The sequence below is a fragment of the Phaseolus vulgaris genome, chromosome 2 (assembly GCF_000499845.2).
Source record: "Phaseolus vulgaris cultivar G19833 chromosome 2, P. vulgaris v2.0, whole genome shotgun sequence".
In the NCBI taxonomy this organism is placed as follows: Eukaryota; Viridiplantae; Streptophyta; class Magnoliopsida; order Fabales; family Fabaceae; genus Phaseolus; species Phaseolus vulgaris.
Window position 1 is genome coordinate 1,763,691 of NC_023758.2, and position 257,181 is coordinate 2,020,871.

Genomic DNA, 257,181 nt, shown 5'->3' on the forward strand with positions numbered 1-257,181 from the left:
CATAAACTCAGTTAGTTTATTTCAAATCCACGAGAACCTCATATGACAGCAACTCTTCGTGTATTACAATATTATAAAAGGATGTCTTGGTCTTGGTCTATTCTTTTCCAGTACTAATCAAATTGTTATTAAAACTTTTTCTGATTCAAATTAGGGAACTTGCATTGATTCTAAAAGGTTTATCACTAGTTATTGTGTATTTATGGGAAACTCTTTAATTTCATGGAAGTCTAAAAAGTAGTCTACAGTGTCCATATCTTCTTCAGAGGGTGAATATAGAGCACTAGCTTCACTTGTTTGTGAACTTCAATGGTTACAATATTTGTGTCATGATTTGCATACTAATATTTCTGAATCGTTTGTTATCTATTGTGACAATAAATCTGCTATATGCATAGCAAAGAATCCCATGTTTCATGAGAGGACGAAACATATTGAAATTGATTGTCATTTCTTTCGGACTAAACTTCAAGAAGGTCTCATTCATTGAATCTCAGTTTCTTCCACAAAACAAGTGACTGATATGTTGACCGAACCTCTCCACGAACATGAAATATATACATGATACAACTTGTGGGGCGCTATTAGATGATATAATATCTTAGATTTTGAATTTTAGCTACTCTTTCAGTTATCATTTGTAACCACTACGCCAAAAATTTGAATTAGCTGCAAAAAAAATCAAAGGTGGTATGTGGACTCTAAATTTAGTCAACTAAGCCTTCACTATTTAAAAAAAGCGTGGGAAAGCATGGGAAAGCGTGGGTTATACCCACGTAAATTTTAAAAATAAAAATAAAAAAATGGTTGTGTGGGTAAAACGGTCACTACCAAAAATATAAATAATAATAATAATTTAACAATTTGAAAGTTAAGCCCACGCTATCTATTTTAGAATTAATTTTAAATAAATAAAGAAATTGTGTAGGTTAAACTCACACTATCTATTTTAAAATTAATTTTAAATAAATAAAGAAAATGTGAAGGTTAAGTCTATGCAAAGAATTAAGTTTAATTTATTTGAAATGTGCTCAGGGGCGTGGAGAAAAGAGTGAAAGCATTTTGAAGTTTTCATCGAAGTCGTCAAGTGCGACCTTGAGCAGAATAGAGCGTGGGAAGAGTTTGTGAGAACGCGAGAATATGTGCGACCGTGAGAACGCGAGATCACCTGAACGCGTGCGACCATGTGAACTTGAGAACGAGAGTACGCGACCGTGATGGAGTAGTCGAGAGCGTTACTAAAATCGTGAAGAATAACCCTATGTTTTATTCCGATTTCTTTCTTTCTGTGTGTAATTTTATTTTTGAAGGTGTAGCCCTAACGATTTCATAATGATTTTATTTTCTCATCGAGTAATAAATAAACAATAAAATGAGGTTTTGATAGGAAAGATCTATATTATCTCATCACACTAAAATGAAAACAAAGCTATGTTCAAGGGGTTATGTGATTGATAACAAAAAAAACCTATGCTAAATGAAAACAGAGACAAGCTGCCTCTATTATTTTAATGCATGATGAGCTTTACATCACACGCCAGATTCTCTATTAATTAATCACATTTTGCTTTGGTCCAGCTCTTGTTTTAGTTAAATCATTTAAGTGCAACCATTTCTATCAAAGTTTTATTTTGTTAAATCATTTAGGTGCAGCCATATTTTTCTACCTATGACAAGTACTGTATATTTTTTATTGTTAAATCATCAAAGTCCAATACTGTCACAGCTGGCAAATACTGTCACAAGGTGTCAAAACTGTAGCATTTTATTTCTTATGTGTAGTGTGCGCTAGACAGAAAAAAAATTAAAATATAATTTTATGTGGTTAATGTGAAGGCTTAATCCATGTTTTTTTTTAAAAAATTGTGGGCAAAACATGTATGTTAAGTGCTGGGATGCTTAAAAATTATGTGGATCCCATATTTTAGTATAAAAATATATTTTGTGTGGGTAACATGTAGGCTAACTACACGTGTTTTTTTAAATTGTGTGGCAAATGGATAGACTAAGCCCATGCTTCTTTAGATGACAATATAAATATAATTTTGTGGGGCGCATGTGAAGGCTAAGCTCAAGCATATTTAAAAATTGTGTGGTCATTGTGTTGGCTTAGTCCACGCTTTTTTCAATAAAAAAATATATAATATAATTTTGTGTGTGAAGCATGTAGACTAGACCTTACAAAAAATGGTATTCCACGCATCTCTACTACTTTTTACGTTAAATATATTAGCTTCCAAATTTAAATAAACTCTAACCACACAATAATTAAATTTTTGCGAACATTTCTCATGCATAATATCCGTTTTGGTACATTCTAATAATAAATGTATTTCTTGTAGTGAAGTGTTAAATTTCTAAATTAGATGTATAAAAGTAATACCACACCATAAGAGGGCTCATTTGGATAAGAGAACAACTCATATTCTCAACCATAACAAAGCCATCTACTCAGAGTAATTTTTTAAGAATTTCAATTCTTAAAATTATTTAATTTTAGCCTATTTTCTCATAAAAGTGGTGGTCTCAAGGAGTGGATGAGGTTTGGTGAGCTTTGGAAAGTTTGATCTGGTTGAGTTCCCGAATGAGTTCCTTCATGTTGTTGTGCGAAGAGCCACCATTTTGTATAGCCCTCTTTGCAGCATCGCTTAACGTCTTCGCTCTTCTCCTCAGTTCTTCACTCTCCTCGCTCATCATCACACCAATCGCGTTTCCAATGTCTTCTCGTTTCACAACTTCACTCCCAAACTGGTTCCAGTTTCTCCATTCTTTGGCCCCCACCGACACCCCAATTTTCAGCACATCCACCACCAGCTTCTCATTGAAAAAATGCTCCGCAAACAGAGGCCACGTCACCATCGGCAACCCCGCGTTCACGCTTTCCACCACCGTGTTCCAACCACAGTGAGTAACCAATCCTCCAATCGCAGGATTCTCTAGTATCAGCAATTGCGGCGCCCAACCCCATATCAGGTACCCTTTCTTGCTTTCCTTCACTTTCTTCTCAAACTCTTCCAAAAACTTTTCTCCTTCTCCAACCCCATCGTTTTTCCTCACCACCCAAATGAAATCTTTCCCTGAATCTTCAAGCGCATGCGCGATTTCAACAAGTTGGGAGTACGGAAACTTGTTCATGCTCCCAAAACTCACATACAAAACAGAACTCTTTGCCTTAGTGTTGAGCCACTTATGCCACCCTTCTTCTTCTTCTTCGTCTTCCTCTTTAGCGTACCCTCGTGCAGCCTTATCCGAAGCATCCTGGTTCGCCCACAACGAAACCGGTCCAATTCCCCAACTCTTGGTCCCCATCACGCCCTTGTAGTGCTCGTAGTAAGCACTCTCGAGGTCGTAGAAACTGTTGAACAGAGATCCGTAGCTCTTTTTTTCCGACTCCTTAATCGTCTTCATCAACTCCGTGTACTGGTTCGGAGATCTGAGCCAATCCGGCAACTGCAACCGCGTCATCTCCAACCTTTCGGGCAACCCAGGTAACACAAACCTGTCGCTGTCGGATTTCGCCGCAAGATGGGGTGCGTACTGCTCCACCGCGTGCGCAGCGGAGCGAGCGAGATAACTTGCGCCGTGAAACATGATCCTGGGAATTCGGAGCTTGGCGGCGGCTTCGACAGTCCAAGGATGGAACATGTCGGTGACGATGAAGTCTGGTCGGAGGTCGTGGAAGAGCTGTTCGAAGCAAGGTTGGAGAATGGCGAGACCCATGTAGATTCTGGGGGCCATCTCGGGAGGCGTGTCGACGTTGAACGCTTCGATCCCCGGCGGAAGCCCCACTTGGGCGGCGGGGAAGTTAACCAAGTGCGTTCTGATGGAGCGGCCGCGACTGGAATCGAGGTCGACGGACTTCTGAAAAACGGTGGCGTTTCCCGGCGTGGTGATTATGGTAACGTCTATGCCATGAATGGCGAAGAGCCTGGCCATGTCCACCAGAGGAATTATGTGACTAGTTGACAGAAAAGGAAGGAAAACTGACTTTAGGTTTAGCTCACCCTCTTTCCCCATTCTTATGCTAATTCTTATTCTTCACGACATATTCTTCTTCTTCATCCCTTCTTCCTATTTATATACTCTCATTCTAAACAGTGCAATCTCTTCTTAAGAGAAAAAAAAAAAATTATGATTTTACTAATTATAGGGGATGGATTTATATGATGAGATTAATGATTGCACGATTAAACATAGTTATGCTGAAGCTGTGAAGCACGAGTGAATCGAGGCTTTCTTTTAGAATATTATATGTCACCGTGTGCCTCGAGCCTCTAATGGGTACTTGGGCCTTTACTTGGGTTAAATTTTCCTGTTTTGGTGAACACCACCATTTTTAAAATACTGAGCATATCATAACCATGTGCTGTAATCATATGCGTGTAGATGTAGATGATGGTGGCTCTGACAAAATAGATACTTCTACGTATAAAATACTACAATTTACTTTAAATTAAGGTTTGACATAAATCCTAAACGCTTTATATATTCATAAATGTGTGTTTGTTTGATTGCTTAGAACAAACTCTGTCTGAAAACGCGGAGATTAGACATGGAGAAGTATAATCGTACAAAGCAACTAAATATCGTATTTAAATCAAAACTGTCAATACATCAAACAAAAGTTTTACAGAAAATTAATTTAGTATAAACTATCAAATTTATAGTACTTCTTAGATGTAGGGGAGTGACTTTTAATAATACACAGCTTTGGTTATGTGCACACGAAACATTTCTCGTCAAGGATACGAGATTGTGTGGACAAATTTTTTTCATAAGCATTTCTATAATAACCCTAAATCAAGATTCATATCACCAAACATTTCTTTACAAGTTATAATTAAATTATGTCTGAATTCATTTATAAAAGTTCTCTTATATAGTTTTTCAAAAAAATCCATTGTTTAAGTTTTACATAAATTAATTATACCTTATGATTTTTTTTCTTATATTTATCTCTTATTGGAAATAACTACGAAGAAAGTTGTTCAAATCAAGTTTTTTTTCACCCTCATATGTGTTTTTAATGATAGTCCAATAATCTAACAATTTTTATGAACATGCTGTAGATATTTGTACCGTCATTAAGTTAAATTATAGATTTAGTTCTTGAAATTTGACATAAATTATTTCTTAATTTTTTAAATAAAAACACTTATTTTGTTCCCTCAAATTTAGTAAAATATGATTTTAGTTCTTACGTGTTAGTAAAATATGATTTTACTTCTTACATACTAAATTTGAATGAATAATAATAAATTCAAAAACTCTACTTTGTAATTATCCACTTAATGTGTTTAGAAATAGAAGTGGTTTAACCGATATGAAGAATTTTTAATTAAGTTTATATATAAAGAAGTGTTAACTATTTAAATTTTATTTTACAAAAAATCACAATTCTTCTAACATATTTTTTCTCTGTTTTTTCTTCATAATTTTGAAAGATTTTTTATTTTTTTATTAAATCAAAATTCACCCTAGTGATTCTGGTAGAGAATGAAATACTTTTATCCACTCATAAGTAAATTTTTTTTAGCAAGTTTCTCTTTGTCGTATTTTTTTAAGCTAGTTTCTTAAATTGGTATCATGCTTAGGTTTTTAATGATACATGTGTTGTTTTTTTGATAAAGATAAATATCTGGTAGTACATGAGCATGATGGTAGGGTTGTGTCAATGTGAGCTTTGAATGTTTGTAAGATTGAAGAATCCATTGTAGACTCATATGTACTAAGGGTTGTTTGACTTTTGGTGGAACCATATGATTTGTGATCTTGAAATTGTTTTATCAAAATTATTAGGTTTAACATGAAGTCATTTGAGGTCGTGAATTCGAATTATTGGAAATAATCGAGTATTATCACTAATATCGAGTAGAGTCCATTTATAAAAGATTCTTAATATTATTTAAGTAATAAATAAATACCAAGTAAGTATTAAATTAGTGAAAAATACTCCCAATTTATAAATTTGAGAGAGTCACATGACATATACCAGGAACCACTTCAATTACAAGTAATATGTCAAACTTTGCAATGACATAGTCAACGTGTGTCAATAACAATTTCAATTATAATTAGTGGGGTCAAACTTCGCAGTTAAATTAGTATGGTTTTAATTTTTTTTAGAATGGTTGGAATCCCACATCGACTAGAGATTAGAGCCTTTCATAGTATATAAGTGAGTGTAAACCTCACCCCATTGAACTGATTTTATAAGGTTGAGTTAGGCTTAAAGTTCACTTCGTATGGTTTTATTTAAGTGGAATGTACAAAATCCAATCCCTCTTTGTGGGTCTCTAAAATTTATGTCACTAAATATAATAATATCATTTACATTTTGTACAATTTCTTTACAAAACCTAAAAAACGAAGTTCAGAATTCGTTTTCTGAAATAAAATTTCAAACTAAATTTGATAAATATTTGGCAAAGAGTTTGAGTCCTGTAATTTCTTTTGCAAATGGATATTTTTGGAAAACATTTATGCAAACAGACAATATTTTTATTTTAATGTCATATTAAAAAGTATTATGATTTAACTAATTCTAGGGGATGGACTTATATGATGAGATTAGTCATCGCAGACATAATTTAATTAAAAGAATGTTTTGTGTTATGGTTAAGCAGTGAAGCACGAGCGAAACGAGGCGTTCTTTCAGAATATTATATTGAGTGAACTCTATATTTTAATATATGTCAGTGTGTGCCTCGTGTCTCTCGGTCAAAATTCCTGTTTTATTGATCATTCAACACTTGACATACACATTTTGGAACAGACACTATCCATTATATGCATCTAGTCCATTCTTAATTTTTAAATACTTTAATTTTAACATTTTTTAAAATTTAGTCTTTATGAATACTAGATAGTATACATAAACAAAATAATAATTTTTATCTTAAAATAATGTAAATTTATTTTAATAATTTCAACATTAATTATTAATTATGTTAATAAAATTCTTTATAAAAAAATGCAGCATGTCGTAATATAACGAAAATAACAAGGTTAAATAGTGATGTCCTGAGATAGATCAGAGATTATTTATGTGGATTGAGCTTTATCGTACCAATCAACAAAAAGAATAAAGGAAGATTTCTGCAAAAGATTTTTTGATACTCAAGTCATCGAAAAATCTTACCAAGACTTGACATGCCGTGAATTCTCTTGAAAGAGAGGGGTGTCTTCCGGATAAAGACACACGTGATCTCATTTAAGAAAAATAAACTATAACAAAATTTTTATGCAACAATTCAAAGCATTATGCTAGTATTCAACACTCTTAATAGTTTTATATGTTCAAATACATCCATTTATAACTTAGACATCATGTTTCAATCCCTTTGACTCAAATTGACCATTTAAAATCCAAATTACATTCCCTTTAATTAAATACATGTTTCAATACATATTATAAGTCGATAGACTTTAATATAATATTTTTATCTAGTTTTCAAATCTCAATCAAATAAACTTTTAATTTAGTCAATTCAACCAATACAAAATCATTCTCAAGGATTTCTTCAACTTCCTAATTTCATGCACGTCATCCCAAATTCAGATTCAAGTGATTTCTGAACTTATTAACAAAAGTTTAACAAATAAGCTAGGAGAGAGTTAAAGAGCGCTAAAATTTACAACATAAAAAAAACTTCAATCAAGGGTCAAACTAGTTACAAACAATAACTTTTTATAACTGTTTAAACCAATATTATTAGAAAAATAAATTGAAAGATTATGAAAAAAAATGGCACTCACTTTAAATTGAAAAATATTTTGCTAGGATTAATCATTAACTCCGTGATTATTGCAAGATAAGATTTGATAACATTGAAAGATGTAATAATTACCTTGAAAATATTAACAAAATGTGAGAAAAGAAAAATTAAAAAGATAAAATCTTAACTTTTATGAAAACATAATGAAAGAAGAAGACAAATAAAAATATAAAAAAAATAAAAGAAAAGTTGTTGGACTTGGCCGAAGCAATCTTACATAAAATAAAAAGATAAATGTATTATTAAATGAATTTGTATACTTTGTTTTTATTCTCCACTTTTTTTTTTATATTTTGTTTCTAGTATATTTCAGATAAACATATTGGACTTTGACTAATCTAGTTAAAAACAACAAAATTCGTTTGCGTTAATTCATTACAGTAAAATTTAGAGTAAACGTTCCAATAGACCTTAAACAACTAGAGAGTCTAGTGCATATATTAAGAATAATCATCACCTACATTTTAAGATCATCAAATCAAGACAAGTAGGTTAAATTAACTTAAAAACATAAATTTAATCAATAATCTCAGTTAAAATTCAATTAAATCTGATTAGATAAATTTTAATTAAAAGAATGGATTTATTCTTACTTACAATCCAAAAAAAAACTAGGATTGAATATTATAAGTGAGTAAAACTGTGTTGACGAGTATAGTTGATCACAATTATATCTTTAACTTTTATTTATTATATTCTTATATGAATTTTATTGGGCATTGATATATTGACTTTAGAATTATTTTATAATTTAATTTATTAATTAAAAGATGATTGTACTATTTTTTTTACTCATAATTTGTATCGATCGACTCCGGACGACCGAAGGTAAGTATTAAATAGCATAATACGATAAATATGTGGCAGAGAAACGGTTACAACTAACGATGAGTGAGTAAAAAACACTTTGAGAAGCACTTTCTTAATATCAGGAAGTCACTACACATGACCTAAAGACCACTACTCATGTCTCTAGCAATCGGTTACTTGGCCCATACAAACCAAAGCCCAAGTCAACCTATAAAAGAGACTTCTGAAAAGGGGGAAATGTACGTTTTATGATATCCTGAGAGACTAAACTAAACACTAGCACTGACTTGAGCGTCGGAGTGCAATCGTAGGTATCCCGCCAACCGGACGAACGCGCATGTGAAGGAGGAAAGACTCGAAGAATTAGGTAGCTGCAGGCACGACAACAATTGCGTATCGATGTGGATCAATATTACTCTTGCCCTGACATCCACCCAGGTACATAATTCATTATCATACATTTTAATTATTAAAATCTGTCTCTCACTTCTTACTAAGTAGTGATCAATAATCAACTTATAATTTTTCTTTTGCTAATTAAATTTGAATTTGAATTTAACAAAGTGAATAACTACATCCAATATAGAAAAAAAAAACACTCTACAAAGCAAAATATTCTCTCTCTCTCTCTAAATATAATATAGGCCAAGCCCACTTGAGCCCGCTAAGGCACTGATAAAATAAAATTTCAAAGCCCACAAACCGAATAAAACAATTGAAAAAAATAAACGGAAATTCTAGGGCTTTTCGCGTGTGAACTGAATTCCATGGACGACATGGCTGCCTACTACTCACAGCCCCAACCGGCGGGTCTTCTCACTTACCACCAGTACTATCAACCACCGCCACCGCCACCTCCGCCGCTGATGGCGGTGGTACCACCGCCTCCCGGCGCGGTTGTCCCGCCGGCGCACCACGTGCATCCGCCGTACGTGGCTCAGCATCAGCAGCAAGCGGTGTTCGGTTCTTACGGTAGTCCTCAACCCTCCACGAACGAGGTTCGCACCCTCTTCGTCGCTGGCCTCCCAGAAGATGTAAAGCCTCGCGAAATCTACAACCTCTTCCGCGAATTTCCCGGTTACGAGTCTTCGCATCTCCGGAGTCCCACCAATTCGTCTCAGGTTCATTGCAATTTTAATTTCTTGGGGATCTTGGTTTATGAATTTATGTGAATCGCTTCCATGACGTGCTTTTTGTGTCTCGACAGCCTTTTGCTTTTGCTGTGTTCGCCAGTCAGCAATCGGCAATCATGGCAATGCATGCTGTGAATGTGAGGATCTTATCTTATAGCATAAATTGTTTGTTTTACATGTTGTGCTTACTGACATCAAATGCATTTCTCTTTTCGTGGCTATGCTTGTTTTAATTAATGTGGTTTGCAGGGGATGGTGTTTGATCTTGAAAAGGGTTCCACTCTTTTCATTGATCTGGCAAAATCAAACTCTAGATCCAAACGTTCTAGGATAGGTGTGTATTTTTATTATTTCTAAACTCCATTCAAGGAATTCTGTTGTCATGTTTAATATATTTCAGATCTTCCAGTTGAATTTTGTTGATTGATTGACCTTTACAAACAGATGATGACAGAGCTGGTGCCGATAAGAAAGCTAGAAGTGTTACATCATCATGGGCCACTCCCGATTCTGGTAAGATGTTGTTAGTTTGAAACTTGGTGCGTTGATATTGTCTGTGTATATAGATTGTGTGAAGTTTTTTTTTTCAGTTTACTGTTGTTGTGTTATGTTCAGTTCATCGTTTATTCTGTTGCTTTGAGGCCAGTTAGCTATTGATCACACCAAGGACACTTTTACCTATGAGCTCACTTTGCACATGTTTTGCACTCTTCGGCACTATCAGGTGTTAGCAGCATTCACATGCCTGGAATGGGTAATCCTGCTTACAACACGAACACGTTTGGTTATCCATCTGCACAAAGGTCATCTGCACTACTTAATCACGGTTTATTATGTGGTAGTTGATTGCTTTATCTTTGATAAAGCACATTTTCCAAACATACATACAGTGTTAGTTTGAGCTTCTTGTAGAACTCTCTCGATTAGAAGAAAATAACTAATGTGTTTTAAGTAACGGTAAATGTTTTCAGATTCAGACTTTGTATTTCTTGCAATCTCATCTTATTATTTGTGTGTTTGTTTTCTGTAATAGTCTTGGGAATGCTGATGGGAGTGCCATGAGTGATGGTCTATATATGAACATGGTTAGTGTTGTAAATTCTCAATTTATCTGTTTTATGCATCACCTTAAAAAGATTTCCACTATGATGTGCTTCAGTTGGTTATATATACGTGTTAAATTGAAAGTGTTCTTTTGTTTGGAAACATGTCTCAATTTTTTGGTTCTGACGATCTTTAATTGAATTCAAAAGTTTTTTTTTTCCTTTCGATGGTTTGGAGAAAAGCTAATCCTAAAAAAATAAGGCTTCATTTCTCTTTTTGTTTCAGTAAATATCTTAGGAAATAAGAGGTCCGACTTCCATTTCTATTCTATTTGATTTTTATGTGTGGTAACAAAACAATATACAAGAACAGAATGTATAGAAATAATATAATTAAGCCATATTACATTATGCTCCCTTTTGCCTCTGCTATATATGAATAATGACGTTCTATTGTTGCTACTAGTATTTGCATAACAGTGTGTTTGGTTCCCAATGGATCCTTTATAATTTTAATAGAGGATATGAAAGTCAAATATACTTTTTGGGCATTTCGGTGTATACACAGTGCAAATATCATAAAAATTTTCCCTTTCACGTTCTCACAACAAAGGAGGGGTGAGATAAGAAAGATGTGATTTTATCTGTCTTATTTCCCTTCTATAAAATTTTGAACCAAACAAGATAAGATTAAATAGTTCCCTTCCCGTCTCCAGCCTCTTCTCCCAACATTGGAGGGATGGAATAGGAGAGATGAGATTTTAGCTGTCTTATTTCCCTTCTCCAAAATTTTGAGCCAAACAAGATAAAATTAGATGGTTCCCTTCCCGTCTCCGGCCACTTCTTTTCCCTCCAACCTAACACCGAAAATTTATTGGTTATTTGCACCAGTATTCTTTTCTTGACTACCAAGTGATTGGATGGTCCTTCAGATGTAATGTGCTAAATGGGGCTACAAACTGGTGTGGAAGTAAGATGGTAATCTTGTCAGAGTTTTTATTCTCTGATTCAATAGTTCTCTTACGGGACTTGGTGCTTACTTCAGTCCTTGGGTGTAAATTTGATCTCTTTTATTCCTTATCTTCACGAGCTTTGTTTCTAGACTGTGTTGAAACTTTTGTATAATGTTCAGGTCCTTTAGTTCTTTGATTAGGCAACTTCAACATTATTATGCTTTACATGATGACTGTATAAAAGTAACTTTTGGGGACGGCCTGATACTTATCTTGTAAAGCTATTCTTCATTCGCACACACATATCTAACCATTTGTTTGCCATTGTTGAAACGTGATCCTATGCATATATGCAATAATATGTTTCTCATGTTTAAGTATCATGGTCTTCCTACATGTCATATATATTTAACAGTACCTTATTTAATCTTAGAACTGCACATTTACTCTAGAGTAATTTTTTTTGTTTCTTATCTTATATGTTGACAGAAGAAGTCTTCAACTCCTTACATTCCTCAAAACTCCACCCCGTGTGCAACTTTATTTGTAGCAAATCTGGGGCCATCTTGTAATGAACAAGAGCTAATGCAAGTGTTTTCCAGGTTGGTAGACGTATACGCATGAGGTGTTTTTGTAAAATCTGTAGAATTTGATTTTGTTTCTATGTAAAATTTTGCATCAGATACCATGGATTTTTGAAACTGAAGATGCAGAGCACATATGGGGCGCCAGTTGCATTTGTTGATTTCCAGGTTTCTTTTCGTTATTTTATTTTTTGCACTGCATACAACTACTAAATGGGAGTTTTTTTGTCGTTTAGCATCCAGAAAGCCCCGTATACATTACATGATACAGTTACAGGGATATGGGGAATATGAAACAAATATTAACATTCACATTACGAAGGAAAAATTATGTATAATATTTGTGAAGAGACATTCACATTACGAATTGCTCATTAATACATGAACGTATCAATAATCAATGTATAATTATTACAATTGACCAAAAAGATATTGTGGTCATAACAAGTACACACAGTTGCATATCTATCCCCCATTCATATCCAGAGTATTTTCTTTTAGTATGAACATGACACAAAAAAACATACAATTTCCTTGCCCAAGCTAGCATGTCATACTAAACATCACTAGTCCAATCAAAAAGTTTTGGCCCCATAGAATCTGAGAATGACAAGCCCTTGTTCATCGTTTGGAAGGGACACTCATTTTTAGCAATATACCTTCCTGGGTGTCTTTTAAACAATGAGAAAACTACTTGAGATACAAAACTGTGTCTTGGATTTTGATTTTTTTAATGGGTATCGGACATGTTTCAGTATTGGATGCTTCAGATACCTATTTTTATAGTATCTTTACTTCACAGCCCAACACATTCCTGTATCAATTTCCTATTATGAATGGACTCCCTAGGCCTTTTATCTCTCTATCCATTTAAAATCCAACTCATTGCATGTAATAATGATGACATCTAACATGAAAACTGTTGCAAAGGTCATGTTTAAAAAGGCAGAAAAGTAGATTGGCCAGTTGCTTGATTTCATTTGGAGGTTTACTCTGAGCAGTCATGTAAGTATATACTCTTAACGCCCATAGTATATGTGCAGGATGCCAGTAGCTCAACTGAAGCTCTAAACAGTTTGCAAGGCTCAATTCTTCACTCTTCACAAACTGGCGAGGGAATGCGTTTAGAGTATCCTTTGGTCCTCTTCGCTTTTGTTCTCATTCTGTTATTTTTTGTGATTTTGGTACCCAATGTTTGGTATTGCTTAACAAGAACCTTAGATATGCTAAATCACGGATGGGCATGCGGAAGAAGCCAAAGTAACTTACACGCTGGAAAAATAGAAAATGGAAAAAGGTAAAAGAAAACACGAGATTCACTCGTGACGCCTTCGGGCTGCACAATGAGTTGTTATTTGCGGCTACAATAGAGAATGGAAGCTGGGTTACCTTCATCCCAAATCCAAAATTTGCAAAACTTATTCAGTATTTCGGAAATAGAAAAAATAGGACACAAGTTAAATGCTTGTTGTTCGACAGTCATCAGTCATCTTCTCGTGTATTTTATCTACTGTAAATTTATATAAAACTGCAATTTACTTTACAGCTCTTGAAACACTGCTCAAAATATTATTAACTTTATTTGTATTTTATCATTTGTACTTGGGGAATCTTTTTCGTGTAGTTTGTATTTGTATATTAGAGCTTATAAATTTTATGGTGAAATTCAATAGGTAAAACATTCTTCATTTGAGATGGACTCATTGTATTATGTTGTTAGTTATTATTCATTTATTGCTTTTATAGCCAATTGTCCTGAAACATCAAATTAGTGTCTCCATAACTTTTATCCAATCATAGCCCATCATGCAATATCTTCATTTGAATGAAAATGTACGAAATGTGTAAAGGACTTTCGAAAGTTTGTAAACTTACAAGATTAGTGTAAAATTTAAGTTATATTTGTTTTTTAATTTCAGTTTTTGTGAAATTAAATACTTCACTCTAAATAAATAAAAGTAAAAAGAATAGTTAAAAGAAAGGTGGAGATAGAGATAAAACAAGACAGAGAGATAAAGAAAAATCAAACTCGATTGAAAATGTTGCTTAATAATAGACAAATATATTGAAAATATGTGACTTAATAAATACAGCTCATATAAATGAAACATAATTAGGATCGAGTTTAACAAAACGCAGCTCTTATAAATGAATCATACTCAAATTTTAATCCTTTAAATAAATACATCTAAAATAATTTATTATAACTTCTTGTAAATTATAATTAATCCACCTTAATCAGAGTTTTTCAAGGATATTCAATTAAAATTAATTTTATATTATTTAAGTTTAAAATTACTTTCTAATGTGAATCAAATTTCAATCAAACAATTTTTAGTTAGTGAAAATTGGTATGTATAAATGATTGAAAAATATTCTTATTTTCACAATTTTTACTATATTGTTTATCCAATTTTATCTCTTAACCTAATTTTAACACGTTATTATTGTTTCATTTACTAATAGTAGTAATAAAATATCTAAAATGAACAATATTCTTATATAATAAAATCTTATATCATAAAAATATAAAATATATATGTAATAATCATATGCATTAAGGTTGCTATCGACATAAAAGAGATTTCCAAAACATATATTGAATATTATAATATAATGCTCGAATCTGTGTCATTTCATTCCCAGTAAGGCCAATTCTTCCTGCAAGTCCCTAGATTTCTTTTGTACCTCTAAAAACATAAAAATTCTCATTTTATCCCTTTTTAAATTTTACAATTTGAAAACTAAAAAAGGCTTTCATATGACAAAATTTAAAACTCATTTTTCATTTTAATATTGTGCAATTCAAAATGATATAATTTAGAAGCTGAAATTTCACTTTTACATCATACAATCCAATAGTTAAAAATAAGTTCTGATTTGCAGAGCTTAAAATTTTTTTAAAAGAAAATTTTGACATTTCCTTCTTTAAACTAAAAATGAATCCACATACGATACTTTTAAACTTCAATGTTTTATTATGTGAAAAATTAATATACAAATTATGAAGGTGATAAAGGTTCTAAATAAGTAGTTGGCTTAAGTAATAACTTAAAATAAGATTTAGAGTTCATAGGGTACTTCTTTAATTCTCTTAGTTGAAACATAATTTAAACAATATTGTTTCTTCTGATTTAGAGTATGTTTGCATAAATTTTTATGAAAAATATTTTAAAATTAAATTTAAATTATTTATTTTATATCTATGTGACATTGTTTATTTATTTATTACAAATTAAATCATTTAATTTCAAAATATTAAATAAATTATGAACTATGCTAAAAAAATCAAAGATTAACTAAAGATTAACTTACTTCCATTTGATAACCCTTTATAATAATATTATAATATTTTAAATTAAATAATAAAATAAAAATATTTATTTATTAAAGTATTAGATGAGTATTTTTCACTGTTCATCAAAGACAAACCCTAAATAATGAAACATATACAAAAAAATATCTGCACTCCTTTCATCCTCTGCTTATGTTCTGATGTTCTGTGAATTTTTTTCTTCGTGTTTTGAAAAGGTTTTCCCATAACATTCTGAAATAGGCTCAGATCGAAAGACGTGGCGAAAAATAGACAGAAAAAACCCTTGTTATGCCGTCCTGCATCATAGACACTGCAAAACCTATCCCAATTTCTTGCAAATTACAAAAGTATAAGTTGATACATAAGTTTATATTTCTTGTAATCTAATTTTTGTTTCTTCATCATTTGTTAATATTGATGTTTCTTTTTCTTTGAATTTTCGTTATTTTATTTTATTTTATTATCATTGTAATAAAAAAAATAAAAAAACGAAAGCTCAAAGAAAAAAAAACATCAACACATTATCAATATTTACAAATGATGAATGAAAAAAATTAGACTAAAAAAATATAAAAAAACTTAAATATACACAAAGAAATCAACAATTTATACATTTCAAATTATTTTCATTAAAAAATAAAATAAAAAATATTTTCCATCAAAATCCTCATATCTTCGTTTAAAATCATTCTCAAAAATTTTGAATCAGAAAAAAAATTGAGATTAAAAAATGTTAATCAGACCTTATATGTTATTATTTATTGGATAAGTTTAGTCATGAGAATTTTTTGAAATTTTTAAAATTTTGAAATTTTTTGAAACTTTTTAAAGTTTGAAATTTTTGAATTTTGAAATTTTTGAATTGTTTTTGTTTAAACTTATGAACAAGTGCACTGTATTCAATTTGGAATTCTCCAAATTAAACACATAATTAACTGGTTTTACAACCCACCAAAAGTTTTCTTTTTGCAACAAATTCAATTCACCAGTCATCAAAACGATTCTCAGCCATGGCTGCAAACAGATAAGCAGTTATCTTCAAATACTTACACATTATCAAACTGTAACTATACAAAATAGATTTCTTCATACCATCATCATCCAACGCAGGTATATAATAGAAAATTAGTTACCATTAGAAAACCCAAAATACAACGAACAAAAGTATCACATAATATTAAATACAAATTATGCCTAATCTTTTAGCTCCAACGGAGAAAATTAGGGTTAAATTTATACTTAAACACACCATCTGAATCATTAATCATAGCCTAGTTCCACGTTCTTATTTTCCAGAATAATAACAGAGTTCTTCTCCATTGATTTGGTCTCACCAAATAGGCAAAAGATGGACAGAGAAAAAAAATACAAGTTTATGCTATATTTAAAGAAATAATAAAGAATGCAACATCTTATTGCAATAGATAATGGAGTATTCATCCTCATTCAACAAAAAAACTCCAAAAAACCCTACAACCATATACTGGATGAAACTAAAAAGAACAGTAAAATAGGAAAATTCATATTATTTTTCAAAAGAAAACGATAAAGAAAGCAAGAACATTCCAGGGGTTTTCGTCATGTCAACGAGATTTGAGAAGCATGCAACGGGGGGAAAGTGCAGAAGAGACTAACCTGCCGGAGATAGCGGTGGTCGGAGAAGGCGATAAGCAACGACGGCGGTTTATGAATGCTGGAAGGTTAGAGGACGCGGAACTAGAAAGTCTCGTAGAGAGAAAATGCAAAAACGAAAGAAAATAGAATGAGTTCAGTGAAATGACTTTCTTTGATAAAATAGGTTGCGTTATCTATTGTTTCTTTTCACACATTTTACGTTTCTTTTTATTTTATTTTATTAAGTTTCTAATATACTTAGCGGGAACTTTTCACCTCCGCAATTCTTATTATTTTCATTTATATATTAAAAAAATTATTATATTTGCACACTTATATTAATAATAAGAATTTACAGTCATTATGAATAAAAAAAATATTATTATCATCACTATTATGTAAAATCATTATATCTTAGTGTGAATTAGTTTAACCAATGCAAGTGATTAATCATCTTTCTAAGCGTTTGCGATAATCATGAGATCATAATCTTCACCTGTGTATCTAAGCACCAACAACAACGTGTGATCTTCATTATTTTCTCTCTCGCTCTAGATTTTCTCTATCTACTCCCTCTGAAAAAAAAAAACTCAGTAAAAGTTCAAAGAGAATGAAAGAAAATATATCATAAACAAAAAATTAAACAAAATATTTAAATGTGTACTCGCATAATATTGACACGAAAACACACAGGGATAATGAAAAAAAGATGAAGAAAAGTGCACAAAGATACGAAAAAACAAATTTGCAAAGAAAATAAAAACAAATTTGCATATAAAAGAGAGGGGGAAATGAAAGACGAATAAATATAATGATAAATAATATATAATCATAAAAAGTGTAATAAAGAAGTTGGGTAAAGCGAATAAGAGAATGTGCATACATAAGAATAATGAAATAGTTCATTTTGTTGAAAGCATGAAACTTCTTCTTTTTTCTTGCATCATTTTTGTTGTGGAGAGAAGTTATTGGATGGTGTAAGTGGTTTTTCTCAACCATTAAAAAAAAATGAAGAAGGATTGGAAAAGAAATTAAGAATGGGGTTTGAAGGAAAATGTTTGGTTAAATAAGTGAAAAGATGAATGACTCAAAACATTTTGAATTATATTTAAAATTTAAAATTTAAAATTTAAAATTTAAAATTCAAAATTCAAAATTCAAAATTTAAAATTTAAAATTTAAAATTTAAAATTTAAAATTTAAATTTAAATTAAAATTTAGAAGCACAAAAAATTACATATATAAAAAATTGAAGTTGTGTTACATTGCATAAAGTAATGGTTGGAAAATGACACGTCCCTCATCATGAAGGTCCAAGGAAGTGGCATCAACAAACATATGATATTTTACAATTTTTTCACATCATATATATAATTACATTAATATTGACATGTTCTGTGATAATTAATTAATTAAATTTTAATAATTAATTTAAATTTATATTAACTCATTAATCTTGAGTTAATTGATAGTTTCATTTGATAGATTTTTCAATTATTTATTTAAATTATTAACAGATTAACTTATAATAATTATTTACATTAAGTAAATAATTATAATAGTATAGTTGAACAAAGGTTAATTTTTTAAAAAATTGACCAAACAAAATATTTTTTATTAATTTCTATAAATTGATGTAAAAAAGACACCTTTCCTTTGTTTTTCTTTGAAGGAAAACATAGAAAAAAACATGGAGTCATTGTAAACATCTTTCCTTACTTTGTCTCTTTCAATCATACAAAGGAAAAAATTAAAATTTTGGGATTTTTGTTCCATCCATTCTCCCATTTCGTGCATACGAAATAAATTTATATTAAAAATGTAATTTTAAAGTAAATGAAAATTAAAATATTTTAAAAAAAAATTATAAATAAAAAAAATTATTTGAATTGAAAATTCATTTCTTTTATATAGTTAAACTTTGTAGCCTTTACTTAAGTTTTAGATTAACTAGTCTTTTATTTTAACTACAATTTTAAACTAATAAGAATTTATATAGTAAGACTCTTAAGACTATACACACTCTAATGCTACAAGTTTTACTAGTCAGTTTAGCATTATCTATAAGTTGTGATGATAATAAAATAGTTTATGTGATTTACTTGTTAAAATGTGAATGTATTATTTGCACACACTTGATAAAATTAATAAATATAAAATGACATAAGACGACATAATTAAATAGTTCTATTATATAAATAATGAATGGTAATCTAATAGCCGATAATTTCGTATTTAATTAATAAATTAGTTTTTTTTATATATATAAATTTTATATGAAATTTGATATTTCAGCTAAACTAACACCTCAAATAACAATAATTATATGTTACCACATGAAAAAAGTATTACTAAAAAAAATTTACATAAATTTCATTGTACAAATAAATTTTATGTTTTCTGGACAAAAATATATTATTATATAATTATAAAGTTTTAAATTACACAAATCTTATTAAACTAGATGGTGTTTTTATTTTATTTTTAAATTTATATATTATTTTAATTTGGCAAGTCATTGTATTCAAACTAAATGATCTATTAAATAATGATCAAATTTAATTTTTATTTATTTTAAAATTATTTTACTTCTCAGTTTAAACTACTATTAAATAGAGTTTTTTTCTGTCATAAAAAATAATAATATAAGAAATCTAAATAAATTACAAATTAAAAATTATTTAAAATAGTTTATAACTTATAAATGCAAACTCTTAAAATAAAGTATTTATAAGGTAGTAAAATAAGTTGTTAGCTCATTAACTTTACCAAAATTATTTATAGGATGATCTCATAAATTTGAATTCCTTTTCTTCACCAAAGTAATCTTTAAGGCATCGTTTGTTTTTTACTATAGAAAAGTGAAGATATGCTTAGAAAATCAAAGCTTTTTTTTTATCCAAAAACACGAAAATTAAGACATTTTATATGTTCAGAACTTTCTTCGCAAAATGCAAAGAAATGCGAAGGAAAGGTATATATATATATATATATATATATATATATTATTTAATTAATTAATTTTAATTTACTTTTTTATTTTAAATTTAAATTATTATTGTTTCTATTTAAAATAAAATTATAATTTAAATCTAAAAAGTATAATTAAAATTATACAAAATAATTATTATATAATAACATAATTAATCATATTTTATATATAATAAGTTATAAATAAAAATTAAAATTAAAATAAATATATTTTTTAATAATAAAAAATAATTTTATATAATAGTTATATTAATTACAAAAGAGTAAAAATAAAAATAATAATTTTATTTAATATAAAATAAGTTTTTATTAAATATTTATAATTATAAATATTTAAATAATATTTTAATTAAAAATAATTATAATTTATAAATAAATCAATTAAATTAATTATTTAACAATTTTTAAATATAAGGATAAATTTGTAAATTTACATTTTTATCAATTAAAAATAATATAATTTCAATTACATCCACAACATCATTCACAAATTTTCATACTACACTTTTCATTCTATTTACCTTAATCCAAACACCCTAACTTTTTTCACACTTTCCCTTCAAATCATCTCAAATCCACTTCCCCATTTTCACTCTCTAATCCAAACAAAACATAAGTATAAATATATACCTCATTTGGTTAAGGTAAAAGAATTAAGAAAATAAATCTTGTTTAGGTATTTTATAAAAGAACATTTAAAAAAGTACAAATAATTTTTTATGAAATTTATTTATAATTTTAAATGTAACAGACATATATTAACTCAGATGGAAAGAAATGTAGAAATACAAAAAAAAAAAAGTCAACTCTAACTGTTAATTTTCATTAATATCACCCATGAGCATTGATGGTACATACCCGGAAAACACAAAGTTAAGCCCAGCCAATTTTCACCGACATTTGACTTTTCCTTCGGCAATGAAACAACCAACCACATTAACGTTAACAGTAACATTAACATTAACATCCCTACGATATAGGATATGTGTCCTACAAACAACCCAAATCTGATACACACACGCTCAAAACTTCCTCATTATTTTCTTCTCTATTAAATCAGTTTCGACATTTTCCGACACTTCTACCATTTCTTCCAACTACCAGCTTTTGTCGTGTCGCTCAGTGCATGCATAATTCACTCTTTTTTTTTTCTTCTCAAACATCCAAAAAGTCAGAACGTAGCTACTACCCCTACTATCTACTATTATTTTGCTCTCATTAATTATTTTTAAACTCCACAACATTTTCTCATATTAAGTGATTAAAAGTTAAAAATATGAATGAGTGAAAGATACTCATCCACATAAATTATAAACACCAAAAATTTATAAACTCAAATCCATGAACAATCACTCAATCTCAATAAAGTCATAACAATATTATCATCATCCTCTAATTATTATTCTAAGTATATAATATGGTTTTCGAAGTCAACATGGAGAAGATTTCTACAGATTTGTCAAATCCAACAAATTAGCTTCTTTTACTTTAATTTTTTTATACTTTATACTAAAAAAAATTGTCAAATAGAAACCAATTTTTAAAGATCAAAATAATTAGTTACAATATAAACTAAATGAGAGACCATTTTAAAAATTAAAAAAAGTTTCTAAATTAGTTTATATTATTGTTAAATAGTTTTTAAATTGATATTTAATTAACAACCAATATTTTAACTATCAATTATTTAAAATTTAAATTTGATAGCAAAAATTTTGGTTGCTAATGAGATACCAATTTAGAAACTTAACAATAATAAAAATTAATTTAAAAATCAAAAATTTATTTAATTTCTAAAATAATTTATAGTTTACTAACTATAACAACTAATTATTTTTTATTTATAAAATTGAATTTTATTTCATGATTTACAACAAGTTATTGTAGTGTTAGAATATATAAGAATAGTAGAAAACTAAAAAATTCCTTAATTGACTCAAAATTAAATCTTAAATATTAAAGACCCCATTAACTAAGATTCAAAGCTTCAATTTCTCTCAAACCTCCAAGACCACGAGACACTTGCATGCAAAACCTTAGTAAGAGATAAGATGGAAATGACAAAAAAATAATATTCTATGCAAAGAATAACTTCACACTTTTATTCACTGGCATGAACTATAGAAGGTACAAGAAAATTGAATATGAGATCTTAAATTTTTTACCAAAGATGAAATAAAAAAGAAAAAGAGAGTTAAAAAGAGAAAGGATGTTATTTTGCTGAAAAGAAGAATTGATTTTTCCTAATGTCACTCCTATCCTTTTAAGTTCACAACTTACCTCCTTATTTTCAAATATTGTGTTTTCCAACACAAAAAAAAATAAAAAATACCTGATTGCATTTACACCTACGTCAAACATACACATTAAACCTAACTAAATTTAGTTATCACTTTTAAATAATTTTACTCATTTATTTTAAAATACCAAAAACACAAATCCTTATAGTAACATGTTAATTAAAATCAAATTATGATTCGTATAGAGTTACAATAAATTATAAAAAAACAAAAAATACATTTTATTATATATAAAATAAATAAATTTAAATAAAAATATATTTTAATGTGATAAATATTTTTCTTTTTATGATTACCAATTATAAAGAATTATTAATTTTACTTTTAATTATTCTATTCATTACGCATAACAAACAAATTACAATTATTTACACAATAATTTATTCAAAAAATCTTTAATGTAGAATTTTATAAATTAATTAAAATATTTTCTATAAAAACAGTATTGAAAAAACAACAATGCATCATACCGGTAAACAAACTAATATTATTAATGATAAACATTTAATTATTTAATATGCGTAACATCTCTATATTTTCTTAAATCTAATAACTAAAATCATATGTTTCAAATTGTATATATCTTTATAGGGATTTTAAATATTTACATAAGATTAAAACGAAATATTCAAATTAAAATAAACATTTTCATCCTTCAGTTTCTTAGGAATTATATTACCTATAACATCATCTACTCCCGTATAAATACACGATAATCACAAATTAAAGAAAATAACCATAAAACAAAGTATATGGTAAACTAGTTATTTTTAAAAACTTCTAATATAAATATAATTTTAAATATTCACATAATCTATAAATTCTCATGCATTTCCACATAACCATCAAGTGTCTATCAAAATTTCACAATTCATTTTTTTCATGTCAAACTTCTACTAACTCACAACACATAGATACTTGACTCTACTTCTGGAAGACTGGTGTATTGAAATTAGAATCTTCAAACCTGCACCTGTCTTAATACTCGCTGTGAATCCACATAGACATGTGCATAAATATTTCAATATCTCATCATCTAGTATGATAGGGTAAATTCATATGACCTGAAAGACCATATTATATTTCAAACTGCAAACGCAGTCATATGAACCTCCATCGACTCTCACCAACTAAATAACTTCATCTATGTGATTCAATTATATCAGCAGAGTCGGGATGTCGCATTATGGGTCTCACAAATCAATACACCTTAACAACAATCTCAACACGATATTTCTTTTCATGAAAATACTATGTATTGATCAAACTTTCACATAATTCCATATCTCATGTAACACATCAATGCACCTTTCAATCACATCATATTTTAAAATTTCTAAACAATTCAAATATATCTCAAAATTCACTTAAGCACATAACGAAGTTCCTTTAATCATACTTTTAAATAAAATTTAGAATTTTCACTTAAAAACAATATGCAATAATAAACTAGGCTTTCAAAATCAAAAACAAAACTTTTAATTTTTTTTTCACAAAGAGTCTAGCTTGAGTGAGAATGGGTCTCGCTCAAGCGAAAATTCTCTCGCTTGAACGAGATTCAACTCGAGAGCACCCGAAATTTCATCCTAGGTCTCGCTTGAGTGAGAATGGACTCGAGAGCACCTCATTTTTCCATTCTATTCTCGAGCGAGATATGTAGAGAAATCTTCTTAAACCTGCCATATTGCTAAACCAAAAATGTATTTCACTCATAATTTTAATAATCTACACATTAAAATGACAGTTCTTACTCGTATAAGCTCTCTAAATCAAACATCATCTAAAATCAAATAACCAATCATCAACAAACATCACATTTTAGGTAATTCAACAAATTATTCAAATCCATTTCAACTCATTTTTATTATCATTCAAACACTTTCAAATCTCAATCACAAACACTTGCAATAACTTATTCACCTTAAAATCAATATATAACATTCAAATAAACCATTAATTCATATATTACTTTACTCTTAAAAAGACAATCCTGTAAACAAAAATTAGAATTGGTGACCACGTTACCCCCACATCCAGATCTTCTAAACTAAGGGTTCTATTGAAAAGAATAAGACTAGATTCTCTTACCTAAACTTGAGCAGATGTTCACTAAGAGGTCCAAACTTACCAAAAGCTCAAGAATAGCCTAACCTGCACCACAGAGTCCTGATAAAAAACCTAACTCTATCATTAGAACCCTGAACTAACAGAGATTAACCCTGAAGCTTAAAGGGTCACATGCAAAACCTATACAAAGACAAACTTATAAAGTTCAAAATTTGACTCAAATTGAAGAAAAAAAATGAACTTACTCTATTAAAATTTTTAATCGGGCAGTCTTGTAAAGTTCACTGTCAGAAGTCCAATGGTGGACTCCGATCGTCAAACTAATGAACAAAGATATCAAAATTTTAAAGAGAAGACAGAAAAAATAAGAAATGAGTTTTTAGAAAGATATTTTTTTAAAATAAAACCTGAATAAGAAATTTCTATTTATATATTTTTTTAATAAAATAAAATATTAAAGTGTGATTTTAGTTATACGTCTACTCTAAAACTATTTTTTTCAGTTGTTACAAAAATAGTGTATTTGAAATTCAGTTCAATATTCACAATAAAATTTCAAAATTGAATTTTATTAAAAATAATTTTTATCTATATAATAATTTTACTTTTATATTAATTTAGCTGTTTAAAATTATTTGCGTCTTACCGTCCTTGCTGTGCTATAGCGACTAACATTTGTGAACTAAGTACTGTAAATACTATACGTTTATTGGTCCAATTGCCACTACAACTTCAAAATAATAAATTTAATTTTTTTTTGGATTATTGATCTTATTGTTCTATTGAATCTTTAAAAATACATTGATTTTTATATATTAAAAAATATTTTTGATATACCAAAATTGCGTAGTTTGGAATTACAATAACACAGAAAATCCAATAAAGATTCTGAACTCCAAATATATTTGCTATGACAGCTTTTTAGCTTTGGTTTTTATTGTGTTATGTTATGGCTGGAGTTATTGAAAATTTTAGAGTGGTCCTTTGTTTCCCCAGTTTTACGTTTTTTTTATTTATTTTGTGTCTGAAACTCATTGTTTTCAAATCTGAAGAGGTGACCTATATTTGTAATTTCAACAATTGTTTTCATAAATTCATTTATTTTAACGTCCATCTCTACCTTAAAATGTTCTTAACGTGTCCATTTATTACCATTTTAAATTTTGGCTTAAAATATTTTGGATTTTCAATTTTGAAATTGACTTTTAAAAATACAATTAAAAATGATATTCTTGCTCTCTATTTTCTTAGTATAAAAATAATTAAATATGAGTTATTTTCAGATTAAGAGAAACAAATAATTTATAAACATGAGAGATAAAACAATGTTGACGCAACTTTAAATGATAAAAAAGTATTTAAATCTTTAAACTGTTAAAGTAACAATTAAATGAATAATTATTTAAAATAAGGGTTGGTTATTAAAGGTATTAGCGGCGAATTTAGTTAGATTGTCTAATTAAACTTCATCTATATAAATTAAATATAAATATCACATAGTTTGATTTAAATGCAATATTAAATATGAAACAAAAAAAATTCATATTTTACACTTCGATATAAGTCATTCTATTTTTTAAAATCTTCTTAATTTAATTTATTTGTATTAAACAAATATATTTATTTTTACAATCAATAAAGTAATTTATAATGAAATAGAAATTTTAATAATTAGTTGAATTTTTACACTATTATGCGTGTGAAATATCCATAATTTCTAACTATGACTAATTATAAAAAAATATTGTTAAACACTTCGTAAAGTCTATTTCTTTATTTATAAAGCACAATGTAAAGATATTAGACAAGAAATGCAAGTCTAATTTCGTTCAAATTAATAACATGTAGATATAGTTACTTTATTTTTTATCAGTTCATCAAATAAAATTAACATAAATATACACTTAAAATTAGCAAAGATCCAATTATATATATATAAAAAATCTTATACGAATTGAAAAAAAGTGGTCTCTTCAAATAATTATCGATTGTTTCGATTTTTATTATGATTATTAATTTTGATAAAGATTTTCGATTATGATTATTAATTGTAAACGCTCTTGAATCTTTTGTCTTTGTGAAAGTTATTTAGCATGTGTACTTACTCTATTCCCATTCAATTCAATCATTGATACTGTCATATACTATAGTTGCTGATCAAATAAAATAAAATAAAAAATCATATACTATAGTTTCCATTTCTCAATAATGTCGTGTTATGTACACAAACATTGCTTAAAAGCGTTATAACCAACATCTTCAAGTTATATATGCATGCTTTCACATCCCCCAAATTATATTAACAAGACAACTATAAAAAACGAAACACCTCACACATAATTGCCTTTAATTACATTATTAATCCATTCATGCAAAAAAAATAAATATAATTTGTGTTTCTTTACTTTCAAAGATAATAGACAGCTTTAGTGATACAACTAATATTCCCTTTTCTATCAAAATTATTTTTGTAATATCACGTTCGTTGTTATCTATTTTTTATTTATTTATAATATCACATGCATTATTATCATTTATTATTTTTTTTAAAAATGAAAAATTATTAGAGAACTATTATAATTGTAGTGATTTTTTTTATTGGTGAGAATTCACTACAAGAAAATCATGAAATAGAAACAAATTTTAGAGACTATAAATAATTAGTTATTATAGTGACTAAATTAAAAACCATTTTTAGAGACTAAAAAAACTTTTGGTTTCTAAATTAGTTTCTATTATTTTTAAATGGTTTCTATATTGGTATCTAGTTAACAACCAAAATTTTTGCTACCAAATTTAGAATCTAAATAATTGGTAGTTAAAATTTTGGTAGCTAATTAGATACCAATTTAGAAAGTATTTAACAATAATAGAAACTAATTTAGAAAAAAAAAATAGTTTATAAAATTGTATCTAATTTAGTCACTATATTAACTCATTATTTTTTGTTTCTATTTCATGATTTTTTTTAGTGATTAAATATATAAAAAAAAAATTACATTAGTGTCCTCATTATTATTCAACTTACATGAACCCCTTTGACATAATTGTATCTATTTTATTAATCGTTACACTTTGTTTCATCATTAACTAATTAAAGTGAAAATAACTATGTTTACAACACACCAAATGTTATATCAGAACATAAACATCATATATCCTTATCCACACACATTCCAATTCAATTATGTACTAATAAATTTTAATTCATCCTTCACTAGACTATAATAATATTCAACTATAATATCTTGATAAAATATAATAATTTAATAAAACATAAATAATTTTAACATCTAAAAATATTTAAAAATATATAATTTGAAGTGTAGAAAATATTGTTCTCAAATTTAGCAAATTAAGCACATCTTTAAATTCATTTTGTCACCAATTCTAATCACTCAAGTAAAGATATGTTAGTGTGGTAACTTTTTACACACTCAACCTACAAAACTAACAAGTTTTTATTTAATTAAAGTTCCCTCTCTCAGCAAATAAAATTGTCATTCAACAACTATACCCAAAAAAATCAATTGTGCATAATTTCATGTATGGTGACAAATTGGTAAAAAAATGTTCCAACTCATTTTTCATACATAAATAAATAATTATTTTTAAATAAAATTATTTTAAACCAATTTAACACACTTAAAACACTCTATATTTTAAGTACCAAGACATTCAACATTTCTCATCTAGCTCAATTCAACTTTTAAAAGCATAATTCAAAACATCCTACTAAACATTTTCCAGTTAAAATATTATAATTTTATTTATAGTAAAAAAAATAAATATCCTTAATTTAATCTCTTTACTAACATAATATGTGATACTACAATCCGGTTAGAGTTTCATACGCAAAAAACTATAAATTCACAACTTTCATCACTTTCAACAATTTTAATATCTCATTGTATAATCCATTACTAAATAATCGATACTCTATTATAACCAAAGGAAGTTTAGAAGGATGAAGAAAAATATTTTTCAAAAAGTACTATTATTATAATAATAAAAATTGTAAAGTACTTGTAATTCGTGTCCGTTTTTCGTGCTAAATTATTGTTTCAATTGAGTTGTGTCCCACAAGTAAACAATTTGTTATTTTATTTATTATCTTTTGCTAGAAAGATTACATTGACAACTAAATTTATTATATATATATATATATATATATATATATATATATATATATATATTACTGAATAAAGTAGTTTTCACTAATATAATCATATTAGTATACAGAAAGTATATATCAGTATATACATTATTAGATTAATTTGTGGAATAAAAGACAAATCCGATTGAGGAAAATTACAGCTGTATCTTTTATTAACATATTACTCGAAACAATAATAAGATTTTTTGATAATAATTAAAGCACACAAAACAAATTATTAATAGGCAATTAAGCCGCCCAATAATATAATTAGCAGGGCACCAACTTAACATCGTGGCCATTAAAATATTAACATCCCGATAATGCCCCTGAGTGTACGAATTGGACCAAGAGTTTGAGAAGGGTAAAATGGGAATCAATCCAATCGTAATTGCGTGGAGGGAAAGTCAATTGTTAACGGTATCTATCCACCGACCACCGACCTACCCTTCTACCCACTCAGAATTATTTATTAAAAACTATAAAATTATCGGATAATAACGAAAATGAAACAAAATATTAAATAATTCCAAATAAATTATCATTTTTTTTTCTTATTAAATATCCTTTGAAATTCTATCGTTTGATTAATCCGCAAACGACACCAACCAACCATTATCATCATCACACACCTGATACCATCAACCCTATAATAAGATTTAATTTCAGAGACCCGCAACAAAAATTATGACAGAAACACGATTTAAAAATATTTGTTAATAAATATACCGCTAAATTTTATTCGTAAACTTAAATATATTATAATAAATACAAAACTAAATTTAAAATTTAAGTTTATTATAATAATTTATTATCAGCATTGGAATGTTAATACAAAAAGCTTATTTTAGTAAATTATAGAAGTAAATTAAAAAGAGAAAAAAAGGAAATAAGTTTGTAGTTAACTTTTGGAAACACCAATTACCATTATTAAGTTTGATTGCTTTAAATGTGGGTTGAAGTCCACCACCGCTTCTCAAAGAGAGACTATTATTGTAGCACTAACACACACCTAGTTAAGGTCGAATAGAAGAATCATGTCTTTCCCCAACTATACTTTTGTTTTTTCACAATTCAGAAAAGATATAATTTGTTTATATATATTTTTATTTTTTTAATAATATTTTTTTCATTGTAATGTATAAGTGAGCTGAGATGTAAAAGTTGCATAATAAATGAAATTTTTATAAAATAATAATTTTTTAAAATTATAGAAAAGAATTTGAGATTGATGAAACATTAATTGGAGTTAGGAAAGAGGTAAAAAGTAAAAAAAAAGAAAAAAAAAGAGGGTGGAGTGAGTGAATTTGTCGGTGAATTAATAATGTAAATGGAAATAGGGAAAGAGGAAGAGTAATTAAAATGGAAAATGATTTGGGTGGCATTAAAAAAGAAAAGAGAAGGGAGGGTTCAAAGGAACCAACCAACCATATAGCAACGTGGAGGCTTACAGAGATGACAAGCTTGGTGCTTCAACATCTCTCCCTTATAACCCTTTCGTCTCGTAGACTCCTTAGATTTTTCATTCCTCCTCATGGACCAGATTCCCTCTCTCTCTCTCTGATCTCCATTTGAAGCACACCAATCCAACAAGACAAGACAAGAGAACAGAAGAGAGGAGAGAGATGGAGGGTGAAGGAAGAAGAAGAGAAGAAGGGCAGAGAGAACCGACCAGGAAGCGAAGCGGCGTGGCGGTGGCGGTCGAGGGAGAGAGAAGATACAAAGGAATAAGGATGAGGAAGTGGGGCAAGTGGGTCGCGGAAATTAGGGAACCCAATAAGCGTTCAAGGATTTGGCTCGGTTCCTATTCCACCCCCGTCGCCGCCGCTCGTGCTTACGACACCGCCGTCTTCTACCTCCGGGGACCCTCCGCGCGCCTCAACTTCCCCGACCTTCTTGTCGGAGAGGGAACCACCCTTGTCGCCGGTTGCGACATGTCAGCTGCCTCTATCAGGAAGAAGGCCACCGAGGTCGGTGCCAGAGTTGACGCTCTACAGGCAACCCTGCACCACCACCACGTGGCGCCGGCGGCGCAGGAGCTTCTCTCGCGCGGCGACGGAGGTGGGTCCGGGGATTTCGCGGTTGACCTGAACAAGATGCCTGAACCCGAGAGTGAGGACTGCGAATGGGATGTGAATTGAAGGAAAAAAAAAAAAAAAGGTTCGTGCTTTCGGGTTCGGTGGTGGCTGCTAACGTGCGCCGGGGAGGGTTTGCGACGGCTGAGGCAAAGTGATGTTGTTGATGAGGCCTTGGGTGGTGTGGATTACTGCACTGTATCTCTTTTTTCCTTCTACTTTCTTTTGGGTAGTTTTTTCTTTTAGATTTTACAGAGGAAATTTTGGCGTTGTAAAAATTATGTTAAATGTAAATTAATTAGCCGAGTTTGGTGTGTTGTGTTGTATTTTGGCTTTAAATTTGATAGGGTAATAATCTATTTGGGGGTTGTGTAGTTAATGTTTTTTGGTTGTGTTAAAAAAAAGTATTGTTTTTGGGAGGTGTGGAAAGGAATTCGGCGGAAATTAGGAAAAATTGGAATGAAAGTGGAGGTGGGTTACTATAAGTGGAGTGGGATGTTTTAGAGAAAAAGAATAGAATGATGCAGTGGAAGTGAAATAGGTGGAGTGAGGGGACAGGGATGGCCTGCGGTGCCCAGCAGTTGGGTACAAAAGGAGAGAGTGAGCCATGCTAACCACTAAAGTAATAATACCTACTAAAAAGTGATAAGATTGAGTTAGGTATTTTTCTGGTTCTACACTGTTTCCTGATTATTGAGTTGTGAAAGGGGAAATGGAATGGGCCACTGCCAAGGGAAAACGTTGTGCCCACTGCTCTGTTTTGACAACGATGGATGATGGGGTCGGTTAATCGATTTTGTCGTCTCACATTTTTTTTTTCTTCTAATTCTAGTCAAATCTCGGACAACAATTGTATCGAAAACATATAAACAAACGAGAAACAAAGCAGAAAAAGAAAAGAAAATGAGAGAAAGACATGTCTCCATGTGAATGCAAAATTACAGCTCCTCTCTATTGATTAACAAATATCCGTGTAGAGGATTTCTGATTTGAGTCTGAGCTGTACCCCATATGTGATTCGCTAGGATCTATGGGGCCTTTAAGTTGTAGCCGAAGATGAGTCCATGATTAACGGAGAACTAGAGGCTCTTTTACCTTTATTTAAATATTTTATAGCTGTGGATCACATCGTGTTCGACGTAAGTGATCAATTAATAAATTTAAGATAAAGTTAATCTCTCGGATTAATGATATAGGCTTCATCAGTGATTGAATCACCAAAGGAGATGAAAAGTTTCATAAAGGTAAAAGACAAATGTAGAATTGGATGAACGAAGAAGACAACAGTAACGTGGCCAAATTGACCAAAACATCAACATTGCCAATGAAGTCGTCGTTAATTTTTCACGTATTGATAAAGGAAGAAATAATCTCATCTTATAAAATGGAGAAATAAAAGACAGGCTTGTCAACTGTTCTAATCAACACCTGTTATTGTCAACTGTTCTGATCAACATCTAGTCATGAGTTTTATTACAGTGAAGAACCAAGACCAGTCATCGCTTCAGCTCAACTACTAACAGATGCGGTAAGTACAGCAGTAGATTAATGACGGTTGAAATTCGTATGCGAATTTACAACATTTTCAACACCATTATCACCAGGCGGCCCATATAAATTACAATCGGATCATTAAGAATAATAATTGCCCTTTTGAAATTTTGCCAATGACAAACATGTGTAATAGCAAAACAATACATATACATGCCTAAGCCAAAATTTTAATTCTAATTTAAAGCTTCTGTGAACACTTCAATCCAACTACTGCATGAAATCCAGCAACAAATTATGGAATGACCATCTAAATCCTATCATGCTTTCTTTTGATTTTCTCGTTTCACTAGCAGTGCGGCTCTTACAACATTTCCTCTTGTGATAATCCCAACCTTCAGATATTAATAATAACCATTTAGAAACACCAAAGTAAAAACTAGCACAAGTATAACAAGATTGGACGACTATCTTACCAGTCTACCCTCAGCATCTACAACTGGAAGGCGTCGAAATTTGGTTTCTAGCAACAACCTAAAGATAGAAATTTGAAAAAGGTGATCACTTTTTTTATGGGCGGCTTAAAATATACTAAAAAACAAAGTTAAACAGGGAAAAAGATGGAAGAACCTTGCAGCATCCTCGAGATTGGTGGTCTCACGAACGACCATAGGGGCAGTGGTCATCAATTCACCAATCAATTTTCCGTTGGTCTTACTGAGCAGCTTTTGAATCTCGTTAAAAGTCTGCAAGAGGTCATAGTATCAGCAAAATGGAGCTCTATTAAACTAGACCGTCGCTGAATATAATTAATTATAGTAGTAATTGAAATGCAACCCATCCACTTCAAATGCAGTCATTAGAATATATGAAACATAAACAGTCAAAAGGGAAAGGCTTTGTCCGTATTGGACACATGACTCTTCGAAATACCCATAGGCGTATTAAACTCTGCAGTGTCACTTAGTTGTCTGTATGGCATGTTTCACATGATTACCACGCAATATTTCGTGCAGAGTGAGTTGAGACTGCTTCAAATAAATAAGGTAATAGAGGGAGAAAAGGGATGAAGGGACACGCTTACAGAAGTACATGTCTCTGGATATTTAATAACAGATTTGAAACATGAACAGTCAAAAGGGACACGCTTAATAAGACGAGATATAATAAATTTTGAAGGTTCTAATCATGAAATTACAAATCATATTAAATGTTAAGTTCAAAGACAAGTTGAAAAATAGTTTAAAAAACATTTAAACAACGTATAGGAATTTAAAAATCATTTATAACTTCTAACTAGGACCTCACTAAACCATTCACCTGAGTTTCGAGAAACAAAACCGTATGTTATTTCATAATGCAGAACAAAAAACTAAAGCAGGAGCACATAAAGTGATCGACAGATTGTGTGAAGCCTCAATTTTAGATGGATGAACACAGCAATGGATGGAATAGCTAATTAAGAAGCATAGAGTGAGTGAGTGAGTGTCTGTTTGTGCAAAGACCCTATAACAGAAGAAGAATGAAAACAAAGCAACAAAGGGTGCATTCAATAGTGCTTTTCTATTTTATTTTTATTTAAAAATGTCAGTTTATCTGACTTTTCAATTTAGTTGATGAATTTGGTGAACTAATTAAATATTTTAAAAACATGAATTGTAGAATTGTGTATTTGTGTGGTTCATATTGATGATATAGAATCGCACTGCTTCATGTATATTCAGTACAATTCAAAATCATCTGTGATTCATAACAACTAACTCATGCTTGATGGGGGAGAGATATTGCCAGAAACATCAATTATGCTGAACATGTTCAGCATTCAGCTAGAGAAAATAATGGAACATAGATAAGTTTTTATAAAAATTTCTATTAAGCAACAAAATATTTACATACATTTATATTAATTTAGTCAAAACGTAAGCCCTGAGTATTTTATCTTCAACCACAACTCTCTCCATGGCGCACTTTCCTTTTTAATGACCAGACTTTTCAGGCTAGCCGAGTTCTCCGGTATAATTAAGATTAGTAATCATTTCTCAGTACTGCACATACCACTGCTAAAGTGGGCACTTTAGCATATCTTCAATCCTTCCAAGAACAATCACACCAGCAACAAGGTCAAACGGAGTCAAAGACATGTGTAGATTAGTCGCTTGTTTTCCTTAAAAGACACTATTAACCTCTTTTACTTAAAAAAAAGTTGTTTGAATTTTAACTTTAATTCAAGTAAACACGTTTAAAAAGCAAACAAATACTTGATCAGATTTCATTTATTTATTATGCATATTTCAATGGAGGCATTACAGCGTAGACAACTGTAAAATTTTCTATAAGAAATTGTTTGGGATGCAGGTAAGAATGCCCGGCTATACTTTATTTATGGTTTTGCTTTTCCAGTTCAGACCAACCTAGATCTCTAAAGGTCTCAGTACCAAAATATCAGCTCGGTAAACTGAACTTACTTGGTAATTTTAAGTATTAACACTATGAGATCGAGACAATATTAGAATATGATGGTAAAGATGAATTAACTATAAGAGAAAGAAGTACAAACATACTTTCCAAGTACTGTCAACCTCTGGAAACATGCTATTATCCTTTAGCCCATGACCTGAAATCAGCATAACACTCTATCTGAGCAATAGGGTTTGGGGATAGAAGCACATAAAAAAAGCCAAAAAAATATTTTTATGTTACCAAATGACATGAGAGTGCTGTTAAGTTCTGAATGGGGAGAAAATCACACTAACAAAGGATAAAAGAGATGTTTCTTTTTAAAAAAAAAATAATCTACCAGATATAGAGTCCAGTGCTAACAAGTCATAATCTGAAACAACACCAACCTGCAGGGTATAAAAGCATCTTTAGGAATAATTTCAGAGAAAATTATCTAGCAATGTTCTGCCAAGTTAAACTCACAAGAAAATTTCATTATACAAATGAAGAACGGAAGTAATAAACCATAAGCAATTACTAATATATTCTGTAAGGTTGTCGCCATCAGATTCAGTTGTTAGAAGCATAACTGCCATTGAACTAGACTTGCTGAATTGATTTAGTTTTAAATAAATACAATAGTCAAAAGGAAAAAAATGTTCATGGAGAATCTTCTGATTCATTATTAAATGATTAAATCAGCATCAACTGGATTTCAGCCGGAGACGCTACCTATAACGAAGTTTTATCTATTTTCACATTAGCAAAGGTTTTTAAAATGATATTTTCATTCTCAATTCAAAATTAACTAGTCTTGGTTGGGAGTTTCCTTTGTTAAAAAAAACTGCAAAGGAATATATAATTAGAATAGTGTTTTTACGACAATGGGATATTTTAGAGAGCAATGGTTTAAAAAAGAGAAGAAAAAAAGACAAAGTAATTCTCAAGACTGTCTAATGTAGAACCCCACATCAAACTTATGCAACCTAACCTTTATGTATGTGGAGAGGTAATTTCTTTTACTTGAAACTGTAACCGTTTGATCTCAACATTTTACCTTACCAATATGTCAAGGCTGTGTGTGTAAATCATAACAATATTTCTCTCATGATATGACAGTCAAACAGTGCATTTTGAAAAACAAAATGTAATGGAAAACTACAAGGATTTTAGTAATAAATATGGTAGGCTTATTAAACATATAAACCAATTAAAAGAGAAAAAACGAAAACGGCTACAAAAAAACACTCACCAGTTTCCAGTTATCATCTATCACAGGAAAACCAGTTATCCTTTTTTCAACAAGAATATCCAAAGCTGTTGCAAAATAACACTTTTAGAAAATAAAATATAAAATCCCCCTTCCTTTCACAACAAATAAAAAAGAAAAAGAATGAAAACACTTCGGCCTTGAAATAAAACATGAAACAACAATGAAATATTACCTTCGTCCACAGTAGTTGTGGGTTTTACCACATGTAAATCCTCTTTCCTTGTCATAAAGTCACCAACAGTGTACAGTCCACTTCTCGGCTGCATGTAATGTCAAAAAAACACATGCCATATCAAAAGTGGTCTCTGCATTTATATATTTCTGATAAATTGGCACATCATACATAGTGAATCACTGAGAATGTCTCAGGCCAAAACGAACAAAAATCAAGTTATTCATGTCTTCGCCAGCCCTGTACAAAACGGCTTCCTCTATTTGAAGGAGGCAGATATATAAAGAGACTAATTCTCTGACTCTTCACGTTAAAGCATGAAACAAGATTAAAAATAGTCACATCACTGCACCAGCGAAGAAGGCACCTCTTCAGAATTAACAATAGCTACACGCGCCCTAACTCCTTACCACAAGCTATAACATAATAAAATAAAATAAAATATATATATAGTTAAAAGCCGCATGAAATGAAATTCAGAGTGTTTTACCCAAAATCCATGCAACTCGAGCGAGCGCAATGAAATGAAACGTAATTGAATCTATCAACTATAATCTAAAATATTAATATATTTCCAATCCTACCGGTGCCGCAGCTGATAGAGGAAATTAGGTAATAAGATAAGATGTTTTGCTCGATTTGCAAACAGAGATGGAATTAAGGAGAAGAAGAGATACCGAGACTGAATTAGCGGTGAGGGTGTTGGCGGCGAGAAGAGGCGGTGGACGGAGGCTCCGGAGAGGGGAAGAGCGGGGGAAAGAGACGGCGGCAGCGGCGGCGCGTGGCTGGTACAGAGGAGAGTGAGTGGCGGAGGAAAACGGAGGGAGAGTGTGGAGATGGAAGTGGAAGAGAACCGAGTCCATTTGTTGGGAATTTGGTTGGACTCGATTCGGAATTGAGAGGGTTTATTGTTTTGGGGTTCAGACTTCAGAAGACTTCAGAGTTCTCACTCTAATCCGCAGATATCATCAAAAACACAAAATCCACCGTCAATTTCTTCTCTCTCCGCTTCATCGCCTACCAAAATAATTATAAAAATATCGTTAAATATCTCCACAATTTTTTGGCCTGATTTGCGAATGCCGTCAAAATATCAGTTATTCATAATTCCTTCTTGATTAAGATGTTAGCCACCATTCCACGCCTTTCATCCTTCTTCAATTAACTTTTCGTGTCAACAAAATTTTCATTCCAATATTTAATTCATCATATGTCGTTTTTTAAGGTAATTTTTTTTCACGTGGTTCAATGTTCTCGGCTCCGACAACACTACCTCCTGTGAAGAATGCGTGCCATTTAAACTAAAAAAAAAACGCATGTGAAAACTTCTACCCAAGTTTTAAATTAATAAGATAGGTTTTCAGAGTGAGATGTGCAGTAACACTTCTTTTTATAATTCTAACTTTTAGGCTATTATTTTGTTTTTTTAGTTACACTTATATATATATATATATATATATAGTAATTTCCTAAATAAATATTCTTGAATTTTAAAAATGAATTATGCACTCTCAGTGAAGCCACGAGCTTTCTTCGTTCTCCTATTACTTACAATGGACCATCTCCACCTTCATATATTTGAAATTGCACATCTATAAAAATTAAATTTTTAATTTTATTTTTTTAAAATTTTGTTCCAGACAAAAGTATTGGTGAATTCAAATTCAATGTACTAAAAAAAACATGTGAACTCATAATTAGTATTTAATCTATTTTTATTCTTTATGCTTTCTTTGATATATACTAACATCTTTTCTTTTCTTCTATATTTGGTTTTATTATCAGTTCTATTCAATAATAAATGTTGTTCTCTATTTAAGATTTGATTATTTAGAATTTTCTTATCTGTGTTGATACAAAATTAAAACATTAGCACTTAATATTGGAATTGACCCATAATACTACAAATTTATATTTTAAATTGTATAATACAAAATAATATTTTTAAATACAAACGTTAAAAAGGTTGGCGAATATGATCTCCTTTGTGGATACTAGTTGAATGTATTTTTTAATTTGGAAATATACTTCAAAATGTATATTAAAAAATATATATATATAGAGAGAGAGAGAAAAAAAAGCTTTAAAATATGTTTTTGATTATATTCTGAAAATTTTATAAATCACTCCATCCAGAATGAACCAGCAGCTATAACAGAGATAAAACCAAAAAACCTTGGAGTACTTCTGACATTTCACCACCCAATGGGGGTCCAGTTTTCAGTTCATGCATGAAACACATGCTCCAAACTTCAAGTTCAAAAAGCGCAATCCAACTCCATTTAAAGTTGGGAACTGAGCCCAATATCAAATTGAGGGGCCCAAAAAAGAAGGCCAATTCAAGTCTAGTTTTTTTTTTTTTTTTGTCAAAATTCAAGTGTAGTTTTGTTTTCTAAAATTCAGAATTATTTAGAAAACAAATATTTTATTATATAATTATAAAAACTGAGAGTGGAATTTTTGAAGAAAATAAAATAGGTATTACAGGGTTTTGGAGTAGAAAAATCGAATTCTCTAAAAAAAAATACAATTCTACAAGTCAAGACTTTAAGTGTAACTAAATTTTAGTAAACTTAATGCTAGAAGTCCACAGAATAGGGAAAATCTCAATTTAAATTTCGACCCTGAATTTTATATGTAAATTTTAGAATTATAAACTATAAATGTTGGAATTTTATATTTTTAAAACTCTTAAACCTTAACCTTTGAATTAGAACATTTTATATAGGCTAAACCCTGTTGAACTACTAACTTTTGATTACTTTCTAAGAACTATATTATTATATAGAATGTTTCACTATTATTTATAAATATTTAATACATATTTAACAATACCATTTTTAAGAGAATTACTGACTTGTAAAAAATGTTTTATTTTATTTAGAAACTCTAGACTTTATACGTACGGGGGGATAGGGCCTACACTCACATGATCATCAATCTACCCTCACTAGCTTGTCCTAATTTCTTAAACACCCTAAGATATAATTGTTTACTTATAGAATTGGGAATGGATCTTAATACTCTTAAAACTATGTTATGATAGTCTTTCTATAATGTTATTTTGACATCTTCTTGGTAAAAGTAAGAGATACTCCGACGTTCAAGTAAATATTTGTTATTTAATGTTTGATGTGATTAATACGTGATAATAACGTTTTTTTTCTTCTAAAAGTTATGACTGTTTATATATTTATCATAGTCTCATTATTATTGAATCGGAATAACATTTGGATCATGATCTTAGATTTTACTTCTGTCACTTAGATTGATAATCTTCTTCTGGTTTTAATGTCTTTTGAATAAGTCGGCCAATTAATATTGGGCTTCATCTTATATCGATTGATACAATAATAATAAATACTAAAAATTTATTTTTTTAATTATGATGTTTACTTGCGTAATAAATATAAATTATCTCATTCTTAATTAATAATGTAGATTAATTAAATTATTTAATTAACCTTTTATATGTTATTAAGATTTATTATTATTTTAATTATATGTTTTCCAGGTCAACTCTAACGGATCTTCATGGTACATATCTACTTACATTCTTGACATGATGTAAGTTGTTCATAGTAAAATAATTAATTTTTTATACTGATTATATTGTACTAGTACATTTTGATCTATAGTTTCTATCTAATTATAATAAAATATAAATATTTTCCGGACTATAATCATGCAAAAATATCAAAACCATCCTAATAATCTCGTTTTGAAATTCAATCTTAAATATATATTATTTAAAGAATAAAACTATATCAAATTATTAATTTTAGATACAATTAAGTAAAATCAAATGAATTATTCGTAATCCCTAAACCCTAAACTATTATAAATGATAAAAGCCCTTAAGAAAGTACCTATTTCATTCTTCTAATATCTGTAAGATTATATTTGCTGATAGAAAAGAAGTAAAAATTTGACCATAATAAATACAAAGTTTCTCTCATAATTTGCAGCAAAAGGTTTTTCTAACCTCCACGTTTGGATTTCTAGCCGCATATTAAAACCAAACCTAGCATCACAAAAATGTAGATTCGATCAAATTAAGACGAGGAAGTTCAAAGTTGATTCATGAATGATAAGATTCTTCTGCACAAAATCCTGATGACATAATTATGTCCGTTTACAGTAACCGAGAATTTATACCTCTTTAGTTGCATCCTCACAAAACTGACCCAACCAACTTTTTATGTCGACTTCATAAAAGTTAAGAAATAAAAACATTTTTAGCATGTATATAACTACTAATTGGACACTCTCTAAATTCAACCCGAGTATTTAAGCGTATTATCCTACTATTCTGATTCGCTTAGTTTATAAAGATACAAAACTTAATTCAATTCAAAATAACAATAGGTTTAATGACGCGTGAAGTAGGCAGTCCAAACAGCTCACAAGAAATATTAAAAAAATAACTAAAATAAAAACAACTGAATAAATAACTAAATTAGATAGGCACAAATATTTATTTTGAGATTCGATGAAAATAAACAGTCAGAGATAATGTACTAGTGCACCCCTAAAATAAAAGAGATATATTTACATTATCTTTTTATGTTATTGACTTCTGAAGGAAGATCTATGAATGCTATAAAAGGGTCACAAGACCCTAAACAAAGCTAAGTGCAATTTTGAAATACTACACCGATACTCATGTACTATATTGATATTTATATGCTTTCACTGACTTGATCATCGGAGTCTCATAAAAAAGTGGAGCTCCCATCACTGTGAATTATTAGCATCTCAAAGCAGCAACAACAGAAAAGAAAAATTGGCTCAGAATCCACACCAAAATACGATCTAAGTCGATCGGCAAGAACAATATATAAAATGGAAAAATGTTATTTTTACAGATCTACAATGATATAAATCAATATGTCACAATGTAATTTTAAGATGCTCCATCTTTTTAAATGGATCCATATTTTAATATATTTTTTTATATAATTATTATAATCTAATGGAAGAATTTTCAATATATCAACACTCATAAGACTTCAAAATATTAAGTATTACAGACTTAAATGTTGATTGATTACATCTAGTATTTTAAAAACGAAAAGAAGTGTAAGTAACATATTTTGTGTGGTATTTGTGGATTTGAAATGTATAGTGCATGTAGAAGAGATTGACTAAAGTTGTGGTCATATATGAAGCAGGTGCATATTGTGCGTCTTTATTGTTGGAAGGATTGTGAAAAGATTTTACACATTGTCATGGTCGTCTTATGAATCATCAAATCCAAAAAATTTGAATTTATAAAAAAAAAAACAACAAATGCAGACATAAGCAGCAGTAGTAAAGACATGGCAAAAGCGGATAATTATGATTTCATAGGATTCCCTGGTAGGTTGGTTGCCTTTCTAAAATTGTCAAATTACACAGTGCTTGCAAAATTAATATTCCTATATATGGGAACTACACGTGTGCCATTAGCCACACCACACACAAACCTTAATATTCGCACTCGCTAATGTCACCGAAACAACAATAAGACGTTAATCGGAACATGTTCCTTCTGCACTTTCTTCACCCAAACTATTCATTTTTTTAGGATATATGCTGCCACAGACAACAATTTTATCTTTTCTGTGCACCGATTCCTTAAAACAGTGAAATATGTATTATTCCAAATGCATAAAATATTTAGTTTGACGCAAATGCAAAGAATTATAAATAACACAGTTTCGTTACTATTTTGGGGAACGAAATGGAATCTAGACTCTTGAACCAGTATCTTGTGTCCACGCAGTCCTTTAGATTTAACTAATTGTTGCAATGAATGCGATTTAAAAGTCTTAAATCGTTATTTAAATATGATTTGTAAAGTTGCTTAACTTGGGGATTGGAAAATTGAGAAGTTAAAGCTAGCACGCAAGAGATTTAAAAGAGGTTAGAAATTTGAGTTGTGAATTTAATTTGGTTGGGTTCACAAGTGGGTTACCCTTCTTATGTGAAAAAAATTGAGAATCTATGCAATGAATAAGGGTTGTTCCTTCGGTCGGTCAGGTTGATGGGTGATGAACTGGGATTCTCCTCGTCCTACTGCTTCTGACCTTGATTTGAGCATTAGCGGTAATATGGGTCAGCCGTCGATCAAGTTTCCCTGGTGTCGGTCGTCTCGGCCAAGTAGACCGTCGGCCTCGTCATCGCGGTCGAGTATCTTGGGTCTCGGTCAGGTAGACCAGGCTTCGGATAGCCAGGTGAGTCTCGGTCAGAGAGACCAGGGGTCGGCCTCGCCCATACCGGTACAAGAGTGATTGAAAAATAGAAGGAAGGAAGATTCGAAAACAAAGTTTGATTAATTGAAGCAATATTTGAGTGTTGAAGGTGGAGAAAGAGGGCGAAAATAGTGAAACAAAGTAAGAGGGGATTGTGTGTGATTTTTGAAATGGAGCAACAGAAGTTAGGTGGGATACATAGGTAAAAGGGTTAAGGATAATAAAGTTAGTGGGCCTGGGCTTGAATAATTGAAGGAAAGTGATGAGAAAAAACAAGAGGGAGGCCCACTTGGTTGGTACTGTTTCCACTTGGGGAAAACAAGGTCTTCAACCGTAGCCTCGTCCCACTTCCATTATGGGAATGTTTAGCTTTTTGAAATTTTGCCCTCCACTCATTACTTTTCGATTCGGCTCGTCTCGTGAGATACATCACAAAAACAGATTATTAGGAGAAAGAGAACACACAACACACAACACTGTGTCGTGTGTGTGTGTGATGTGAATATTGGAATTTGGATGGATAAGCACGTTCCCAATTTTATGAGGTTGGACTTGTTGGGAATTTCGTCTCCACTGCGATGTCATGTCACGTGGCCTTCTCTTTCTCCACTTGTTCACTTGTTTTGATTAATAAATCTTTATTACTGTGGACCCACCCCACCACAAAATACAAAACACCACACTTTCATTACTACTCAACGTTAAGCAGCCCAACCACATTTACATTTAGAATGTGTTTGCTTATAAGAATCTACGTATTATGAGTATTGTTTCTATCTAGTGATTAAAGCTCAAATACGAGTATGGAAATGTGAAGAAAAAGTTGAAATTTAAGTGTGTAAATGTGTATAAAGTAGGGATTGGTGATGGATTGGATTTTTATCTAGATCCATAAAATGGATTGGATTTAAAATTTATATCTATTTTAACAAGATTAAATTTATATAATATTTTTAAAATTTATTTTAATTTAGATTAAATTCATTTTTTTAATTAGATTATTTTTATTTTGTCAATTAAATTAAATCAACTTTGTCAACTAGATTAAATCTATTTTGATTTGGTCTCTAACCGACTTAGTTTGAAAAGTTCTTGGTCCAATCAGCTCGACATAAACTTTGACCCACTCGACTCGATATGGACTTGGATCGACTCAACCTGGGTCAACTTGATTCTACATGGGCCCAGTGCATAATCAACCTTGGCTCTGGGCAACTCAGCACGACATCGACCTAGGCCGACTCTGCTCGACAATGACCCAACCGATTATGCACGACATTGACCCGACAGACTCCGCACAACCCGGGTCGACTTCAACCTAGGCCGACATTGGCTCGGGTCGACTCCGCCCGACATCGTCCCCGATGGACATCAGCCCAGGCCGACTCCGGTTGACATCAGGCTGGAACGACTCTCCTCGACATCGGGTTGGGCTGACTCCACCTGACATTGGCTTGGGTTGACTCCGATCCACATCGACCCGGGGCGACTATGGTTGACATTAGCCTGAACTGACTCTCCTCGACATCAGGTCGGACCGACTCCGCTCAACATTCGGTCGAGGCAACTCCGCTCAGCTACGGCTTGACAACTCCACCTGACTCCGGCCGACTTCGCTCGACATCGACCTGGTCCAACTTCGCTCGACACCGGCCTGGGCCGAATTTATTTTGCATCAACTATGCTCGACATCGTCCCAGGCCGACTATGCTAGATATTGACCCGGTCCAACTTCGCCCGATATCGGCCACGACCGGCTCCAGTTAACATCAGCAAGGGTCGACTCCGGTCGACATCGGCTCTAGTCGACTCCGATCGACATCGGCTCGGGTCGACTATGGTCGACATCAGCCCAAGCCAACTTTGGTCGACATCTGCCCGGACCGACTCTCCTCGACATCGTCCCGAACCAACTTTGCTCGACTACAGTTGGAGTTGACTTTGCTCGATCAGGTCGGGCCGAATCCGCTCAATATCAAGTCGGGCCGACTCCACCTGACTTTAACCTTGACCAAAATTTTGAATTGTACTCTTTTCATCCATAGACTTCGTGTAAAATATACAATTATTCATTTTGCACGCTTTACAAGAAATGACATCAAACTTCAATCCAGCAGCCAACTCAGTCAAGGTCTCCGATGCCGTTGAATCCTTTAACACCTCGTTTTAAACTAAGGCATACAAGTTCTATTATGCTCCATCAATACCCATTTCTTTGCTTGTCTTGGATTATTATGAGCTCCTAATACTTAGAAATCATTAAGTGCATTTTATTCACACAACCTTATACTTAGAATCAACAATATCGAGTGTTCGCATAAAAGTGTTGTTCTATCATGTGTATGAATGTTCAAAGCCAAAAGTAATTGATAGCAGTGAGTAATTGAACCATCACAATTATTGTGACAATATATCTCATAAAAATTATAAAGCTTTATCCATCAGATATTATACCTAGTTTTTAAAACTTGTTTTTCCTTCACAAAATTGTCCAATAATTTATTGTACACCTACGTGCTATTTATGTTCCCTCTTAAGTTTAGTTGTTTTCAACTTTGGTTTTTTAAACTTGTTTACATCTTAAATCCTTTTTACTTAAGCAAATTAAACAGACGTAACCTTTTTGTACTGGTCGAGGTTGAACAACTTGTAACACCCTTTCTCAAAGGTCGCTTGACTGGCTAAGGATAAAAACTTCAAGATAGAAAGGAATATGCAACAAATCAAGTATTCCTATTTGCTTCTTATGATCTTTAGTACTCTTTCAGCCTCATGGTGGACGCCAATTGTTCTTGTATACGAGACTAAGACAGTAAGATTAATCGGTTGAACAATTGATTACTCCTCTTCAGTCGTCCTTCACTTCTTTCTTCCTTCATTCCTAAGTCTCAAGCTTCGACTCTTGGTCAAAAGTGTATATGCAAATTGTACTTTGATACTCAAGTAAGTGTTTGATATTTAGTGTGTAATGAGTGGTATCTTAACTACGTCTCTTTGCTTTGTATGATGTGTTTATTCATACAATTTATATAATCATAAAAAGAAATATCTAATTTGTTGCATATTCTTTTTTACCTTGAGGTTTTTATCCTCAACCGGTCAAACAACCTTTTATACTAGGTGTTACATGTCGTTCGATCCGAAAAAATACACTTTCCTTTCTAGTTTATTTTTATCAAAATGAAAATTTGACCATCTCCTTTTTAATTTAAGAACGGATTGTAGTTTGTCACAGCTATAAAAGCTTTCAAGAAACTATTATAAATACTTTTCAGTAATTATAATTATATATTTCATATTATAATACAATGATAAAATAGTGTTATATCAGTTGTAAAATAAAAGAGTTTTATGGAATTATACCATTTTATTATTTAAGATAATACTTTCCTTATTTTATCGTTATTTTCCTAAAAAATTAGTGTAACAAGCTTGTGATTTATATATTTGCAACCAAACTTTTTCAGATCGTGGAATAATTGATTTCACCAAAGATTGTAGGTGTTTATTTTTCTTTTTCTTAAATTTTATACACAAATAAAAACTATTATTACAGAAGGGTGAAGTGTTTTTTTTCAAATAAAAATTAAAAATAATGAAAAATAGACGCTGATTTGATATCTATATTTTAAAATTGAAAAACATATCATTTTTTACATATAATAAATCATTATTCTTTTGACATTGATAACATTGAATTGAAAGTAGAACTTCAGCATGTCCATAACAACGAAAAAAAATTCGTTAGGTCAATTTTCCTGGTTTAAATAATCGATTTTGTGAAAATATAATAATACAGTCAGTAAATTTATAGAAGAAAAAATATTAAGTTTTTATTAATAATTTCTTTCATCTTTGTGCAACCCTACTTTGAAAATAACACATTTACATTATATTTGTTTAGGTATATGTGTTCAAGTAAATTTGGAGGTTCACAAAGTTTTGTTGTTCTTTAGGTTTGATTGTGCTGATTTGTGGTGAATTGCATGAAAGAAAGGAAGGAAGAAAAAAGTGTCCCTCTAAACTAAGAAGAAAAACGTAGAAAGTTTGGTATGAGCGGTACATTTACAATTTTCACCCTGCATGTAGATGTTAAGTGTATGTGCATGGTTGAACTCTTTTTGGGTGAAAAGTGGAAAATGCATGTTGAACGGGTATAAATAGGGATGGTAATGCAGGTTGACCCGCCTCATATAGATCTGTCCCGCACTTGGCCTGTAAAAAGCAGACTGGGTTGGCTCGCTCCGCATAAAATTTGTGTGCTGATTTTTCTAGCCCGTCCCGCATAAAGGTTGGCCCGTGGATTTGCGAACCAGTCTGCATAAGAAATATTTTAAAAAAAAATATTTTTTTAAATAAAAATTTTGAATTTTTTATTTTAAATGCATTAGGTAAATAGTCTCATAATATTATTTTCATGAGACATGTGTAGTAAAATGTGTATTAAAAGTTTTGGAATGTGAAATATGATGTTACATAAAGAAAATATGGGAGTGCAGAAAAAAATGTATACATATTAAAGTTATGCAAGTTACGTGAGTCAACTCGCGCCGTCTCGCACTTGGCCCGCGTAGGCTGCAAGTTATGCGGGGCGGGCCTAAGCGGGTCAGTGGGTTCAAAATAAACAACCCGTCCCACGTTTTTTTAACGGGCCACAGGCCGGTCCGCACGACCCACCCCACTTTGTCACCCGTAGGTGCAAATTTGATTGTTAACTGATTATGAAAATTTCAATCGTCAATTACATTAACATCATCGATTATGCTTTGCAACATTATGAAAAATAAAAAAAAAAGTCATGGGCCAGGGGTGGACTAGGAAAACTAAGTTGAAGAAGACAAAACCGTTGTTGGATAGTTGAGTATGTGCTTTGGTAGTGTAGATTCATTTAGTTTTTTATATGGTTGTGTTACAATGTGGCCTTGGATGATTTTGTGGTTGTTTGTAAGATGAAAGAATGATGGATATGGCTATATCCATGGGTTCAAACAAAGTGACAACATATATGAAAGAAGGGGCTATAATCGATTATGTATGAATTAGTGTTTGATGTATAATCAATTATGTTTGAGTGTGTAATCAACTAAGTATGATGCTTAATTGATTAAGTGATATGGCTTAATTGATTATAGCTCATTAGTATCACTTTGACTTCTTAATTTGATATTAAATAGGACATTAACAAGTAAAACGTGGCATGATACATTTGTAGATTATAGATGGAAGGTTGCGTGTTTAAGTAATGTAATTTTTTTTAATTTACGGACAATATATTTTTGTTTTTGACTTCATGATTATTTCTTATTGTAATTTAAAATTTGTGGTTCTATTTTATTTTCATACTTCTTCCCAAATTTATTTATTTTGATTGTTGTAACTTTAACTTATTTAATTTACATTCTAATTACGATATCTCATACACATTAATTTTATTTTTCCAATGTTGTGAATTATACGTACAAAAATTATTCTCTTAACATAATAATATCGTTTAAACAAATAGTTGTGAATTTTTTTCTTAATTTACAAATTTCAAACACAAATATATATATATATAAAATTTTATTTATAAACATTATTTTTTATTTTAATTCAAATTCTTCAAAAATTTAGGTCAGGAGTATTTTGATAAATCAATTAATTATACAATTAAATTTTGTTTATAGTCTAGTTATCATCTATAAATATTTTACTCAAAAAAATTATTCTCTGTCAACTAACTTTTTCTATAGAACTGTAATTTTAGTTTCTCAAACACAAAAACTCACTATTACTTTAATTGATTAAAATATTAATTTTTTGTCATTGTGTTTTATAATATTTTACCAAAAAATTATAGGTGATAAAAAAAATCAATAATATAAGCTAGCATGACTACCAAATTTTAATTTAGATAATTTTTTTGACATTTTATTCATATCACAAACTATTGTGACTGTGATCCGCAGGCTTACTTCTAAACAATATTTTATTAAACCTATATTTATATAAAAAAAATATTTCTTCATATAAACTCATTTGGATTTAAATATTTTTAATTTGGGTTCTATTTTTGTATTCTTCTATCATTTTTATTTTATTTTTGTATTTTATAATTTTTTTTAATTGATGAATTTATTTGAGTGAGATAATTTTTTAATTTAGATCTGTGGTACAAAAGTTATGGTACCAATCACGTTACATAAAATAAAATGTATTGAAAGTAAAGCATTATTAAACAACACAGGTTTTTGTATGGATTGCAAATATTTTATTGGAGAACATTTTTTATTTATTCTCTAGTAAATGGGGATGATGTCAACAGTGATGTTATCTATCATATAAAGTAACATTATAATAATTTGTCTAAAAAATATCTGTAATTATTATTTTAAAATAAAAGTTTAAATAAGTTCTTAAAGCTTTTAATGTAATCAAAATTTAGTCGCTTAACACATTATAAAAAATATAATTATTATTTAATCCATCTTTAAAAAAATGTATCCTAAAAGAATATTGTTAGTCCATTATTTTCTATTTCATTATATTGTGTTGTAAAGAAAAAATACACATCAGCTATCAGAGATAATTAATAAATTTACTGTAAAATAAGATTTATAATTAAATATAATATTTATTTTAAAAGTATTGATAAGTAGATTGAACCTTTTTTTTTTGGGAGCATAAATGATATAGTTGGATGAGTGATAGAATAGGGTAATAATGTTGTTCATTCCTCCCTGAGTTTGTTTGTTTGGATTAGGAAAGGAAAAAAAATTATTTAAATTAAGAAAAAATGTATACTAAATTTAATTGATGTGATAGAAAAAAATTTGATTATATTATAAAATATTTTTAGTTTAATTTTAATAAAAATATATGAATTAAAAGTTAAAATAATAATTATAAATTAATAATTTATAAAATTAAAATTTAATTTTTTTACAAGTTACATTCCATGAAAATACAGAGATAAAGAACAATTTAATTTTAAATATAATTTTATATTTTTATGCAATTTTAACTTTTTTTTTAATATTATTTATAAAATATAAAATAAAAATCAGTAACATGAAATTAACATTTAATTAAAATTAATTTAATTTCAATTAAAATAAAACAAAATAAAATAAAGTAATTAAACTTTTTATGATGAATCCAAATTAACGACCAAATTATTATTATTATTTTTATATATTCATATATATATATATAATTAATTTTGTGTAATTATGAAATATAATTAATTTATAATAAAGCAACTATATCAAACTTCTCAACATAAAAATAAATGGTTAACTACCTTATCACATGAAAAAGAAAGATTAGTCGGTTGAATTGATTGAAGAAGTGTAGACATACTCCATGTTTAATATAATTAAAAATTTAAATTTACAAAGTAGAAACACAAAGAATAAAAGGTTCAATTATCAAAATCAAATTTAAATATTTTTTTTTTTATATTATAACTATTTTTTTTAATTATACTAAAAAATATGTTGATTTATTCTACTAAATCCATTATTTATTTAATTAAAAACTATACATCAAGCTTGTCAAATTTATTTGGTTATTTTATATGATAAAAGTTTCAAGTTAAATTTCTTCACCTCTTCTTATTATGATCACTATAATTATTTGTAATATAAAAAACATAAAAATAAAATAAAATAGAATGTATAACAAATATTTATCCCTGGGTCCTGTGTGCGGGATTTAAACAAATGATTTTAATATTTTGTTAGTTATTTATTAATTTTAACTTTAAGGAAATGTCAATCATTTTAATTAATTTATATGAATTTTTTTATTATATATAAAATAAGATGTTATCGCCTCTATTTTTAATTGAATTTGTTTTTCATGTTATGAATAAAATAATTATTTTTTATAAAAAAAAATTCATGTTAAATATTATTATAAAATTTAACTTAACCATTTTAAATAAGAATAATCATTTACTATTATATAAAAAAATATTATAAAAAAACTTGTGATAACAAAATCGATACCTAAAAACATTTATAATGATTTTTTTTTTAAGTTATAATGATTTTTTTTTAAAGTTTTAAATAAATAGAGATAATGGGATTTAGTTTTGTTAAAGAAAGTTTTATTTGTTGAAATAAAGAATACTGGTTATACAAATATCTTATATTTATTTTAAAAAATCATAAAAAGACAATTATATTATTTTGAATGACTAATTTTCATAATTATTTATTGTTAACCTCAAATCTATCTATCAATCTATCATGCGGTCTTGAATGGTTTGGGCATGTCAGACATTCATAGACCCACGCTCACCAACCTACGTTAAAATGCACGCTTTGCGTTTTTGTTTCTCTTTTTCTACCTTTTAAAACAAACAAACATGTCGCATGTCTCAACATAACTTCCTCCCAACCGCACTTATTTTTTATACTAACTAATAACTCCTAATTAATTATTTAAGTATTCTTCTCTCTTCAATACTATTTAAATTCATAAAATTCTATACATAACTTTTAAATATTTAATGTTTATTAATTTAGTCTCTCAACTTATATACTTCAATAATAATATTTATATACTAAAGATTATTTTGTTAATTTAGTTTTTTTATTTATTGAAAATGAAAACCTAAAATATTGATCTTTATTATTAATAATACTTTAGTATGTTTAGTTTTCTTAAGAAGTTTTCAAATAAGATATTATTTTAATTTTGTTATTTGATCTAATCTAAATATATATAAAAAAGATTTTTTAATTACTTTAAATTTTTTATTTATTTTATTTTTATATCAATATTTGATTTAATTTTATTATTATGTACGCTGCGTTATTTTCTATTTTTTCATATTTGATATAGAACAGTTTTGAATTTAAAGAGATAGAGAACTGATTTTTTTTTTTATATTTCAACAATTTCTTATTTTTTAAATATTTACTAAATAGTTAATTATTTTTATAATTATTTAAAAACTGTTTTTTAAATTAATATAATTTTAAATTTTAAATGTGTAGTATTTTGTTAAACATGAAACGTGACAATTTTTATTAATTGTGCAAAGTTGATTAGACGTGAGAAGACAAATTTTTTTCCTATCTCCATTCCTCTTAAAAATTATAGTTTTTCTTATCTCTTTTTATTATTTGGTTTAGTTAACATCTTTTATTTAATTTTTAATATTAAACATAATTATATATAAATAATAAAAATAAAAAATATGAATACACAAATACTATTTTGATTTAATTGACCTCTTTTATTTAATTTTTAATATTAAACATAATTATATATAAATGATAAAAAAAAACCGAATGTACAGCACAATAACGCACAATAACTTACTTACTATAATATATATTTAATTTAAGTTTATATATTTAATTTAAGTTTTTTATGAATCTTAAATGTTAATGATATATACAAATATATGTTGTTTAATTTTTGTAAATTATTTAATTCTTATTACTATATTAGGACTACTATTAAATCAGGATTGGAGTAATGACATTAATTTAGTGTTTTAATTCACTTGTGATTTCAAAAATAAAAAATAGTTGGACAATTGTGATCTTTGTTTTGTTTTTTAAAACTAGCAATTATATTTAATAAAAAAAGTAAAATAATCTCGAAATATACATTGCAAATCAAGGGATTTGTTTGATACTGTAGTACTTTAATTATAATTTTATAATCTCATAAAAAAAATATTATTATTATTTATTAAAAAACTGGTTATACACAATAATCACTAATTATGGATGAGTAGTGACCTGGTAGAGATTTCTCTAGGAAAACAATTGTTTTTTTAAAATTTTATTAGTTTATTTGCACATAATTGAAATTTTGAGTTTAACTTATTTAAAAAAAAGCTTGAGGTTACTTTGATTTTATTATAAGTCTATCAATATTAGTTTTTTAATATAGTGGCAATAACAACATTTGAACCCAAACTTCACATGAATTATAAAAAATTAATGGTGGAGTTAGTTAATAATTAATAAACAGAAATATTTATTAAACACGTGGAGAAAGAAATTCAACTATTTTAAACTGTCATATTTTTATAATTCTTTAAATAAAGATTTATAATTTTCTTACTATTAAAAATAACTTCAAAATTTAATTTTGCATCATCAAACAAAATTATAGGGAGTTATTAATTTATTTCATGGTCTACTTTCGTATGAATAGGTTTTCTTAGCTCTTTTTGTTTTGCTGAATAAACTAAGATAGTTAAGAGGCTTGATGACCAATTTGGACTTAGAGGCTCGTTGACTTCTTTGTAATTAGATCTTACAGTAAAGTAATACTTAATAATAAAGCTTCTAAGCTAGAAAAGGACAAATAGACATTAAATAAAGATTACAAGTCTATATATTATGTGGTATTATATAAATTATTCATCTCCTAGTCACTAATATATTGTAGTAAAACAAAGTAAATTTCAATATTATATAATAATAAAGATCCCTTTTGAGGGATTACAGTAAGTATCTGGAATTGTTCTGTTTGAAAACTGCTAATTTACAACTATACTGAAGATGAAAGTTCAGTGGAATATCCTCCAAAAGCAGCAATATAATTGTAAATTAATAGTTTTGTAATAGAAAAAACTATTAATAGATATAAAAGGAAAAATTAGCATCATATTCACTAATTTTACTTATTTATTGAAAAAAAAGTAGGTATAAGTAAATAATTGGAAATTTGATGATAATTAGTAGAAGAGTATAGGGAAGTGGAGGTTGAAGAAGACGCGCAGTGGTCGGCGCGTAAAGAAGTGGAAAATGGTCATAAATACGAGGTACAGCGTTGTAAGGGTATTGGACGCTTGGCAAACCAAAGAGGCAAAGGTGGCCCTCTTCCCGTACTCTTGGATCGGACTTTTCTGGAAAAACTTTCCTTTTACTTCTATTATTCTCATTTCCATTTTCTGATGCCAAATTCTCACTCTCTCCGGTTACCCTGCTCACAACTCTCACACAACACAATAATTAATATCTCACCTTCTTCCTCAAAACACCCTCACTCACACCCCTATTTACTTTCTTTCCTCTTTTGACCCTCTGTGCCTTCTCACATGGTAAAACTTAGTCATAATCCTAAAAAGATAAAAACGCTCGGAGCCATCGACCTTCCCCCCTCCTAACCTCATCATTAACAATTACAACCTAACAAAACCTATTTTCCAGTAATTATCCACTCATTCTGCTGTCTATTTCCATTACTGCCCAAGTAATTTCCACCCACACACACAGATGCCTTTTCGATTTCGTTAACGTGGGAAAGTTTTTAAGAAAGAGATGCTTCATCATGCTCTCTTTTCCCTCATTTTTACCACTTGCATTTTATTAATCCCATCAAAACGGAAATAGGTAACAGTACCATGGTTTTTTTTTAAATGATAAATATATATAAGGAGTTTCCTCCAGGAGAAGCAAAACAAAAATAGATTGTGTTTTTTTTTAGTACTATATAAAAGAGAGAGGAGAGAGAGAGGGGAGAGGAGAGGGTGGAACGCTTTCGGCTAAGCTTGCTGAAACTGGCCTCGTCTATGCTGTATTGGGCAGTTAGGGGAATACAAAGATCTTTGAACACCACCTTCTTTATTGCCTTTTTCCAACACCTACCCTCTTTCTCTCTCACACTCGTCCTAGGTTTGATTTTTCTTCCTTCTCCCGATACCCTTCTTCTTCCTTATCTCCATTATTTTATTCTCTACACGAAACCAACACCAACGCACACTCTCTGTTGGTTGGTTGGTTACTTTTTTTTTTTTTTTTTTCTCTGCCTAGCTATATGCCTGTGTAAGAAGAGCAACAAAGAAGCCATTCAAAAGGGACCTGAAGAATGTGGGATCTGAATGACTCTCCCGATCAGAGGAAGGACTACGAATCTGAAGGTTGCTCTTCTTCGCTGAATGATGATAAAGGCGATAAAGGCAAGAGAGTGGGATCTGTTTCAAATTCAAGCTCCTCTGCTGTGGTCCTCGAAGATGGATCGGAAGAAGAAGACAGTGACAGGGGTGGAAGCAGAACATTGGAGAAAAAAAGCAGTAAAATATTCGGCTTTTCAGTTACACACGGTGACAGTGACCACCCACCTGTCACCCGGCAGTTTTTTCCGGTGGAGGATTCCGACCTTCCTGATTCTGAAGCCGCCGCCGCCGGCGGAAGCTCTTCCTTCCCTCGTGCTCACTGGGTAGGCGTCAAATTTTGTCAATCGGAAGCTCTTGGCGCCGGCAAATCAGTGAAAGTCTCGGAGCCCATGAAGAAAAGTCGGCGAGGACCACGGTCGCGAAGCTCACAGTATCGCGGAGTTACCTTTTACAGGAGAACCGGTCGATGGGAGTCTCATATATGGTTGGTGCTCTGTGAATTTATTCAAAAAAATTCTAACAATTTCTCAAAGGTGTGATATTGATTCCTTTGGTTGTGGTTGTCCTTGGTGGTGCAGGGATTGTGGAAAGCAAGTGTATTTGGGTAAGTATTACATGGGAAGGATTGCATATGTGGTAGTTTTTTTTGTTGTACACTGTGTGCATATTTTATTATGTTTTTTTTTTTAATAATGTTTTGTTGTGGATACGAATTGGGAGGCAGACAAGAGTGTATTGTGGGGGAAATTTTAAGGGATGACTGACGAGATAGTTTTGTCTGGATAAAATTGTGTAGGTGGATTTGACACAGCACATGCAGCTGCTCGGTGAGCACTTGCTCCTTCTCTACCTATTGTTTACCCAGATTGTAATATAACCTTTCTATACCTCGAACCCAATCCATATAAAATTTCGTTTCTTGAAAATCCATATAAAAGTTGGAATCAATAAAAAATATGCATTTATTCATATATCTGTCCAGTGCGTATGATAGAGCGGCCATTAAGTTCCGGGGGGTGGACGCAGATATCAACTTCAACATAGAAGACTATGAGGAAGACTTGAAGCAGGTGGGTCATTAAGAGGGTGGAAGATATTCTGTGGAAAGTTGTTTATCTTATCTCGAACAGTCGCAGGATAGTACTATTTTATCTGTCTTGAATTGTTATGGTGAGTTGGCTAATTAGTGTTATGTTATAATAATAGATGAGCAATTTAACCAAGGAAGAGTTTGTGCACGTACTTCGCCGACAAAGCACTGGATTTCCGAGAGGAAGCTCCAAATATAGAGGTGTAACTTTGCACAAGTGTGGAAGATGGGAGGCTCGAATGGGCCAATTTTTGGGCAAAAAGTAGGACCTTATCTTCTATTATATTCTATAATATATGATGTTTTTTGTACATCATGTCACTCCTGTGTATGGCTTGTTCATGCCGTGACAAAATTCATTTGATTTGATTTGATTTGCCAGGTACGTTTATCTGGGTCTTTTTGACACCGAGATTGAAGCTGCAAGGTATCTACTTTCTTTACATGTCAATTTGATGTTTCTCCCTTCCAATTCCACTATTGCCCACCTGGTAGAAAGTCGCCAAGAATATCGACTCATACTAGGGTTTTGACATTTTTTTGCACATTTCGTAAATAGGGCATATGACAAGGCGGCGATAAAATGCAACGGCAAAGAGGCCGTCACCAATTTTGATCCCAGCATCTATGATAATGAACTTAATTCTGGTAATCAAGGAATGAACTGCGGGTTTATGTACTCACTGATGTTACTACTTGAAGTTTTTGTATTTTATTATTCGCATCTACAATTCTTAGTTGTTTGGAATATTGGGTGTTGCAGAATCCTCAGGTGTAGCTGCAGATCACAATCTGGATTTGAGTTTGGGCAATTCGAGCTCTAAACATGGCAATGGTCAAATATCGGGGAATCACTTCCCAAATTCTGGGACCGATCAGCCCATACCACCTGAATCCAATTGGCGGAATGGAGGATCTAAGCCTAAGGCTCATGTACTGTTTCATAAAATTCGTTAATTTATTTACTTGCTAGTTCACTCTTGTGTTAGATTAACTTTTCCGTTGAGTTTTACCTTAATCACCCCTTTTGACTCTTGGTTATATTTGATTCAGCTGGTAAATATACTACCAAAACCATGTGGTAGAAGCAACATGGAAGGCTATGCAAGAGATGGGTTTGGGGAGAGTGAAACCTTGAGACTACTGAGCCAAACTCACCTTCAATCTCCAACGGCTAAAGAAATGCATAGATATGGTCCGTATAGGTCGCCTGCTGAGACTCAAATGCCTCATAATTTTGCACATCTTCACCTACCGAATTTTCATGTGGGTACCCCTTCATTAATATCCTGATTTTGGCTCATGCATTCAATTTGAATGACAAAAGATGATATTGAGTAAGCGCCCATTTATTATGGCATCCAAGTGAGTTTAATTTTTGTCCCCTAACATGCAGGTTCCTAGCAGCAGCAACGGAGGCCGTATTGGAAGCGATCTTTCGTTATCAATGTCTGATCAACAGCAATGGCAAGCCGGGCCTCCACATTTGTTAGCAACTGCTGCAGCATCATCAGGATTCCCACCTCAGATTAGACCCTCCCTAGGTTGGCAGCAGAAAAATGGGTTCCACTCCCTCATGAGACCTTCATGACCCTTCAAGATTATTTCTACCGTGCCATTTTACATTGAAAAATAATCTCCCCCTAATTTGTTTTGTGAGCATGTACAAGTGGATGCAATTTAGATTATTGTTCATGTCATGTCCAACACCCTCTCCTTTAGGAAGCCCATACATAACTGTAACCTTACTATGGGGGTGAAAGAAGGGATAAAAAAATGGTGAAAGCCAAATTGGGAACTCGCTGGTCTTTGTATAATATGTCAGTCAAACTAACCAACGGACGAAATCTTGAACTAGATATTCTGGGCGCTGACTAAAATTTTCTGATCTTATATAGCTATGATTGCATTTCTGCGCTATAGAATTTATGACAGCACATATTCGTTTCTTAATTTGGGATGTATATCCATCACAAACACATGGTTGTCAATTTGTTCCTTATTTCTGCTAGGATCGGTATTAGCCTTGAAAACTTTGCAAAGGAAAGATGCTAGCTTGGGTTCCTCAATAGGGTAGTGCAGGTTTTGTTTAGCTTGACATAAAACGTTGAGACAGATTTTAATCTCTTCCTAGCCTAGCTTTAAAGAAGGGAAAATAAGCAATATTTTTTACTCTTACGCTAAGATAGACAGTTATACAGAGTGGGTTATTTAGTGTCTCGGAAAAATCACCGGATGGTGATGAATAGTCTCCATCAATGTGTCCTTTGAATCAGTTCTCTTGGCCAAAAGCAGTCAGACAAAGGCTATTATGACGAGAAGGGCCTATAATTGTTCGTCTAAAGCTTCGAAAGGACAGTGATGCATTGGGAGTGAGAGAGAGAGAGAAAGAGAAGGAAGCTACCAAAAGGGTATAAATGGTGAAGGGGTTGGCTTGCTTGGGGGTTTAAGGCCTGTGTCAGTTTTAACCTTTACGAGAAAGAAAAATTGATGAGTACTACGTACTAATACCAATGTTAATTAACTGGGGAAACAGGTGTTGGGCCATTTATTTATGGGATGTAACTTTATGGGAACAGAGCAGAGGAGTAATTGGGTTGTGTAATAGTTGGGTTCAATGATTCTAGAGTTGTGAGTATGGGAGGGAACAGCATCTGAATGGTTAATGAAGCAGAGACTCGATATCAACACGATGCCAAGCCCCTGTCGTTAAGATCTTACATGAGTGCTGCTTAAAAAATTTGCCTTCTAAAAGTGAATGGATTTTCTTTAAAATATGTTTATGCAATCTCTAGTTGCAATTTAAATAGAAAACAGTATGAAGCACAACACCTTTCATTTGACGAACCAGATCCAAAACTTTGTTATCTCGTCAGTTGGAATAATACTAGAATAATGTGAGAATAATCATCCATCCAACCCATTTGTTTTTGGGATGTTGTGCTGGTCGGGTAAATGACTTAAAAAATGAAAAACATGCGCGCTTGCGTCATCACCACCGTCATCCTAGATATTTTAGGAAAAGTGGGCCCAAATTCATGCCATACATGGAATTGAAATTACACGTTGAAGGTCTTTTGGGTAGAACATGTTGTAGTTTTACATGCTGCTGGGTTTTTCACTTTCACTAATTACTACCAAAATATTAGGCAAAAAAGAAAGAGCGTAAAACGAGGATGAGCAACGTTTACGTGAAGAGGTAAGAGAGCTACCCTTGTTTCAATGATACTCGCTACATTTCTGTATCCCACCTACCAAAACAAGCCAGTACATGACATTAAGTAAGCTTATGAAATAGTTATATTTGATCACAGCAATGAGAGGAAGAGTAGGTTAACGACAACAAGTTCAGTGGTCCAAAAAATTGATGTCACAGCAGGCCTTACTCTAAATGAAGGAAAACAAAAGCAAGTAAACTTGCAGAGTGGAGTACAAAGTGGGACTATGTTATTCACTGCTAAGTAGGTTAAAGCTCACTCTTTATCCTTTTACTTTGCATCGGATCCACGGGACACAGATTCGTTTATCTCCCTCCCTCTCATTTTTTCTCATTGGTTTTATCCCAGGAGGCATGGGAACCTGAGTTGAGATAGCATAAAAGAATGAGAATGAAAAGGGTTTGTGTAGTTGGATTTCCTTTTGATGAAAATAAGAAATGCTTGTGTGTGGTTTACTTAAGTTGATTCAGACAGTGGACAGTGTGGCATGCGTTTGAGTTTGTGTTTGATGCTAGAATACAGTGAATGATGATAAATCTAGGCACATATAGTTATATACGGAAGGGTGATGGTGACTGGGTGTGGGACTTGGATGAAGAAGCATTGGTCCTATCCTATCGTTCACATTGTGCCCTTAATAGTTAGATCGCTATCAACATTCACTCAGACAAACTACTCTTTTGGTTTCCCTATCTGGGACGCCCTTGCTACCTCTGTGGGACTCTTCTCTCTCTCCTAATCTAAGCCTCATTTTAATTACACCTTCTGCACTCACTGTGCCACTCTCTATGAAATGTCTGTATGTACATGTATCCATGCTTCCCTCTCTCTGCCTTTTCTTTCTGTAACTTTGCTTATATATACTTTCCTTATCTGGCATGTTTTGGCGTTTGATCTTGTATTTACCTGCATCCTTTTGCATTTTTCTATCTACCCTTTAGCGGATTTAAGTCCTAATTCTGAGTTCAACAATCTAGATCCTCCACCCATGTGCAACTCCACCATTCTCTTTTCTCACTCTCTGTCATTTGTCCATATACTTCATATCGTATTGTCACACACACACACACTCAACAATCTTCTTATTATGTATATTTTGTCATTGACCTTGCCTCATATCAACTTTGCATTTAATAAATGGTGAGTTGTTATATCATTCTATGTAGAATTCTTGCTTATGGAAATTCATTTTCAAGATCTGTTAGATTAACCCTGAAAAAGCAAGTCTACACAACCATTTTAACACAACTTTGAGTCAAACTTTTGTAGCCATTTTTTTAGTGGAATAAAAAACAAAAACACCTTTACATTAAACGACATTTTCAATTATATGAACTGAAAATTGAGAGTTGTTACCACTTTGTGAATTTGAAAAAAATGAAAAGCTGCATGAGAAACATGTGTAATAAATTTGAAACATCGAAATAAAATAGGAGGAATAAGTTTTAAGAATAAATGAGATTAAAATAAAATGTAAGACTTTAGAGAAGAAATTGTGGTTATTGAACGAGTAAAGTTTAAAAAAAAAATAATAGTTATGATGGAATGGAATAGCAAAGGATTTAAAGAGATCGAGAATAAAGAGTAAAAAAGTAAAATTTTGAGAAAAAAGTAAGAGTTAAAAGAGAAAAAAAAAATAGAGTTTGTAGAACTAATAGTGGTTGAAAATGAAAAGTATTTTGGAGAAAAATAGAGATCAGTAAAAAAAAAAAGGCAAGGTTCGTAAAATAAATAGAACAAAAAATAAAAATAAAACCAACCATTCATAGATATTTTGAGAAACTATGGCTCCATGCTGTCTTATTTGTTCAAAAGTAATGGTGTAGTTAAATTATTTTCACACGTGTAGCACAATTAAAACTGAAATTATTCTCGTCATTTGTTTTTTCTTGTAAATAAAAAATAAGACCTGTGATGTATCACGTGTGAATATGTGTTTGTGGTTCATGTATTTGATTTCTATGCTTTCAGACATTTACAAAATGCTTAGGAATTGAGGATTTGAACAACAACACTGATTATGGCCACCAACTCATTAGGTTGTGTCAGAGAGATGGTTGTGGTGTGCGTCATTTGAAAGTTGGAGAAGAATAATCAAGTGTGGAACAATGTATTGTAAGATTGTGAAACTAGATTTATCCAACCACATATAAAAGTGATGCATCAAGAACCACCTTCATGCTACCACCGATATGGACACTAATACGATACGGATATAGAGATACGTAAAATCTCTAAAATATAGGATACGGAGACACGGATCAATATATTATATAATTATGAATTATATAAATTGACAATAAAGATTTATGTGTATAAGTATATTCTAGATTATTTTTTGGAGCATAAAGATGTTTTTCAGGACTAGTTCACAGATATTTGTTTCTTATTTTTACAATCATAATAACAATTTATATAATAAAGTTTAAATTTTTAGAAAATTAAGATATTTTTCCTTTTTAAAATTGTGTTAGAATCGTACTAGAATTGTCATAAATCTAACAAATATTTTTTGAATTGGACACTTCACAGATACGTATTTTACAAATGTTATACAAATGTCGGTGTCCAATACACAACATTTAAAAGAAGTGTACGAATTGGTCGATGGAAACTTTTAGGTAAAATATCCTTTCTATACTCAATGCTTTTTTAAAATAATAAAAATATTAAAATTTAATCACTTCGAGAACATGAAACCGACAGTAATATATTCTTCTTGTAATATAAACTCGTGATATTCAAATTAATAGAGTAATTGTAGTTATGAAAGAAAAATATAGCGATAAAATGTAACAAAATGTTTTTCTTTTGGCAGTAATGATATTTTGTTTTAACTTCGTAATAGGTAGGTACATTTTATTCTACATTGCATTGATATTTGTTGTTTATTTTTTTTATCTAATTACAATTCTTCGTATTCATGGTTGATTGAGAATATCATTATTAACAATTATGACTTAAAAGAGTTTATGTTAATTGCGGTGGGTATTTGGTTTTATGATTTTTATTACTATTACTAAAAGAAAGTAACCTAAATGTCTCAGTATTTGTTACTATTATTAAAAGAAGTCACCCTAAGTATTTGAGTATGTGATACTCCAACTTGGTTATTTTCGTGGGGAAGTAATAGTTAATGACTTTTCTTTTGTTGTTACATTACGCTTGTGATAGGTTAAATATATAAAAGTTGAACAATACTAGGTAGTGTGTAATTAATTAGTTTAATTTTCTATTAAAAAGAAATATAATTTAAAAAAATTAATAAAATTATTCAAAATTTTAGACAAAAATTATGAGAATATTTATTTCTACTTAAATTTAGTTGAGAAAAATACAAACTTTAAGAAGAATTAGATAATATTAATTAAAATCCAAAGATAACAAATAATCTAATTAGTACTTATAAAATACACGTTCCGTTCATTATGAACAAACTCTCAATTTTAGAATATTTTTTTGACTTGAGATCACTTATACTTTCAACCAGAACATTTGGGTCCACTATGAGATATTCTCGATATCATTTTTTTTATTGAAAAACCTAAATAACAATATGATTGTTTCATGATAACCATCAGTTTTCAAGTCTTAGAATCGATTATGATTCATCATTGTATGTTTCTATTTGAATCTCTTTGCAATATCTTTTAAGAGAGGAAATGAAGTTCTTTTTTCCTCTAAGACGTCACTCTATGAACAAAATTGCAAGTATTTTATCTATTTCTAATCTCAAGAAAAGGGCAAAGGTAGGATTGTCTAAACTCTCCAAGATAGAAGAACAATAAAGATAAGTTCATAATTTCACATTCATTAAGAACTTTCTTAAATATCTCTTATCTCTTTTACATTTTCTAAACTTTGTATACTAATATTATAATTATTACTTTACTCTTTAAAAAATTAATAAATAATTTTTTTATGCGTGTGATGTAAGGACCTATAAAATAGTTATAGAGTAGAATGTATAATTAAAATGATATCTGAATATTTTATTATTAAAGTGAGAAGTGTATATAAATACAAAAATAAGATAGATTTCCTTTTAATATAACCACATCTCTATAGTCTTTTTTTTTCTCATATTCCTCCTCTATAAATTTCTAGTTCATTCCTTCATCAGACTGATAATTGAAGGTTATTTTTAGACTCATGACAATGACTATATATATTTGAAAATTCTTATATAAAGGGAGATTATTTTGTAATACAATATTGTGAATATGTAAATTATTTGTATATACCACTACAAAAAAATCATGAAATAGAAACCAATTTTAGAGACAAAAAATAATTAGTTGCTATAGTGACTAAATTACAGACCATTTTAGGAACTAAATAATTTTTTGGTTTCTAAATTAGTTTTTATTATTGTTAAATGATTTCTAAATTTGTATCTAATTAACAACCAAAGTTTTTTCTACCAAATTTAGAATCTAAATAATTGGTAGTTAAAATATTGGTAGCTAATTAGATACCAATTTAGAAACTATTTAACAATAATAGAAACTAATTTAGAAACCATTTTTTTTAGTTTCTAAAATGGTATATAATTTAGTTACTATTGCAACTAATTATTTTGATATCTAAAAATTGGTTTATAATTAATGATTTGATTGTAGTGTACTTATATATTAAATAGTATTATGTGAATGATTAGAGTAATGTAAATTTGATATAGAACAAAATATTATCTTCTAGATGACACGGAATGATTGATTTCATAAAAAAGTTAATAAGTATTTTATAAAATATATATATTTTATTATTTAAATATAAATATTTTGTTTATTTTAACAAAATATTTATGAAATATTTATTGTATTATTTAAATTCAAATATATTTTTAATTTATATATTTTGTTTGTTTAAAAAAATAACACGTAATTATATTTACTAATTTTTAATAACAAATCTTGTTATTATACAAGAATTTTAAATAGGTAAATTAATAATTATATTTTTTTTATTTAAAACACTTACTATTCATCTTTTGTTAGTATGCGAGGTTGTCACGATCATTTTTAGTATGCGAGGTTGTCGGATCGAATTATGTAATATGGTCATGGTTTTTTATCTTATAGTTTTAATATATATAAATGGCCGATTTCTATTATTAAAATATATAAATGTTATTTGGACCAGTGATATTTGAACTAGAAGATTTATCATGAATGAAAATATTTTTTATCTTTATTTACTCGTATAGATAAAGTGGACCTAGATAGTATCTGGAACTAGTGGTACAATTACTGACGTATTGGTCGTTCAGTTGCTCTCTTGCTCCTTATTTTAAGTCTTCCTGGTTGTTCGTTTGTTCCCTTGCTCTTTACTTTAAGTCTCCTTCTTTAATTTACTAGTGTTCAGTATCAAGTATTCGTTATACAAAGTGTATATTGAGAACTTATTAAGAGCGTACCTTACACACCTCTGTAAATGATTTATTTATAGTGTGTGATCATGGGTCACTTGTTGTAATGAACCGAGTCTACCATATATCAATGTTAACTTATTTTTAGGGAGGTTTTCTGATTTCTCGGAACATTACCCGGATTTGGTGGGACGTGTCCCAGATTCTCAAGTACTTTTTACAATTGCCCTAAGCACTATTTATTGTAAGTACTTAAATGTGTCTTCCACCGATTGGTGGAACGTATCTCAGATTCTTAGGGAGTTCCTGCAACTGACTTAACCGCTAACTACTTAAATATATCTTCAATCGATCGGTTGATCACCGAGATCGAGTGACGTGATTCGTCCAATACCGACTTTTCTCACGTTTGTATTTGAAACATTCAAACACATATTTCTTTTGGTGTGTTGTTTCTTTAAACACAATAACCATATTCATCAAATACAAGTTAAATTGGAACAACCAATTTGTAAAGTTAATAGGGTTTATTGTCTATCAGCAATAGTTAAATGTTTATGAAAAATCTTTAACTTTATAGTGAAGCAAGTTTGAGGGTGGTACTAAGTGGGGTTACATATACCGGTCCCTATTTTCATAAGTTGGAAGAAAAACTTAAACTCCATCAAAACAGATACTCCTTTGGTGAAGTCAAAATAGGGTTAGGTATTCTGCCACATTAAAATTTAATTCATTCACTGATCCATTGAAGGAGGGGAAGAGGAGGATGAATGTTCAAAGAAATGAAGAGCAATTTGAGGTGTGAAGAAAAGAAACACAATAAAAGGATGAGATTTTAAAAGTTAGGGAGAAATAAATATTTTTTATATCATAACTCATAATGTAACGTAAATAATTTAGTATGGATGTATTTTGTTTGTTTCTTTTTTTCATAATTAGGGGTACACACTTTTGCGCCACATCATAATTTTTTTATTGCATTATTTTATTTTAATGACTTCAAGTTTAACATTTATATTAATTTTGATTTTATATATTTAAAAATATATGTATCATTATTTTTATGTAACTTTATTTATCAAGTGTAAATAATATTTTAATAAATAAAAATCTTGTCGGACTGATCCAAGGTATCAAATATATATTTTTAAAATTAATTATATTATAAATAAATAAATAAATTATAAAAAAATATCTGTAATGGTAACATCCCTATTTTTCTACCTATGCATACTATAATACAAATGCAATATCTAATAAACATTTACATTTTCACATCTTCTTAATTCAATATTTCAAAATATATTCCTCTTATTAATGGTTTCTAATAATTATATGACTTCAAACTATTATCTAACAAAACACAAATTCATCCATGATGGAGCCTTATCATCTGCAAAATAATCTCCTCCCGTGTAAATACACAATCATCATAGATAAATAAAACAAAACACAAACAACATGGTAAACTAGTTATTTTTAAAAAAATTAATATAAATTTAAACTTTAGATAACAATTATAAATTCATCATTCTAATAAAATTTTCACACAACTAGCAAGTGTATATCATACTTCAACATTCATATTACTCATGTCAAACTTATACTAACTGACATACTCAGACATTTGACTTTACTTTAAGAAGACTCGTGCATTGACTTAAACGCATAAATTTGTCATGTCATACTACCTCACTGTGAATGTACACAGTTATGCACATAAAAAATCTCAATATCTCGAGTCATCTCATATAACATTATTAATCCATATGAATTTGAAAGATCAGGTACTTTCTCACAACCCAAACAAAATCACATGAACCTCTTTCAACTCTCACCACCTTGATTCCATTATATCAATAATGTCATGATATCTCCTTTTAAACGCATCACTAGTCAATACACATCCTAACAATTTCAACACAGTGTTTTCTTTCCTAAAAATACTATATCTTGATTTCAATTTCATAATTTACATCTCACATTATACAAAGTCACCATTTGATCATACCAAAACTTAGGAAGGAAACAAAAAAAAAAATACATAAACACATAAAAACTAAAGGATTTTCAATTAACTATATAATTAAAATTCACATAAAAATTAATTAAAAACAATAAACAACAATAAAAGAGAACACACATAAGCAAATCTTTAAAATTTAAGTTTTTTATTTTTAGCTTGAGCGAAAATAATCTCGCTTGAGCGAAAATGAGTCTCATTTAAGTGAAAATCCTCTTCCTTGAGGGAAAATCAACCGAGAGCACCCTAAAATTCTCCACATTTACGCTTAAGCAAGATTCCCTCTCTCTTGGGCAAAAATAAGTCTCTCCTGAGTGAGATTTCCTCCCGTTCAAGCAAAAATGAACCTAAGAGCACCCTATTTATTTTTTCACCCTATTCTCGCTTGACCAATATATGCAGAAAAAAAGTTTCTCAAAAATGATCTCATACCTAATTTTCACCAAAAAATTACATTCAAACTTATATTTTCATAAGCCTACAACATTAAAATGAGAGTTCTCTTTACTCATAATGGTAGTAGTTATACTATGTCAACATATATACTCATTATTTCTAAACCAATTTCCAATCATTCATATGTACAAAATAATTACATATACGGTTACACTTCACTAAAATTCATAATGCAATTTAAGTCAATTTATACTACCATTCAACACTTTCAATTTTAAACAAAATATCATCAATAATTCATTCACATCAAAATCGACATATACACATTAAATTTCAATTACTCATAAACATTCAATTTTGCAAACAAATTTTGAAATTGGTGACCACGTTTCCCCCAAATTTAGATCTTCTAACCACATAAATGTTTGTTTATGTTGTTATTTTTTTATATATAAAAATTATAAGCTCTCATGAAATTTCACCTAAACAATAGTATGAGAAGGTTTGTGTAGTGGGAAACACCATATTTTAAGATTATTGTCATTTCCATCTACTTGATATGAATATGAGGAATGTAGACTACATATTTATGTTCTTTGTAGTGTAAATATAAGCTTTATATAATCACACATCATTGAATATCTAACGTACAATGAATGTCAGTTTGGATTAGTGAATGAATTTGAGTAAATGGAAAAGGAATTGGAGAATGAGGTTGTCAGGAAAAAAAAGAGTTTGAGAATAATTTAATTGATATAATGAATTTTAGAAAAAATATAAAATAATATATTTATCAATTGACCAAACTACCCTTGTTATTATAAATTAATTTTAATTAAATATTAAATTATGATTTTACTATTATTTTGTTGATTTAATGTTATTATTATTTATTTTTTTAAAATTTTATTATTTTATAATTTTTTATTAATAATATTATTTATTCTAATTTTATTATATTTATTATTATTATTATTATTTTATAATGTTTTATTATTATTTTATAAAAAATTATCTTATTATTATTTATAATTTTTTATTATTAACGGTTTTATTATTATTTTATAAATTTATCTTTTTATTTATTATATAATATAATATAATTAATTATATTAGGTTATGTAACGATTAATTTATATAACGAAATTAATTACGTTATGTTATCGATCAATATTTATTTATTTATTTGAGGGGGAGATGTGTGATTACATTTCACATCAGGTTTTTTTTAAAAAAAATCTTGCAAAAGTGTAGAAATGGTTTGGTTGTATACTCAGCGTTGCTATTATCACTTTTCTTTTAAAATAATTTGAAATAAATAAGATGAGTAGTTTTTTTTCTTGTATGTAAATAATACTCATAGAAAAAGAAGTAAAGTTGGAAGTATTAAACTATACTTAGTGTTGAAAAAGTGAGTTAACTTTAGCCGCATTTGGTGACAATATAATTTTCTTTGTCCACCAGTAAAACTAGAATATGAACAGATTAACATCCAGAAGTGGAATATTTCTTGTTAGAAGTGCCTCTTTATTATTCCAAATAATTGATCAATGAAGAGTTGTGTAATCCATGGTCAATTCAATCACTTTTGGTTTTCCTTTTACAATGGTTAAGGTTTGATTGGTCACATGAACACGTTACTATGATTTCTCATCGCATTACCTCTGAGCTCGGTGATTACGAAAGTGATTTCCCCAATAATGGTAATGAGAAAATGGATTGTCGAGAAGAAGAGGAAAAAGAAATATCCCAATCTGAAGGGAGGTTGGTGATCAATCATTGATGTTTGACACTTAGGAATCCAGGCAGTGAAATTGACATGCAAAAAAAAGCATAAAACAGAACAACAACACCGTTTGCTGTTGCTTAATTTCGAGAGGAAAAAGGTTGTGTGTATGCAAATGTTTCCGCTTGTGACTATGCTAATGAGAGATGCTTACGACTTTCTAATAAGGGAATGGAAGGACTTTGGTTGAGTTTTCTAACCGATTGTTGGTGTCTTGTCATGCACTCATCTTGGTCACTGCCCAAGCAAAAGGAGAGGGAGATGGGAACCTACTTTTTCCAAAACAAGAAAAATAAATTCTCTGGTGAATCAATAAACCAATAATCTCTCACCAGCTTTTTTCTCTATAGGCTTTCCACTGTTTTTGCTTTTTCACTATTTTACCAATTGCTCAATTTTTGTGTCGGTTCTCACCGCCATATTCTTTTTGCTAAGCTAAGCGTGATGAGTATAAGGTTTAACAACTCTATGCCACACAACTTTAAGTGATTTTATGCCTAATTGTTGCAAGTTTGAGGAACGTGCTTTCACTTTTTTTTCTTATCTTATGGAACTATATGCCTCCTCAATACTTTCAAAAACAAAATTACCAAAAAAGATAAAATATTCCTTCCTTCATCTTTGTACATTTTTTTTTAATCAATGTGAGAATTTTTACTTTATTTTTTTTAGATCGTGCAATATGAAAGTTTAAAGTTTCTTTTAGATTGTATAATCAATCATTATTTTTTGACTTTTAAATTACATAATTCAAAAGTTATTTTAACTTTTACATTACACAATCTAGATTACTTTCATCATTTTAATTGTCACCTTCAGTAAAATTCTATAAAGAAAATCATCAGCAACATAAAGCTAAGAGATCACATACACCAAGTGTGACCTTTACCACTGGTCCATTTTTTTTGACAAATAAATGGATTGCGCAATTTAAAAATATTTTTTGTTTCTAAAAAAATGTGCAATCTATAAGAAAAAAACGACTTTTAGTCTTGCAAAATTCATTTTTTTTTTTTAAAAAAAATGACTTTCAGTAACTTTCCAATTATGTTATTATGAAACTTTTCTAGATTGCAACAATGCACAAAACATTTTTGACTTAAATTGATAAATTTGGAAAGTACAAAATGAAAAAATTTATATTTATGGAGTGTAGAAAAAATATAAGCAGGTACAGACAAAATGCCCCAAACTAGGCCCAAGCTGGCCCTAAAGCCCGTATATTGAACACTTTTTAAACATATAACCTTATTTGACTCTTTCTTCCTACACCTCCATACCTTCTTGTGTCACCCCATACTAAATGTGAAAATACTCTTTTATCCATTTTTTTGTGCCCACCCCCTTGGATTTGAAATAAGCCTATGGATTATGTAATCCAGAACCGGATATATTTCAGATTACATAATTCGGAAGTCAATTTCATATTTAGAAAATAGTTCTAGATTATGTAATCCGGAAGCTAATCACACATCTGAAAAAAAAGGCTTCCGAATTACATAGTCCAAAAGTTAATCTTATGTATAGAAAAGACTTTCGGATTATGTAATCTGGAAGCTAATCTCAAAAGACTTCCGGATTACATAATTCGGAAGCTAATTCTGGATCTAGAAAAAGACTTCTGGATTATATAATCCGAAATATTAAAAAAAGTATTTTTAGAATAAAATAAATTATGAGGATGGCACAAGAAGGTATGGAGGTGCAGGAAGTTTACAATAGAAACAACTTGCGTAGTGTAATAAACGAAGTTCATATATGAAGAGCCTACTATGAATTGCTTTATTGAAAGGAAAAAAAAAACAGTATTTCACTTATTGATTACTGGGACTTATGAATTATTTGTTAAATCGTAAATTTTTTTTATTTTAAACATTACATTTTTTATTTTTTATTAAAATACTTTGAGAATCTGTAATGGATTTAGGATATAAAATAATGTTAAATTTATAAAATAAAATAGTAATAGAAAGTTTATATAAAATTGAAGGATTATTTTTAATGACAGGATAGAATTTGAAATGGATTTTTTTTGTATTTTTTTTTTTTTGTATTGTGGATCATATTTAATATTGCTGTTAGTAGAACTTTAAAAGAAGGATGGAAATGCTTAAAATATATTAACTAGTTCAATTTGTAAAAAATAATTAAGTAAACAATTAAAAAAGCACATAGAAGAAAACATAAATTTCTATAAATACAAACAATGTTATTCTAACAAATAATACTCATTATTTATCTTTCAAAGGTGTCATAATTTTTTCACAATGCCTTCGGTTGAGAAATTTGGATCTTTTGGCCCACATACACAAGTCCACTTATCTAACACTTACTTTAATAAGTTTCATCCTGCACCCCATCATTCTTCTTTCTTCACCTTAAGAACATGAAATGACGAAAATGGTCCTATGATGTTTTTTTTTTCTCTCCAAACAACTTTCTATTACCAAGTATCATTTTGAAAAAATTGAAATAATTTTTTCGCTTCCGAAAACTATATTATGGAAACCAACTTTCCATTCCAGAACATTCCATCCAAAACACAAAAGTCTATTAATAAAAAATCTATTAATATTTTCTTTTCCAAAATCTATTTTTTAATTTTGGATTTTTAATTTTGAAATGGTGAGTAATTTTAGAATTTGATAAGTTGATTGGGTAAAATAATCGAGTATAACAATTGCTCTATGATTTAGTGGCCTACACCTCATCTTAGACACATTAAAGTTTATCCCATATACAAACTTATTCTAGTCTTATATTTAATTATATTGAAAAGAAAATATTTAGCTCAATTAAAATATGTGCAACTTTTTAAAGTCTTAATAATAATAAAAAAATGTTTTTTTTTTGAGGAGATACAAGAAAAACTCCCAACAATAAACTATGAAAAACCCTATAATAAATTATGATAATATTTGTAATCTAAATCTTTAAGCTGATAATTTTGTGAGGATTTCCTTATTTTATATTTTTGTTCTTACTTATTTTTATTTTATATATAACTTCAAGTCACAGATATGAAATATTTTATTGATTGTGCTTTAAGTAAATCTTGAAATAATATGAAGTGTGTACAAACACGTACTTGTCACGTTTTCAATTTTTTGAACCACATTTTTTTTCTCAATTTGATAAAAATAAACTGTTATAACGTTTAAAAGAAAAAGTAATACTTAATTAAAAAATTTAAAATTAGTAAAAGAATATTCAAATAAACTAAAAATATTGAAACAAAAATATAATATTAAAGATAATTTTAATGTTGTTATAAGTTTGTAACATATTTTATAAAATATCAACAGTGTAAATTAAGTTTTTTTAAATGTTTTGTAGGTGTGTGATTATTATTTTTTCATTTTTGTTTAATTTTAACCTAGTTTGTTAATGTGACTGGGTCATAACATAATAGTTAAGGTGTTGTCTGATAAATACACTATCGTGGTTTAAACTACACTTTTGACACCATACTAAAATAGATAAAAATAAATATATAACGACATTATGCCAATTATAAATTACACCTCATTTGTCATATTTATTGAAATATCATCATCTAGAATCTAAATATTCAGCTAAAGTAGATAAAAACACAAAAATACACTATTACAATTTGAAGATACATTTAATGTATTAGAAACAAAAGATACTAATAATTTTGTATTTGGATATGGGTGTATCAAACCGAATGTACATAATTGATTGATTTAAATTAGTATTAATTGATTTTAGCATGAATTGATTTTAAGTGTATAAAATAATAGATAATATGATATATTTAATAATTTTGATTAAAATACGAATCTAGGTAATATGATAAGTTTAACAACAATTTTTTATGAAACAAATTATAATATATAATTAAAATATATATATTATATTAAGAAGTAAGTTTAAAATTAATTTTTTTTACAAAAATTATTTTTAAGATGAAATATTTTTATTTATATATTATATTTAGAGTTAATGAATGTTTATTAAAAAAAAAAATTATAAAATTTAATTTATAAAATAAAATTTGTATTCAATTGAATATTTTGAAATATTTTTATCTTTAAAAGATCTAAATAATATCTATGAAAAAATATTTTAATATTTTATTTATATGAAAAGGTATTTTTAAAAAAGCATTGATCACGGAAATCGTCTCTATTGTCGTGTTAAAGTGGTGTTGGGATTAGTTTTCAATTTTCATTAATCTCAAACTCTATATTTATATTTTGAAATCCTTGAATTTTCCATTCTTAGTACATTTAGCAATACTAAATTTGAAGAGTAGATATTTGATGAGGATTAAAACAACACTATATTTCCAAAAAAGAGAGTCAATAAATGATCCATTAATAATGAGAAAAAAGCAACAAATTGTGGGCCTTAGGATTTTACGGCAAAGCTTTATTCAACAAAAGTGTGGGCCTCTAAGCCCAATTTTTCTGACACCTGTACTAAATAGCAAAACGCGCAACTACTTAACTACATTAATTTAATGTTGCAACAACGCCATTCAACTATCTTCTATTATTGCTGCAGAGTAATGACCAAAAATAAAAAACTATACTATAGCTGCAGAGTTTATGCATTCTAACTTTTTTTTCTTTGATTTTAATTTTTAAGATTTTCAGAAAATAAAGACTTTATAAATAGCGAAATCTGCACAACATTTTTTTAATTTCGAAAGGGAAAATAATCCGGTAATTTGTATAGTCTTTTGAAAAGGAAAAAATAATATTAATGATTATAGTTACTTGAATGTGGAATACACGAGATATCAATTAAAGTGTTTCAAAGTAAATTATGTGACAGCGAAACAGAAACTGCAGAATAATTATCCAAAGTTTGGAAAGAGTGTTATTGTGATTCAAATGATGTTCTTGAACATGGTCATGCTTACCTTAATTAAGGAATAATAAGACAAGAAGCACCAAAATTAGAAAGGAATAATAATAAGATAAGAAATAGCATCCCTCCCCATAACTTGTTCTAAGTTTTTTTCATATAAACTAATTTTATAGATAAAAAATAATTAGTTACTATAATAACTAAATTAGATACCATTTTAAAAATAAAAAAAAAAATTGGTTTTCTAAATTAGTTTATATTATTGTTAAATAATTTCTAAATGAGTATCTAATTAACTACCAATGTTTTAACTACCAATTATTTAGATTTTAAATTTGGTAACAAAAATCTTGGTAGCTAATTAGATACCAATTTAGAACCATTTAACAATAATAGAAACTAATTTAGAAACCAAAAGTTTTTTTAGTTTCTAAAATGATCTCTAATTTAGTCACTATAGCAACTAATTATTTTTTATCTCTAAAATTGGTTTTTATTTCATGATTTTCTTGTAGTGTTCGTCCTCGAAGAATGAGCTATTTCATTTATTAGTGATGAAAACATTGTGAGTGTAAATTTTATTTTATAAGGTTAAATTAAATTTAAAGTTCATTTCTTAATATGATATCAGAGTCATCTAAAGTCTATCCTAACGAGAATTTATTGAACTTCTATTGGATCATCCACAAATATATAGTCTCATAATGTTTCACATACTATATAAGTAAGCGTAAAACTCATATTTATAAATCAATTTTATAAGGTTGACTTAGTTCAATTTTTAATAATAAAAAAAATTAAAAGAAAGAAAAGAAAGCTTACAAAGTAATTAGAGAGAAAAAAAGGAAACATTCCTTTCTTTGTTTAGGCCCCATTTGTAGTTTAGGACCACAAGGGAACTTTTAATAATCACTACTTATCAAAATATTGATCATTGGCAAAGTTGAGTCTAGGAAAGTTTTGAAAGAAGGATTGAATGAGTATAATCTAATTAAGGCTTAAAAGGTGTATCTCTCTTATTAAACAATTCGTCCCTTTCCACTTTAAGTAACAACCACTCGATTTCTTTTTCCTCTTCTGCTCACAAACACTTGCTCATTTTATAATATCACACAAAAGTTTGCATTAACTTTTATCAATTATTTCAGACACTACCTGAACATAAGCAGAAAAGATATTGAAACAGATGCTACTTTCTGTTTGCTTTTTATAAAATATATATTAATCTGGATATAAAGAGAAGTTGGAGTTGATTGAATCCTACTTCTTAATTATTTAGTTTATAAGTAGAAAGGGAGGGTTTATGATTTATATTTAAAGAACTTCCAAGAAAGTTGGTGTTTCAGGCAAATTCAAATGCAAGTAAGACATTAGCAATGAGTTAAGTTGTGTAAAAGTTAGAAAATGTATAAGAAGTGTTTTGTCCTTACAATGATTCTGGTGATAAAGGAAAAATGTCTGCAATTTGAAAATGTTTTTTTCTTAGCCTGAAAGAAAACTGAATAGAAACAGGTAAAAGACACCAACCAGGGAAGCTTAAGTAAGAGATAAAGAGATTCATTAACTCTAATCCTAACTGAAATCAATTAGTTCTTAATCTTAAGTTTCTACTAGTTTGAAATGTACCCAACATCAATATCTTCATTAACATATATTATCATTAGTTACTAATTGCTTTATAATACCCAGTTAATATAATAATCAGACTAGTGAAAGATCTTTCTAAACACATATGTTCCTAATTTTTGTGATTATGTTAAATTAAAAATTAATTACAATATTAATGACTAAAAGTATTATTGAATTTTGTGTCAAATATTTAGATTTAAAACAATGATTTAAATAATGTTAATTATTTAAAACGAAATAATTTTTATTGACAAATTTTATTCTAATATATATATATACATTTATTTAAATAAAGACATTGCATACTCAAAACATTTTTATCTTTAAAAAAAATAATGAATATTTACATAGATAAAATAATAGATAATTTTTTTATATATTTTACTTCATAAAAAATTATTACTATAATTATAGTTTATGAATCTAAAGAATCCATTCAAATAATATACAAATCCTTTAATAGGTTATTTCACTACAAGAAAATCATGAAATAAAAATCAATTTTTAGAGAAAAAAAACAATTAGTTGCTATAGTGACTAAATTAGAGATATTTTAGAGACTAAAACAAATTTAGTTTCTAAATTATTTTCTATTATTATTAAATAATTTATAAATTGATGTCTAATTAGCAACCACTTAACATTAATAAACATTGATATTTTCACTTCACGTATTCTTCCATGGAAAAAATTGTACTTCTATTATAAACATGTATTATTGTTGTAAAAAATCTAGAGTATGTCATGATTTTAACAATTTAAATATAATTAAAAATGAATGAGATTAAATCTCTATGATTAAAAATAAATATAAATATATGTTTTTATTATTTATTATACAATTGTTTATAAAAATTAATTAATACCTTAAGGAATTAAAATTTAGATTATTAAATATTAATTAAAATATAAATAAATATTGTAAACTTTATAATTTTAATAAACTCGTAACATTATATAAAACTTCCATATATTTTTTTATAATTAATATTAATTATATTGTGGATATTATACGTAAGTAGATACAAGTATATAAAACTGAAATAATATTATGATTAAATCTGAAAATAATTATAATGTAATTAAATCTAATGAAATTTATTATATTAAAGTAAGACTTTTTGAAAAAATAAACTTTATTTTGAATTATGGATCTGAGGAAGATTTTCATACTTTTTCTTGATAGAATAATTATTAAATGTAAATAAAGAGAGAGAAAATTACACTACTGATACTCATACACATTTTACCTAATTAGTTTCAACAATTAATACAAAATAAAATCGAAAGTTAATTAACAAACATTTTACTTATTCTTAGAGTAAACTCATGTAGCGTCACATTTTGTTATCGCCAAAAAGTAGTCGTTAGAGAGAACGGAGAAAATTCTAAATTTGAATACAGAGGTTTAATTATGAGGTTAAATATGTATTTTTGTTATGATCTTGATAATCAAAGTTGTTTTAAGAGAGTAAATAATTGATTAAGCACAATAATTATTGACATATTTTTTTTAATATAATAAAAAGTCATTTTTAATATAATAATTTTCATTTTGTAATTTTGTTTAAATTCTATTCATGATTAATATGATTGAACAAGTATTTGATTTTAATAATTATTTATTGAGAGAAAAATTAACATTAATATATAATTAATCTTAAATAAACCATAAAAAATAAATAATAGAAGACTTGTTTTAAGATTAATTACATATTAACTTTAAATAAATTTATATTTAATGAATACACATAATAAACACTACAAACTAAATACATGTTCATTACTTTAATCATTAATTTTTTTAAAATAAAATTAAGGGAATTAAAATTTAAACTAAATTTATAATTTTTTATCGTATTAAAAATAAAATATGGGAATATTATTGCATTAACCAACTTTTACCCAAAATTATTTTAAATTAGTTTCTTGCATGTTGTATGCGAAGTAGGTGAAAGATTCTTCCAAAGTACTTTATTTGTTGTGTTTAATACATCTACCATTTTTTGTTATCTATTTCTTATAATGTGATTTTTTTTGTGGTGAATGCTATCTAAGAACAACTTTCAAGGTGATGACATTAATAATAAAAAAATGGGAATTTGAGGTACTTGAATTCTTAATCTTCTCCCAAGGTGGTCACGAGCAAGGTTTTTGGTTTTTGTCATTTGCGACCAAGACACTTATAACCTAAGGAAACAAGCATGCACAATTGGAAGAAAACAGGCATTAAAAATCCGAAAACCCGTGTTCCTTTATTTGATTGCATTTAACACAACAACAAAACTTTTCCTTATTGAATGTGAAATTAGGATAGAGGTAGATGCCTACAAAAAAATGAATGAGGATATCAAATACAGCAGAATCAAATTAAGTAACAAGAACAGCAGAAGTAGGGTTCATGAAATTAAGTTTAGAAGAAGCAAAGAGGGGACAAACAGGAGCAATAATAGGAGGAAATTGAAACTTGTAAGGATGAAGAAAAAAGTACATCAAATACCTCACATCCATTCCACACTTTAATTATGAAATTTTGGTTTATCCTTATGAAAAATTAACCTCTAATATTTAACAAAACGTGTTCTTCTTCTTCTATGTTGTGATGCTAAGAAAATCTATGTTTATCAAATATTAAACATCAAATAAAATTTTGTGATAGCAGTGAAAAAAAGTCTAAATATTGCTGTTATGAGGATTTATAACAAACATTTTCTAACATTTCTCTTTACACATTTTTTTTACTGGGCTATAAGTATTAAAAGGTATGTAAAAAATGTGTGTACCGAACAAGGTTGTCATTAAGTATATATGTGCCAGAAACCATTGGTTAAGTGAAGCCAAATTAATCACATTAGTGCATATTAGAAAATATTAATTTTGACATGCATGTAAGTTGGGTTTTCTTTTGTTAATCTTAAAAGACATGTTTTCAATAATTTTTGCAATCAAAATTTACATTCATGGCTGTGTCTTTTTTCAGTTTGACTTTTAGTCCAGCTGGGAACACTTTACTGTCTTTTTACTTCTTTTCCCTTTTCCTGCAACCAAACTCCCCTCTTTTTTCGCTCTTTAAGGTTGGAGCTGTGGTACCCTCTGCGTCGGTAAGAAATCAAACATTGCACGTTATCGTATGATGTTCATTATTTGTGTCTCTTCCTTTAACCTTCTCAACTCCCCATTCCTTAATCCCCACTTCTATCCATTTTTCCTGTCTCCTGAACTGTCCATGCCACAGTTGAATCTCCTCGCCATTGGGTCTCAGATGTTGTTCTTTTCTCTTGGATCATCCACGTACTAGCAAAGCCTCACACTTCATTCTTAAGAGGTCAGAAACCAAAGCACACACCTTTCATTATTATGTTCTTGTTATATTGTACCATCATTTGATTCTGTTCTATAAAGAAGTTTTTTTTTTTATTTAAGAAGAATAAAGTTTCACCTTTTGGGCTTTCTGCTGAAAGAGGTTTATAGTATTTTTTTTATAGATAAATATTAATGTGTGGAGATGTTTATTTATTTTGTGATGTATGTAACATACCTCTTTTGCATGATGGTAAGATTCTGGTCAAATCCCGTTTAGTTATTTATTTAATTTCTTTGTTTTTGAGACAGATATTTTTCTTGGAATGGCCATTGCATTCCCTGCAGCCACGCTTTGATAATACTCTCTCATTGTTAAATTCTGTTGTATACTTAAGGTATATATTATGCTTAGGTTAAAAATGAATTGAAGAGCCCATCAACCAGTTCGTGAAACAGTTTATTAACAGTTCAATTCAATTAGCTCATAATTTTTGACTTATTTGTGAAATCAACCTAGTTTAAGCTTTTACAATTGGCTCATTAGTCCATAGGCTGATTCATATATAGTATTGTAGTATCCTGTAAGAATGAATATGTTAATTACAATGTTTTGATTTAATATATATTAGCATTCCATTTTGTTTTTTGTCTCCTCAATGGGATGTTTGTTTCTCAACAGTTAACTTGCGTCAATATGAAGTAGTTCTTTTGCTTCTGCATCATTTGCTCGTTTGGATATTATGACTTGCCGATTTATGTGCGTCTCAGATATCATTCCAAAGACGCACTAAATCTTTTTAATGGAAGAGTTTGTTTTTGTTGTGATACAAATTTGAACCCAATTGATTAAGCCTTAATTTTAAGCTCAGTTACTTGGTGCATTTACCTAGATAGGCTTTGCTCATATGATTTCCAATCCTGACTGCGGCTGAGCCATTCTTAATCCTTTTATAGCATGGCATCAATGATGAAATATTGAAATAGTGTTTCTGTATGAACACGAGCTATTATCGATTAAAAGTAGTGAAAAGTGTACATCACTTCAGGTTACTTGCATAGCAGCAATTATTTACTCAAAAGTTATCATTGTTGTGATTTATTTTTTGTTAGCTCATCCTTCCAGTTTGACTATAGTAGCATACTTCTCCTTACCGAAATCTTCATTCAGGCTTCTCACATTTGAAGCCTTCTCATCATTATGGACCATAAGTCTTGGCTTTGGGGGAAAAAATCCACACAGAAGACAATAGCAACTGACAAAACAAATCTCACTTCAAAAGAAAATGGAGAGGTAATTTAATTGTGTCTCACATCAACTGTTTCAGTTCTCATTATATATATTTTAAACTTCTCATGAAGGCCACCGAAAATTTATGTTCATGTATTGATTAAGACGGCTACTGTAGTGTTCCTTCCCCTTCAATGCCTCACATCTTGAGTGGACTAATTAGTAAAGGTATTAATCCAGAAGGGCTTTTTTTCCTGTGCCCTTGATCTTGAAATATTTTGTAATTACAAAATGGACAAATTAATTGTTTATGTATTTAGTTGTTAGGAGAAACCTGGAATTTTCTTCCCCAGAGTTTTGTGAAATATAATGCTTTCTTTATTATTTGCTAAAATAGTTAGTACTTTTGTCTTGTTTGCCTTGCTGTTTTAGGTACAGGAACCTCTATCTGATAAAGAAAAATTGGAGAAAGACTTAAAAAGATTAAATGATAAGCTTGCTTTTACAGTTTCTGAATGTACTGCTAAAGATGAGCAGCTGAAGAAACAAACAAAAATTGTTGAAGAAGCAGTGGCAGGTAATGTTTATGCATTGCTGTGTGTGTTTGTTTATCCTTTCCCTTCACTTTGCGAATTTGAACAATAATAATCATAGATTATTTATTATTCTTAGAGTAGTTTTACCAGTCTCTCATTAAAGATTCCTTTGAAGGATGGGAGAAGGCAGAAGCTGAAATATTTTCTATGAAGCAACATCTTGAGGAATCAATACGGCAGCAATTAGTTTATGAAGAAAGAGCGGCCCAATTGGATGGTGCGCTCAAGGAATGCATGCAACAGTTACGTTTTGTTAGAGAAGAGCAAGAGCAAAGGATGCATGATGCTGTGATAAAAGTTTCTAAAGAATTCGAAGAGACACGCACAGTTTTGGAGGAGCAACTATCAGAGACCAGTAAAGGGCTTGCTAAATCTGGGGTTGAAAATTCTCGTCTTAATAAATCTATTATCGCTAAAGGAAATTTGATTGAAGATTTGAAAAGACAATTGGCTCATACAGAGGCTGATCATAATGCATTGATGATTAGATTAGAGTCCATGGAGAGAGATAATGCTTCCCTGAAGTATGAAACTCAAGTACTTGAAAAGGAACTTGCTATCCGGAATGAGGAAAGAGAATTTAATCGTAGAACAGCTGATGCTTCTCATAAGCAGCACTCACAGAGTGTTAAAAAAATTGCCAAGTTAGAATCAGAATGTCAGAGGCTGCGTGTTCTTGTACAAAAACGATTGCCAAGTCAAGCTTCCTTGGCAAAAATAAAAAATGAATTTGAAATGTTGGAACAGGATTCACTTCAAATGAGAACGAAACACTTGAACTCAACCAGTTTAGTGGTTGAATCTGCACTTGACAGTTCCGAGACTGCCATTAGAAGAATGACTACTTTGACTGAGCAGCTAAATGCAGTGGAAGAAGAAAACAAGACATTGAAAGAATCACTAAATAGGAAAATAAATGAAGTCCAATTCTCAAGAGTAATGCTTGCTCGCACGGCTTCTAAACTGATGCGACTTGAGTCAGAGATTGAATCTAGAGGCCATGAAACCTTGGAGCAGCCTAGAAGTAATCTTGCATGTCGAGATTTATCTTTGTCATCAATGTCTGACATTGGCAGTGATGACAAGGTTAGCTGTGCTGACTCCTGGGCTTCTGCATTGATTTCGGAATTGGAGCACTTTAGAAGTATACGGCAGAAGGAATCATTCTCATGCAAAAGTGTTGGACCCTCAGATATAAGCCTAATGGATGACTTCCTTGAAATGGAAAAATTAGCAGTGGTCTCTGTTGAAAATGCCACTGAAATTTCGCATGCTTCTGTAGAAGAAAACAATGAAATAGATGGCTTCTCAAAGACTAGACTGAACCAGATTGGCTTTGGAGTAACAGGTAAGGAGATTGTTCCTGTGTCTGATCATCTGTCAGAGTTCTCCATATCAAATCAGGAATCATGTTCCAATGACATGTTAAAGGGAGATATTCCTGGTTGGCTCCTGGAAGTAGTTAAAATGATAATGGATCAAAACTGTGTCACTCATAAGAACCTCGATGACATACGTGAGGATATTAGATTGGCTTTGAGCTATCTAAAAATTACGGATCAATATAGGTTTGATTCAAGCAAAGGATCAGGTCACTTTGATGGATCTAAGCCTCTCCATTTTAGTCAGCACACTTCATGGGAACCTTTGAATAATTCTGTGGAAGATCTGTGTGGTACTGATGCTGAGATTTTATCAATAAAGGGAACTGAACAGCAATCTCAAAGGGATATGGGCCAGTCAATAGGTAAGATAATTGAGCTTATTGAAGGGATTAGCATGCCTGCTGAGGATTATGATAATTCAGATTCTCTGTACAAAAGAGATGAAAATATCCGTACACACAAGAGTCAAGGAATGCCTACAGGCTACATGGTCCGTGTTTTCCAGTGGAAAACATCTGAACTAAGTAGTGTCCTGCAGCAATTTCTCCGTGTGTGTTACGATTTACTTAATAACAAGGCTGATCATGAAAAATTTGCTACAGAACTGACTACAGCCTTGGATTGGATTATGAATCACTGCTTTTCACTTCAGGATGTTTCTAGTATGAGGGATGCCATTAAAAAACAATTTGAATGGGATGAGACACTAAGTGAAAACGAAGTTGAAATGGGGATGTTTACAGATGCATATAAGTTGCATCTTACTAGAGAACAGTTATCATGTCTGCCTGCGCTAACTAATTCAGATTGTCATGATGTTCCAACTAAAGAGATGCCATATGTTGACAAGGAAGAAATTAAAAATATTGAAGATAAAGTAATCAGTTCTGAATCTGAGAAGGAAGCCTTGGAAGGGATGCTCCAATCAGCTACAAATCAACTTCAAGAATCAGAGAAGACTATTGGCGGCTTGAGATTGGAGTTACAAACTGTGAAAGAAGTGAATAGAATACTTGAGGATCAAATACAAAATCATGAATTCATAAATGCAGATCTTGACACTCAGCTTACAGAAACCGAACTACAAGAGGCTAATCACAGGGTTTTAGCATTAGAAGTGGAACTGGAGAACAAAAATCAATATTGTGAAGAATTAGAGACCAGATGTGTTGAACTTCAGCTCCAGTTTGAAAGGTATCCATAATCTAATCTTTCAATACTTATTACTATAAGATATGATTTTCAAACATTTAGTTTTTAATCTCTTATTTGAAGATTGACACTCACATCAAATTTATATTCACAGCATGACAAAGAAAGACAATGACATTAATCAGAAAGATGAGCCACTGCAAACTGTAAGCTCTTCTCAATCCCATTTTATTCCTGTTTTGTCTTTACTATATATGGCATTCTGAAAGATTTAATCAATTTGAAGCACTTTCATCTAGATATAGATTTGGCATTGAATAATATATAATTCTGAGGCTAACTTGGATTTTAAAACTAAATTGGGAGATCCCAAATTGGAGGATGATGAACAAATTACTTCTTCAGTTCATTGATTGTTTTTAAGTGCTTTTGAAGCATTGAATGCCAAAACTATATCCAATATACAATTCTCCTAAATCTAAGAAATAGCATGGAAATACCCAAGTCCTAGGCTGCTGTGATTTTAGTCTGGGAAGCTGGAATAGGATTTTAGATTAGTCATGAAACGAGACAATAATTTCAGGAGGCTATTTTATCTTTTTTGCATTTATGCAGAAAATATTAACAAAAATGTTTCCCTTTTTCGTTTTTACTTTTGATGAAGGTACTAAATTATACTTCTTACAAATGTTACCTACTGTTGTGACTTAGTAACTTAACGGATCAGGAATATCTAACTGAAGTAGTCTGATCGATGTGTCCATCTATCATACCATTTCTAACAATCAATCAGGATCCCCATACTTCCTGTTGCCACTATATCATAGCCTTTAGCAACTGTTAGATATGAACTTGTAGCAGAACACTAAATGTTCTTTCAGACTAAGATTGTAAATGATGGATGAATAATATGGTTGATGAAGGTAGAGATCCCTCCTCTTTTATTTTTTATACTGCTTCACTAGACTTCATTGTTAGATGAATGCTAGTTAGCTCCAAATTTCATAAATCTGACTATATGCTCTGATTCCCTTGTTTGGAAATCTATATGCTCTCTTTTGAGACCAAGCAATAAAACTCAGGCAAAGCCTTCCCTCCATAATTTTAGCTACCTGTACAGAATAAGTTATGAATCAGTAGTGTTGTGGGATGGACAGAAGAAAGTCAGTTCCACTAGGAAACAATTTCTAAGACCATAAATAAGCAGTAGCGCCACTCTCTTTAACACCTAATTCTTTCTTTATTATTGGTTGAAACTGATCAGAAATCACTAATTTTAGTAGATCTCACTTCTCATTTAATAAACCACTCCTGATTTAGAAATAAAACCCACCAAATTTTGCGTTTTCAATGAATTTCAGCCAATAATACATACAGGTGTTAGAAAGATTGTTAGCATTTCTCCTAGCTGAATCCTTTAACAAATGGATACAAATAAATGAAAATGAAGCCTGATTCTATGCTTAATGTTTGGAGAGTATTGATCATACAAAGTGGCAAAAACTGAGAAAAGCAAGAGCCACCTACCCTTGTGTATGAAGAATTGCTACCATTTGGTATGGTATAAACTTAACAACACCATTATGCAGTAACTAAAATATTGACTTGATTGCTTACATGTGCATATCTATCCGGCTCCTGCAGGACTGGGAGATAACAGCCGCTTCCGAAAAGTTGGCAGAGTGTCAAGAAACCATTCTTAACCTTGGGAAGCAGTTGAAGGCATTAGCTGCACCAAAGGATGTCTCCCTTTTTGACAATGCCATTGCCACGCAACGTCATACAGTTACAAACACGAGTTCTGTCCCCCTGAAAGAAATGAAAGTGAAAACTCGATCTTCTCTATTTGATCAGATGGTGGCAGATGGTGGTACTAAAGCAAATGTAGGTGTTATCACAGCAAGTGAAACAAGCTCCAATCCCATCAGCATTCCTGGTTTCAAACAGCCCCTGGAAAAGGTTTTACTTTTGAATGGACTTAAAGGCCAGGAAGACACTGCTAGTGTTAATTCTTTGGCCATCGTGCCTACCAAGAAATCTGGTGGTAGAAATTTTTGGAGAAGGCTATTTGGGAGAAAGAAATCCAAAAAGAAAGCACAGTTTTCGTTGAACACATGAAAAACATTTATAGTGCTGTTTTAGTAATTCCTGAGACAGGGTAACAATTATATCTTTGCTATATATTTCTAATGGAGTGATGTTTGTCGTCTTTGGTCTTGGCTCTCTTGTTCATACTACTGAAATTTAACTGCTTCAAAGTTATTGGATGCATGAAACAGTTGTTGCCACACATACACTTACCAGGTTTTGTGGCTCGTGTCAATCTTGCTAGTTGTGTATAACCTTTTTTCTACGTGTTGGGCTAGAGTTTGGATATAACTTAAAAATTTTGTGTTAGATTAGAGATAAAGACATTTTATAATATATATATATTATTTTATTTTTTTTTTATTTTTTTTTATAAATTGGTGTTATAAAATTGAATTAGAATTTTGAGTTCAATTACTAATAAGATCCATTGACTATATAGTGCATCTTGTTAGAGCGCAAGTATATTTGTCTAAGGGTGAGTTTGTATTAAATTGAATTTGCAAAATAGCTTTCGATATTTTGTTCCAAACTTAGTTAAGATAAAATTCAACTTACAATTGGATCAAATAAAAATAAATAAAAGCCTTCTCAGTTTTACTTTTTGAATGGATGTTGGAGGCCAGACAACTCTTAGTTTGAGTAAGTTCGTGTGAACTTAATTTTGCATTATCTTTCTTTATAATATCAGTTTCTATTAAAAACAATTGTGATCAACAAATATTTATCATAATTATTTTTGAGAATATTTTTAAACAAAGATCTTTAAACATAAAATTTATTATTTATATAATTTTACACTAAAAAGAGAGATAAGATCTCCACTATTTAGAATGAGATTTTCTATAAAAACTTTCAAAATAATAATAAAAGGCTTATATTTTAAATTCTCTCCCACTAAACAAAATTAATTGAGACTAACGAAAAGATATTTAAAATCTTGAAATGACATATACCGTCACAAAAAAAATTGAAAGAAAATGTTTGGTGTTTGGTAAAAGTTCAAGCGAGTAATCACTAAAGCTTAACAAGTTACTACTGGCACTGACGTAGGCTTCGATTAGCTTCCAAACTAATTTGCTTGGCCAATCTGCAATAACATGATAAGTATTGATTGTAGGAATAGGGAATGTAAATAAACAATGACATATATGTTTACGAGAGAGAACAAAGGCTGAGCCAAGTGAATTAGGAATGTAAAAATGTCATCTATTCTTGCATGTAGCACGGAAAAACAAAATAAACAAGCATCTGAGGAATTCAGGTTAAAATTGACTGATTGCAATGAAATGAGAATTCAAGGGAAAAAATATCAAAACCTGCGGAATAAATCGTATAATTTTCCTCTAATTATTTCCAAAACTTCATAAGAAGCACTGGACATGCCAAAATAAACATGCACCGAAGCATGTTGGAGAGAAAAAAATCAGTTAATTAAGTCAATCTCTATAAAGTATAAATTTTGCAACATCCGGAAGTCCTGCTTCCTCGTAACATTTGGCTATCCGCTCTAAGTAGTCATCCCATTCTCCCTCCACAGAAGCCAAATCCAACAAGAAAGCCGCCTCATCTAGTACAACCTGCAGTTGATTTAAAGATAAAAGCAAGATCAGCAAACACCCCAGCCATGAATGTTTGATGCTATAGACATGAATTAGATATTCAAATTAAATTAACAAATGGTTCACAATATATTGCACCTGTGCGGGGGCCTTTCCTTTTTTAAGATCTTCTTGCCTTCCCTCTTCGGTCACCTTTTCTTTAATGTACTCAATTTGCTCATCATCCCATTGGGCTATATTAGCTACGTCCTAAACAAAAGATGAAAATGACAAAGAGGGTAACACAGGAAAGTATGTACAGAAAGAAAAGAGATTGGGCACAATTTTACAGTTAAACCAGAAAACCAAACTGAGGATGATTTCATACCTCATACTTGCAACCCAGAGTCCACCACGGTGATTTCAAAGCTCCCCTAGCAGCATCTTTAGCTTCTACTTTACGCCCAACCCTGTAGAAAATTATTAAAAAGAAAGGCAGCAGAAGATGAAAACAGTAAGCTCAGTTTTCCCATCTTCAACAACTTGAAGAAGTATCGGAAAATGTTTACACCAACCTCAGCAAAACCTCCGCATTGAACACAAAAGGTCGAGCAAATCCTGGAAAATGCTCCTTGTTGGTATAAAATTCTCCAGTTACTAATGCCGAAACCTTCCCATACACAGACATAATCAACATGCCTAAATTTATACGAATGGCTAATAATTGAGTTGCAAACTAAAATGCAACGAGTCTTACATGATCTCCTTCCTCAAAATGCCGCATCACTTTGCGCTCTATGATATCTGGAAATATACCGACCTGAAAACAAGTTAGGTTCGTGCATGATTTTCCACGAAGGTCAAAAACACTGTCTAAAATTTTGTTAATACCTTTTTCAGAAGATAGACATCAAGGTTAGAAATTCCAGACTCTGCAAAATCACCAGTTCTGTAAAGTTTCTTCCCAGCATCACCCGAAGCATTAAATACCGCTTCATTTCTCTCTTGACTGTTCTTTGCATCTTCCTCAACTATCATACGGTGTATAAATTGGTCTACCTGCAAGTTGAAAATAGACAGTTGAAATTGATTCCCAATTAATCAACATCACAATGAAGTAAAACCAAACACAGTGATGCAGTGACTCCACTTACACTCTTAGCTAAAAGCCATACTCCATGTTTTCTTACTTCCACCACTGGCATTTCCATCCTGCAGGTGTTTGTTCATAACCATGAGATGATTCAAACAGTAGTAAGTAAACCACGGCAGAGAACAGCCATTGAGCCTTACTCGGGTGGAGCCGTGGGCCACCGCAGCAGTGCAGTCACATCACCTACCAAGAAAGCAGTCACAAACAGTGCTGAACTTGAAAAATTTCTCACAGTACATAACTCGTTAACCCTAAACCCATACCAGAACTATTTTTTGACAGTGGAATAGCAAGAGGTATTAATCCTTGCCTGGCACCCGGTGAGACAATAGTTTCACCTGTTAAATACAAAAGCATAACAAAAATTAAACCTAATTAGATTATTAAAATCACTCCTCAGAGGAAGGAATTCAAAACACATCTCTACCAAAATAAAGACAAAATAAAGACAAAATAAAGATTCACGGTTATCCTAAACTTAAGATTCATGAAGGAATTGATTTACCTCTGGTTTTCAAAATACTTAGCAGATGTGAAAGATGTTGAGGAGGCTGAGTCGCAGCTACATCCTTCACGAAAGAAACGTGGTCTACGGAAGAAAAATGAAAATGAGAAATGAAAAGAAAAGAGCGAAACGGTTTAATGGATAAGAACAAAAATGCATTACCAGAAATGGAAGAGTAGGAGGAAGAAGAAGAAACGCGGAGGGAAATTCTGCGGCGGCGGAGAAGCAGAGGCACGACTCTGCCACGTGGAGCTCCGCCGTATAAGACCACGCCGCCGATCTTCATTGTCTATTCGCCTCATTTGCTCCCATTCTCCCTCCCTTTATCTATTTTTCTTTTTTTTTCTCCGAAAAAACATTGCCACATAAAACGAAAGGTGAGTTGATATTCCAGCAAAAACAGTTAAAACATGGGAAGATTATTTTTCTAAGAAAATAATTATATATTAATAATGTAAAATAATATAAATATACAAAGAGAAAACTGAAAAATGTGTAAAAAAAAATCTAAATTGGTAATAGTTATAAATAAAGTAAAATAACTATTTGTTGAGAGGAGAAGTAAAGGTTGTGATAGAGAAATGGCAGCAACAAAATAATGAAAGTAGTTACAATGATAACATGGTGGTTCTCAATATATAAATGGAGGAAGAAAGAAAATCAAATCATGAAAAATGAAAGAGAGAAAAGATGCAATGAAATATTTGGACCAACTTATTTTATAAATTTATGGAAAATAAGAAAAATGTATGAAATAAATTAGTTTATATAAACACATTTGTATATTTTTTTATTTTTTTAAAATTTGTATATAAATTAACTTTATCAATTCATAAAGAAATCCATTTAAAAAAAAACTTATGAAAGATAATGGAAAAGCTCATTCAATGCCTCCTGCATTGGGGATAAGATTATTTATTTTCACAGATTCTGAGACACATCAAATGGCATCACTGACTTCTATTGGACATCGATTGACGTTTCCAATTACACAGAGAAAAGAAAAATATAGGAATTAAATTGATTGATGTATAAGAATGAAAAAATAGTTTCATTATTTAGCTATTTTTATTGACATTATTTATTTACTATTATAAAAACATTTAGAAAAATGTTTTATTAACATTTTTTCTCACTAACAGATACTTTACACCGCTTGCGTGACATTAATTGACGCTGCAAACGTGATATTTAGTGAGGATGTGACACTGATTTTATATTATAATATATGACCTGTAGCACACGCAAAATTGGTTACCCATGTATCTGTAAGTGGTGAGGTTTATGTCACCCACTCTTCATAAAAAAAAATCAATTTTTTTAATAAGAACCATATATTACATCGGTTAAATGACTTAACCGGTGTAATAACCCTACCAGAACTACCCAGACACAGGTTCCTCCACATATACTGGCACACACAAAATTGGTTACTCGTGTGTCTGTAAGTGGTTACGTATGTGACATTTGTGGTCACCCACTCTTCATGAAAAAAATCAATTTTTTTTAATAAAAAATCATGTATTACATAGGTTACATGACTTAACCGATGTAAAAATCATATATTACATCGGTTAGATGGCTTAATCGATGTAATAACCCTACTAGAACTGGTTACCCAACCACATCTTCCTCCACATATACTGACACACGCAAAATTGGTTACCGGTGTATCTGTAAGTGGTTACCTATGTGATGTTTATGACCCACTCACTCTTTATGAAAAAAAAAATCATTTTTTTTAATATAGATGATATATTACATCGGTTAAGTCGTCTAACCGATGTAATATAAGTCATTATGAGTAAAAAAATATATATTACACCGATTGTTTTTAAGAATAGATGTAATATATTTTTTTTACCCTATTTTGAAGTTTGCTCATTCGTGCACAATCTTACTCTGTCATATCATTGTCATGTCTGCAGCGTCAAATGTGTGTCAATGTGCAGAGGTGTCAATATATCGGGACCGAAACATTTATTATTTATTTTTTTAAAACCATAAATATTATTTTTATTATTATTAATATTGCTGATGTTGTTTTACTACTTTATTCCAGAAAGAAAAAACTGAATTGTTATGTGTAGTATTATTGACACCGTTTCATAACTTAAGACTTTTGGATTAATCTATTATTCTCAATTCATAACTCATTAATCATGGTATTTCCCCCTTTCAATAAATTAAATACTAATTTATTTAGCTATATTCTAAATTAGTTTGATATTTTAAAAGTATTTAATCAGATATATAAAGTACGCTATTTAATAAACTTTTAACTTATATTTATTTCCTTTATATTATCATCTTTTGTATTTTAATATATATTTTGTTATTAAAATTTATTTATATAGTAAAATTAATATAAATATATCTTTTTATGGTGTTTTAAATTTATTTACTGTCTTATTAATGTATAAGTTATGAATTTATCAACTAATAATTAGTTTATCAATTGTAAACTATTTTTTCAGCTATCCGTTGATTTATAAATTAGTTTTTTCATATAAGTTGTTTTACTTAACATATCCACGTAAATTAGTTTTTCTTTTACACGGTTTTATTACATTTGAATTACAAAACTTGGTGTGAGCTTTATTTCAAATGTTGAAATTAAGTATTTTTAAGTTTAATAACATTTTTATTAAAATAATTATATTTTTAATTAAACTTTATTGTTAATAATTTTCAAATATGCAGAAATAATTGTTAAATAATTATAAATATTTCACCTACCAATTATTTTCAACCAATTCATTAAGATTTAATTAATTTAGTCAAAGGTCTATGCTTATCAATATATAAATTCTTTAGATATGATAAAGAGACATTTGATATACTTAATTAGAAATATAAGTTAATCAATTAAAATTAACGAACAATTAATTTCAAGTGGAAGAAGATGATACAAATAATTATAGCTTATTAAAAAATGGAATTAGTTTTTTTAATAGGAAAGAACAAATCTTAATTGTCAAATGTTTTGGTGCCTAAATTAAGAGCTCTATTGTTTTACCATTTGTTCTTTCACGATTTCATTATTTTACTTCATACCAAGCAACCATAACTAATTGAATATTTGTAAACAAATAAAACTCAATATTACAATTTTATATATTTTTTTACCGATTTGACCGACTGAGATGTGATGACGTGTCTCGATCTCCCTGCTCGAGATGACCAAGGGACACATTGACGTGTTCCAGTATGCCTGATCGAACTAGCCGACACACCACGCATGGCTTGACCGACAGACAAGTATAACCATTAACGCTCAAATCAAGGTTAGTGAAACTAAACTATCATTAAGAATTAGGTAATTCAACCTTAAGTGTGATATAATAATATAAATAACACACATTCCAATGAACAATGTACGTCATTTATTACTGTGCACCTACCTGAGTGTCGATCACCCGCTTTACTGACTTGAGTGTAGAAGTGTCTTTTGCAGGTACCGCATTTGGTATTCACCCGAGACTGAGGACCAAAGAAGATACACGAAACGCGAAAAGGATCCCAGCCAAGCACCTAGCAACCTGCTCGATTGAAGAAGGAAGACGAAGATTTCAATAGTTCTCTATGTCTCATCTTTCTAATAGAAACAATTTTCAATATTTTTTCAAATTTTTTTATACGTATATAAACATGAATGTATATTTTAAATAAATAAGTTTAAAGCTTATTCCAAGACCCATTATTACGGTGAACACAATATTGTCACAAACAACAAATAAACATCACCATAACATCAACGCAATATTTACTACTTTTTATTACTATTTCTACAATGTCAATACAACATTTTTTTCGAAAAAAATTAAATACAATATTTTGTGTTGTTTTTTTTAATTAAATTCTGTTTTTTTATTATTTTCATCAAACATCATATGTAATATCAAGATAAAATTATATATCTAATTAGATAACAGCTCAAAATAATATTGTGCATAAGTTCTGTCCTTATATTTTGATCAGCAAATACGAAAATAATTTTTTTTATAGAATTATTTATTCTGAATCAATAATTTCGAATTCAAATTATTAATACGCAACTATATTAACTTGATAAAATGTCCATTCTTATTAACCATACTGAACACATTATATTTTGTGGAGATTTCGCATGACATTATTTTTGTTGTCAGAGTTATTCTTAGTATAAAGAAACATTTCATTACTAAAAAAAGGATAGAAATAATATAATATTTTTGAGTTTTTTTAGTAAACTCAAAATATTATTAAATGTTAGAGATTATTTTCCTTAAAATATTAATAATTTTCTATTTAATAAATTATTTTTTAAAGATGCTATTTCAGTATTTCATAATTCATTCACACTGGGATCATATACTATCTTCAACCGTTAATAAAAAGAAGTTTTTCTTTGAAACCTGAGTAGTTGCAACTGAAGTGTGAAAACGGAAACAAGGATAATAATATTTTAAGTTGTGAGTGCCAACAACCGAAGAAAAGAAATCTAGGGAAGAAAATTAGCGAAGGGGATAAGAGCGTGGTTTGTTGTTGGTTTCCACAGTGCATATAAATTCAAAATCGCGTTCCCCCCATTCCAGTCACTTCCCCCAACAAACAAAATACGGAAAAAATAAAACGAAAAAAAATATAAGAAAAGGTATCGTGAAAAGCGGCGGAAAAAAATTGAAAGCATTTCCCTAATTTTGTTTTTAAGGATTTTGAGACGTGACTTAGGGTTTCAACTTTCAACTCGCCCCGCCAATTCCACTCCTCAAACTCAAAATCCTTAACCATCGGCAATTCCTCCTGCATGATTCGGATCTCAATCCGATTACCATTTGCGAATCGGCTCCGATAAGCTTCGCCACCATTGCCGCAGTCAATGGCGTCGAAGCCTTCGCCTTCGCCCTCTTCTTCCAGATCGGAGCTCATCATCGATCCTTCCGTACTCTTTCTCTCTCTTTATCTCTTAAAATGCATTCATTAACTCATCCTCGCCCAAACTCGTGCTTGTTGACTTGATTTCGCTTCCGATTTTATTTCTTTATTTTATTTCCAGTTTTGCTTCGATCTGGTTTGATTATGTCTTTGATTTGTGTGTCTCTCTCGCTTCGTTTTTAACCTATTTATGCCGTTTCAGTATAAAGTAACTCTGCTGCATAACTTTTGGGGTAAATGCTTCCTAAAGTAGGCTGAAACTGGAATGTAACTGCATTGTATATTGAATAGGCTATTCAAGATGCGCTTTGGTTTTCCATTATTTAGGGAAGCTTATCGATCATTTATGACTTTCCTGGTTCTTTTGGTTACATGAGATTGTGGTTGTTTTGAGCTGGAGTCTTTGTGCATTGGTTGTGTTGTGTCAGATTAATTGTTTACTGCAATCACTACACGCTGGCTGTGACTGGGGAAGTTGTTTGGATTTTTCTTTTGTAACGTAGCTGTGAGTGTTATATGGTGTTATCGTTTCAATGCAGGGTGACAAAGTGGACGCTGTTAGTCAGACTGTTAAAGATGTGTTGCCGGTTATTGATTCTTTAAAGAAACAAGTTGCCGTGGAACGGATTGTTTATGTAAAGGTGTAATAGCTGAGCTTATGGCTGTAATTAGTTGTTGATTTTTGATTGGACCTTATTCGTTTTTCTCATAATGTGCGTTTGTATATCAGAATAGAATAGAGGAAAACAGACTGAAGCTGGTTGGTGTCACAAATCATGTCTGCAAAATGGCAATGGAGAGAAGGAACATCAGCGTTGGTGATTCTAACAGAAGTCTAGACCTGCTTACAAAGAGGCAAAAAGATGCAATTGATATGCACAATGGTGTTCATGCAAGTAACGGTGATGTAGAGAGCAATGGCTATCATGAAGATAGCCATGGTTCTACAGCAGTTCTTCTAGGGTCTAACGTTGCTGTTAAGAATGCTGTTCGTCCAATCAAATTGCCTGAAATAAAAAAGTTGCCTCCTTATACTACGTGGATATTTCTGGATAGGTTTGTTTTGTCTTAATCTCTGTTTTTCTTTCTTGTTTATAACACCTACAATGCTGTATATCACTTTATGTTAGGTTGCCACTACTCACTATTATCATAGGGTCAGTGTTGCAAAGATGAGGATGTTGCAGTTGACGATCCAACAAAAAAAATAGGATCATGAATGAGTAGTGTAGTGTGAAAAGAAAACCCATTAAGAAGAGTAGATTGGATGGAGTATAAATCCTATGGTAGAGGAGAGTCAAGGAAAACTATAGGTGAAATTCATGATAAGGTCCTAGATCTAAATGTACTTTCTGAGAATTTGGGTCATGAGATGAAATAATGCTTTCAATGAATTCATATAGCTGATTTCACCTAGTGGGTAAAAGCTTTGGTTGTTGTTGCTTTGCTGTTTTCCTGTCATTGGTGTGATTTTTAACTAGTGGTTAATTCTGGGATAACCTGAATTATGACTCATTGCCATCTGTTTGCAAATGTAATCCAAATGTCTCAGGTGAACGTATCATAATAACTGAAAGAAATCAAAGGCAGAGAAAATGGTTATTTTTATGTTTACCTTTTCATTTAGCCCCTCAAATTTTCCCCATTTTTGTATCATGGTTTCTCTTTTTTAAATTATTTAATTCCTATATATATATTTTTTTCTGTTTATGATGTTAAAATGGGATCTTTTGAAGACACTTTTTTGCTTGTGTCCATTCTGGTACAGAAATCAAAGAATGACTGAGGATCAGTCAGTTGTAGGCCGAAGACGAATTTATTATGATCAAAATGGTGGAGAAGCACTTATATGCAGTGACAGTGAGGAGGAAATTATGGAGGATGAAGAGGAGAAAAGAGAATTTATAGAATCTGAAGATTATATACTTCGGTTGGTATAGCTTAGTAAACTATAATTTGTTGCTTTCACTGTCTCTTTTTCCCTTTAAGATATTTTCTGTTTGGATGTAGGATAAAGTTTCAATGTATGCCTGACTGTGTTGTAACATGTTCACAAGATAAGTTTTTAGAGCAGGAAGCTGTGTGTCTATTTTGTCGTATCTCCCCCGTATTTTTTCTTTCTTTCTGTGTTTTAGAGTAATTCAGAAGTTATTGTTTTCTGTTGGACCTCTGTTGACTGTCTATGTCACGTGGGTTTACTCTTTTGTGATTATTTTTCGTGGGAGGATGGGTGGCAATATCTTTCAGTTATTTTCTTGTTATTATATTTCCTATGTACAGAGAATAAAATTAAAGAAGATCTTTTGTTAAATGTATAATTCAAACCTTTGTTGGAAAAAGAAACCAGTGCATATACTTTTTGTATTGACAGAAATATTATATGCTTGTTTAATCTGTTAAATAAACTTGTTGATCCCATTAAGATCTTAAAAACTCTGCAGTTATTTTGCTACCTTCTGCTCTGCTTTTTTTGGTGAAGCCTCTTTTGGTCATGTTTGCATGTTGCTTCATGAATTTCATGTTGCATATATAATATTTAGATATTGCTTATCTTGTGTTGCATGACAGACAGTTTTGTGGATTTCTTAATGTCTGATTTGATTTTACAGTATGACTGTCAAAGAATTTGGTTTAACTGACAACGTTATGGAGTCATTGGCTCAGTGCTTTTCTAGGAATACTAATGAAATTAAGGTATGTTGTTATCATTCGATGAAAACTGGTCGTAGTGTAAGCTTTCGTCCAGCTGTTTCCCATTTGCTTTGTGCTGGCTTTACAGAGATATGAAACACCATCAAACATCTTATACAGGCAAGGTATGAAGCTCTTAGTATTCATCAAGACAATGCTGATGGGTCTTCAAAGGCTGTAGATTCTGTAGAGAATTCTCAGACTGGCAATTCTTTTCTGGAAAAGGATCTTGAAGCCGCTCTTGACTCTTTTGACAACCTCTTTTGTCGACGATGTCTTGTGAGTTATTTTTCCCATGAAGGCATTGTATAGTTTGCATTATCTTTCTCTAGATATCTCATTGGTTGCCATATTCTACTTTGCAGGTTTTTGATTGTAGATTACATGGATGTTCACAGGATCTTGTCTTCCCTGTAAGTACTATTTATTGGCTACTTTTGATGAAATTGTGTACAGTTTCTATTTGAGTTAGGACTTGATACTTTAACAGGCTGAGAAGCAACCTATATGGATCCCTCCTGATAGTGAAAATGCACCCTGTGGGCCAAATTGTTTCCGATCGGTATGCATTTCAGTTCTTAGGGATCTGTTTATAATTTTTTTTAACAATGAACTCAATTTGCTTAAATCTTGATTTAGGTGCTTAAGTCTGAACGATTTGCCAAAACATCTTCTGCCCAGGCTGATGGTGAAGATAAGTGCTCTGGTGGCGTTTTATCTAGGAAAAAGCCTTCTACTAAAAGGCGGGTAAAAGGAAGCCAAAGTGAAAGTGCTTCATCTAATGCAAAAAACATTTCTGAGAGTAGTGACTCAGAGAATGGTCCTGGACGAGATGCTGTTTCAGCATCTCACTCAGCTCCTCCTAAAACTAAATCTGCGGGGAAAGCTGGAATTGGTAAGAGGAACAGTAAGCGAGTGGCAGAACGAGTCTTAGTCTGCATGCAGAAAAGGCAGAAGAAAACAATGGTTTCTGATTCTGATTCCATTGTAAGTAGTGTTCTTTGTTACGCTACTTCATCTTCAATTATAACCAAAATAAAGAAGAAACGATTATTTTATCACATAAATGTGTCATAATGCTTTGCATGGCAAGATCTAGGAAGAATGTACTTATAATAATCTGTAAATAATGCAGAGTGAAGCTCTTGAGCGTTCATCAAATGATTTGGTCACTGATCAACATGCTATGAGCAGTGAAGACAAGACAAGGAAAGAAGATTTTGTAGATGACAACGTTTGTAAACAAGAAATCATAGACAATAAATCTTGGAAAGCTCTTGAAAAGGGGCTTTTAGAGAAAGGAATGGAGATTTTTGGTAGAAACAGGTCAGCATATGTTTAGATTAGGGATGCTTGTCTTAATTTTTCTTTATTAAATATAAATATATAATATGATACAAAGCATGAATGCTGTTACTAGTGCTGATATGAATATAATAAGAGTATGACCTCTTTTTCAATTGTGTAAATGAAATTAATCTTGTTTTCAGTCAATTTCGGGGAATGGATGGGTGCAATTTTGATGTATTGCATCAAATTGTTTATAATTGGTTTATTGGTTTTCTTTTTTTAAAATCTTATTCTTGAAACAAATCTCAATGGCATTCCTTGGCTACTTGAAATAAGCACAAGCCTCTTGGTAATGTATATCTCACTTTTATTTATCAACTATCAAAGCCATAGATTTTAAAATGAAAACTGAAAGGTTCGCAACAGTGTTTGAAGCTTACTACTTAACTAGATTAAACCCACACAATGCATGGGAACCCTAGACAGCTTTTATCAGGGAACTTAATTAATTTGAATTATAGTTATTTAAAATAGTTCACTTATAGACACCTATTATGAAAAACTAAAAGTCAGGTTCATACTCATGGCCAACAAAATTTTCTAAACATGTTATGATTTAGGATTGTGTTGTTAAAGGCTTTTTTAAACCATAAAGTAAAAATACAAAATTCCCTTGCGCAATGCTTAATTTTTTTTTTTTGTAGAAGATATTTTTAATCTAGATTTTAAGTCTAGAAATTTTTCCTAATGAGAGTTTGACATCATAACATTTATCAAACACATTATCGTATTTAATTGGCATATGATGTTAGTATAAATGGATTTAAAAATAATATCCACCAAACCAAAAGTTTTGACTTGTTTTTTATGAAGAGTGACAAATGATGCAAAAATAATAATGTCATTTGGTTTCCTTAAGTACTTATTCTGAAGTGGTAACAAGTGATAATGTGATACCATTGTTTCTATATATAAGACACATAACTTATTTGAAGTTCTTAATTTAGTAGCATTAAATTTGTTAACAATTTGTATCTTTTTTCCAAAATTCAAAAATTGATGCGCATCATATTACGCTTTCCTCTTATTTAAATTGCACTAGTAATCTTCTCCAATCCTCCTAAGAGAGAGAATGATTTGGCCTATTACTAATATATAGTATTTATTGTAAAGTAATTAAGGGTATTTCGGTCAAAATAATTAATCCAAGACACAACTTGAAAGTAATCTTATAAAATCAAACTAACAAATTCTTAAAAAGTGTCTTGCCTACCGGGATGGAAGTAGTTTTAAGTGTTTGCTTGTGTTAGAATAATTTATATTATTTTTTGAGTGAAAGATGTTTTGTGTTGTATTTATGTGTAACTCTATCATGTTTTTCTCTCTTTCCTTTAGCTTTTTGTTGTAAGCCCTTGATCCATATGCTGTGTATTCAAAATAGTGTTGCTAGCATTTTTCAAGTGTAAATGTAAAGTATCAATGAGAAACTATTTAAAGTAATTGTCAATAAAATTTATATACTTATTATATTTAACATCTTTTTTGCGTATTCTAATCCTACCTAGTTGTTACACTATTAATTAATTATTTGTAAATAAATCTCATTCTTCAATATGTTTGTATGTTCAAGGAAACTTTGTTGCAGACTGCATCAATTGTCCCATGGTGTATGCCAGATGAGTCAAGTCACAATCAAAACATGGCACTTGAGCTATTATTCTTTTAAATAGAAATAGTTGTTCCTTGATTATCAGCTATAGTTTTTGGTCTAATGATAAGTGCTCGATCCAACAATTAGTCAAGTTGTGGTTTTGGTTGTATAAGGTTGGATGGAAAGGCTTTTGTAGTTAATGGTTTGGGCTGAGGTAGGATGTTTAGGTGGTTCTAAGGTGGAAAACATTTTATCTAAGGCTTGCATGATGGTAGATCCTACTGGGTTGGAAGAGGTAGATAATTTAAAGGTTGAGCTAATTGTCTACAACTATTATGAATTGATTGACTGATGATCTATTCCTCAATGAGAAAGTGAACGAAACTGGTATATTGTATTTTTAGCCTTGGTCTAATGTAATGAAAAAGTTAATGGTTAACAAGTTTTATTGTTAATTTTGTTTTTAATGTACAATGAAATTTATTAAAACTAGGAAAATGAAAATAAGCGAAAACTAGTTTTGACATAAGCTACTAATTTGCTGGTATAAAAAAAGATGTTTAAAGAATAAATGTGGTTCCAAATCAAGCTCAAACTTCTTACATAATAAATCACAAATATAGGGTAAAGTAGAGAATGTGGTTAGGGTCTACTTTAATTTTAATAAATGTAGTTTCAAATGTATCACTTTGCCCACTTGTGTCTTGTTTAAATTTGTTATTATTTTTAGGCATATTGACTGTCAATGACCTACTAAGTTACAATTTTTGCTTTTAACTGCAGTTGCTTAATAGCTAGGAATCTATTAAATGGTCTAAAGACTTGTTGGGATGTTTTCCAATACATAAATTGTGAAGATGGAAAGATGTCTGGTCCTCCTGGGGATGTTGCAAATTCCCTTTTGGAAGGCTATTCCAAGGTTGATTTAATGCAATTATACTTAATGTACTTTTCTCTTTGGTCTTTTTAACTTGCAAATAGTGCTTAAGAAAGCCTTCTTTTGTTGTAAAATTAAGGGTAATAATGAAGTGAGAAGAAGGTCTAGGTTCTTACGTAGAAGAGGAAGAGTCCGTCGATTGAAGTACACCTGGAAATCTGCTGCTTATCATTCTATCAGGAAAAGGATTACAGAGAGAAAGGATCAACCCTGTCGGCAGTATAATCCATGTGGTTGCCAATCAGCTTGTGGAAAGCAGTGCTCCTGTCTTCTTAATGGAACCTGTTGTGAGAAGTACTGTGGGTAAGCTTTTGACTTTGCTGCATACAACCTTGATGAATGAGAGGCATGTAGAATTGTAGTGTTTTACTTCTTTTCGGCATTTCTCGCTGGCTAAACAAAGTCTCGGAAGGTTTGTTTCACTGCAGCGTTTTTCATTAATGGAAGCATTAAGATGGAAATAAATATTCCAATATTTATTAGGTAGTTATGGAAATATAGTCCTCAGAATCTTTATTTCCAGGAAAATGACCCATTTTAAAATGTTTCTATTTCCATTAGGAGGTGGGTATTTGATATTCCAATGAGAATGAAAATTATTGCCTATAATAACTACATTCTTCTCCCTTTCTTTTTTATTTTTTAATGTTCAAATTAAAAAAATTATATTTTTTTTGTATTTTTTTTTGGTAGTTCTTAGATACCAACCAAACATGTTCATGGAATACGGTTCTTGTGAATACAAGATGATGCCGTGAAACAAACTCCCCCCTAGGAATTATTGTACTTATAGTTTACATGGTTATTTTACTCTAACATTCATACCTGCCAGCATGTGAACCCAACACCTGTTAATTTCTGTGATGATTCCTTTTTTCCCCTCTTTTCTATATCAAGATGCCCCAAGAGCTGCAAGAATCGATTTCGTGGCTGTCATTGTGCTAAGAGTCAATGCCGAAGTCGTCAATGTCCATGCTTTGCCGCAGATAGGGAATGTGATCCAGATGTCTGTAGGAATTGTTGGGTCAGGTGAGATTTACCTGTTTATGGTTGTGTGCTGATCCTTGAGAATGATTTATGTGCATATTTAATAATCTGTAAATAATGCGAGTTTGGATGGTAGCATTCCCATGTTTAGTGCAAGATATAGAAATATGTTGCTCGACATAATGTATTCCTAGGAATCTATATTACAAGTTTCTCCTCCTTTTTCCATGTAAAAGGGCGAGAATCCTTATTCCCATGGGAATATAAGTTATCCCATTTTTTTGTAAATATTTTTATTTTAAAATTAGATAAATTTAAAAACATTCCAAGGAATGATAAGTATTTATCTAACATTTTTTATGTTAATAATATTCCATGGAATATGAAATTTAATCCAAGAAACAAATAACTTCTAAGTTCTTGGACTTGCCTCATCATTGCTCAACAGATGTCTGTTTTAGTTCTCACACAATGAAGGATGTAAATAAATCATTCGGCTTTTAGTAAAAGATTTGGTTGTCTGTTTTCATGACTTCTCTGCCTTTCTTCTAAAGTGCTTATAATATATTTTAGTACTTCATGATTTGGTTGTCACGATAGCTTTTGCTATGTGGGTCAATTATGGTTGTAGTTGCGGCGATGGTTCTCTTGGGATTCCTAGCCAACGAGGGGACAATTATGAATGTAGAAACATGAAGCTTCTTCTCAAACAGCAGCAAAGGGTATATTTTCTTACTGCCTTTTTTCTTTTTGAAATCTTACAAATAGATTTGTTTGCTTTCTTTGCTGCAAATTTATTCTATTATCAAAATAATAGGGGCATATTTATCAAGATTGAGAGAAGTGGTTGGAATCATGTTTATAAAAGAAACTCCCTCTGTAGATATAATCTAGATTATCAGAGTGTGATTTTTCATGAACTTTGATCTATCCCATATCGTAATCTTTGTTCTCAATATTTTTCGTTCCTGTTCTTTTGTTATGCTAATTATACTTTAAGATCATGTTTTGTTACATTTGCTGTGATTGTAACTAACATCTAATATGTTCACAGGTTCTTCTTGGAAGGTCTGATGTATCAGGCTGGGGAGCCTTCTTAAAGGTATATCTGTAAATAATCTTGTTTGGACACGTGTAGTTTTCCTTTTCCTAATTCAATCTCTTCACTCTCCAGAATAGTGTTGGTAAACATGAATACCTTGGAGAGTATACAGGAGAGTTAATTTCTCATCGGGAAGCAGACAAGCGAGGAAAGATATATGACCGTGAAAATTCATCTTTTCTGTTTAATTTGAATGATCAGGCAAGCTTTTTACATATATGTATCTGTTGTACTGTAAAGTTCTCCATTTACATTAATCATGTATCAAACATAGGATGAACCACAAATTGTTGTATGCAGTTCGTTCTTGATGCTTACCGAAAGGGTGATAAATTGAAGTTTGCGAACCATTCGCCCGATCCAAATTGCTATGCAAAGGTATTTCTTAGTTCCGACTCTTGTCAAATGTGTTAATCATGGAGCTCTAATTTACATTTCGAGCATTCCTAGGGTTACAGTGTCATTCACAATCTGTATAAATGCTTAAACTGGCAGGTTATTATGGTTGCTGGAGATCATAGGGTAGGCATTTTTGCGAAGGAACGGATTTGCGCCGGGGAGGAACTGTTCTATGATTATCGTTATGAGCCCGATAGGGCCCCTGCCTGGGCTCGGAAGCCTGAAGCATCTGGGTCCAAAAAAGAGGACGGGGCTCCTTCAAGTGGTCGTGCAAAGAAGCTTGCTTAATGTTGTTTTCAAAATCAATTCTTTTGTTATTCTTTCACACGTAGGGAAAGCAATCTCATTGGTAGCGGAAAGAAGTATTTTTTGAGCTTTTTGTTCGTAGCAAGGACATGCCATTGTTGCTGCATAGGTTACTACATTTAAACAATTCATTTTAGTATCTACCTACAGTATTCGCCATTCCTAACGGAAAATATCAGCTTAATCAAATTTTCATGCAATTCTTTCCCACAGAGGAATGTACAAGTGCAAATCAGAAGACCTCATGTATATCATTTCTGTTCTTACAACTACCATTTTATTCATTCCATCGTTGAGTTTCTAATGGTATAAATGTTTTATGATAGAAGATTTCTTATAAATTTATACTTGTGAATAAATAAAATACATCTTTTATATTGGAAATGACATTGTGTTAATGTAAAATTGTAGAAGTTATAATTGAAAACACCACTGAAATTTACGAGGAATTTGAAATTTATTTATATCGTTTTTTAATTTTTCATTTAGATACATAATTAATGATAATGATGTAAGGTAATGTTATGTTATTTGCATTGACAGATTTAAAGAATAGAGGTTTAATTAAAAAATATAAAAAAATGGTTTTTTTAAAATTTTAATTCAAAATATTTAAGTTTATTGTAAATTATTATTGATTTGAGTGATGTCATATGAAATATATTAAATTATTGAATTTTTAAAATTGTAATTTTAATCAAAAGTGAATTTATTTGTGATGCATTGGATTATTAGTTTATTTGGGCACTTGTTGAATAACTATTTAATAGTTAAAGTACTTGTTTGTAAAAAAATTATAATGAAAGAACTAAACTAAATTATTCATGAAAGTTGTAAGTGTTTTGAAAATTTGATAAACATATTAAAAAAATGCAGAAAGTAACGTATGAAGTTTTTATAAATTTTTGATAAACTTATTTATAAATTGAATCATTCCTAAAAATATAAAGATTTTTTAAACACTTTTTCAATTGATCATAGTGAATTTTTTGTTTAGCCAGCAATTGTAATTCGACTTAAAACTTGTCCAAAACTATCAAACTCAGATCCTTTCTTGAATCCAAAACTTCCATTAAAAACATCTGTTTTAGTGTAGAACCTGAGGGGCAAATAAGGAGTCTCGTGTGGCCACCAAAAAAACCCCAAAGACAAATTTTCCCTCCCTACTAAGGTAATAAACACCTGTGTTCTGGTGAGAGATTAATCAGATTATTTTGCTGAGCCCTTTGCCTGAAAGACATGAATATGTTGCATGCTTTGTTGCCTAACATGAAAGTGTTTGTACCAGTAATTTCTGGGCAGAAGCAGACTACCCCACCATGTGAAAAGCATAAAGAAAGGGACACCAGGGAGTGCAAGAAACAGAGTGGAGTGGAGCAGTGGGCGACGTAGAAGAGGTAAAACTTGAAAAAGTGGGGAACACTCAAGAGATGACATTGCATTTGGAAGAGGTTAGTGCCTTTTGTATCCACCTTAACCCATCTTCTCACCCTTGTATTAAATAAACATTTATCTCCACAATTTTTTTTTCTTCATTCAAATAATATAATAAAGTGCATCATTATACATAAACGTTAAGTATAGTTGCCTCAAAATAAGAGAAAAACTAAAGGTGACAAAGCCAAAACTTTGATCAACCTCTCTCTCTCTCTCTTTCTCCTCTTGCACAGTAAAATCTCTTTCTTTTCCTTTCAACCTTTCCTCTCTCTCTGGTGCCATGTGCTCGCGTTTCTTGGATTCCCTCACCAAATGCAGAAGCCCCACCATCTTTGCCTCACTCTTCTTCTCCCTCTTCCTCACCTCTTCCGCCGCATGCTTCAACGGGAATTGCCAGGTTCACTTCCTTTTCTCTCTCACCCTTCACACTCAATTATGATCCATGCAAACTCGTTTCAGTTTCTGAGATTCACCTGAAAAATTCACGAACTTCCGCAGGTTTTGGAAGCATGTACAGCTGCCACCGATTGTGGGCCGGGTCTCTATTGCGGCAATTGCCCTGCTTTGGGCCGGACTCGGCCCGTTTGCACCAGAGGCCAAGCCACCATCGTTACATCTCTCGTAACCTCCAACAACATATCTGACATACCATACCAGACAACATAACATATCTATGTAACGCAACAATATTAACTGTCTCTTTTTTGGGACATTCATGCAGGTGGATGGTTTGCCCTTCAACAAGTACTCGTGGATCATGACTCATAATTCATTCAGCATCGTGGATGCACCATCTTTGGCTGGAGTTCAGAGACTCACCTTTTACAATCAAGAAGACACTGTTACTAACCAGTTGAGGGTATGCCTTCTTGTCCTCTAAGTGGGATTCCTTGGACAGACAAAACGTCACACCGTTTCCTTCTTCATTTTGCATTTCCTAGATTCTAGTTTACCTTCATGATTAAGGGAATATTGTCTGTTTTTAATTTTTTAGTGATTTTTTTTACATGGCTTCGAGATGAAGGAGTTAAGTGAGTGATATTAATTCTTATATGCTCATATCTATCTATAATTTTGTGTTTTACTTGTTTATTTAGTGATTCTTACACATTTTTTTATGGATGGTGTTTAGAATGGAGTGAGAGGATTGATGTTGGATATGTACGACTTTGAGAACGATATCTGGCTCTGTCATTCATTTGGAGAGAAGTGCTTCAACTTCACTGCCTTTGTAATCTAACTCTAAACTCCTCTTTGATATTCGTTTTACTATCTAATTTTGCGGGTGTTGTCTAATGTGGCAAGCTGAAAATATTTTCAGCAACCTGCTATAAATACTTTGAGAGAAGTGGAGGCATTCTTAACAGCAAATCCGACAGAGATTGTCACCATTGTAATTGAGGATTATGTGCGTACTCCAAAGGGGTTGACTAATCTATTCTCAAATGCTGGACTAGATAAATACTGGTTCCCTGTGTCTGATATGCCTAAAAAGGGTGAAGATTGGCCCACTTTAACCGAGATGGTTCAAACAAGTCGTCGACTACTTGTTTTCACTTCTGATGCTTCTAAGGAAGCTGAAGAAGGAATAGCTTATCAGTGGACTTACATGATTGAAAATGAGTGTAAGTACAATGTCATTGTAGCATAGATATCATTATTCTAAATGTAGTGAAATGGCAACTTCATAATTTTACTACCTTGCAGCTGGAGATCATGGAGTTCAAGGGGGTTCTTGTCCACACAGAAAAGAATCGAAACCCCTAATTTCTAGAAGTGCATCACTTTTCTTACAGAATTACTTTCCAACATATCCGGTTGAAGCTGACTCATGCAAAGAGCATTCGGCTCCACTTGCTGATATGGTGAACACATGTTACAAAGCTGCAGGAAATGTGTTGCCTAGTTTTATAGCAGTAAATTTTTACATGGTATTCCTTCTTCTGGATTACTGATTCCAATTCAATAGTGTAGAAAATAACTCAAATTCATTTCAGAATTCTAAATGAATTTCATGCAGAGGAGTGACGGTGGGGGCGTTTTCGATATCGTGGATAAAATGAACGGCCACTCACTGTGCGGCTGCAATACAGTCTCTGCTTGCCAGGTTTGCTTGCATTTCTTGTTCAGAAATGTATTGCCTTAATGCCATTTGTGTGTGAACTTTCTTCTTTATTTTGATAATTTTATGCCTCATAATTCCTTCGGTGAGTGGAAACCTAATTTAGATTAACTTCAGTCCTACATTCTGAAATTCATCTTATTTCAAAGTTAAACAGTTGCCTATTCAATACTGATTGTACACATGAACAGGAAGTATCAGACCTTTCAAGCCTGACTGGTATTATCTATATTACGTTAATCTGTTTGATTCAGATATTCTGTCTGAATTTGAGGTAGACAGTTGGTCAGTCATCAAATTTAAGTATCCCTATATGTAATTCAGTGTTTGTTATTATTCCTTGAAATCAACCCTAATGCAAGAGATAATTAATCTTGAGAGGAGGAGAGAAAGGTTTACTTTTAGTTATTGTTGAAAATAGCAAAAATGTAAAATCATGTTATGGTTGACTTTGACTGTATCATCAAAATTTCTTTTTGGCAAAAATGTAGAGAAATAAGCTTCTCCATACCTGCTTTCTTTCCCAAAGATGTCTGGCCCTCATGTAAAAGTAAGGTATAGGAATAACATTTGTGTGTATGATGAATTGATGTTATATCGTGTGGAATTCTTAATGTGGATTGATTTATATCCTAGCACAGCTTCTACCAACCTGAGCATTTTGGTGATAAAAAAATAGATCAAGGACAATTAGATAATTGCTGCATTTATGCAGGAGGGAGCACCTTTTGGATCTTGCAAGAATATAGCTGTACCTAATACAAGTCCAGTGACCAACACAGCTGGAAGCTTTACAGGATCTGTTCAGTTCTCTAGATCAGCTTCACCTGTCCTTTCTCCAAACTGCTTCCTTTTCGTCTTGTTTTACTTCCTCCTTATTTATGTTTTATGGCGATTGTAATCAGTACTCAAGCTAAGTCTAACAGGAGAAGCTCTTAGTGTTATTATATTTGTCTGTCATAAATGAGAAAGTCTTTAAAGAGGGGCTTCTGCTTATAGGTTAGCAATTAGATAAAACAAAATTTTGGAATTGCTGAGGCTATAATACCTCTCAGGTAGAGGTAACCAACCAAGAAAGACTAAGATGCATCCAGAGAAGTTCAGGTATGTTTTATTCTTGGCTGTCTAATTCAATTTCTAGATATTGAAACTCTGTATGCCCACACTTCCTTTCATTTTCTCTCATTGCATTTAGGTTCTTAATGTGGTTTACAAGGTAATTTGACAAATAATTGTATGTGTTAACCAGAAGTTATTGACCAAGCTCTGGTTAAATGATTTATTTCCCTGAAAACAAATTTGACAAATTAAAAATCATCTAGCTCAAGTTTTGCCATGTCGGTTTAGAGAGTTCTTTTTTCTCCAGTGAAGTTTGTGATTCAACCTGCAATGTGTGATAACCTTTCTCATTGAATGAGCTCTTTTGTTTGCCCGAGTTTTCCTAGTTCAAGTCTCCAATGGTTCAAAAACCATTGTTGTTGTTTGTGGTTCCATCGATATTGTGGCACTCCGTTGTGATAGTGGATATGATGTCTTATCAGCTACCCCTAAGTAATGTTCACTCTTATTATATTTGTAATATTTCCTCTTATTGCTTTTCAGGATATGTACCAAGGTATCATTAGTGAAGACAGAATAGGAAATTTGCAATATAGGATCAGGATGTCAAGAAGCTCTTGGTCTTTGTTACGGTTTGTTCCGATTGTATTCTGACAATTCTTACCACTTGTCCTTCCTTCATTCACTTTTGTATTGATGTTTGAACACTATAGTTGTATTCTCGTACATTTAACCATATAACATACAGTTAGCATGGATCCTGAACCTTATAGTTTAACAGAGGAAGTTCCAGAACATCGTGTAAATTTTTTAGTACACCCTAAAATTTGTCTGTAAAAATGAAAAAACAAAATCGACTAATAATAGCTAGAGGTATCATAAATCCTTGAAGAAATCTCACAATTTGACCTTAATTATGCAGTTAGCAGGTATTTCTTTCCTAGTATTATTAATCACTTCTTTCATCTTATTAATAATGCCTTTATCTGCTTTCTTTCATTCTCTTTCTGGCCTACCTCGCAATTCCTTATTTGGAAGAATCTGATGCAATTTTTTGCATGGATTTTAATTGTTTACACTATTTAATAATACTAAAAAAAACCTTGTTGCTCTCTCTCACTTCTGTGTCATTAAACATTTAGGGGGCATAAAGAATATAATTATAATTATACAAACAAAATTGACGTGAAACAAATAGTTTTATTTTTGCACGCTAGTTACCATCTAGAAGTTGAGTTTCCAACTCAAGACCTCTTCCATTTCACCTGTTGGGTTTGTATCTCTATCAGCTATCAGATTTCAGGTGAGTTTTTGTTCTTTTGGATTAGAAATTATTTGAATGCAAGTATCGAATAAATACAATACCTTAATATAATGAGATCTCTCATTGTTGCATATTTTAAGAGATCTTTATCTCATAAAATAAGTCATATCATGAGAGAGAAAAATAAAGAAATCAAACACCTAACTTAAACAAAGCTGTTTAAGCGGACCAAGTTATTAGTTATTATTATAAATTTTTATATTTGATATATTTTTTAAGAATATTTTATTATTTATGGACTTTTTTTAATAGTTGTAAATTACCCGAGATCTTATTAAGGAATTAGTATTTAATTAGTTTTAAAAAAAAATCAATAAGTACTTTTAGAATAGAAGAAAATAATTAATGACTAAAGTAAAATGATTTAAAATCTTCTTATAATTTCAAATCAACTTGTAAAAACTAGATAAAAAGGATTCTAGAGTGTATAAATTAATTTTAATGTATGGGAAAAAATTGATCATTTTATCTTAATTTTTTTTCTTATAATACTTGTTAGTTAAGCAATTTTTCTAAACTTGGTCCCAGCTCAGTACAGTTCTGCACTTTAAATGCAACTTGCATAGGTAAGTTAAGTCATTAAATGAATCGATAGAGTTCAATAATCTTTTATTACACTTGACTTTGTTTTGTGAATTGAACCTTTACAGCAATAGCTACTTGCAGAAATGTATTTTGACATATTCAGATGATTTTCAGGCATGTTGAATCTAAGAATACAAAAACGAAACAATCTGTACATAAAAATAGCAGTAAAAAAAATACAGGGACACCATTGTACACAAGTAGTCTAGTTTCAAACTTTGATCTCAAGGGCTGGACTTAAAATAAGTAAATTGTTGATGCAGTCCACAGGAACTCTTGTTCCCCATACATTCATTGATTTTAGCTCCAGGCATTTGTCAACTAAGGCAAAAAGCCCATTCTCAGTTACATGACGACAGCTCCAAAGAACAATGGTCTGAACAAAAACAATAAGCAATCATTTATAATGCAATGGAATATCACAAACATAGAATATAAACCAGTGAAGATTGATGATTAGGCTCATACATACTAAATACAGACAGTGAGATGATTGAAATGCCATTTCTAGACAATTGTAATTTTTCTTTAAACCATGAGCATCAATATACCTTTGCTCTGATGTTCTATATATTAGTTTCTTTTGTTATGGAAGGAGGACAATAATTGAACACAAAAACCTAACATTCAAGTTCTTATAACTTGCCTCCAACTTTGGACAACTCCTTGCAATGCCAAACAGAGATTCATCCGTGATAAATGTACCACCAACATTCAGATGTTGTAAAGATCTAGTTCTGGTTATCTGTTGTTAGAAGCAAAGGGAAATAAAAACAAAACAACACATTAATTGACAATGTATTGATTTTTTCTTGGAATGTGTCCTAATTTTGGTTTGAGGACAAATTTTGTGGCTATCAACTGAAATCCAAGTAGCTATTAGTCAAACTAGAAACAGAAAATAACAATTCCTGACAAATGTCAGAATACTATCTGCACAATCTAGTCATGAAAAACTCACAAAACTAATCTAATTTCATTCCAACTGCAATAGTCTGCACAAAATGAATATATGTTGGAAGGCAAGTGAGACACATTGAAGTGAAAATATCAATTCATATTTTGGGTTGGATTTAATTTCAACTGAAAACAAGTATTGTGATTTAATCCCCTTCTATTTTCTAACATCATTCCATGTAATATGTCCCAAACCCAAGCATGTGTGTTACAAAATCAAAACAATGGCATACCAGTTGAACAACACCTTCATCTGTGATGCCAGTCAAACCCCACAAAGATATGGATGTGAGATTGCCGACACACTTTGCAAAAGATATTCTGACAAGTCCAGCATCAGTTATCTGACAACTCCAACGGCTTCTCGGTCTGAACATACAAAAGACAATAAAAGTTGTTCATCTTAGATCTACATTCTTGACACCTTGACGATGACAACATAGCTTATAACTGGTTATAAACTACCAAACTCTACTATTTCTGGTTTCAGATTCCAAATTTTACAACTCAAAGCTTGTCAAAGTTATGGCACCCTACTTATTTCATGTATTCTTTACAGGTTAAAATGAAAAATGAACCGACATGTGTAATGTAATCTATTCAAACTATATTTGCGGTTGCACGATAACCACTTACTCAATATTGCATCTCCATATCAGAAAGCTTAGAAAAACAAGAAAACCAAATAAAAGACACCAAAACGGTGCCACCACAAATCAAGATAAAAGGGTTAGAGGTTCGGCCTAGGACAAATGGTGCAGATTCTCATCAAAAGCAAAAATACTGCTTTTACTTAGGTTCGAAACTCTACGAGATTCATATCCCTAAACAAACATGTTATCAACCTTCTCCATATTCTAGTTTCCTCCTGAACCTAAAATAGCACAAATATTTTCCATTGAATTGTTAATTTAATCAGGAAAAGCACAAGTACATAACCGAAGAACAATAAAAGAATAGGATAGAATAGAATTGAGGGTATGAAAAAAAGAAGCAAGGTATATATATATATATATACGTACATATGTAGTCTTGTGAGATTGTAAGCATGACAAACAAGGCGAGCAGTGGAGTCATCATCCATTTTCCAACCTGCAAAACTGAGATTCTGTCTGCATGCCAGAGACTCATTCACCCCTTGTTTCCATTTCTTGCAAACCCCGCTCGCCCTTTCAAAGCAAAACCACATCACAAAGTCAAACTCATGGTGATTGGTGAATGAATTATTAAAGCAAAATGAAACACTGATACAAAGAACATGAAAACTTACTGGGCCAAATCAGTGAAGGAAGTAAAGAGAACAAAAATATTAGCCAACAAGTCAACGGGCAAGCGATCAATCTCTGCCTCAACTTCCATTTGATCCTCTCACTAACAATCACAAACCCAATTGGCCCTTTGGAAAACACCACACAACTTTCACCTCAAAATAACCTTATACTCTGCGCAGTTCTGTTCTATGAAAAGTGTCTTTTTTGTGTCAGAAATATATAATAATACACTCAACAAGGAAACTCAAAAGTGTCCTCATGTTTTCGTCATCCTGTTTATTGTCACGTCCTTCTTTACTGTGTTCACGCAACTTTTCTCTTCTTTCATTTGTTTTTTTTTTTTTGTTTTCGAGTTAAAAACTCTTTTTATGCAATAAAAATTTTCTGTGCTTTAAAATATTTAGAGCAATTACATATCAGAATCCAAATTTGAAAAAACTTATTAGCATGAATAACTATCTGCCAGTTAATTCAGGCGTGGATGCACTTTTATTAGTTAAATTAGTTAAAAAACGGTGGAACATCATGTTTTTATTCACACACAAATTAAGGAATACCCTATCTGTTACGTAGATTCAGATTCTAGATTCTCTTTTCTGTTTAACCGAGGATCTATATGGATATGTATGCGCATTATAGTTTCCATCCATCAATCATTTTTTTTGGAATATCTAATTTGTTTATTTTAATACATGATTAAATAATTGGAATTTGGAAATGATAATGAGTTAGTTGGGTAGTTGAAATAAAATGTGGTTGGAAATAATTTGTGAGAATGACTAATATATAGCTCATTCCAAAATGGTGAAAAATTTGTATGATGAGTTATTTTTATTATATTATTTGTTATCTATATTGTTTTTTTTTATCATGAATTAATCTTTTACTTTTAAACGTTTGAAATAGCTTTTGGAGATATATATAATTATGGTAAGCATTTTTTTATTTGACTTGGTTAAGATATATAGCTGTATCTGACTCACTAATCTTGAAATATCTTCAGTGGATAGTTTTAAGTTTCCTTTTTTTTTGGGTCCATTTTATATATTTTTTTAAAGGTTAAAGAATTTTTTGTGTAAGTATCTTGAATAGTACTCTTATTTTCATTCACGTCTCTCTGTTGACTTTTCTTGGTGGATATGTTAAAAGCTAGAGCTTCGGGATACACATAAATTCACCTACCTCATTTTTATTTTCCACCAATATGTCGTCATTTTTTTAGTAGTATTGTTTAATATTACAAAATATTGCAAATTTAGGGGAGTTCTATTTTTATCCAATGTTTTTAAACCTGCACCAACATGAAAAGATGAAATGACAAAACGGACCCTAAAAAATGCATTTTCATATGTTTTTAAATTCAGAAAATACTTTTCCATAATTCATAATGCATTTTTAAATCCAAAATATATTTTTTATTAAGATAATACATTTCTGGATGGAATACATTTCCAGAAGGCATATTTTGTTTCATATTTCAGAATGTAGGTTATGAAATTCAAAAAATTGTATTCTAAAATGTATATTTAGAATACAAAAAATTGTATTTTAATGGACAATTCAAAATACAAAATAAAAAATATATTTTAAAATATACAATTCAACATATAAACACATGAATCTAAAATACAAATCTCAAAAAGATAAAATTGGAATTTTAATTTTATATGGACTGTAGATTTAAAAACATGGGTGGGAGAATTTAACGCCCCAATTTTAGGCAGTGGTTCGTGAAAGGGTGTTTCTTCCTTCTTACTCATACATTTTTTGAAATACTCAAATTATTTAAATTATTTTTAATAGTTTTGGACGATTTTAAAATAGTAAAAAAAGAAGAAGTTTTTTCAGAATAAAAAATTCAGAAGATAAAATATTATTCTCAAATATCTTTCTCAAAACATATTTTTTGACTTCTGAAATAGTAAATCCAAAATTTATAAAATGTGTTTCAAAAATATTTTGAAAAGAATAATGTGGAAATTATTTTTAAAAAGAATAAAACAGTATTTTCAAACAATGATGGGGTGTAAGGAGAAATTTGTTGGGACGAAACACCCTTCGTGAAAAGGCTTGAAAAATAGCCCAAGAAGAAAGCTAGGTATAAAATCTAAGATGGTCTCTTTTTGTAATATCTTTTCAATCAAAACAAGGCTCAAGAATTTAACATGTCCTGTTCATTCTGACATTTTAAGAAGATAAAGAATATTATTTTTAGACTGCAAGATATTTATCTTTTAACATAATTTCTTTTATATTTAAAATAACATCATTTAAATTTCAAATCCTATTCGAATCTGATTGTAATTTAATTCACTCTATACATATTAGTTATTTTCTTCGTCATATAATATTACCATCAGCCATCACCAATTCTACCAGGATAGTTTAAAGTTGATATTTACTACATTTTTTTCATCAAAAAGGTTTTAATTGGAAATTTTGGTTTAAAAAATTAAGTTTAATAGATGATATTCTAACTCTATTTTGCCAGCCTGTTATATATAATTGAGCTTATTACACGCACATATAATATATATTTAATTGTTGTAAATATGATTTGAAATCAATACATGTGTTTTGTGTTGAGGAAGAGACATGGTGAATGCATTTGCGTAGAAGACTAAAATTAAAATTCATCGAAAGACAACATTATTTTATTCATGGATTAGGTAACATAGTAGAAACTCATGTTTTTCAGTCCGTAGCAGGTAAAAGGAGCAGAGTGATCAGATGATGCGGCGGCACAGGGTAATGCCGTCACCAACGGGAAGCTGGCAAATCTCGACCCTTGAATCAACTGCAAGAGCTTGATTGAGCTCTATCACAAAATCGCGATAATATTTAATATAATCCAAGAGAGGAGCATCGGGTGGAGCGACGACAGAGCCGTTCCACAGGGTGTTATCGTAGGCGATCATTCCCCCAACCTTCACAAGCTCAATCACCCTGTTGTGATAGTTCAAGTAGTTATCCTTATCAGCATCCACAAAGATGAAATCGAAGGTTCCCTTATTCTTCTCCTGTTCATCAGATGCAACACATATATTACGTAATATTACATAAGTCTAATTATTACTAAATGGATTTTAAACTTAACCTATAAAATTGGTTTCTGAAGTGAGGTTTGTACCTATTTATATACAATAAAATTCATAATCTCTAATCGATGTGGATCGTCCAACAAACACTCACTGGGATATCCTAGTTTTGAAATAACTTTGATAATATATTACGAATTTTAAGTCTAACTCAATCCCATAAAATCTTAGTTGAGATTTTCACCCACTTATATATAATAAAATGTTTTAATCTCTAGTCAATCTAAGATCTCCAACCACACAGATGATCAACAACAAAAACATCTTTTTCTTCAAAATAATGGTAAGATGGATGGATTGAACTCACCTCTTTGATAAGTTGATCAAGAAGAGGAAGAGCTGGCCCTTCTCTGAAGTCAATCTTGTGAGCCACTCCAGCCTTTTCAATCACAGGCAACCCCAGTTCATAATATTCCCGGTTAATATCCAATGCCAAGATCTGTTTCATTTGAACAAAACCTTTCATCACGCATATGCAGGTTATATATTATGTAAGAATCTATGCATTAAACACAAACTTTTTTCCCTTTTTTACTTCTTCCTACAGAAATATGAGGTATGCGTATCTATGAATTAAGACCTTTCCATCAGATGGGAGAGCGAGGGCAGTGGAAAGCAAGGAGTAACCAGTGTAGACGCCAATCTCCATGGTGTTCTTGGCATTGATGAGCTTCAGCAGCATACCTAAAAGTTGTCCTTCGTCAGGCGGTGTAGCCAAGAGGTTCCTGTTTTACAGCATCGAGAAAACATTGAGAAAACATTGATTAATAATTCTAGGGTACATAATCATGATCTTATTACCAAGGGTGTTTTTCCGTCAACTCTCGTAGCTCCTTCAAGCTCTCGTGCTCTCTTGGGTACACACTGGTTTCAAGTATATACTGCAGTAATATTTGTGTTATGTACAGATGTTGGTGTTGTTGTGGAAAAAGAAGAAGAAAATGTTTGTGATGGAATGAACCTGATAGAGTGCATCACTCTGAAGGAGACTCTTATGACGGAGTTGTTTGTGGCCAGCCATTTGATTTTGTTGTTGCTCTTCGTTGATGATAGTCATGATTGATATCTGTCTTTGGGATTTGTTCTCTGAATATTTGTTGCAGGTAAACAATGGCTCAGAACTCCTATTTATATAGAAAGTGAGTGCATGTGTTTGCAGCTATTTTCTATGATTGAGTTTGATGACAAAATTTCAAGGGTTGTTATGGGGTTGGTAAGTTGAAGCTTCCATTTGGAATTTTGCAGGATTCCTTTAGAGTGTGAAATAATATAATTCAAAGACTCTTAGCATAACTAACACATAATTGTCTTAAAGTGTTTGGAAAATCTTAATTTTCCATATGTTATATCTTCTATCCCTACTAAAACAACCGTGATTACCTATTCAGAAATATTTTTTTCTTTAATCAGTAAAAGAATTCATTAACAATGAAAGATGCTTAAGTTATTCACAATTGTTTTAACACCCTATTAAAATTGTTACAACCCAAAATGACAAGAATATTTGTAATTAATTGAAAATAAAAGTAGAAATTAGATATAAAAAAATTAAATAATAATTACAATTAATAGATATGAATTAGACTGTTTTAATGTATTTGTCAATTTTTTAAGTGTTGATCACACCGAAAAGATCAAATCAATACATTTGAAATCAAATTACATATAAAATTTAAACATGAAATCGTATAAGCAAATATTCAAAAACAAAAAAACACAAACATATTTGTAAGAAATATAACTACCAAAATATGTGTATATGTGTATATGAAACAATATTATTTTTTAAAGCACAAATCAACAAATTTAAAATAAGGAACATAGGATCAATAAGAGCAAAGCAGTAATTAACAAATTTAAGAACTAATATATAATTATATTGACAAAAACTTTTAATTAGTCGTAAAATATAAATAAAAAAATCAATGTAAATGACAAAACATATCACAACCAACCAACAATAGCAAATAATTTAGGATTTGTGTTTTTTAGGATTTTGAATAATTTATAAATTTTATTTATTTCATATCTTCATTTAAATAGGATATTAAATAATTTAGGATTTTGATTTATTATGATTTTGTATAATTTATGGATTTTATTTACTTCCGATACTTTATTTAAGTAGAGCATTAAATAATTAAGAATTTATATTTATTTAAAATTTTGAATAATTTAGAAAATTTAATTACTTCAAATTTTTATTTAAGTAAGACATTAAATAATTCATGATATGTATTTGTTTCATATTAAATAATTTGGAATTTTTAATAATTTATAAATTTTATTTATTTCAAACTTTTATTTAAGTAAGACATTAAATAATTCATGATTTATATTTATTTAAGATTTTGAATAACTTAGAAATTTTATTTATTTCATATTTTTATTTAAGTATGACTTTAAATAATTTAGGTTTGTATTGATAAAAAAATTACAATTTAGAATTTGTATCTATTTAGGATTTTGAAAAACTTAGAAATTTCATTTATTTTATATTTTTATTTAGGTAGGCCATATAATAATTTAAGATTTGTGTTTATTTAGGATCTTGAATAATTTAAAAATAATTTAATATATTTTAAATTCAAATAATGGAATAGCATTAGGCATTCTCTATACAGCAGACATTCACTTGTACATGCAAAAGTTATAGACGTAGGGTTTATGCTTTGGTCTACTCTCCCGTAGACGTAGACGCTTCCTTTAGATACTCCCTATAGGTGCAACTATTAGCTTGGGTGGTGGTTGTATAAGAAGGAGAACATAATTTTTACTATATAATTTAAGTATTTAATACTATTATTAATAAAAACAAACAATAAAAGTTAAAAATAATAATTTAAATTTGTATTTATTTAGGATTTTGAATAACTTAAGAAATTTATATTTTTATTCAAATAATACATTAAAAAAATTCTTATTTTTTGTATTTATTTAGGATGTGGAATAATTTAGAAATTTTATTTATTAAATTTATTTTTTGTATTTATTTAGGATGTGGAATAATTTAGAAATTTTATTTATTAGTTTTTTTACTCAAGTATAACATTAAATAATTTAGATTTGTATTTATTTAGATTTTTAAGTTATTTAATAATTTTATTTATTTCAGATTTTTTTTATAGTAGGACATAAAATAATATAGGATTTGTATTTATTTAGAATTTTTAATAGTTTAAAATTTTTATTTATTTCACATATTTGTAATTAAATAATTTATGAATTTTACATATTTCAAATTTTTATTAAAATAATATACTAAATAATTTATAATTTCTATTTAGGTTTAGTGACCATTTTTTTCAATATTTTTTTTAGAAAAATACAATTTTATTCTTATATTTTTAGAAAGTTGAGTATAATCGTAAAGTTTGTTTAATAGTTCAGTGTAATTTTTCTTCTATTGAATTGTCATCATTATAACAGATTTATCTGATAAGGTTTATTTGATTCCAATATAAATAATAATTTTTTAATAACAATTTTTAACATCATATAATTTTATTCTACTTCCTTCTACTTTCATTTTAGTAATTTTTTTTTCTCAACTCAATCATAAATCACCTTTCCATTACAAGGGATCTATATTAAATTCCTCCTCTATCAAAGTTTGAAAATATACAAATGTCAATGTGTTCCAATTATTACAATAAAAAAATTAGGACTCAGGTACACAAGTTGATCCACAATTATTTAATCCATATAATATATGATACAGTTCACATGTTAAATTACGTTCATTATTTAATTTTAGGGTAAGACTTTTGAGTGTTTTTCATTGTCAAACATAAAATTAAACATCACTAAATTATAGAAAGGAGGAAAATAAGAATATGAAGAATGACTATATATATCACCATTAGTTATTACATTTTTCTGATTTTATTTGTGTTAATTTTTTTTATTAATCATAGATACAATTCTATCAGAAGATAGATATATATTTCAAATTTCAAAACTAACAAAATAATTCTAACATTGAATCATTATAAGGAAAAAATGACATTTACATCAGAAAAATGTTAAACAAAAACAAAATCCTTCTAATTGAGCATAATCTAACTTCTAACCGCCCATTGCAAATTTAATTTCTTCTAAAGAAAAAATCTTACAAACATATTTTAAAAGATTTTGAGTTATAAATAATGTTATAGTGAAAAGACGCACTCATAAACAACACACAATTTAACGTGATTCGGTTGTCAATCTGCAACATATATCCATGGTTAATTAGTTAGATTTTTAATCTGCAAAATATATTCATAGATAATTAGTTAGATTTTTATTATATTTTTTACAATTTTATTACAAGCACAAAGATCTTTTAAATAAAAATTATAGAAAAATACAAACTCATTAAAAAATGATATCTAGTCAGCTCAATTGGTGATGTTTTGCCTTTCATAACAATGTCTAATATGATAGTATATCTGGACACACATTTAGTATTTTTCCAACAAATTCAAGCATTCTTGGAAAAGTATTTTATATTATTTCTCTTTATATGGTAGAGAGTGAAAAATAAATTCCTTCTCAAAAATCATACTTTTTCTGTTTAAAAAATAAAATAAAAAGTCTTTACTTTGTAATCATTTGACATTTAACCTCTGCAACTTACTAATTAAGTATGAGAAAACCTACCATGCTATAATTTAAACTTCTATTACCAATCTTGTTAATCAAAATATTATTTATAGACTGCAATATATAAAGACCAATAACCACACCTGTAATTTTCATAGATCAATCAGATATTGACTATTTTTATCATATATTTTCAAAGACTTTGTGTGTACATTATATCAATAAATAAAAAATAATAAACTTTGGTCATATAAAAACTGACTTGCGGACACCGTTGACCAGTTCTTGTACTCAATATTTCAACCCAATTTTAGGTCAAACTTGTAATTATATCTATAGCATTAATTAATGGCATGCATGTATAATGTACATCTTTCTTATATTTAAATAAGAAAAACACGTTTACCTATTTTTTAACTTGTATGTATAGTGCACAAAATTTGAATGCACAGCTTATATTAAAACAAGTGATATATGTTAACACCATAAACAGAAAACATATCCTTCACAACTAATTAAATAATATTTTAATTATATTTAATTTATTTTTTAATTTTAAATATTATAATGTTATTATAATATTGTGTTAAATATATATTTTTATTATATTTGGCGTAAAGAAATATTTTCCTTTTAATTTATATATAAATTTTAAATTCTTTTACTTGCACCACACTATAGATGCACAAATTATTAATACATGTTTAAAATAAATAAAAATATAAACTACAACTAGTTTGCGCACAAAAAAAAATTATCAACTTATATATAAATTAATTCTAATTTATGTTTATTGATATAATATCCTTAGAAATATGATTCTTATGAATGCAAAATTGTCTCATGAAACAAACAGCCCCTTAGTCGTCGATCCACTAAAAAAAATTGGAGTTATTTTACAAACAAAATAATGAAAGTGGATGTTATATAAATATATTTTCTGAAATGACATTATATTTGGTGTACCGAATCAATTCTAATATAGTACTCAAGGAACAAATCTAATTAAGATGTTCAGTTATAAAACTCATTAAGTATAAAAAATAATGTTGAGAACTTTTTCATAACCAAATTAAATATTTCACAAGTAACTTAAAGGTTTAAGATTTGATTCAAGATGTAACAAAATTAACTTATCAAATATAGATAAAGATACTTGGGATTGAATTAAGTCTATTTCAATAATTTGTATTTTAGAATAATACAATACATAATACTCAAAACTACTTATTTTTTATGCTTAATTTAAAATCATTCACCTTGATTCCTCACAGATGAAATTCATAAGATAATTTTTCAAATATTGATTCCTCATATATCTAACAAATCAAATCATCCAGCTTTATGAACAAAATTATGATGCAATTAATAACCTGAAATTTATTCCTAGCATTATAAGTTATCAAGTATTTTCGTTTATTTCAGATCCGTAAAGGTACTTTCCAGTTAAATTTAAGGATCAAAATCAAGACTCCATTGATAAGATAGAATCAAGTAATAAGCATGAAATGAAAATACCAAGAATAAGTAGAAAAGAGAATATTATATATATATATATATATATATATATATATATATATCACATTTGATCAAAATAGATTACATTCAATCCCAAGTTAGAAAACACTTAGCCACTCATGATAGCTCCTCCAATCTTCATTCTTGATTTAGATTGCATAAGAAAGGCTGATATGAGCAAGTTCTTCTCCTAAGAACAAAGGTTATCTTCTCTTTCTCTCACTAACTTCTCTCTAAAAGTCACTTCTTGTTTCCACCGCTCCTGTTTTAGCTGTGTTTCAAAATTTATATAATGAACTTTAGCTCAAGTGAGCCAATTTAGCTTAACCTAGGTCATTCAATGTTGTTTTAGCTTGAGCAAGAAATTTTATCTTGAGCTAGATTAGTACTGCACCATTGATTTAATCTGGATACTTTTAGCTTGAGCTAAATGCTTTCTTTATGTTTTTCTTCTTTGCTCCTTCTTGTGATCCAATTAAGTCTTTGTTTTCTTTCTTATAATGCTTCATATTCATATGAAATTTACACAAAAATTGGGATTAAATTTATTCATTTGTTTCCTGGTTCAAAATATATAATCAGATTCAATAATTATCAGATTAAGGTAATTTTCTTACATTAAGCAACAATTAAGTTCCAAAGTGTTCAATTTTCTCAATCATAAAAACTATACATTGACACTTATCATCTATTATTTCAAAAATTTAATTAGATTCATTTTTTAAAATCATAGCAATTTTGTTTATCTGATCAAATTGACAAAAACGTAATTAAAAAAATATAACTTAGCAAGTTTATTTATAACTGTCATCTAAAACTGTGTTTATACTAAATAGTGGTTGATAAAAAATGTATTAATTATACTAATATGATTAAGAATTAAAAAGGAAGGTAAATATATTAATATTTTTTTAGAAAGTATTAATATGTTATACACTCTTGAAAATGAAAATAAATTTAAAAGTAAAACATGTATAGATATGCTTTATTGACTAATTTATTATTTTTTGCTACTTCAGTCCAGAACTTGATAGATAATGAAGTAGCAGAAAGAAGAGTAAGCCCCATGTCAATGATATGTCTGTGCTTTCTTTCTATGGATCCATTTTGCTCGTGAGTGTGAGGACATACGAGACGGTGATGGATGCCAAAATCGGTAGTAAACTTTTTGAAACATAAAAACTCTTTTGCGTTGTCACTTTGGATTGCTTTTAGTTTATAACCAGTTTGGTTTTCAGCAAATATTTTAAAATGAGATAAAGCAAGAGAAGCCTAAGATTGATGTGAAATAACAAACAACCATGTATATCTACTATAAGCATCCAGAAACAAAATATAATATCTTGAGCCATTGGAAGAACATAAGGTGAAGGTCCCCAGATATCAATGAAAACCAATTGTAAAGGTGCAGTGTAATGTGTAGTAGAAACATGAAAACGTAGTTGGTGTGACTTACCAATCACACAGGCATTACATAATTGTTTCTTAGAGGTATATTGTATGTTACAAGATTTCAAAACACGTTGAACAACAGGAAAGTTGTTGTGCCCAAGTCTGTTATGTCAGAGTTGTAAAGGATGAACATTAGGTTTGTAGGAAGCATAGTTAGCAGTGTAAGATAATGAATCAGTGGATAAAGGGAAAACATATAGACCATCTTTAACTATTCCTTGAAGTAAGATTTGATGTGTGTCCTAATGTTTAACAAAGCATGAGTGAGGATAAAATTCAAAATAAACATTATTGTCTTTTGTAAATTGAGCAATGCTAATCAAGTTTTTGGTAATGTGTGGAATGTATAGCAGATTACATAGAATAAACTTTTTGTTTGTGTGTGGTGCAATATAGAAAGCATAGCCTGTGTGTATAATGTTCATACCTTGACCGTTGCCAACCTTTAAGGATTTTGATCCATGGTAAAGCGATTTGTTGTGAAAAACAAAAGGATCTTTAGTTACATGATTGGTAGCTCCACTGTCGGGGTACCAAAGAGGATCCTCAATGGCTGACGGTGTACCCAGAATAGATGGAGCAGAGTCATCATCAGATGAGAAGGAAGATTGAGACACGTTAGCTGTGAACGAAGAATTGGTAGGAGGATCATACCTATGCCAGCATGTATCAGTAGTGTGGCCTTGCTTGTGACAGATTTGACAATGCGCTTTTATGGAATTCTACGGTGCGGGAGGGCGAAAAGAAGGATGGATGATGGGTCTTGATCCAGAAAAAGAATGCACAATGTTCGGATGCGAAGGACGATTCTGGGTGTGACCACCGCCGTAGGATTTGTGTTGAAAATTGGGTTTCTTGTTTGTACGAGGACCATGGTTTAGAAACATGATTAGCTTGATGGAGTTTGCATGAGTTTATGTTTTTCAAACCTTTCTTCTTGAGCAAGGAGTGAAGATTCAAGCTCATCAGCGGTGTAGGGGTCACAACGAGAGAGAACAGCAGTGATGAAGCCATCATATTCCTCCGATAGACCATCCAGGATTGCATCTATGTGTTCAACAGTAGAAATGGAGGCACCTATGGAAGATAGAGAGTCAACAGTCTTATTGATGTCAAGAAGATAATTGGCAATGATTTTGCCACTCTTGGTGTGCGAAGAAGAAGACGAAGCTTCTTGATGGTGGCCCTTGTGTGAGATGCATAGTACGTGGATAAGTGATTCCAAATGGCAGTAGAAGAGTCTAAACCTACCATTTTGGTTAAAATGGAGGGTGACATGGAGGCAAGCAACCAGGCTACTAATATCTGGTTTTGCTTATGGTAGTGCATAAAAGCAGGGTTGACGATGGGTTCTTGATCTTGATCTTCAGATGGAAGAAACTTTGACAGGACATTGGTACCATCCAAGAGATGCATGAGATCAAGACCGCGAAGGGTGACAAAGATTTAGGGTTTAGGGTTTAGCTTGATAGTGATCGACAAAGAAGAGAATGAATCAACGAAAAAGGTCTTGAGAGAAAGATACTTCTAGATACCATGTTAGAAGAGAGAATGAAAGAATGCATTGATATTATGAAATTACAGTCGACATAGGTGGCTGAAATACATGTACATATACATGAGTTACGTACGTATACGTAACTGTCATAACAGAAGCATATTAACTAACTGCCTAATATTGAGTGAGATAAAATCAATTGAAGAATATTTTTTAAAAAAATATGTTGGTCTATGTTGCTCTCTCACTTGTCCAAAACTACTTCACCCAAAAAAAAACACTCTAGAAAAACTAAACTAAAACTAAACTAACTCATCTGATAATTCCAACATGTTGCATAGAACCAAAATCAACATGTAAACTTGCAAATTACTTATAATATAGCCAAATCCACGATTTCAGCAACTATAGAAATTCCTTGTATCAATTCTCTTCACAAATTAAAATAATATTTATTTGAAATTACTTAATTAGCTAGTAAACTGAGATCAACTTATTTTCATACAAAAAATTTCCTTTACCTTTTTTTTATTAATTTTCAAACTTGAAAGCCCACACATTTATGCTAATTCAATATTTTGGCCATCATAACGAAATTCATAAATATACCTTGATCTCATAGTGACACCTCATGCATTTATTAATTTCCAAGACTGACTCAAACCACTCCAATCTAAAGTAAAAAAAACATACAAATTCAAATTAATTAATTATAAACGATAAAAACAGCATATTTCTAAAAGTACATATGACATATTTATAAAATTTAAACTTTATTCAGAAAGTTATAACTTTCCTTATCTCCAAATTAGAAAACTAAGTGGGTCTTGGAAGAAAGAATAATAAATCAAGATGGCAAAGAGCTTAAAATTTAGTTCTCAACTCCAAAACCTATTCATACCAAAACACCACACGTGAGATTAAAGCTTAAAATAATCCAGAACTTTTTTTTTTTTAAAGATCGCTTAGATGTGATTTAGAAGAAGATGATAAATGAAGTTTACCTTAAGGATTATACTCCAAATTATTGCTCTTAATAACATAAAATTGTAAAAACACAAGGAGAATGGAGAAATTGAAAATCTGATAATTAATGAATTTTAAAATAGAATTTAAGAGTATAAAAAATCATGAATAAGGTCTAAAACACTGTGGTTTGCAGTATTAATTAATAGTTTTAAGAGAGTGGTTTTTGAAGGCATCTTAATATCTAACTTTTGAATATAGCTGTAACGTTCCCATGTAACTAGGCAATGGTCTCTTCAATCCTCATCTTTAATCTAAATCCAACAACACAACACAATACAACACCACAAACGCGCTTCTATCCTAACGTGAAAGTCACACGCAGGCTATTCCATTTTTTGGATACACGTCAATCAATTTCAGGTCAAATTACAAAATGACGCAGAAACTAATGCCAACTGCTTCTTCTGTTTTGACGCGAATATAGTGTTGTTCAATCACAAAACAAACACGCCATTACCCTCCTTCTGTTTCTACCATTGGATCCTTCTTCTAAATCATATCACCAACTTTTCATAACCAGAAGCCAATAACAACACGCCACGCGCATCCTATGCTATGAAATCAAATACAGCGTTTGGTTTAACTATCATATCGCGGTCCATCACATAAATCATAAATACTCTTCATTCACATCCCTCAAATAATCTCTTCCCAGAGGTCAATGACGCGTTTCAAATTAAAAAAAAAATATTTTTTTATCTATCACATAATACATTAAATAAATATATTTTTTATTTATGTTGAAAATGACAGAGATAAGAATATTTCATTGTATATAAGTGGGTGCAAACTTCATTACATGAACCGGTTTTATGCGATTTAGTTAGGTTTAAAGTTTACTTTGTAATATGGTATCAGAATCATTTAGAACTTATCCTAGTGAATCTTTGTTGGATCTATCGTGTCACCCGCTATCAGACCATTATCGGACTATCCATAATATGTTATTTCACGCACGAACTGTCACTCTTAACATGAGAGAAGTGTGTAAGAGATCTCACGTAAACTAGTTATATGATTAAAAAAAAGTAAGTAACTTTTTTTCTTTAATCACTTATCGAAATCCTTTATTTATTTATTTATTGTATGGGCACAATATTCCTGAAAAAAAAAAATAATGATTTTGTTGTGTCCTGTGTGTCTTGCTTTTTTACTGTTTTTGGATAGGAAACAAGAGAGGATGAGAGAGAATAGTGTTTGATTAGATTAGTGATGGTAGGTGTTACTTGCCGTGTATGATGGTTGATCGATCCTAGCACTGTTTGTGTGACGTTGGATGACATTGACGCAGATACTGTGGTGGTCCCTCCCGCAGAACAGAGTTTGCAGCGCTGCGTTCGAGATTCCCTTCGCCAATCATAACTTGACACGTGTTGGAAGGAATAAATAAGTTTTGCGCAAAGATATTAATAAATATTTGTGACATAGTTGTATGTCCGGTTAAGGTGATGTTGAATCGGACAAGACAATGATATAGCGGTAGAGACTCAGACGTCTGATCAAGTAATCATACCTCATTTTAAGGTATGCTTCCAACCATTTTTCTAACAAAAACCATTTTCCGTCTCTAATTACTTCTTCCTTTAATATTCTTAAAATTTTAAAATTATCCTTCTCATTATTTATATTTTTTTTTTCAATTTAAACATTAAATCTTATCTTATTTTGCTTTGCTTGTTGAATGCTATTTGTTTTTACTCACCTACTTAACCACGTAAAAATTTGAAGGAAAGAAATGTATATGAATAAATTCACTAAAATATATTTATGCTAATCACAAAAGTATAATAGTGCTTTTATTTATTTGTTTGTTTTATATCAGATTGTGTTTAATTGTTATTTCAATTGTTTTATAATTTATCTTTTTCCTGAAAAAAAAACTTGTTTAATGTTATTAGTAATGTGTATGCAACTTTTAGATTTGCGTTAATGTTTTGGTTACTAGCAACGGAAATATAGGGGAAAAAACTACACTAATTTTATCTATTTTTCTTTAACTTAATCCAAATAGTTATATTTTTTTACTCTTTTTTCCCTCTAAATAAAACATAAAAAAATATAAATAATTTAAATTGATTGAATAAATATAATAAGTAGATTGTTGGTGATAAAACAAGTGGATGCTTACAAGTCATCACAAATAATAATGTATTATAGATTTTAGTTGGGAACTCTTCAGTTGACTTCCAACTTTAACCAATTTGCAACATTTTTAAAATCTTCTTTTTTGTTTTCAAACACTATATTTTAGAATGTTAGTTTCTAGTATTTTATATTATATTATATTATATATATATATATATATATCACCTTGTGTTTTATACTTTAATAAAAAAAAAATATTTGGAATAAGTAAATTCAAATTTATTGAATCTTTTTAATAAAGTATTTCAATTATTAATAAATACAAAAAATAATTATTTAAATGTTAAAAAATCATAATTAATGTTGGCTAAAATTTCTAAGTCCATTTTAAAAAAAATAAAACAAACTATTAAAAAAAGAATAATATTTATCTAAATAGTAAAAAATTATCATTATATATTGGCAAAAAATAATAATAAGAGACACTAATTAAAATATATAGTTCACATTTATTAAAAAATAATTTCATCAATTTTGACTGATAAAAAATATATAGTTCACATTTATTTATTAAAAGATAATTTCATTGATTTTAATTGATAAAGTTGTTAACAAAATATGACAAAATATTATGTGTTGAATTTATGGTGATTTTGACCATGTTATTGTTTATTATATTAACTTAATATTATCAAAATATAAAATACGATCAATCTCTAAATAATTTTGAATAAATGTGTATTGAAAAATTAGTTTTTCTTCTTCTAACGATAGTAGTCGATTATGTTAACAAATAATTGATTATATCACATGTTTGATAAATAATCAATTATTATATAAAATAATATTATTTGAGACAATATGAAGGAGTTAATCTTTTGAAAATAATAAATTAGATTTAATAATAATTGATTAAATTATTTTAAAATATTTTACAGGTTACTTAATGAACTTGTCGATAAAAAAAATATTACTTAATGAACATAGTGATCAATTACTATTAAAATTAATAATAATTAATTATTTTTATAAGTTATTTCAATAATTTTTAAAAAAGAAACTTGTTCTTATTCATTAAAAAATAATATAGGCATTTCATTGTAAATTTGTCACATGTAGGATAATATTTTTTCTTTTCTTTTTTGTGGATTTTTTTTTATAACTTTGCATCGATGTTTTCTGTGGATGTAGAGTTAGTTAGATTAATTGGATGTAAATAAGGAGGAATTAAATTAGTATAAAATTTTGTATGTCTCTCATTTTCCTATTTCTCTAATTATCTTGATTTTTGTTTGTTTTCTATAATTACTAACTACTTCGTTAAGTTACTCCTATCATCAATAGTTTAAGAAAAAAAAGTATTCGAAATTATTTTAAACATCATATTCAGCCCCGTGTGTTTTAGCCGTTATTTGTTTTACAAAAGTCCTGATAAATATCAAATAAGAAATAATAATAGTTTTGAACAATATTTTTTTAAAATTTAAATAAAAAAAACCTTTCTTAACATCAATATAAAAGATTATAGTCGACATCTATTAAAAAGTAGTATTTTCAATAATATTTTTGTCTTAATTAAACTCTCATTTTCTATATGAAAAATTTATTTGGTCTGAAGTTTTTGTTTTGGTGCAAGTGAAGGTTTGGTTTTGGATTTCTGCAAAAATTCACTTTGTTTCGTTTTTCTTATTTTGATTGGTATTTGAAATCTGTGGAGAGTATGAGGTTGGTCTCTTGAAGCTGTTTTTTTTAGGTGTAGCAAGGGAATTTTAGTTAGTTTGATGTTTTTTGTTTTGAAGCTGATGTGTAATATGTATAAGGGTTGAATCACCCTGAAGTAATTTCCATTTATTTATTTTTATTACTCATAAAAAAATTAAAATTTTATAAAGTTTTTTTACTCAAACAACCTTTTAAGTCTAAAGCATCTCAAGTTATTATATAAAAGAATTACCCTTTTATTTTTTTTTATAAAACATTTAGAATATACTTTATTTTCTTTTATTTCTCTTATTTCACATTTAGGGTAAGGTTTTGTTACTTTTTCCCTTATTTCTTATTGTACAACTTTTTATTTATTAAATAAGGTACTAATAATTGGATAGTAATTATTTTATTTTATTATTATGATTTTTGTAGCACACTATTTATGCTAACCATTACAATACTGATAAATGGTAATATACTTTTTGAATATTTTGTATTATAATATTTATTTTAATTATTACAGTGCCTGTGTTCCAATGTTAACATTATCGTTCCGTATATATTTTAAACCAGTATTAACATAATGAAAGTACGATATTAAGAGTATTATTGTTTTGTTTTATAAGTTTGTTAAAAAATATTTGAAAATACAGTATAAAATAAACATTATGAAAACAATATAATAATTACAACTAAAAAAATAATTAGAAGAATTCATCAACACCAGACTCGTATAAATGCATTAAGATCATTCGTACACATCACTTCAGCACCACCTCTTGTACAGAACATATGCAAAAAAAACACAAGTGGGTAATTAATAAATGTTCCACGCTTCTTTATACATTTTTTAACACTACAAAGAAAAACTCAACATAGATAATTCAACGGATTATGGGCGTAGATCGTTATCCATCAACTTCCGTAGGTAACAGTGTTTCCATGGGTAAACCATTGATAAATTCAACATATTTTACTTTTTATTTTTAATATTATTAAAATTCGAAATAAACTACCTTAGGAGAGACTCGAATTCGAGTTCTTTGAGTATTTACCAATTTTTTATAATAATTATTAAATTTATTTTCATGATTATTATTAAACTTATTAATATGATTATTAGTTTTAATATAATTAATAATACAAATTTTATTAATATTATTCATAATATTAATATTACTAGTATTAATATAATTATTTTTATTCATATTATTAATATTATTAGTATTAATATGATTACTTTTATTTATATTGTTAATATCATTAATACTATTAATATCATTAATACTATTAATATTACTAATATTATTATTATTAATAATATTATTATTAATATAATATTATTATGATTAATTTAATAATATTAATAATACGTATATCTATTAATTATGATTATTATTATTTATAATTTTATAATTATTCATATTATAATAATATTTTAATATATATATATATATATATATAATTATTCTAATAATAGTTGGTAGGTAATAGAGATAATAGTTGGTAGATAATATAGATGTATGGGTAATAGTTAGTAGGTAATAGAGATCCGTGGGTAATAGTTGATAAATAATACTGAATTTACTTACAAATTTAGATTTGTGAGTAATATCCGTAAATAATGTTGAATTTATCTACGAATTCAAATATGTAAGTAATATTTATATGTAATGTTAGATTTACCTACAAATTCAAATTCAGATTCAGATCTATCAGTAAAAATTTGTAAATAATATTTTTTTTAATATAAGTTTATCAATTGAACTAACTTGTAAGGTTGGGAATGGAAATGGATTTAGTTGAGGAAAAAAAAAATTAAAGTGGTAAAATGTATTTTGTGATGGAAGCTAATCTGATTATTATTCATTAACAGTGTATATATTAGTAGTTTAATTATTTAAATGATAATGCTTAAGAAAAGCAGAAAGATAAGGATTTGGGAATGTGTTGTTGCCTTCATGATCAGAAGGAGTGGTCTCATCGAAACCATAGTTGAGTAATGGTGTGTTGTGGACTTGTAACAGAGAAATCAATACATATAAGTAATATCGGTGGTGGTTGGGTGACACAACGTGACTCTATTCACTCTTACAATTAATCATCATAAATATATAGAGATATTCAACCACGGAAAACGAGAAACCCAATCTATATAAATATAATCAAGGGATCAAATTCGCAAAAATAAATTTGGTATTTATATATAGTGTATTATTAATATGGCATTTATCGACATAATTGCCAACTTTAGCATATTATTCATTTGATCCTTATAATAAACAAGAATATGCTACATATAAAATAATTGAATTAAAAATAGACATAGTAAGACTATATTAAAGGTAATATAAATTAAATTAGTAAAGCGTAAGAGAATGCAGTATACTAGATACATTATGAAAACAAATATAAAATTGATAATATATATATATCTTGAGATAGTGAAATTCAAAAGATTTGACAATGAAGTGGTGTTGGTGGAAGAAAGGACTTGCTTTATTTTAGTTTATTTTATAATAATAAGAATAATAATATATTATTATTATAATAAAAGAAGCGAAAGTATGGTATTAAAGAGTAAGAGTAAAAATAGTAGAAAAGACGGTAATGTGGGTCACGTGCCACTGGCACACGTAGTGGAGCGTGCAACCACGGGACTTCCACTTCACTTTCTGACATACCGAAAACAGAAACAAGAGCAACACCAGCCACCGCAGGCCTCGTATTTGTGGTCATTAAGGTTAATAACATATTCTCTTCGCACATCACACATATCATCTTCATATTCCACTCTTTTAATTTATTTAACATTCTTATTAATCATTATTTCAATAAATATTTTCAACATCTTCTTGCTAAAATCTCCTTCTTTATATCTGAAAAATAATTATTTTAGATGTTTTAATATTCTGATTATTAATAATTTGTTAATAACCTTTTTGTTTAATATTTGATTCAATAGACATTAAAGTGAAGGAGTGAGAGGGAGGGGGAATTATTTTGATTTTTGACAGCTTTAAGTGGAAAGTGAGGCATAGTAAAAGGTGATAGCGCGTGAGTGTGAGTGTGAGTGTGTGAGAGAGATAGGCATAGTAACACAACAACACAAGTCTGATCCAAAACCCGCCCACAATTCCCCATATCATGTCGTGTTCATGCCCTTGTTCCTTTTCCTTTTCCTTTTCCTTTTCCACAAGTTTCTGAAAGTGGTTGGTTGCATTACCATTTACTACTTTCTTTCTCAACACACGGAAACAAAATTAACAAAACCACCCCAACTCAACCCCTCTCTGCATTCTTCTTCCTCTCTTCTCGCACACCTCTAGGAATGGGCGACATGTACCACTTTGACAAGAATCTCTCTTCGCAGGACGAAATCTCACTTTTTCTGCGTCAGATTCTCCTCCGTTCATCTCCTTCTTCTTCTTCTTCACCCCACTCCATGCCCGGATCCTGCAACTCCAACGTAGCTCACCAAAACGTCAATTCACACACTTCTTTCTCGCCCTCGCAGCTCCAACACGGCAAGATCTCGACCCTTGCTTCCACCGCCTCTTTTCTCTCGGCTTCTGCCGCTTGCGGTTCCTTCAAGGGCCAGACTGCTTCTGCTGCAAATGTGTCTTCTTCTTCTGTTTTAGTGAGCGAGAACGAGAATGATGACTATGATTGTGAAAGTGAGGTACACATCACACTTATTATTATTATTTCCACTCTTTAAGTTTGAGGTTCTCTTAGCAGTTTTGCTTTGCTTCTCTAGAAAAAATGTTTTTTTTTTTTTATCGTAATACTGTCGGCTCCCAGTTAAACACTGCAACACCAACATGTGTAACTTTTTCTTTCTTTCGGGTATTATGGGTTAATTTCTGGTTCATGGTGATATTGATGACTGTGAGTGTGACAAAAAAAGAGAAATTTGTTTCCTGGACTGTTTTTAGCGGTGGATCTTTGAAAATTATTTTGGTCGGGGTGGGAAAAATTCGAATGAATTTGTTTTTTTTTTTGGAGGGGCGGAGCTGGAATTTTTAAGTGGAAATTGCACTGTTTCTTTACAATTTCTTCTTAATTTCTGAACGTAGGAGGGTGTCGAAGCTTTCGCCGAAGAAGTTCCGACAAAACCTGCTCCTTCGAGGAGTTCATCTAAGAGATCAAGAGCTGCAGAAGTTCATAATTTGTCTGAGAAGGTTTGAGAATTTCTGTTGATGGCTGTTGGTTGTGCTTGGTTTGGTTTTATTTTAATCATGCTTATGTAATTTTCCTTGTGGGCTTTTGTTCTGGTCCTGGACTTGTTGAGCAGCGAAGAAGGAGTAGGATCAACGAGAAAATGAAGGCCTTGCAAAATCTAATTCCGAATTCAAACAAGGTACGCAAGTTTCTTCAACCTTGGTTCTTACGATAGGTGCAGTTTTTTGTTATTAGCTGGTCTTGGCAATTAATTGCTTGATGCGTGTGGCAGACGGATAAGGCTTCAATGCTCGATGAAGCTATTGAATACCTTAAACAGCTTCAGCTCCAAGTACAGGTCTGTGTCTCTTTTTATATGCTGCAAATTTTGTCGTATTTGAGAGGCTGAAAGTTTTATTTTTTTCGGCACTTTCTAACTAAAGTTGCAATTTAAATGAAAACAATTGTTAGTCTCTGAATTTTGATGTTCTAGTTATTGTTTTCTGTCTTGACTGAAAGTCTTTTTATGCGAACAGTATATATGGGAAACTGCACAATATCGGAAAATTTGAGAAAATCCTAGCAGGAAACTGTTGTCTTCTGGTCAAATATAAATTGTAATCAATTCTATGTTGATACATCTAAAGATAACGAGTTTAAGTATCCAAATTTTACTATCATTCGAAGTCTCATAGATTTTCTTTGATGCTGTGATAATCCAGTGAACTTGCCAGTAGTTTCTTCTTACTAAATTTATGTATGTATATATATATATATATATATATATATATATATATTTTGTTACTGGACATTAAAAAATCCTCGCATTGTTTAAAAGTTGAATTGAAAATAGCTTATATAGATCTTCTTTCAGACTTTGAGGAATGGTATTGAATTTTTACATGGTAAGCCTCTAGTTGCTAGAGTAAAAGAAAACCTTTCTCTGAATTGATATTACAAATTAATTCTCAGGTTAGAATTAACCTGAGTCTTGATTACTTAGTTTCATTGTAAAAGAGGATGCCATAGAGAGGATGTTTTAAAATAATATTTTCATAAGCAATACAGGCCCCATCAAAACAAAACATATTCCAGATAGTTTGGTCCTCCTCATATATGTTTTTTTTTATACATACCATTTAGATGATTATTAAAATGTGTTACACTCTGAAAATTCCAAAAAGAGTTTTATACTATATAATTGGCTTTGTGAAGGTGGAGTAGTCCTGAACTTAATGAGATTTTGGTCACAATATTTCAGATGCTGTCAATGCGAAATGGGTTGACTTTGCATCCTATGTGCTTTCCAGAAGGCTTGCAGCCACTGCAGTTGTCTCAGATGGGCATGGAACCAAGTGAAAGAAACAGGTCTACCCCTTTAAACATGACAGCTACTCTGCCTCTCCACCAAGAGAACCCCTTGCACTACACATCCAATCTACCTAACAAGCACATTCTGCCAAATCAGCCATCAGCACCATATCCTTCATTTATTAACAACCCAGAAACGAAACCTCTTCAACACCAAGGAGGGTCTTCTGAGGTAAGCTCATCGACTTTGTAGTGTCAAATGTTGTTAAAAGCATTAGTCATCGTTACATGTTTCCCTTGAATTGTAAAGCCAATACGCGGGGAAGACATTTTGCATTACCAGCAACCAAGTGCTATCCATTCAGATGCCAATACTCTAGGTGGTTCTCAAGGTACGTGCACTATAAAATGAACTATATATTCCATCACTATGCTATATACAAATATCTCATGCTCCAAAAATATATTCTTGGAAACCCCAGTTGTGAAAGAATTCGAGTCAGGCACAACAGTTTCACTCTCCTTTGACACGCAAACATGTGAACCATGCATTGGCATTGGCAGAAGAGATGAGTCAGCAGTGATCATAAGAAATAGTGAGGCCAACATTGTTGTGACATCCCAGTTAAGTAGGTAACTGGTATAGAGCTAGGTATATGATTCTTAAGGAAGCATATGGCATATGTGAGGATATGTATGTATGTATGATGTGGTCATGCATGCAACAAAGTGTCTTGAAAAGCTTTTCAGCACACGAGATTGCAGTGCAGAGGGGAAAAGGTGGTGGCAGTGGCAACTCGAAGACCGAGATTTTTGAAGTTTACAAAGTCTAGTCTTGCAATGCTTTTTGAATTTTGGTTTCCGCGAAAAAGTAGGAATCCCAATCCTTTGAGTTGTGGATTTTGTAATGTTCTCAAAAAGCCTATGGCTCTGGCCTACGTGACATACACAAATTATTTGTAGCTTCTCGAGTTGTTACATTATGCAATGTATAATATTATTATTATTATTATTATTGTATGCAGAAAAAACTGGCACTACTTGTACGGAGTATCTGTAAACTAATGAGGGTGAAATATCCAACTACCATGATTTCATTTCACTTCACTATAAAACTAATTTCCCTATTTTGTGGGACTTTTTCTGAACTGCACCTTGGTAGCTAACAGTGTGCTTGTCTGGATGTAAGGATTTACTATTACTAGCATTAGCAACGTGAGTTGGGCCATATGGATAGGTTCGAAACCCGTTAAAAAAAAGTGAGGTTAACTCACTATTTTGATATTTTAATCTGTTCGTAATCCGTGAAGGTAAAGGGTGGGATGAAATGGGCCAGCCCACATAATAATAAAAAGGATGCTTTTCTTACATTTTCTCAAAAGAAATTTTACTCTATTGATTCTGGAAATCAAATTTTAAAAGTTAAAATATTCCTTCTGGACTCTAGAAGGTAAAATAGTCCTTCTAGAAAAAATATTTTGGATTTTTTTTTAATTTTTATTTTTGGAATTAACTTTTATGATATGAAATTAAATTTTGAAATTGATGAAGTGCAAGAAGAAAATTGATGAAGTGAAAGAAGAAAATTGATGGGATGGAGGAAGTAGGGATGACAATGAGGGTTGACCTCTCCAACAAAATACGGGTTGGCCCGTCCCACGTAGAAAATGCGAGTTAATTTTATTGGACCTTCTTACATAAGAGTTGACCCGCGGACATGTAGGTCAACCTACATAAAAAAATAATTTTCAAATTAATAAAAAATAGTTTTTTAAATATAATTTTTTAATTTTTTTTTTCTTATTTAGATGAATTAACTAAATGGTCTCACAATATTATTCTTACAACATATGCATAATAAGATATGGGTACAAATTTTGGAATTCAGAGACTTTCGGGGATATAGAATCTAGAAGTTAAATTTATTTTTAAGTTGTACAATATTCCATATTACACAATCCATAATACAAATTTGTATTTTAAATTGTAGAATGGATAATTTTAATTTTGTTGAGAATGAGACTGCATGAAGAAATTATGGAGGTGCAAAAAGAAATTTCTAGATTTATAAGACATGTCGATTATGCGAGCTACCCACTTGCACTTGGCCCGTTAGAACTGCAAGTTATATGGGGGGCCTAAGTGGGCCATCGAGTTGGAATAGGCAGCCTGTTTCGCATTTTTTCTCAATGGGCCGCAAGCCGACCTGTACAATCTGCCCCGCTTTGCCATCCTTAGTAGGAAGAAACACATTAATAAAAAATTTTTAAAAAAAAATTCTCTTCCAATTTTTATTTTCTATATATATTACAAGTGAATTAATACTTTTTTAATAAAATTTATTTTTTTTATTAGGGTTGTCCTGTAAACCACAGGTCATCCTTTATGCGGGGCGGACCAACCCGATCCACATTTTGCGGGTCAATGTGGGGTGAGCCAATACGGGGTGGGCCAACACACTGCTACCCTTAACTAATACAGGGTAATCACAGGACGAAGAAAGGGTAAATATTGTTCATGTTTGGATTGATCAATATTTACCAAAATGAACATAAAGAAAGGAGAATGAGAGGGAACGAGCACCCCCTCTCGGATGAGAAGAAAAGTGTGGAAGTTATACCATGGGGTGGTGGATTTACAACTTTGTCCTTGTTGTATGGTATGTTTTATGTATGTGTTTGATAGAGAATTGATGAAGTACCAATGAAAAAGTCATGATGTAGAGATTGAAAATTGGTCATGATCGATTATGTGTTAATAAGTAATCGGTTACACATGTTACCATAATCGATTATGATCACTTTCTACCTATTTATATTTATAATAATTAAATTTAAAAACCATAATATTGGTGATTTTCACTATGTGTCATTTGTTTGGGTGATTAAGAGTAAGACTAAGTCAAACCAAAGTAGTTGGTTAAAAAAAGTGCAAGCAACCTTTGCATTTGTAAGATTGCACGGAGTAGATTAGTGTATGTTATTTATTATAAATTAAACAAATATAAAACTTCTTACATTAGAAAGACAAACTTATGTCATGAGAGTGAATGTAGGTGAAGCTTGTCTGCATCTTGCATGAATAGGAAAAGTAAAGAGATTCCTCTATGACGTTTCAAATGAAAAAAAAAAACCAATAAATAACATCACATGGTTGAGCAATTTGTACAACCTGTGTGGGAAGGGAAACAATGTATTAAATTTGAAATAAATGCTTGACTTTTGAGGGAAGACAACATGGTTCATTTTGAGTAGGAGGTGAGTGGTCTTGACTCTATTTCCTTTATTTTGTAAGGTTTGACAATGAAAATGGTTTATTTCGGGTGTAGAAGGTCAAGTGAAATGGAGAATGTTGTAGAAGTGCACCAGAAAACTTATACTACAATAACTTTTTTATTTACATACCGATTATTACATACAGATCCAAATTCGTATGTAAAGTGAGTGTTACATACGAATATTTACATACAGATTTAATTTAGTATGTAAATAGACATTACATATGAATTTTTCGTATGTAAGCCAAAAGTGATTACATACGGATTTAATCAGTATGAAATTTTGGCACCATAAAGAAAAAATAACTACATACATATTATATCCGCATATAAAATATTACATACAAAATTAAAAAAATAAAGTATTTTTTATAGACGTGCAATAAGTTTTGTATATTTCAAAACCCTAGTGTGCACCATTCACCTCTAAGGCCTCTCCACCACCTCCTTCCTCAGTTCCCTCCACCAACACTTGCCTCCGTCACCGCCCTCTCTTTCTATGCTCCTCCCAACCTCCTCTTTCCCCTCAACCTCATCTCCATTGATGCCTCTGGCTCCCTCTACATATTCGATGTTGACGACTTCGTCCACATCACCACACTTTCCCTCCAATGCAACTCTGCCATCAACGACCTCGCCCTGCACCCTCCAGTGAGCGCACCTTAACCCATATTCTGGTTTTGTTGATTGATAAGTTTTGCTTGATACCCTTTCTACTATTGTAAGCTCCGCTTTCAACTTTTTCCTTTTTCAAGTGCTTTATCTTCAAGTTTTCCATTTTTTTGCTACCCAACCACTCCTTGCTCTAAGATTCTTTTTCGACACACTTACTTCTTTTTCTATTTCAAGAACTTGGTTTGTTACTTTTTTTGTTTTTTTTTTAAAATATTATCCTTTCTCTCTCTATTTCATCTCGATCCATTTTCTTGAGAATTTTTTATGTTTTCTCTATTTTATGTTAAATCTGTTGGATTTATTTTATATATTTGTTTACTACAAGAAGGCTCGAATGGAACTACCGGAGAATGGAAATGGAGAAGGACTAACAATCCTCCACGGAACAGAAGCTTCTGAAAAATGATAACCAAGATGATAGCAACGACCAAGCACCCAACCTTCTCAATTTTGTGAATTGCTTGTGGAAAGTGTTATTTTGTGGGGATTTTATTTGGGGTGGTTGGTGTTGAAAAGGGTAGTTGTTTTCTGCCTGCCAGTGAATTGGTGATTTTTTATTAGGATAAAAAGAAGATGAAGTTTTTAGGTGATTTCGGTGATCCCTTGGAGTTTTGTCTCCAAGCCCCTGTGTCTTCTGTTTTTGGCCAACACAGTTAACATATTTAAGTGTTAGGAATAGACTTGAAATATTAATTGCTATTAACGTTTGGGCGTGATTATAAGTTGTTTTATAAATATGTAAGGAATCGATATTTAGGAAACATTCTTAATAATTTTATATGTGAGGAATTGATATAAATTACTTTTTACATGCATCAATTTCAATCAAAGAACATAATGTTAACATGCTAATCAAAATACATAAGAGTGAGAAAGATGAAACCAAATCCCTATTTTTCCAATTGAAGCAACAACTCTTTGAATTGTTTTCTTGTTAATTCTTGCCATCATAAAAATCCTCAAACCAACTCTTTTTTTTTTATATTTACCGAATCTTTTACTTGAATATTCAATTGTTCCTTGTGTGATTTATATTCGTCCTTAGGGACAAATTATTATTTCTGACAACACGGTGCACTTGTCGTAAAAAGTCATCAACCTTCACATTTAGAAACCATACTTTTGTATGGACGAAACATACTTGTAGATGTTGCACCCTAAGATAAACCGAATTGGACTGAGTCTTTAAAGCTCGACACCATGGAGAGTAAATACCCTTCCATGGTTTTTTCTGGATTGAATTGGCTGAGTCTTTAAAGCTTGGCACCATGGATCTTCATGGTTTTATTGGACCAAGCTCTCGGCACCATGATCAACATGGTTTTATTGGACCGAGCATCTAGCTCGGCACCATGACCTTCATGGTTTTGTACTTTATCAAACTCTTCACCTAATTAAGGATTTTTCATTGATTTGGGTCGAGGTCGTGCTCCTACATATTTCAAGATTTCAAATGTGTACACCATGTAGTATACTGAAATAAGCAATCTTATTTTCAATCAACATCAATTTCAAATAAATCAAATTGTACCAAATACAAATTAGAAAAATCAACAAAAAGTTTACAAATATTTAATCAGTTATAATAAAAACGTAGATTAGTCATGCTCCGTGTTCTTGGTATGAGCCTCCTATACAATAATTTAGAAACAACTAAATGAACACTCTCCAACAGAATGGTCATGGTAAGAGAAAATATTCAAAAACATAAATATTTTATATCTACTATTTTTAATTCTAGCATTTCGACATTTTTAATTTAATAAACCTTCTAACAAATGGATTTTCAAAATTTATGAGATTAATTATTATCTTTTATTGGTCAAAATATATTTAATAATGAAACAAAATAATTCATGCAAAATCTTATGGCCCATTAGTGCAACATGCCAACCCATTCTTTTAATTTTGGTATGCAAAATAAAGTGAATTAATAAATAGTGTATGCATTCTCACTGAAGATAAAAAATTATAAAAATTAAAAGAAGTACATTTGACGAAATTTGGATCATTATTTTTCTCTCTTTCACTTACTTCAATACTCATTCTTTAATAAGAACGACATTGTAATATAGTGACTTTTTATAACAAAATATGACATAACCTTAAAAACTTGAGAAGAAAAAAGGTATGGATGCATAAGTAAGTTATATAGGTAAATAAGCAAAGCATTTAGTTATTTTATTTATTTTTTGGTGTAAAGATGTTATCATAAGCTCTTAATTTTAATAAAAGAGACTTACAAATTTTCAAACTGAAAATGGAAGGTTACAACATGCGTTGGATCTAATCAAGACAAAAACCCAACATACATATATATATATATCCCAAATTTTATTTACTCAATTCTTACCAAATATATTTTAAAATAATTAATTTGTAGTCGTATAAATTCCCGCTTCTAATTAAAAATATGTGGTCGTATTTATTTTCTAATTTATAACATAATTTTTCCAATTTATTACTATGACATCAAATTAATTTTCTTTCTTAAATTTCTTTAATTAGTACTTAAATTGTTTCAATCAACCTAATGAGCAAAATAAGATGCTTTATAAATTATTACAATAATAACATTTCATTAACTAAAAATATTTTAAAATAGAAAAAAACATTCATCCCATATAACTATATATCAAATGTAAGTTGGACTATCCATTATAATAACATAACCGAATCCATGAAAAATAAAGAGTGAGACTATTATCATTATGGAATAATTTTTTTTTTACATAATATATTGTGGAGGCAGGAAAAATTTTACCTAACCCCACAGAATGTTCTAGAGTATTGGTGATCTCAAATCTAGAACATGTAGTTGAGTGTGTATTAGATTCTCCTTTATGTAGAGCATAATCTGATATATATATATAGACTGAATTCTCCGCCTTTAGTCATGATTTAGTGATTAAGACTAATTGATTGAGATTTCTTGACTTGTGCTCTCTCATAAAGCTAGATACACATGTCAAAAAATGACAAATAAATAACCAACCATTAGGTCCAGCCTATGACCTTACAATAGTAATCGAAACATCACTATTCGATTATAACTTAATCCACTTAATATCCTCCATAAACAATTAATATCGCCTACAACAACTTATCAATGTCTCACATTAACATTAAGTATCTTGATTGTTAAATCTTAATAATTACACGATACAATAACTTATGCTTACAAAATCCAACCACGCAATACGTAAGATGAGATTTGAAGTTGTTTAAGGTAGGAATAGGATACTCTTACTCTTTATATTCGCTTTCAACTTTACTCATCGCAAGCATCCATATATAAAAAGGAAACTTATACGTGGGCCCCAATTAGCCTATGTTGGGTATCTAAGAATTATGTCCGCCAACAACGATTAACTTACCTAATCCAACTATACTTTCCTATGCATGTTAAATGTTTCAACTTTTTTATTTAAAACGCCAATAATTCCAATTAACATTTCAAAATTAGAAAAATAAAACCACTATTGCACTTTAAACAACACCACTAACATAACAATACATTTTTATTCACACTTGAAATTTTAGATTTAAGTATTGTTAATAGAAAAAGTTATCAAAAAAATTAACCATTAATAAAATTCACAGACACCTTACATTTGTAATAAGAAAAAAATACCATTTTTTACGAGAAGTAAAACCAACCCAAACATCCAACATCACTACTTCTTAAGTGGCAATCATTATTTGCACCGTTGATACTAAAGCATCTATGAGTGTGTTAGTCAAAAGTTAAAACGAATATTTATTTTATTGGTGAAAAGTATGAGTGATTTTAAGCAGTATGAGATTTTCTGAAAATGGAGTTGATTTGGTTAAACTTAAAGCAGGATTTAAAAGGCACTTTTGTAGTATTTAGTATTTGTTTATGCATCTAGAATTAACATATTATTTAGAGTGTGGAAAAAGCAGCGAATAGAAGAATGAAGTCCACTTCACTGAGCATCACAGTTCCTGAGAGACACACACTACACACACGTAGCATTCTCCGAATAAAGAGCGTAGTTCCCACACACCACACACAGACACAACACAACACAACAGAACACATACAGTGACAACACTGCAATTGATTGCATCCATCATCCTGCGTTTTCTTTGGGTCCCACCATGCCAGCTGCCACTGCCTCCATTCCTCTCCCTTTTCCTTTCTTCTTCTTCTTCTTCTTCTTATTCTACGTTTTTTCACTCTCTTCTTTTGTCTTCGCTGCTGGAATGAATGAATGAATGAACAGCAATGCCCGATCAGTCGAGCAGCGGCGCGATGAACGACCAGCTCTCCAACCCCACCTCCATCTTTGGCCTCCGTCTCTGGGTGGTGCTTGGCGTGTGTGTCGGCGCCGCCATCGTCCTCATCCTCTTCCTCATATCCGTCTGGGTGGCCTTCAAGCGCTCCAAAGCCAACCCCGTTTCCATCCCCGATGTCTCCAAGGAGATCCAAGAAATCAGGGTCGACCACGCCCCCATCACCAACCCGACCCACCAACCCGACCCTTTTCCGGAACCTGACCCAGTTCCGCCTACCGAGGAAGAAACCAACCCCCTCAGCTACCACAGAATCCAGTTCGAGATTGGGAAGAACCACCGAATTTCCTACCCCGAACGTGCCTTGCTTCGCTCATCTTCCAACGACCCTTCCAGTGCTGAGGCTCGCCTCCTCGATCAGGTTCCCACTGTCATTCCCGAAGTTTCTCACTTGGGCTGGGGCCACTGGTACACTCTCCGGGAGCTTGAGGATTCCACCAACGCCTTTGCCCCTGAGAATGTTATTGGCGAAGGAGGTTATGGAATTGTTTATCACGGTATCTTGAACGACAATACTCATGTTGCCATTAAGAATTTGCTCAATAACAGGTCTCTTCCCTTCCTTTTCTCTTCTTTTTTTTAGCATTCCTCTTTTACATCATCATCATCTTAATAGTAAGATTGATAACCGTAGGGGGCAAGCTGAGAAGGAGTTTAAGGTGGAAGTGGAAGCTATAGGACGAGTTCGCCACAAGAATTTAGTGAGGTTGCTTGGTTATTGTGCTGAAGGAGCTCATAGGTATTCTTTTCTCTTCATTTCTCAGCTTCCTCCTTAATTCACCACCACTGTTTTCCCTTTTTTTTTCGTTGTTCCTGTAGGATAATTATGAAATCATAATTTCTTTTCTCTCCCAGAATGCTTGTTTATGAGTTTGTCGACAATGGTAACTTGGAGCAGTGGCTGCATGGGGATGTTGGGCCTTACAGTCCTCTAACATGGGAAATTCGAATGAACATTATTCTGGGAACGGCTAAAGGGTAAACAGCAAATTCTTTCTTCTCAAATTTCTTCCATTCTCGTCTATTCTTTCTCAGTTTCCAATTTTCTAGTTCTTGTTATGCCGTTGGCGAAAATGCTTTTCCGTGTTATAACTGTTTGTTTTTCAACAGGCTAACTTATCTACACGAGGGGTTGGAACCAAAAGTTGTTCACCGTGATATTAAATCAAGCAACATTTTGCTCAGTAAGCAGTGGAATGCAAAGGTCTCAGACTTTGGCCTCGCCAAACTCCTTGGCTCTGACAACAGTTATATTACCACCCGTGTCATGGGTACTTTTGGGTTTGTATACTCTTCCTTTTCCGTTGCTCCATTCCTTCCTCTGTGTATTGTTCATGACGAGTTGTTGCCAGCAATTTTACTAATTCTTCTATTCGCAGATATGTTGCTCCTGAATATGCAAGTACTGGCATGTTGAATGAACGAAGTGATGTTTATAGTTTTGGAATTCTTATTATGGAAGTTCTTACAGGAAGGAACCCTGTTGATTATAGTCGGCCTCCAGAAGAGGTTTGTTTGATACATTTCAGTGCTGTAACCCTCCCTGTCATTCCATTTTTTTTTCATTTGTTTGTAACGGAAAACTCTAAATTTTCAGGTGAATTTAGTTGACTGGCTCAAGAAGATGGTTAGTAACAGAAATCCAGAGGGGGTCCTGGATCCCAAGCTTCCTGAGAAACCAACTTCAAGGGCACTAAAACGAGCCCTTCTTGTAGCCTTACGTTGCACTGATCCTAATGCACAGAAGCGACCTAAAATGGGGCATGTGATACACATGCTTGAAGCTGAAGATTCCCCTTACAAAGAGGTAACATTTAGTTCTTCTGATGTTAATTCAACCTCAGTATAGTGCTAGTTAATGCATAATTAGCGAAGTAAAACATGTGTTTGTTCTTTCGTTAATTAAGATGTGACAGTTAAAAGGAACACTATTTAATATTCAATCCAAAAACTAAATAAGAACCAAACCCTTGTCTTACCATATTATGAAATTTCCATATGCAGCAGAAAATGGAGTTTTTCTAGCATAAAATTTAGTTTCTAATTTCGTGTCATAGTATATCCGAACTCTAAATATAAATTTGTATTTAAACCTGGATATCGTGTGACTAATATTTTGATAACTAGAAGAGATATTTATATTCATTTATGCTATAGTAATCTCCACAGTGTTTGCAGTTCTTCAGCTTATCTACAAGTTTTGTGTTTGATCTACTTGAATGAAATATTATTCATCTCTAACCATGGATGTTCTCAGTGAAGCTGCTTGATTTTTACTTATTGATGAAGTGCTACGTTGTTATAATAGGATCGCAGAGCTAGAAGGGAAGCAGGACATTCACCAAATGATAGAGTAGGGGATGGGTTGAAAGAGGAGGCAGCTGTATCAGTTGATGATGGCAAAGTTGAAAACGGGATGTGTGTCAATGAGACAAGAACGAACCCTCAAATAGAAACGCAATAAATTTGCATAGCTGTCTCTTTAATGACCCTAAAACTTGTGTCTCCCTTTACAACCTGTCATTGACGAAGGCCAAACAATTTGTGCATCCATGGAGCATAACTTGATACATTGCTCTACATTGTTTGATCCTTACTATACCTCAGCTTTTATACTCGCATTACACACTCATCCAGATTTCTCCCATTCCAAGGGATGATTGTAGCTAGAGGTGGTGCTCATGTAAATTCAAGCCATTTTGTTCTATTCACCCAATAAAAGATTATTATGCATCGTTGGATACCATGTTTTGATCTGCTCGAACACTGTTATTTCAAAGCATGTTGCATTGTCAACGTTGCAATGAAATGCGTCTATAAAATGGACTTTAGATGCACATCATATTAAATGCTCATACTACACACACTAGGTTTCTTTTCCTCTTTTTTGGATTTGTGAGGCCATTATACTCTGCATACCAGTTAGACTCACTGCAAGTAGTTGGCATTAGATAAGATGACAAATCATGTCCCCTTCGACAGACTGGTCCATGAGTCCCATATTTTGTCAAGTGGGAACTCGTGTTGTAATTTGCAGAGGCTTGGATAGTTCCATTAATGGACTCATGTTTCTTGGGGACTGCCCACTATAATTGAACTACTTTGTCTTGCGTACAAGACGGAGCCCCACCATTGCTCATTCTAGATCTCGCAAATCTTCATCTAGTTACACGAGATCATAAAAGAATTCAGTCATTACTTGCTCCACAAATTTTCAAGTTTATTTAGTGACTCGAGCAATAATGGAAATGCATTTTTTTAAGAAACAGCTACTGCAAAAAGGAGTTCTTTCACGAGACAAGATTTTGATTAGTTTTATATCATTTAGCAAATCGAGTCACAAGACAGTGTGATGAAAAATGACTCGAATTCCATACAATACTAGGACTGAAATACACGCATACTTATCTTCGATGATAAGTAGGTATATAAGTTGGTTCTCATTAGTTAGTATCTGAGACTTCCGCTTGAGATTAGGACTTCTGATGTCATAATTCTAGTTTTTTAAACTCTTGCGATTCATCATAGCAATTCTATTATTTTCTCTTAATATTATTATAATAAACATTTAATATAGTAATTACAATGAAAAATAATCTTGAAGTGGAATCTTGGCTAGAATATTTTGGCGCTAGTGGGACAGATAAATCAATCTTGCGTCATTTTGTTACAAAATATAAGTGATAAGAAGGACGGTGATAAGAAGGACGGTAGCACAAAAGGAATGAGAGACTATACATCAAATCTTGAACATAAAATATAACAAACATTCGTGTTTAAGTGAAACCACATAAAATATAACAAACATTCGTGTTTAAGTGAAACCATATTGCTTTCGTGAAGTAGTAGGAAATGGAAAGAAATCATTAAACATTAAACAGTAGTTTTATTATGCACTCTGCTCTTTGGGATCTTTTACCGTTTCTTTTCTATTTTATTATAGCATTTTACTATTTAATAACAATTTTTTCTATTTTAAACAATTATCCAGTTGAATAATATTAAGAACCAAAAATTTCCCAAACCAACCCAACATTTTTAATTAATTTGAATTTAAATTTTCTTAAACTAGGGTATTTATGATCAAACCCGAAATTTTTTAATTAATTTGAATTTAAATCTTCTTAAACTAATATATTTAACATCCAATTTTTTTAATTAATTTAGATTAAAATTTTCTTAAAATAGGGTATTTATGTTTCTGGTTAAGATAGGTTTATCTATATTTTAATTTTGTCCAAAATTTTGATAAAGATAGTTTAAGTTTATTTCTTGATAGAACATATTAATTATAATATTACATTAAGTTAAACTGTGAAACTATAAAAATATACAGCTATCATTTAAAATGTGTATTTTACAGAATATATTTTAATATAAATTTTATGGATAAAATATAATATAATGCTATAGAAATTTTTTTTATTAAGTCAAAAAATTGTATTATTAAAATAGAAATATTTGAAAAACTATATATTTTAAGAGAAAATTACATTAAGATGGTAAAATAGATTTTGAATATAATCTAAATTCACCCTAAAATATATTGAGTTTAATTGGTTTAATCAATCAAATATTTCTTGATGTTAGACTCTAAATTGGTAGAATAGGTTGATCTTACATTTTTGTTTTGTTTTCTTTTATCTTTAAATATTTGATTATCCTATATTTGATCCTTTTTTTTATATAACTTTAATTAGTCTTCTTACATAGGATAATAGTCAAAAGTGTAAAATTTATTACTCCTTCCATATTATTTTATTTATTTGTCTAATATTCTCTTGTAGTTTTGCTATATTCTCTTTATATTCTATTTTACTTATTGTTAATTTTTTCTGTAAGACTTTTAATGAGAATTATTATTATATATTCAGATAATATTTTCAGTGAAAAGAATAAAAAAAAAATCTCAAATATTGTAATTGGTATGGTGTCAAGTCCAATTTTCAATCCACTAAAGTAAAAAACAATCACAGATAAAAAATAAATAAATATATATATATATATATATATTAAAATAAGTAATATTTTTTTCACTCTTATTTCAAACAAATCTTAATTTTTTATTTATTTTGAAATTGAAACATATTAATTGAATATATAAAATAAAATAAAATTCTATAAAAGTATAAAATTATATTTTTTTTTTAGATCAATGTCATATTGTGAAATGTTATTAACAAAATAAATTTAAATATTATTTTCAATTTTATAAATTATTTACTTTATAATTAATCATTTTTAAATTTTAATTCATACTCGTTATTTTTTAAATTAAACTAAGGGTACTATTGTAATTTATTATATTACCTAACTAATTTAATTCTCTTATTGGATCAATTAAATATACCACAAACTTTTTATGCTTTTTCTTTTCCTTCCATTCTCTTCCCATTTATAAGTGAGAAACTATGTGCTAATAAACATTACACTGAACCATGTGACTAACAAAAAATAGGTAAAGATTACATCAAAGAGTTTGATTTCATGCCATAATCATTATAGAAACACAAGATCACAAAAAAAATTAAACATGTAATATGGAAATTCCACAAAATAAAAAATAAAAATCCCTTTTATAAAAAAAAAAACATATAAAGAATTACAAATAAAAACTTAGGATAAAAGAAGATGAAAACTAAAAATACTGAATATTCTAGCTTAATAAATCTTCAAAGTTAATAAATATTTTTTAATGAAATTTTTTACTTTTGTCTTTTTAGCAAATATCTTTGAAACATGATGAACCTCCAAAATTTATTATGATTTTATTATTAAACTATCCCTAACTCAATTCTAATTTCAATTACTTAATCTAATTTCAATGACTCAACTCCAAGCTTTATCTTCAATTGATAATAATACCTTATATTTATTTTGACCTTTACTCTTGAGTGAGAGTATTAATTTAATGATCCATTCTAAATAGATTAGATTAGGTTAAATCCTGCCTAAATAAACTAGATTGGGTTATTCGATACTCAACTCAACCTGATTAATTTAATTTTATTATAAAAAAGATCTATTATAAAAAAGTATTTATTACTCTCCAGTTTAGTAAATTTAGTATTTATTTTATTTATTTTAATTTAAAACAATTCTATAGGATATTTTAAAAATCTTAAAAAAGTTTGAACTTACAAATTAAAAAAAATTAAAAATTTGGAATCAAGTTGATTCAATCTAATATAGATTTATCCAAACTTACACCTTACACCCTTTTATGGGGCAAAATATTTGAATTCAATACTATTCACCTGCCAAATTCCTAATTTTAAATCTCATAAGGCCCTTTGTTAAAATGAAAGGCGTGTAAAAATAATTTGGAATTAGAAGGAAAAATAATTTTATATTATAAAAAGACTTAATTAAGTTTTAAATTCCTCATAAGTCGTATTTTCAATTCAGTTTCTATCCAATTTTTTATTTATTTCATATTTAAAAATGATATCTTTTTTTAATTAAGTTTCTGCTTGTTTATTTTTTTAAGTGGGTGACATGAATAAGTAAGATAAATAATATTGTAATTAATTTAGAACGATAAATAATTTTTATTATTTTAATTAAAAACATCTTGGATAACATTATGCTTTTGCTTTCAATGACTTCCATGCTTTTAATTAAAACAATAATAAAAAATTATCATCTTACATTAATTGCAATGTGTTTTATCTTACACAACTTTACAATTTTAACAAGAAGACAAATAAATAAGATAGCTATGCAAAACAACAACCATATTACCGACTTAACCAAACAAATCAAACAGAAAAAACTTAATTGAAAAATATAAAAAATTTAAGTACTTAATAAAAAAAATTAACAGAAACTTAATTAAAAATACCAAAATTTACTATTGAAACATAAAAATTAATTAATACCCAACCATTACTAAAAAATATGATAATTATACCACCATAAAGTAGCTATCATAAAGTTGCTATCTAATTGATTAGAAGAAGACCCTGATCATTAGTCTATTGCTAGAAAAGGAAACACTTTAAAAGAGTTAATAAGAAAGGGTCCTTAAAAAAGGTATAAGTATTAAGTAAAATCACATGAAATTGATTAAGATTGGTTAAGATTAGTGAGTTAAAAGAAATCAATTCAGTGGAAAGATAAATCTGAAATTGATTGATTTTTGTAAAGAAGCATTAAACTATGGTTTTCTTGATATTTTGACTTTATGATTGATTGATAAATCTGAAATTGATTGATTTTCGGAAACTTAACGTAACCATTTTGTATTTAACGGAAACAAAGCATGGCATAAAACAAGATTCACGTTTTGCATGCATGTAATGAATGGAAAGCCATGACCACTCCTATACCGCTATATATATTCATTTTCATTCAACGGCTTCTCACTCACGCTTCTTTCAACTCAAGACTTTTGTTTCTTAATTATATATAGGAAAACCTTAGTTTATTCAACAACACAACATCAACCATGGCAACCAAAGAGTCCAAGAAGAAAAATTCGGGTCGGAAAATACCCGGACCCACAAACCCGATGGTGACGCCTATCTTGACGGATCATTACCAATTCACCATGGCTTATGCCTACTGGAAATCTGGCAAGCATCAAGAACGTGCTGTGTGCGTCATTCCTCATCCTGCATGCTTGCATGTTTTTTTTTTTTTTGGTTTAGATGGATGCAGTTTCGTATATACGTTTGTTTATGATGTGATTCTTCGGTTGTGAAAGTAATTCTGTTTCAGGTTTGATTTGTATTTTCGGAAGAACCCCTTTGGAGGGGAGTACACTGTTTTCGCTGGTTTGGAAGAATGCGTCAGATTCATTTCTAATTACAAGCTCACCGAGGAACAAATTGATTTTATCAAACATAATTTGCCTGTTTCATGTGAGGTAATTCGTGTCTCATTTTCATCGTGGCTGCGAACACTTTCGTTTCGTTCTTTGATCGTTGTAGTCAAAATTTCTTCAAGAACAGGACATAAAGATAGCATGTATAAGATTCAAAACATAGATTACGATTGTCTGGAATAAACTACCTAGCCAAGATAGGTCTTGTTTTTTCTGTTAAGAAATTTTAGCAACACCTTGTAAGACTTCTTTCTGACCGAGTCTCATTTGGATTTTCACATTAATTTCATCCGATGAGAGTATAACAGAATTTTCTAGTCGATTTTCCCTTCAAAATAAATTGTAACTTTTGTAATTATTGATGAAATCATAGGAAGGCTTCTTCAACTATCTTAGAGGAATTGACTGTTCTGATGTTGAGGTGTATGCTATTCCCGAAGGATCAGTTGTTTTTGCTAAGGTACCCCTGTTGAGAGTTGAAGGTCCAATTGCAGTGAGTACCTCCTACTGTTAAATAATCTCTTTCAGTTTATATCACTTTTCAATTCTTGTTTCTTGCAAATACTGTCTGCTTCTTGCATTAAATTGACTTTCTACTCTTCAGGTTGTTCAGTTGCTAGAAACACCTTTTGTCAATCTCATTAATTTTGCATCATTAGTTTCAACTAATGCTGCAAGGCATCGTTTTGTTGCTGGAAAATCAAAAACTCTGCTTGAGTTTGGACTACGAAGGGCTCAGGTTTCTAAGTCCTACTGGAAAAATAATTGATGAAAACAATTAGAAATAATTTCCTTTCTCAATGATATATCAAAAGAATATTACTTTTAATGTAGGGTCCTGATGGTGGAGTGGGTGCATCAAAGTACAGTTACATCGGGGGATTTGATGCAACAAGGTACTATCTCTCAAACAACTTCAATTCTAGTTGTGTTTGCCAATTGGCACAATAGGGTAGAAAGGCTCATCATATTATGTATATATCTAGCACTAGCAGTTATCATGACTGAGATTTTGTGAACTATGGTTTTTATTATAATACCAACAAAGTGTACTAGTTATGACTATTAAGTATATATATTTCTAAGATTTATTAATACCTGGAAAAAATCAAAGATGTTTCTTTACTGTTAATTTAAGATGGCAGGGCACGATTTTGGCAACATGGCATATAAACTCTGCTTTTATATTAGGCCAGTGGTTACCCTATGAATTTGTTCATTGACAAATGAAAAACTGCTTGGCATATCCTTGTGGTTCAAAAAATTCTGCTACATCTTTTGTAATTGGGCAAAGTGTATTACAATCTTTTTCGGGAATTGTTGTTCGAAATTCGAATCCGTGGTCACAGATATACAATATGAAAATATAGATCTAAAGTCCTTTGAAACAGTTAAATATCTCCTACCACGTCCAAATTTCATCACGCTGCAAGAAATAACTAAAATCTGGTTTTCAACATACTAATGAGAGAAGAGCGAGGAAAATGAAGATGAAGGATAAAGTTCGATCGTTGATTGCCAACTCATCTTGGTTATAACGCCAGAATTTTTACCGTGACTTGTCTATCAAGTTAAAATGACATTTCCTTTTTACCAATTAGTTTGGGTTTATTGTTTTTTTTGTGTCTGACCTTTGCTATTGTGTAACTTTGTTTTTTCACATGGCACATCAATAGCAACGTTGCAGCAGGAATGTTATTTGGGATTCCCCTCCGTGGTACTCATTCCCATGCATTTGTTAGCTCCTACATGGTATGTGAACATTTCATTGAAATTCTTGACATATTCTGATGGTGTTTGTGGTGAGAAACTGTTTGGTGGGAATATTGCCATACTCCTTTTTTTATCGGCATGATAATTGTTAATATTAAGCTTTTATTAATGAAGGACTCCAAACTGCCACTTGTTCTTCTTTCTCATCCACTTTTACCACTAAGTCAACCTTATATCTCTACATAGGTGTACCTGTTAATCAGAAGGGACATTGTCTTTTTTATATTTATGTCCCTATTCTGCAATTCATGAAAAACTAAATGCAGCGCAATTAGTTCAGAGATGGTACAAAATTTAAAACTGCAAAGATCAAATTTCTTATAAGATCAAGATATGAGAGTGGCATGCAGTGATAGAAATGAAAATAATATTATAGAATCATAGAAGAAAAGAGAAGATGAGGAAGATCCTCTCGTATTGTAATAATAGACTTTCAGTCAAGAGTCCTCTCTTTATCATGGCCTTTATGATTTCTGTTATCAGTATTGTTATGCTTTGTTATGACCTAAGTCATTTTCTGATGTATTTCATTTGCTTACTTTTTGCGTACCTTGTGCGACCTGTGTTAAGCAGAGCCTTGACGAGATTAAAGACAAAGCGCTTCGTAAAAAAGATGGTTCAAGTACATGTCAAGATTTTGTTAGCCTTGTTCAAGGCTGGATGAGAAAAATTGAGGTATCATGATTTAAATCCTTTACAAATACTTTTTTAATTTGTGGTTTATAATTTGTGTTTTGGTGTCATCCTGCTGACAGCTACTTCCATGTCCACATACAAGTTGGTCTATTTAAGCATCAGTTCATGTCAACGTTGTAAATGATTACCATCTGATCATGGATCACGGGATATGAAGAGGATACAAAAAATGGATACTAGTATTATTAGGTGTATGGAATGTTTTGTTGGAAAGTTATTCTGAATTTTGGATTCTTAGCAAATTTGGGGCTATTAAAGTGCTGAATATACTAGGGCTGTGTGGGTTTTCTCAATTTCCAGCCTTAGAGTCAACACTTACTTGATTATCAAGTATTACTGTTGTGTATTGAGTTTTTAATTGACTAAACATTTCCAATTTTCTACCCTTTTAGGTGCATTCTTTCTCTTGTTATATACTCCAACATCCTCAGATTCTTCCATTTCTCCACACGACCATTTTTATAGCATATATTTATGCTTTTGCACTTCTACAACAATAATCTATACTGATTTGTCACTATGCAGCTGTCGGATTCACTACGTGGCAATTCTGCTGAGACCAATAAAAGTGAGATGGCAGCATTGACATCATATGCTTTAGCATTTCCTGATAACTTTCTTGCCCTAGTAGACACTTATGATGTAAGTGTATAGTGTTTTCTTATACCTATATTTCTTATTATTACACACGTTGTTAGGCATATATGAACGGTAATGATTGGTGGTGAAGTGTGTGAGAGAGAAGAGTAGGCTAGTGAAAGCATAATTATTTTACTATTCCTAATTCTACAACCAAAAGATATCAAATTTACTATTCAGATTATTTATTGATAACGACAGAGAGATACAAAATATTTATGACAAACACGTCAAACAAATTCCTTACAAACTCTAGTGTTGAACCTGCTAAAATCAGATATTATCTTTTACAACTAAAAGACAAGTATAAGGACATCTATTGGGCCTCATAACAGTAGATAATTTTAGCACCATTTTGATCATCAATGTCGAAAGTGGGTAAATCTTGCTTATTCTATCCTTATTTTATGTCTTTTGCGAACAAGTTAGTTCAGGTTTAGTTTAAATATTTTTGCACATGGTCACACTCACATATGTTAACAGGTCATGAGAAGTGGAGTGCCTAATTTTTGTGCAGTTGCATTAGCTCTCAGTGATTTAGGGTACGTCAAGAAGTTTTCCATGCATGCTTATCATAATCACTTGATCATGTAATTGTTATTCATTGCTGAGTTTAGATGATGTTCTGAGCAGATACAAAGCAATTGGCATTAGGCTGGATTCTGGTGACCTGGCATATTTGTCTTGTGAGATCAGGAAGTTGTTTTGCTCCATTGAGAAGGAATTTGGATTGCTCGGTTTCGGGAAGACGAGTATCACAGCTAGTAATGACCTTAATGAGGAAACATTAGATGCTTTAAACAAACAGGTAAATTCGTTTACACACTGGAAATTGTAGCTTTTATTCTGTTGATTCAAGGAATTCATAACTCAAGAACCACTAGGGACATGAAAATATGAATGTTAGAGGGCCAAAATGAAGAGTCTGTAAAAGGTGAGAGATTTATAATAAGAAAAGCGTTAGCGACATAGTTTCAGAACAGTCTCTGTCATTGATTAAATTTTGTAGAAACTATGAGGGACTCACCAAATATGAATTTTGTAATTTTTAATAAATTTTAATTAATAATAGAGTGTATTTGAAAGAGTATGTTAGAAAACATTTTCCAAACATTTATTTTGACAGAATAGTATAGAACGGCTTAGATTGAAGCACAATTTCGCTAAAACTCCTGCCTGTACATCAATTCATAGTTTTCTTATCTTACTTCTTTTACTGGATTGCATCTTTTTTCTGCAGGGGCATCAGATTGATGCCTATGGAATTGGTACGTACCTGGTTACGTGTTATGCTCAAGCTGCTTTAGGTGTTGTTTTCAAGCTGGTAGAGATTAATAATAAACCTCGTATCAAACTTTCTGAAGTTGTCTCAAAGGTTTGAACACTAGACAGAATATATAAGTTGAATCATTTATTTCCATTTAATTATAATCTTATCATCCTTTTGCTATTTTATCTGTTTGTAGGTCACTATTCCTTGTAAGAAGCGGATATATAGATTGTATGGAAAAGAAGGTTATGCTTTGGTAGACATATTGACCGGAGAAAATGAACCCCCTCCAAAGGTATTTTCTTGCGTCAGTTACTACAATTTATTTAGGGGGACAAAAAATCCAAATTACAAAATCCAATCCATAATTATCCAAATTCATATTAGTTTTAATCCATTTAAATGGATTTATCTCAAATCTAAATCCAATCCATTTAATTGGATATGGATTAGATATAGATTGGATACATTTTTGGATTATCCAAATTGTATTTTGGGTTGGATTTTGACTTGACCTGATCCAGATTGAGCAAAGTCGGCCCAAGTCCACGTCAAGCCGAGTCATTCGGGCCTAAGTCGAATCGGGTCGATATGGGCCAAATTCGAATCGAGTCGATATGGGCCAAAGTCAACCAAGTCGGTATGGGCCAAAGTCGAGCCGAGTCAACCCTGGGTCAAGTCGAGTCAAGTCAACCCTGGGCCAAGTCGAGCTGAGTGGCCAATATTGAGTTGACTAGAGTCGGTCGGGGTCGATATCGAGCCGAGTTGGCCCGGGCCAATGTCTACTTGAGTCTGTCCATGCCCATGTCGAGCTGAGTCTTTCGAGCCCGATATGGAGTCGAGCAGGCCCGGGCCAATATCCAGACGACCAGGCCAAAGCTGATGTCAAGTCGTCCAGACTCGGGCCAATGTGGAGCCGAGCGAACCAAGGTCGATAATGAGTTGAGTGGGCCTAGGCCGATGTCGAGCCTAGCAGGCCCAGGCCGATGTCGAGCAGAGCATGTCTGGGCCGATGTTGATAATGAGATGAGCGGACCCATACCGATGTCGAGCCCAGCGGGCTCAGGCTGATGTCGAGCCGAACGGGTCCGGGTCGATGTCGAGCCAAGAGGGCCTAGCCCAATGTCGATTCGTTTGGGCTCGGGCCAATGTCTAGTCGTCTGGGCCCGGGCCGATGACGACCCGTCCAGGCTCGATCCCAAACCGATGTCGACCCGTCCGAGCCCAGGTTGATGTCGACCTGAGCGGGCCCAGACTGAGGTGGAGCCGAGCGGGCCCAGCCCGATGTCGAGTTGTCCGGGTCTAGGCAAATGTCAATTCTCACAGGCCTGGGCCAATGTCGAGACGTCCGGGCCCGTGCCAATGTCTACTTGAGTCAGTCCATGCCCATGTCGAGCTGAGTCTTTCGGGTCTGATATGGAGTTGAGCGAGCCCGGGCCAATATCCAGACGATCAGGCCAAGGCTAATGTCAAGTCGAGCGGGCCCAGGCCGATGTCGAGTCGTCCAGGCCTGGGCCAATGTCAAGCCGAGCGAACCAAGGTTGATAATGAGTTGAGTTGGCTCAGGCCGATGTCGAGCCTAACAGGCCCGGGCCAATGTCGAGCAGAGCATGTATGGCCGATGTTGATTCGTTCGGGCCCGGGCCATTGTCCAGTGTCCATGCCCGGGTCGATGTCGAGTATAGCATGCCTAGGCCAATGTCGAGTATAGCATGCCTAGGCTAATGTCGATATTGAGCCGAGCGGACCCATACCGATGTCAAGCCCAGCGGGCTCAGGCCGATGTCGAGCCGAACGGGCCCGGGTCGATGTCGAGCCAAGAGGGCCTGGGCCGATGTCGATTCGTTTGGGCCCAGGCCAATGTCTAGTCGTTTGGGCCCGGGCCGATGACGACCCGTCCAAGCTCGGTGCCAAGTCGATGTCAACCTCAGCAGGCTCAGGCTGATGTGGAGCAGAGCGGGCCCAGCTAGATGTCGAGTCGTTCGGGCCCAGGCCAAAGTCGAGTTGTTCGGGCCCGGGCCAATGTCGAGACGTCCGAGCTTGAGCCAATGTCGATTCTCACGGGCCCGGGCCAATGTCGAATCTCACGGGCCCGGGCCAATGTCTACTTGAGTCGGTCCATGCCCATGTCGAGCTGAGTGTTTTGGGTCTTATATGGAGTTGAGCGAGCTCGGGCCAGTATCCAGACGACCGGGCCCAGGCCGATGTCAAGCCAAGCGAACCAAGGTTGATAATGAGTTGAGTGGGCTCAGGCCGATGTCAAGCCTAACAGGCCCGGGTCGATTTCGAGCAGAGCATGTCTGGCCGATGTTGATTCGTTCGGGCCTAGGCCATTGTCGAGTGTCCGTGCCTGGGACGATGTTGAGTAGAGCATGCATGGGCCAATGTCGATATTGAGCCGAGCAAACCCAGGTCAATGTCGAGTCGAGCAGGCCCGGGCCGATGTCGAGCCAAGCGGGCTCAGGCCGATGTCAAACCAAACGGGCCTGGGTCGATGTTTGGTCGTTCGAGTCCGGGCCGATGTCGAGTGGTCCAGACTCATGATGTCGAGTGGTTCGGGCCCAGGTCGATGTCGAGCCAAGTGAGCCTGGCCCGATGTCGAGTTGTCCGGTCCCCGGCCAATGTCTACTTGAGTCGGTCCATGCCCATGTCGAGCTTATTCTTTCGGGTCCGATATGGATTCGAGCGAGCCCAGGCCAATATCCAAACGACAAGGCCAAGGCTAATGTTGAGCCGAGCGGGCCCAGACCAATGTCGAGTCGTCCAGGCCCAGGTCAATGTCGAGTCGAGCGAACCAAGGTCGATAATGAGTTTAGTGGGCCCAGGCCGATGTCGAGTCTAGCAGGCCTGGGTCAGTGTCGAGTATTCGTGCCCGGACTGGGCCGATGTCGACCCATTTGGGCCCGGACTGATGTTGAGTCGTCCAGACACGAACCAATGTTGACCCGTCCGGACCTGGGCCGATGTCAAGTCGTCCAGACCCGGGTCGATGTCAAATCGTTCGGATCCGAACCGATGTCGAATCATCCAATGGATATGAATTATAAATTCAATCCATTTATTTGGATTTGGATTAATCCATGAACACCCCTACCATTTATTGCTTTGTTGAGAACTGTTACATTTACTTGAGTCACAATTAATCTTCTCGTAACAGCTAACTAAGATTTTAATTTATGAGAAAAAAATAAAACATAGTAGCCCCGTGTAGAGAAAATTGATCAAGACTATATATAGTCTTATATCATGTAAGTGTAATCATAAATATTTTTTGAGAAAAAATCATGACAGGTGGGAGAGAGAATCCTGTGCCGCCATCCCTTTCGAGAATCGAAAAGAGCATATGTGGTGCCTCAGAAAATTGAGGAGCTTCTAAGGTGTTACTGTGCTGGGAAATCAGGTACGAACTTTATCAAAATATTTCTTTGGCTTTTCTCATGACATTATTTCTTTCTAAGGGTTTGCATCATCTCATATAATATGCTCTGTTATTTGTTGAAAGATAAAACGGAAGAAATTCTACCTCCTTTAAAGGACATCAGAGAGCGATGCATCCAGCAACTTGAGCAAATGCGACCTGACCACATGAGGAGACTTAATCCAACTCCGTATAAGGTCTTAAACTTTATTATTTTATAATCTTCATTTTCAAATGCTTTTAATACTTTTACTTCAAATTTTGAGCAGGTGAGTGTGAGTGGAAAGTTATATGACTACATTCATTTCTTGTGGCTCAATGAGGCACCTGTTGGGGAGCTGCGATAACAAGGGAAATAAATTGAGATGCACCTAAATATTTGGAGGCTAAAGAAATTGTAATACTATTTGCTTTCTTCTGATTCATTCTTAATATATATATATATACACACACACACAAGGGAACATGTTTATACATTTTTATCTATATTGTATGCCTATTTTAAGTTTCTATTTTGAATTCAATTACATTTTAAAAAATTAATATTTTAATCTCAATTGTTATTTCGCTACATATCCAACAATAAAAAATAATAGAATGAATTTTTTATCCACTTATATAAAGAATAAATTTAATAGTTTTGAACTCCTTTCCGGTAAGTTTTACACCACCTTTTTTTTTGTTGAATAAAACTTTTAATCTATTATGATGGATATAACCATAGCATATTATTTCAGATACATTATTGTTTTACTTACACCTCCCTTTTCCTTTCGATCCTAGCGTTGTGGAGCTGTGTCGTTTAGACAAATACAAAACCACATTTGCAAATAGCATTTAATCATAAAACTAATCAACATTCTTAAAAAAAATCAATTCCTTTATAATTAAATTTACTATGGTCAAAAATTTACCATAAAGTGTAAAATTACAGTAGGTGGCTCCTTCAATCAATTGAGAAGCTTTGAAAATAATAAAGATAAACGTACACATATTTACAGAACACGTGAAATTTTTCTATGAACAACTACAGCTACACAGTCAAGTACAGATTAGTATAGAGGATTGCAAAGATTTAATCAGAGCCCAGTTCTGCCAGCATGATTTGCTCAGTCACACTTGATAATCTATAATTCATCATGACTCAGCTAAAAACCCCTTGCTTAAGTAGGATTCAGTTGGACGTCAAACCTGCAAATTAAACTGTAATGACCAGATCCTCCAGTCTCACCCACCCAAAGGCACAACGGTCCCTGATCTTCTGTGCTGTTGAAGCTGCTGGATCAATCATCGGCCTAATTTTGATCACCTCTTTCTCTATCGTTATTCTAGATTTGGCCTCCATCTGGAAGAGTTACGTCCAAAAACAATATGATTAATAATGATGAACCAAGTTGTATAGTTAGTTAATCATTATTCATTTATTTAACTCAAATAACAGTTAACAAATTAGCTTGAAAATCCTATTGGTTTGCTCAAGGTTTAAACAAATTATTCTCGTCAATCTTGTCGCATCATTTAGTGAGTACCTTTTCTATACAAGAAGCAGTGTCAAACACATGGCAAAAATATGAGAGCTGCTTGTACAAGTCCGCTTCAGTGTACTGAAAAATCAAATAAACATTTATTTAATTGATTCACATATTAAAGCAACTATTAATGTTCAACAAGTTCGTGGAGTGAAACCTTTCTAAGCAGACGGCCATTGCAGCGAGGATAATTTGGACAAACAGTTCCTCTCTCAGAATCACCAACCAACCGAAGGCTGATACTTCGCGTTGTATGCTTACACGTTTCATCATCACACTGAACGCAAAAACAGCCAAGGATGATGACACCTAATTTTTAGGCTAATATTCATAATATACTTAGACTGGTGACTTACCATTAGTAAACCTCTATAGTACATCAAAACAAACATCTCCGCTTGCCTTTTGACCTGACATGAAGTATAATGAACAGTAAGTATATTCCTGGGAATAAAATTCTGTGCTAAATCAAATCAACAAACATGTTAGTTGCTACTTCAGATGTTCTATTTTGAAGTTAATTCTATGGTCTGAAATTGGTTTAAAAACTCTCCTAGATGAAGCGCACTTAAACAACAATACTTTAAGAAATTACTTAAATTAGTCAAACCTGATTAGCTATCATCGCAGGAGAAATTTTAACATCTTCTGGGCATTTAGGACAACACAGCTTACGCCAGAAATTGTAGTCAGATTCCTCCGGGGATACGCTGGTTGGCCTTTCACTTCCCAACAAACCGCAAATAGATTTAAAGACGGGTGGGCAGTCAAATGTACCAGAGCAGCTGGGGCATGACAGGACCAAGGGCTCACATCCCTGATACCTGCAATTATTTTATCACATCCAATCCATTAATTAATAATTATGGATAGGAAACCATCAGCAAAATCCATTGATCATAACACAGTTTTTAGCAAGAATCTAACAGCATAAATAGATAAAGCTAAAATACTGTAAAAATATTATATAACTTGTTCAAATCTCTGCAAAGAATACTAAATTTCAGAATTGAAACGAAAAGGCTCTACCAGTATCTATATTATTAATTGGTAGTGAATATCCGCAGTAAGAGATTTTTGACAATTTAAAAACCAAGATATACCTCTCCTCATCATTAGCAGCGCACAAGAGTGCATTTCTAGAATCATCATTAAAAGCTTCACTTGATTTATGATGAAACTGTAAAACAATATAGTTTTCCAAATCAGATAATTGATACAAAATATAAAAGTAAATACCTGCATCTGAATGCTGAGACAAACTAGGAAGTATATTTTACCTTTGACGAGTCAAGCCCTAAGCAATCAGCCAGTCTTTCTGGGCTTGTTCCCTGAATTGATGCACAAAGACGTGATACGACGGGATGGATCTACAAGAGCAAAAAAATAAAATACTCAATCAGGGTACAGTACTCAGTAAACATTGTTATTTATAAAATTAGCCACTACATTCTAAGACCTGTTGTGATAAATAGTAATCAATGTCAATCAGCCATGTCCCTTGTTCCTGTTTAAGTTCATCAGGATGTCTAGCACGTTGAGCAATGCCACCTGCACTGCCTGAACTACCACCCTAATCGAATAAAACAGAATATTAAAAATACGTCAATTGCTTCATGAAAAACATTTCCCATTTCCCAGGGTTATACACTAATTGTCCTTTGATAGGGGAGCGAATGACTAAATGACAAACCTGCTCATGGCAAATTATATAAGGGATTGTATCACCAACAGAGCAGCCAGAAGTGTAACCTTGTTGCTTCAATCTTTGTGCCACCTATACGTTGTGATCAAGAAAAGCATCCTCAGAAGTCAGAATCAAGTAGGTAGTAACAAAAGAATATAGATCAGACTGTTAGTAACAAAAATGAAAACAGATTGGACTAACAAGAACATGTGGCTGGTTCTTGGCATCAGGATAAGCTTCAGGAGGCTTAGTCAATGTCTTCGTAATGACATATTTCTCCAATGGTACTTGTCCATTCCTCATTTCTTCTTGTACCTATTAAGATTAACATCAACACGGTTAATCCCATCAAATGTGGATTATATACCCAAGCATTCAGGATTTTAGACCATCCACTCTTCGGCCAAAGAGTAGTAAGCCAGAAGCTCCGGGAAGCATTTTTTAATCACATAGTAGGTTATTATATAGAAATGTCTGATAAGACATCACAGTTTACCTTCATGAGAGAGTTGTGGATTGACTCCACTACATCTTCAGATGATCTGTAAGCATGGGAACCACAATATAAGTAGTTAAAAAAATGAGTAATCATGCATCTAGGTAGGCAAATTGGCAAAAAGGTAAGTAACATACCCTCCGGACAAAATTTGAGTCAAGCAAAAATCTCCTAATTCTTTAGCTAATAAGCTCCAGTCGCGACGAACAATGTCAAGACCTTTACGTTCAATAACCTGCACCATGCAATAACCTCATTGTATGATCTTCCGAATATTTTTGGTAATGAAAAATAACAAGATATCATAAACATACCTCATATGGGATGCCATCTTTAAACAACAACTTCACAGCTGCATACTTTTTTTTCTTGAGAAGCAGCATCCTTTTATATAAACCATCAAGATCAATTTCCAAGCATTTATATTTCTTATTGACCTAATGACAAATTAAAGCAGAAAACACATCACAAGAAGATAGATGACAAAAGAAAAGGAAGAAAAACCACCATTTATTCTTGAAATATGGAAACATTCCAGAATTATCTGTAGTTGCACACACACAGTGCAAACTAAACATGCTAAGAATATGTTGCAGTAGTGTCCAATTAAAATAACCTAAGCAACTGGTTAATGACAGAAAACAGAAAGTATAAACATATATTCATATTATCTTTTAAATCAACTCTAAGAAAAGAATCTTCAAATATATTTCATCAGAGAGATAACAAGGCTGAAAAACTTCATTTGTAGCTCTAAAACACCATGTTGCACAATATAAGAACAGAGGAAAGGATATGCAAATCTAATCCATCAAAAATTAAGAGTTTTTCACGGCTAATAGTCAAATCTTACCTCTTGAATAACTTTTACAGCAATTTTATTAGCTTCCTCAATATCATCTAGCCCACTGTAAATCATTATTGAATCAGTATCGCCATAGATCACCTGTAAAGCAAAAAACATTACACAAATTAAGAACTATATTTGCAACCAGTTACATCAAACAAATATAATTCATAAGATGAACAGTACTCAAGATAACCTCTAAATTCAAGACATTCTGAACTAAATCAACAGTACTCTGCAGTATTTCCCTTCCCTGTATGGCCAATAGACACAAATGTGAGCATTTGAAAATATGTTTCAGAGTATAGTAATCAATGGTTACACTGAATAAACAAGTATATTCTTACTTGTAAAGTAATGAGCTCAGCCAAAGGCTTAGCATAAAATCTTGAACTGGAAAATCCCAGGCACCCATACATACTGCATATCACACCATTAAATTTAACACAGAAGGAACATCGGCATTAAATTTTGGAAGATGAAAGAAAAGAAGAAAAAATCACACCTGTTTGCAGTAAGCTTAAGTGCTTGCTGCTGAATATCTAGTTGCTGAACTCTAATAGGATCAGCTTTTTCATTCTTCTTTTTTTCATTCTTTATCCATGACTTTACCTTCTTCCTCCTATCGACAAGATTTTTCAGCACCTAGCGCGACAAACATACTCAATTATACACTCATCTAAACTCTGTAGTCTACAGGAGAGAAAATGAAAATAGCCTTGTACATTAATAGTCATATAATTTTTTAAATATATTGATAAACTGCATGAAAAACAGACTTGCCACTTTTATTTACAACACAAAGCAACCAAATATTCTAGAACCTTTATTGTGCCCATGTGCAAAATCTAAGTTGCGTTTGTATAAGAATTCTCAAACAATATTATTTCTTTTGAGGCAATCTAAAATGAATTGTTATCAATTGCTGTTTCGAAATAAATATGCTTTGTAGGTGAAATAAATAAACAGTCATGGCTTGCCATATCTAAATCATACAAAACTATGAAACAAGAAACTAATATAAAACTTCAAAATGATTAAAAGATAACATATATGTATATGTGTTCATATTTTACCTCTGGCAAGACTCCAGTAGTTTTACAAGATGGTAGACGTGGAAAAGATCCGTCCAAAGATATTTCCACAGTTGTAAAGCAGATATTGTATTCCTGTAATTCAATTCAGTAAGTTGCAAACAGTAGAAACTGTAACAAACTGCCACTTGTATCTAATTGGACAAAGCAAACCAAGCATATTTTGAAAGACAACGGAATCAACCTGAATAATAGAAGGATAAAGACTGTTGAAATCCAGAAGCAGTATATATTTGTCATAAAGACCCTTCTTTGGCTCCAAAACCAGTCCCCCGGCATACGAAGGGCCCTTTTTGCTTTTCTTATTATCAGCTTCAGAAGCATCATTGTCAATATCTACATCATAGTTGCTATCCTCGATATCATTAGTTACTCTACGTTTAGTCAATTTTGTTTCTTTAGAATAGTTTGAGAACTTGTCTGGCACCATATATTTCATTGCATGGAAAGTATGCAGCAAAAGATATTCAACTCTCTGTGCTCGAGCACCCTGAAATAATAAACTAAAAGCGATTAGTTGTTGGCCTCTGCATGATAGATTAAGTCCAATATCAAATCAAGCTAGAAAGTAAATACAATGGGATCTCTCACCTGAAGAGTTTTGCCCCACAGATTACCACTTATATTAGTCAGCTGACGCGTGAGTGGAAGAATACTTAAATAAAACATCAGTTCCATAGACAACCATGCATCTGTTTCACCGTATTCAATCTGAACAAGTCAAGAACACTATAACAGTCAGCAAAGAAGCAAATAAACTAAATAATTGTTCAACCAATCAAATATTCCAAATGAAAAAAGTAAATCCTTTGACCCACAATCATATTTAGCAAGACCATTGTAAGATGTGTAAAGTATAGACTAGGGACGAAAATAAGTCTCCAAATTCAGGACAGTTATTCATTAGTATTAAAATATTGCATACTACAAAATATTCAAGTTTCAACAATTCAGCCCAAAAGCACGGTCAAGTTCAACTCCAATTCACTGGTAATGTAAAAATTATCATGTATGGAAAATAATTTGTTAATATCATTAAACATACAAGCATCGTAGTTCAATGTTCGTGTGTGCAAACTATTGCAGAATGTATCTAAGATTTCTCAGTTGCCCAAAAAGATCAGTCCAAAAAATAGTGATGTAATGAATTGAAACAAAAACCTTCCACGATAATGAAATGCGTATCATTTCAAAAAGATCATCCACAGTAAACATTACATAACAAGCACTTCAAATAGTTCCCCACATTAAAAAAATAGAGAGCTGTTTGAGTATATTGGAACCTACAAGCTCCATTAGCGATTCTGCTGATTGGAACATTTTTGGAACTTCATGTGGAGCAACTTCCTTCCGAAATTTGTTCAGGTGTGATTTTGCAAGGTGACTTAAAGAATAACTAACCTGGAAGAACCAATAATGAAGGTTACTAAGAAATAAAAACCACAATTACTGTTCAGTGCGAGTTCTCAACAATTATTTTACCTCCTGTAATAGGTCACGGGAACACAAATATGTATCACAGAGAAGCCGGCCTGCAATGCATGACATGATACCAGGATCTGCTCCAGAACCAAAAACCTTACTTCTTCTTCCAAGTTTAGGCATTGTCGATCGGTTGAGGCGGCCTAGTTTAGACCACATGCTGCTTGCTACTTTGCAAGCCTGCATATTTTTTATAGGGTCTTTTTAGGTGTAGCACTAAGTGTAAAAAATGCATGTCAGAGGGAATGCAGCATATTTTTTTGTTTAAAAAAGCCTAATGGGGCATTTAGGGACAATGAAGGTCACTTTCTTGCACAAAAGACACAAACCCCGAAAAAACTGTAATTAGAAATTCAGTACAAAGCTTTAAGCTTAAAAACACAAACAGTAAACTGAAAACAACTGACTGAAAAAATAGTTTTCTTGATGATAGTGTTTTGGGCAACATCAACTGAGGCATCAGCTAATGAGTTTCACAGAAAATATATCAGGAACTTTGTCTATTCAACAGTTAGACAGGAACAACATTTAAAAAAAAATACCTTAAGAGTAATGACTGGTTGAAAAAACTGCAGAATTGCTACACTTTCTTAAGGACAAATTTAGACTTCCAAATGAATTCTACTTTTCCATTTAACACTTGAATGAAACCAGTCTCAACTAACCATATTCCCAATATAACCTCTTCATAATCAATTCTGACTAAGTAGTTTTGATCTTCACGAAATTTGTATACTATTTTACTGTCTTGAGAATGAATTTTTACCCGATTTATGCAATTGCTAAAACCACCTAAATCAATTATTTCTCATCCACATATCACCCATTGTTTTATCAGTAGATAAAACCCATTTGATAATGTTACGAACCAAGAACATCACACTTAAGATTAAATCAAGAACACCAGAATCTACAGAATATTTTGCTGTATTAATAATTCTGCATATTACATTCTGAATGCCCACAAAGGAAATATCATTCCTTTCACACAGGATTCCCTGTCTACCAAACAAAATATCCAAAACATATCCCTTCACTAAACCCGTTGGTCTTTATTTAAAGACCACTAACCGCTATTAATTACTACTAACCACCACTAACCGCTACTAACTACTACTAACCACCACTAACCACCCTTTATTTTTTATTTTTCCTATAATATACCTTCCAAATCCTATCCTTATTTTGTGTCCTAACAGATAATGAGGAATAATAAGAAAGGAATGTGCCAAATTCGATTAACTTTATGAAAAGCCAAATAATTGACATGAAATTATTTGAGGAAAAGCCAAAATTCCCACCTGGGATCTGTGGAGAAGAACATCCAGGTCAAATCCAGATATATTATGTCCAACAAGAACATCGCTATCCAACTTGTGCAATTCTAACATCAAGCGGTTCAACAAAGCTCTTTCACTGAAAACAGTTATTAGATACGTCAAAGCCTAGAACAATCATAATTTCCAAGAAAATTTTCATATTCTTAGACATCATATTCAAACTTAAAAAAAACATAGTCATGAAAATAAGGAAAAACCATCTTGTAATGTCTCTACCTGCTTTCAGCACACAGAATATTTGAACCAGCTTTTAAGTTTCTGTCCGTAACCTCCTTGTTGAATCCCATGGGAAATATACTCCCATCAAGTTTACGAACAACAGTAAAATGGGTCAGCCTTCCGGGTCTCCTCCACTCTGAAGCCATCATAGGGGTATCAATCTAAAATGTCAAACGGTAAATGTTACTGCTGATCATACTTCCACCGCAACTTCATCTAACATGGTGAACCATGTACTAGCAAATATCTTAAACTTTGATAGTAAATATTTAAACAGGAATTCTGATACGAATAGATAGTCTGGAACAGTTATTTAAATACCCAATGCACAACAAAACCAAAGTAATGGTAAGCAAACACTAAAAAAGAGAACCATAAACAACCTTAACCATGTTACAAGAGACAATGGATGCTGATACAATCTCATTAATGTTCTGCTTTTCATTTAAGGTGGTTTTCAAGTTTATTGCTGCAACAACCACTGGAGGAATCTTAGAAGTGATTTTTGAAGGAGCTGAAGTCCTTATGTTTTTAGGAGAGTCAACGGTCACTTCAAATTTGCACCAGCTAACCTGTAAGCACAAACAAGATACTTGGATTAAAACAAGGTGGCTTGTATATGGAATAAAGGACAGTATATTACTTCAACTTGACTCTTAACTTAAATCTCACCCTTCGGGAAGATGAGCTCGTAGCAAACTTTGAAACCTGTAGCCATGAAGGCCCCTTTATCTTCCGTTTAATCAGAAAAAGCTCAAGGGCACTGCAAATTGCAATAGTTAATTCAACAGTTTGTCTAACAAGATAAATGTTCAATTTATGGACACTCATGACAAGAGTGAGGAATATCAACGTAAAAGCCTTGGCATGATACTAGTGAAATACTTGCAAACTCAACAACTAAAATACAAACTTAAAATAACACAGTTCATGTTTATGTTAACAAAAAAAATAGGTTTTTAGTCTCTAGAGTTAAGGCAGCTCCTCAGTCCTCACATCAAAATAAGAATTAAAACAGCGTAGTATTCTATTTAAGAGACCCAGTTTGGAATGCATAGTCATGGAGAAAATAATTTATCTTCACAAAAAGAAATCTCCAAGGTTCTGACAGATTACTCTCCAAGTATCATTTCCCAATGTTCCCAAGTTTAAGAAACCCATTCAATAATCATCCTCAAAGTTACAGGTTCTTATTATATCAAAAACACCAGATATTTGTCGAAAGAACCTGCTTAGAAATCAGTTCTTTGTTAGAGACTGCAGGATAAATGTTATTTGTAGAAAATAAGTACTGGCAGTTATGGATTAGGAGTATACATCTGACAGGCTGTAAATTGGGGAATGTAAAGTTATTCGTAGTTTGAGGACAGATAATACTCAGTAGGAGACTTTTGTCTCTAGGAGAGCAAGTGCGTGGTTGTATTTGTGTGATTACAATGTTCTACGTTATAAACATTACTTTAGCAATTGGTGGTTGGTTCTATCAAAACGGCACATAGGATAGTCTTCTAATACTTATTATACCTGCAACTAGTTCCTAAGAGAGCACAGAAACTTTCTCCTTTGAGATCTGCTGGAAGTACAGGATCCTGCAGCGGTCAAAATATTGAAAAATTAAAATGTGTGTATTAATGCACTTGAATAACATATTTTAGAGAATGCCTTTTTAACTGGAGAAGGGGCAGATTTAGAGTTTATAATTGTCTCTAAAATAACTTAAGTACATGTTCAAAATATCCTTTTTTTTCTTGCATCAGGATGTACATGAAATAGTGTACCTTGAATGAATAATTGATTTTCACCACATAATTTTCACCTGCAGGGATTTCAAATCGATCAAATGCATATTTTCTCTGCAAAAATGAAAGGAATCACAATTAAAAGAAAAATAAAGAAATCCAATTGGCACAGAAGCATCCCATAACTGATTTATGCACTCCAGGACATGACAAAATTATGTAGTCAGCAAACCTTAACAGGTGCCATGCTAAAGTTCGAAACTTCGATATTCACCAAATGCTGTGCTATCTCATTCTTAACATCCGATACTGCATCCTACAATTTTAACAAAAAAATTGACAAGACAGAACCCATCAACCCCGGGATATGACAAAAATAGGGTAAAATTAAAACTAAATAAAAACAAAAGCTGATAGTACATACATGTATACCAGAGAACAATCTACAAACTTACTTGCAGCTTTTTAAAGAAATCCGCAGAAGAAATTCGAGACTCCTGAAAATCTCTCTCGAGACTCGTCATCCCTTCAGTGCGATGCAAAGGTTGGGTAGGAACTGCATAGACACACCTTTGCATGCTCTTCACAATAACACAGCAACTCTGATACAAATCCCCTGTTTTAACCTGAAGTTAATTGAGAATGCAAATCATCAAAGTAATACTCGCTAGCAGCAATGAGCAACCGACTGTTGCTCAACTCAATCTTCCATTGGACAAGTCCAAAAAAGCAAACCAAGTTTCAATAATAATAAAAATAGTAACAATAGGATACTTCACACTATGGCATTGCCAGTTGACACACTACCCATGCTGATGAAAATCTAAGACTTCCAGCTAAAATCTTAAGGGTTAAAGAAAACAAAAGTAGCATTATGTACCATGGATGAAAAGGTTAAAAAACTATTGAAATAAGACAATCTGCGGTGTAAAAGTACCTTCCCAAACAGATAGAGGGTGCCCCTATTTTCCCCATAAAACTCCTCGTAGGCATCTAATATATAGAAAGGCAGTGATCCATCTTCCTCCAGATCAAACTCTGAGAGTTGCTGGTTCTGCCAAGCATCCTTCGAATCAGTAACATCAACCCCACCAGCACCGCGTATTGCTTCCTTCCAACCAGCAGTCGCAGACAATGCAGGGTCCTCCTCTTTATTAACCTTCGCGTTCAAAGTGAATACCTCCTTTTTCGCATCCGCTATCACTTCAATTTCAAAACTATTCACATCTTTCTCCTTAACCAAGCATTCAATAATTTGACATTCATCAGCTCCCACCATCTGTGCCTGTCCATTTTCAGAACTACCACGCCCGAAATCTTCCATTTCATGAACCACCTCGCTCTTTTGCTCAAACCCCGAATCAAAACCATCACTCTCAACAACTACCTTAACAGACTCAGCGTTACAATGTTCCGGCAACGAAGAAAAAGCTGTCAGTGTATCAACAGAAGGATTATCCCTAAACGTATTATTAACACGCAAAGCATTGTTTGCGTCGGAAGTGGAAGAGGAATTCCCTTGCGCCCTTCTCCGCCTCAGTCTATCAGTCTCGTCTGCAGCGAACTCCGCGATAACATCGTCGACGATGCTCTCGGAGACTTTGTCGTCTCTGCTCTTCTTGAAAACGGAGGAAGTGAACATGGAGGACAATCTCTGCCCTCCCATCATGGTCGCAGCGGCGGAGAGCGACGAAGAAGGTCGTTTCGGCTGGGGATCCTTCTTCTCGATCTTTTTCCGCTTCGGCCTCTCCGATTCTCCTTCGGATTCATCGGAGGAGAGAGTGTATCCGGCTTGAGACCAGTCCTCTTCCTCACCCTCATCACCGTATCCAATTCCTTCATCGTCGACTATGAAGGAGCGCGCCTGCTCGCGGCGCTTGGCGACGAGGGCGTTGTACTCGTCCTCGGGGACAGTGTCATAGACAGGGTTCTCTAACCTGATTTGGGGCCCAGTGCCGTCGGACCGACGACCGCCACGGAGGCGGGCCTTGAGACGCTCCAACGCTTCGCTGCGGACGGTGGACTCCGGTCCCCTCGGCCTCCGCCTCCCGCTTACTGGCTCCTCATCCGCCATCTCTGTGTCTTTCTCGATCTCTGACTGATGTGAAGTGAGTGTGTGATTGACTGTTAGAGAAGACAATGTGTTACCCTAAGGGTTTTGAAGAGAACGCGGGAAATTGTTCTGTTTTTGCCGCGCTTTCTCGTGCCAATATTCACAATCATCTAAATTTTACATTTTTTAATCAATTTTCTTGTCTTTTTAATATTTTTAATAGAATAATTCTTTTTTACTTTTAAATAATTATTTATATGTTTTATATTTTTAATGAAGTTATACATTCTTTTTTATTTAATACTCAAAATAATAAATAATATATTTGATAACATTTTAATAAATGATGAATGCTAAAAAATTTAAGTTTTAATAATATATTGACATGTTTTTTAGCTGAGGGTGAATCAAGGTTTAACTCCGTGAACATATTTTGAGTAGAGAGTTTGTCCACGTTTGGAAATCATTTATAAAATTTATAAAGATATCTTCGTATACCTTCTGTCCCAACCATACACATTGATGATGGATATATCGGTATGGTTTTCCTATACCGAATTCTAAAGTTTATTATCTATCAAATCAACCTAAGTAATTATTGTACGTGTTATTGTATGTAATTAATTTACGTATTTATATTTATAATCTTCTTATTAGTTTATCACTACATAATTAGTGTGTAATTTGAAGAGATAATATCTTCATACATTTGTGCATATTTTTTTTTTACCACCGGGGAGTTTAATTAAAGGGTTAGTTTTCATGTTTTGCAACCTGACACTCACAGAGACATGTGTTTCAATTGAAGGAAAATCAAGGATTTTACCTCCACGGTGAACAAAATTATTCAAATTATAATATTTGGAGTCGGGAGTTTGTCCTGAGGCTAAGTTTGTAAACCATTTATAAATATATCTTTATAATTTTATTTTATTTTAAATAATCTTTTATTTATTTATGCGGGTCAGCAGGCTAAAACCTGTCACACCCGTTGTTGGTCCGCGCATGCTTCAGGTTATGCGGAGCAATCCTAAACGGGTCAGCGAACTAGATTAGTGAGTCTGTCCTGTGTTTTTTGGTAGCGGACATCGGACAGTCCACGTAACTCGCCCGATATTATCATTCCTACTTTATTCCACCTATTGTCATTACTTTATAATAATTAAACATATTTAAAAATGTTAGTCATCACTATACACTTGAAATCATATCATGGTTCACTTAAAAATAATTTCTTTAATTTTTTTATTGTTTTTGAAAAATGATAATTTCATCTTCATTATTGAAAAAAAAAAAACATCGATTTTTGAAAGATACATCTATATACTTAGACATGAGAAAAATGTTTATTTTTTATATAATAAATATTATATTTCTATAATACACATACTAATAAATAATCTTATATAAGAAATTTCTATTTTATATTTATTGTACCTTTTAAATTATAATATAAGGTGGTTTTTAGTTTTTGATAACTTCTTTCAATAACTATTGAATTGTTTAACTTTGTTTTCACACTTTGAAAAATTAATTAAGTCAATCCATTTTTAAAGTTAATCAAATTTCATCCATTAATAAACTCAGTTTTATTTGAAAACCTTCCTTCCACTTACAAAATTATCAGATTATATCGTTGAATTCTTTTAAATTTTAATCTTAGAATATAAATTTTGATTGAGTTGAAACTAAAATATATTAAGATTTTCATCTTTTATATCAGAATCACAATGTTATATGTATTAAAATCCCTTAATATAAAAATATTTTATATTTTTCTGTCATTCCAATTATTTTTTCAGAAAAATCAACTAGTAGATTTAAAAACAAAATAATTCACTTTAGCATCTCAAAGTGTATAGGAAGGTGTAAAGTAAAAAATTTAACATGAAAACATGTTTACTTGTACATAAGGTCATAAAATGTTATTATCCAATATAAACTATTGAAATATAAACCATGGAAACATTTCACATAGTACTTAGATGTTACTGATAAATTTATGTCCATCAATATTTTTTAACAAATTTTATTGACAAATATAAAAATTAAAAAAAGTTATTACATTTTATAATTATTGAAAATAAAATAATATAATAATAACAACATAAAGCAACTTCAAATTCAAATTCTAAATGATACATGATTATTTCATTGAATTATTCTTTAAACACATGATTTTTATTATTATTTTGTAAGTAAGATACATCAAAATTCAATTAATATATCATCGACAATATATTTTTCCAGTTCTATCTAAATATAAATGACTTTCAATAAAATAGGGAGGATCTTCAAAAACTTTAACACCTTCCTCGGGGCACAATGACAATCCATGTTTGGCAAGGCCATCAGCTGCTGCGTTTATCTCCCTGAACACATGATTCAAATAAATCATGTTAGCCGTCTTACTTATCTCCATAATTGAAGAGATAACATCTTGATTTTGTCTTGTATCGTCATTGTTTTGTTGGGCTACAAAGCTAGTAATGATATTGATGGCAACTTTAGAATCACTTTCAACCATCAAGTTCTTGTATCCCTTGGAAATTGTTGTTTCAATTCCAATCTTGATTGCCTCTAATTCAGCCGTAAGTACTGAACCATTTTTCAAACCACTAGAAAAACCAAAGATAAAATTTCCTCTCCAATCCCTCACAACCCCTCCTGCGCTGGCTTTGTTTCCATGCCTTGTAAATGCTCCATCACAATTAATCTTGACAAATCCTTCAAAAGGTGGTCTCCACCAAATTAATCTTGAAGGTCTTATATTGTTCTCCTATCAAAGTTTTTTACATTTTAGTATAAATCAATAACTTAAGAGAGTTAAATGATACTTCATAATAAAGGTAAATCATATACCCTCATAGAGTTTTTCATGCCAATAGAAGTTTTCTCTGAATCAGACCATGAATGTAAATTTCGACACTGATCACCATACATGCAGTTACCATTTATCCAATATTTACATGTAATTGATGATTTCAAACCAGTTTCAACAACACTCGTTTTGGATGTCTTGCTATAAGGAAACCTTTGATGATGTCTATTACATCCCTCATTTAACCAGTATTGATAAGTTGGTATTGTTTCATTTCCGTTAACTAGTTCCATCATTGTCGCAACCTTAAATACAAGATAACACAAAATAAATACAGAGAAAGTTAGTTTCTACACTATATTTTTTTTAAAAAAATTCAAAAAATTGAAAAGATTTTTTTTAAAAAAATTATCAACAAATGAAAGAAGAGTAAAGTACAAATAAATTTGAATTTAGAGTAAGCACCATGACTTCAAAATATTGACATTTAAATTTGAAAATGAAGTAAAATTACCATCTTTCTAAAATGAAAATATTTGTTGTATTTCATCAATTTTTTTAGAAAAGTCATTACAAAATTGGTAAAAGAATAAAATAATATTTCCTTTCAAAGTATTAAAATGTATAAAAAGAATTATAGAAAACAAAAATTAATGTTTGTGAGTAAAATTTAAAAGAGTAATCAAAATAATCATATATCTTGTAATGTAAATCATTCATATGAATTTGAAACTTAAATATTATTGTTTGTATAATAAGACTCTATACTCTTGATTAAAAAATTATCGGACACTTTTATTCTCTCTTGAACCACCCAAGAATGTAGGTTTTAAACACCCAAGAAGATAGGTTTTAAACACCGAAGAAGATAGGTTTTCAAGGTAGATGGTAACTAAGCAATAGAGAATGATAGACGTAAATGCAACCAAATAGTTTATTTATAGAGTTGTCATTGATAACACATAATAACCGAAATTCAAATTTTATATTATTTTGGTTATTAAATCTAATCAATTATATTTGATTCGATTATATTTAATTAAATATCTTATCAAATAATATTTTATCCAATCAAAATCATTTTAAAGAATAATAAAAATAAAAATATTTAAATTATATTTAAGCGATTCTATCCGTATATATTTAATTCAAATAATATCTTATCAAATATAATAACATAAAATAATTTATATTTGATGATTTATTATTATTTCATTGGATTAAATAATGTGACACTTTGTATTATCTTTTGTCATATTTTTATTATATTTATTATTATTAATATAAATAATATAAAATATAAATAATATAAACAATATAAATAATATAAATCAATAAGAGATAGAAGAAGAAGCCTAGGAAAGCTCTTGATCTCTGATACCATAAAGGTTGAACGTTCAAAAGCAACGTGAATGTAGATCAGGGAGAAAGGAAGAAGAAGCTTTGAAAGAGAAGAGATTAGTGAAAGAATTTCATTAATCAGATAATGAAAGTACAATGCGCTTGATGTTACAAAAAGCAAAATTATATGGTTATTTCTTCATGCACCCTTTTATTTTTAAATAAAACTGTTTTACCTCTTTTAAAAATAGCTTTCGGATTGCTCTTTCGCTAATGATTTTTTGTCTTCCAGATTTTCTTTCAGGAAGAAAATTGTGGAGGTGAAGGAAGAAACTCCCAAAGTATATATGCAGTAGTAAAAGCCCAAAGTCTAAAAAAGGCCCAAAACTGAAACACAATAACAGGACTAACAGAATAAAAAAAATAATAACAGAATACATAATAATATTTTAACAAATCTAAATTCAAATATTTTAATCACGTCTTAAATTTAAATCTATATTCTTTATAAAATTAATTTAAATTTTTATGAATCTAAATCCAATTAGATTAAAAAAAATAAATTTATTTTTTATTATTTATACTCTTCTTTTATATTTCTTGTTTCACACTTTCACACTATCCATCCATAAAAGAATGGGATGATTATTTTATTTTCTTTGACGAGTTTTTTTTTAGATAAATTCACGAGAAAAATTGTTCCTTTAACATTATTTCACCTGAGTTCTTTCAATTTCAATTATTATATTTGTTCATATTATATGTTTCTTGATTATTTTTATATTATATCTTAAAACATTTTCAATCAAATTTAAAACTAAGATAAATTTTATATAAATTAGTGTATATAAAAATATTCATATAAAATATATAATAAATCTATCATTATCAATTTATTAAAGTGTAATACTTAATTTATATAATAAATAATATAATAGTTAAAATATGTCATATAGTATAAAAAAAAAATCAAATAAATAAATTACTTACCTTATTATTTTAAGTGACAACATAAAATAAAATATATATACAAAGTGAGAAGATACAAACTATAAGACGTTATTTTAAATAACAACAATTAACGAATTCTTTATTTTATGATTAAGAGTGAAAGGACAATATGGAATATCATAACACTAAATTCTCTTAAGTGGAATTTATATTAGAAATTTGAATTTTCAATTTTTAAGATATGTATAAAAGAAATGAAAATTTGATCCTGAAAAATTATAAAATATATATATCAAAATAAAAATTATATTTAAATAAATGGATTTTAATCTGATATCAAAAACATTTAGAGTCTATTATAATGAGAATTTGTTGAATTTATCAAGTCACTCATTATCGAACGGTTGTCGGACCACCGGTTGTCGGACCACCCATAATATATAATTCTCAGGTCTTGAATGATAGTCTCGAATGATGTATTGGAGATCTTCCACGTCCATTAAATATTATGATATTTCACTGTATATAAATGAATACAATCTTATAAGTGTGTTTTACAAAATTTATCTAAGTTTAAAGTCCTCTTCTTGTTAGTATATGGTTCTCACCAAAATATTTGTGAAAAATATTAGAAAAGTAGATTTTTCTCATAGAGGTGAATCTCCTAATTATAATGGTTTTTAAACCCTTTTCTTTGTGTGTGGAATGATCTAGTTTATGTATATTGGTATACTTATGATATTAAATTTTGTATGTTTTAGAGACAACCATTTGAAGTTTGAGGATGTTACATTTCATGTTTCTAATAAAAAAAAGTCCAGTTTGATTTAAATAAGATAATTTCACGTGTTTGTTAAAGAATTAAACTTACCTGAATCAAAATCCATGAATCTACAATAATAATAAAAAAAATTATTTTGAGTATTAAATATTTTTATATTAAGTATATAATAAATTAAATATAGTCCTAATAAGATTCAACTTTTAAATCATCCATGTTACAACAGCTAAAAAAACAATAAAAATATAATCTTTCACAAAAATATAATTATTCTCAAACAAATTTAAAAGATTTGTAAAGTAGTTTCTTTCAATATAGTTTTCCAAAATATATCTACACTTTGCCAAAGGTGGCGGAAGTAATCTTATCTTAATTCACAACTAATGAATTACAAAGAATCAAGGAACGTGATGGATTGTAAAGAATCAACGAACGTGATGGATTGTGTTGTTGGTTTAACATAGAACCAGCAACACTTCCAAGAACTTCACCTAACTCTCATCCAGCCATCTAATTCTGACCAATTCTCCGGTCTCTTATCAGTAACAAGCCGCCGGAGACGACTCTCCGGCGTACACGACCACCCAGGCCACTCGTCGGAATACGGGGAAGACGGGAGCGAAGCCGTTACGGTGGAAGCCCAGTGAGGAAAATCGAAGTGGGTACTTGGTGACGGCGGCGATAACGGCTCATGAACTTTATCAAAAGAAATTGAATCAACTTTGATGAAAGGGTGTTTGAGAAGCATCTCAGCGCTCCACCTCTTCGTCGGATCCTTAACAAAGCACTTTCCCAAAAAGTCCTTCCCCTCTTCCGACAAATCTTCTGGAATCTTCGGCAATTCTTCTCCCACTCCAATCCGAACCAATAATGACCAAATACTCGATCCGTCGCGAATATCCCACGCGGGTTTTCCGGTCGCCATCTCCACGACGGCGCATCCCAGGGCCCAAATATCCGCCGGCGGCTCATACTCATTGTCGTTCACCGATTCCGGTGACATAAACAACGGCGTTCCCCTGCACTCGCACTTCCCATGTTTCTCCCCCTTCTCCTTGGCGAGCCCGAAGTCTGCTATTTTCACCTTGCCGTTGTCGAAAACGAGAACGTTTTGAAGCTTCACGTCGCAGTGAACAAAACCGTGCTCGTGAATGTGTCTAAGCCCTTCCACAATGGACCTTGTACATCGCCGCACGAAAGACTCCGGGAGACTTCCGCCGTGTTTCTTGACCTGATCGGCGAGGGAACCTCCGGCGGCCTGTTCGAGAAAGACGTTGTAGAACTCCACGCCGTTCTCAATGGTGTGATCGTGACCTAAACAGTTGATGATGTGAGGGGAAGAGCCAAGGCGACTGAGTATCTCCTTTTCGTTTTCTAGCAAACCCGCGTTGTGGGAAAGAGAGGATTTGACGGCGGCTGGTGAAGGGAAAAAAGTGGAGCCGTTTGCAGGCACGACGATGTTGACGGTGGCGAAGGTTCCATGGCCGAGTGAGTCTCCACGAACCCAGTTCATTGTTTGGTACAGCAGTGTACGATGATTTGTGTTTTAAAGAACGAAAGAACACAAAAGAGTTGCCTTATAAAGAATGAAATCTTGTTATTGAAGAGTCAAAGTACTAAAGCATGGGAGGGAGTGAAATTGGCGGCATCAAAATATTTTGAACACGTGATAATTAAGGATATTTCTCCGCGTTTTTCATAAACCAAAATTTAGATATATATTTAAGTCCTATTATCATTATTATTCTTATTAGATATTACAATCATTACATGTTAACAACTAACCTATCATTTGACTGCTCTTTAAATATGAAAGTTTATCCTTTTTTTTTTAATTCATTCAATCCCTTATATCCATAAAATATTTCTTATTTTCTGAATATTCGTATTATCTATTCAAATATTTATAGTTGATTTTTTTTTTAAATAATGAAAATATCTTACCCATGTATAAAATTAGTTAGTATCTCACTTTCCTATAAACTAGTTACTAACTTGAAAGTTAGTGTATTGACAGAAAATATTTGTTAAGTGTATTAAAGTAGTTTATTTTATCATCCTTTTAACTTGTAAGGTACTCTGTTAACTTATTATTTTTAATTTATATTTTATTTAATTTTCTTTTATTATCATTCTTATATTTTAATATATTTGTTTGTTATTCTTGATCTTTTTACCTATTAATTCCTATTTCAAATTTTTGGAGGCAATTAATATTGAACTGATTTTAGTATTTGTCAAACCACTTTTCATTTTTTTTTTTAAATTTAACATTACAAATCAAAGCAACAAATACATGATGTGTGAAAATTATAAACAATAAAAGCTGTAAATTATTTCTGTTATCTTGTAACTTATTTAATTTTATTCAGTTAGCATCTTTTATATTTTAATAGATTTTTATTATTATCCTTATTATCTTCGATTTCATTATTTGTGGTTATTTATTTCAATATTATACATACAATTAATTGTTGCATCATTTTTCATATTTATGGGTTTTATTTATTTATTTTGTATAACGTTTAAATATATATATATATATATATATATATATATATATATATATAATTCAATAAATAAATGTTTCGTGGCATGATGTTGTGTGAAAATTACACACAGTAAAAATTATTAAAATAAATAAAAATTATTTTTTGAAAAATAAATAATTTAATTAATAATCATTAGATCAACCAACTTAAATAAAACGACTAGTTTAATTAAAAAAACATATACACATTTTAAAAAAACAGTACAATACTAAAAAGTATAATAGGAATTTAATTATTCTAAAAAATATAAGATTATAATTAGATAACAATATTTTTTTAAAAATACAGATTTTATTTATATAATATGTATTTTTAATATGAATGAAAAATATTATAATATGTATTTTTAAAAGATTATTAATTCTTGTAAAGTAACTGCAAAGCCGAAACATACGTATGTCCCTTTAATTCATTTAATATTTACTAATAAAAAGAAAATAAAAAACATACCTATAATACAAATAATAATATTCAATTTTCTAAAGAGTAACACAGTTTTATTTTTCAGTTCAGAGAACTGAATTTCTACTAGAGACAATCCGACACCATCTTCTACTAAAACATTCACATGTATTAATAATATTATATATGATATGAAATATTTCCTCACAATATTTATAAAACATTATTTATATAGCAAAACATAAAATTATTTTGTATTGTGAGGATTATACAATATCTAAGTTTCTTTTGTGAGAGTTATACAAGTACTTTCCAGCTTAATGCATAAATCTCTTTATATTTCTTTACTACTTGATGTTTTAATTTACATGTGAAACATATAATATTTTTTCCTTATTTACTTTCATGTTACACACCCACAAAAGATAACATATCAAACAAATATCATTATACATATAACATCGTATGTACCACGTCAATGATTCATCTCATCATTCTCATCAAAGTACATATCAACATGCATATTTCCAGCATATTTCATTTATGTAATTAATACATATTTTCACTTATCCTCTGTGTTTTTCGTATTTCATTAGATCAAACAAAGCACTGGTGTTTTTTTTTTTTTTTTTATGTAGGTGTTGAAAAACAGTTTGGCAAGTTATGGAAGGTAAAAATGGCAACCAAATTCTAGCATTACATGTAGCATTACAACAACAGTGAACAAAATTATGGTTTTTAAAAATATGTTGTCATGGCTTACGACTAATTGAAGGGTTGGTATTTTTGTAGACGACAAAACCATTTTGCAGATTGGTTGATTAGTCGAGTTGAAATGCAAAGTGCAGGAGGAAGGTAGCTAGGAAATGTGAGAAAGGTCGTTGTTGAATTCAATGTTCACATTTGATTGAGAAAATGTGAAGACTGTTCAAACGGGGTTTCGTTATTTGAAGAAGATAACTAGTGTGGGCAGATGCAGATAATTAGTGTCTGCGAGCGCAACCTGTTTAATATTCAACTTTCTCATGCCAATAGACCACAAACTATTACAACTTTCTTTTCTAAAGCGTTCTATAAGGTTTTATCTATTTTATTATTGGAAAAAACAAACACTAATTTTAGTTTTCACATTTTCTATTCAACATGATTTAAGTTTTTATATTTTTTTAATTTATTTGATTTTTTATCCTTGAATCTTAATAAAAGTGTAATTAAGGTTGTCATTATATATAAAGCTTGAAAAAAAAAAATAATTTTTATTTATTTATTTATTATTATTGATAAAAAAAACAAGTTGTATTAGGAGTTATTTTTAATAGAGATTAGAAACATCTACTTAGATAATTTTTGAGCTAGCGGTCTATTTTGAATAATGCAAATCATTAAATTCAATAAGAAAAAAATCATTAAATTTTAAATAATTTAAAGATAGAAAATAATTAATTATTATATGAATTAGGTTATATACTATTTTATAAACTAAAATATTATTAGTATTTATTTTTATTTTTTATTGATAAATTTGTTTCTGATATCTAACATTAACTATCAATATTTTACCTACTATTATTTTATATATTAAATTAATTTTTAATTAAATTAGTGACTAAAGTCTTAGGAATTAATATTAAATATCTTTAAAAATTATTTATAAACTTTTATTAATAATACAAATATTTTATATAACAAATTTTCAGTTTATAAATAGCACGTTCATATAATAAATCGAAATTAGTTTTTTTTTAGTGATTAGTGTTTCTCCGATAACTTGCATTGTTTTGTTGCTTATTTCTCATGTCCAAAATTAGGCCAAATGTAAAAAGTTATCTAAGTGAGTTTATTAAACATGAAGGATAATGAACTGGAAGTTGTTTCAAGTTTAGATTAAGCTATTTTTTTTATCGACAAAAATGAATGAATTAATATGAGATATTTCAGGGATACCACAACTTTTATACAAAATATTGACTGAGATATTAAATCTCGAACCACCTAGTCGTAATAGAATCAAAGAGACCGACTCATTAGACCGAACCTCCCAATCTCTTAAAATCTTTGACCGATTTCATGCAAATCAAAGGCTCTAGCACCAATTTGAATACGAAAAACTAATACCCTGTGTTTTGGACGAAATCCATGACGAAGCCTTCATCTGTGTCAAATGAAAAATTTCGGCGTGATCTATTCTTCCTCCTTTGAAAATCCTCCTATTTCTATGAAATCATAGTTCTCCTACGACCGCTATCCATACACCTCCCCAAATTTGATTAACGCTTTCCTTGACCCCAATCAACCTAAAGCCTTCAAAATGTTTCTTTGGCTCCCTATGAAACATCGTTGTCATCCCTATCCACTTATAACACTTGGCCCACACGAACCAAACAATTTTATATGTACAAAAGAGATGAGACGTGATTTCCTCCTCCTCCCCGCAGAGACAACATATAGTGGTATTCATATATACCCTTACGACCAGATTTGCTTTAGATGCAATTTCGTCTTCTAGGACCTCTAAACTCATGTTTAAATGTAGAATCTAAAGTTAAATAATGTCTTGTCTTAGAACAGTCATCTACTACCCATAAAAATAAAATGTTATTACCTATATTTAGCCAAATGTACTTAGTGCTATAAATACCCTCTATCAAACAGGTAAAAAAATAACAATGATAAGTTTTAAACTTTTTCTGTCTCTTATTTAATAAATGTCATTTATTAAATAAGATGAATAATGTATATTAAAAAGAAAGAATTACATGTTTATTGTCTCAATATTTTAAATTAAAATTTATATATTATTTCTTATATAAGTTATTTTATTACTCATTATTGTTGAATTTTTCAAATATTTTTCCTCAAAAAACTTACCCAACTTAAAATATCTATTTTAGAGGATACAAATTAAGTCAACATATTTCTTAATGCTATTAGAATAAATTAATCAAAACGAAACCTAATTATGTTTTAAAAAAAGGGAGTAAAAAGGCATTCTTCTTCTCATTTTATTTATGTTTTAATGTTATAGGTAGTGATAAAACTAGGAAAATTATAAGGACTCATTTTTTAAACAATGCAGTGGCTTTTTTTTTATAATTTCTTTAAAAGATTAATTCATGTTTATTTAGAGAAAACTCACATGTATTTTTTTTTTTTAAAAATCATCTTCTATTTTATTTTAAATAATTTTTATTGTCATGAATTGTTTAAGTATTTAGCTTTTTATTATTTGAAAATTTATAACAAATGTATAAAAATAAAAATTATTTTTAAAAGTGAAATTTTGAATGAAAAATTTAAACAATGGCCCATAAAACACAACTCTTAAAATATATTATATATGCACGTGTGAGGAAGACAAAATTAAGAAAAGTGATGTCATTTTTGTGATTTTTTATAAAAAGTTAAAGAGATAAAAATAAAATAATCATAAATATAAATAAAAACAACGTCAATAGAGAATATTTTCACTAGCCATCTTCAGGTAGTGACAAATTTTAGCTGTGATAGTTTCATTTCAGTAAAACATACATATAAGACTATTGAACTAACATACGGCTCAACATGTTTTGTAAAGAAACATATGAATCAAAATGTAAGAAAATTTATTCTTATATTATAAATTTAAATCCAAAATTTAGAAAATTAGATTTTATTTTTCTCATTTGTTATATAAACATTTTTTTTATTTTTTTATTAACATGTATTTGTTGCATTTCAGTTTCACAGGAGAATAAAAAAATGAACAATTTTCATTCAATTCCCTGTGAAGCCTGTCACTTAGCACAGTAAAGGTTTCAAACTTTTTTTTTGGATTTTATTTTCTTAATATTTTTCTACTTAATTAATTGATATATTTCTATGTAATTAAGAAAAAAATTATATGTAATATAGTAAAAATTTTCTTTACATGAAGCCTATATGAATCTTTTTTTTTCTTCTAAACTTGAATATATGTGATTATGATTAGGATATTTTATATATATATATATATAAAGTAAGTCAAGGATAAAAGAAGGAAAGGGGGAGTGAATTTATAATTATGGAGTGTAAACAGCGAAAACACTTAGATGAAGATACTGTAATGGGTCAGGGTTGAATTTGGTTTGGATTAGCGTTCCATGCTTTCGGGCCGTTGTTTATATGGCTGCTTCTTTCTGCACCTCCATACAAACTGGTTTTTTAGAATATTTGTGGTACAATGATATTGCATTGATGAAGAAAATGTTGTTTTTTCAGTTATATTTTATTTTTCTTTTTGTACTGCTTTGTCACTGGTTTTAACGTAGTCTTTCTTTTTTCATTTTTTAAACACATTCCACATTACATAATTCAAAAACTATTCATGAATCCAAAAAGACTTTCATTCGATAATTCTTAATGTGTTTTTTTCAAAATATTACTTACATATTCTACCAATCTGAAAAATACTCCCAGATCATAAATTAAATTTCGAATAACATAATCTAATTTTTTTTTAAAAAAAATATACGTTTTGAATTACATAATCTAGAATATAAATTCATCGGATTACACAGTACAAAATATATAGAAAATACACTTCCATAACCAAATTTTCAAACATTTTAACTTTTTTAAAGAATGGTATTTTTGGAATTATAAAATTTATAGAAGTGTAGTAAGCATCTATGGAAGTGCAAAAGAAGCGTATACAAAGAATGGCCTGAAAACATGTTCCAGTGTTCATTTGTTTGGAAAATTGGACATGGCAATGTAGGCTATGCAAAATTTTAATGGCAAATTCTTCCTCAGCCTTGAAGATTCTTCCTATACCTTCATACTTTTTTTTAATTATAACAATCATTTTTTGAATATAATTTCTTTTCATTTTCAAATTATAGTGGTTGTTTTAGTGATTATTTGTTGTGACTAGTGGTAAACTTGTTTTGTAATGTTTTTACCAGTAGTGATTGTGTTTTCGTTCACTTATTTTTATTTTATTTTTTGAAGCCACAAAATAAAATAAAATAAAGAGTGAGATGCAAAAGTACATAACTAAAAAAATTATTGTCACATTGCGAAATATTGAATATAACAAGTATTTTTGTCAATATTTTTTTCACACACTCAAATGATGAAACTGTTTTATGAAAAAGTACGACAGAATAACAAATGAAGTGTTACAACATGAAGGGAGATATATGAGTCAAAGAGTGCTGAGATTATTTAAAATGTAAGATTATACTTTATTTAAAATTATTTAAATTTTTTAAAAGATTAAAACTAAATATTTACAATTAATATGAAGGTGCATAAAAAAGGCATAGAGACGGAGGAAGGATTTGTTAACTCTAATTAGTAAAAAAAAAAAAAAAACTTTTAAGGCTATAAAGTTTTATACAGTAAACATAATTGCACAAAATTAACGTGCTATTTTAGGCTGTAAAGTTTTTTTAAGCTTCAAAAAAATATAATTCTCACCTCATAAACACAATTTTGTAAATACATTCTTAAAAAATCCCAAAAAGTATTGTTTTTTAATTGTGCTATTATTTATTGAAAAAACAAATTCTATATGAAATTCAAACGTGAGATCTTTGGATTTTAAAAAAATTAAAAACTTTTCCTGTGTCAAATGTGTTATTAAGTCTATTTCACGATTTTCATTTGAAAATAATGAATAGGCCAAAAAGAGTATTCAGATTTTAAAATAGGCTATTAGTCTTTCAATGTACTGTTTACGTAATTTGAGTTTTACAAGATCAAAATTATTGGAGAAAAAAAGTGCTACTGTAAAGATTTAGATTCCCATTTTTTATTATCCATTCATCGATTAAGAATATTTTTAATAATTTTACCACTCAGTAAACTTTTTAAATAATTGTAAAAATTGTTTTAAATTTATTTTATTGGTTTCTTATTGCTGCTTTGGTTTCTGGTGATATACTGTAGACGAACACGGATTTGTGTTGTTAGGAAGTTAAATGAAGGAAAGATGTGGCATTTATGAGGGCTAGTATGAATTGATAAACGTTAAGGGAGTTGTTGGCAAATAATTTAAAATTCTTGGTCCCCTAACTGCAATTCTAGAAAAGTACCCATCTATACAAGATTGCTATTGGATAGACTTCAATCATCCTCTTTATTACACTCTTCCTTCATTTTCTTCATCACACCACTGTTCTTATCCAATATCTAATGAATTATTGGAAGAAAAAAGTAATAATTATTTTAATGTGTTTTTTCATATTTCTCTAGACTCAAAATCAAACAAGAATATTTAATTGCATATTATTATAAATATAAATTGAGTTTATTTAATGTCTTTTATGGAAAACTCAAATGAATTAAAAATAAAAGCTGAAATACAATAGTTTTGAAAAATAAAAGGCAGAAGCAGAAAGGGAAACAGCGTACAGAAGTGGCAACGCAATGGAGTTTGTTTGATTAACGATGGGATAAACAAAAGCAAAGTACATTTGGTTCCACCAGGTATAGAGTTGCAATATTCTCATTACTTTTAGGGTTTATACAAACGAATAAATAGAAAGAAGCAATACAAAAAGCATGCAATGCAAGCAGATTCATTAGCGCAGCGCAACGAGTCGATGCATAACCCCAAACCTACTCAAACACGACAACATTTGACTTGCGAACAACACTAATCACGCTTACTACACTAAACAGACAGCATCCTAAACGGCGGTTTTTATTTGCGATCTGAGGCGTGAGGCGCGTGTGACGAGATCCAAAGTCATCTCCGGCAGCGCGTGATGACGGAGCAGCCTCTGGAATAGGGATGGACGGGTCCACGCGCCTTGTAGCAGTTGTGAGTGTAGTAAGATCTTCCAGAGCGAGGAGGGCACGGGATTCTGTTAGCAGAAAGAGCACCGTAGGAGATGTAGTACTTCATTCGCCGCCAGAACAATGATCTGCGACTAAAACCGCTCTCGACATCTTCTTCGTCTTCTTCGTCGACATCATCGTAGAGCGACATTGTGGTCGGCCAGTCCAACGCGTCGGACATGAGGTTGAGTGCAGTCTCGTCCATCTGCGCGTGCACGCCACCGTGGTGGCTGAAGAGAAAGCATAGTAAGAGGGAGAGGGAGAGGGAGAGAAGAGGAAGAGAAGAAGCCATGGGAAGAGAGAGTGAAGTATGATGAGTGAAGATGGAGTTATAATTTGGTGTTTTGGAAGGGACAGCAGACACAGAGTCACATGGTGTAAGCGCCAAAGCTGGTACCTTACTGGTTTACAGCTGTGCCTCATCAATGCCTCAATTTACGCGTGTCCCTCCTCTATTATCGTGCGCCCCCACCTCATTTCGCTTCGATGCTATGCCTTAGATTCCATCTAACGGTGGGGAACGTATTGATGGGGTTTTAATCAAAAGCATGGTGGAATATGTGTCGTGTCGGTCGTGTCGTGAAACACTACGCAACGGTACTTAGTAAAGGCGCCGCGGTGGTGCCGACGAACGGTGAGTTTGAATTAAATGCGGATCACCGGCTCCATTGTTTGTAACTAAATCTGGTAGCTCAATCAGCTGCAATGCCTAACCTAAAAAAACTACTACCTGTGCAGCATCATAAATCCTCTTAAAATATAATCACACTCATTCAACCAAAATCATTTAAATTCACCAATGCAAACTAATAACAGATAGTTTTTTTTTCTTTTCAACAAAAAACCTTCTATTTCTCTGACCTTTTATCTTCTTATTTTCTTTTCACTCACTCCCTCTCTTTCTTTTGTACTAAACAGAGTATTAGAGAAAGTGTGTTTAAGTATCACAAAAGAACGTGTTTAGGTTTGAGATATTACTTTTGGTGAAAAAGTGGATCATGGATTGAAAATACAAAAGGGGCAATTCTAAATACAAAGGAAAAGAGGACTGTCAAAATTACAGTTTTGAAAATTTGAATACACAGTACTTCGTTCTTAAAGCCCACATAGCAACCCACCTAAAAAGCAGGCCCATAATAATTTGTTTTTGCTGATAGTAGTATGGTGGATTCTCCCTCACCTCCTCCAAAGCTTCTCCCTCCACCTCCACATAATTTTTTAATTTCACTTCTACCCCTCACTATATGTTAAAATTTTATAGTCTCGGTGGAGTGTTATGTTGTTAATTTTGAAGGAGGCAATTTCTTGAATTTTTTGGTTGTGGTGGTTGGTGGTGTTTATGATTGATGTGAATGTGGTGATTGAGGTAAGTTGTTTTGTATTATATTTTATTTATTTTGTTATTGTTATGGGATTGTAGTTTTGTAACATTTTAAAAAAAAAAATTCATAAATTATATTGTATAATCTGTTATCTGTTGAAATTTTTATAAATCATATTGTAGGATATGTTATTTATCAAATTCAATGTTATATACTTGATTATATAATCTGAAATGTGTTTGAGAATTTAATAAATCGAATTGTATAAACGGTATATCCAATATCCTATAGATATTGAATTCTACAAAACTAGTATGTTTCTGAACAATGTTATATTTCTAGTTGTACAAACTTCTCATATAAATGCTTCCTTCAACCCCTAGTCTTTTACTGTGCTAAAATGTCTCTCAAATTCATTCTTCTGTTAAAAAAAAATGGAGGTGCTTTCGTTGGAGAAAAAAAAAGCATGGAGGTGCCAGATTTTGATAGAGAATAATTAAATGAGAATGAGATTTTGAGTGAAACAAATAGGATTTAATTTTTTTTTAAAAAAAGATAGAAATGACTTTTCACTTTTTCTTTGAAAAAGGAGGCATAAGCGTGGGAAGTGTAGAGAGAATCCGCTAAGTACTATTCATGGAAAATATATAATTCTACCTACAAAAGCCCAACGAATAAGTAGCATGTTCAAAATAAAACAAATTAGGACTCCTCAAACTTTACTAAAGGCTTATTTGTTTATAGGAGTGGAATTTTTGCAAGGAAAGAAAGGCATAAAAAGGTATAGAAAGTGAGAAAATAAAAAAATAAAATACTATTAGAATTAAAAAATCAATATAAAAATTATATTTTTCTTTCTTTCAAATATACAAAGATTTGTGAGGAAAGTAGAACTAAACATATATTATATTAAATATATATTTTATAACTATTAAAAATTAACATAATACTATTAAAAAGTTAAAATTACCCTTAATTTTATTTATATCAAATTTAATAATATTATTAATAAAAATAAATAATATTAATTAATAATAATAAAAAAACATAGTTATTTATATAATAATATTATTATTATTAATTATAAAATAAATATATAAATTAACTATTTTATTATTATTTAAATATTTTTAAAGATAAGGATAAGTTTGTAAATTTATATTTTACACCTTTTAAAAAATTTACTCAACCATCTATCATTCACAAACTTTAATAAACTTCGCTCACAAATTTACTTTAACATACCCAATTCAAATAACCTCATTTTTCTCTTAAATTACTCCAAATTCACTCACTCAAATCTCCTCTACAATCCAAAACACAATCTAAGGGTACGTTTTGATCCAACAACAAAATATTGAAAGACAAAGAAATACACAAAAAGTTCGTAAATCAAAAAATAAAATAATAATAAAATGTAAAAAATATAAAACTAAACAATACTGACACGTTAATTTTAATATTGATATATCATTTTTATTTCTAATTTAAAAAATATAAAACTATAAAATAGTTAACCTATTCTTTCATTTATTTTTCAAATTTTATTCTTAAAGATTATTCTTAAAAACGATAACATTTTTTCCCATAAGCCTCCCATATCAAAATTCCCTCTTATCTTATCTATCCATATGTATGTTTTCTGGTGTATCGGTCTTTAATTAATTAGGATTATCTGCGTTTAAGTAATTTAGGGTTTAGAAGTAAACTGATTCTTTAAAGACATAAGTTAAGTGTTCTAGTTATTTGGAAATCTCACTAAAGGTAAACTTATTCTGAATAGAAATGATGAATCGTGAAATAATTATGCATCATTAAAAAATACATGAAAAAATAGTATGCATACACACACACACACATATATATATATATATATATATATATATATATATATATTAAATTAAGGGACCACATTTTTGTGTGGAATTTAGTTATACAGCTTATCTTCTTATCTGCTATGTGATACTACAATCTGATATATTTTTAAGTTTCCTAATATTTTCTTAACACAGTAATATACGTCTTCCACTATCAAATGGGTCCCTGCAACAGAAGCTGAGATTTTAGTTTATCTACACAGTACTATTTGATACGCAAATCTTGTAAAAGCTAGATCTAGTGGCTTTAGCAACAGTGGGTTGGGTTGCTTCATATGGGTATTTCTTTTGACTTAGCTGGTAAATATTTTTCTTTCTATAGTTTCAGTGTGAGTTTATATTCGTTTTATTAAACTTGTTTTATCTTTTTTAATTGTGTAATTTTGAATAATGTAGGTTTATATAGAGTTATATATAGTATGATTTCTTTTGTGATAATAGTTTTTTTTATAAGAGTTTCAATATTTCTTAAATATTCTATTTATTCATTTTTTTCTGATAAAAAAAATCATATGAATTACTATTATTTATTAATAAAAATTAAATCAAACACATGTTGTTTTAATATTTAATACATTCTGTAAAATATTTTTAATTATTTTAGAAAATATTTTATAGAGAGACCATATGAGATCATGTCTTTGAATAAATAGTTTAGCTTGCATACTTAAACAAATTAGGTCTTAACCAATTCCGTCTTAGCTTTCAATCCAAATTTTATAAGAAAAAATATTATTATTCCAGTCATCGAGAATATGGATAAGTTTTTTTTTTACTTAATAATATATAATCACAATATTACCAATAAGAAAACAAAATAGACTAACATCCTAATAGGAAAAAAAAGTGGATTAACTAAATTGGACAAATAATCAAACATCACTAGTTTACTCATACAATCTAATCTAATGTAACTCATTTACATGTATGTAGAGATTATAACCTTTCTTAAATTATTTTTTATTTAAAATATGTAAAGTTGTTTACCATGTGTTCTTTTAGGAGAAAGAAGTATAGTTTTAGATGAGGTACAAAGAAACAAAGTTTCTTTTTCCAATTTTGTGGAGATTTTGAGGATGATTGGTTTGCTTATTAGTTATTATTGACTAAGCTCACTTTAAAAAAATCGACCTAACTCACCTATTTAAGACCTTTTGGAAATAGTATACTGCATTTTGAACTTCCATGAGATAAGACACTTAACTAGAAAAATAAAAAAGCGAATTACAGATTTCCTTGATTGAGGACAAGTGGTTCAATCTGAGTCACTACATGCTCTTAGCTTATTAATACTATTACTATAAAGAAAAATACCAGAACCAAGATTACTTTTAAAATACTTTGAAATACGAAATGCAACATGCTGATGATTCTTAGAGGAGCATAGACAAACTGACTGAAATTGTTGTCACTGAAGACAATGTCAAGCCTTGTGTTGGTGAGATAGATCAGGCTCCCAATTAATCAGTGGTAAGTAGATAATTGCTCTTCAATAAGTTTGATGTTCTCGTTGGATGAAAGGCGAGAAGAATGAATCATTGATGTAAGCATAGGTGCACAATCTTGCATATCCGTTTCATGGAGAAGATCTAAAGTATACTTTCTTTGACTTAGATGTATTCTAGAATTGTTGCATGCTACTTCAAGGCCTAAGAAATATGTGAGGTCCCCCAAATTCTTTATCTTGAAATGTTGATCCAACATATTGGTGATATGAATGATCTCAACATGATCATTTCCAGTGAGCACAGTATCATCTACATGCACCATAAAACAGTGATATTAGTGTCATTATGTTTTAAGAACAGTGAATGACCAGTAAATGATAAAATATAATTATGTGAAGTTAAGAAAGTGGATAACTTTGCATACCATTGTCTTCCAGTTTGACGAAGGCCATAGAGGGACCATTAGAGTTTACAGATATTCACTACTAGAAAATCATGAAATAGAATCCAATTTTAGAGACAAGAAATAATTAGTTTTTATATTGACTAAATTATATATTATTTTAGAGACTAAAAAATTATTGGTATTTTCTATTATTAATAAATAGTTTCTAAATTGATATCCAATTAGCTACGAAAATTTTAGCTACCAATTATCCATATGATGCTCTGCTTAATAGGAATATAGACAAAATGAACTAACCAAGAAACTACCATGTTGATACATATTTTCCAAGCCGAATACGTTGAATGATTATTGGTTTGACAAGGATGTGAGCCCATAATGAACTCGACTTTGTTTTTCGTGCTCAGCAAGAATGATAGTTTATGGAGTTGAGCACGGACAAAACCAACGAAGTGGCATGATTTTCATTAGGATGCAAATAAAGGTAATTATTTATCGATTGATCCAATTGGTTAGATTGAGTCCATTGTGTTGGGCATTTTTTAGCCATATCTAAAAACAAAAAAAAAATTTGAACAAGAAATCAAAGAAAGAAAAGCATATGAGAGTGTACCGCAAAGCTCTTCAAATGAAGAGCTTTGATACCATAATAGGATATCCTAGAAAAAACGAGTAGAAAACAAAATAGAGAGAAAAATTATTTTGAGAATATTATTGTATTGTGTAAAGAAATAAAATTACAAAATGTGTATGTAAAACTAAAAAGCAAAAGAAATGGACCCAAAGAAAGGGAGTCCAATACAAAAGCGGTTACAAAAGGTAAAAGGCCCAATAATAATACTAACACAATTTGTTTCAAAAATTGTCTAGTTAAAATCTTATTTGGAAAAAAACTTTCATAAAGATAAACATTTAGTCAAGGAAAAAGAAGTACATAGTTCCATAAAAAAAATTTAATAAGTTTAAAATTGCATTGCTTTTTGTTTCTTAGTGTTCTAATGAAACAATACCATCTAAATTTGTTTTGAAATTTTGCAATATAAATTACAATCTAAGTCAATTCTTACATGAAACATATCTATTTTATATAGAAATTGAAAACTAAATTCAATAAATATAAAAAACTAAAGAAATAAATTTAATATGTTTGACAAAAATAGGTGTTTGAACTTGCATCCTCTATTTTGAAAGCAATAATTATTATTTTACATTCACTTTTTTCTCTTATTTCCACTTTACAACTCCTTTCAACAATAAATTATTATATTTAACTAATAAAATATACAAACAAAATTTTAAGATAAAATAAAAATATTATTGGTTGTCGAATGTGTGCGTGAAAAAATGATAGTGTCAAATTATCATTATTCTTTTGAAAAATGAATAAACAATTTTGTATGGATCATCTTTGGTGCAAAGTTTTCCTCATCAATTTCTTTGTCATCTGACTTCACTTACTATTATAATTGTTTTTTCATTGGAGAATTGTGTTTGCCTAGATGTCTATCTGAATATTAAGAAATGAGTTTGATCCTAACTCATCCTCGCAAAAACTTAATTATAAGACGACGATTTTCTCTACTTATATACTATAAACTTATTTTATTTGTAGCGGATGTGAGATTTCGAACGCACTCCCTCATATTGAAGCATGTACATCTTATACATAAAATTGATATTGAGGCATGTACATCTTATACATAAAATTGAGTGGTCGGATAGCGAGTAACACGATAGATTCATCAAACTTCATTAGAATATATTTTAATATCAAGTTTAAACATAAATCATCATCACAAACCAATAAGGTGATTATTGAACTCATTAAATTGGTTTTATTTAGAGTAGATATGAGATGGTACAAACTAAACTCCAATAATACAAGCCGACAAAAAAAATCTCAGTAAATTAATGATTGAAAAGTACAATAATAATCTTAAAGAAAAACGCATTTAAAGATTTGCACGAGTATATAAATACGAGAGTATCGTAAGTAAGAATCAATATTGTTATTTTTACATTGTGTCAAGTTGAGTTAATAATATATGCATGTTCATTCACTCCAATATTATACAAGAAATTACGAGTTCAAGATCAATTATCTTGTCGCGTAGCTTCTGCACTGCCACAAAAAAAAGTAAATATCAGTAGCAGGTTTTAAAAATAAACAGAAATTAGCTGACATAAAAACAAATCTTAAGCAAAAGCAAATTCTGAAGAGGTGGCAAAAGGCAACGAGAGGTGATGAATTGGAAAACGAGGGCTGAAAATGGTTACTAGAAAAAAGAAAAAGAGCATGCAATGCAAGGTTTGAGTGAAGTGGAGAAGGAGCAATAATAATAGGAGTTAGTAGGGTTCTGAATCCACCTCGAAAGGCGTCCCCAGATATAAATGGAGTTGGCGAGTGAGTGTGGGTTTGAGTTGATAATTCCAATTTCCATATATACCCTCTTCCACTCATTCTTCTCTTTCTTTTTGGACTGTTTTTCCCTTTCCTTTCCTTTCCATAAAGTCTATCTTTCCGCTAACCAATAAAGCATATCTCCTTCTATACATGGTTGGGACCACTATCCCCACCCTCTTATCTCCTTCATCATCCCTCCCTTCATTACCACAATTAACCTTGTAGTAATCAATTTTATCTCCCAATGTTCTTCTGACCACTCTCATGTGACACTGGGGCTACCATTCTCTGCCTTTATTATCTCACTACCTCCTCACCAAATAAAATAATACTAATATTCAACCCAGAAACAAACCAAACAACACCAAGCTACCTTTCTCAGTAAAAAGGAACCAAGGAATTCAACCTGGTTCATGCACCTCGCACCAGCATTCATCCACCCCTACCCCAATGCCTGTGGCCCCTCACCTCCTCATTCTCAACCATTGATCTTAAATGCTTCCACCTTTGACAATTCACAAAGATAAACATCAACGGTGCTCAACAAATCAACCCTTATTCCTAAAGGTAACCCCACACGTCATGGGCGCTCTCCAATCAATAAAAATGTCAAGTCCATCATGGATTTTCTTCCCCTTTCCATTTTTAGATCATTTTTCAAATACATTGCTCTCAACTTGCTATAAAAAGCCCTTCCATTACCTGCTACATTGGTCGGTTACAGAGATAATAATCCTGCACCACTTTCTGCAATCTCTGCACTCTTTTATATTATTCTCTATCTCTCTTCTGCAAAGTGCAAACCCTACTTACTTTCACACCCTCTTCCTCTCCCTTCCCATACTCCTTTTCTCCCTTCTCCCCTTTCTTCCATTCCTCCGTGTCTCTCGCAGTTTCAAAACTCATGGACGTGGACATACTCAAAACTTCCACGAGTGACACCAGCATGGACATGATGATGATGATGCAAATGGAAAAGTTCCCCGAATTATGTGAACCTTTTTATAACACCACCACTCTTCTCTACCCAGAAAACGAGTTCTTAAGCTCCACCACCACACTGCCTGTCTTCTCCAACGATAACCCAAACGTTATATCTCCACCACACTCTTTGATCAATCCACCACCCCCTTCCTCCAGTTTTGGTCTCCAACAACCCATGACACCTCCTCCTCTTGAACCCAACCCTTCGTTTTCGGAGAAGAAGAATTCCGTGGCTGCCATGAGGGAGATGATTTTCCGCGTAGCAGTCATGCAACCTATTCATATAGACCCTGAGTCTATCAAGCCTCCGAAGAGAAGGAACGTGAAGATTTCGAAGGATCCGCAGAGTGTGGCAGCGAGGCACCGAAGGGAAAGGATAAGCGAACGAATAAGGATCCTTCAGAGATTAGTTCCTGGTGGGACCAAAATGGACACGGCTTCTATGTTGGATGAAGCCATACACTACGTAAAGTTCTTGAAGAAACAAGTGCAGACGCTGGAACAAGCGGGAGCAACAAGACCCTTGAGTGTTTTTGGCTTCCCTGGTACTGTGTCCAACGCCAATAATAACGTTAATTATTCTTCTTTTGTCAAGAGTTGCCAACCGTGCCATATGCTGGGTTCTGCAGCTTCTAAACACATGCTGAGTTGAGTTCAGAAGAAGCTGTTTGCTTCATACATGCATGAAAAGTGAAAATCAATGAATTATATATGAGGTGTATATTGATCTTCATCATAGTTTTTTTGTCATCGTGCATGCGTTACAACAAAGACAGTGTTTGCCAGTGTAATTGTCGTTGTTTCAAGAATTTTTCTTTTTCTCTTTTCATATCTAAACGGGGAAAGCAATCAATAAAACTAATACGAATGAATATTATTTTCTTCATCTTTCTTCTTTTTGTATCTTTATAATCACTCTTCACTGATTACCCTAACTCCTTAATTAATTTCGTTTCTAAATAAGAATGAATGCCAGAAAAATATTTGAATAATAACAAGCAAATCTTACGAATGATCTAGATTCTTGCAGCAATCACTGAGATATATAATATAATATAAATATATAAAACAAAAGTTTGACCGATCTTGTTTTGGTCTTCTAAATGCCCAATTTTAATGGGCCATTTTCGGTTTTTTGGCCATCTATGTGTATCTTTATGAGGGATCACATGCAATGGCATATGGCGGTTTATTTTAACCATGCTGATCCACGGCACAAAACTACATCGCTCAACCAGCATGCATGCATGCATGCATAATTATTGTTTATTTCTCATACTAATTATTAAAAGAGATTTTTCTAATATTATTTTTTTATATCTTTTATTATAACTCATCTTATTCCACATTTTTCCTTGTTTCCTTGTTATACGAAAAATTACACAAATTTATTTAAATCCAATTTCTCATTATAAAATAAAATAGTCATACTGTATTCTGTTTTGTTGTGAATATAGGAAAACTACGTGAAAAGCTATCGCAATGAAGGAAAGAAACGAGGGATCAAAGAAAACAGTTATCTTTATTTTATCCATTTTAACCAATATACAGTTTCTTAAAATCTTCATCACATTAACTCTTGTTTCGTATGTAATTCTTTCTCATCTTATTCCATTGTTGTTGGAATGCGAGACAATATTTTTGTACATTACTTAATTAGAATTGAATTAAAGATGATTTATGAATATTTTTGTCTCTTAATCCTGTAAAACATTGTTTTAATAACAAATTATGAAGTCAATGCGAGTAAAATCAGATATAGTAACATTTTATGTTGAAAAATATATAAGATTGTTAATGATATATTGTTTATCCACCAAAAAGAGATATTAAAAGAGAAGGAAAATAATGTTTGATAATTAATAGCATTTCCATGGAGAAAAATCCAAAAAATAGTATGTACGATTTCGAAGAACTAATATGTATCTTTTTTTTGTGTTGAATGGAAATTTTAATTAATTAAATTTTAACTTGATTATATTTAGAGATTTTTTTTCAGAATAGAAAAAAATTAAACTTCTTCCCGAATTAAAACTATAATTTATGTATAAATTAATATGTAATTTTTTATACTTTTACATAGATATATTAGTTTTAGTTTATAAAAATATTGATTTAATTTTTTCTCTTGGAAATATTTATGGATACTTTTTTGTCAAACAAGTAGTTACAGTCTTTTTTTTTCCTTTTTCTTTTTAGCTGAACTCACTGTATCTACATATAGTTCATAAAATTTAGTACACACACAGCTGGGTGGTTTTTTTTTTCCTTCTGAATCTTAATATATAATGTATATATTCTGGCTAAATCTCACACTTTTATATAGCATTGGCAAAAGTCAAACAGTATACATACATGAATGCACTTTGAGAAACACTAACCATTGATGTTGAGTATTGAAAACCTATTTATTTAGCCTGAATACATTATTATATACTAAGATTCAATTTTTATATTATGTGTGCACGTCCATGTTTATATTTATTGAAAATTTTGTTTTTATTAAAAAATTGAGCCTTAAAAATATAGCTAATAATATTTGAAGACTTAATTAATTATATATTATATAGATATGAATAGACCTTCATGGAACAGCTAATAATTTATGTGTATACCTAATCATCCATTTCAGGTATTCTAGAAAGGGAAAGGGCCCCTGAGGTTAAACGAAGTAGGTTGCCCCCCACGGCAAGGTCGAATAATTTGGTTGTTCGTGTCTCAAGGATCATGCTTCAGAAATGTCTCATTTTTTTTTTCTTTCTTACTCTGTGATGAAAATGTATATCAGAAAAAAAGAAAGGAGAGAAAGAGAAGGTGAGAAAAATATGGAGAAGTGACTACTATAGCAAAATGAGGCCATGTGAAATAGAGTAATAGGGTCCCATGCAGGCAATGAGATAGGGTTTTTAATTATTATTATTGTAATGTGTTGGTGAATAAAAACTAAAGCACCACGGGGCACCTTGCTATCAGCATATGCATTATCTCTGCACCTTCCCACCTTCTCTATAGTGCATTGTATCCTCCTCTGACACATTCCTTATCGTATTCTTTCATCTTTTCTTTCACTTTCCATTTGTTTTTTATACACCATTCTGCATATTTCATTTTAATAGTATTTTAAACACTTAATCAATAATTGCTTCAGAAAGTTACTTGCTCTATCTGTAATTCACCTGCAGATATTGTCCTGAATAGATGGAATGGGATAAGCTTCGTTCATCCTTTCTGAGACTACACCGACATTGCACTCAAGTTGATGTGTATATATATATAGTACATTCTTGTATTTTTAGGTCAAAAAACACGTAACAGGGAAAAAGAGAGAAATGGCCAGTGAGAATACATTCAAATTTTGTAGCCAACAATCGTGAAAAATGCAAAGAAATTTCAGAGACAACGACTGCAGCATTTATTTCCTTATCTGTCTATCTATCTTTCTGATTATTATAATATTATATTCTCTATGACAGCGACCAGTTTGTTGAACTTCATAATGGTAAGCTTATAAGTGATTAAGTAAAGCAGAGAAATATTATTAAAGAATCTCAGATTTCAAATTTCCTTCTTACTAATATCAGTTTGCTTGTATAATAAGCAAATAAAAGATCTCAGTTTAATAGGACTTAGTTTTTTCAATTGAAATTATTTATAAAAAAAAATTGTGTTATGTTGAAGTGTGTTCTTTATCAGGTTGTATATATTTGACCTAATTAACTGCGCAAATATAATTCAGATTCAGGAGCATGATAATGGAGTAACAGTTATTGGTGAAAAAGTACATGCAGGTGATAGGGAATAAGAACGAATAAATGATGGAGGAACAATGATTGAATACCCATGTATTAACTATGAGAGACCAGAAATATCAGAATATACACCATTATATTTTTACTTCACCTTTATAAATTAGAATTAAAAAAAAAAACTTTATCTCCATTGGTCTCTCGAATTCTAATTTCTTATTAAGTTTGCATATATTATAAATTAATGAAATCAGGTCCACTTATTTATATTTTGTGGGTAAGATAAGAACTTAATCATATTTACTTAGGAGACTTAATTAAAAAATAATAATAATTAAAAGACCTACCGACTATTAATATAAAATATTTAATTAACGAAAAAAAAATAGCGATTAACTTACCCTAAAATATGAATAACCATGAAATTGATTGAGGATGGTTTAATTTTTTGTAAGGAAAGGTGGGATTTAGACGTTAGTATAGAATTTAATTATTTTGTTATTGTACTCGTATGTTACAACTCGGTTTTCATTATCGAATCGACTGAGTTATGTACGTCCGTGCGGATTGATCGAGTCATGTATGTCCATGCGAGTCGATCGAGTCATGTACGTTCATGCGGGTCGACGAACACACCTAGCCCATTAACGCTCAAATCAAAGTTAGCAAAGTTAAACCACCATTAAGAACTAGGTAATACACTCCTAAGTACGATTCATTCCACTAATTCGACCTAATAAGGTAAACCCATTAAAATAATATAAATAACGCACATTTCAATAACAAGGTACGTTGTTACTGAATTTTTTTTTTTTTTTGATCAGCAATAACGTTGTTACTGAATATACTCTGACAACCGAGCGTCAAGTACTTTTTGTTGACTTAAGCATTGGAATGTCTTCTACAGACATCCCCCATTCGGCATTCACCTAGAATTAAGCGACCCAAAACCTGAAGGAATAACGCAAAAGTGGGAGGAACGAGTTAAAGTGCGAGCTGACCACCCGACAAAAAGAAAGAAGATAAAACCAGTCAATAGTTTTCTAGATTCATCTTGTTATGATTAAGACATTTAATTTGATGAAATGACAAGTTGATGTAAGGGAAAGGAAAGAAAAAATGGTTCTGGAATACATTTTGAAAGTTTTGGTGAATAAAGAGATCTAAGGCCAATATACAGTCAAATGAAATAAAACAAAATTCGGATTGATTGAGTCTGAGTGGCGTAGAGAAAATGTTGACTGCGTAGATTCTATTTACTTTGTCTAATATTTTTTTCTTTATATTCTTAAAGTATATAATTTTCTCTCTCCTTTATTTCTATTTGGTTATCACAACCTGATGGAGGTGTCTCTATAAAAGAATGGTGGGGCGAAATTACATACAAGAGATTTAAAATTTTAATATTTATCTCTATCTTTAGTTTTATCGAGATCAAATAAATTTGTGAAAAACAAGTGTAGTTCTTTTCCAAAATTAATTTGCACATGTTTTTTTAAATAATTTATATATTAATTCAAACATTAACGTATATTTAGAAATACAAATTAAGAGTTAATATACTATATTTATAATTAAAAAAATTATTATTTAATTATTAAAATTATAAATTTATATTCCTAAAATTATAAAAATCAAAATATAAACATGACATTTAATATATAGAGAGAGAGATTGTTAGGGACATTCTTGAATAAACTTACCACAATATTACCTTGAAAAAAATATTATGAAAGGAACACATAACAACAACCAAAAGAAAAAAAATATATTATTGATATGAACTTATGAGCTTGATATGATAACGATGATAGCTCATAATAATATTTTAGAGATACACACTAGTATTGTCATTTTCCATATCCTCTTCTTCGCAATAGAAAAACATGATGTTGTATTAAAATCAAAACATAAAACTTTTTTTTTTTTTTTTGCAATCTATTTCTAGTAAAGCAAGTTCTTAATTAATTTTTTAAAATTTATTGTTTCTTATATATTATTTGAATTAAAATATAAGTTATAACTTAATATATAACAATTTAAATGTACACAAAAATGATTTGATAGCCTGTAAGTGCATGGATATTAAGATATTTTTGTTCATGGCATAGCCTGGTCACAACACGAACATAAATTGTCATGCTAACAATTTTTTTTATAAATACGCATTTTTTTTATCCTTCCTGTTTCTAAATAAAAATAATAATTTAATAAATAAATAAAAAATTTATTCAAAATTTATATTTTATTAATTTAAAAAAAAAAAATCTTATACCATCCCTACTTGAAATATAAAGGAAAATGGGTATAATAAATTCTGAAGGTGCGAGTAACAATTCCCAAAAACTAACAATTAAAGTTTGAACTAATGATGCGGCCCTAAGAGAATATAAAGTCACAACTTGGTGTTTGTATTTTGCAACCCTATACTTTCAAGCTGCACCCCCATAAAATTTGAAATTCCAAAATTACTTTGTCAAAGATAAATTATCAGGGTTTTTATTTTGCATTTTCAGTTTTAAATTATGAAATCCGATGAACTTCAGATTATATATTATGAATAAAAGTAATATATTTTATTTTGATACTCCATAATTTATTATTATCCGAAGAACGTAGATTGTAAAATATAAAATTTATAGTTTGAAATATATATTTCAGAACATAAAATTTATGTTATGGAATGGATATTTTATAATAAATTTTTTATTTTGAAATGTATAATCAAAATATATAATTTGTATTACGAAAACATACATATGAGAATTTATTTTTTATTTTGTATTTTAGAATGTTTGTTCTAGTAGAAAATATAAAAAATACACTTTGAATTGCATGTGTTTGTAAGGTATTTTTAGATTTAGAAAATACATTCCAAAAATTACAATATATAATACATTTTTCAGGGAAAATTTTGTTATTTCACCACCATACAGGGGGTGTACATTTGAAAAGATGGGAGTGCGAATGCAACTTTCCTCAACTTTCTGTAAGGACGACAACATTGTTGGCCCAGTGACTAAAAAAATGAAATTTTAACTTATATATCAAAAACTGAAATATCAGTTTCTTGAAAAAATAAACGTTTATATCAGGAAATGTGTTTTATTTAATTTATAATGCGCAAAATATATATAATTTGAATTACAAAGGATGCAATGTAATAACTTTTTAACAGTAGCATTTTCCACTCTTCTAAAATAAATATTAATTTCGTTTTTTTAAACAGTAGCATTTTCCATAAACTAATATAGTTTATAATATTTTATTTTTAACGTGGAGTACTAGTAAAGTATTTGACAATTTAGGATTACATATCCTTCTTTATGACTCTTATGTTTTATTTGGTTTGAAGAGGAAGTGGAAAGGGAAAAAAAAGTAAAACGGTTAAATTGTTTAATTGTAAAAGAAATAGAGATAATTAAAGAGAAATGAAGAAAAAATGTTAGTTGATTTGATTTATATAATTAAATATTTTCTGTATATTAATATTTTTAGAAAATAGTTTATAAAATATTTTTCAAAACTAATTTGGCATAAAATACATGTTTAAAAAAAATATAAATTAAAACTAAAATATATTTTAAATTAATTTAATAAATTATTATAAACTTTTAATAAGTATGAAATTTATATTTCAAAATTAAAATATATTAAAATAGATTGATTTAAAATTAATTACTTAATTTTTTATTTTAATATTTTTTAATTATTTGTTTTATTTTAATATATAAAATACTAAATCAGTTATTGTATTGTTTTTTTTTAGTATTTTTTATTTAAATATTTACTTTATAATATAAAAGCATATATTGATAAAATATTTTATTTTATTTTATTTACTTTTTAATATTTTATTCTAATATAAAAATATATGTTACTAAAATACTAATAATATAATTATTAAAAATTGTTAATATTAAAAAATTATATAATCATATAAACATAGACAACAATAAAACGTTTACAAATATAATTGATAATACAAAATTTATAATTAATTATGTTGGTATATATATATATATTTAGATTTGCTTGTTCAAAATTTCCGTTTTCTTGTTTTTCGTAATTTTTGTTTTATTTTCTGCACTTTCCGTTTTCTTTCGTGGATTATAAAGAAACACATTATTATATGGAATTTTATTGTGGTTATTTTAGACATCTTTAACATGTGATGACAGTGTAGTTAATGACTTGGTTAGGAAAAATATATAAAGAATGAACCACGAGGTCCCCATGCTTTGAGGTTGTTGAACATTTGACTTGTTCATTAATTGGTTTTTTATTAATGACTCATAACTATGAACAAGATTCTGACAACTGTAATGTAAAAAAACTGATATCATAATTTATGATATCACAGATCCTACCTCACCAAACCCAGCATGCATATATAATCTATGATTTATAACAAGATATAAAGGGATTACTTTTTTTTTTTCTTACACCTTTTATTTTCTAATTTTACCTCTCATAATATTAAAATATAATAAATTTAATAATTATTTATTTTAACTTAAAAATTTAATTTAAAAAAAAAACTAACTTTTTAAAACCTTACCCTTTAAATAACAATTTTTTTAAAAAAAAATTCAACTAATTATTCCCCATAAAAACCTACACAATAAAAAAATGACATACAAAACTAGAAAAAAATATTTATTTTTATAAATTAATGATATACTTTTATTTCAATAGTTATTATAATAATAGTATTTTTTTATAAAAAAAAATGTATTTAAATTATTTATCTTTTAATAAAAATAATTTATTTGTTTATTTAATAAAATAAATAATTGAATAATTTTTTATTTTAAAATAATTAAATAACTTCTTTTAGAAATAACGGTTATATATATAATATTTTTTATCTTTTAATATATATATATATATATATATATATAATTATTCTTTAAGAGAAATTATCTTTTATTTAAGTAGGAATTATTTTTTATAATATTATCAAATTAAAAATTAATGTTTTCGTTAATATATATATATATATAATAAAAATTATAAAGGCATTTGTAAATTTGAGACATATATTAATTTAATAAAATTATAATTATTATAAACTTATAATGTAATATCTATAATAAATAAAACATAACAAATTTTTAAAAATATTTGAAAAATACATATATGGAACATCTCTATTTTATTACATCTAATAACCATTTGCATGAAATATATATATATATATATATATATATATATATATATATATAACTTTTTCACACATTATTTTAAAATATGTTTCTCTTCATAGGATTTTTAGTATTTATATATACATATCAAACAAAACGCAAAGAAAAATAAACATCTCCATCTTCTTACTATCTAGCTCTCACCTGGAGCATCATTGGCTCCCGTGTAAATTAACACGATCATTACAAATTAAAGAAATAAACATAACACAAAACACAAGGTAAACTAGCCATTTTTAAGAATTCTAGTATTAATTTTATGTTTTTATGAACAAATCAAAAGCACGACACAGGAAGTTACCTAACCCTAATAAATTAGGTAAAATAGGAGGCTATAAACACAACCCTAGTGTGCCAAATTGAGAGAAAAACACCATTGAATGAATTGTAACCAATTGGGAGAATGGAAGGTGTTATAAGTATGCGTAGCTAAGTCTACCATTTGGGATTGAGAATAATCTGTTCAAATTCTTATGTATTAAGGTAATATTTAATTAGAATATAATATATTTTGTTTTTGATTGATTATTGGTATTGATGTTTTGCTTCTAAATATTTGTGACATGTTTGAGAATCTTAATCTGACTCGAAAGTATTTTTAGGGTTCTGACCTAAACAACAAAACTTAACATATTTGAGTGTTATGAATAAACTTGAAATGTTAATTGCTATTAACGTCTAAGCTTGATTCTAAATTGTTCTTATAATTATGCGAGTGATCGATATTTAGGGAACATTTTTAAGAATTTTATATGCGAGGAATCGTTATAAATGACTTTTATATGGGCGTCAATTTCAATCAAAAGAACATAATGTTAACATGCTAATCAAAATACATAAGAGTGAGACAGATGAAACCTAATCCTTAATTTTCCAACTTGAAGCAATTAATTCTTTGTCTGTTTTCTTATTGATCATCGCCAGCACAATCACTTTCAACACACTTTTATTGTTCTGTTTTATATTTAGCGATTACTGTAATTCACTGTTCCTCGAGGGATCAATATCCGACCTTATGGACAAATTATTACTTCTGACAATGTCGTGCACTTGCCGTAAAAAGTCATAAAAATATTAAAAAAATATCCTTATGGAGAGGGATATAATTTGAAACACTTTATGAAAGAGTAATATATACTACAAATTATGGTTATTAGATGTGGGAAAAATATAAGCATGTTACACTGACCCACATATTCATACACTCGACTCTAATTCGGGAATACTTGTGCATTGATTTAAACTTAGAAATCTACATTTGTCATACTATCTCAATGTGAAATTCACACAACTATGCGCATAATAATCTCAATATCATATCTCCTAGTATGACGATGTTAACTCGTATAACAGATAAAGTTAGTTATCTTTCAAACAACTAACCCATTCATATGAATCTCCATCAACTATCACTACCAGAATAACTTCATCTATATGATTTCATTATATTATTAAAGTCAGGATACCTCATTCTCGACAAATCACTAGTCCAGTGCCCTAACCATCTCAACATGGTATTTCATTTCCTGAAAATATTATGTCTCGATCAAATTTTTCATATTTTATATCTCATATCACACTAAAACTTAAAAGTTCAATCAAAACAAAATTTATCAACAAAATCAGATAAAATACATAAACTAAAAAAATAAATCAATTAAATATAATTAAAATCCACATAAAATTATCGTTTGGGCAAAAACAGACATGAGAGCATCCAATTTTTCACTCTATTCTCGCTTGAGCGAGAATTATCTTGTCTGAGTGCAAAAAAAATCTGCATAAACCTGCTATATCTCTTATTTTTCTACCAAAATTACATTCAAACTCTTATTTTTATAAATCTACACATTAAAATGACAATTCTTGCTTAGAATTATTCAAGCAATCTCATTTAGTTATTATGTTAGTCTATAGATCTATACATATATATGCTCTCTAAACCAAAATCATCTAAAATTAAACAACCAAATCTAATCCAACATTATATTTTAAGTGATTCAACAAACTATTCAAATACATTTATTAAATCATTCAAATCAAAACCCATATACATTCTATCACATCTACCATATCCACAATTTCACATTCCAATCTGAATCAAATTCAAATCTACTAAAAAAACAAGAAATTCTGCAAGAAAATTCGAGATTGATGACCACGTCAGCCTCACATTAAGATCTTCTAGCTTAGGTTTATATTGCAAATTTAAACTAGTTTCCCTTACCTGAGTTTGAGCATATGTTCACTAAAAGTTCAAGGGTAGCTTAACCTGCACCACAAAGTCGTGATAAAAGAAATCTTACTATATCATTAGGATCCTGAGCTAACTCATACTAGTTTTGAAGATAAAAATATCACATGCAAGCCTAAACTTAAGACAAACCTAATTAGATCAAAACTAAATCAAAGGAAAAGGAGTCAAGATGAAGTTACTTTATATGAGATTTTGACCAATGAAGTCCAATGACGTTGATCTAAACAAGGAGGTTAGAATCTTGGAGAAAAGATAGAAAAAGGAATAATGAAACTTTTAGAGACATGATAATTTTTTTAAAATGAAATCAAAATAACTAATTTTTATTTATTTATATACTTTGTTGACTTTAATAATAAAATATCCAAATGTCATTTACTTCTACTTTTTTTATCAGCAATAAACAATAAATAAATGTGAACCACTTTAGGGGTGGTCCAACCCATATACAAAACAAACAACCTTTAACCTATTTCTCACAACTCATCCCTACCAACACCTAAAAAACCACTACTTAAAAAATCGATAAGAAATGCCTACAACACTCCCTCTTACTCCCAACAAAACTTCATGACATCATCTCCATACAGGCCAAAGGGTCTATACACTTCTACTTATACTTTAAGACTATTTTTATCGGTCCTTACAGATACACTTGTGTTTATGCGAGTATTAATAAATATTTTTCATATTTCTTTTATCAATTTATTATTGTTTTATTTTTTAATTAAATGTTTTTATATTTTTTTTAACCAGGTATTTTTTTAAAGTTCAATTAACTAGTTTTAGTAATAAAATTACTTACGTAATAAAATTTTACCCCGCAGTAATTTTTTTTAAAATTTTTATAATGTTTTTTTATAATTTAATAATATATTTTTTATCTCATAATTATTATAGGTAGTAATACTTTTTTTGTCAAAAAATTGTTTCCACAGTAATTATAATATAAAATTATCTTACATTGACACTTTGATTTATAGATTAAAATAAATAATTAGAAATTTTGTTAATTAAATCACAAATTTTAACTGTATTTATTGTTCACATCTTTTATTGACTAAATTTAATTAAAGTAAGTGTACAGCTAATACAGTTATGGTGATCTTGATGGACTTTTATTATTTATGTGTATGCTGATAGATAATTAATGAAGCAGCGTTATAATAATGCAAATTTTAATTGGTGTGAAACACCAAAAAGAAGACTTCAAAATTTAATGCATCAATGTCGCAGGTTGATTATATCAAGGTTTAGAAAGTATAGTATAACAACGAGAATAGAGATTAAAAATACAAAATATTAAATACAAGATAATTAAAAAACACCAAAGAATGGAAAGTAACACGTTAAATTTTCTGTATAAATATGAAAAAATGTGAAAAAAAAAATCCCTTTTATCTTTTACATTGCTTGAGTAGTAAATATTTGTTAAACATAATAGATTATCTTTTCAATGTCATCAATATTTATGAAAATATCCTATTGTATTTTAATACAATTAATTATGCTATTAATTTGTATGTTTTATATTATAATAAAATAAGTAATTAAATTAATATTTTTAAATTAATAAAAAAAAATTATTAGTAAACAAATATATTTAACTTTTTATTCATTTTCTTTTAAATAATTTAATTTTTTCACTTTTTTTTTTTTCATTTCCTTACTTTTGTTTATTATCTAATTAAAATTAAGTATCAGTCAACGTGTTGTACTTAGTATTAGTTTCATTTGTTTTTTTTTTGTTCACGTTTATATGTTGTCGATGTTCCCATTGTCCCCACACTCTAATGTACCTTCTTGCATTTATAAGGTGGTTTTCTTTTCAATTCAACAGTTTCCTGTAAACGGTTGTCCTAAACAAAATGTACAACCTAAAAATTAATTGACTGTCTCAATGTCATTGAACTGTAATAGTACTAACGCGTTTTTTATTTTATTTTATTCAAAGTGATAATTTTTTATTATTTATAAATTTAATTATTTTATTTGTTCTTACATTTAAGATCAATATTCAATTTAGTACAGTGATTTTTTAAAATATCAATTTTGTCCTATATTTTTTAAAATGTATCTAAAATGATAATTTTCGTTAAGTCCCACTTTATGACATCAAGTGTTGCTTATGTTGTAGAGAGAAAAGGTTTATGCGACGGATAGATGTGAGTTTCTCTTTCTCTTTCAACCTTGATGCCTTCAAACTCACTCCGTCGCCGACAATAGGTTCCACTTCTCCTTCATCGCGGCTTTGTCCTTTAAAGAAGTTACGATTCTTGAAACAATCGAGGCGACGTTCATTTTTGGGGGTGATGCAATCATATGAACGATCGTAGTATTCGAGAAAACTGCAAAGGAGAAGGTCTTTAGGCTAGGGAACGGTGAAAGAGAGTTTAGAGAACGTGGAAAACGGGATGGTTGTGCATGTTCCATTCTCGGTTGGATATCCACATAGAATTTGAAAACCGCGACTTCACGGCGCGACGCATTAGGATTTGAGCGGTTTATATGGTGCTCCACTTAACGTCAACTTAGCGAAAAAGACCATTTTGAATATATTTTAAAAAATATATAAATCAAATTAATACAAATTTATTTTTAAAAAAATCACTGTATTAAATTGAATATTGACCCTAAATATAGAGACGAATAAAGTAATTAAATCTTATTTATACCAACATATAACGAGTTTCATTATTATTTTTAATTTCTCCTTATTATTTAATTAAAGTGTTGTTCTCTTTAGCCCCATCAGTGCTTCTTCACAATAGGAAGAAGGCATTGAACCATTGTGATGACCACAAAAGTTCCACATTTCCTGAATTCAAATGCCTTCTTTTCACACCACTCGACACGTCATTCTTCTCCATTCACTATGCTTTTCTCCTAGTCACTCCTACCATCTATTCACACCCCTCCTCCACTTGGTTACACCACCAAACACTTTTACAAAAAAAGTTAAAATAAATACAAACTTTTAAATTCATAATAGGATAAAATTATAAAAATAAATAAATAATAGAACAAAATAACTCATTAAACTCTAAAAAGTAAAAAGTAAAAGATATGTGTTTGGAAGTATATATCTTTATTAAAAATTCACAATGAAATCGACAAAATATTAATAATACTCACAAACTAACTTTTCGTTTTTTAATAATTATTTTCAGATACTTATTTAGACACGTGAAAATACTCTGAAACTAGTTAATTAAAAAATCATTTTCGCAAAAATAATATGTTTTATGCTTAGTAATTAAAAAACCAGTTTAAGCAAGATCACCACGTGGATTTTGCAGTGAATGATTTGGTTTTGTCCTTTCACGGTGCCACTTGGCCACCAAACTCTGAAAAAGGTGGGAAAGAAGTTAAGATTAAAAAACACGATTTTTATTTTTAAAGAAAGATAAGATATTTTATATGAAAAAATAAGATAAGATATTTGTAAGCCGATTTAGCCACTTTATACTTAACTTTATCTTCTAGAACCCGTGCTTCATTTATAACAAAATATTATATTTTTAATTCGTGTATAAACTTATTTTAATATATAAAGTAAATAATTTTTTATTTTTCTCTTTTAAAAACTCAAAATAAAGTCTCATAAATAAGAGTAGAGGAAAAAATATATATAAATATAATTTCTCTGCATTATTTGCAGTATCCACCAACAGTGCTTCGTTTAGCCATATATGAATGATTTAATAAATTAAATTATCTTTTAAAAGTCATTGTTTTTCAAATTATTGTACAAACTGTATTATTGTATTTTTATTTTTAGGGTTACTGGTTCTTTTTATTTCACTGACCAAATTGAATTAAAAAAAGCTTTGCAGAAATACCAATATTTTGGGGACATGCTGCTAATAGTAAATAGAGTGAAACATTCTGAGATCTCAAGTATAAATAATTAAAGGGAGGCGAGCTTTATCATTTGTCCCTTCCTCTTCTTCTGCTAATTTGTGGAGTTTGTTGGGCATGGCGCAGAAACCCAATGGCGATTGCAGATGCAACAAGGGTTTTGCTGACAGTTACATGTTGCTGAACCCAGAAGACGCTCATTTCTTCGATCTTTTCCGTGTGCTGGTTTCCCGTAACATAGGACACCGAAAATTTGTGGACAGTCACGCTGAGGGAGCTTACGAGGGAAGCTTCCGCCACAGATGGCTTATCTTCGTCTCCGTCGTGCTCCAGAAGTTTCTGCTGCTCGTCGCGAAGCCACTTGCGTTATTCGGCTCTTTCGTCGAGTTCCTCGTCAACCTCTATTTCCTTAACGGAGGTTTCATCATGATTGCCGTTAACTTCCTCACAGGTAATTTCTTTGAATGCATCTTGCATAGATCTGAGACTTTTTTCTTTTAAACTTAGCACTTGGTTGTGTTTTAGCTTAACAAAAATGTTTACCACATCAGATCCATTTACTTCACAGCCACTGTTTTGTGCAAAGCTAAAAACCCTACCAGTCTCTTCCTTTTTCCACGGTGGAATTTTTGTGCAGAAATCTGCATCCATCTATCGTTTTTCTTTACCCTAGAAAGAGTAGTCCAAGTGATTCTGACAAGAGTTTTTGGTTCCTCTTCTCCATGACTAGTTCTTGATTTATCTCCCATTGATTTAATATTTTTGGGTTTAGTTCATTCTAGCTCGCCTTCAATATTATTTAGAAAAAATTAATTATATATTATCTGTTAATGATATAACTTTTTTCATGATTTGTATAATACATGCTATATTTATTTTTTATTTTGTATTAGATGAATTCGAACTTTGTCATCACTTTTCTCTGTACATTATAATCGATATATTTGATTGATTGTTGATGTTGATATTGATATAACCTTATCTCATATATTAAAAAAAACAGGTTAAATTAAAATTGAATAAACTTTTTCAATTAAAAAATTGTCTGCCAGTTGTTAAATCTCCTTTTCAAAATATTAGTAATCAGAGTTTGATTGGGTAACACTATAAAACAAATTCACCCCTGAACGTGTCGCAGGCTCATTGTGGAACATTTGGAGAAATGGGCCCCGACATAGTTTTCTTGTAGTAATAAATAAATGTGCTGTTTGGCATTAAATAGAAATATTATCTTTCATATCTTCTCTCTCGTTGTCCCATAACTCAGAACGATTTTCAATAATTTTTTTTTAAACTCGCATTATAATTATCAATCAATACTATTATTTTACTATTTCTTATATTATTTAATTATAAATTTATTTTATATCTTTATTACAAATTGTCACATCAGAATTATATATAATTAAGTGGGTTGTCAAGTATAATTATTTTAACTCATAATACTTCAAGGCAGAAATAGAAAATAAATTGAAAAAATAAGAGTGAAAACATATAAAATAGAGTACAAATAAAGTATAAGCTTCATAGGTTTTAGTTTATTTGTTTTCAAACTTTTTATAACGGACACATCACATTCTCTACTTTTCAGTTTTTTTCCGCTTTATATTTCTTTTAGGGTACATCTGATCTCTAAAGAGGAGAGTAAATTTTTTTTTTAAAAAGTGTTATTTGATAAGAAATAAATGTGAAAGATACATAATAAAAGAACAAAAAAAAAGTGGAGTCAATCTCAAAATAAAAAATTGTATCGAAAGAAAGTTTACTTGGTCATATGTATGAATTATCCAGTGAAAGTCATCGGTATAAAATTTCACGAACTAAAATTTAAATAAAACAGGTCACTTGGTCGTCCCCGATCGTAATGCACCAAATTATTTGTCTTGTATCGGAAATTTGGATGCGCGAATAAAGTTGGATGCTATCAAGCGTGATGACTGCAGGTACTATGTTTCATTAGCCATGATGGCTTCAAAAGCATCCTACGAGAATGCAGCTTACCTTAGAGCTCTAGTCAAAACTCAATGGAAGGTAAAACAATTATTTTTTCTTTACATTTTCTGTGTTCTCCTCAGTTTGAGATGCATTCCTAATTAATATTGTTTGAGACTTGTGACCTCTTACAGATGGAATTCGTGGGGTTTTTTGACTGCTGGAATGGTAAGAACTAAAAATAAGCAATCTCATCTGCATGTCTTAACGCACTTTCTCACAAGTAAAAAAAAAAAAAAAAAGTCATGGCAACTTAAATATCAAATTTTAGTTTCCTAAATCACATTTGATATTACTATTTAAAAATTGCTTTTTATCTTTAAATTTTATTATCATTCTCAATAAGTATAATTAAAGGTAATTTAAAAAGAGTATATTTTTATATATTATATGAAAACAAAAATATTTAATCAACTTAACTACTTGGTTGATATTAAATGTAAAAGTTATTTTACTTAATCCAGTGTATGGTTAAGAGAGTTAACCGTGTTAGTTCTTAGCTCTCTTAAAAAACTTGTGTGTGGAAGAATAATTAGTTGAAGGTAAAATGAATTTTAAATCTCTCAAAATTTCATTAAAACTAACTTTAATTTCTATTATTTTTTAAATAAACATTATAATTAGTCATAATTAAGAAGTAATACCAAATTTAATTGAAAACTGAGAAGTCTGTTCACACAATTTAGCGTTAACTAAACTCTTGTACTTAACCCGTGTTTGCATTGCACATGGCAGATTTTCAAGGAAAGGCCACAACCCAAGTGTTGATTCTTTTGGACAAGAATGAGGAGCAGGATACTTACGTGGTGGCTTTCCGAGGAACTGAACCCTTTGATGCAGATGCATGGTGCACTGACCTTGACATCTCGTGGTATGGGATTCCCGGCGTTGGAAAAATGCATGGTGGCTTTATGAAAGCTTTAGGGCTACAAAAAAACGTGGGGTGGCCTAAGGAGATTCAAAGGGATGAAAATCTTCCCCCGTTGGCCTACTATGTTATCAGAGACATTTTAAGGAAAGGGTTGAGTGAAAATCCCAATGCAAAGTTCATCATCACGGGTCATAGTTTGGGAGGAGCGCTCGCAATTCTGTACCCTACGATAATGTTCTTGCATAATGAGAAGTTGCTGTTGGAGAGGTGTGAAGGGATCTACACATTTGGGCAACCTAGAGTTGGAGATGGAGCATATGCAGACTTCATGAAACAAAAATTGAGGGAGAATTCTATCAGGTATTGCAGGTTTGTTTATTGCAATGACATAGTTCCGAGGTTGCCCTACGATGATAAGGACTTGCTGTTCAAGCACTTTGGGGTCTGTCTTTTCTTTAACAGGCGCTATGAACTCAGGGTAAGTACTTTTTCTTGTTCTGAATTCGTTCGTTTGATTTTACTGTTCATCATCAAATCACATCTCTCTGCATTTTTTTAATACAGATAATATTAATTAGAGGACGAGACATAAGTATCACTTTTTATTAGAAAAAAACACTTATAAGTTGGTCAATGAAAACATAGCACATGGATTCAGTTTTTATCAGCATACATAAATGTATATTAATATAGACGAATACAAGTAAGTAATATCAATTTACAAACCAGTATTCTTCATACAAAGTAACAACACATTCCATTTTAACAATATAAAATATGCACTGGTATTTTAAGTTAAAAAAAAAAATATAAAAAAATATTAATATTTTAAGCTGTTAAATGAGTATTTTTTTTTCTTATAGGTGTCAAAGTATTAGCACTCTAAACTAAATTATAGACTTCTGTTCAAAGCCCATATTTTAATTTTATATGCACTTAAGTTAACGGTTTTGTTGGGAAGCCTAATTTCATATATATATATATATATATATATATATATATATTGGAAAACAACAATAAATAATTTTGTATAATATAGTATCTAGTTATAAAGGAGTTAACTCGTTATTTAGCCTATTAATAATTAAATGAAAATTAGATATTTAAGAGTCTTCATTCTATTCTTTGCTGATAATATATAATATACATATATATAAAAGAGTCACCTACACTATTAGTGTCACTGGATCATATACAGTCAAAAGGATATTTGAGCCAATACAAATTTAAATTTATGGAAAGACAATGTTTGAGAAAAAATAGTATATCTGGATTGCAAAATGGTTTTTGATAACATGCATGGATCCGAAGAACAAGGTGAAGCGAAGAATTAACAAGTTGTTTGATTATTGCAGATTCTGGAAGAAGAGCCGAATAAGAACTATTTCTCGCCATGGTGCGTGATACCAATGGTGTTCAATGCTGTTTTGGAAATGATAAGGAGCTTTACCATTGCCACCAAACATGGAACTCACTATAGAGAAGGATGGTTTCTGTTTGGGTTCAGATTATTTGGTTTAGTTTTGCCTGGTTTACCTGCTCATGGTACACAAGATTATGTTAATTCCACTCTTCTCGGATCAATTGAAAGGCACTTCAAAGCAGATTGATTCATGAGTCCAATAATGTGACTTACTAGTATTTCCTTAATAAGCGAGCCAACCTTAGAGTCTGTTTCATTTGCTGCATCATTTATCATTAATGAGGCTAATGTGAAGTTCTTCATTTCAACTTTGGTAAATGTTTATTCCTCGTTTGCTACTTTCTGATAAATATATGGAAATATATGGAAATTTTATATCCTTTCTGATAATCATGTTTCTGTTTCTATATATTGACTTTGACATGGAGGAAACCATAATTTCAAAGCGTTCTGGACTTGATTGCAATGGTTAATGATAGTTTGGCTTGTTTTTTTTTAAAGTTATGTTAAAAAATTAATTTTGAATTTTAATTTCACGATAATTATAATTTATATTGAAACGATCAATTGCTCAAGCTTGCCCTGATTAATCTATTAAAAGTTAAATTATAAATATGGTTTTATTATTTATATATAAATAAATAATTTTATCAGGATAAAAATCAGCACCTGTATTTCCTGTATGATTTAATGTTAACAATAGTTATTTTTTAGTAGAAACATTATGATATTATGACATTACTTTTGAGCAAAGTTACTAATTTATTTTTTCATCGCGTATAATAAATTTTTAAGATTCACCACAATTTTGAAATCCAAAAGAATTCCAATCCAGCGTAACTCGGTACAAGCTTGAAGCCATAGAAGATTGTCAACAAGAACAACTCATCTAATAAAAAAAGACAGAAAAACAAAAAGAAATTGAGAAAATCCACAAATAAAAATTTCATTCTCATATCTAAGAATTATTTGACTAGATGGTTTGCATGCCAATAACACATTCATCACAGTTTTTCTCACATATTGTATGTTATTTAAAACATTTTAATTTAGCTTATTTATTACTTTTTTTCAATAATACTCTAATTTAATGATATTTTACTTAAATATTTAAATAAGTTTAAGATTAAACTATAATTTATTAATAGAATTTTTTTTGTAAAAAAATACAGTAATTATTATAGTAATGTATATAATTAACGATTTTTAAAAATAAATAATGTTAAAGGAGAGGATGTATTTTAACGGTTTGGTTAATAGTTGGTTCAAAACTAAACCGGGCCCAACCCGGCCCAGCCCAATTGATTGATAGAGATTGCAAAGTGGGCATGTTAATGATGGCCCGGTAAAGGAAAGAAGGGACGGAGCGAAAAAGCGTCACGAGCGGGAGAGGAAGGAGGAGAGATAGAGAGAGCTAGCGAGAGAGGAAGATCTTCGATTTAGGGTTTTCAATTTCGTATTCACCAAGGTCAGTGAGCGCCTAATTCAGCGAATCTTTTTTCAATTTGTAATACATCTTTGTTTATCCTTTACAGTAGACTCCAACCCCCAAAAGCTGATTTTCATTTGGTAGTATATGATGATGATGATGATGACGACGATATTTGTGTGTGAGAAAGAAGTGTGCTTGTTATGTGCAGGCGGCGAGTGTGAGGATTTGAGAGAGAGAGGGGTGAGAGCGCTGAGTGCTCTGCTGAGAGATTCCATTACCCCAAGAGGAGGAGGAGGTGGATAGTTTATTTCCCCCCCTTTTTTTTGTGTGTTTTTATTCTCAGAGTGGTGGACAGGGATTTTTCCTTGTGCAGCGTTTCGTTCTCTTTCATTGTGATTTGTTGAACTTTTTGATGGAGCAGCGAAAGCTTGTGGTTAGTCATGTTCATTCAATTTGTTCATATTAATTCCTCTATTCGTATGCTTACATGTTCATTATGATATAAAAAAATGGCATCGTTTGATTTTATTTTTTTTCTTGATTCGTGTCCTTTAAAATTGCGTATTAGGTTTTGGGAATTCCGTGGGATGTCGATACTGAAGGATTAAGGGAATACATGAGCAAATTTGGGGAGCTGGAAGATTGCATTGTCATGAAGGTTAGCCTTTACTTTCCATTCTTCTGTTGTGTTGTTATTTCATAATCTTTTTATACTCGTCTACTGTGTCGATACTAAATGCAATAAATTGTTTATTTTATGTGTTTATCCGCTGTAATTTTACTTCATCCCGTCCCGTCTCTACTCCTATTTGCTTTGAATTTAATTAAAAGTCCTTGCTGCTTACATTTTTTTCAAGAAAATAAATTAAGAAGGAAGTGGTGGTTAATTCTTTATGCTGCTTTTGAAGATGTTTTTGTTCATCCAACTGCCATGTACTTGAGCTCAAAGCTTTAGGAATATTAATCCATTTCGAGTAAACATCCATTTTGGCCCTCCGAAAATAAAATTAGTTTAGTTTTCTGGTACTATCAGAGTAATACATCAAATTGGTCCTTCATTGTCCAAATTTGATGTCAAAAGGTTATGGTAGAGTAAAAGTAACATACTTGGTCTTAGTTCCACAAATACAGAGAAAAAAAGAGAAGAAATATCGAGCTGGCGCCGGTGATGTGAAATATAATTTTTCTGCACAGGGTTAGGTTAGATTGCCCCTATACCATTAACTTGTCTGAAGACGCATTTTAATCCGCTTTATTTCTTTTAGGAGCGGTCAACTGGACGGTCTCGTGGTTTTGGATATGTTACATTTGCTTCAGTGGATGATGCTAAGGTAGCCTCTTTACACAGAAAGGGAGAGTTTTATGGTCAAGATTACCTCCTCTCATCTCTCTAGCTCTCATTTTAGACACCCCTCTATAATGTCTACTATATCTTGATTTGGATGACTTTCTGGCTGCAGGATGTATTATCAGGTGAACATATTCTTGGTAATAGGACGCTGGAAGTCAAAGTGGCCACACCGAAGGTTATAACCAAATTTTAATTCGAAACTTGAAATTTAGTCTGGTTCATGCGCATTTTATACAAAATACAAGAACCATATATTATGATTCTACTACTTATTCTTGTAATGCTTTCACATTAAAGGAGGAAATGAGGGCACCAGTAAAAAAAGTTACTAGAATATTTGTAGCCAGGATCCCACAATCAGTTACAGAAGCTGCTTTCCGAAGGTATATGAGTGTGTAGTATCTTCTATAATAATTCACCGAGGTTTTTTTTTTCCTTTAGTAATATATTCTTGTGTTAATTGAATTTATACGACCTGACCTTATATATTTTTTTTTTCTTTCAGTCATTTTGAGAAGTATGGTGATATAACAGATCTGTACATGCCAAAGGTACGTTACTCCTATTTGGTTGTTATCCATTCAGAATTTAAATGCAGTTGGTATGTATATTTAATTATTTTTTTTTTGTATTTATGCTCGCTGTTGAATTCTCATTTATGGCTGTGCACATAAACTTCAGATTTTTGCGGGTTATACATATTTCTTAATTATGGACAATTTACCATTTCTTCCTGCAGGATCAAGGCTCCAAAACACATCGTGGAATTGGTTTCATCACTTTTGCAAGTGCAGGTTGGCATATATATTAGCGTGTGTGCTCTAATCTTAAGTTTCTGCATATTTTATCTACTTTATCTGGGATCTTGTGTATCACTTGGAATTTTTACATGCAATATTTTTATTTACTATTTTGGTTTTTGGAATTCTGAAATACCGTGGATGGGATGTCTTAATTACTGTAAGGAACATGTTTTGTCTTACAGATTCTGTGGAGAGTTTGATGTCAGAAACCCATGAACTGGGAGGTTCTGCGGTGGTGGTTGATCGAGCTACACCTAAGGTAAGAGTTTTTATAGCTTGTCATTTTATTGTAGAATAGTCTCTGGAAATTGCAGAGTAATAACCAAGACTTCTTTATTCAAATTAATTAAATTTTGATAGTGGATATCATTCACTACCCAAGTGTACTGTTTAATGATTAAAAAATGTTTAATTATTTAAAATTTAAATTTCCTTATCCTTTTAGTTAAATAAGATTGTATATTTCTTTTTCCAGGATGAAGACTTTAAGCCTATTGGCAGCAGCAGAATGCCACCACAAGGTGGATATGGTGCATACAATGCTTACATTTCTGCTGCCACTAGATATGCAGCACTTGGTACTCCTACTTTGTATGATCATCCTGGCCCAATTTATGGACGTAAGCATGCAAAGTGTTCAATTAAAATGATTTAAGTTGCTTCATACTAACTAGTGACTGCCATATTTTATCAAATAGGGGGAGAACCTGCTCGGAGAACCAGTAAGAAAATTTTTGTTGGCCGTCTTCCCCCAGAAGCATCTTCTGAGGATCTTCGTCAATATTTTGGAAGATTTGGCCGTATATTGGATGTTTATGTTCCAAGGGTAAGATATTAAAAAATGCATATACTTTGCTGGATATTAGATGGTTATGTTGCAAGGGTAAGATATTAAAAAAATGCACATGCGAGTTTGAGAAAGCTTTGCTAACTTGACTGTCTTTTTTTGGGTAGGATCCTAAGAGAACAGGTCATAGAGGTTTTGGATTTGTTACTTTTGCTGAAGATGGTGTTGCAGATCGTGTCTCACGAAGGTCTCATGAGATTTGTGGGCATCAGGTACTGTAATTTAAATTTGCTGCTAGCTTGCAGTGCTACCCAACTTTCATCTGCTATGAGTTTCTGTTTGTTCATTTTTCTGTAATTGAAATTTAGATGTATAGATGTGGTTGAAGGGAATCTGTGTAGGTACAGGGTGGAGATTAACTTCTCTCCTTTAAAAAGGCCCATTTCTAGCCTCACTATATTTTAACAGCTTAACTCTTTGTTCATTCAAATCACGAGAGAACATGTAATTAGAAGTGTGGATTTGTTTTGTTATTTCTTAACGAGATCTGTGTGATATAACGGGACTCTCTACTGTAATTGCATTACACATCGTATATGCACAGTAGACAAATATAATTGAAGTAAAGTGTGAATTCCTTATGATGTCATCAGGATGTGAATATGATTTAATTATATTTTTGTTTTATTTCAATGTATTTTTTGGTTTAAATACCATTTGACTGATTAGTGGTTTGCACCTGTAGGTTGCAATAGATTCGGCCACACCCGTTGATGATGCAGGGCCCAGTGGGAATTTCATGATGGAATCTTTTGGGGGATATGGCGGTCCTGTGCGATCTTATGGGAGGATGTATGGGAGCTTAGACTTTGACGATGTGAGTATTTACATACTAATGATTTTATAACCAATATATATATAAGGGAAATGAAAATGTGGACAATATGTTAAGAAACATTGAAGTATTAATATAGTTTCATGTTTCCGCTATTGATTATAAATTTTGTTTTGCAGTGGGGTTATGGAATTGGGAGACCATCTAGAGCAGATTGGAGGTACAGACCGTACTAGTAGGGACACAGCTTATTGATGACAGCGAACTGTGGTGCTGTTATTTAATCATGATTTATGAAGTTGTAAGAACCATGGATTGGATTTTTTTTATCCATCGTAAACCAGAAAATACTTTTTTGTTTGAACATATTGTCTTGTATCCATTTGTACTAAAGCCCAGTTTATGAAAATATGATATATTCTAGAACAATGCTACATTTCGTGCCATGTATTGTTCCTTGTGTATTCTCAGAGTGGATGCTGATGAATGGTCCATAATAAATTATTCATTTATGCCCATATTATATTTGCGAACGAAGCTGGCTGCGCTTTTCAGTCATTTGGTGGTCAAGCCTGTAATATAGACGTAACGAAAAAGGGCTTTGACTTAATCTTCAATTAGCAACATATTTGGATCGCATGAAGCTAGAAGCTACAAATAATAAGAGCTTTTGCTCTTTTCTTCCGTTTTGACGTGAAAATATAGACTGGCGCTGAAAAGATGTCACAAGGATGTGTTCCCAATCATTCTATTTAGAACATTGATAATTTCACACCTGCTCGAAATTGCCCCTCTTTAAATGACAAAAAAAAGTAGTAATTTAGAACAGCATTGATAATTTGAAACCCTCCAAATTACACCTCATTAAATGATAAAAAAAAGTTGTAATTTAGATCAATGTAAAAGGTGAGGTACAAAATAATGTAAAAGTTGTAATTTGAAGTAATGCAAAAACAATATTTTTGTGGAAGTTGTAATTTGGAGCAATGAAAAAAAGTGTGTGAAAATAATATTTTTCTTCTATTTCACTGCACTTTAAAAGCGGGTCTATGATGTGTCGGCACCAATTAAATTATCTTGGCCATTGAGATGGAAGCTCGTCGACAGGTTTGTCCTAGTGATATAGAATTTAAGTTAAATTGATGTGCATATTTTTTTTAAAGAAATGAAATATTTTAAACATTATTTATAATGCAAATCTTGTGATAGTTGTCATGGGAAACGCTCCATTTTATTGACCACCCGCAATTAGACTTGTTTAATACCGAATCACAGGTTGCATGGATTAATGGTAGTGACTACTTTTGAGGTATAACGATACTAACACGGATACGAACACGAATATATATGCATAATTTCTAAAATATAAGACACGGATCTATATATTATATAATTTTGAATTATATAAATTGAAAATAAATATTTATGTGTAAAAATATGTTTTAATTCTTTTGGAAGCATGAAGATATTTTTCATGACTAATTCAAAAGAATTTGTTCTTTATTTTTATAATCATAATAAAAATTTATACAATAAATTTGAATTTTTAGAAAATTATTGTATTTATATCTTTTAAAATTGTGTTATAGAATCGTATTAGAATTTTTAAAAATTCAACAAATATTTTTTAAATTGAACATTTCACCGATAAGTGTTTTACAGTGTCGACACCGATACGTGTGTCCGACACACAGATACGCCTATTTAAGAGAATCTCATAGCTTGTGAGTTCAGGGAAAAGAAAATAAAAAATTAGGTGTAGTAATTCAAATGGCACGAAGAATGCCGAAAATGTCAAATGGCACCAAGAATGCAGTAGTAATTCACTATTGACATTATTTGGGAAGTACAAAAGGCAAACAAAAAGGCCTATGACTTGAATATGATTTTTCTGTGTTCATTGGGACAAAACCTTAGTAATTTAAGGGCTTGTATATTGGATTAAATATTAATCATGGAGCATGAGTGCCGAAGCAGCTCCTTGGAGACCATATCTGGGCATATTTTTGAAATGAAAATACTTTCCGAGTCTTGGAAACCTGCTGCTGATCCTGTTCAGCAGTTATTTGGCTTCTCATCTTTTCAGCCTTCATCTGCGCCCTTCTCAGCTTGTTTAGAATCTTTTCCATCGACGACGATTTCTTCTTTTCCAATTTCATCTGTGTCAAATACTTCCATCACTAGGGAAAAGAAAAAGTAGAGATGTCCCCAATGTAGTTATTGTATACATACAGTGTGTGTATAATGTTTTGAGTTTTATCATTCAGCATGACACCACACCACAACGATTTTACTGATTAGGGATGGAGCCTACATTGGTGAATGTAATATCTTGCTTACGAATTTGAGTTCGAATAGGGACACAAATCATACGAGAAAGTTCAATATATATTCAAGTTTAATGAATAAAAAACCTCAAGTTTTCGCATTGCCGCTTCAGCCTTGGCTTTTTGCAAACTCTCCCATGCAATGATTTTGGATTCCTCTGTCTCAAACCTGCGCCAAAAAAGAAACAATGACATCAAATCTGTTAGATCATTGAATGAATGTTGGAGAGATTCAAATATCTTGATAATAATGATATTGGGCAATGAGAGGCATGCATGGCACTAAAATCAGCTGAGCGTCTAAGAACATACTTGGTAGAGTCCAACGTTGAGTCTGCAATATCCAAACCTGAAGGTTGGGTTTCAGTACTACTACTTTTCCTTGAGTGTTTACCAGGTAGCAAGCTCAGCCTGGGTACATGGCTCTTAGACCACCTAATAATAGTAGCCTCAGTGTCTACCTCCACATCTCTGACCTCTAACTTCGCAGCATGGCTATTTTGTTGATTCATGGTCGACGTGGGTGAGGATTTTGGTGCATCATTCTGAGTTTCAGGAGGGCTCATTTGAGTGCCTCTATCACATCTAGAGAGAGGAGATGTGAATGCGTCCTCATTCTTAGTCTCATTTCGTTTCTCATCTGTAAAGGAAAACAACTGAAACGTTTAAATATGTGAATTCTCTTGCATGTCAATACACAGTTATATAATTGCTCATATTCAAGGAACGTATCAGCCCAATATTCATCGTGGTGACTGCACAAAAAATAGAAAATCTTATCATTGCTTTGATAGAGTTATCTCCCACAAATAGACCAAGACATTAATTATACTACGGAATTGAACAAAGGAATGTGTGACCAACCAATCTGTACTTGATACGCATCTCTTATTTATGAATGACTTCTAACCTTGTTGGACTGAATATCTGTGTTCTGAATACAGTATACTTGGAGTTAAATGTTCCCTGAAACTAATCAGTCACATACACTGGGCTATAAACTATATCGTGTAATCAATGTATCAGTTTCCACTAATCTTTACCCATTTGATACATATACAGCATCTTAAATGGAGTATGCAATGTAAATTTAGAAAGGCTACTACTTCGAAGAACTCCAATATTCATACCTTGAGAATTAGGCGAAGATGGCTCACACAGCAGTTCTGACCACACCGGTGCACTGGACACTGATGGGAGGGTTATACTATTATTGTCGAGAAGAGGACTAGAACATTGCATACTATTGTCAAAGTCATAAGGGGGACCAAAAACAGCGTCATGTGCATAATAATGGTGAAGAGAAATAGCATCCGGTGCCAACACTCCCGTTGAAAAAGGGGAACCACCCATCATGAAGTTTTTCACTGCCAAACCTTGGCGCAATGGAATTGTGGGTGAGTAATTGAAGCAGTAGCCTGTTCCTGGAGGCACAATAGGACCACTTTTTGATTTGGGTCGCCGCTGAAGTTGTGCATAGGAATTAGTTTTGTGATTACTATAGCCTGAAACGGGGCTACAAATCCACCTCTCTGCATCATCCCATTTTGAGGGTATTGTTCTTCCACTGTTGAAGGGTGTCAAGTTAGCCACACCAGCTTGTTGCCTTATGCTGCTGCTCGATGGCTGCAACACCCTCTCTGAGCTCCACCCGTTTTGGTTCCCAGTGTTTCTCTCTCTATAGTTTGGTGCTCCTGGACTTAGAAATGAACCAAGTTTCTGAGAGGAACCAGAACTCTTCTTCATGACACTTATCTATCACTTTTTGAGCTACTTTCAGTTGGAAAAGCCTCTTGAGGAAGCACTCTGGCACTTCGAATGTATACTTTCTCTTGAGTTGTCGGAAAATATTGGTGGTGATGATTCTGAAACAAAGAAGAAAAGAAAACACTAAATCACCAAAGGAAAACTAAGCTGTATGCTGGTTGTATAAAAAAAAAAGAATTTGTAGTAGATTTTGACCACTCACTACCCAATCACTTGGTATGGTTGAATCCGGGTCACACACTTAAGCAAGAAAGGCTTGAATGGTTAAATTAAGACACCAAATGCTGAAATTAGAGCCTTGAATTTCAGTCTATTACTGACTTAGTTGCTAAGCGTGACATCCTGTCATCAATCTTTGTCGAGTGGCAATGATGGACTGGTTTAAGTAACATTTTCTGCTTCTATCGATATTAGAGGGATATGTACAACACATATGTGTGGACAATTATAGGTTGAGACTTAACGCATAAGTCCAATAACAATGAACCAAGCCATTCTCTTGAGATAAGAAGCGTTGTATTGCGGTGATCTTACCAACGATAATAGGACAAGGAAGACATGAGCTGTGAGACATCACAGATTATTTCATAATGCAAATTAAACCACCATTGTTCCATTCAATCTTTGCATAACACATACTCTAACTTTTCTATTCTTTTTAACTTCAAAATATCTACCGTACATAACATGAAAATCAGTGGAGATCATAGCTATATAACTGTTCCACATAATCTAATATTTTTCTGGGAGACATTATATGAAACACGTCCTTGCATTTGTCACGTGGTTTTTCCGTAAAATTGCTTGGGACTCCTAAGAGCAGACACATGCTGTGGCCCGGAAGCTGAGACATAGTATAAAGTGGTATTTAGAAACCAGTATAACAGTATTTTACAAACACTGTAGCTGAAAAAAAAAATATGAATAACACAATAAAAACATCTTTATTTCATGATAATTGATACACACACTTTTCAACGACACTATGGCACCCGCCAGCTGTATATGAGAGGTGTATTATTACAGGAATAACAATGACTCTTTTCATTGAAACAAAATGGAGATCGAACCATTCTATATATCACTGTCTGATGACGTGTTTCATTCATTCAAGCATTTGTATAATTCGTTATTTTAGACGAAAAGGGGTGCCAAATCTTATCATCATCATCAGAAATATCTCCCTTTCTCCAAAACAGTATAATCAGTTTTTAGTTATGACTTTGTGGTTCAAAATTAAAAGCCTTACAAATTGAAGAGACTCATTGCTTGATTGTGCGAGATTATTGCCTTGTGTTGGGTTGTTATAACTAAAGAAATCACGAAGTTTGAGGCTGTGGCATCAAGAAATAGGATATGATAACTAATTGTGGCAATAAGCAAGATGAGCAACAGCAACAGTAGCAACAGGTGAATCGTATAAGGGTGTAACAGTTTGTGGTGTTGTGACAGGTGATGAATGAAAGTTGTCTTGTTGTTGGTTCCCACACTGTGCAATTGACCCTATTGGTACAGAAGGTTAATCTTGTGTGGCAGATCCAGTGAAGACATCACCAGACCTGCGCATAACGTCAAATGTTATCTGTCCTGTCTCAGAGGGGAAAAATGTTTTTGTAGTCATCTTAAAGTAAAATAAGTGAAACAAGTTGTAGTACTTTTGATATGGTTCTGCAGGCAACCCTTGCCAAATATCATTACAGGTCTTTTTTACATTTCATCACTCTCTCACTTCTTCTTTTTATCTTTAATGGAGAATTTGATCATATCAAACATGTTATGTAATGTTTGATGATCACTCATCCTCTTATCATAGTTACAATAGTCACAGTTAATCTATTGTTTTATATATTCGTGGATAAAAGATAATGTTCTTATATATTTATGATATTTTATTATTATTATTATGATATTTACATTGTTTCCAGGTAGGAAGTAGAAAATGATAAGGGATTCAAAACTACTTGAAAGAATAAGTCATCAACAAACTTTCTTATGTTTTTTTGCTGAGTAGGACGGTGAGCATTGGTCTACTTTAAGAATTATAATAATCAAACCAAAACTATAAGTGCGTTTTCTCTATATTCAAATAATATAGCTCAATGATTGATCAACTTCAAAATCCATGATGAAAGAAATGAAAGAGAGAAAAAAAAAAAAACAATCTTTACAACTAAAGAAACCACATATATATACAAAAAAAGTTCTTCAAGTAAAAAGTTGTGATACCATATTGAAGAAACGTATCATAGTTGAATGGAGAGAGAAAGAAGCCAACAAAATAATTGATTTTTCTGTATTATTATCTCCTACTGCTGAAAAATTAGCACTTATAAGTGTTGACTAATAGTATTAACTAATGAATTAAGATCAATACTAATTAAAAACAAATTTAACATTAAATAAAAAAGTAGATTACTAATGAGATTTTTCCAAGTTACATTTACAAGGATATAAATACAATGTATTTAAAATTAAAAAAAATGTAATTTAAAAAGAAGTAACCAGGTAATATTTTTAAAATAATTGAGAATTTTGTATAAAATCAATATCTAAGTATAATTTGGATTTTTTAAGAACTATAAATGTATTTTATTCAATAAAAAATAAATTTAAAAAGATGTTATTTACATTCTATAATTATTCGGAAATAAATAAAGTATTATATTAAATTAAAACACATAGAGTTAGTTATATAAATTTTATTATAAATAATAAACAGCACTAGCACCAATATTAAAAAGTACAATACTTTTTTACAATAATGGTACTGAAATGAAAAACTTGTACATGTTACCACAACATGTTAATATAAATGAATATCACCTCAGTAAAAAATTCACAATAATAGTAAAAAGTCACAAAAAATTCAAAGCAATCATAACATAAATATATATAAAAAAATATGATTAATAAAATAAAAAATGAACTAATTAATTGCCATAAATGAATTTTTTTACAAGGCATTAATTGACTGATTAAAATATATAACATATAAATAAATGCATACAAATAAATAAATGAATAAACTATTAATTATCACAGAAGAGCATATTAAATACATATTAAATATATCAATAAATATAGATAAATAACAATAAATTATTTATTAAAATATAAATAATATTTTCAGAAAATATTAATAACAAAATAATAAATATGATTATTAAAAATTACAAGTATATTACATAAAAAAATAATTTAGTTAATATTATTTTTTTTAATAACAATTTATCTAATATGAATGTATTATATATGTAATGGAAACAACTTTTTTTAATTAAAAAAATAGCACATAATAAATAGGGAGACATTTATAAATTAATTCATAAATATCAAACATAAAAGTAAAATAAAACTATAAATTGAAATAAAAAAATATAAACTAACGTAACAAAAGGAAAAATATTATATCAACCTATCTTTAGTCCAAATAAAATTAAGGTAAAATTAATTAGAATTATAAATTTAAATCTTGAAGATGAAAAATATGATTACGAAGACAGATTTTATTTAACATAGCTAATTAAGTCTTGCAATAAAAAATTAATAAACATTTTATTTTGATTATACAATAAAGACAAAAAAGACGGAAGGGGTTAGAAGGTATTTATCAATCAAAATATAAGTAAATTTAGTTAATTTTATATTATTTGTATACTAGTTGGTAGAGTCATGTTATTCGCTATTGATAATTGACTGATTGAGTCATAACATATTTAAAGGAGTTATAATAAATAGTAGTTAAAACAATTGATGAAATTCTTTAAGAATCAGAGTCACATTCCACTAAATACACGTAATGTCCTGAAAAATCAAGGAACCTTCTTAGAAAATAAGTTAACATTAATATTGATCAAACACTATAAATAAAGTACGCTTTTGAATTAGTTCTTGATATACATCCTTAATACTGAGTACTTACTTGTTAATTATGAGCACCAAATTAAATAAGTTGTCTCATTATTAAAGAACAAGAGAGTGATCGAACGACCGACAGCTAAACAATTGTACAACCAATATTAGGTATTGTCTAGACTCACTTTATCTATATACGTATAATTTATTAACTGATATTTTATTTTCTTATGTATATTTTTTTTTTTTTTAGGAAAAATGTATTATGATTGGCTGGAACAATTATCTGTCCTCCTATTAATAGCTTAATTGCAGTATTTAAGTTAAGACGACTCACCCTAAGTGCTCTTATCTATTAATTGTCCTATTAATCATGTTACGATAATAGGCAAAATCATTTGGGATATATTTAAATGTTTTTATGTGATAATAAATTTTTAAAAAATTATGAAAATAATTAATTAATTCTTAAATTAATATTAATTTGTACATTAACTCATTTAAAAAATAATAATTTATCTTATATAAAAATTAATTATATCTTAATTTATTTTTATTGTTGCCACATATTACAGTGAAATATGTTACACAATCAAATATAAGTTCCAAGGATTAATTACTATATCATATAAAGAATTATTAGCTCATTTGTAAATATTTCAATTGATATATATATTCTAAAAAAGGTAGGAATAGAATTGTTCTGAGTTTTTTCTTTATAAATTTGAAAGAAAACCCAATGCATTTATTATGAAGACATGTGCTTTGATTATAGCGCATCAAATTAAATTATTAACATTATCTATTAATTTCACTATAATTATTAAATAATCAAGACATGTGCTTTGATAATGAACTATTCATCCGAGTTCAATAAAATAGGTGAAACTCTTATATTATCAACAAAAAATCTTAATGACATCATAAATAATTAGTTAATGACTTAAATACAGAATAAATTCAACGTTACAAATTAATTAAATTTATTTATGTGAGAATGAATTCTTATAAAAACATGGATATCACAAATAAAAAAATAGCAATAACTTATATATTTATAATGTGAATATCTTTAATATTATATTTATTTATTGTGATTTTTTTATAAAAAAAATAATATTTAAAATAATAAAAAGAAATAGTATACTCTAACTCCAGTGGAACAGTGGTGTGCTTAAGGATGAGAAATAAGATGAATATTATATAATCTGGCGGTGGGATTTGATGTATCATATAATTGATATGTGGGTGACCTTACAGGAGAGAGCCACCTGCTCCACTTCTGAAGTTCCAAAATCTAAGATGTCTGTCATGTAAGAGTCTCTTCATCCACAGAGTGCCACCTGGCTTTGACTTTCTCCATATTGGTGAATGTCGATCTAAATGTCTCAAACATTTTACATTTTATGTCTTTTCTGAAGCCGCCTTTTTCCACCCCAAAGTATACCACCACCTTTCCCTTGTTAGTGCCTGCTTCCCTTCTTTTATATTCATGCATTTGCCTCCACTTTCTCATCTTCTTGCCACCATCTAATCTCCCATTCACTGCATGTCCTTCTGTTGTTGACTTTCTGCTGCTTTTCATCCCAGCTTTCCACAATGACTCTTACCTTGACTTGCAACTCTCTCCATCCCTCAATGCCACTTTTCTCAAGAACTCTTTTCTCAGTTCCTGTGTGCCAAGAGCTTTCACTGGATATTTGGCCTTGTGCCAGTTATGGAAGCAGAACAGCAAAGCAATGGAAGAAGCTGATGCCGATCAAAGCAACAGTGGCGGAGGCACCCCCTGATGTTTTGAAAAGTGTGGCTGAAAATGGAGGGGATGGTGTTCCTCAGAAGAAGAAGCTTAGGGTGCTTGTGGCTGGTGGAGGGATTGGCGGGTTGGTGTTTGCTTTGGCTGCCAAGAGAAGAGGATTCGAAGTGGTGGTGTTTGAGAAGGATTTGAGTGCTATAAGAGGGGAGGGACAGTATAGGGGTCCAATTCAGATACAAAGCAATGCTTTGGCTGCTTTGGAAGCTATAGATTGTGAGGCTGCGGAAGAAGTTTTGAGCGTTGGTTGTATCACAGGTGATAGGATCAATGGGCTCGTGGATGGGGTTTCTGGCTCTTGGTAAGTGTGAATTTGAAACTTGTTACAAATCTTTGATTTCAGTACCTTGCTTTTCTTCTTGCTCTTAATGTTTTTGCATCAGATACCTGACTGGTTTTAGTTTATGATTTGTGGATTTGGGTACTATTAGACTTTAGTCCTAAATTATTTAGTTTCAATTTACTACTGTGTTGTGTGTGTTCATCCAAACGTGACAGTGGCCTCTTGTTTGGGAGAAAGATGTGGTAAAACAGAGATTTTGAATTGAACTGCATCAAATGAATGGTTGGCTAATTCAGAGGTGCCAATACAATGTACTCTGATGCTTGACCGGCTTGCTTATTCCGAGGTGTCACTGCCACACAAATTGTGATAATTATGTCAGTGTTTCCAGTAAATTTTTTTTACTAACATCATGTTTGCCATTGACATTGATTAAAGTATTTAGAGCTTTATACATGATGATACTTTAGCTCTACAATTCATTGCACGAGTCTGGTTAACATGTATTGTATGTTTCATTTGCCACAAACTACGCATAAAAAATTTGTTCAATGCTGTTTGAGATTATTCAGGGATTGGTGTAGTTGTGAGAATCTATTTGAAGTGCTGGGCAGTTTCTAAGAACAATTGATTGCTGGAAGAATTTGTAAATGATACAAAAATCTCAACTGATGTGTATATCCCTTATTTGTAAAATTTTAATATTCATTTAGCATGTAACAATAGGATGAAGCAGGTTCCAGAATATATATGCACAGGGTTGATCAATCAGTGTAAAACAGTATTTCTTTCTAATATAAGAATCTTGCTTCCATAATATTTTATATAAATTGAATATACCTTTAAAGGTTTACTTAATGAAATTTTAGCATGTACTATGCCTACCATGAATTGATATATAGTTTGGTATTAGGTACATCAAGTTTGATACATTCACTCCTGCAGCAGAGCGTGGGCTTCCAGTCACTAGAGTTATTAGTCGAATGGCTTTACAACAAATCCTTGCTCGTGCAGTTGGGGAAGATGCCATTTTGAATGACAGTAATGTTATTGATTTTGTTGACCATGGAGACAAGGTAATTATTTAAAGAAAGCTTTTAAGTTGAAGATTCTCCTCATATTGCTGTCATAGGTATATTTGAAGGTTTTCTTTCAAGAACGTGCAATGGAAGAGGTGGTTGAACAATGTTTGGTTTATCACTAGTGTCATCCCGCATTTCACAATTGCAGGTAACTGTGGAGCTGGAGAATGGTCAGAAATATGATGGAGATCTCTTGGTTGGAGCAGATGGGATATGGTCCAAGGTCTTGTTAAATTCTCTTTGATTCCAAGATTTTTTGTTTAGCAAATTCCAAGGTTTACTTATCTGAATACATCAGTGGAATTTACAAAGTTGCTTATGGTAGAAGTATTCTTCTAGAGAATAGTTAGTCACATCCTGTTTGATGTGTGCATGTGAATCTGTTTTCAGCTTTGTTCTTCCAAGTAGAACTTAGAAATGCTGAACTCTTTTATGTCATTCTGTTCTGTAGAGTCCCTTTATGGTCATAACTCATATTTACTCTTTCTTAATACAATCTTAAATGGTATTATTCTGTGAATAGGTGAGGAATAAGTTATTTGGCGAAACAGAAGCTACTTACTCAGGCTATACTTGTTACACTGGTATTGCAGATTTTGTGCCTGCTGACATTGAATCTGTTGGGTAAGTTGGCCGTGATTCATGTCTTGTATGCCTTGTTATCCATATTTATTGGCCTTTCTTTTAGTATTACCTTTTTCATATTGACAAGCTTACTTGAATTTCCTGGTTGGAAGGTACCGAGTATTCTTAGGACATAAACAATACTTTGTATCTTCGGATGTTGGTGCTGGAAAGATGCAATGGTACGCATTTCATCAAGAACCTGCTGGTGGTGCTGATATCCCCAATGGTAAGTGATTTTATTGTGTTTGAGATTTGACATCTGTCAGATCACAGTTCTCCTGATGTTTAATTTCCTCGGTGCTCCATTTATAAACAAGACATAAATATTTGAATGAGAAATGCTAACATCACACTCTCTAATGTATTCTTTTAAACACACTCTTTATTGGCTGAAATTTATTGGACATCACAAAGTTTGTGGGTCTTACTTCTCATTTAACGAGTTTCACATATGATTATATAATTTCCAATGAACCTTGATCAAGGGTAAAGAGAGTGTATCTAAAGCACTCCTCTATTTGAATTTTTGTCCTGGCTTCTCGATTACTGATACTAACTTGTATATATATTATATATAGATATAAGACAACTAAAGCACATTTTATTACTTCATTAATTGAGTACTTGTAACCAGAGAAATAAAAGAAACAGCAGAATAATAGATACTAGATTAGATATTTATTGCCATTCCAATCCCTTAATAATAGAAACAGATAAAACACTTCCAAAAAATCAAATGAAATATCAAATAAATAGGCTAGAGCCCAACACTCTCACTAACTACTCCCACTGCTCCTCAAACTCAGACTTGGGAACATCTACCTTCCTGACAAAGTGGCACTTGATCTTGGAATGTTTGGTTCTTCCATGAAAGAGTGTTTTTTTTTTTGTATGGCAATTGCAGCTTGCCTGTCAAAGTAAATAAAGCTTTGATTGAAACTCTTTCAGCAACTTTCTCAATCAAAGTGATTATTAGAAATGGGATGGATGAAACTCTCACAGTTAGTTTATAGCTTGAGGATTATTAGAAGTGCTCTTTTACCATATTTCTTCCCAACTGGGACATCTGATACAAATATTTACAAGATGGAACATTTGTGAATGGTTCAACATAAAAAATAGTAGGACTTTAATATCATATTTGGAAAAAATCAGTTGTACTCACTCCCAAAAGCATGTTCTCTGAAAGTGTGAAGTTTTATAAGAAGTTTCATGCAACTCCAATGCAGTTCACTCTATTATGATTGAGTGAGCTTAATGCAAGAGCAGCAAGATGTCCTACTCCCACTGGATGCTCTTCCTGGATTACTACAATGAGAAGTCTAACCTCATAACTCCACAAATATACATTGAATACAGTAACTGTGGCACTGAGAAAAAAAGAACTCATATATCTTTATTTTTTACATGATTGCCTCTAAAAAATGATAAGCTATCATGTCTTACTTTTGAATTCTATTTGGCAGGAAAAAAGGAAAGGTTGCTTAAGATGTTTGAGGGTTGGTGTGATAACGTAATTGATTTGATACTTGCCACAGAAGAAGAGGCAATTCTTCGAAGAGACATATATGACAGGACCCCAACATTTACATGGGGAAAGGGCCGTGTCACCTTGCTTGGTGATTCTATCCATGCCATGCAGCCAAATATGGGCCAAGGAGGATGCATGGCTATTGAGGTATAATTCATATATCTTAAATATTGTCATAAAAGGTTAGGAGGTGAAAGGATTCTAAAAGATTTTTCTGATAAAAAGGTCATGAGTATTCCATTAGACTTTCAAATGATTGAACATTTTTTGTGTGTGCTATTCCAATAATTTTGAGTAATCCAAGAGCTGGAACAATGCATAGAGGACATAATTTAGAAGCAATTAAAATCTTGAAAAAATTGCATTGATTTTTTATCCAAACCTTTTCATTAACTTGTAATTTTTAATTTCTTTTAAAATCTGTAGAATTATTACAATATAAATCTATTAAAATCCAAAGAACTTTCAAAAAAATCTTATAAATGACATTCTTACATCGTCTTTCAAATTCTCAGAGTGTTTTAAAATCTTAATCCCATGCACCCCTTTGATAAATGAATGCTTGTCAACTTACGTCCCTAACAACTTCATGAGTTATATATATTCCTTTTACTTATTTTGTGCCTATTATTTCCTCTTTGTTCAGTAGAGAGGAAAGGAATAGAGTGGGTGGAAATACAAAAAGTGAATGAAAATTAGTGAGAAATAAAGTAGAAAATAGAAGTATTTGATTGAAGAGATAGATAGATGAATGAAAATGGGAGAAAAATAGAGTGAAAAGGTATTAGTGGGATCCTTTCTATTACTATACAATTTTCACTCAACCAAACAACCAATCTTATTTTCACTCTCACCTCTTATTTCCATTAAACCAAATAGTGAAGTATGAAATTTATCTTTACTTTTCAGTTAACTTCATCAATTTCATACGTATTTAGACCTGATAAATATCATTGTCCAAGTCTTATGAGCTTTAGTAAACATGACTTTGCATGTAGTCTTCATAACTAAAGCAGTTTCATACATATTTGTACCTAATACAAATGTCCAAGATTTCTCGACTTCCTCTTTATGCTTGTTTTCCTTATAGCTGTTTAAACAACTTTTTTTCCTGCAACTAACCGTCATGTAGAACTAACTAACCCAAAAAAAGAATACATAAAATGAAATGATTTCTTACTTGTTGATGGAATGGACATCAACGTAGTCAAACTATCTATGGAACACTCAAAAGCTAAGGTGAAGTCTTTCTAACTAGTTTCTTTTATCATTACAGGACAGTTATCAACTTGCATTGGAATTAGACAATGCATGGGAACAAAGTATCAAATCAGGGTATCCAATTGATATTGATTGTTCCTTAAAAAGGTAAACAAACATGATAATGAATGCTGAATTTGAATCTAAAGCTACCTTATTTACTTTAATTTTGGAACACATGAGAGAGAGGCAAAGCACTAAGAAATGAAAAATAATGAAGTTTTGGACTTGATATGAACATAGAAATGCTTGCATATATCAACCAATACTCTAGTAGTAAATCTTACATCATTAGCAAATTGGGGTGATTTGATTATAAATCCTTTTTGCTGACTCATAGTATGTATCTTACCCATTCCATTGTTGCTTTAAAGCTATGAAAGAGAAAGAAGATTAAGAGTTGCCATTGTTCATGGAATGGCTAGAATGGCAGCTTTGATGGCTACCACCTACAAGGCATATCTTGGTGTTGGTCTTGGGCGATTAGAGGTACGAATTTCAGTTTTAAAAGTGAGATACGGAAGAATATAGTGATGGTGACTTATCAAAATACCATCCTGTCCACAAATTCATGGTTGCTCTCATTTGCAGTTTTTGACCAAGTTTCGGATACCACATCCTGGAAGAGTTGGAGGAAGATTTTTTATTGACAAGATGATGCCTTTGATGTTGAACTGGGTCTTGGGTGGCAATAGGTAATGATGAAAACCCTCATTTCTTTGCTTTATAAATTTCATCATGATTTGCTGAAGTTTTTATATCTGAGAATATGCAAGATGCATGTTAGAAATTTGAGCCAACAGGTTATTTCTACAAAAGGAAGGGAGGATCAAGAAACTGGCAGTTGTGAGAAATTGTTGAATGTTTGCTTGCATCAATAGCTGTTTAATTCAAATATCTGCTGATCAATATCTACATATACTTTGTTATTTACCAGCTGTTACGGGTAGTGGGGGTAGTAGGTAAAGTTTAGGATGTTACTTTTCTTTTAAAGTTTTTGTGCTTAAGGAGAATATTATTCAACAAAATGGTATCTTCCTTTTCTCATTTTTCTTTAATTCTACAATTGGTATCACAAAATCGAATTATTCTTGAGGGACCTGGTGAGGTTTAAAGTTAAATATCAAACACTTAAACATGCTATTGAGGTAGAGGTCAAAATCAATCTGATAATCAAATCATAGCATAGCCAATATTTGAAGGTCAAAGTTATCATATATGGACAATAAAGGTGGAGGCCTATCTAGATGCAAATGATTTTTGGGAGACTTTTGAGGGTGACTATATGATTCCTCCATTATTAACAAAAATCAAATGCAAAGTGGTGTTTAACCCAATAAATGGTGAGTTGGTTTGGATTGAGTTTAACAAAAGAATTGTAGAAACTCTAGCCAATCCAACTGGATTTTTTTTATTGGGTTGGAGAATGGATTTGTCCGAACTTAATTAAACTTCTCCAGGCTGATCAACAAAAAGAAGAGTAGTAATTTGCAAGGAATTGCCACCAATAACAGCAATGAGAGTTGGTTAACTCACAATAGATGTACATATCACATTACCTATGATGAAGAGTTGTTCAAGGAGTTGAACAAAACAACTGTTTCAAAGGTGATAATAGGTAATAGAGAGTGTATAGCTCTTAAAGGAAAGAGCTTTGTTGCAATGCAGTAGAAGGCTGCTGAGGTACTAAAATTATCACTGAATTTGATATTAATAAGAATTTGTTAAGTATTTGTCAGTTTTTTGCTAAAGGTTACAAAGTTTTATTTGAAGATGAAATGTCTTTTATCAAAGATGTGAATGGGCAAAACTTGTTTAAAGTTGAAATGAAAGGAGAGGGTTTTTCTTTGGATCTAGTGGAAGAAGAACAAGTTGTTGCTTCAAACTCAACTAATGCTACCTAGCTTTGGCACAAAAGATTGTGTAACTTCAATCATGTTGCACGGCTTTATATGAGAAGGAAAAATCTCACAGAAGGCTTGTCATCACTGCAAGAACACTTAAGTAGCTTTGGCAGAACAAAAAGGTTGGAAGGTATTTCAGTTAGATGTAAAATCTGCTTTCCTCAATAGTTATTTATAAGAGGAGATATATGTTGAGCAACTTGATGGATTTGCAATTAAAGACAAGAAGACAAAGTGTATTTGCTAAAGAAGGCTCTTTATGGTTTGAAACAAGCTTCAATGGTTTGGTATAGTAGAGTTGACGTGTATGTACTTAGTTTTGGTTTCACAAAAAGCCCAAGTGAGTCAACTCTTTATGTTAAGTGTTTAAAGGCTAAATTCTGATTGTATCTCTGTGTATGGATGACCTCTTGGTGACAAGAAGAAATGGTGCACTTATTCAGGATTTGAAACAAAGTTTGTTGAAGGTTTTTGAAATGACAGATTGTGGATATATGACTCTCTTTTTTTCTTGGAATGGAAATCAAGCAAGATGAGAAAGAAGTATTTATTTGCCAAAGGAAATATGCAAAATAAATAATAAAGAAATTTCAGATGGAGAATTCCATGAAAGAGTATTTCTGGATATTGCTTTACACTTGGTTCTGGAATATTTTCTTAGGCCTCAAAGAAACAAGATTTGGTGGCGAAATCAACTGCTGAAGTAGAGTTCTAACTGCAGCAGCAGCAGCTGTTAATCAAGCATTATGAATAAGGAAAATTCTAAGTGATCTACAACTGGCTCAAATGGATTCAACCAAGCTGTTTGTATATGATCAAGCAGCAATCACAATCTCTACATTGAAAAGCTAAACACTTCAATGTCAAGCTCTATTTTCTTAAAGAAGTACAGAAGGAAGGGGAAGTTTCATGCTTATATTGTAAAGCAGGGGAATAGTGGCCTGACCTTTTCATGAAGGTACTCCCCATCGGAAAGTTTGAGAACCTAAGAGAAAAACTTTTAGTTTGTTGCTATCGAGGCAAGGAGGAGTGTTGAATGTTTGCATCAGTTGCTGCTTAATTTAAATCCCTAAACATCTGCCAATTAGTTTTGACTAATTTTGTAGGAGACTTAGTTTTTAATATTTTTGTTATGTACTAGCTGTTAAGGGTATTGAGGTAGTAGATTATTTGACTAATCTTTGTATCTAAGCAGATTATTATTCATTTAAATGGTATCTTCCTCTGCCCATCGTTTCTTACTTACGTTTTAACCCTGCAACAATGTAAACATTTTACATGACTAAACCTTTGGAAAATTGTGCAATTTTACTTTCATCATTTACATGAAAACTGGTGCTACTTTGCAGCTCCAAACTTGAAGGTAGACCAATATGTTGCAGGCTCTCAGACAAAGTATGTTGCTCAAATAAAGTTACTTTTGTACTTTGTTTCTAACAATTGATAGCTTGTCTTTTATTGGTCATGTCCATTAGATTTTTTTCTGATCTAGATATTGGGTTTGATTATTTATGAAGGCAAACGACCAGTTACACACATGGTTTGAAGACAACGATGCACTTGAGCGTGCCATTAACGGAGAGTATGTCCATGTCCAAATATGAATGAATATTATATCCTTAGGATAATTTATTCCTTATCTATAAATCACGTAACTGTTGTGTCCATCCTTCTATGATATATAGGTGGATGTTATTACCATGTGATGAAGCAGGTTCTGTAAAACCTATATCTCTAAGTCAAGATGAGACGAAACCCTGCATAATCGGGTATGCCTTCAGTTACTCCTACTTACAACGACTTACATATTCTTGTATTCTGATATGCCAAACAGAGTATGTGTTACCACATAAGTTGTTCAAAGTCTTTGGTCGCCAAATTAGTCTTTAAAAATCCTCTTGTTACCACCTCAGTCCTTAAAAAGAAATTGTTATGAAATTAGTCCATGAATTATTGAATTAGTCCTTGAATTTAACACTTAAATAAGTACCAATCAAACTAGTCTTTGAAATTACTAATAGTCATAAATAGAAGGAATAATAATGGTTGATGTTTGACAATTTTAGGGAGTAAAACAACATGTGTGTAATTTCAGAGATTAAATTAACCACTGCTTATGATTGTAGGGACTAATTTATTGTGTTGTGGTTTCTTTTGCTCTGAATCAATCCATGCTTTGACAGGCTTTTGTGATTGCAGGAGTGCACAGCATAAAGATCATCCGGGCAGTTCAATTATAATATCTTCACCCAAGGTAAAATAATTTCTCATGAACTGAACATGGTTTGAAACATAAAGCTTAAACATCATGCAACAACCTTTCTATTTTAAAGGTTTCTCCATTGCATGCAAGAATTAACTATAAGGATGGTGCCTTCTTCTTGACTGATTTGCGGAGTCTATATGGCACCTGGATCACTGAGTAAGTAAACAAATATGAGGCTAATATTTTATCCTAAGTTTAAATTATTTAAAATGCATATTTAATTTCCCTCACATATTTTCAGCAATGAAGGAAGGCGATACAGGATACCTTCAAATTATCCTTCTCGTGTCCGTCCATCTGATGTGATTGAGTTTGGTTCTGATAAGGTAATAGAAAAAAGTACTTTCATTACATAAATATTGCACATTTTTGTCTTGTAAAGCTTCTAAATTATAATAGGTGCATGCTTGAGAGGTAAGAGTAGCCAAACTTTTGAGGCCTTCTCTGCATTAAACACAACCAAGTTTTATACTCAGTAGTCTGGAAACAGCATCACATAAATAATTGAACATTCTTGTAAGTTTTAGCCTACAAAACATTTAGGTTAGGCCTCCACATATCCAGTACTGGTACACGTTGACTTGGGTACTTATCAAGATTATTTTTTTAAGAAATAATTGTGGTATGCCTTAAATTGCTTGACATGTAAAGTTAGGCATGCCTTGAGGTATAGCTAGGCATGCCTTAATCATTGTTGATTCAGGTGCAATAGTCCTGGAAACAGCAAAACATGTAAATAACTGAACGTTTTAAAGCCTCCACTGATCCAGCACTGGTACACGTTAGGTGCACTTGGTATCTTATCAAGATTATTTTACAAAAAAAAAAAAATTGTAGGTGGGCTATATAGCTAGGTATTCCTCTGGGTATAAGTTGGATTGACTTAATCTTGGTTAATTCAGGTGAAATAGTCCTGGAAACAGTATCATAACATTAAAACAATTGAACATTCTTTGTAACCTATAAACATTAGGTTAGGCCACTCATATTGTGTACTGGTACAAGTTAGGTTCACTAACCTTTTCATTGAATTCTTTAATGAGTACACAAAATTCAGTAGTTAAATACTTAAACTAAAATAATTTTATGAGTATAAAAAGGTCTGTTAAGTAATTTTTGCATAAATCATTTTTGCATTCCTTTAATGTCCTTGTTTGACGATATCAAAATTTGGTTTCAAATGGTGTATTTGTATGGTGTCTAACTATCGAAGTTGTTTGCAGGCTTCATATCGTGTTAAGGTGACAAGATCTGCTCCAAGAGAGTCAGAAAAGGAAGGAACAAAGGCTTATCAGAAAGAATGATTATGTTTATGTTCAGTCACAGTTTGTCTTTATAAGTTACAGAAAAGTTGTACAGCACAAAAATCTCAGTCGTAGAGCCAACATCTGCATTCTTTTAGTGCAGGGTATAATACAAGAATGCCAATCATTCATGATTTGAACATTTTGTACGAACTTCTGATTGTGCTTAAGAGAATAAAAGAAAATTGAGTTCATGAATTGTGCTCGTATGTTGCAATGTAATTTTGCTGGCAATGTTCTTCCATCTCATACTTGACATACAAAAGGCAAACAAAAGGCAGACACTAGCATTTTATCTAGAATGACTCGGATACTTTATTGGATAGGGAATGCCACTGTATAATGGTTTCATTTCATGTCATTGTATAATGGTTTCATTTCATATTCACACGTATGCAGTTTGAATGAAAGTGTAGGGCTATTATTTCTATGAGACTATTAAGGCCAATTATTCGATAAACAAGGTCCAAGTTGTCCCTGCAGCGAGATGGTGACAGACCTTAACCCTAAACGATATACTTTTCATACATTCATATTCACATATCTGTCACATACTGGGAACAAAATAGTGTTTTTTTTGCTCTCCAAATTTATTAATGATCAAAGGCTCTGAATTTACTGTTGAACGTGTGTATTGAATACCTGTATATTATCTGGTATTAGCAGTTATGTGGGCTATTGTTTAGGATCTTTCTGTTTATAATAAAAATATCCTTCTATTACAAAAAAATTATTTAAGCATATAAATTAGTGAACTTATCTGCTTTCACTTTTGAGGAAGTTAAGCTTTTTATAACGCTAAGCCCCTGTGATTGATGTGCCGATCAATTCAACAATGGCCCAGATTAAAATCAAAAGGAAAAGCAAAGCAAGAAAGTGAAAAAGAAGAAGTTTTTTTGTTTATTGTTCGTCTCACAAGATATTTTTACCAAAATCATGACAATCGATATAGAATTTCTTCAAAGATGAATATGAAAGAGATAAAATGATCAAGGAATGAAATTTTTGTATTTTGTTTCAGATGCTAAAAATGAAAGAGTCTGAAACAATCAAGTAGCATACATAGGTAAAAAAGTATTGGTGATTATCCTTCGAGGCTACTATTACTTTATTGAAAATATCTAAAGTCTATTTAAATATCACGTTACAAAACTTATAAGTGCTTTAAGAACCAAGAAAAAAAAAGCATAATGAAGGATGAAGTTTTTGTTGCAAGATAAATTGCAAATCAACTAAGGAGAAAAAAAAACATAATGAAGAATATTGGAGATCTTAAGTTAACTAGAGATTTCATAGTATATAAATGGGTATCTTAACAAATATCTTAACTAGAAAAAAAATCTTCCTTTCAATGTTGTAGAAAACTTGATCTCAGCCATTTTAAAATTAAGAATGAGACACAAATTATTGATGAAAATGGAGTCAAAATTTAGGAATTGTAATGGAGAGCTCATTATTATTGAAAGAAAGGTATTGTAGCCACTGAAAGTTGAATAAGTACAAAATTATTTTTTTATGTTTTGCATGCAATTAATTTTTTATGATTGAGAAAAACTTGCTAAGTGTGAGTGAATTAGTTTATTAGGGATTTAAGGTCATCATGTATAAAAATATTTGATTAAAGATTTCAAATGGTAGAGAAATATTTAGTACCAAAACGAGAGCCACAAGTTTCTCATTTGTTCAGAAATCCTTAAATGCTCAGAACTTTCAAAATATTTGTTCAGACATCCTTAAATGCTCAAAACTTTGAAAACAGTTAGTCTTTTAACATGGGTATATTTCGAGTTCACACTCATGTTTGAAGAGATGTATAATTTATGACGTGGAATTGGCAGAAAGGACTAAGGAGGGTTTATGTACAAGGTTTGGAAAGTGAATAAAATTTTGAAATAATAATTATGGTAATGCAGAAGAAGAAGAAGTAATCAATTGAATAGGCCCGTGGATGGATACATATCAAAAGTACAGATTTATGTGTTGATGGTTTAATAATGGTCTGAGATTGGTTTTGTGTGTTGTGAGAGCATGATGAGATTGAGAAAGCATAGAGGTGGGAGAAGGATTGAAGCATGGAGCTGGACCTACAACTAATAATGCAGAGTAGTAGAAGAAATTAGACATGGCATGGTAAAAACACAAACCGTATAGCAAAGGACAATGTTGGAAGATTCGACAAGGTTGGCTTAATGTCAACAAGGAACAGTCACCATCCCTCAATTCTTCACGTTGTGCAGTGATGTCTCCCTTTGCATGAACAAAATGGAAGTGAAGGATCAAAGTCCAAACTAGGAGTGTGAGAGGGGGTGAAGTGGTGGCCACTACCATCACCCTCTCTCTTCCAGACAAGATAACTTGGATTCAGCCTCACCACCACCACCGTCCATGCTCACACCTCCCCATCACATCACTCCTTTCTACTCTTCAATTTCAACTATGCATTCATAAGCATGGCTAGGATTCAATGAAAGGGTATGTGGAGCCTACAAAGGATCCCAACTCTGGGGTTGGCAACCTATGTAGCACGAATACTACACGGACACTGATACGATACGGACACTGATACGATACGAACATGAATACGTAAAATCTTTAAAATGTAGAACACGGGTACACAGATCTATATATTATATAATTATGAATTATATAAATTGACAATAAAGATTTATGTGCACAAGTATGTTTCAGATTATTTTTTGAAGCAGAAAGATGTTTTTAATAACTGATTCACCAATATTTGTTTCTTATTTTTATAATCATAATAACAACTTATATAATAAAATTTGAATTTTTAAAAAATTAATGTATTTTTTTTAAAAAAAATTGTGTTAGAATCGTACTAGATTTGTCAGAAATTTAACAAATACTTTTTGAATTGAACACTTCACAGATACATGTCCTACATGTATCATACAAGTGTCGGTGTCCAATACACTAACACATCATTTAAGAGAAGTGTCTGAGCTTCATAGTTGACAACACACTCATCATAGTCATGTGCCACCTTAATAAGAATAATTCTATATTTTTTCACAATATATATTTCTAATCAATCTTCTTATTATACTTTTGTGTAAATGTTTGAATAGGAAGATACAACTACACAACATTTTTTCTTTCTGAGTATTTATGATTATGATGAGAGAGGTACATGGACTGAATAAATCATCAAGTCTTGGCCTGTCACATGAATGATGGGAGAGAAAGGTGATGAGTGATCAACGGTCAAGTTCAGAGATCACATAAAAGACAAATAAAGAAGTCCAATCTGCACTGCTATGACCGTTGGTGGATGCATTTATTGATTGCAGCATTGCAAATTCATTCTGTTATCTAAGTTGGAAATGCAAGGATAGTGTTACTGTAGTTACAATTTTTGTCTTTTCCATTTTCTGTGTTATGTTCTACTTCTACTGCCATTCACCATAGTACAAATACTATTTTCTTTTTTCACTTCTTTTTCATTTTGCTGTTATTCCCTTTCATAACTTTCCCATAATTATCATCTTCGACACAAACCTCAATTTTTTCAGTTTTAAAATTATATATAATACTTGTACGCATGCTGTTTGTAATAAAAACAAAATTAAGTAGTTAATACAAAAATTATGACCCCAAAATTTATTTATATGATCCATAAGTTCACCACCAACACCGTACTCATGGTGCATTATCAGATGTAATGTTTATGTTGTCTATACATGTTATGTGCAACTATAAAACCTGTCACTTCTACCCAAAAGATGAAAATGAAACACCACCACTTTAGAAAAAAAAAGTCACTTGCAACTTTATTATAGAAAGATTTTTGTTTATAATTTATTTATTATTAATTTGAATTATTAGCTTTTAAGTTTTTTACTTAATAACTTCATTTGATTTTGACACAATATTAATGTGGTGACGTGGATAGTACCCATTAGAGCTATTTGAATGCATGGTCTTGAGTAATAGTCTAGAGGGAACACATAGTCACTTAAGAACAAAATAGTTCTTCTCTGTTTTTTTTCTTGTGACTATAAGACATTTTCTAACTGATAATTGTGACTATTTTGATATGTAAAAATAATGTAAGTAGTCTTTTTCAGTGTGAAAAAATAGGAGCATAATTCCAACCTTTTAATAACTCATTTAAAAAAATCAATTTTTTACACTATGTAATATTTTTTATTGAATTTTTAATTTTTAAAATTTATAGTTCGGTTAAATTTTTTTATTACATAGATTATATATATAAATTATATTAATTTAAAATATTTAAAATATATCTTTTATATAAATTAAAATGAAAATAGTGTATAATTTTTATAGTGTATTAAAATATAAATGATTTGATCTTATTATTATTTAATTTTTAAAAATATTTATATGAATAATTACAATGATAGAAAACTACAATTTAATGGTTAAATATATAAAAATGTTTATATAAAGTAAAAAAAGTTGTTAAATTTCTAAGTCCGGTATGTTAGGCTGGTAAAAAAGTTATATCAGAAGAAGAGATTATATACCTTACAGGCGTTTATGTTTCCAATTATGTTAATGATTGTTTCTTACAAAATAATTAATATGTATCAATCTAATAATTCAAAAGATAAGATATGCTCTTATTTTTTAGTCTAATTAATTCTTATTTATTTAAATAGATAGTAACAAAATTCCAAAAGATATGCTGTCTTCTTTAATTATTATATTTTAGCTTAATTGCTTTATTAAAATAAAAGAATAAAAATAAAAATTTGTCCTCCAATACTTATCTCTCATTGTTACATTGAGTTGAGGTTAATTGTTTTGATTCTCTTATACTAGTTATGTTTGAAGAAGAGAGAGTAGTTTGATTAATTTAAGGTTTTTTATGATATTAAAATATAATTGATGTGACAGATAATGAATAGTGTGTGTGGATATGTTAACATTGAATAATATGTAGTAAAGTCCAAAAGTAATTTGAATTGAAAAGTGGGTGAAAAGGGGCAATGAAATATAAATAGAAATGCTCCTCCACATGAGGACCTGCCCCTGTGTCTGGTTTAGATGAGATGCTCCCCAAAATGTTTACAAAACAACCAAATTAAGACAAACAGCTAACAAAAAAAATACAAAATATGAGTTTCATTGCATTTTTCATCACCCAACAAAATGTTTCAAAGTTGAGTGGAAACAGCTACGAAGTTTACAAAAAAACGGTGATGAAGTGAGCAAACACAATGGTTTGGGACATCAGAGGCCACAGTCACGTGCCCCCTCTTTCCTCCCTCCCTCCTCTTCAATTTTTATTTCCAAATTTTCTACCTCTTTTCACACAAAACAAAATCTATTTTTACTCAACAAATTCCAAACAACAATATTTTTAGCTTTATCTGATAATGTATTAGAGAAATGATAAGTTGGGATACAAATAAAGAAGTGGAGAGATATAAGTTCTAGAGATTGGAACTTGAAGAAACAAATACTTCTCTTGAGAAGAAGAAATATACTTCACAACTCAAGATATCACATTCAATGAGACATGAATAACAATGATGTGTGAGAATAGTTTTTTTTTTCTTTTTATGTAATTTTCTTATTGTTGGGACAATAGTCTCGTGCCTTGATCTTGCGTTACACCATAAAACTATCTCAGAACAGCCATTGCCAATGATGTTGAGGAGTGTGGTATAAGAAAATTCAGTGAACATGAAAACTATATACATTGGAGGAGCTGGAATGTTCTAGAGCTAGTAAGGTTTAGGATGTATTAAAAGAAGATGCAGAAAACATAGTATTGGGGGAGATGGATTTGATGCCAAAGGATCGTTGAAGTTAGGGGGATCGACATGATCCCCAAAACATTTGCACGGGAAACAAAGACACAAAAATATAAACTACAGTAACAACAGTAATTTTTATGAGATGTCGTGTTATTAACATTTGAGAATCTGAATCTAATGTTAGGCTACCTGATGCAATGAGAGAAGTCCTTGTTATGACATAATTCAACGGCTAGTTACTTAATTTGAGTATGGTAACATGAAAGGGTTAATTAAAATATTAGTGGAAAGGTGTGGAGACAATTTTGAAATTAGAATGTTACTTTGGCATAAAAGATAAAGTTTAAGATGATTTGATTGGATGGTAATACTACTAAGATGTTGTACTATTATTGCTGTTTTATTTTTGTCGGTATTTTGAGCGTGCAAGCCCATACATACATTGCATGCACATCCTTTTCCAAATTCCAAGGAAAGTGAGGTTCAGTAAAAAGAAGGGGAAAAAATTGGCGTATCTCTGTGAATGAATGACATTGAAATTGAAATTAGAGTGAAAAGAGGTCTTCCTAATCCTGTAATGTGACAGATAAGTGGGAGTTTGATTTTCATTCCTTGGGCTGTGGTGTTGTGTGGCAGATAAAACGACAGCACCTCAAGCATTTGGTGCAGTGGCATTGGATGGGATATGAGACCATGCTCACCTGTGCTGTGCTGCTGCATCTTCATCTTCATCTCATTGGAGGGAGGCTCACCTTTCAATTCAAATAAAATAACTATACGTACAAGTGCAGTGAGTCCAGATACACACGTGCACCTGTGGTGCCCATTTCGAAACCAGAGCAAGTAAACAAAAATAAATCAAAACTAAGGTATTCATTTTACTGTGCACAAAACTTCTCAACTGTTCAACATTTATTATCAACTTATACCATATATATATATTTATATAAAAAAAGATGATCATCAAGTAGTGTAATTTGAAACCTCTTTCATCTATTTTGTGCACTTTGTTTTCATAGTACAACGCGTTTCCCCAATTCTCCTTCTTTTCTAACCCAAAAGAGGGAAAACCAAACCCGTAAAAATTAAAATTAAAAAGTGTGGGTAAATTTATTCATCCAGTTTCCCTCTCCCAAGTATCGTGTCTTGACCGGGAAACCGACTGAGCCAGTTTCTCGATCCTCTCCGCGAGTTGAGGTGACAGCTTCTTGGCCGGTTTCCGCTCCTTCTCGGGTCGAAAATCGAACCCCAAAGCTTCCGAAACTTCTTCGGAGCTCCACCCAGCTTTTCGGAGCGAATCCGAAAACCTATCTGCTTTCAAAAGAAGAGCATCCAACAGCGCTTGATTATCCAACACCACCATCTCTCCCTCGAAGAATCCAGAAGCCGAAACCGAAACCATTTCGTTTATATCTGATTCGCTCCAGCCACCCGCTTTCAAAACCGACCCGATTTGTCCTATGTATTCTTCCACCCAACCCGGGACTTTACTCCGTGGCATCTCGAAAAACCTCTCCGGCGATGACGACGCCGATAACGACAACGAAGACGACGATGAGTTTCTCCTCCGCTTATCCGTGGCGGCGTCAGTCCAGAACTCCACCCACCGCGGCGTCCTCCCGCCGGCGTCCAGGCTCCGCCGCGAGAACCCTGCGGAAACAGGAACGCCGGTTGATTTCTCGCTTACGGATCGCTGCTTCTTGAAGAGTATAGGTTCCGCTTCGGAGCACCGGAAAAGCGATTCGCGGTCGAAGAAATCGGAGAGATCCAAGCCGCAGCAGAAGATTCTGTTCTCGTCGACGAAGAAGATAGGGTTTCCGGCGAGGGAGGGATTGGAAGGAATGTAGCAATGGTTGAAGATAGGAATCAACAGCGGTGCTCTCTTCAGCGCGCTCCGCGCCACTCGCAGCGCCTTCTCCGGCTCACACGGCCTCGGACCCCACGACTTCGACCACACCGCGTTCCTTGCGATCTGGAATGAAATCGCTGCGATCGGAAGGTCCAGCGACGCGCGCAGATGCAGTCGCGCGCCGCCGGAGCGCCAGTCCGGGAATCCCGGACCGACGGGAAGCCCCGCTGCGAGGACGGCGCGGAGGTCCGGCGGGAAGACGAACCCGAACTCAGCCTCGGCACGTGCGAACTCGGCGTCGGAGAGACCATGCTGCACGTGTATGCCCGATTCCCGAAGGTGGTTTATGACCTTATCTGCCAAGGAAGCGAATGAAACGACGCCGTTACGGACCGGTACAGACGAAGGTGCTGCTGCTCGAGCCGATAAACGGCGCAGACCGGCTACATGGGCCGGGTTTAGACCGGTCATCCTCCGGTCCACGTCCACCATTGCAGTTATATCGAAGAAGAGTAGTGATAATCAGTGTGCTTTTTCTCTTTCTCTTTGGTGTCTTAACACACAGAGGACTTCAACTTCCATACCTCTTTAATTTATAGCACCAAAACGGTGGACCCCACTTTTGGATTTCTTTTCGTTTTTTTTTTTCTTTCTCATAACCCATGCTTTGTCGTAAATGGTAAATAGGAAATTCCAAATTGCAGGCGTGATATGATATAATAGCTGTTGAGCAACGGTTCATTCAGGAAACACCTGTGAGTGAGTCAGTCTATTTTTTTTTATATTATTATTATTATTATTGGTTATGTATTCCTTTATCAATGGGAACGTCATTTTTTGCTACTAATCTTTTTATCTATCATAATCCCTTCATCTTTTTTAGCTAGATTAGTTGTGCTTTTCTTTTTTGGTGATGAAGATAAATATATTTGATGTTATTCTTTTCACTATTTGGTTGTTTAAGATTATTATTATTATTATTATTAATGTTAGTGAGTATGCATGACCAATGTTTGGCTCACTAGCAATCATGGGTATGTTTGGTGGGGGAACCTAAAGTTAAGCACACAATAATCATGGCTTATTGCTGTGTTTGTGTTGTACTCTAACGTTAATCTCTGTTTTTTGTTCTTTGTTTCATTTTTGTTTGCGATCTTTTTGTTTTTGGGGAGGTAGAAGAAACATGAAGAAAAAGTTATATTGAAGTAATCATTAGTGATTAAGAATTAGCTTAACGAGGTGTCCCTGAAATAGAGAGTATGGTGAAGTCTTGCAATTAAGTGGCCTCCCATCCCAAGTACCAATATCTATTTTACACATGATCATGATGAAACTACTATGTTTGGCGTTGTTAACTCCCATATAGTACCAGTACTATTTTTCTGTTCAACTATATATTGTCATGTTTTTCCTCTGCCTCTACCAAAATTAATAATGAAACCTATAATTTATTAATACGCATAATTAGTTTCCATGTTCACTGCATTTTCTTATACCACACTCCTGACCTTAATTACTCATTCCCCCTTAACTTCCTTGCAATGGTTGTTCCAAGGCAAGATCTAGGTATGACGCTATTGTCAACGGGTAGATGTTGAAGTACAGCACAAAAGTATGACTACACAGATGTTGCCTTCCCAACAATAATAAAATTGCATAACAATGGAAAACAAATACATTATTAGTAAATCTAAATAAACCATTAAACACATTACATTATTTTTTTTATGGATTAATTGATAATCTACTAGACAATATTATTAAACTACTTAAAAAACATTATTCAACTTTTTACTTTTTTTTATCTTCTTCACATCATTGTCATTCACCTCTCATTGAGTTTTTACTTGTGAAATATCTTGTTCATTCAAATGAAGTTTTTTTTGTCTTTTTAAGTACTAACCTCCACAACTTATATCTCTTCACTCCTTCTTTATTTCTAATAATGTAAAACAATACACTTATCTATTTGTGCTTTAAATTTATCGTTCTCAACATTTGCACAAAACACCAAATACATATTATAGATTACTTTCGCGTCTCCAAATATCAAATATAACTAATATTGAAAGATCAAATACACCTCAACTCAATGTTAAAAAAAAATATTGAAGAATCAACTTAAATGTTATTTTACTTCTACCTTTAATTCGATAAAGTAATTAAATTATGATATAATAATTAAAGAGGACGACATTATCATTTAAATTCTTTTTAGCATTTAATTAAAAAAAATAGGCTAACAATAAGAGCATATAGCTTATGCTTTGAATCATTAGATATTTTTACAATGGCACTAATACATAATAGTTATTTTAAAACAATAATTAATATAGTTGGAAACTTAAACCCGTATAAGGTATATAATTTCTTTCTGACAATTTTTTTCATGAGCCTAACCTACCAGTCTTAAAAATTTAACAACTTTTTCTTACTTTAATAGTGCAAACTTTTATAAATCTTGAAAATTATTTCACATATTTATATTTAATAATAGGTCTTACATTAAATAACAGGTCAAAATGCAAATAATTTCCAATGTTATCTTTAATTAAAATAATTAAATATAATTTTCACCACTCCAAGAAAATATATATATATATATATATATATATAAATCAAATTACATTTATATAAGTTTCATAAAATATTATACTGTGAATAAATTTATATAAAAAAAATTCACTCGTTTCATTGTAACTATTAATATTAATTTTTGTTAAAATTGAATAAAAGCAAGATCAAATAATTTTTAGTTTGATATATTATAAAAATTAAAAAGTATATCAATTTTAATTTATATAAAAGATATATTTAAAAAATTTAAATTAATATAATTTTTTATATATAATCTATGTAATAAAATTTTTAATCAAACTAGGAATTTTAAAATTCAATAAAAAAATATTAAATAGTGTAAAAAATTGATTTTTTTAAATGAGTTATTAAAAGGTCGGAATTATGGTCCTATTTTTTCATACTGAAAAAAAAAACACTTACATTACTTTTACATATCAAAATAGTCCAAATTATCAGTTAGAAAATGTCTTATAGTTACAAGAAAAAAAAAACAGAGAAGAACTATTTTATTCTTAAGTGACTATGTGTTCACTATAGACTACTCAAGACCATGCATTCAAATATATCCACGTCACCACATTAATAGTGTGTCAAAATCAAATGAAGTTATTAAGTAAAAACTTAAAAGCTAATTATTCAAGTTAATAATAAATAAATAAGTTATAAACAAAAATCTTTCTATAATAAAGTTGTAAGTGACTCTTTTTTCTGAAGTGGTGGTGTTTCATTTTCATCTTTTGGTAGAAGTGACAGGTTTTATAGTTGCACATAACATGGATTGATAACATAAAAGTACGGTGTTGGTGGTGAACTTATGGATCATATAAATAAATTTTGGGGTTATAATTTTTTTGTATTAACTACTTAATTTGGTTCTGATTACAAACAGCATGCGTGTAAGTATTATATATAATTTTAAAACTTAAAAATTTGAGGTTTGTGTCGAGGATGATAATTATGGGAAAGTTATGAAAGAAATAACAGCGAGGTTCAGACATTCGTAGGACACTTATTGGTGAAAGGTTCAATTTAAAAAATATTTGTTGGATTTTTGAAAATTCTAGCATGATTTTAACACAATTTTAAAAGGTATAAATATAATAATTTTCTAAAAACTCAAATTTATTGTATAAATTTTTATTATGATTATAAAAATAAGGAACAAATTCTTTTCAACCAGTCATGAAAAATATATTTCTGCTCCCAAAAGAATTTGAAACAAACATTTACACATAAATATTTATTTTCAATTTATATAATCTAAAATTATATAATATATAGATTCATGTCTCCGTATCATTTTAGATATTATACTTATCTCCATTTTCGTATCCGTGTCGTGTCAGTGTCCGTATCCGTATATGTACTACATAGATAATAGAAAAAAAAAAGACGTAAAAATAGAAAATAGTATTTGTATGTGGTGAAGGGCAGTAGAATTAGAAGATAACACAGAAAATGAAAAAGACAAAAATTGTAACTACAGTAACAGAACCCTTACATTTGGAACTGAGATAACATAGGAAAACATTTTATTTGTAATAGTGCACTCAATTTCCCATAATTCATGTGACATACGAAGACTTTATGATTTATTGAATCCACGTGCCTCCCTCATGCTACATGTGACCTTCTCTACACAACACAGGACTTCAACTTCCATGCCTCTTTAATTTATAGCACCAAAACGGTGGTCTACCCCACTTTTTTGCTTTCTTTTTCTCCTTTCTTTCTTTTTTTTCTTCCTCGTAACCCATGTTTTGTAGTAAATGGTAAATACAAAATTCCGAATTGCAAGGGGTGATATCACATAATAGCTGTTGAGCAACGGTTCTTTCAGGAAACACCTGTGAGTGAGTCAGTGTATTTTTCATAATATTAGTTTTTTTCTCTACCTATTTTTAAATAATTTGATTACTTTTATAAATAACATGATTTTTTTTTGCATGAGTTTGCAAGAAGCATCTAGTAGATAGACTGAACATTAGCTTTTACACAAAACCTATTGAAGGTCTCTCATGTTTAAACTCGCCACGTTTGTTATGCATTTTGAGGTGGAGTTTGAGTAATATAAAACTAGTTGACTTTTTAGAATACTCAAAAATTCATAACACATTTGACATCACGTGATTGGAATCCTTATTAACACCACATTTTAATATATTACAAATATTTGAATATAAAAAATGTAATTTAGTGAGTATAGTAATTTGGCATAAAAGAAGTAAAGTGTTAGTGAAGTTGAGAAGGTAGGTTGTGTTTCCAAGAAGCTCACAGATTTAAAAGCATCGGTTAAAAGTTAGCATCAGGCAGGGTCGTTATTAATGTGATGGTTTACCCTAAAAAGGTGACTGTGTATTTGGAGTTAGAGGTTAGGGAGAATAGTAACCTCAGCCTCAACCCTAACTCTAGAGGATGGGGTTGGTTGCTGCATTCAGGTGGACCTACTTTTTCTTTTTTTCTCCACAATAAATGCCATTCCTTCCAATATTTCAGACAAAAAAAACTTACTTAAATTAAGTTTGAGAAATCCTACAAATCAAAATAGGAAAAAGTGATTAATTTATGTTGTTTTCAAATTCAGTTCGAATCTGGATGAGTCTCCCTTCAAACACTTTCTGAAAATGAGGAGATTTTTTTCGATGACTTTTTTTCGATGACATTCCGACAAGTCAGTAAGAGTATAAAATATAATGAATATAAATTAAAATAAGAAGTGAGAGTACTCCATGTGTTGTGTATTAGATGATGATTAGATCAAATATTAGATTATGTCCTTTCTATAGAGTATAATCAGATATATATAGACTGAATTATAACATTTCCGCCTTTAATCATGATTTTGTCTTAATTGATTGAGATCTTATGCTCCCTTGTAATGTTACACGGATCGAAAAACCACAGATAAATGACTAAACATCGGATCAAATCCGATCTAATAATTTATATTTAGTTTTGCCACCGCCTTATGCTAAAGAAGTCGGCACTGATATTTTCCTTTTGTTATTTTTCTTAACGTCTCTTTGTAGCATTGGATGCATCCACATGATGGCATCCTACAAGCATTTCTGAAAACTTTGATTATGCTCGCCCCAAATGTTTTCCCCACGCCACACCACACCACACCACTGTTGATCGAGTTTGTGTCAAATAAGAAAAAGAAAAAGAAAAAAGGCTTCTACCCAATTGTTGTGTTTAAGGGAGCAACATCAACCGTTCATTGAACATAAGAGTGATGATGAACAATGAGAGAAGAGAAGTTTGGTCAAACGTAGTTACGTGTCTAGAAATGAAGAAAGATGCATTGATTAAGGCATGTTGCAACATGCATCAAACCTCAACTGCAAAAGGCCCTTGATGGGTGAATACAAATTAGGATAAAGTTATCTCCTTCTTCTACTTTTTCTAACTATGAGTGTGAACTGCGCTAGATAAATAAATATTGTTTTGTGTCTATAATTGTTCGTAGCTGTTTATTTCGACATAAACAACATGCCAAATTGCATACTAACGGTTACTTTCTCAGCCTCTGCACGTGACTCAACCACTCATATTCTCCAAAACTGCAATATATTATTACTATAGTTAAAAGCCACCAAAGATATTGGCGCAAACACAGGAAATTAAATAAGGTAAAACAAAACAACTCTCATGTGAATTTGTGTTAGCTATTCATAACATGCACATTAATACTGAATCAATCTTTTTCCCCTTTTTTTACTAAGAATTGGTTTAGTCTTCAAATATTTTGGAATTTTATATCATGGAAATTATTGAAAAAAAAATAATAATTATAAATAATTATGCAGATGGGAAACACATCAACTAAAAACACTTTCTTATTTATAGATAAAAGACAGAGACTTGGACAATCGAGTTTTATTTGAATAGTCAACTCGTGACTTCTTAAAATGGTCATATATAAACACTGAATAATTTTTAATTTTGACCATTAAGGTATAACTATATAGTCCAGAAATAAAATTTTCACATTTAAAAAAATAATATATATATATATATAATTGTTATTATTATGATTGTATATAAAAATGAATGTTGAAATCGGTTTATATCACTAAAAAAATCATGAAATAAAAACCAATTTTTAGATATCAAAATAATTAGTTGTAATAGTAACTAAATTAAAGACCATTTTAAAAACTAAACAAAAAATTGGTTTCTAAATTAGTTTCTATTATTGTTAAATAGTTTCTAAATTGGTATTTAATTAGCAACCAAGGTTTTAACTACCAATTATTTAGTTTTTAAATTTGGTTTCTACAACCTTGGTTGCTAATTAGATACAAATTTAGAAACTATTTAACAATAATATAAACTAATTTAGAAACCAACATTTTTTTTAGTTTCTAAAATAGTCTCTAATTTAGTTACTATTGCAACTAATTATTTTGGTCTCTAAAAATTGGTTTCTATTTCATGATTTTCTTGTAATGTATATAGAGAAAAGTGATGTTTGTACTATATTATTTAGAATCATATGTAAAATAATGGGTTTTGGAGATTCCACATCGATAAGAGATTGACTAGACATTAGTCCATTTTATTGTATATAATTAGATGTAAATTTCACTTCATGAACCGATTTTATGGAGTTGAATTAAGGTTAAAGTTTACTTCATAATACGTTGTAATAAGCCGAATCCATTTGAAACCGTCTTAGTTTGGAAGCAACTTGAAGGCCACTCATTCCCATTATATCCTATTGTGAAGAATCTGAGTTTGTAGGAGTTTTGGGGGTTTACATGGCCCATTTTTCACACTTGCTTTTAAAAGAAAAGTTCCATCGTTCGGGAACCACCGTGCTGTTTTTGCTTCCTCATTGTACTTTTCTTGAGAGCAACACTCTCACAGCCTTTAGGACTATATATTATTATGCATAAGTATTCTTAATTTGTGGTTGAGGATCCATGTGCAACTTTGAAATACAATAATATAAAAATGAATGAAGAGGGGCAAGGATGCAAGGTTGCATGGTCCTTGAATTTGAAGTTATGGAATGGAAGCGTAGCCACAAAGATTAGGATTAGAAGGTATGGGGAGGAGTTTTGAGGAAGGCATGGACCATTTAGCGTGGTCACTGACCTTATCGTAAGCTACAAAAGAAAGAAGGAAAGGTCAACAATTTGTGGTTGAGTGAGTGAGGAACCATTGGGAGATTCTCCACACTTGTCGTGAGAAAGATGAAATGTTGTTATATAAAGGGGATTTAGTGGGCACACAAAACAACGTAAGGGTCCATGGTATCAAATGGAGGGTGGTGGTTGTGGGCTATATTGTTTCTTTGTCTTTCTCAAATTAACCTACAACTTCCAACATTTTGCTTCTTAATCACTGATTTGTCAACAAACGAAAACGAATTTCTCAATAACATTCCAAAATGTGTGTTCCGCTCTCATTTTCTTCCATATATGTTGTTCACGTCTGATGAACACAACCGTGACATCTAAGTTTACCCACGTTGGTGGGTCGGGAGAATTTGTAACCATAAACTACCCAAACAATCATACGTACCACTAATCCTTTATTTCTATCTTCATTTTTTTGTTTACCATTCAACAACTTTGTGTTGAATCATCCACAAAAAAGGAAGAAACAAAGTGGTAAGTAATTTGATGTGGAGACAAAAAAGTTGGACTTAGACATTTGTCGGCTTCTGATCTTAGGACGTTCGAGGTGCCATTGCTATCGTGGATTGAGAAAAAATGTGATGAGGACATTTTCAGTGTAATTTACAACTAGTTTAGTACTGCTACGTCACATTCACAAAGCTGCTACTTCGGACAAAAGGTGTTCTACTTTATGCATGAAATGCATTTTTTCCCAATTTCTTAATGTTTATTCTGTATTATTATTATATAAATAATACATGGTAAAGTTTTCAAACACATCAAAGTCAAATACTTTGTAGACGTACGTATACACATTGACATTGAGTTCAAACCATGTTAGAATGAGTAATTTTTTTCATTTTTTCAATCCTCCAAATTTACCTTTCTTTTATTTTCAATAAATTCTGTAAGATTTTGGTACTGTTTTTGAAAAATTATCTCCCCTCTCTTTTTTTTTATCCGATCTCATATTCAACTATTGATCAGAAAAACAAATGTGCCAAAATCTTTAGATTTATCTAAGTACCATAACAACACTCTTATATATATTTGGATGATTGGGATTATGATAACTTGAATATTTTAGTTTTTCCAGTTATAACTTAATATATTATTTTTATGTTTTTTATGTGTAAGCATCCAATAAACTGAATAGGTGTATAACAATTATTTCATTAATAAAACATAGTTCTATCTTGAATTCTCTAATAATCAGTCTTTTTAATTGTTATCTGCCACTTTTAATTTATTTTTTTTTCTGAATTTAATTTCTATAGTTTTTAAAAAAAAAATCAGAACACGAAAAAAAAACTATAACAACTTAAATGGTTAATTATAAAATCTTGATTATTTAAAATAATGTTTGTAAGTTTTAATTATAGTATAATTTATATATTAAAATATACATTTATCTTATGTATTAGAAAATTTTCTGAACTAAAGAAATTACTTTGGTTAAAGTAAATATGGATTAACAAAGTTGATTGATAGATATTTAGTAAGAATGAGATTATATTAGAAAAATATGACGATAGTTCCAGGAAGGTTTTTCTGTCTGAAAATTATACCTAAAGTCAAGAGTAGCTAGCAGGTGAAGGGAAATGATGAAGATGAAAATAGGTTCTGCTTGCTGCAATCATTAATCAAAATGATCGAGCAGGGACATCAGCATAGGCTTAGATCAAAACCAAAACCAAAACCAAAACCAAAATGACGCGAGAATGATGTAAATGTGCACTACACAATAGAAGAGGGAAGGTAATTTGAAACAAGGTAAGAATGCAGACCAAATAATTGAGATATGCCTCCATCAAAAGTACTCTCTCTTTCTCAAAACAGATAAAGCATGGAAAATGTAGTTTCTATTTGCTACACACTTATACAGTGTAAAATATTTATTAGTTTTAGAGTACAGGCATGTGATGATAGGAGATTCATCTGATGTGAGTGCATGCCTAAAAAAGAATATAATGTGTAGGGTAAGAGCCTTTACCTACTTTTCAGTATTATTGAACAGTATATATATATATATATATATATATATATATATATATATATATATATATATATATATATATCTGATTATATATATACACATATGCACCAATTGGGACAAACGAAATACATTAATTAAGCTGTCCAAGAAAAGATATATACGTCACGCCATGTGCTTCACTTATATAAATCTTAACCAATTAATTAACTGGGTCAAGCTAGTTAAGGGTCTGAAAGAATATAAACAAAAGTTAAAAAGTCTTGAAAACATATATAATTAGTGGATTGTGATTAGCTGTTTGTATAACCCAGAAAAAGGTTTAATCATTTCAAGTGGGGGAAAGAAGCAAATAAATAAAAGTGGCTAAAGATGCAACAATGTATAGGTTTCTTTTAGTTAAGACTTTCTCCTTGTCCAAGAGAAGTGTTAGGAGCTAGTTGGAGATAGGAAGAATAGAGAAATTAGATGTTGGCTTGGAGATGTGTTGATGGTGCCCTAGGTAGGTAGGTAGGTGCATAGTTGCTAAGATTAGATTTGTGTTTTAAACAAGATTTGTGAGCCCTCGTGTGAGAGTAAAGATATTGTTAGATATTCGAAAGTGTTGTGTTGTGAAAATAAAGTGGGGAAGGGTATGAAGTAAAGGTGAGAATAGAAGGTTAATGAGCATGGATGACTTTGAGAAAGGAGTAGGCGTGGGGCGTGAAAAGGAGGGAATAAAGTGAAGTTTTATACGTGAGCTTGATGATCAGATACTGGAAAATCCCGTGTGGTTCAAGAAATGCTCAAGAGATAGAGATGCCAAGGACAAAGAAAAAGAAAGTAGCCATGGCAAATTGCAATCTAATTATACATAGCAATAGCTTTCGGTAACTCATCAGTATTTCCATATATAAATAAATATCTTAGACTTCCTTTTCCTTGCCCTACTATATACAACTATTCACGGTAGAGGTACAATAGAATCAGTTTACTCAATTACATCCCCACTTGCCTTTTTTATATCCACTCACACTACACTCAGGGCTATTCGACGTGAAACCTTTAGAATAAACAATACACTCTTTACAACTTTTATTTTTATCATGTATCTCATATATCATCAATTTTCTCATTTATATTGTACTTTCGGACAACCATCGTTTAGAATCCCAGACACGAATCACCTTGAGTTGGTCAGAATCTCAAACCAACTGACCACTCACTCACAATAAGTAAGATCGCGTGGTAACATGCTGCCGACCAACCCATGACGGCGAGTCATGGGTTGACCAAGTTATAGCAGAGTTAATCCATAATTAAAGGTTACTTAGCACAATCCTAAACGCAAGCCAATCCTTTAATCCGGCCCACTAATAAAGGTCCATTAAGGTAATATAAATAGCGTAGATTCCAAGAATCAGGTACGTCATTATCTATAGTGCTCTGACAATCGAGAGTCGAGTCCTTTACTGACTTGATCGTCACAGTGTCTTCTGCGCAGGTACCATCCGAACCTGTGTTACCAAACAACCGCAAGAGGAGACGAGGAAAAAAGAAAGAGCAGTAAGAGAAGAGGATCAAAGGCTGGAGTGACCGACCAACAGGGTGCGTCTAGCGATCGTTCTCTAGACCCCATCATCCGAATGAGAAGAATATTAAATCTGATTTCTAATTAGTCACCCTATAACAGTGCATGCCTACTGATAAACTCAAATGATTATGATATTCCCAGTTTCAAACTATTGCAAAAGCACTGCTTTTTAGTTTTGTGGC

General features: G+C 31.0%; 22 protein-coding genes across 29 annotated transcripts; 13 read left to right on the forward strand and 9 right to left on the reverse strand.

Annotated features, from left to right (window-relative positions):
- Nucleotides 1-2,332: 2,332 nt before the first annotated feature.
- Nucleotides 2,333-4,328, reverse strand: LOC137810097 (soyasapogenol B glucuronide galactosyltransferase-like). Its single transcript, XM_068611225.1, has one exon. It carries the CDS (start codon nt 4,015-4,017, stop codon nt 2,527-2,529), a length of 1,491 nt encoding a protein of 496 aa, XP_068467326.1. The 5' UTR covers nt 4,018-4,328; the 3' UTR covers nt 2,333-2,526.
- A 4,926-nt stretch (nt 4,329-9,254) lies between these two features.
- Nucleotides 9,255-13,994, forward strand: LOC137810088 (U1 small nuclear ribonucleoprotein A). 2 transcript variants are annotated; one of them, XM_068611213.1, is made up of 10 exons: nt 9,255-9,709; nt 9,796-9,858; nt 9,971-10,055; nt 10,166-10,234; nt 10,446-10,524; nt 10,755-10,806; nt 12,207-12,319; nt 12,400-12,469; nt 13,345-13,430; nt 13,523-13,994. In XM_068611213.1, exons 1-10 carry the CDS (start codon nt 9,356-9,358, stop codon nt 13,563-13,565), a joined length of 1,014 nt encoding a protein of 337 aa, XP_068467314.1. In that variant the 5' UTR covers nt 9,255-9,355; the 3' UTR covers nt 13,566-13,994. The 2 variants fall into 2 exon arrangements, with proteins under 2 accessions (XP_068467314.1, XP_068467315.1); XM_068611214.1 differs by having other exon boundaries at nt 12,210-12,319.
- A 16,174-nt stretch (nt 13,995-30,168) lies between these two features.
- Nucleotides 30,169-31,146, forward strand: LOC137810099 (ethylene-responsive transcription factor ERF011-like). Its single transcript, XM_068611227.1, has one exon. It carries the CDS (start codon nt 30,371-30,373, stop codon nt 30,884-30,886), a length of 516 nt encoding a protein of 171 aa, XP_068467328.1. The 5' UTR covers nt 30,169-30,370; the 3' UTR covers nt 30,887-31,146.
- A 1,079-nt stretch (nt 31,147-32,225) lies between these two features.
- LOC137810098 (CBS domain-containing protein CBSX1, chloroplastic) lies at nt 32,226-37,513 on the reverse strand. The gene is made up of 8 exons (XM_068611226.1): nt 36,873-37,513; nt 36,196-36,283; nt 36,003-36,067; nt 35,109-35,157; nt 34,873-34,925; nt 32,942-33,057; nt 32,788-32,845; nt 32,226-32,706 (listed from the first exon to the last, which is right to left on the reverse strand). The coding sequence occupies exons 1-8, from the start codon at nt 37,056-37,058 to the stop codon at nt 32,632-32,634; spliced, it is 690 nt and encodes a 229-aa protein (XP_068467327.1). The 5' UTR covers nt 37,059-37,513; the 3' UTR covers nt 32,226-32,631.
- A 16,330-nt stretch (nt 37,514-53,843) lies between these two features.
- LOC137810101 (floral homeotic protein APETALA 2-like) lies at nt 53,844-57,252 on the forward strand. The gene is made up of 11 exons (XM_068611228.1): nt 53,844-54,061; nt 54,200-54,766; nt 54,861-54,886; nt 55,079-55,109; nt 55,265-55,352; nt 55,489-55,634; nt 55,755-55,799; nt 55,932-56,020; nt 56,136-56,305; nt 56,426-56,638; nt 56,769-57,252. The coding sequence occupies exons 2-11, from the start codon at nt 54,255-54,257 to the stop codon at nt 56,961-56,963; spliced, it is 1,515 nt and encodes a 504-aa protein (XP_068467329.1). The 5' UTR covers nt 53,844-54,061; nt 54,200-54,254; the 3' UTR covers nt 56,964-57,252.
- A 20,325-nt stretch (nt 57,253-77,577) lies between these two features.
- On the forward strand, nt 77,578-84,510 carry LOC137810102 (filament-like plant protein 7). 4 transcript variants are annotated; one of them, XM_068611230.1, is made up of 7 exons: nt 77,578-77,735; nt 77,870-77,959; nt 79,106-79,228; nt 79,598-79,742; nt 79,877-82,340; nt 82,453-82,504; nt 83,943-84,510. In XM_068611230.1, the coding sequence occupies exons 3-7, from the start codon at nt 79,136-79,138 to the stop codon at nt 84,414-84,416; spliced, it is 3,228 nt and encodes a 1,075-aa protein (XP_068467331.1). In that variant the 5' UTR covers nt 77,578-77,735; nt 77,870-77,959; nt 79,106-79,135; the 3' UTR covers nt 84,417-84,510. The 4 variants fall into 4 exon arrangements, with proteins under 4 accessions (XP_068467331.1, XP_068467332.1, XP_068467330.1 ...); XM_068611231.1 differs by having other exon boundaries at nt 77,597-77,735; nt 79,061-79,228; XM_068611229.1 differs by having other exon boundaries at nt 77,735-77,959.
- A 1,128-nt stretch (nt 84,511-85,638) lies between these two features.
- Nucleotides 85,639-88,197, reverse strand: LOC137810103 (protein IN CHLOROPLAST ATPASE BIOGENESIS, chloroplastic-like). The gene is made up of 11 exons (XM_068611234.1): nt 87,748-88,197; nt 87,586-87,669; nt 87,344-87,418; nt 87,221-87,263; nt 87,082-87,139; nt 86,819-86,986; nt 86,685-86,747; nt 86,503-86,597; nt 86,316-86,397; nt 86,087-86,197; nt 85,639-85,966 (listed from the first exon to the last, which is right to left on the reverse strand). The coding sequence occupies exons 1-11, from the start codon at nt 87,869-87,871 to the stop codon at nt 85,826-85,828; spliced, it is 1,044 nt and encodes a 347-aa protein (XP_068467335.1). The 5' UTR covers nt 87,872-88,197; the 3' UTR covers nt 85,639-85,825.
- A 3,829-nt stretch (nt 88,198-92,026) lies between these two features.
- LOC137810089 (histone-lysine N-methyltransferase CLF) lies at nt 92,027-102,152 on the forward strand. 2 transcript variants are annotated; one of them, XM_068611215.1, is made up of 18 exons: nt 92,027-92,509; nt 93,042-93,143; nt 93,233-93,558; nt 94,271-94,432; nt 95,112-95,196; nt 95,314-95,472; nt 95,559-95,606; nt 95,684-95,755; nt 95,833-96,180; nt 96,329-96,519; nt 98,918-99,053; nt 99,151-99,374; nt 99,969-100,100; nt 100,690-100,780; nt 101,113-101,160; nt 101,233-101,361; nt 101,461-101,538; nt 101,656-102,152. In XM_068611215.1, exons 1-18 carry the CDS (start codon nt 92,447-92,449, stop codon nt 101,845-101,847), a joined length of 2,586 nt encoding a protein of 861 aa, XP_068467316.1. In that variant the 5' UTR covers nt 92,027-92,446; the 3' UTR covers nt 101,848-102,152. The 2 variants fall into 2 exon arrangements, with proteins under 2 accessions (XP_068467316.1, XP_068467317.1); XM_068611216.1 differs by having other exon boundaries at nt 92,056-92,509; nt 95,875-96,180.
- A 1,144-nt stretch (nt 102,153-103,296) lies between these two features.
- Nucleotides 103,297-107,278, forward strand: LOC137810090 (PI-PLC X domain-containing protein At5g67130-like). The gene is made up of 10 exons (XM_068611217.1): nt 103,297-103,316; nt 103,536-103,699; nt 103,801-103,923; nt 104,024-104,161; nt 104,435-104,533; nt 104,624-104,927; nt 105,010-105,233; nt 105,323-105,409; nt 106,140-106,528; nt 107,027-107,278. Exons 2-9 carry the CDS (start codon nt 103,583-103,585, stop codon nt 106,323-106,325), a joined length of 1,278 nt encoding a protein of 425 aa, XP_068467318.1. The 5' UTR covers nt 103,297-103,316; nt 103,536-103,582; the 3' UTR covers nt 106,326-106,528; nt 107,027-107,278.
- A 1,113-nt stretch (nt 107,279-108,391) lies between these two features.
- On the reverse strand, nt 108,392-110,955 carry LOC137810091 (F-box protein At5g67140). Of its 2 annotated transcripts, XM_068611218.1 has the most exons (5): nt 110,620-110,955; nt 110,372-110,518; nt 109,583-109,718; nt 109,039-109,137; nt 108,392-108,768 (listed from the first exon to the last, which is right to left on the reverse strand). In XM_068611218.1, the coding sequence occupies exons 1-5, from the start codon at nt 110,706-110,708 to the stop codon at nt 108,604-108,606; spliced, it is 636 nt and encodes a 211-aa protein (XP_068467319.1). In that variant the 5' UTR covers nt 110,709-110,955; the 3' UTR covers nt 108,392-108,603. The 2 variants fall into 2 exon arrangements, with proteins under 2 accessions (XP_068467319.1, XP_068467320.1); XM_068611219.1 differs by lacking the exon at nt 109,039-109,137 and having other exon boundaries at nt 110,620-110,954.
- Nucleotides 110,956-113,246: 2,291 nt separating this feature from the next.
- Nucleotides 113,247-114,899, reverse strand: LOC137810104 (caffeoyl-CoA O-methyltransferase 2-like). Its single transcript, XM_068611235.1, has 5 exons — nt 114,680-114,899; nt 114,520-114,599; nt 114,299-114,443; nt 114,026-114,157; nt 113,247-113,640 (listed from the first exon to the last, which is right to left on the reverse strand). Exons 1-5 carry the CDS (start codon nt 114,773-114,775, stop codon nt 113,347-113,349), a joined length of 747 nt encoding a protein of 248 aa, XP_068467336.1. The 5' UTR covers nt 114,776-114,899; the 3' UTR covers nt 113,247-113,346.
- Nucleotides 114,900-130,726: 15,827 nt separating this feature from the next.
- LOC137810106 (transcription factor SPATULA-like) lies at nt 130,727-134,086 on the forward strand. Its single transcript, XM_068611237.1, has 7 exons — nt 130,727-131,276; nt 131,674-131,778; nt 131,892-131,957; nt 132,051-132,116; nt 133,020-133,301; nt 133,380-133,461; nt 133,552-134,086. The coding sequence occupies exons 1-7, from the start codon at nt 130,926-130,928 to the stop codon at nt 133,704-133,706; spliced, it is 1,107 nt and encodes a 368-aa protein (XP_068467338.1). The 5' UTR covers nt 130,727-130,925; the 3' UTR covers nt 133,707-134,086.
- A 6,867-nt stretch (nt 134,087-140,953) lies between these two features.
- Nucleotides 140,954-144,087, forward strand: LOC137810105 (probable serine/threonine-protein kinase At1g01540). Its single transcript, XM_068611236.1, has 7 exons — nt 140,954-141,890; nt 141,976-142,080; nt 142,197-142,319; nt 142,452-142,622; nt 142,721-142,850; nt 142,939-143,148; nt 143,650-144,087. Exons 1-7 carry the CDS (start codon nt 141,274-141,276, stop codon nt 143,803-143,805), a joined length of 1,512 nt encoding a protein of 503 aa, XP_068467337.1. The 5' UTR covers nt 140,954-141,273; the 3' UTR covers nt 143,806-144,087.
- A 4,620-nt stretch (nt 144,088-148,707) lies between these two features.
- LOC137810107 (nicotinate phosphoribosyltransferase 2-like) lies at nt 148,708-157,475 on the forward strand. Its single transcript, XM_068611238.1, has 15 exons — nt 148,708-148,940; nt 149,064-149,211; nt 149,543-149,662; nt 149,774-149,908; nt 150,004-150,065; nt 150,846-150,921; nt 151,516-151,617; nt 152,164-152,280; nt 152,761-152,819; nt 152,911-153,085; nt 153,518-153,652; nt 153,744-153,842; nt 156,839-156,947; nt 157,050-157,162; nt 157,235-157,475. Exons 1-15 carry the CDS (start codon nt 148,792-148,794, stop codon nt 157,310-157,312), a joined length of 1,677 nt encoding a protein of 558 aa, XP_068467339.1. The 5' UTR covers nt 148,708-148,791; the 3' UTR covers nt 157,313-157,475.
- A 349-nt stretch (nt 157,476-157,824) lies between these two features.
- LOC137810108 (DNA polymerase alpha catalytic subunit) lies at nt 157,825-169,611 on the reverse strand. Its single transcript, XM_068611239.1, has 31 exons — nt 168,336-169,611; nt 167,854-168,024; nt 167,631-167,714; nt 167,438-167,512; nt 167,184-167,248; nt 166,332-166,422; nt 166,043-166,231; nt 165,657-165,820; nt 165,402-165,516; nt 164,101-164,280; nt 163,906-164,019; nt 163,210-163,329; nt 162,803-163,108; nt 162,601-162,693; nt 162,030-162,169; nt 161,872-161,944; nt 161,721-161,777; nt 161,531-161,623; nt 160,992-161,114; nt 160,815-160,912; nt 160,678-160,723; nt 160,383-160,496; nt 160,188-160,271; nt 159,954-160,067; nt 159,775-159,864; nt 159,598-159,674; nt 159,105-159,318; nt 158,851-158,904; nt 158,652-158,771; nt 158,495-158,569; nt 157,825-158,310 (listed from the first exon to the last, which is right to left on the reverse strand). The coding sequence occupies exons 1-31, from the start codon at nt 169,470-169,472 to the stop codon at nt 158,164-158,166; spliced, it is 4,623 nt and encodes a 1,540-aa protein (XP_068467340.1). The 5' UTR covers nt 169,473-169,611; the 3' UTR covers nt 157,825-158,163.
- Nucleotides 169,612-175,607: 5,996 nt separating this feature from the next.
- LOC137810110 (mitogen-activated protein kinase kinase kinase 20-like) lies at nt 175,608-176,911 on the reverse strand. Its single transcript, XM_068611241.1, has one exon. It carries the CDS (start codon nt 176,856-176,858, stop codon nt 175,833-175,835), a length of 1,026 nt encoding a protein of 341 aa, XP_068467342.1. The 5' UTR covers nt 176,859-176,911; the 3' UTR covers nt 175,608-175,832.
- A 16,342-nt stretch (nt 176,912-193,253) lies between these two features.
- On the forward strand, nt 193,254-194,430 carry LOC137810111 (transcription factor HEC2-like). The gene has a single exon (XM_068611242.1). It carries the CDS (start codon nt 193,465-193,467, stop codon nt 194,194-194,196), a length of 732 nt encoding a protein of 243 aa, XP_068467343.1. The 5' UTR covers nt 193,254-193,464; the 3' UTR covers nt 194,197-194,430.
- Nucleotides 194,431-208,542: 14,112 nt separating this feature from the next.
- LOC137810119 (triacylglycerol lipase OBL1-like) lies at nt 208,543-213,291 on the forward strand. The gene is made up of 5 exons (XM_068611252.1): nt 208,543-209,066; nt 210,456-210,646; nt 210,742-210,775; nt 211,343-211,956; nt 212,834-213,291. Exons 1-5 carry the CDS (start codon nt 208,733-208,735, stop codon nt 213,086-213,088), a joined length of 1,428 nt encoding a protein of 475 aa, XP_068467353.1. The 5' UTR covers nt 208,543-208,732; the 3' UTR covers nt 213,089-213,291.
- Nucleotides 213,292-214,179: 888 nt separating this feature from the next.
- Nucleotides 214,180-218,538, forward strand: LOC137810112 (heterogeneous nuclear ribonucleoprotein 1). The gene is made up of 14 exons (XM_068611243.1): nt 214,180-214,369; nt 214,542-214,766; nt 214,902-214,991; nt 215,599-215,664; nt 215,794-215,859; nt 215,982-216,067; nt 216,190-216,235; nt 216,424-216,478; nt 216,670-216,746; nt 216,963-217,107; nt 217,186-217,313; nt 217,442-217,546; nt 218,020-218,151; nt 218,289-218,538. The coding sequence occupies exons 2-14, from the start codon at nt 214,746-214,748 to the stop codon at nt 218,343-218,345; spliced, it is 1,074 nt and encodes a 357-aa protein (XP_068467344.1). The 5' UTR covers nt 214,180-214,369; nt 214,542-214,745; the 3' UTR covers nt 218,346-218,538.
- A 1,370-nt stretch (nt 218,539-219,908) lies between these two features.
- On the reverse strand, nt 219,909-222,932 carry LOC137810120 (remorin 4.2). 2 transcript variants are annotated; one of them, XM_068611253.1, is made up of 5 exons: nt 222,406-222,932; nt 221,567-222,301; nt 220,749-221,076; nt 220,524-220,605; nt 219,909-220,268 (listed from the first exon to the last, which is right to left on the reverse strand). In XM_068611253.1, the coding sequence occupies exons 2-5, from the start codon at nt 222,180-222,182 to the stop codon at nt 220,062-220,064; spliced, it is 1,233 nt and encodes a 410-aa protein (XP_068467354.1). In that variant the 5' UTR covers nt 222,183-222,301; nt 222,406-222,932; the 3' UTR covers nt 219,909-220,061. The 2 variants fall into 2 exon arrangements, with proteins under 2 accessions (XP_068467354.1, XP_068467355.1); XM_068611254.1 differs by having other exon boundaries at nt 219,909-220,419; nt 222,406-222,833.
- Nucleotides 222,933-227,381: 4,449 nt separating this feature from the next.
- LOC137810121 (zeaxanthin epoxidase, chloroplastic-like) lies at nt 227,382-238,323 on the forward strand. Its single transcript, XM_068611255.1, has 17 exons — nt 227,382-227,520; nt 227,649-228,169; nt 229,065-229,227; nt 229,382-229,456; nt 229,757-229,857; nt 229,971-230,086; nt 231,327-231,538; nt 232,668-232,759; nt 233,026-233,140; nt 233,243-233,346; nt 235,905-235,950; nt 236,073-236,137; nt 236,241-236,324; nt 236,755-236,809; nt 236,889-236,977; nt 237,063-237,147; nt 238,045-238,323. The coding sequence occupies exons 2-17, from the start codon at nt 227,658-227,660 to the stop codon at nt 238,123-238,125; spliced, it is 1,995 nt and encodes a 664-aa protein (XP_068467356.1). The 5' UTR covers nt 227,382-227,520; nt 227,649-227,657; the 3' UTR covers nt 238,126-238,323.
- A 6,520-nt stretch (nt 238,324-244,843) lies between these two features.
- On the reverse strand, nt 244,844-246,297 carry LOC137810113 (uncharacterized). The gene has a single exon (XM_068611244.1). It carries the CDS (start codon nt 246,214-246,216, stop codon nt 244,990-244,992), a length of 1,227 nt encoding a protein of 408 aa, XP_068467345.1. The 5' UTR covers nt 246,217-246,297; the 3' UTR covers nt 244,844-244,989.
- Between the last annotated feature and the right edge of the window lie 10,884 nt (nt 246,298-257,181).

Excerpts from the sequence above, each read along its gene's own strand:
- LOC137810098 (XM_068611226.1), bottom strand. The coding sequence starts at position 37,058 with ATGGACTCGGTTCTCTTCCACTTCCATCTCCACACTCTCCCTCCGTTT. Across the intron at positions 36,284-36,872 it reads TCACCGCTAATTCAGTCTCG|CCGAGAAGTGGACTGTACAC; the intron begins GTATCTCTTCTT and ends CATTACATGCAG. Across the intron at positions 36,068-36,195 it reads CACAACTACTGTGGACGAAG|CTTTGGATATTCTTGTTGAA; the intron begins GTAATATTTCAT and ends ATTTTGCAACAG.
- LOC137810108 (XM_068611239.1), bottom strand. The coding sequence starts at position 169,472 with ATGGCGGATGAGGAGCCAGTAAGCGGGAGGCGGAGGCCGAGGGGACCG. Across the intron at positions 167,513-167,630 it reads TTAGCATGGCACCTGTTAAG|AGAAAATATGCATTTGATCG; the intron begins GTTTGCTGACTA and ends TCATTTTTGCAG. Across the intron at positions 161,115-161,530 it reads CTGTAAAAGTTATTCAAGAG|GTCAATAAGAAATATAAATG; the intron begins GTAAGATTTGAC and ends ATTTGTCATTAG.
- LOC137810106 (XM_068611237.1), top strand. The coding sequence starts at position 130,926 with ATGGGCGACATGTACCACTTTGACAAGAATCTCTCTTCGCAGGACGAA. Across the intron at positions 131,779-131,891 it reads TTCATAATTTGTCTGAGAAG|CGAAGAAGGAGTAGGATCAA; the intron begins GTTTGAGAATTT and ends CTTGTTGAGCAG. Across the intron at positions 133,302-133,379 it reads ACCAAGGAGGGTCTTCTGAG|CCAATACGCGGGGAAGACAT; the intron begins GTAAGCTCATCG and ends TGAATTGTAAAG.
- LOC137810112 (XM_068611243.1), top strand. The coding sequence starts at position 214,746 with ATGGAGCAGCGAAAGCTTGTG. Across the intron at positions 216,068-216,189 it reads ACAGAAGCTGCTTTCCGAAG|TCATTTTGAGAAGTATGGTG; the intron begins GTATATGAGTGT and ends TTTTTCTTTCAG. Across the intron at positions 218,152-218,288 it reads GGAGCTTAGACTTTGACGAT|TGGGGTTATGGAATTGGGAG; the intron begins GTGAGTATTTAC and ends TTTGTTTTGCAG.
- LOC137810111 (XM_068611242.1), top strand. The coding sequence starts at position 193,465 with ATGGACGTGGACATACTCAAAACTTCCACGAGTGACACCAGCATGGAC.
- LOC137810091 (XM_068611218.1), bottom strand. The coding sequence starts at position 110,708 with ATGGAAGTTGAGGCAGAGATTGATCGCTTGCCCGTTGACTTGTTGGCT. Across the intron at positions 110,519-110,619 it reads TCCTTCACTGATTTGGCCCA|GGCGAGCGGGGTTTGCAAGA; the intron begins GTAAGTTTTCAT and ends TTGCTTTGAAAG. Across the intron at positions 109,138-109,582 it reads ATGAAGGTGTTGTTCAACTG|ATAACCAGAACTAGATCTTT; the intron begins GTATGCCATTGT and ends TTCTAACAACAG.
- LOC137810121 (XM_068611255.1), top strand. The coding sequence starts at position 227,658 with ATGACTCTTACCTTGACTTGCAACTCTCTCCATCCCTCAATGCCACTT. Across the intron at positions 229,228-229,381 it reads TTGTTGACCATGGAGACAAG|GTAACTGTGGAGCTGGAGAA; the intron begins GTAATTATTTAA and ends TCACAATTGCAG. Across the intron at positions 235,951-236,072 it reads GTTGCAGGCTCTCAGACAAA|GCAAACGACCAGTTACACAC; the intron begins GTATGTTGCTCA and ends TTATTTATGAAG.
- LOC137810088 (XM_068611213.1), top strand. The coding sequence starts at position 9,356 with ATGGACGACATGGCTGCCTACTACTCACAGCCCCAACCGGCGGGTCTT. Across the intron at positions 9,859-9,970 it reads TGGCAATGCATGCTGTGAAT|GGGATGGTGTTTGATCTTGA; the intron begins GTGAGGATCTTA and ends TGTGGTTTGCAG. Across the intron at positions 10,056-10,165 it reads ATCCAAACGTTCTAGGATAG|ATGATGACAGAGCTGGTGCC; the intron begins GTGTGTATTTTT and ends CTTTACAAACAG.
- LOC137810102 (XM_068611230.1), top strand. The coding sequence starts at position 79,136 with ATGGACCATAAGTCTTGGCTTTGGGGGAAAAAATCCACACAGAAGACA. Across the intron at positions 79,229-79,597 it reads CTTCAAAAGAAAATGGAGAG|GTACAGGAACCTCTATCTGA; the intron begins GTAATTTAATTG and ends TTGCTGTTTTAG. Across the intron at positions 82,505-83,942 it reads AAGATGAGCCACTGCAAACT|GACTGGGAGATAACAGCCGC; the intron begins GTAAGCTCTTCT and ends CGGCTCCTGCAG.
- LOC137810104 (XM_068611235.1), bottom strand. The coding sequence starts at position 114,775 with ATGACTATCATCAACGAAGAGCAACAACAAAATCAAATGGCTGGCCAC. Across the intron at positions 114,444-114,519 it reads TTGACGGAAAAACACCCTTG|GAACCTCTTGGCTACACCGC; the intron begins GTAATAAGATCA and ends GCTGTAAAACAG. Across the intron at positions 114,158-114,298 it reads CTCTCCCATCTGATGGAAAG|ATCTTGGCATTGGATATTAA; the intron begins GTCTTAATTCAT and ends CAAATGAAACAG.
- LOC137810103 (XM_068611234.1), bottom strand. The coding sequence starts at position 87,871 with ATGAAGATCGGCGGCGTGGTCTTATACGGCGGAGCTCCACGTGGCAGA. Across the intron at positions 87,670-87,747 it reads CTCCTACTCTTCCATTTCTG|ACCACGTTTCTTTCGTGAAG; the intron begins GTAATGCATTTT and ends TTTCTTCCGTAG. Across the intron at positions 86,987-87,081 it reads TATGGCTTTTAGCTAAGAGT|GTAGACCAATTTATACACCG; the intron begins GTAAGTGGAGTC and ends TTCAACTTGCAG.
- LOC137810090 (XM_068611217.1), top strand. The coding sequence starts at position 103,583 with ATGTGCTCGCGTTTCTTGGATTCCCTCACCAAATGCAGAAGCCCCACC. Across the intron at positions 103,700-103,800 it reads GCTTCAACGGGAATTGCCAG|GTTTTGGAAGCATGTACAGC; the intron begins GTTCACTTCCTT and ends GAACTTCCGCAG. Across the intron at positions 104,162-104,434 it reads CTGTTACTAACCAGTTGAGG|AATGGAGTGAGAGGATTGAT; the intron begins GTATGCCTTCTT and ends GATGGTGTTTAG.
- LOC137810110 (XM_068611241.1), bottom strand. The coding sequence starts at position 176,858 with ATGAACTGGGTTCGTGGAGACTCACTCGGCCATGGAACCTTCGCCACC.
- LOC137810120 (XM_068611253.1), bottom strand. The coding sequence starts at position 222,182 with ATGAAGAAGAGTTCTGGTTCCTCTCAGAAACTTGGTTCATTTCTAAGT. Across the intron at positions 221,077-221,566 it reads ATCTTCGCCTAATTCTCAAG|ATGAGAAACGAAATGAGACT; the intron begins GTATGAATATTG and ends TTTCCTTTACAG. Across the intron at positions 220,606-220,748 it reads TCAACGTTGGACTCTACCAA|GTTTGAGACAGAGGAATCCA; the intron begins GTATGTTCTTAG and ends TTTTTGGCGCAG.
- LOC137810097 (XM_068611225.1), bottom strand. The coding sequence starts at position 4,017 with ATGGGGAAAGAGGGTGAGCTAAACCTAAAGTCAGTTTTCCTTCCTTTT.
- LOC137810099 (XM_068611227.1), top strand. The coding sequence starts at position 30,371 with ATGGAGGGTGAAGGAAGAAGAAGAGAAGAAGGGCAGAGAGAACCGACC.
- LOC137810113 (XM_068611244.1), bottom strand. The coding sequence starts at position 246,216 with ATGGTGGACGTGGACCGGAGGATGACCGGTCTAAACCCGGCCCATGTA.
- LOC137810089 (XM_068611215.1), top strand. The coding sequence starts at position 92,447 with ATGGCGTCGAAGCCTTCGCCTTCGCCCTCTTCTTCCAGATCGGAGCTC. Across the intron at positions 95,197-95,313 it reads GGAATACTAATGAAATTAAG|GCAAGGTATGAAGCTCTTAG; the intron begins GTATGTTGTTAT and ends CATCTTATACAG. Across the intron at positions 99,375-99,968 it reads TGTTGTGAGAAGTACTGTGG|ATGCCCCAAGAGCTGCAAGA; the intron begins GTAAGCTTTTGA and ends TTCTATATCAAG.
- LOC137810101 (XM_068611228.1), top strand. The coding sequence starts at position 54,255 with ATGTGGGATCTGAATGACTCTCCCGATCAGAGGAAGGACTACGAATCT. Across the intron at positions 54,767-54,860 it reads CGATGGGAGTCTCATATATG|GGATTGTGGAAAGCAAGTGT; the intron begins GTTGGTGCTCTG and ends TTGGTGGTGCAG. Across the intron at positions 56,306-56,425 it reads GATCTAAGCCTAAGGCTCAT|CTGGTAAATATACTACCAAA; the intron begins GTACTGTTTCAT and ends TATTTGATTCAG.
- LOC137810107 (XM_068611238.1), top strand. The coding sequence starts at position 148,792 with ATGGCAACCAAAGAGTCCAAGAAGAAAAATTCGGGTCGGAAAATACCC. Across the intron at positions 150,066-150,845 it reads GGGGGATTTGATGCAACAAG|CAACGTTGCAGCAGGAATGT; the intron begins GTACTATCTCTC and ends GCACATCAATAG. Across the intron at positions 157,163-157,234 it reads TTAATCCAACTCCGTATAAG|GTGAGTGTGAGTGGAAAGTT; the intron begins GTCTTAAACTTT and ends AATTTTGAGCAG.
- LOC137810105 (XM_068611236.1), top strand. The coding sequence starts at position 141,274 with ATGCCCGATCAGTCGAGCAGCGGCGCGATGAACGACCAGCTCTCCAAC. Across the intron at positions 142,320-142,451 it reads ATTCTGGGAACGGCTAAAGG|GCTAACTTATCTACACGAGG; the intron begins GTAAACAGCAAA and ends GTTTTTCAACAG. Across the intron at positions 143,149-143,649 it reads AAGATTCCCCTTACAAAGAG|GATCGCAGAGCTAGAAGGGA; the intron begins GTAACATTTAGT and ends TTGTTATAATAG.
- LOC137810119 (XM_068611252.1), top strand. The coding sequence starts at position 208,733 with ATGGCGCAGAAACCCAATGGCGATTGCAGATGCAACAAGGGTTTTGCT. Across the intron at positions 209,067-210,455 it reads TGCCGTTAACTTCCTCACAG|GTCACTTGGTCGTCCCCGAT; the intron begins GTAATTTCTTTG and ends TAAATAAAACAG. Across the intron at positions 210,776-211,342 it reads GTTTTTTGACTGCTGGAATG|ATTTTCAAGGAAAGGCCACA; the intron begins GTAAGAACTAAA and ends TGCACATGGCAG.